The sequence below is a fragment of the Paroedura picta genome, chromosome 12 (assembly GCF_049243985.1).
Source record: "Paroedura picta isolate Pp20150507F chromosome 12, Ppicta_v3.0, whole genome shotgun sequence".
NCBI lineage: Eukaryota > Metazoa > Chordata > Lepidosauria > Squamata > Gekkonidae > Paroedura > Paroedura picta.
Genome location: NC_135380.1, coordinates 25164719 through 25393914, shown reverse-complemented (window position 1 = coordinate 25393914; position 229196 = coordinate 25164719). Strand labels below are relative to the sequence as shown.

The 229196-nt window shown below is 44.7% G+C and overlaps 4 protein-coding genes and 1 long non-coding RNA gene across 6 annotated transcripts; 1 reads left to right on the top strand and 4 right to left on the bottom strand.

The window, feature by feature from the left end:
* Positions 1-66886: 66886 nt before the first annotated feature.
* TGFA (transforming growth factor alpha) lies at positions 66887-114064 on the bottom strand. The gene is made up of 6 exons (XM_077305855.1): positions 113669-114064; positions 95166-95219; positions 73504-73621; positions 72249-72398; positions 70317-70426; positions 66887-69050 (listed from the first exon to the last, which is right to left on the bottom strand). Exons 1-6 carry the CDS (start codon positions 113709-113711, stop codon positions 69043-69045), a joined length of 483 nt encoding a protein of 160 aa, XP_077161970.1. The 5' UTR covers positions 113712-114064; the 3' UTR covers positions 66887-69042.
* A 30834-nt stretch (positions 114065-144898) lies between these two features.
* Positions 144899-163581, top strand: LOC143821486 (pyroglutamylated RF-amide peptide receptor-like). Its single transcript, XM_077305490.1, has 6 exons — positions 144899-145633; positions 155647-155805; positions 156884-156945; positions 161498-161733; positions 162007-162104; positions 163060-163581. The coding sequence occupies exons 1-6, from the start codon at positions 145291-145293 to the stop codon at positions 163371-163373; spliced, it is 1212 nt and encodes a 403-aa protein (XP_077161605.1). The 5' UTR covers positions 144899-145290; the 3' UTR covers positions 163374-163581.
* Positions 161788-164684, bottom strand: LOC143821487 (uncharacterized). Its single transcript, XR_013225815.1, has 3 exons — positions 164519-164684; positions 163668-163771; positions 161788-162318 (listed from the first exon to the last, which is right to left on the bottom strand). It is a non-coding gene; the product is annotated as an uncharacterized LOC143821487 (long non-coding RNA).
* A 5021-nt stretch (positions 164685-169705) lies between these two features.
* On the bottom strand, positions 169706-190968 carry GMCL1 (germ cell-less 1, spermatogenesis associated). The gene is made up of 14 exons (XM_077306482.1): positions 190572-190968; positions 186609-186732; positions 182899-182995; positions 181498-181595; positions 180383-180495; positions 179823-179888; positions 179399-179483; positions 179070-179160; positions 177551-177691; positions 176598-176667; positions 174186-174261; positions 173668-173813; positions 172572-172659; positions 169706-171369 (listed from the first exon to the last, which is right to left on the bottom strand). The coding sequence occupies exons 1-14, from the start codon at positions 190799-190801 to the stop codon at positions 171241-171243; spliced, it is 1554 nt and encodes a 517-aa protein (XP_077162597.1). The 5' UTR covers positions 190802-190968; the 3' UTR covers positions 169706-171240.
* A 2208-nt stretch (positions 190969-193176) lies between these two features.
* ANXA4 (annexin A4) lies at positions 193177-218131 on the bottom strand. Of its 2 annotated transcripts, XM_077306484.1 has the most exons (14): positions 218010-218048; positions 215133-215194; positions 208769-208819; positions 207225-207303; positions 206019-206113; positions 204799-204912; positions 203818-203908; positions 203434-203513; positions 201012-201068; positions 200367-200460; positions 197816-197911; positions 196783-196841; positions 194913-195035; positions 193177-194662 (listed from the first exon to the last, which is right to left on the bottom strand). In XM_077306484.1, exons 3-14 carry the CDS (start codon positions 208769-208771, stop codon positions 194603-194605), a joined length of 951 nt encoding a protein of 316 aa, XP_077162599.1. In that variant the 5' UTR covers positions 208772-208819; positions 215133-215194; positions 218010-218048; the 3' UTR covers positions 193177-194602. The 2 variants fall into 2 exon arrangements, with proteins under 2 accessions (XP_077162599.1, XP_077162598.1); XM_077306483.1 differs by lacking the exon at positions 215133-215194 and having other exon boundaries at positions 218010-218131.
* Positions 218132-229196: the final 11065 nt, after the last annotated feature.

Sequence of the window (229196 nt, the reverse complement as noted above, 5' to 3'; positions counted from 1 at the left end):
TCCTCTTCAGGCTTCGAGAAACCCCAGAAGTGTTACAATTATGCAGAATATGGTTGGGGAGCATAGCTGTGCACACGCCTTACAGGGCACCTCCTCTTCCCATCCCATCCAGGCTATTTTGGAAGGAGGGATCAACCTGACCATATATGGTCATATCACCTGATAAATGTGTAACACACTTTTGAAATATATAAAATATTAACTCCCACCCATTCAGGAAACTCTTCCGGGGCTGTCAAGAAACCACAGGGTTTCACAAAACCCTGGTTGAGAAAACCTGCTTTAAAGATTGACATAAGCCATCAAAACACAAAACAAAACCCCGCTAAAGAAGCTTGCAGGAAAAGCCCAGGAGCAAGCCCAGCTGAACAGCCCCAAGTGTACTACAAGTCAGCAATCTGATCATGGAGTGGAAGCAGGCAATGAGAGAGCTGACACCAACATTCAATGAACAATGCAATAGGGTTAGGGTTGTAGAACCAATCCAAAGCCTAAAAACAGAACTGAAACATTGTGTAAGTATACTGACACATTAAAAGATGCAACATTCCGTAAGTGGGTCCTATTTCAGCAGGCCATGCACTGTAGTAGTGACCAGAGTCCCCTGATCATTCTTCTAAGTAGCTTTGTGACTCACTTAGTAAAGTGCAACTCTGTTTGGTGTTCAAGAGCCAAATGCTTATGATTATTACTAACTATCACAAGTCAATCAGGATGCTTGCGTGGTTAAGTAGGAAGTGAACCCTGGGAAGTCCCAGTTTATTTATTTAAAATATTATATGCTGGCTGCCTCTCCCCAAAATCCACAAGGTGGCTGGCTCATGGCATTCAATTGAAATGCCAGTAGTGAAACATTGACCCCCCTTAAACTAAAATGTGCTTAATCCCAGCTCAAAAGAAGCAAAGCTCCAGTAGAACAATTTTAATCACACATGGGCTGATTCCTCCCAGTTAACATCAATTCTAAACCAAATGCTCTATTAAGCCTTGTGTGGAACAACAGTTTCAATTCTGCTTGTGGCTGATTGTTGAAATGGAATGACAGGAAGTGCGACAGCAACCTTAAACAGGATTCTGCGATGTGCATTCAGACTCACGTGAAATTTGATGGGTACCATATCAGACCAGAGCTCCATCAGTTACACAAATGCTGCTAGTTTCTGAGCAGAACTGAAGATTCTGGTAGTTGCTGGGAACCCTGGGGAACAGGGGTAGTCAACCTGTGGTCCTCCAGATGTCCATGGACTACAATTCCCATGAGCCACTGCCAGCAAATTCTGGCAGTGGCTCATGGGAATTGTAGTCCATGGACATCTGGAGGACCACAGGTTGACTACCCCTGCTGGGGAGTACCTCTTCCCTTATGACTCCCCCCCCCATCACACACATCTATTAGTAGTTTGGGCCGAGACCATAAATCAGGGGTAGTCAAACTGCAGCCCTCCAGATGTCCATGGACTACAATTCCCAAGGGGATTGTAGTCCATGGACATCTGGAGAGCCGCAGTTTGACTACCCCTGCCGTAAACCTTCTACCATCTAGCCAGGAAGTTAAATCTGTGAGGGCATGGAACATATCTGTGGGAAGCTGCTCCAACACTTGCTCATTCAGCTGCCTGAGATCTGCCAACACTCACGTGTCACCCTTTTCTAGAGATGGACTGAGTCCAGCACTTCATATTAAAAGAGTAAGGCTTGGAGGGGGCTGGGTTCAGCAGGTCAGGAAGACATCGGAGTGGAAAGCTTCCCAGGGGAATTCTTTGAAGGTGAACTACACTTCTCATTTCTTGGAGCCACAAGAGGTGGGACATAACAGATCTTCAAATTCCACCCTTTTTACGTAGTGGCAATACTGTTAAATCCAGATGTGGAGTCGGATGTGGTGGAAGCTGTCTGAAAAGAGTGGTTTTCAATGTGTGATGATGTTCCGCTTGTACTTTGCAGTACATTTATTTTGAAACGGAATCTTGCCAAACCAATATAAATCCAGTGATTATCCATCGTTGAGCCAGGGGCTCAGGAACTGAGCAAAGCTGTCCAGACGTTTTGGGGATTCAGAGTTATTCTGTTTCACTAACAGGTCAGGTCAGTTTGGTAAATAGATTGTGCAGGGTTTTTATATGGTTTCAAAAACCCACAAAATCTGCTTATATAAAGGCAGCAGGGGGACAAAAGCAATAGATGTGTAGACAAGGGGAAGCAGCATAGCTTCCAACCCCCTTTCAGCTCTCTTAAAGTAGTCTGTCTCAGGCTGATTCTTCCCTGCATGGATAGCAGGAAGCCGCTTTAGTGTTTGGGAACATCAACACAGTGCCATGCCAGTGAGGGCACAACCATCTGGTTCTCACATTTTCCCTCTTTGAACCAGAGAGAAAGTAAACCTCCTTTGATTGGGCTCAAATTGGAAACTTGGGTTTGCCAGCTGCGTGGTATGGTCTAGAGCAGAGGTAGTCAACCTGTGGTCCTCCAGATGTTCATGGACTACAATTCCCATGAACCCCTGCCAGCAAATGCTGGCAGGAAGTGATGGGAATTGTAGTCCATGAACATCTGGAGGACCACAGGTTGACTACCCCTGGTCTAGAGATCTTCCAGAATTGCAGCTGATATCCAGATTACAGAGATTGGTTCCCCTGGAGAAAATGGCTCCCTTAGGGGGTGAGCCCTCTCCTCCTCAAACCCCACCCTCTCCTTGTTCCCTCTCCTCCTCAAACCCCACCCTCTCTGCCACCCAAATTTCCAGGAATTTACCAGCCCAGCATTGAGAACCCTATGGACATTGAAGAACGACTGTCGGTGAAGTGTCCATCTTGGTGCTTCCACTCAGTTGCCATATGGCAACAGCTTGGTGTAGTGGTTAGGAGTGCAGACTCTCAATCTGACAAGCCAGATTTGATTCCCTGCTCCCCCACATGCAGCCAGCTGGGTGACCTTGGGCTCGCTACAGCACTGATAAAGCTGTTCTGACCGAGCAGTAATATCAGGGCTCTCTCAGCCTCACCCACCTCACAGGGTGTCTGTTGTGGAGAGAGGAAAGGGAAGAGGAATGTAAGCCACTTTGAGACTCCTTTGGGGTGGAGGAATGCTCTACCTTCAAATTAAAATAATCAGAATGTTATTGCTGCTGGTGACAGAAGGGGCGAATTGAGCATACTTAACCTGGCCAAGGGCTTGAAGTAATCCAGACAAAATGCATTCCAGTCCAAACCCAATGAGTGTGCTCCCTAGCTCAGGGTCCCTGAGGTCAATGATTGGCTGGGCCAAGAGAAAGCTGCCAGCCAAGTTCCAGTCATGGGCAGCAGGCCAAGCCATACTGGAGACCATTTCACACTGATTACTAATTACCGTGGCTACTGTTGCACACCCTGTTCCCTAGTGCTCTTCCGAGGGCACCTGAGCAGAAGCGGGCCCAGGCAGCTCAGTCTTGGGCCATGGATTTGCTGGGTCAAGGCCTGCCAACATCTTTAACAGGCTGGTTTCAGCCAACTTCTCATGTGTTGATTAGACATGCAAGCCCATCACTGGGACTGAAGTGAGTTCAAAGGATTATTTTCCATGGGTTACCGATCATGTAAGAACCAGTCCTGCTCAGGCCAAGATTGATGGGATTGATTTAGGACAGAGAAGTACACAAGGCCTCTCTGCCTTGTGGTCGGCCCTCCAAAGGAACTGGCTGGCCACTGTGTGAGAAAAGATGCTAGACTAAATGGACCAGTGGTCTGCTCCAGCAGGTTTTTTTTCTTATGTTTTTATATGTTTATTCCCAAGGTGGTTGATAGCATTACACCAACAATACCCAAGCAAAAGATCAGTAATTACCAATAGTAGCAAAAATAGTTCAGCAGCAATTGTATATGTATATGTATATGTATATGTATATGTATATGTATATGTATATGTATATGTATATGTATATGTATATGTATATGTATATGTATATGTATATGTATATGTATATGTATATGTATATGTATATGTATATGTATATGTATATAGATCAGTGCGTGTGTGTGTGTATGTGTGTATATAATTCTGTGGCAGAAAATAGCAGGATGGAAGAGCACAGAGGATAATTCATCAGGAAAGAGGACTGAGCTTGCATCACCCTCAAGCAGAAGATGCAGTAGCCAAGAGGAGAGAATGGAGACTGAGACAGGAGACAGGAAGTCCCCATATCTCTCCTGTGAGGTCACCAGCAGGCCTCCAGGAAGTCTTTAGTCCAGGGGTGGCCAAACTGTGATCCTCCAGATATCCATCAACTATAAAACCCATGAGCCCCTGTCAGCACAGTCCATGGACATCTGGAGATCCAACGTTCGGCCACTCCTGATTTAGCCTCTTAGGTTTCAGCCCTCTGTCTGAAATAGGGGGGAAATAAGAATAACAATTGGTCTACTTTCATAGGATAACCATTATAAGGACCACTGAGATAGTATATAAGATTGAATGAATGGGTTTTTTCGTCATCTAGATGTAGATACAGCAAACTATTTAAACTGACAAAATATGAAATGGTTGATAACAATTTTAAATGCATCATAATTATAAACTTTTATAAGAACTGCTCGGTACCCTTTTTATCAATGTAAGGCATTCTTAAATTGCCAGTGTTGCAAATTAAATTCACACACAGCAGAGAACATAATCACAGACCTTCCCTCCCCCCAGTTCCTTTTGCAAACCCAGTCTCTCCAGTAGGACTCTAACGTGAGCCGTTTACCTCTTAAAACACACACTGCATCTTCAAAGAGCCCGTTGCAGACATTAACTAATTCATGATACTTGCAAAAGTTCCATCCCAGTAAAATAAAATTAGGGGCGACAGCCCAGGAATGGATGGAAAAGTCCCCGTTCAACGGCTGCAGTGTGTAAACCTGGGGGTGAAGAGTTTAAGAGACTCCAGACATACACAGTACATTACACACTGGAAAGAGCCAAAGGAAGTCAAAGATGCAGTTGAGCTCACTTGAGAGAACATTTTATTGATTCCCTTTGAAAGCATTGCCCTAAAAGACTCAACAAAATTTAAATCTTCTGAACGAACAACTTGGACACTCACTGGAGGGCTGGTCTTGTTTCAGTTCAAGCCAAGAGCAGCCATGCCAGAAGTTAAGGATGTTCCCCGTATGGCTGCAAATCATAGGTTGATTCTGTTCTGCTCCCCACTGCCTTGTCCCCAACAGACTTGCCAATACATCTTGTGCTCTGAGTTGAGCCTTGACTCTCCCCTCTGCCAGATCCAGAGTATAGATGCTGTACTACAAGTATGTCTCCCATCTAAACAGAAATGCATAGTTTTTCCCAGCCTCTTCAACCAAAAGAGAATGACACCTTAAAAAATGTGGAAGAAAATGAAAAAAGGGACATACACTTCCAACAATGTGTCACGATCATAAAGGATGAGTTTCCTTTTGAAAATTGTCACCTGCAAGCCAAGATGATGGTTTTCTAGCTCCTTGCCATCTATAGCTTATGATGCAGGTCGATCTTTAAAAAAAAACCAAACTGCTGGAAACACACCCTTTGAAAAACTCTAAATTGCAATATAGTAATCAAGATGGATGGCTGCGTCAGTCTGTATGTAGAAGTAGAAAAGAGCAAGAGTTCAATACCTCAGCACCTTAAAGACTAACAACTTTTGTGAGTCACTGGTCACTGTCGTGGTCCACTGTTTCTTTTCTGTTATTTACAAATGTTTGCTTGAGCTTTTGGAGCACACATTACACAATGGATTTCCTCCTCCCAGCCAGGAGGGAAGTTCATAATCCAGTGGTTATAAAATGTGGGTCTTCACTCAGCCAAGGCACTCAGTAGCTAAGCCCCTCGGCTCGGTGTGAGCACAGAGATGTCACGGCTCAGAGCCCTGAGTCCACCTGACACACAAATCCTAGGAGAGAGTTCACAGTCAGGAAAGAAAAAATGAATGAACTCTGCTCGTGCACTGTTAACTCTCTATGTAACTGCAAACAGCCAATAGGCAAGAGGGTGTGGAGGTGAGCTGAGCATATAAATACATTTCTGATGCCATTGAGTAGAATGGGAACTCTGTTACTACAGTGTCAGTTAAGCTTTTTTTGGGGGGGGGGGTTGTTCCTATTGGTGTTTCCAAGGGTGGAGCATTCTACTCCCTGTTGCCTTGGTGTTTTGTAAACAGTTTAAGTGAGCAGAGACAGTCTGTCTGAAAATGTATCCATTTACAAACTGTCACTAACAGCACCAAAGTTTGTGAAAGGTTTGCGCTGGGTCCCCTTCCATGAACCTCACTTTGCAAACGATGAATCAGCCAAAATTTGTGACGAATTCCCCTTAGGTTTGTGCCCATCCCTAATATACACATTAGGCGCCCCAGACGTTCCATGCTTGTAAGGGAGTAGGGAAGGGCAAGTTTAGATTTGCTGGGGGCAGGGAATAGTGAAGGATGGAACTAATGGATGAACGGTTGTCAAGCACAGACAAGAGCATGTCCACAATGAGCACACAGGAAAGTGTGGAATTGTGGAGATGTTGAAAGCAAAGGTTTAGTAATAACTTAGATGAAGAAAATAAAAAGGGGTGAGTTGAAGATGACTCCACAGTTGCATGCCACTGAGATGACAGACATTATGAAATGGTTGCTAAGGAGTATCTAGCAGGAAATGTGGTCTTCCCCTGAAGGAAGTGTCCTCTTCCTATATGGAGATGAATGTGCTCATATCCTTTGATCATATGTGTAAGCCTGCTTTGGCATAACTAGGTAATAGAAAAGAGCTGCCACCATCTCCTTACATGCCTGCCTTGAAACCACTCAGGAAAGGGATAATGGAAAGCAGGTGTTGATGGGCTCTATTGGAACACATCAGACAAGAACACAGAGAATGTCCTGCACAACCAATTGTGATATTGGGAGTTCCACCAATAAACTCCCAATCCTGGACTGTTTTTCTAATTTAAAAGCAAGCAAGTGGGGCCTAATCTGAATTGGAGTTAAGCCTTTCCCACCCTTGCTTTCCCCCCAAATTGAGACAGCCCTGTAGAGTAGCTATTTGAGGGGAAAATACAATTTCTTATGCTGGCACTGCTCTCATTTGGGATCTTTTCACAGAGAAGCAGACAGCAAGATATTCTAATACCCAGGGGGGAAATTGGAAATATTTGCTGTCTGAGGATTCTACCAATATCAATACTTTACAGGACCAGAACCAGCCATATCAGATTAAAGAAGTCCCCCCCACATTGTAAATTGAAAAAAATTGTTATATACGACAATGTGTATCTATTTGTTGGTGAAGATAAATATGCTCAAAATGCATCATGTCTGAACTTGTTGGCATTTGTGGTGTAGACACTGAGATGTTTTATGTGTGCTCAGTAGATAAGATATTCTTTTATGGTGTTTTAACATTTTTGAGCTCTGATAATAAATTTGGACACATGAGATCAAACTCGTTAGAAAAATCATTAATGCTCGGCATGGTCAGCGGCAAAAGGAAACGTGGTCTCCAAAGGATCCACTGGCTCGACACGATCAAAGCCGATACAGGGATGGACATGAACCAATTAAAAGAAGCAGTTAGAGGCAGGGACATGTGGCGAAGACTTTCCTATAGAATCGCCGAGGGTCGGACACGACCGAACGGATGACATCATCAATAAATTGTTTCTATGTTTCTCTGGTTTTAATCCTAACCTTTGTGGTTCTCAACTTCTCAGAATGTCCCTGTTAAACTGGGCAACTGGATATACAGCATGAGAACTAGAAATCTGAACTGCAGCCCTTAGTTTTAAGTGGCTCCTTCACAATGGACAAAGAAACCGTCAGCGACTGACATTATGTTCTACCAGGCGTTAGTGTTTAAGTGTGGCTGCTAGGCATCATTATAGCATTGTGATTATTAATAGTCTATAACATGATCTCCCAAAGCTTTCAAATTAGTTCCTCTCTGTTACATTAGTAATCTCCGTAATAAGTGTTAGCATATCTCTGTACCTAATCCAGCCTCCAGAACAGAGCCTCCTGCCCCAGTCTCCTGCCAGTGGTAGGACTGTGAACTTCAGGACAGGAAGTCCCTGGAGAGAGGTGGAGCCTGGGGAGAGCAGAGCTTGGGGGCAGGGTGGGACTTCAATGGGGTATAATGTCATAGATCCACCTTCCAAAGCCACCATTTTCTCCAGGTGAACTGATCTTTGTCACCTGGAGATCAGTTGTAACACCAGCCTATCTCCAGCCACCACCTGGAGGTTGGCAGTTCTAACCAGTATCTGGGGAAACTTGTCAGCTCTAGCTTCCAAGTCCCAAACTGCAAAGTTAGAAACACACAATGGGTAAACAGAACAATTACACATGGATAGCTGTGGCATCGTGTCAGAGCCTTATTTATAGGCATAACACAAGGAAGGGATGTTACAGAGAGAGGTGGGTTCAAAACAGGATCCAGTCTAAAGAGGCACAACTGAAGTAACTGCTGTCTGTAAAGGTATACAAGATATTAGCACCCATGGTATATGAGGGATTCTAGATCTCCATTAAACCTGGTGGGCACATTGTCTTGAATTTGTTAATGAATTCTAATTCAGCAATTCCAAATTTGAGTCTACCTTGGAATTCCATTGTAAGAGACAAAGAATTTGTGACACTGGGATTCAGCAGCACACCACAAGGAAAGGGGGTGATTTTAATCCAGCCTCCTGTCAAACCAGTCGTGGCAGAACTTATTGCAATAACCCCCCATAAGGTAGTCAAAAAGAATTGTCATCCCCATGTTATAAGTCGGAGGGATGAGGGAGAGAGGAACAGTTTGCTTAAATTCACTTGTGCTGAGCTAAGACATGAGGCAGGGACTGCCCACTCCTTGCTCATAAATTTCATCCCTCTGCACTGCCCATTTGAGTGATCCATTGTAAAGAATGACCTTTCTAAAAACAGCATTAGAGGCATGTTCCGGTGAGGAGGCTAAACTGAATCATACTGCATGAATTGCAGACACTCAGATGTGGCTGGTAAATCTTCTTCAGCGGTGTGAATATCTGGTAGTCTTACCAAGATAAATCCCACAATGCACAGGTCAGAAAGGAGCTGAGATCCTTGAGATGCTTACCTGTGCCTTTCTTTTTCCAGCAGGGGGAACTGCATGAAAAGTTATCTTGTGGGCACCTTTGTAAAAACAGGACTGCAGAACGAAAACCGCTGTTTGTTCTGCCCTTGTGTTTGCTGGCAGCAGCACTTTTGGTCACGCTTGCTGAGAGGATGGAGGGTCCCCACTGGACTTCTTTCTTCCTGGAAGCTATGCCACTCCTTTACATGTTGCTGCTCCCGCTTTAGCAGCATGCAGAATTACTACCATGGATTCACACACATCAATGGAAATTGTACTTTAAAAAACATTTACCTCCCGGAGTTTGCCATCTGCCCAAAGGGGTCTGCAGTATACAGTAATCGGCTTCCCCCTTGTTTATTGACACCCGTAGAAGTACAGCTCCATCAATATTTTTTTTACTTACAGCCAATTAGTGGTATTAAATCATCACGCCAGGAATCTCGCCAAATGGCAGAAATCAGCATGGTGGCAACTCACAATTGTGTAATAGGGTTATTGTACCAATCTAATCTGGCGACGGCAGGAAGCTGTTTAGAGGACAACGACTGCAAATACACTTTCCAAAATTCACCCAAACGCTCATCTTCCTAAGAACATGGCAAAACAGGAGCACAAAGACCACCTGTACACTCCAGAGGTTGCACTTCTATTTTGCACAAAAGTAAAAAATAAAAATTTTAAAAATAAGCTCCTAGGGGGGGAAAAGACAGCAGGACAAACAAGGAAAAGCAGTGAAATGATAACATCATCCGGAAAACTGCCAGGACCATAGAATCATAGAATAATAGAGTTGGAAGGGACCTCATGGGTCATCCAGTCCAACCCCTCCCCACACACAATGCAGGACACTTACAACCCTATTGCTCATCTACTGTAACCTGCCACCCCTTTGTACGCAAACTGGGACAACCAATCCTGCAGTTTAGGTCCATGTACATCTTTTATCTTTTTGGCGTTTATGCACCTGTGTTGACCAGCAGCAACAGAGGCAGGATATGCACCAGACAAGTTGACAAAAGAGGTGCCCCCTCACTGCTCACCTTGGCTCCTTTTGCTGACCAAACCCCATGCCATTTTTTAAAAAATCCTGAAATGGCCCTGGTATTACTGGCCCTTAGTGGATTCAGAAGGTCCCCAATTCCCTGTTCTCAGGATAGGGGTGTCAACTCTGGGATGGGAAATTCCTAGAAATTTGGGGAGCAGGGCCTGGAAAGTGCAGGATTTGGGGAGGAAACAGGCCTCAGTGTGGTTTAATGCCATTGAGCAGGGGTAGTCAACCTGTGGTCCTCCAGATGTGCATGGACTACAATTCCCATGAGCCCCTGCCAGCTGGCAGGGGCTCATGGGAATAGTAGTCCATGCACATCTGGAGGACCACAGGTTGACTACCCCTGCCGTAGAGTCCTCCTTCCAAAGCAGCCATTTTCTCCAGGCTAAGTGATCTCTGTAATCCGGAGATCAGTAGCAATTCTGGGAAACCCCTAGGCACCCCCTGGAGGTTGGCAATCCTGTCTGAGCACCCTTAAGCATTTCTGGGTATCAAACATAACTGTGTAGGAAAAAAACAAAACAAACAAAGCCTGTGCGAAACACAACTGATTTCTGCGAGTGGTAAATATTACGCTAACTGGCCTATTTGTAGAATTCATTCTGTATCTTTCTAAACATCTTTGCGGAACTTGTTCCACTCCTGCTTATTAAGGGGAGCGCTCAAAAGCTATACTTAGCACTGAACCCTCACCTCCCAAATGCAGGAAACTTTATTTGGCAACCTCCTCTGGTTTCTGAGATCTCACCGGACGTTGCTCACACACATTCAAGAGAATGTCTTCACAGCTGTCAGTCCTGGGAGCCTACCTTTTCACACGAAAGCTTGGATTCTCAGGCAGCTGTTCTCCCCCCCCCCACAATTTCCCATGTTAGCACAGAATTGCAGCACCCACCCAACCCCCACTATTGAGTATCTACCATGATGAACCACAGCAGTGATCAGAAGAAGGGCAAGCTTGCTGCTGTGAAACAACAAGGGACAATGGGCAGCCAGACCTAGCCAGAGACAGTCCAGAATAACCGTAAAAGATTGATGGCGGCATATTGGATACTTATTTGAAGGTGGGAGGAGCAACCCCTTGGGGTGTTAAGCTCTCATTACACACAGCCATCTCATTCCAAGCCCAGAGGTGGCTGCTACTGGTCTTTAGGCAGTGTGAGAAGTGGTCTAAATTAAGAGCCATGAAGTCATTTCACTAGCATCCTGAACATTTACTCTATCTGAGGACACACATGCCTCAAGGGTTCCTGGCATCGCTTCAGAAGCGGCAGGACCTTATATAGCAAGACGCTGGACTGATTCCATCTGAAGTGTATACAACATCGGATCCGTGAGGGTTTGCTGACACTTGAGGCGGAGCTGAATGAGGAAGGCCTGGTGTTTGGGTGTTGATGCTTGCTGTAATCCAAGCCAGGCTCTTCAAGGATTGCATAAACAACCAGGTACCAAGGGTTGGGTGCAACAACGGTAATCTTGGGCAGTGAAGTCTGATGGTCGTACCATGCAGCAAGCAGATCGGACCCAGGCTAAAAACACAACTGACAAAACCAGTGGGCCAGAGAAAACGAATGTGCTCAACTCTCGTCACCTTGGGTTGGATACAGACGGCACACTTTAAGTAACGGTTTGAGCTTGGTCTCTGTCGGGAAGTCCTAAGATGGCCTTAAGAAAGCTTCCCAGCCATGAGGATTATATTGACCCTATATTAATATTTATTTACTAACTTTGTTTATACCGTACTTTTCAGGACAGGCCGGGCTGAGAGTATGTGACTGGCCCGAGATCACCCAGCGAATTTCCAGGGGAAGTGGGGAACTGGGTCTCCCAAATCCAAGACTGGCCCTCTGTAACTACAAAGTCCGCATAGTGGTCTTATTGTAAGGATTTTACTAAAGGGCATTGTGAAGTGCGCTCAAATGAAGTGCACGTCAGTGTTGTGGTCCTACTGGCATCCCTGCCAGCTTCTGCTTGGGAAATGCCTGGAGATGAAGGGAGGGTAGAGTCTATAGAGGGGCCCCAACATGGTTTAGTGCCATAGACTCCACCTCCAAAAGTAGGCATTTTCTCCGGGGGTACTGATCTCTGTTGTCAGGAGATCAGTTGTAATCCTGGGAGATCTCCAGCTACCAACCGTAGGCTGGTGACCCTACTGGGGGTGCATGTTTTTTTAAGTGTTCAAAACTCCTTTGAAACTTGTGAACGGAGATGCTAGGCCTGACTCTCAGAAGATGCAGGGGAGATGGGAACTGTTTCTGGGCTGTGCTCTTTACAGGCATCAGCTGCAGGCTCATAGGATTCAGTGCTTCTCCATGTAAAAAGATACCTGAATGCAGATAACTAGATGCTAAGGCTCCATTTTACCTTTCCTCCTAACATGCCATTTTTCTTTGTGAGGAGTGAAAAATCCAGTTTTGCAGTCTTCCATCTGAAGTCTGAGGCTACTTCCGCACACTTTTAATTCTCCTCATGGCTTCTGTTGCTGCAGTTTCCTGACAGCATCCACAAGGCAATTTCTCCCTTGCTTTCCTCGCTTAGCACCCCAGAATCCCCTTTCCCTGAGTTTTCAGAGAGCTTAATTTTTTTTTGAAAAAAAATGGCAATTGCTAGATCATTATATAGAGGAAGAAGAAGAAAAAGAGTTGGTTCTTATATGCCACTTTTCCCTACCTGAAGGAGTTTCAAAGTAGCTTATAATCGTCTTCCTTTTCCTCTCTCCACAACAGATACCCTGTGAGGGAGGTGTGGCTGAGAGAGTCCTGATATCACTGCTCAGTCAGAACAGCTTTATCAGTGCTGTGGTGAGCCCAAGGTCACTCAGCTGGATGCATGTGGGGAAGCAGGGAATCAAACCCAGCTGGCCAGATTAGAAGTCTGCACTCCTAGCCACTACACCAAGCTGGCTATAACATAATATTATTTCAATGACACGTTAGATTGTCTGAATTCCTCACTTGCATGAAAAAGTCCATCTAGCCATGTTTGTTATGGAGACAGATATGCATCTTTATATCTGTGCAGCAAAAGAGTGCTAGAGGCTTTTTGTTCTACTGGGCCTGTAAAACAGCTGTTCCAGCAGGCTTATCGCTACGGCCAAGTAGGACCACCAGGAAATGCTGGTCTCGCCTCTGGAAACTGAAGTAAGATCTGCTCCTAAGTTTGAACCCTCCCCCTGCTTTTATTGGGGGTAAATTATCAAAATTATAGGCTGCTACAGTTTTAACTGATTGCTTTAATAGTGAAGTTACCCACCCTGATCTGCACAGGAAGAGCGAGTAAGAAAAATAAAGATTTATATTTATGTATTTAGAAAGCTGGGACTTTAGGGGAATCTTGAGGAAACATGTTCAGTAGAGGTCATTTTGCTATGACCGTTAGCCTAAAGTAGGCCACAGAGGTGTATGTGTGTACGGGCCCCTCATGCCTTCTTCTACTCTTTAAAACAGCCAAAACAACCTCCTTGTAGTCTTTTCTCAGCATTCAAAACAAAGAAATGCTCGTGCCTCTGGAGCCTGGAGGACATCAGAAAATGGATGCCCTTTGGTTAGTTTCCTGACAGGACAAATAACTTGAACCCACCAAACCATGCCATTATTAATAACAACCCTGTAAATCAATCCCCGTTTCTGCACAGGGATTTTAAAGGCGAGTGGGGCAAAGCGGGGCGTCTCCATGGCTGCTCAAGTCGATTCATCGTCTCAGATTGCACATTTGGCATGTGGCCTTCTTTGTAAAGCTAAGCCCTGGGAAACCAGTTCCCCTCTGCCACCCTGTGGCTTTCTATGGAATCCATTCCCAAGTTACCTCTGGGGAACAGAAGGAGCCACGTTGCAGACACTACTGCAGAACTGGCCCAACATTGTTGCAGAGGGTAATAACATGGGGGGGGGGGGCAGTCATCTTCAGTCCGCAAATAATTTCAGTGAAGCTTTAGTGGGATTGTGCTTCAGGGAAATCTGGAGTAGCTTCCACATTATTGGACTGCCAGGTCCCCCCTGGCCACTGGCAAGGATGTCGGGGGAGGCTTGCCAGATCCAGATTGGAAAACTCCTGGAGATTTGGGGATGGAGCCTGGGGAGGAGCCTCTCCAAAGCCACCATGTTCTCCCAGGGTAACTGATCTCTGTAGTCAGGACTGAGCTGTGATTGCAGGGGATCCCCAAGTCCCACCTGGAGGCTGACATCCTTCTTTGACATGGACCTTCTGCTTGGTGTCCCCCCTAAACAGGGCCCTCAATGTTTCTGAAGCCCTGGGCAAAAGTCCAGAATCACTTCCTCTCCACTAGGACCTGGCAGGAGCCACTGCAGCTCCTTGAAACCAGCTGTCCAAGCCCCCAACAGGGCAGGCGCAAGTAGCAACAGGAGCCTGCTTCTTCCTCCCCACCTTCATTGCATGGGCAGGTCTATGGGCCCCTCCACAAGCATGGGACCCAGGGTGAGCTACCCCACTACCCATGGGCCCTGACCACCCCTGCCCTTACACAGCAGAACTGCAGCTTCAGTACAGTATCAACTTGCAATTGTTGGGGCTTCCCCAGGTTTCACTGCCTTTGCCATCAAACTTGCCTTGGTCCTGTCTGTCTGGAAAGCTCATACTCAGAGTGGGTTTGGGATCTGTGTGGACAGGAAGATGTTCTATAATTGTCTGATATTTCGACTTCCTGGTGCAACACAGCTACTGGGGATTGTTGGGCACGTGTTTGGTCCACATGAGGTATGGCAAGGTATGGTATTCAAGAACATGCCTGAGAATCCTCCATACTACAGAGGTATATTTCAACAGGCAAATCTATGCAGAAAGGGTTCCCTGACAGTCAGATGTTTGACAGTTATGGTGCTGGAAAGGTCCCCGGAGTCCTCTGCAATCCACGGGGGTCCTTGGAAGACAAGTTCCTGTGGGAATACACAAGAGATAGAAAGTTCAAGGACCGCTACCCAGAGAACATCTTCCTTCAGGAAGCCCCGCCAAAGCCCTCCTGCAAGGAGTGGGATGCAAAAGTGCACATTTGTTCCAGTGGGGGGTGGCACAAAAGGATTTCTTGGTGGGTTGTACCCACAGTTTCTCAGTGTGCATTGCCAACATTCAAAGGCCTCTCCGCTGCCTATTATGTTTTGGCTGGTGATGCGGGGGGTGGGGTGGGGGGTGAGAGGCCAAGCTCATACCTTTGAGATTAGCTATTCTCTTCGTGTAACTCAAAAACATTCTTGTGAGGTTTCCCTTCTGCTCTCTGTCAGCTCGTGCAGCCCGCCGAGATCTCAGGGGTTCTGACTGTGTGCCTTTCTCGTGAGTTCAGTCTCTGCAATTAGCAAGGTCACATTCCTGGCCCCCGTGGACAAGATGACTTCACCAGCAGACATTTTCCCCGGGGCGCGTGGCTGGCGCAAAGTGGGAGGCCAGGGCCCAGATGTCAAGAGAGCCAGCCGAATGCTGACTCCTCAGATAGTAGGCATAACTCTGGCCCAGCCTGGCTGCAGGGGCTCATCAGCTGCCGGCAATTATTTTCTGCAGAGACAGCCCCCACCCTCAAAGGACCAAATAAGTAACGTAAACATTGCATGGTAGTAAATAGACCACCCTCTCCCCCCCATACATGCACAACCAGCTCCCCTAGGCTTGAAACCTTGGACATTGCAGCATCCAGGAAGAACATGGAAAGACAGTGCAACCATTTTGTCCTCCTTGCCCATTCCTCCTCTCTGCTCCCAGCATTTATCGGGGGCAGGGTTACCAGCTCTGGGTTGGGAAATACCTGGAGGTAGAGCTGGGAGTAGATGGGATTTGGGGTGGGGTGGGGTGGGGGAACTCAGTGGGGTATAATGCTATGGAGTCCACCCTTCAAGGTAGCAATTTTCTCCAGGGGAACTGATCTCTATTGCCTAGAGATGAGCTATAGTTCTGGGGGATCTCCAGATGCCATCTTGGGACTGACATCCCTAACTGGGGGAATACCAAGTGGTAACTACCCTAATCGGCATATATCCCCTTCAAAAGCCACTTGCTCAGGTTGACTTGTCAATGGGAGAGAAGACTCTGGCTATGTGCTGCTTCCCTGAATTTCTGATCAGACACAAGAAATGTTCCTCCTGGGTGGATATAGACAGCCAGTTTGCCAGGGGGTAGATCTGACCATCTCTAGGTGGGGCTTGAAGCTCTTCTGGAATTACAACTGATTTCCAGGTTACAAAAATTAGCTCTGGAGGAAATGGCGGCTTCAGAGGGCGGTCTCTATCGCCTGCCACAGAGTCTAGAAGAGATGAACATTCTCAAGTGATGAGACATCCCCACTGAGTTCCTTCTCACCCCAAAATTCTACCCTCCCTGAAACCACCAGGAACCCCATGGTAGTTGCCACATGGCCATCTATATGGATCCATACAGCTCCATATATTACAAGCTCCATAGGGCAAATACTGGTTCAGGGGGAATTGGTATAGTATAGGGCCCAAGGATACGTGTGGACAAGCCAACTGAGTTGCAAATGATTGCCACAGAACAGTTACACTGCTTGATCCTGTGCCATATGGTTGCAGCCTGAACTACAAATCAAGGAGTTCATGGATTGAGTTGTGTTCTTCCCACAACCTTACTAGATGACCATTGGAAAGTAACTCTTTCTCCACCGCCCACCCTCCATCTATGGGGACAAGAATGTGGCCTTCTTTGAAAGGTTTGTTATCCTATGATCACATAACTAGAGCATTTTGTCTAGGGCACTATCTATATTAGGGGTAGTCAAACTGCTGTCCTTCAGATGTCCATGGACTACAATTCCCATGAGCCCCTGCCAGCATTCACTGGCAGGGGCTCATGGGAATTGTAGTCCATGGACATCTGAAGGGCTGCAGTTTGACTACCCCTGATCTACATAAAAAGCATTCCAAGGGTCACTCCACTGAAGCAACTAAGTTTTTTTAATCAACGTAAAAAACAGGTTCCAACATTCCATCACCATATTGTGTGCCCAAGCCACAGGGCCCAAGTCGAGAGGGGAAAGCCTTGAGGGGGCAAAGTAAATAAGCCAAAGAACCCTGCTGAGGAGGCACATCCAGGCACATCCAGGCTGAGAAAAGCAAGCCTGGCTCCATTCGGGCACTCTTGGAAGGATCAGCTGCCCGTTCAAAAAATGAAGACAAATCAAGCAGAATTCTCGGCCGACAACCATACTGAAAGCAACCTACAAGGCCAAGGAAATTAGTGGTCCCCAAAGCAGAAAGGATTAAGCAATTTAAAAAGTCCAGCAACAACCCACATTGCTTCTGTTTGATATATTTCTGTGTCACACTCTGACCAGAAGCCACAAGAACATTACATAAGAATAATACTGAAGCACCAGCAAACAACCAGGACACAGAAAGAGTTTCTAGCTAATAGCAGGAAATGCCTTCAGAAATTACCTTTTTGTGTGCAAGCTTTCTGTTTTAAGTGTGAATATGTTATATTTCCAAATGTGGTATATACCTATTACAGCGTTATACCCGATAACAGGATGCTGTTATGTGTATACTTGTCAGAACTGAATTTTGTAGGGCGGTCATCCTCTGCTTCTGGCATTTGTTGTCACATACAAGGAATTGCTGTCACTTTGGCCTCTTATTTGTATGAGTGATTTGCCTTCACATTTGAAGGCAAACTGGAGCAAAAGCATTCGGTCAACCGTCGCCAGTCTGCAACTCCATGCCATGACAAGAGGCTGTGATGCTGTAACCACAGGTCAGCTTCCTTTGTGTTGCATCACTGATATGCACCACTCACATCACTGCTTCACGGGCCTTCTCTAGCTGTTGCAAGGCCAAAGGCTTTTCTGCAAAATATCAGGGCTCGCTACTCTGAGACGCTGTGATGCAAGGGGAGGAAGTAAAACAAATCTTCATGCTGTGAGCGAAGAAAGTGGATGACGGTAAGCATCTTGATTTCTTCCTCATTATTTCCACTTTCTGGATAGCATTGGGGTAATACCACCCATTTTGCTTAAGCAAGATGCAGAAAGTGAGAACGGAAACTGAAAGAAAAGGATGTCATCAGACCTTTCCATTTAACCTCCTTCAGTTTCAGGAGAACATCCTTTGGATGTTGCAGTATGACCTTCTGACCAGCAGTCTGGGCCAGACTGGGGTAGCTCACCTGATTCTAGAGTTGGGATATCCCTTCTTCAACTCAGTTTCAGACAGCTGAGGGTGAGGCGGAGAAAGGCAAAAACAGTTGGTGTATACCTGTCCTGAACCCCGGTTCTTGACCCAAGTTTCACCTGCGTTCTCCCGGGGACTCCTGGGTTGTTGTCATAAAGCCATAAATCGCCTCTTAGTTCCTGTCCTCCCTCTGCATACCAAAGTGTCTCCCCGCCAGAACACCTTATCTCTTCCTGCTCTTACTGACCTTGCTAGAAGCTGTGAAGCCTCAACACTTGTAACATTGTAGATCAAAGCACAGGCCAGATGGCCCTCCTGAGAACTAATGTATTTCCCTGCCTTGTAGACCTCTCTTCCCCCTCCCTTATTTGGATTCATGTATAAGTACCCCATAGGGGCTATCGATCCTTTGTCTCCACCAAATAGTTTTGTTCATTGAACCTTTCCTGTTGATGCCTTGCTGTATTAGTCTCCAGTATAAAGCTTCCTTTTGGATTTCATTACAATAGTGGTCTCAAGGAATTGCTTGTTCGAGTGACTTTACTTGGGTGTCTTCTGCCTGGTTTCTGACATTAACAAGAACAGGCTCTTGGGGTGCACAGACCACTGCACAAGCCTGAGTCACCAGCATTTAAAAGCAATATCATCTGATCCTCGCTGGCCTTTTGGAACAAGGAAGCTTCCTTTGCTGGTCTCCCACACAGGCTGAATCTGTCCGGACATCAGAGCGAGACTTGCTTGTCTGACTCATGGCAGCCTGCGTCCCTTAGGTCAGTCGCTTGAGCTGCAGAAAGAGCTGAGGTTGGAGTGTAACATGCAGCAGACATTGATAATCAAATGCAAACAAATGGTCAAGATTCCAGTATTTATATCGAGTCAATCCAGAGTCATGTTACTGTCTGCCAACTCCAGTGGAAAGCTGCAGGTAATAGGTGATGTGAAGGAGTGCTGTCTAAAACTCTTGAGAATTGCTGCTAGACATAAGACACAACATTGGCCTTGTTAAATCAAGAGTATGATTTAGCAGAAGGCAGCTTTGTGTTCATGTGCTTAAAGAGGGCTGAGCCCTCAGGGTCGATGGGAGATCAGTAGGTCAGGTTCTTGCCTTCCCAGCCAAGCCCACAATCCTTGGGTGCAACTTCAACACATGTGTGCAGCTGTGAAGGTATGCAGGGCAGCCAAGACTTCTGAAAACGTGGCCTTGTGGATTCAGAGGCATTCCGTTTAGTAGAAGGTAATACAAGCTCGCACATGAAGTCTTATTGCAAAAGATGTTCTTCTCCCTGGCAGATGGGAAACTGACCCATAGGACAATAGTCTATCCTCATCTGTATTTGCACAATTATGCAGGAAGGTCAAAACCAGGCAAAACAAATATCAAAGGCTGCTTCTCCATTCAGTTGCTAAAATGCATAGTGCCGGTCCATGTGGTCTCAGTCTGGCTTGGAGCCTTACAAACCCTTCAAACTCTTCTTGGCTTCACTATTTGAAACGGAGCTCTCTTTATTGTATTCCTTTTCTTCTTTAAAGAGCTAATAAAGCAGGGAGCATAGTTTTGAACAGCAATACCAAGTGGAGATCATATTTTTATTCCACCTTGCTTTCAAGGAGCTTAAGTCATCAAGTATCTCTTCTTCCCTAGCTTGGCCCCAAGGCAAATAAAGGCTACAGGAACCTGCAATGTATATTTTATTGATAGAACCAGATATGTGATTTTTATCTTCTCTGTTTGAGCTGCCTCCACATAATGGGACTTGGCATCACCTGTCAGTAGCCTTACATTATCTAACCCCATATAGGATCCAGGGGTGGTAATTGTGACAATGACTATACACCATGTCCAGTTCCACATTCACTTCTTCGATGGCAATTTTATTTTTTCCTTTGGTCCCAAAGATGCTCGCAGATACAACTCAGAGCAGGGCTGGCACTGTGCTAGAATAGAAATACACTCATATTTAAAGTATCACAAGACCTCTGTTCCTTTTTGCAGCAACAGAATGACAAAATAACCCCCACAGGAAATGAATGAGCAGGGATTCTGAAGAGTCTATGCAGGCCATGTCAGCTAGTGCCACAGTGATCTCAGCTGAGCCCCAGAATCCCCACCCACAGCCAAAAACAGGTGGTCCAAGATATTTTGGTACCTGAGAAATCTCCAAGATATACTAAAGCTAAAAGGGTACAATAGGCAGTATTCTGCTGTGTGGTAATACCATCAACATGAGCCTCCATAGACAAGCATTGGACACCCAATAAAGCTGATGGGCAGTAGGTTCAATATGGACAAAAGAAAATACTGCTTTACACAAAAAGTGATTAAAATGTGGGATTTCTTGTCGGAGGATGTAGTGATGGTCACAAGACTAAACAGCTGTAAAAGGGGATTAAATAGGTCCATGGAGGATAAGTTGATCAATGGCTACTAGCCACTATAATAAAGGGGAACCTCCACATTCAGAGGTACTAAGCCAGGAGGTAACATCAAGAGAAGTCCTTGGCCTCTATGCCCTGTGGTTGGTCCTCCGTATGAACTGGTTGGCCACTGTGTGGGACAGGAGGCTGGACTAGACAGACCATTGGTTTGATCCATCAGGGCTCTTCCTATGTTCTTACCCCACCCAACCCCACCTAATGTTAAGGCTGCTACTGAAACCTCAACACGGTCCTCCTCTGTTCATGTTAATGGCAATAGGGACCTGCCTCACAGAACTGCTGTCAAGATGGCAAGCAAAAGGCAGAGCACAGCTCAGATCAAAATGATGTGAAGTCACAACAGCAATAGCCCATTATGGGAAACTGGAGACAAATAGTCATTAGGGTCCAGAAGCCTACTGAAATGCACAGCCATCCAGAGAATGTGTGACATGGCAAAAATATCTGCCCCCAGCAGTTGTGGGAGCTGTGTCTGCCGTGCCGACTGAGCGCCTCTCCGAGCACAGAAGCTTATTAAGGGTTGGGATAAGGTTTCTGCCACACAGCTGCTGCTGTTTCATAGGCATCCTTTCTTCCTCCAAGCACTCAGCATCGCCTTGCCTGGCAATGTATTTGCTGCTTTATTATATGCTTCTTGCTTCAGCAATAAGGCTAGAATCCTCCCTTTGAAATGCAAGCTGAGAACACAGAGTTCTGCACGGGATAATAAATTCTAAGCTTTCCCGGTGCGGTTGAGGTGTCATTGACTTATACCAGGGGTTGTCAAACTGCGGCCCTCCAGATGTCCATGGACTACAATTCTCATGAGCCCCTGCCAGCAAATGCTGGCAGGGGCTCATGGGAATTGTAGTCCATGGACATCTGGAGGGCCGCAGTTTGACTACCCCTGACTTATACCATGCAGGCTGGGTGCTGACAGCAGCATGGCTACTCCACACAACCAGTCGCATTACTGCAGCAGTGTTTACAAATCAACAAAGACTACAGCAATGCCTCCTAAACTGTTTTGCTTTACATCATGCCCTAAAAGCCAAGAGTACCCTTCCTGATTTGCACTGGACAACTGATTCAATAGGTGCTGGGGTGGTGGTGGTGGAGTGATCCTGTGCTCTGCAGGTAGGCCTAGTCATGTCTTCTCTGAAGGGGCACCCTCTGACCTGGGCTCACACCATACATGTTGGATAATGCACTTTGCATTTGCAGCTGGGTTTTCCTGTGCAAAACAGGAAAAACTACTTCTAAAGTGTGTTGAAAGTGTATTATCCAACAGGTGCAGAATGAGCTCAGGATGAGACTTGGAAGCACAGACTAGAGCTGGAGCACAGAGCTTGCACCCAGAGGACTGATTGATCCAGCAAGGCAACCTTCCCAAGCCTACCATCCCCTGCCAGTGGCGGTGGTGGGAGAACCTGGCAACCCTAGCTGGGAGGTCATTGGGCCCAATTGCAGTGCTGGCAGGTGCTGGAATTCCTGAGACTGCACAGTGCTGTGGTCCTGGTCCTATTCCTCTCAATTCACTGTTCTAGACCCATGGTGTGCAGTGTCAGCCTGGCACTTTATCTCCTTTGTGCTATCTCAGCACAGGTCTTCTGCCCCAAATACCACAGCATCACCGTGACAGAAGTAATGTCATGCTATTACTGATGATGTAGCCTGGCCTTTGCTTCTTCCCATGGTAAGGTCTCCCTACCAGTCAGCTGATTAGTAAGGGGCCAGGTCTGAGGATCCTCTGCCTCTAGTGGGGGGATGGCAACTCTAATAGTTTGTGGAAAGCCAGGAGAGTGGCAGACCATGGCAGGTTGACCAATATCCCATGATCCTCTCAGGGCAACTGGCTGGCTCTCTCCCTCAAGGCCCCTCTCCCTGATTCTCAAGTCATGAAGCCACCTGGTTTTCTATCATGTTCAGAATATTATGGCTGTGCTTTCCTGCCTCTAGATGTCAATTTGTAAACCAATAAGGAGAAAGAGGGGATACACAGTATATGGGACAGGAAATGTGAAGGCCTTTCAATCACAATATATTGATATACAACTAGATATACATAAAGCTACATGCAATCATAAGCAGTAACTGTTTAGAACAAAGGAGCAGGAAACCATAAGATGCATCCTGAAATCCTCCGTAAATGAAGCACTATTTCAAAAATGAATACATAAACTTATAGCAGAGAAAACGGGTAAACAGCCAAAAGAACCAGGCATACTCTGAAGATAAGGGAATCATCCTGTAAGATCACAGACTGAGGGAATGATCCTGCAGATAAGAGAGGCCAAGGCCACAAGGCCTTGCAACATAAGAACAATGAAAATATTTACATATAAGCTAAGAAAAGAACGGTTTAGGGCCTCAGATTATGAGGGGCCTCTATATTTAAAAATTACAAAAAGTTACAAATTCACAATTGTTGGTAATGCTACAGGCCTCTTAAAATAGCTTAAGGCCCTCTCACTTCATACCAAGAGCCCATCCTCAAAGTATTTGGGTTCCAGGTCATGGAAGATTTTATGACCCAATTACATTTTCATACCGCTGGTAGAGGCAATTATATTATGGTTTAGAGGAAGTCATCCATTTCAAGGTTTAGTTGGGAAAGAAAAGGGGAAGTACAGACTGGGAACACAGAAAAATAAAATCAATTCACAATGATCAACAAGGGTCAGTGATACTTAGCGATGCCAGTCTCCAGGTTGGACCTCAGGATTCCCCAGAATAACTGCATCTCCAGATTACAGAGAGAGCTCCCCTGGAGAAAACGGATGTTTTGAAGGGTGGTCTCTATGGCCTCCACTGAGGTCCCTGTCACCCCCAGGCTCCACCCCCAAATCTCCAGGAATTTCCCAGCCTACAGTTGGCAACACTACCCCCCATTCCCCACCAGTGGCCAGGGACCTAGCAACCCTAGTGATATTTACTCGATTGGGCTAGTGGAGACGCTGGTTTTATGCAAGGCAAGTCTGCAGAGGCCTTGTGGTCCATAGTAAGTGTTTTCAGCACTTGAAGTAGGTTTGCCAGCTCTGGGTTGGGAACTCCCTGGAGAATTTGGGGGTGAAGCTTGAGGAAAGTGGGGTTTGGAGAGGGGAGAGACTTCAATGGGATCTAACGTCACAGAGTCTAAAGTGGGCATTTTCTTCAGGTGAAGTGATCTCTGTCACCGAGAGATCAGTTGTAATAGTGGGGGATCTCTAGGCTCCACCTGAAGGTTGGCGCTAACTGGAAGGTGAAATGTGGCCTATATTTCTTCCTATCTGGTTAACATGTTTCGCTAGGAACGTGACAGAAGTAACAGTGGAAACCAAACCAAGCAGCCCTAACCTTTCTCAGGCCTGGCTGATCTTGAAGTTTCTCACGTGAGAAAACATTTTTGCTTTCTTGCCAAGATTCCCAATGAATAAGGACGCTGTCATGCGAGACTGGGAACTAACACAAGGAGGAGGAGAAAGACGGGGAGGGAAATTGGAGCTAAAGCAAATTTGCTCCCAAAAATTATCCTCTGCAAAGTTATATGTCGTATATTCTGATCGTTCCAATACCTTGATGAATATGTGCCAACTATCTGATACCGGTATTTTGCCTTCTGCGTTACTTGATTTCAGCATCTGAATTTATTTGACAGTCAATAGGTATCAGAATGTAATATTTGACTGCATTTAGCAACGGACATGCGATAGTATTAATATTTGACATCAAACATACAATGAGCATTATGCAGTTTATGGGATGATATGTATAATGTATGACAGGCTATGGGATCTCAGATTTTATGCCTGCTAAAACAACCAAGAGAAGCCAGAAAGCTTATTGCAACTGGGAGATAAACACTTCACATTCAAAATGCTAACTTGAATTAGAATTGCACCTCTGGCATGATTTGTCTGAAAACATGGCAAATTCCAAAGGTTAATAACTTCCGCTCCAAAAGAATCAGGTAATTTTTTTCCCAGGCAATTCTCAGCTCGGATCAGGTAGGACAAGCTTCTTCTGCAAACTCAAACATCAGCAATGCGCTTGAGGCCACGGGCTGCCCTGGTTTGCCTTAGACAGAGAAGCCAACATATTTCTGATATTAGCTGCCTTGTTGATGAAAGGGCAAGCACGTACAGGGATATGCATGAAGGGCTCAATTTGCTCAAACCACCAGGCCTGAAGCAGCTGGGAAAGAAAGAAGCTACACAACAGCAATAGCAGGTTGAAGGCACTCAAGGACTCTGTAGTATCACAAATAACAGGACACATCAGCTTTGCTTCAATATCAGAAAGTTTCTTTTTATTTAGTTCTCTGATCCGATCTCTCGCTGGTTTAGCCTTCTTTCAGCTGGGCCCTCAATCAGCTTGCTCAGCCACTCACATACATACAGGAACCCTGCAGGGTCAAAACTAAAGGACAGGCAAAACAGAAACCCACCCGTAGAAGCTGTCTGTATACAGAACCAGAATACAGTAATAATATTAATACAAAGAACATGGAAAACTCATATTGATAGACAGAGACACCATTTTGTTCAACTTCTCAGTCCAATGATTGTTCTCCCAGACACGGAGTTGGATTTCCAAAGTCTGAAAGAGATTTTAGGTAATGTGAACTGAGAGCTTACTCCTTGGATGCAAGGCTCAGAGGATGCAGATCCCTGCTGTGAGAGAGCTGCCCCTGCCGGTGAGTTCCCTAACAGCTGCCTGCAGCCTTTCCAGGTCCTGGGTGGAGGGGGAGGCTGTCCGCAGAGTTCTTCCAACCCCCCTCCCCCAATCTAGCGCCTGTTGTATTCCTGAATGTAACAGGCTTTGTCCCTAGTCTATTAATAAGACACAATAGTCATCATGTACTGTTTAGGTAATGGCAGGCGGCTCAAGGCATCTTCATAGGCCAATTCGTTTCCAGTTCTATAGGCAATATTATACTCACAGGCTCACAAAATGACAGCCCATCTTTGGATCCTTGGTGAAGCCATCTGTGGTACTACTTTCATTTCATTAAATAAAAAAGAAAATAGAGGTCTATTTTGTATATGTATATGTATATGTATATGTATATGTATATGTATATGTATATGTATATGTATATGTATATGTATATGTATATGTATATGTATATGTATATGTATATGTATATGTATATGTATATGTATATGTATATGTGTGCAATTTTGCAAGAAAATATTTATTTTGGTCTCCAGTCATGATACTATAAATATATTTATAGCATTTTAAAGCTCCCAACATAACAGCTAATCCTTCCCAATCCAGCTGTGAACAATTATATTCAGCAGGGGAACAGATGATACATCTTCATGACATACATCCTATGGATTTTTCAGACCCATCCTTCATCTGATGAGCCAGAACCACCCTAATTCCATAAAGGGAAGCATCACAAGTCAAAAACAAGATTCTATCCAGTTGATAATGAAGACTGCATAGGATTGCTTCAATTTCTCAAAGGCCTGTTCCTGAGGAGCTCTCCAATACCATTTGAGTCTTCTTCAGGAAGGTATAAAGAGGCCAGGGAAGTGGTGACAAGTTAGGCAAAACTTTACTATGATAATTAAGCAATCTTAAACATGAGTACCCAGCTTGCTGGGGGGTAAACGGTAATGACTGGGGAAGGCACTGGCAAACCACCCCGTATTGAGTCTGCCATGAAAATACTAGAGGGCATCACCCCAAGGGTCAGACATGACTCGGTGCTTGCACTGGGGATACCTTTACCTTTAAACATGCTTTTAGTTCTGAAATATTATTCAGCCCAGGAGCTTTCTAAATCACTTGGATTTTATCCACTATATCCTAAATATCACCTGTGGTTTCAAAAAAAAGAACACTTGCTTTTCTTAAGTTGCAATACAACTTCAGCCCAGTTTGGTAAATGTTTGTGCATTGTGGTTCTAGTCACTAAGATGTCATCAAAGAAAACTGCTACATGAGGAATCTCTTGAAGTAATTCTTCCCTAGTCCTCTGAAGGATTGCTGAGGCAGAAGAAGCACTAAAAGATAAACAATGATAGCTCAACAGACCTTTGTGCCTGTTTCTTGTATAGTTTTTTGATTCTTCATCCAGCACAAATTGTTGATAGGCATGACTCATGTCTAATTTTGTAAACAGCCAACCTCCCTCTAATTATCTTCTATTTTAGGGCTAGAGTATTGTTCCAGCTGTGCTACTCTGTTGACTGTCAATTTGTAATCTCCACATATGAGAAAGGAACCATCAGGCTTCAATAAGGCACAATTGGAGCTGTCCATTCTGAAAACTTTACAGGTGCATTGCAAAAAGTCCAGATCTGGGCTTAATGAGATTTACTGTTCAGTTTCACATATATTCTTGCCATCATACTCTTCATACTACTTAACTCTTCCTTGAAAACGTCCTGGTGCATAGATGATACATCTTCCCAAAAAATCCCCTTCCCTTCCAGGTTGAAAACCTGAAACTGTTGTTCAAAGTTTAAACCTAAATCAGCTAAGCATCCCCTTCCAAGTAAATTGGGGCCACTCCCTGAAACCACTACCAGTGGAGATAGTTTTTACTTTATCTTTGTAGGACACAATGACCAAAACGTCACCTAGTAATTTAAATATTTCTCCTGTATATGTTCTTAACTAAATTATACTTGGCTTCGACAAGAGTGACCACATTGTGCCCTGAAGCCTCAAATGAGGTTTGACTCATAAGAGTTACACTGCAACCTGTATCCAGTTCAAAAGACACCTTCTTGTTTACAGCCATAATAATGCAAATAAGGTGCACCTCAGGAAATTTTGTTCCAGTCAGGTTGTAAATTGAATATGCTAGCATTTCAACGACACTTACAGAACTTACTTTCCCAATGCATGCACCCTCTGAGTGGTGGAGTGACATTTCATATTACTTAGTGTGGCAGCACTCTTTGTCTTAACCCTACATAGTCTTCTAAAGTGACAAATCTGACCACAATTCTAACATTTTGCTTTTTAAATCTACAGGGTGAAGAGGCATGGAATCTAGCACAATGGTAACAGCTGTCCCCTCCGTTTCTTTCCCTTTTCACGTTCTCTGACTATTCTCAAAACGTATCTAGGCTTTACCTACATGAGGGCCTTCTGCTCCTGTTATAGGGCTGGTGCCTGCAAATCCTGTAAATCTTTAGCTGTAGATTCCAGAGCCAGAGCCAAAGTTAATGCAGACTTATTCTGTAATTTTTTAAATCATTTATTCCACAGATTAACTGATCCCTTAACATCTGTGTCAAAGTGACATCATAACTTTATTTATTTATTTATTTATTTGATTTCTATACCGCCGCTTGCCGTAGCCTCGCGGCAGTTTACACATAAAATTCTAAAACAATAAAACCCCAATAAAATGCCCATTAAAATAACAATCACAGTGGTGACCATAATCTCTCAGAATCCCTTCTTATTCAGGGTGGGGCACTAGATCTAATCTAATGTAATGGGAGTTCTCTCAGTTCAGGTATGTACTCCCCTATATGTGGAAGGTCCCACACTGCAGAGCAGAACTGCTCTCTTTTTATCCTCCTCTGTAACATCATTTGAGAAGAAGAAGCGGTTCTTATATGCCGCTTTTCCTGGCCAAGGGGCAGTCAGTTAAGACTTTTGATTAATTATAGCTACACTACTGAAACACACCAATTATTTGGTTTTGAAATTTTATTGTATGTAGATGTGCTGAAGGCATTGTCCCTGCGTCAATCTTGGCTGATCTGTGATTGTAACAAATAAAGTTAAAGACCTCATCCATATACCAGAATCTTCCATTTGAAGAGATGACTCAGCTAGAGGGGGAAATGTCTTCAAATCCAGCTCTGGTGCAACTGATAGGGTGGAGGGGTGTAGCCGGGTCCTACATCTATTCTAGGGCAGGGGTAGTCAACCTGTGGTCCTCCAGATGTCCATGGACTTCAATCCCCATGAGCCCCTGTCAGCAAATGCTGGCAGGGGCTCATGGGAATTGTAGTCCATGGACATCTGGAGGACCACAGGTTGACTATCCCTGTTCTAGGGAACTGTTCACACTTCAACCAGTTTGCAATAGAAGGCACATCTGCATTACAAATGCTTCCCTTCCCCCTCTTTTCTGGCATTAGCAATGATCAGGGTGGTTCAAACAGAGTCTGAAAACCTTTCCAATCTAGACAGGAAAGCAGAAAGAGAGTAACATAGCATGGATCCTTTCATGGGACTTCACTCCAGCTCTCTGTTGGATCGCAATAGAATAAAATCATTATTACTCAAAATAGGCAAGCATCTGTCTCCAGTAATCCCCACATCCATTCATATTTACTTATGTTCATATTTATATGTCATCCTTCCACAAAGGCTCAGGGCAGCCCACAGCATCATATGAGATACATACATTGGCATATCTACATATAAATACATAACAATAATTTAAAAATCAGCCCAATTAGTTTAGTTTAAAATCATATCAATCTTTCTGGGGCCAGGAATCTTGCACAAGTGCCGTGTGCTTGATCATAAATTTCTTGGAGAGGAGTAGCAGAGGAGACAGTTCCGCAAGTACGATAAATACTCTAGATGCTGCCCTTCAACAGATGGGATGCTGCCCTTCAACAAATGGGAAATCAATTTCCCCCTAAAGCACATTTGCACTTTTCTGTCACCCGAGCTCCCTTTCAGTGCAGATTTAATTAAAAATATTGACCCTTTGTCCTGGCCTGCTTTATTGCTCAGGAAATACCCTAGGAATTTACCTGGCTGCAACAAAGCTACAAAATAAAATCAGAGTCCAGTAGCACCTTTAAGACCAACAAAGCCCACCAACTTTTCTTTTGTAATAGCATTGAGGACGTACTTTTTTGATGCATAACTGTTACCGTATTTTTGGTCTCCTCCCCTTTTCTGCTCGCAGTCCCTCGTCTACCAATGGGAGCTCAAGAACCCGCTGATGATACTCTGTCTTTATCAGTGATCACATGAACACGCCATTTGCCCTGGCAACCAAGCCAACTTTATTGCTATGTAGAAATTACCCTGACTATGTATCAAGCAGTTTATTCTGGGCAGGCATATCTAGCGTGGCCCTTTGATGTTAGCCTTTGAGCACGAAAATAAAACTGTCTTGCAGGATGTGAAAGGGCAATTTCATTCCTTTGTTCTCATCTGTTCACAGATGCTGCTATGACACTTTGTTGGTGTTGCTATTTTTCTGCAGTTATTTTAATTGCTGTTCTATGAATTTTGTACTTCCAAATGCTTACTGGGATTTTATTGGTATTTCATGGAAGCCATATTGGGAACAGACAGTCAAAAGTCAGGGTGTAACTATTTAAATAAACCATTCAAATAAATTCAGATAATGCAGGTCTACCTTGCTGGCCTGTTGTAAGGATGACTGAACTCATGTCTACAAAGTGCTTTGAACTCTATACAAATACTAATCATGAGCGTTAAGCTCTTGGAATAAAGGCACTGGCTGTATTTGTCTTCAGCTTTCTGAGTCAGCTATAGGTGCTTCACTTGGGTGGGGTGGGGGCTCAGAAATTTAGACCTTTTTGCCATTTCTCAGCCATCATGACATAGCACTTTTCTTTACCAGCTTGGCGCTGCCTCCTCATTGGCGGCCATGGAGGGAGGCATTTAAAAAGTCCTCGTAAATGAATGTGATGTCTGTGCAAGATACATTTGGCATGCCCAATCCGGTTCGTCCGGATGGACTTCATTGAGCGACGGCAGGAATGTTTGCAAAGGGATCTCTAAGCAACGCACCTGTTTGCTTTCCTGAGCACACGCCTTTGGGCTTGGCGCAAATCAGTAGGTGCCGCCTGTGCCCCGTAAAGTCGTTATCTGAATGAGTCCAGTGCCAAGAGATTTTGTGCCAAAGCATTCCATTGGCGGGGGGGGGGGAAATGCAAATGAATTCTTCCATTTGCAGTTGCTGCAGTTTCATTATGTTTATAGTTAGATACATTAGATTCCATATAATTGTACTATCTCCCTAAAGTGGGGGAGGGGGGGAATTACTAATTTTGGAATTGGAATTTGTGGGTTTCAGCAACAACAACCCTGAACTGCTTTCAAAAAGCTGCTGGAACAGAATATTCTGTGCCATACAGAGTAACCACACTAGCTTGTAAACAAGCCAAGATCACTGTCATTGCCAAATAGGAAGATACAGAGCACAGAGATACAGAGTCAAGGTCCTTCTCATCCAGCATCTCAGAGCCAGCCTTCTGGGGATGCTGATGAGATCCTATAAACAGGGCAGAGCTTCATAACATGCCAGGTATTTGTCTCTGGCCTCTGGATACTCAGTGGTTCATCTGCACATTGAGCTATTGAGGAGAGTTTGGGGGAGGGATGTATTCTCCATAAATGTGTCTAATCGTCTTTTCATCCCTGAATTTTGTACTCTGGTGTAATAAGCTTTGAACAGTGTGCATGCAAATAGCTTTGCTAATTTCTTCCACAATCTGCAATGAGGCTGCAATAGGGAAGTTACTGGTTCAGCCCCCCATGTGTCTAACTGATAGAAAAAGGAGCCAGTGGGAAGACCATCAGAACATGGCCCTTGAAAGGGGTGCTGGATCTGTATAGACCCCTCAACAGCTTTGGCACTGAGGAAGCCTCTCCTGCATTACATCTCTTTGGAAGGCTGGGGGGCTCCTCTACCTTCTCTGCTGCATCTAGGGGAGAGACAGGAAATAAGGGGAAACCAACCTTTGGGGGCATTTAGTACTGAAATGTAAGAGCCTCTTGTGGCGCAGAGTGGTAAGGCAGCCATCTGAAAGCTTTGCCCATAAGGCTGGGAATTCAATCCCAGCAGCCGGCTCAAGGTTGACTCAGCCTTCCATCCTTCCGAGGTCGGTAAAATGAGGACCCAGCTTGCTGGGGGGTAAACGGTAATGACTGGGGAAGGCACTGGCAAAACACCCCGTATTGAGTCTGCCATGAAAACGCTGGAGGGCGTCACCCCAAGGGTCAGACATGACTCGGTGCTTGCACAGGGGATACCTTTAGTACTGAAATGTACTTCTCCACTTGATTGTAAACATATTTTCCAAATCTGATTTTCAGATAGTAAGACGTGGATGCTTCAAATCTGGTCAACAGCAGGAACAGAAAAGCTGGCACTGATGTATTACCCACCCCCATAAGTTAGTGGCATTCCCCAATTTCAACAATAAACTGCCCCCCCCCCAAATACAGGGTCAGTGTTATAAGAATGACAACTTAATTACACACCTTTGCGTCCTTTGGTTCATTTTTAGGGGGGAAATGTTTTGGTAGGAGTTGGGTGTGCGTCAGAAAACAAAACTTTTGGTTGTTGTGTTGTTGTATTTCTGCTTTAAATGCCTGGAGGAGTGGAATAGCAATATGTATGTTTAACAAGCAGAGAACCGGCACCATACAGAATATAAAAGGGCCCGAGCAAAAGGTGGCCTTTCCAATGAAATGGTTAAAGGACCTGGAAAAAGCCAGGGAGAGTTGCTGTCCATGACAGATTTGGATGAGATAACAGTGATTTAGAACAAGACACTTTTATATGTTACAAAGAATAAAAATGTCCTCCTGAGATACTGTGGAGTGATATCTCACAAACACACCTTGATTTTTTGCACTCTGCTCCTTGCAAAACAGGTTGATGACCGACCATTAAAAAAAAAAATTAAAGCCTATTTTCCAGAAAAGGGATATGCACACACACACACACACAGAGAGAGAGAGAGAGAGAGAGACCTATATTCTAGTTAAGACTATTTTTGTGCAGAGTTCTGTTTCTGAGCCTGCTGAAATCCCCTGGGCTGTAACCTCAGACCAGTTTTGTGCTCACTCCAGGGCCCTACCCAGGCCCCAGAATGTTTGCATCCCTCCTGGAAAAGCCTGGGCTGGTAGATTCGAGGAAATGCAGCCACTACCTGCTCAAACAAGAGGACTCATCCCCAGCAGGAGCCCAAGTCTGCATTCTAGAAAGCTGACAGCATCCCGTGAGTCAGGAACGGAGCATGTGTTGGGTCTGCCCCAAGGCAAATCTAACTTGACTGCTGAACAGTTACCTGGGAATGCAGTGGAGGAAATGTCCTATACTTTTATAACCAGAATAATTACAGCAGCCTGAAGAGGATCCTCCCGAAACCACCCTTGTGTCGGAGAGTAAACAAAACAACAGCCTGATGATTGGATGGCTTGCCCCAGCGTACACGCACCATCCATGCCTTTGTGGAGAGGGGAAAGGTAAACAGAAACCCGGTGTCCTGGAATCAGCCCAAAGAAAAGTATGTAATAATTGTCTATGTAAATTCTACGGAAAGATTCTTTCAAGAAATACAGCGCTATAAATAAACCTGGACTGAAGGACTACAAAATGCTTCACATTACAATATAATTATTGGAACGCTCTATGCAGTGCTGGGTGCTATGCAGCAAGTCAAACCAGCTTTTGCCAGCAGCTCACAGCCTGCCTGCTCTCTGACACCCCATGGATCGCTCCCAAGTTGCCCCTGTTGCTTTGCCTTCACTTACGCAGGAGCTGCACCTTCATTCATTGCCTGGGGAACAGGGAAATTTAAACCGCTTTAACAGGACAGCCGTTACACTTCCCAGAGAACCTTGGAAACTGCAGTTCTGCAAACAGGAGCGGATTTCGAATCCCGCACCATGGAGCAGCAGATATTCTAGTTCAGTGAGAGTCACTCAGGGACTCAGGAGGTACCTGTGGCTCTCCTGAGCACCATTCCCCAGGGTCTGGGAAGGCTTGTGATTGGCAGTTGGCTTGCACCTTGAAACTGATGCCACTGGAGGTATTGGAAGATGGGCAACCAATTCTGCAAACCTCGTGCAAGGGATGGCACTAAAGGGTCGATCCTCTCCAATAGCTTCCCTCCTCAAAACCTCTGTTTTCTCATTCCAGCACTGATGGGCCAGCTGGCTTCAGAGAAGAGAAGGGAGAGTGAGACCAGCCCCAGCAGACATAGAGGGGGCACCGCTGCCCTCCTGGATATTTCTACGGAATTCTGACCAACTTGCCTCTCACTGGTTGTGTTAAACACGGTAGAGTGCCCAGATTACAACACTGGAGCCCCTTTCCTTGCCTCCAAGGGAGAATTCTCAGTGCCCTCACCAAATTACAGATCTCAGGAGTGGTTTAAGGATTAGCGGGGCCCTAGCAGAGAACAACTGCAGTAGGAGCAGCCAGACTGAGTTGGAGGGACCCCCCATTGTGGAAAGAGGTGTCATTCTGAATGTTCTTAAAAAGGGCAAAGGGGGGGGGAAGGCTATAGCCCTGATCAATGCGGGGGGGGGGCACGACACAGGGCAGCTGGGAAGCACCATGACGGAACCCGAGCACATTTCAACTTTTTTGCAAGACCTTCTGCTAGGTGTAATCCAGTACGAAAGCTGGAGTTTTCAATGTTTTTTAAAGCATGTGGTTATTTTAAGTGGACATTTGACTTTCCGTGCTAATTGGTACCAATCCTGAGCCACTTGGAAAATGAAAAGCGTGGCTTGATCATGATCAGTTAACTGCAAGCTGTGGATCAATTAGCATAATAAGCCTGACAATTAGCTATTGATTTCTTGCACAGACGATGGGAACAAAAGAAGAGGTCGATCTCAGATCTCATTCTCTGGCTTTCTTCTCACGAATCAATCTATGCGATCGTTGGGATTTGCCCAAAGCACATCTGTTCTTCAGAGTCCTGGGTCCAACAAATTCCGCTCTATAACCTCCTCTTCATTTTGGTCTCATCCAGTAATTCAGAATTATTTGTCCGAAAGCCGGTGCTTTCATGCTTCTTTTTTCTCACGTCACAGGACTGACTTATGGTATTGTCACCCCAAGCCCCAATATACAATGTTGTCACTTTTTTCTCATGACATGATGGTCCCCCCAAGTGGGACCCTGCCATCATCTCCCATGGGGCACCCTGAGCTCCAGTGTCATGCTCTGAACTCTGGAGACTTGTTGGAGACTTGGCAGGAGGGGGTGGCAGGGATCTGCCAGGCAGTAACCACAAGCACAAGCCAAATCTACCACTTCTCCCCATACTGTTGCTGGCTAATTGTGCCAAATGCAAGCAGAGACAGCAGCATCTCAGGGACTCTGTTTGGACATGACAAGCTATGGCACGGGTCTGGGAAGCAACGAGGAGCATGGCTTCTTAATGTACTGCCACCAGCTCCCTAAAGTATTGCAGAGCCCTCTTCTTATTGTGGCGCTCAAAGTGACCACTGGGCTGAACAAGCAACCCTGCAGAGGGCCTTTTGACAGGAAAAGATACGAAGGCCACCAGGTGCTTGAGAGGCAGAGGGTGCTTAGAGGCAGAGGTAGCAAGCTGTAGCTAGGCTTGTAGCCCAGCCCAAAAGCCAAAATCACAAATCCCCCAACTGAAGAGTGCAACGTAACACAGTGAGGACAGGCTAGGGAACTGGCCATAATAAAGTGCAGGGGACCCATTTGGAAGCACAGAGCAGAAGCCTGGTGTTTTACCTTTACATGAACACACAAAACCACCTTGTACTTGACCTGTCATACTCAGTATTGTCCATTCAGACTGGTGGTGGTTCTCCAAGCTCTCAGGAAGAGGTCTTTCACAGCACCTACTACCTGGTCCTTTGACCTGGAGATGCCAGGGAGTGAACTACGGACCTTCTATGTGCCAAGCAGGTGCTCTGCCACTTTGCCACAGCCCGTCCTCAAACACCCCAAACTGAGGCAGTGCGGTAGCCTTGAGGCGGTGCTCCAAGCAGTGCCACCGAAAAGGCTCTCTGGGAGCACCAGCCCATCTGAGAAGTTTCTGGTCCGTGGTGCCTATAGCTTGGCTTGGACTCATGCCAATCTCCCTGCTGCGCAGTGGTTTTGATATCAAAGAGTAGAGATGCAGGACTTGTGTTGCCAGGTGGAGAGAGCCAGGCTTAGGCTTCTGTAGCCATATGGGACAAGCAAGCAACAGTCCTGGACAGCTCAGGAAGAGTCACATTGTGTAGTACCTCCTGGTCAATATCTCCCCTCTCTTTAATATCAATAAATTTGTTGCCCTCGAAAGAGCCTGACATTGCAATGGCCCACAATTTTAGGAAGCAGCATTCTGTCAATTATTTAGTCCTCATCATGTTAGTACAGGGTTGCCAGCCTCCAAGTGGGACTTTGGAATCTCCTGGAATTAGAGCTCATCTCCAGACCAAAGAGATCAATTTCCTGGGAGAAAGTGGCTGCTTTGGAGGGTGGGCTCCATAGCATTATGCTCCATTAAGGTCCCTCCCTGCTTCAAATCCCGCCCACTCCTGGCTCCACCCCCAAAGTTTCCAGGTATTCCCCAACCCAGAGCTGGTCCCGCGGTGTTAATAACTGACCGCCAACTAATCCACTCCTTGTTGGTCATCATCTGTGTTGTGTTTTAGCCCTGCCGAGGACCGAGGTTGAGGTCTGAGGCAGGATCCTAGCCAGCATAAAATCGACCAATGTGCGGTTAGCTCCCCTCTGCTGGATCCAGTTTAAACTGGCCAATAGCGGGCTCTGGTGAGAAGATCTATTGTGAGGCTTATGTATGTATGTTGGGATGTTTTGGTGGGTTTTGGTTCAGTTCTCTCTTCTGCTTGAGAGCTGAAATCACTACTGTTGCCCGTGTCCACCTCTGAACCCATGGGTTTAACCATCTGCTCGAAAATTCAGACCAGAAGCTGCTAAAAAATAGAGGAAGAGACACAGCTGGGGGAGGGGGTGCGGGTCCAACATCAACAAGAAACCCCAGTGTGCTTAAACCACTATCTGGAAAACATTCTGCAATATCTTGGTCTGCATGGAGGCTGCCCGCCAGCCCACCAGCAACCGAACAAAAATACCAGCAATTCCCTTGCAGAAAATGTTCTCGCCAAATGTCATGGCTTTGATGGGGGGGGGGGTAGACCCACATGAAATACTTGGAGTGGTGAACTTTCCTTCCTATTCTCTGAAATATTTCCAGCATTAAAAAAGCAGGGGAAATGGGGATGGGGGGGAGGTCTGTAAAATGCTGCGACCAAATTAAGATCGTCAAACCATGAAAGAAAGAAAAGTCAAAAACAACACATTTTCTACAATTAAAATCTCTTTTTTTAAGGCTACTTTGATTCCCCCAAAAGTTGGTCAGAAAGTATCCAAGCTTATCCTAATTGACCACTCTCAGAGGAATGTCTCCTGCTGGAGCAAGCCCATTGACATGAATGGGAGCTGCAGCAGAGCGCGGTCTGCCCCGTTCTTCATCACAAACAGTTCCCTTCTGTCTTTCTGACACCAGTAAATTCTATGCATTCCATTTCCTTGTATCACTCAAACTCAATTGCCTGTCCCAACAGGCAGTGGGAGCATCTTCCTTATTCACACAAGCCACGGAAATATACCCGAGGCATGACTCACTTTGCATTTCCTTCTCACACAGCAGAAAATCTGGCGTTGTCTTTAGGAGTATGTGCAAGCATCATTCTAATGTATCCACATCTGGTCCCCCACATTAGGTTGCCCCCCAGCGGGGGGGATGGGCCACATCTGGTCCACACAAACAGATATTGGAAGCCATTAACATTGTTAAGATATAACAAGGAATGGTGGGGTTTTAATTTTTGCAATCCAGGGAATCCTATGATTTACAATTAACTCAACTGGAGTCCAATGGCACCTTTAAGACCAACCAAGATTTATTCAAGGCGTGAACTTTTGTGTGCAACTCATGCCTTGAATGAATCTTTGTTGCTCTTAAAGGTGCCACTGGACTCAAATTTTGCACTACTTCAGACCAGCATGGCTACCCACTTGACTCTAACTAGTTCAACGGTCTGCTTAAACAACTGCTTCCCAAGCAGAGGGGTGGGGGGTAGAACTCTATGGTGTATACACAAACAGCCAAATGCACTCTATTGCCCTATTAGGAAGGCACAGCTAAGCCTATCTGCTGGAAAATCACCATTGGGTTAACAGCCACACGGCAGTCTATAGAAAGATTAGCTCCCTCTGCACAACTGGCAAACAGGATATGAGCCCAACGGGTAGGTGTTTAAGCACCTCTGCCTCAGACCAAGGAGTAGACTGACATTAGCAACAGGTACGTATCTCTCCAGGAACAGTTCCTCCGAGGACTGCCAGGTCTCCTGCTATGGCAGCATGGCTTTTTGCCCATTGTCACTGGCAGCACATACAAAGTAATGCCCCTTCCAAGGAAAACTTAGAAGAGGCATCGTGTGGCTTTAGGAATTGCTGAAAAATCTATGGTTTATGATTTTATGGCTTAGAGTGATGTGATGTCACTTCTGATTTCCCTTGTGACATCATGGTATACATTGTGCCAGCCCCCCACCCCACCCCCCTCCAACCTCCTGCTGGTTGCTAAACATGGTGGGGCAACCCTAATTCATCTAAAGGCTCCCATCATCAACTCAGTTTTCCTTTAGCTTATTTCAGCTTATTTATTTGTTGCAACAAAGAAATGGAGTCCAACAGCACCATAAATAATACAAAAATTTTGGCAGAAGATTCCCATATGCATAGTAGGCACCAGGGATTTCAAGTCATGGTGCCGAGCATGCAGGACCTAGCAACTGATATCCCATACCACCAAGTCTTTGGAAGGCAGTGCAGGTGGAACAGAGTTAGCCAGAGGTACCATCTAGGCAGCATTGTGAACCCAGCCTAGGAAGCAAGGCAGATCCATATGGCTCTACGATGCCTATGACAGATCACCCCCCAGTGAGAAGAGTCGCCCAGACTGAGCCTGTATGCCGCCCTACCTCACTGGAGCTGCTGCCTTGAGAATCTGGCCAACAAGTTGCCTTGGGTACACCACTTTCCATTTGCTAACAAGCGATTGCTTTGACAACATGACCTCACTTCGACTCTGGAACCTGACCTTAGACCAGGTCATTTGCCTCCATCCTCAGCCAACCCAGACAAGTGGTCATCTCAGTAGGTAAGCAGTTACGTAATAGACAATAGAAAACTATTCCAAGGACAGAAAGGTAAAAAACAGCCCAGACAGGGTAGCTTTCAGTACGTCATAGTCCTAAGCAGAACACAAATGAACACAGAATACAGTCACATTAATACAAGATCTAATCAGTGTGGATGTGGTCACGGGTGATAAAAAGGCAATGCAAGATTCAAATGCCTGAAGAGGGACAACTGCTTGATTGATCCACTCCCAGAATCTCTGGAGAGCGAGCTCTACAGACTAACGAATCCTCATTCAGCACCATCCTCTTGGAGTTCCCCTTGAAAAATCTCTCGTTGACGCTTTCAGATCTGCTCCGGAATGTCTTAGGAGGCTGAAACTCACCCCATGTCCCAGTGCTGAGTGTACTGTTTTAAATATTCATTTGCATGAAGATAGGACTGTGAGGTAAGTGATGGAAGGATGTCACTGGCAGACCACGCTGCAGGCTGCATTTGGAAACAGGCAAGTGAATGAAGGCTTGATGGAAGCGGATGCCACCTGGCCCCGTGATTGCATTGCCAAAGGGACTAGAGGGCAGAATTAACCATGGGGGTGTTGCAAACGTTGTACCTTCATTATAAGCCCTGTTGCCTCTGATTCAGACAGAAGTTCCTTCTGTAAGCTATTTGGCTGCTGGTTGGCTGAATGCATTTGTATACTATTATGACACACCTATTGCTAGCTCTTCCATTGTTTGACATTTTGGCCCCAATGGGGCCATACCTATCTTTCTGATAAGAAAGAGGGAGAACCAGCTTGGTGAAGTGGTTAAGAACAGTGGCCTCTAATCCGGAGAACTGGGTTTGATGCCTCACTCCGCCTCCACATGCAGCCAGCTGAGTCATCTTGAGCCAGTCACGGTCCTCTCAGAGCTCTTTCAGCCTCACCGACCTCACAAGGTTGTGGGGAGAGGAAGGGTAGGCAATTGCAAGCTACTTTGAGACCCCTTCAGGTAGTAAAAAGCAGAATACAGAAATCCAGCTCTTCTTCTTTTATGAAGCACAAAAGCACCTGCTGCAGTACATTTGGTAGCTACAAGACTTTGTTATATCAAACTGTTGAACCATGAAAGACCTGTCCTTGACCATTTGGAAGTTAAGATCACTCTTGTTATGAACATTCATTCTGGGACTAAGACCTGAAGATAGCCCAGAAATATCAACCAGAATATAATACAATGGTTTGCCAATTAACTGGAGTGCCTAGGTACAACTCTATCATGCCATGGGTTACCTTTAAGGCACAGATGAGGCTGTTGGTTCTTACCTGGAAAGCTTGCCATGGCCCATGACCCACATACTTAAAGGGTCATCTCTCCCAGAATGAACCTGTATTCTCCCACCCAGTCTCCTCTAGCTGTTCCTCTGCCAAAGGTCAGCTGCACCTGACCACATGACTTCTTGTTGGTGACTGCCACCCTCTGGAATACCCTCCCAGAGTGGGGTGGGGGACATATTGCCTTAGTAATCCCTTAGAAACACTGCCAGGCAGTACTGTTCAGAAGATCCTTTGTTGCTTCTTTTTTATGTTTTTTAGGCGTTTCAGCACACAGGTGTCTTTCATCATTGTTTTATTGGTTGTTGTGCTATACCCAGGCTTATCCTAGTTGTAAGCCATTCATTCATTCATTCATTCATTCATTCATTCATTCATTCATTCATTCATTCATTCATTCATTCATTCATTCATATACTGCCCTCCCCGGAGGCTCAGGGCGGTTTACATAAAACATAGAAAACAATACAAGAAGCTTCCTTGTTTGGAGAGAAAGGCAGGATATAAGTCTTCAAATGAATACACGTGCTTTGTTTGTCAAGGAAGAGGGAGGAAGGCTGTATTGACTCTCCTGGATCACAGGGGTATTCCACACAATGAAAGAATTTGTATCTGTTGTTGTAAAGAACCTGATTCCATTCGCCATATCATTAATGTTGTATTAGGTATGACCAGCTACGCCAATGCTTGATTTTACCTCTTTTACCTTCTATTAACATCACAGATGACATGATTATAAGCTTTCTGCTAGCACAGTGGTTCTCAACCTGGGGGTCAGGACCCCTTTGGGGGTCAAACGACCCTGTCACAGGTGTAGCGGCAGGGGGGGCAGTTTGGCTGGGGGGGCATTGCTCCACCTGCAGGTGCCTGCACTTGGCCGCCAGGCACTCCAGCAGCGACTCCAGCGCAGTCCCCTGCCAGGCGCTTCAGGTGGTGGCCCAGCTTGGCAGGACAAGAGGCAGAACTGAACTGAGAAACCCTGGGGGAAAAACCAATTTATATACAATCATGAACAATGGATCTTCAAGCCATTGGTCAGTTTCGGTTTGATTTCTGTGAAAGACCACTTGCATGATTTTCTGGTTGGGGGTCACCACAACATGAGCAACTGTATTACAGGGTCGTGCCATTAGGAAGGTTGAGAACCACCGTGCTAGCAGAAAAATCCCCTGAAAATACCAAGCAGGTTGCTTAGTCCTGGCATTCTTGGATACAGATACCTTGTGAGGTACGTGAGGCTGAGGGAGCCCTTATATTATTGCTCAGTCAGAACAGCTTTATCAGTGCCGTGGTGAGCCCGAGGTCACCCAACTGGCTGCTTGTGGGGGAGTGGGGTATCAAACTCGGCTCGCCAGATTAGAAGTCCGCACTCCTAACCACTACACCAAGCTGGCTCTGTAACTCGCTCTACATGGGCCTACCCTTATCTCTGACCCGGAAATTGCAACTGGTGCAAAATGTGGCTGCTAGGGTCCTTACAAGGTCATCTTGGAAGACCCATATCCAGCCTGTGCTGAGGCAGCTACATTGTTTACCGGTTAGCTTCTGGATCAGGTTTAAGGTTTTGGTTTTTACCTTTAAGGCCATCCACAGCTTGGGCCCTGCCTATCTGAAGGATCACTTATCTCCTTATGTTCCCTGCAGGGATCTTCACTCTGTGGGTTTGAATCGGTTGGTTGTCCCTGGACCCCAGGAGGCACACCTGGCCTCAACCAAAGCCAGGGCCTTTTTGGTCCTGGCCCCAACCTGGTGGAATGAGCTCCCAGAAGAGCGAAGGGCCCTGATGGAGTGATCACAGTTCTGCAAGGCCTGCAACACGGAGCCCTTCCACCAGGCATTTGGTTGAGGCCGGGCTAGGTAGAACTGGTCAGTCCAGATATAGGCCCACAGGCCAGGTATCGCCAGTAGATCCCCCTTGGGTGTGGGCAGCAATGGCTGCTATTATGGGGGGGGTAGTTTTTAGATTTTTTGCCATCATTATTGTTTTATGATACTGTCTGTAGTTTTATGTGAGTTTTAACATTGTTGTACACCACCATGAGCCGGTGTTGTACACCACCATGAATATATAAATATAAATGATCAATTGTTATTTCATTTGGGTCTAAAAGGCCAAGTTATTGAAGGCCTAGCATTGCTGCTCTCTCTGAATTATTCTTATCTTTGCTTTCAGTTCATTGATATGTTTTATTGTCTATTTTAGTCTGCATGCTCTCCTGGGTCTTAATGCCATTGAAGGTCTCTCATACTCTTACTAAATACTCCCCTGGATCCACTGGGGGTCTTGACCTTAGTCCCCTTCTGGGTCTCCAGGATGCTGCACTACAGTAGCCCCAATTATGACCGGGTGACCAGGATCAGAAAGTGGTACATCTGACTTGATGGCATTAAATGTTCAGGGTTCACTTCACTCCTCCAGGATTGTCAGCACACAAAAGGTACCAGCTGAGGTCATCTGGGGTTTGGAGTGAAATGTTATCAGTATGAGGATGACACACAGCCCTGCTTTTCTTTGTCATCCTGAGTCACTGAACAAGTGTCTGGAGGTGGGCTGGCTGATGGCCAGTGAAATGAAGTTGCATCCAGAAGAGGAATTGATGGGCTATAATTTAAAAAGTCAAGGGACTTATCCTGAGCTCTGCCTCCTACAGAAGCAGACTCACAGTTCAGGGTGTGCTATTAGACCCCCCCCCCCCCCTGGAAGCACAGATTTCCCCCAGGTTAAAGAGCAAATTTTACTAGCTTCATCTGCTATGTTGACTGAAGCCCTTCCTTGAAAAGCAAGATGTGTCCTGCTCACATCCAGACGAAGTGACTGTAATGTGCACGACATAGGTCTGTTTTAGCCTTCATGCTCTCCTGGCTCAAAATCAGCCCTTGTTAGCCATTGCATGAGAGACCACCGGAGAATAACAGGGTCGCCATGGAGAGGCAGGCAACAGCAAACCACAGCATAGCCACTGGAATCCGCTTTCTAGTTGCCCATTTTATATGCTAAAAATCCAGGATAGTCAGAACAAAATTTTCAACCCCTATCTGTACAAGGAGCTTCATACAGGGAGCCCTTTTACAGAGCCAGGGTCACTCAGCTGGATTGCCTGGGAAGGAGCAGGGAATCAAACACTGTTCTTCAGATTAGAGTCTGCATTACTATTCAGAAGAAGAAGAGTTTGTTTTTATACCCTGATTTTTACTAACTGAAGGTGTCTCAAAGTGACTTCCAATTGCCTGCCCTTCCTCTCCCCATAACAGGCACCTTGTGAAATAGGTGGGGCTGAGAGAGCTCTGAGAGAACTGTGACTGGCCCAAGGACACCCAGCAGGCTGCATGTGGAGGAGTGGGGAATGAAACCCATCTGCCCCCAGACCTGAAGCAAGTCCTGTCCAAGCTGCTTGGATACAACTTTGGAGATAAACTGTTCCAAGCACATTTTCCATGCTCAGGCCAATACTAAACTGTAGCACCATGTGTAGCATCACCAAATCCAGATGCATTTCAATATGTGGCATTTGAATAATGCTTGAAGGAGCCAACACAGGCAATGAAGCAGAACAGAGGCAGGATCCGAACACAAAAAGGAAACACTTTTTTTTTTTACACAAATGCAATTAGTTGAAAAATTCTTTATCAGATGATATGATTTTAAAAAAGAGTAGTTAGATTCATGGAGGACAGGCCTATCTGGCCATTAGCCACCATGACTCAACGGCACTTCCATGGACAGAGGCTGTATATCTTCAAGTTCCAGATGATAGTGACAACTACCAGCCTTGCTTGTGAGCTTCCCAGAAGCATCTGCCTGGCTGCTGTTGGAAACAGGAAGCTGACTTAGATGGATCTGATCTCGGAGGCAATTCCTCATATTACTGTTGCGAGTTTCTCCCAAGGCCAACAGGCACGCTGAGAGGTCCTATGAAAAGGCTTCAGCATGGGGGGCAAAGAGGCACGAAGGAAGCACAGTGCTGTTCTCCCATAGCCTCTCCTGCTGGTTCTCTCCTCCGAGATCTAGCCAGCCCAGCGCAGAAGAACAAACATCACTGAACAGCAGCCGGCTTCAACCACCAGCCAACAGGAGGCACTCTGAATGCGGCTCTCTTCTTTGCACAGAAAATTCACACACCCAGGCACTAACTAAGGCCTTTTGTGCCATTGGACTGGAACTGTAATTTGGTTTGAAGCTTCAAGGCTTCCCCTGACCTCTTTCCTGTCCCAGAGGCACAGTGAGTAAAAAGCAAGCCCAGTCTTGATAAAGGGTTTGTGTTGGCAAGTCCCCAGCTCCAAGGTGCAAGATCCTGTTGCATTATGAAACACGCATCAAACGGAAAAGAAAGGGCTCGGTTGTCTGGAAAGCTTGCCCTTTCCACCGGGGGTTCATGACAAGCAGTCAAATATATTCCTGGGGAGGAGGACGGCTGCAGAGTTTACCAGCTCCATCTGGGAGAGGCCGACAAGGGAAGGCCCCAGCTAGCCCAATTCCATCAGGTGTCAGCCAAGTAGAATCAGCCCTAGTTAGCCTTTGGATGAGAGACCACAAGAGCATAAAAGGGTCACCACGTAGAGGCAGGCAACACCAAACCACCTCTGAATATCTCTTGCCCTGAAACCCCTATGGCAGGGGTGGCCAAACTGTGGCTCTCCAGATGCCCATGGACTACAGTTACCATGAGCCCCTGCCAGCATGGAGAGCCACAGCTTGGCCACCCCAGCCCTATGGGGTCACTGTGAAGCTAAAATGTTTAAAATAAAAGGAGTGTCTTCCCCCCGCCCCACGAATATTCCTGCCTTGGCTCAGAATGTACTGCCCCACGCTTAGTCCAATGGAGACAAAACCTTGGAGGTATCTAAAGGGCAGGACTGAGAAAGAGGAAGGGCAGAGCCTCTGCTTTCAAAGGGTAGGAGGATTGTTCAGCCCTGTACTGGTTGGCCAGGGAGAATAGCCAATGACTGGCACCGTAGACTACTAAAGAGCAGTGGAAGGAACTGGGGATGGAGGCAGCCCTGTCCCGGAACAGCCCCCCAGCAATTGCCTGGGGAAAGACTCAAGGTTCATTGAAGCGAGGAGAGCCAAGTGTGGAGAGAATTCAGGGCTTTCCCATATTTACATCTATTTTCTTTGGCTCTCTTCCTTATTTAAGTCAGAGAGTCTATGGCTGCGACCCAAAGGCCATGATGTTCTCGTGCCTGGTACATGGACAGGATGCCACCTGACTTATCTGTTGCTAAGCAACAGGGGACTCCCCTGGAAACCCCTGCCCAATTCACAGCCACCCTGCAACGTCTGCCCTAGGGTACATAGGCGAGTTCACATTAGGGTTCAGCAACATGCGCCTTGGATCATACCAGCATCCAAACCCCTCAAACTAATGTTCTGGACATGCAGCAGATTTAGAATGTACCCAACTGGGGAGGTGGGGGGGGGTCTGTCTTTTCTTCTAGCAATTCTTCTGTTATTAAAACGTCTGGCCATATTTGGTATGAGGCACAGCAGATCTTGACATTTCAAAGCTGATGGAGTCATCTACGAACCGGAGGAACACCCACGGCCACAAAACGAGTAGATTACGCTGGGTGATCCTCGACTGCCTGGCATTTTAAATGCTTCTGTGTCCCTTTCCTTAGCAGTAGACCGTCTGCCATGAAGAGCCATCTATTAGTTCACTGGGCAGAAATTCCTTCCAAATAGATAAAATAAATCAGCAGCTTCTGCTGGTAAACTGTGTCAACATAACTTTCAGGTTGTTAATCCGGCACATTGTCCCCAAGACCTTTGACACAAGGGGGCTAGCTCTCAGTGTATCCATCTAGTCACCTTCACACCATCCGTTGCAACTGACTGCAGGCTGGAAGAGCAAACCAGAGCAAACGTACGTGCGCACACACAGCCCCACGCAACTTCTAGTCGTCAACTTCAAATTACACTTTAATCACTTACCACGTCTGCAAAGCGAATGCAACATGTGTATTGGCTAGACACATAATCACATCCTATTTTTAAGTTGCACTGATTTTAATTAGTTTAAATATAAAAACAGATCTAACAAGGCCTTTGAATGTGCAAGCAAGTTCTCACGACAGCCAGAGCCATGCAAATCATCAAGAAGAATGAGAAGAAGAGCCGGTTTTTATATCCCACTTTTCATTACCTGGAGGAGTACCAAAGCAGCTTACAAACATCTTTCCCTTCCTTTCCCCATAACATGGACCTTGCGGAGTCAGTGGGGCTTAGAGAGCTATGAGAGAACTGTTCTGAAAAAGCTGTGACTAGCCCAGGGTCACTCAGCTGGCCTGCCTGTGTAGGAGCGGGGAATCAAACCTTGTCCTTCAGATTAGAGTCTGTCACTCTTTAACCATTTGACCACACTGACTCTCTTAAAAGCCCACATTAAAACTCACAGGCAAACAACACAGCATAGCCACTGGAATCCCTATTCTAGTTGCTCATTTTATGTGCTAAAAATCCAGGACAGTCAGAAAAACGTCTTCATCACCAATCTGCACAAGGAGTCCCTACAGGGAGCTCCTTTACAGAAGAGGGATGGGAGCAGGTAGAGTTTCATAGAAGACCCGTGCAGACACTTGTTCCTTCCAAAATCCTAACTGCAGGTTGTTCAGAGCTTTTAAGACCCAAAACAGTGTTTTGAATTGTGCCTGGCAAGTAGAAAACAGTAAAAGAGTGAGCAGAATTCACAGGACAAGAAAGCAGCACAAATATATTAGACATAAGAACAACACACAACCAGCAGATTAAAAAACTAAAACACAGTGCAAGGGAAATCTCCTTAAGAGCCAATTAGCAGTGTTACCTAAAACTAGTTAAACCAATCAAACAATTATTTAGCACTATAACAAGAAAAAATGACAGTCAGGATAAATATATCTAAAAGGGCCAGTGCTTTAGGATAGAGGAAAGATCTGAACAAAAGGTGAGTTTTTACCTTTCCTGCCAGACGATCCCTAGAGAAGCAAATGATAAAAATGGCCACTCATACACAGGTGCTTAGTTCAACTTCCCGCCTTTTGCATTACCTCTTGTGACTGGCTTTCAGAACTCTTTCTTTGGCTAAAAGGACATGTTTGCTAGCCAATCCGAGTCATAAGATTTCAAGCTCACCTGATGCTTAAATCTGGAATCCTTGAAGGTGGCTGGAATCTGCTTGTGCAAGTGGCCGCATCTGAGGCTCTGGAGCAGGGGTAGTCAAACTGCGGCCCTCCAGATGTCCATGGACTACAATTCCCAGGAGCCCCTGCCAGCGAATGCTGGCAGGGGCTCCTGGGAATTGTAGTCCATGGACATCTGGAGGGCCGCAGTTTGACTACCCCCAGCAAAAGGGAAGCGTTTCCTGCGTCTTCTCTACATGGAAGAGGTTGCATGGCCTGGAGAATTTTTCTTACAACTAGTGTCTCCTATTCTCATAACACATTTATTCCCTGATATTTCTCATGATGATCACTTTGAGTTTAGGCTTTAGAATGTTCCAGGAGAGAACTTGTAAAACCATGCAATCCTAAGCAGAGAATCCAACCACCCTTCTGAGTCCCCTGAAATCCATCGGTTTACGAGGGTATAACTCTGTTCCACACTGCATTGTTGTTTCTAATATATGTTTTTAAAAAGTGGCCATTGCAGAAATGGGTTCCAGACAGTTCTACCTGTGTTAGGGTCACACACACATACCACTCCCACCTGTATCAGGAAAATGGAGTTCCGGAAAGGTTGCTTAGAAGAGATCCCTCCCCTTGGCAAGAGGATAGGACAAGCTCATAAATTCTTGTACAGCTATGCCTTTGAATGCAAGGAGCAAGTATGCTTGCTTCCAGCCTTGGAAAGTATCATTTCCTTTAGCAAAAGCTCCTCTCTGCCCCTCCTTCCCTCTCTCCATCGCTCAGATGTTTGTTATTGTTAAGTGCAAAGCACAATCTGGCACCAGTCAAGGTGGGCTCAGGGGCTGCCAGTTATAAAGACACGGCTGTTATTCTGGCTGCCAAAGTGCGTAATCAGGCTAGGATTAATTTCAGAAGATTAACGTCTTGCACAGAGAGAGTGCTTGTTACCATTAATCTGGCATCGTTTGGATTGGCATGGATTGGGGAGGGGGATTCCTGTGATCTCAAGCTTTGAAGGGGGTTTCAATCGCCAATTTTATTTGGTAGGGTTGTGTCACCAATATGGCAGGATATTACTTTTCATCTGAAGGCATCACGGGGCTATTTATTTATTTTCAAATGAGGCCTCGTCAGGTTCAATACAGAGTAGGACACATACGCGTTGAAGAGCTGCACAGAATCTTGGCAAAGACAGCTGACCTCTTGCAAATGCCACAGTGGAAGCAAGAACTAAACAGAGCTTCCTGCTAATTTCCACATACCGATGCCTGGATGGGAAAAGTACAGAAGAGGGCAAACAAGATGAGAAAGGGGTTGGAGGGGGACCTTTCCTTTGAGGAAAGGTTGAAGTCTGGGACTGTTCTGTTGAGGGAAGAGAAGACTTAGACGGGACATGGTAGAAGTTTATAAAATTATGCATGGGGTAGAAAGAGTGGACAAAGATATTTTCTCCCCTCTACTAGAACTTGAGGGCATCCAATGAAAGTAATGGTCAGTAGTTTCAGGGTGGGTAGAGGGATATATTTCATTACAGAATGAAGGATTAAAATGTCGAATTTGCTGCCAGAGGATGTCATGATGGCTACAGGCCTAGAGAGCTTGAAAAGGGGATTAGACAGGGTCACAGAGATTAGACAGACTCTCTTATCTCTCAACTAAAGAGAACCTCCACATTCAGAAGCAGTAAACTCAAGTTCTGAATACTCGTGCCAGGGGAAGGACCTCCAGAGGAATTAGTTGACCACTTGTGTAAAATGGTATGCTAAACTAGACAGTCCACTGATCTGACCCAGAAAGGTCCTTACGTTCTTAGCCAGAGGGAGTGATGTGCAATTTGTCAAAGAGTCCAATAAACTAGAAAAGATGCAGCTTAATACGAGTACCTCCCCTCCTTGCCCCAACTAAAAATGTGGTGGTGACCTTGAACCATAGAACGAAATCGGGGTGACAGCCAAAAGAGAAAATGATGAAATAATGGAAAAGTTCAACAATATTCACATGGGGTAAGTGTATGTTCAGATCACCATGAGGGAATTCCACATTTTATTGAAACTAGCAATTTTTGAAAATGAGAAATCATGAAAACAGATTTTTAAAAAACATACTTTTAAGAGGAATATCCCCGAGTGTTTCCCCACTATCAAAAACCAGAGTAGTACAAGCTGTGAATTTCTAATGACAAGCTGAACATGGCCATTTGAGTGGCATGACGGGGTTGCCAGCTTTTGGCTTGGAAATTTGTGGAGGTGGAGGCTGGGGAGGGCAGTATTTGGGGAGAGAAAGTGAAGAAAACTGAGAAAGAAAAAATAGATTCAAGTAAATAAATCTTTGTTGGTCTGACAGGTGCCATTGGACTCAAATGTTGTCAGAAAGAGAAGGGAAGAGAACAACTCAGCAGGGTACCACGCCTTAGAGCTCATACTCCAAAGCAGCTATTTTATCCTGGAAATTATTTGGGGAGGTGTTTGTCACATTAGATCATCTGCTATTTGAGACACAGAACCTTTGGTGGATTGGATTCTTGCGAGTGATCAGCTAGGTGTCCATGCTCTCTGCTTTTAAGCCTTAGTGTTTACACACAATCACTCTTCGGGGTCCAGTCACCATGTCCAGCCTCTCACAAATCTACCAGAACATAGAGACCAATAAGACATGAATCCCCAAAAAGGGGGGGATGCTTTATCGTTGTGGCGTTTCTCCATAACAACGCAGAAGTGTTAATTTTTAATTTAAAATGCTTTAATGTTGTTGCATTATTGCATAGCAACGCGGAAGTGCTCTTTTTTTAAAAAAAAATAATTTTGGGGCTCAGGAGGACGGAAGTTTGAGTCCCTGAGACAACTGCTGTGCTGTCATTGGTAGCTTGTTATGATAGACAAGCTGAGCGGAGAGGAGGGGAGAGAAGTTCAACTTGTTTTCCCTTGGTGTCTTGTCAGGAAGCAAAAAGCTGCAACGAGGTGGCAAGAAAATGCAGGAGAGGTCTCCCATCAGGAAGTTTGCAAATGTGCAGCTTACAGCCAACCATGCGTTTGCAAGCAGGAGGCAGTGTGGGTTTTGTGCCTTCATGCAGAATCGATCCCAACAAGCCTTCTGGAACAAAGAGAAGATTCTCTGACTGTAAACATCCTTGTAACTATAAAAGGTGAATGGGACAGTGTTGGCTATTGTATTGCTCCTATCTTGTAATTAATTTGTCTAATATTTTATGGCATTCTTTAAAAAAAGTTGTATTTTGTACATTCAGATCTATTAGCTGCCTCAAGGACCTGCAAGGGGGAGGGAAGCAATATTAATTGCCCTAAATTAATACCATCAATAAGGCTTTGTTTTCCTTCTTAATTATGCTCGTTGTTAAATTGTAAACCTGTAGGCTTAAGCTATTTGTTTAATTTGATTTACAGCACCTGGCTGTTGAAACATTAAATGCATGCAACATACTTTTATTATCATTATTACATTTGGTAGTGTGTTCACCAAGGGCTCACATTCAGGGATTCATCACAGGAAATTGCTGTGCCCGCTGTTATAGTTGCAAAGTGTCAAAAGCACCATTGGTCCGCTGCAGCTCTGACGTCTCTGTGTGAGTTTTATTTACGTATAAAACTTTTCTGTGCCATAGCATTGGCCAGAGGCATTGCTGGACTCCTTTGGAAAGTCTATACAACAAGGTAAGTGTGTTTGGAATGCCAAGTCAGACTAGATTGAAAGGGACCTGAAACGACTTCTGCCCAACCACTGGGAAGTTACTAACATATTCCTTTCCTTCCCACTCGACAAACATCGATAATACCTGCATACTGCAGAGACTCCATTCATTGATAGAAGTGGCCAGAGCAGTCATTATAAATCTGCTACAGGCCTGCAGCCAAATCTGTTACTGCTCGTTATAAGGTGAACTTCAGCCTTCCTCTGTAGCTCCTGGCCACTTAACAACTTCACTCCCTGCTTCTTCTCTGTTCCAGGTTCCTCCTCCCCTCTAGCCTTCTTCACAACTTCCCTCTGGAGCACTCTCTTGTTTTCCTGGGCCTCTTTTTCTTCCAAAGTGTCTCTGCCTGTCCTGCCCTCTGCAGGTGAGCCAATTGGCAGCCTTTGGGGTCAGACCTGCTCATCCACTGGGAAATCAGCAACAATGTAATTTTGTTTTGGTTCTGGTTGTTGCAGTTCCTGTGACAATTTGGCTCCTGCATATTGCTGGAGTGAACAGCTCTTCAGTTTGTATAATACTGGTGGTTTGTGGATATTACATTGTTTGTCTGCGTGAGCCACCACAAATTCCACGTGGGAGAAAGAAGACATAGGAAACTTTAGCCCATTAATTCTCAGACTGTGTGGTAGTAAACACACCAGTGTTTGTGACAAGTCTGTTTCTTTAATCCAGGCCTTTGTTTTAGTCTGCCCTTGTCCTCTCCACCAGGACTTAGTGTGGGCAAGAACAGACAAAAAGGAAGTTATTGTTATGGCAGCTCCTCATAGCAAAAGGACTGTGCTGCTATTTAAAACTATGCTGCCTCCTTATTTTGATGCCTAGGACAGATGGGCACAAACTGGGGGAAGGACCAAATTTTTCCATTAAAATGCCCCGGTTTGTACCTCCCCCAAACATTTCACAGACCTTTGTACAGTTCAGAGGTTTGACTGGCAGCCATTTTAGCAGACAGCAGAAAAATGCATGCACCCCACAGTCAGAGTAGAGTTATACACTCTTAATAGCACATCTTCTTGGATATACAAATAATGTGTGCCTCTATTTTTAATTCACGGGAGAGGGTTCAATTGTCAGATGAAGAGAGCTGTTTTTTTATATCCCACTTTTTACTACCCAAAGGAGTCTCAAAGTGACTTACAAACACCTTTCCCTTCCTCTCCCCATAACAGATATCCTGTGAAGTTGTGGGGTTGAGAGAGTTCTGAGAGAACTGGTCTGTGAACTCTGAGAGAACAGTCTTAAGAGAACTATGACTGGCTCAAAGCTGATTCAATGTAGAGGAGTGGGGAATCAAACCAGGTTCTCCAGATAAGAGATCATCGCTTTTAATCACTGCACCACACTGGCTCTTAAAAATATTGGCACAGTTTTTACAAATGACATCTGATGTCCCCGTTGCTTTTTAAGCCTGTTTGTTCCTCAGTGGCCATAAATAATAAAAACTGTCTTTTAAAAAAATGGCCATGATGCTTTTTGCAAATTCTTGGATTACTTATGACTGAGTCTTTCATCAACACACACACACACACACACTTCTCTAATTTTCAGCCTTTAAGAAATCCTGCCCCAACCCAACCAGCATTAGTTTTGCAGCTTAGCTGAGAAGGGCGGAGTTGGACGGTGTCCCTAATTAGTTAAACTCCCTGGCTCTCTCCTGCCTTAAACAGAAACCATCTCGATTCAAAGGAGGGAGAGGGACACTACCCATTTTCAGTGCCAAGATAAAAATCTATGCCATGCCTGATACGAGGGGGCAGAGAAGAGTTAATGATTAAAGGCAGAGCTGTGTCGGGAGGCGTGTGGCTTGCCACCACCCCACCCTGTGGAGCCAGCGCCAATCACCTGGCATTCTTCTCATAAAACCCGATACAGGAGCCTCCCAGGGTTGTAGCTGGTCTTACTCGAAGGACTGGAACATGCACTTGCTCCTCAGAATGCAAGAGCCAGTATATTCTGTCTCTCTCCCACCCCCCACAGCTGTTAACCTCCCTGCCTATATTTGCTGCTGTGTTTTGAGCAGTTTATTTAAAACTTTCCAAAGTTGCCTCTCTAAAGGCCCAGGCAGCTCACAACAGTGTCATGCAGAAGAAAACAGGCTAACCAGCCTTCCACCACCCCCATCCTAAGAGCGGCAATGCAAAGCCTCAAAACCCAACCAGAGCACCAGCAAAATGACATGTGTCAAGAGAGAGCCAGTTCAGAATTCTGTCCCCACATGTTTTACTCTCTGGGTGACCTCACATGACTTTGGAGGGGGCATATGGCATGCAGTCCAACCCGCAGATTATAAACAATGGCAGGGCTGGGGGGAAAGGCGGATTCTGGGTTTCCAAATTGTCGACTGGTGCCTGTTTTGCTTTAGAATGTACTGCCGCGTTGTTGCTTTGCCAGGACTCTTCAATCCAAAGTGGAACCAGCTTGGAGGTACCCCACAGAGGGCGTAAGAAGAGAAGGACTTAATTTTAGTCAAGGCTCAAACAAGGATGCAGTTCCTGACCAGGGCTGACCTGCCCCTTCGGCACACCACCTGGGGTTGCAAGCGAGGTCGGGGAATCCCTGGAGCTTTGGGAGTGGAGCCTGCAAAGGGTGGATTAGGGAAGGGGAAGGAACCTCAGGGGGGCACAGTGAATCCATCTTCCAGTGCAGCCATTTCCTCCAGGGGAACTGATCTCTGGATTCTGGAGATCCCATTGTAAAAGGGGGAGATCTGTAGATCCCAATGGGAGGCTGGCAACCCTAGTACCTAGAGGCCGTTGTATAGGATGCCAGAGGTAGAGGGGCCCCCAAACCAGCCCTGTTGCTACTCACAGCAAACAAAGCCCCAGAGCTGTGCCCAGCCCCAATGGGTAGCCCATGGTGAACTAGTCGCCTTCCTTCGTTCTGTTGGAAGGAGCAGGCGATCCCTTCCTCCATCCCTGCCCTCTCTGTCATTGGGTGGGCCCCTTTCCAAGGCTGTTTTGACCTCCCAATCTGCCCTCGTTAGGAGGTATGGCACTGCCAGCAAGCCCTGGCCCCAGGGAGAGCAGCATGAGCAGAGGAAGTAGCCTTTGGGGTGGTGTCCTGGCCATCTCCTTCATTGCCATAACCCATTTGGGGATTTGGCAACCAAAATCTCTGGATGGGTCATGTGGCTGGCCCAAAGATTTTTGGTGCCCGATGGATAGATGCACGGACGGACAGATGAGCAAGCCACTCGCCTGCTCCAGCCATCTACCCTGGAATCCAAGGTTGCCAACTTCTCAGAGGGAAAAAAAAATCTCTTAATGCCTTTAACAGAAGTTTCTTGTGCATAATTAATATTTTTGTGCCAGATTGTTGTTTTGGACTTTTTGAGGGTTTTTTAGACTATTAATTATGCTTTAGCTAGGGCAGTCATTTGTACACTGTTGCTGCTTCTGAAAGCTTTTTCAGTTACACTGGGTTCCTACTAAAATTGAATCCAATAGTACCTTTAAGACCAACAAAGATTTATTCAAGTTGTGAGCTTTTGAGTGCATGCACTCTTCCTCAGACAAAATGGAACAAGGACCGATATAAGGCAAAAGTAAATTATTGGCAAATTAGTACACTGTGTCATAATATACAAATTAAGCCATATTGTACCATATGATAATTCTTTGCTAAAACACCTAATCAATCCTTTTGAGTTCAGTTGTAGTTCACAAAAACATGGGAGAAATAAAACTGTCCATGTTAGTAATTAATAGCAGACACTTTCCCAGCTGTGCAAAGAAATAATTAAAAGAGACTAGTTGCTGGCCCCTACTGTTCCTTTTAAACTGCTGTTTGTTTCTGCTTTTAATTTGTTTTCATTGCAATGCAAACATTGTTATTTGTTGATTGAACTTCAAGAACATATCAGGGGTGAAACTTCAATGACTGGTTGGAAAATTAGCAGCCTTGCCACATGTGCATTTTACAGATGAACGGTGTGGGTTTTAAATATAGAATTCATCCGCACTGAGCAATCCTCTCACCCATGATAAACGTCACTGTATTTCTCTTCGGGAAGAATGCATTCAGCATCTTCACGGTTGGAAAAACAGCCCTCTTATTTCTGTTTTTACTCTGTACAAAACAACGGGAAGATTATTCATCCTATATTTGAGCCTTGAAATTGTATTGGGAAATGTTATGCCAATAAATGTATTCTGATTCTTTATTGTGAAATTGCATGATGTAGTTCTGGTGAGAACAGAGTTTTGTAAAGACTTTTGGCCGGGGGGGGGGGGGCGGCGGAATAAACATCTGTATGTTTTAGGAGCTTTGCCTCTAAACTTGGCTCCATATGGATCTGCCATGCAGTGCTTACTTAGTTTTGTAGATGCAGATGCCAGGTCTCTGGTCTGCCTGGAAACCCCATTCTTCTGGCCCAAGAGCCTGCCCACTAATTGTCTGATACATGGTAAATGTCCTCAGTTAAAAATATGTACTTTGCATCTGCTCAGAGGCACTTTGGGCTATTTTTATACATTTCAGGGAAGAGCCCTGGTTCTGACCACAAATGCTGGGGGAGGCCCTAGCATACATTAAGCCCCGCCCTCGTGCCCTGCTTACAGGATTTACTCAGTGTTGGACTCCGGAGGCCCAGTACCGGCTGATGGCTTGCTCCGGGGGAAAGTAGGGCAGTGTCTGAAAAGGGCAGCAGAGAACAGGCTGAGCTGAGCTCTGGACTGGGGTGGGGGGGTGGGCTTTGTCTGCCTATAATGACCTTCCAGATCGGATTACAAAAGGGAGTCTCAGCAGGGGGCCAATACAGTAGCTGCTGGAAAATGAAATGAAGGGGAACATTTGCACGGAAGGATCACAACTGACAGGGCTCTTAAGTCTTCTGCCATTGCACAGGCCGGGGATAGCAGATGGAAATCAATATTCTGCTGAGCGTCCAGGCAATTTTTTCAAAAATTAATTGTGTTCTCATGTTTCTCTGTCTTGTGCATCAAGTTGCCAGCAGCCCCCTCCTGCCACCGAGACTGGCCAGCTCCGGTACCTTTAATAGAGCTTTTATGTGGAGAAATTAGTAGTGAGGCTTTTCATGACTGGAATCTAAAAAAGATGCCTTGATGTTAAAAAGGATCGCTGCAGGAGGCAGTTCAAAGGTCGCTGGTCATCAACATGGAAGGCTGGCTCTCAGCTATGAACAGGAGCTCTGTTTGTGTCTGGGGGTGGAGCGGGGAAGCAAGGGTGACTCTGGGCAAATGGGCCCAGCTTTTGCTGCCAGCCAGGTAGCTATCAAGCTGCCCATCCGCAGGGACCATTGCTGGGGAGGGGGGAGATCTACAGGCTGCAGGCTTCTCTTTCATCCACAGCTCAGACGGGAAAGGAATAGGATGAAGATGGGGGGCATTCTGGAACTCTCTCCCAGGCAAGGGGAGCATTTAGGCATTGGCTGGGGAACAGGGTACAGATTGTGCGGGATGGGCTTCCCTCGTAATCCAAAGGAAGAAGAAGAAGAAGAAGAAGAAGAAGAAGAAGAAGAAGAAGAAGAAGAAGAGTTGGTTCTTATATGCTGCTTTTCCCTACCCGAAGGAGGCTCAAAGCGGCTTACAGTCGCCTTCCCATTCCTCTCCCCACAACAGACACCCTGTGAGGTGGGTGAGGCTGAGAGAGCCCTGATATCACTGCTTGGTCAGAACAGTTTGATCAGTGCTGTGGTGAGTCCAAGGTCACCCGGCTGCATGTGGGGGAGTGCAGAATCGAACCCGGCATGCCAGATTAGAAGTCCTCACTCCTAACTACTACACCAAACTGGAAGGGTCCCCTTAACGGGTTCTGGGACTGAGTGCAGGACACATTGGTCACACACACCCCTGGAAGATGGTGATGGTTAAGAGTAGTGGTTTCTGCCCCCTCCACCTATAACATCAGCCCTCTGCCCTCAGTCACCCCAACAGGCATCAGCTGGGCTGTCAACCATACCCATAGTCCCTGGCCTATGCTGTGCCAAGACCTGAGGAACCGTGGCCAATGAAGTCGTGGCCTGAGTGGGGACCAGCTCAGCATGTCTGTGTCAGGCTGGTCCCCACTCCAGGCACAAGTATGGATTTTGTTCCAGTCCTACCTTGCTTGCATGGACAAATGTACAGGTGGGTGGGAGTCCCTTTACCTGGCCTTTCCTTATAGAAAAGGGCCATTGACCTAACGGGGCCATTTTGTTCTCAAACGGGCATAGAAAAATGACCATTATCCCAGCCCAGCTTCCTGGATTCCATAGAAATCTGTAGCATCTTTTTTCCTTACCCACAAAGCTCTATGAGATCCAGCAAGCACGCCCAAGGGAGAAGTCTTGTCCCTAAGAAATCTGATCTGAAGCCAGGACCAAGGTCATGAACAGAGGGCGGGGATAGGGGAGAGCATCTCCCAGCACTATGCCCTAATGTGCAAGATTTCACAGGGAACAGTTCTCTCTCTCCCCCATGTTGTTTAACATCTATATTTGCCCCCTAGAGTCCTAGAGGAGATCAGCCCAGACTGCTCCTTAGAGGGCTCCTGAAGGCTCCTCAGAAGGCTCCTGAAGATGAAACCCAAATACTTTGGCCACCTCATGAGAAGGAAGGACTCTCTGGAGAAGAGCCTAGTGCTGGGAGCAATCGAGGGCAAAAGAAGAAGGGGACTATGGAGAATGAGGTGGCTGGATGGAGTCACTGAAGCAGTTGGTGCGAGCTTAAATGGACTCTGGGGAATGGTAGAGGACAGGAAGGCCTGGAGGATCATTGTCCATGGGGTTGCGATGGGTCGGACACGACTTTGCACCTAACAACAATGTGCTCCCTGGCTCAGCTATATCTGTTCATGGATGCCCTCAACCGGAGCCAGGGGTCTCTCAGCCCTTGCACCCACTTGCTGGAATGCTCACCCAAGTGAGATCAGAGCCCTGTGGGATTTACAGCAGTTCCACAGGGCCTACAAGACAGAACTATCTCATAGGTATATGGTTGAGGCCCACAGAACCACCACCCACAACCAGCCTCCCTACAAAACAAAACAAAGAAAAACATATGTGGAGAAATATTGCGATGCCACTATGACAATGTCGAACTTTATTCCTGCCTCCCATAGCCCACTGTCACAACAATGATTCCGACGAGTTCCTAAGTGTTTAACACTAACTGTTTTTTACTGTTAAATTATACACTGTTGTTATAGAAGAAGAGTTGGTTTTTATACCACATTGGTTTTTATACCCCATTTTTCACTACCTGAAGAAATCTCAAAGCGGCTTACAATTACCTTCCCTTCCTCTCCCCACAACAGATACCTTGTGAGGTAGGTGGAGCTGAGAGAGCTCAGACAGAACTGCTCTGTGAGAACAGCTCTAACAGGACTGTGACTGCCTAAGGTCACCCAGCTGGCTACATGGGGAGGAGCGGGGAATCAAACCCAGTCCACCAGATTAGAAGCCCTCCCTCAACCTCCCAGCTGCACACTCATTCCCTTTCTTGCTAGTTGGTGTCCAGGGTTGGCCTGTTGTGTCTCGATCCACAGACACATACAGATGGATTTGCATAATGGTCAGCTCTGAGCCCTAGAAAACGTCTCCTGCTGCTGCTGCTGCTGCTAAGGGCACGCAGGTTGTTTACTGGGCCTCTGTTTATAATACAAACACCACAGGTGGCTCTAAGGAACTGGGAGAGACAACAACCGCACTTCCCTTTAACCTTTGGGTAGCTAGGCTTTACCCAACCCAAGTCTTCCCCGTAGTAGTACACAAGGCAAGAGCTCTGCAAAGTGGTTGCCTGCATAGCCAAGGCAGGCAGGTCAGCAAGCCTAACAGGTATTCTGGGAGATGAGCCTCTCCAAAAGGGTGTCGTGATTAATGGGAGAGCAGGCTACATCTACAGGCAAAATAATCCTGCACTTATCTGCAATTATATATAACTCCGTGGTGCGCATTGTTTAAGCCTGTGTGTACCATTTGAACCTTATCTGGAAACATCAGGAATGCGCACCTTATAACTCATTAAGCCAAACCCAGCTCACCAGTTTTGTATGGTAGGTCCCCGGGAGCTAGATGAACCTCCTGTCTATACCTGCAGAGGCAGCTGAGCACCTGGTAGACCACCACTGTGTGGCTGGCGGGCTTTGTTCAGGACCATGGAGTTGCAAAGCCATGTTTGACCCCTGAGGTTGTGATCCCTTTGAAAGTTCTTTTGCACCCCTGAAATGTATGGGCAATGCCCACCCATGTGCATTTTGAAGATTGTCCCAAATGGTTCAGAGAGGGCTTTTATCACAAACATCACAAACCTTGGACTGCATTGCAGGATGTGCAAGGAAGTCAGACATGCCCCCGCAGATCGAGAGCTTTGAAAGACTGACCTCATTACCCTCAGAAGGCTCACCCTTTTCTGGGCAGGAAATCATTTTCTTCCACTCCGCAAAGGAATGCTTATTAGGCAACAGAAGTATCTGGGTAATTGCGCTGTGGCAAATTTTGCCAAGACACCAGATAAAATTAGGAGGAGAACAGGCCCAACAACCACTCTTGTTTGGAATCTTGTGCATTGTTCCTTTCAGCACATATTTCGGTTTCTATTTTTGAAATGCTTAATCTGCTTTTAATATTGGGGTTTAGCTGCGGCCAAGTTTTAATTCTTTTTATGTCATGCAGCTTTGTAATTAATGGCAATCCTTGAAAATTCCACTGACCTTTGTAAAGAGTGTTCTACTGTGGTGTATCTGCCTATACCTGGAGCAGGCTTTCTCAACCAGGGTTTCATGAAACCCTGGGGTCTCTTGATGGCCCTCAAAGGGTTTCCTGAATGGGTGGGAGTTAATTAATTTTTAAAACATATTTTGTACATTTGTTAAACATTTATAAGGTGATATGACCATCTATGGTCACATCTACCCACTCCCTCCTCCCAAAATGGCCAGTGATGGGCCCAGAAGGGGTAGGAAAGGGAGAAACCCTTGGTGAGCATGTTCCCAACCATGCTTCCCCAAAAATATTCTGCATGATCGTGCCACTTCTGCGGGTTCTCGAAGCCTAAATTATGTTTCAGGGGTTTCTCAAGGGTAAAAAAGTTGAGAAAGGCTGACTTAGAGAGAAGCAACACTTTCAAGTATGGCTAGACTGGGTCCTCAGTCCCAAATGCAGCATGTTATGGAAGATCATTTGGAGCAAGCAGACAGTTGGCATCCCTGTTCACCTACTCTGAATCTGGAATTGCCAAATGGCCTGGTCTTGCCCCTTCACAACATCTCGATGGGCCAAAATTACAGAGATAAACATGTTGATGCTTGCTGATTGTGAAGTTAAACGCAGCGGGGCAGGGTCCTGTAAAAAGACTGGCAAGGGGGTTGCATGCCTACTAAGTTTACCTCCAGCTGTTCTCCATCTTTGGAAAAGGGGCTTGACTAAGAAATAGTACTTTTGCTTTAAAGAAAGGCCTGAAATCCCTAGTTCCCAGTCACGACTCTTGCCCTCCCTACATCCTTGTACAAAGGGAAGCCATCATAACTGTAGTATTCAGTCTGAAAACTGGACAGGTTCGCCTTCACTGGCCGTCCCCCAAGTGTTTTCGAAGAGTTTGAGGCCAGTGCAAAAAAAACCCTCCTAGAAAGGAAGCACTTGCTGTAACCTTTTTGTGGGCCACGCAAGCCTTGTCTCTGCCCATCATGCAGAAAGGGTTTTATTCTTGGTGAGAAACAGGACTGAGAGGTTTTGGGGCAAGAGGAGGGGAGCTGTGTGTGTCTGTGTGGACCTGCTCCCTGTAGCACATGGGAATGGAACTCCTGGCTTCCTGTGGGTGGAAAGCTTTCATTTTTTGACACAGTGAGACTAATACCCAAATGTGAAATGTTCATCTGGCCCACACAGAAACTTGGATGTGCAAACTTGATGGGGATGCCTACCTGGCCATTTCATGCAGCCAGGCTGGTTTGTGAGTCAGATCATCCTAAAAACTGGCTCTGCTAGAAAATGAGGGACACGTTTCAAGCAGGGGGAAAAAAATAATCAGATGAGGAATGAAGGCTCCCAAGTATCACCCAGATCCTTGTGATATGAAGGTTGTTCTGTCATGTGAGGACATCAACATTGCACTGTTAGGATTGTCCTTTTTGAACCGAACTGAACTTTACTTTTTGGTCCTTTTTAACTAGCAAAACATCTCACAGTCATGACGGGGTTTATCTCTGCAACTGATGGCCACTGTTTCGTGTCTACCTGACGTTATGCTGAAGAGGCACCAAGAGAAGAAAAGCAAGACCTGTTCAAAGCATGATAAATACCAATAGCTTCAGGTGGATTAAACTATTATTGTACTAACTCTTTTGTTGAATTTAATCACACAGAGAAAATAATGGCTCTTCTGTGCTTTTTAAAAGGCTGGTTGGGTCCCATAAAAGGAACAGTATTAAAGATGGTCTTTTGTCTAAGAGGAAGAAGAAGAAGAAGAAGAAGAGTTGGTTCTTATATGTCGCTTTTCCCTACCCAAAGGAGGCTCAAAGTGGCTTACAATTGCCTTCCCTTTCCTCTCCCCACAACAGACACCCTGTGGGGTGGGTGAGGCTGAGAGAGCCCTGATATTACTGCTCGGTTGGAATAGCTTTATCAGTGCTATGGTGATCCCAAGGTCACCCAGCTGGCTGCATGTGGGGGAGCGCAGAATCGAACCCGGCATGCCAGATTAGAAGTCCGCACTCCTAACCACTACACCAAACTGGCTCTCTAACAATAAAATGTATCTATTAAATTGAAATGGGAAGATCCATCTCTATGTCTGAGACTCTTAGGCTGGCAGCCCTCCCCTTGCTGACCCCTGGGCGGCCCTTCAATTATTCTCATTCACTTCAAGGCCTGAAAAAACGGGGGGCAGGATGGCAATATGCCCATTTATTTAAATGCTATCAGTTAGTTGGTTGACTATTCAATAAAAGGGTTGGTGATTAAAGGGTTGGCAATTACAGAATTAAAGCCCTAATGAGGAGACAGCCTTAATAAGTATTACTTACATAGCGTTTCCAAAAATAACCTCCAGATTTGGGTTACAATGGATTTAAAAACAGATTGAGTTTTCACTGTGGGGCTGGGAGAACAAATTCCAGAAAGCCGAGAATAAGGATTGTTGTGGGATAAAGCCTTGGAAAGGAGGGGGAGAATCCAGGGGAAATGTCTGAGAAAAGGGAGAACAGTCCAGGGGCACCTTTAAGGCCAACAAAGTTTTATTATCTGAGGAAGTGTGCGCTCACATGAATAAAACTATCTTCATGAGAAAATGGAGTCAGAGATGAGAAGGGAGGAGAGGTAAAAAATCATCAGTGGAGAGAGAGGAAGAAATGGTAACAAACATAGCTGTAGGGGTACTTAATTCATTTCAGTGAGGTCAGGGATGAAGATTTGGATTCATCCTTCTTCAAGCACAACTCTTAGGATCCATTGAGGGAAACCATGACTACAGAACAACCATGACTATGGACAACAGAAAGCAATGTCCATAACATAGCCTGCATCCATAGCCTGTATTTTGCCCTGCCATTGTGCTATAGTCATCGCTTTCAAGTGGATCAGCTGGTCCTCACAGGAGTAGCCTGCTGCACAATCCCCAACCATGTATTCCTGCCGCTGTAAATTTAACTTAGTTTCAGTTTCTGTAATATCTTCTCAAATCTCAAATACAGAAGGTACTGGGCTGAAGGAGATTAAGACTAGTTAAGAATTAGTAGAAAGGATTGGACATTGTAATCTTCTCAATTCAGAAATGTGTCACCGTGTGCAATAACAATCCTTACAACCGGCCTCTCATTGGCAAACACCTGAGATCTGACTTGGAAGGGCAGGTTACCTCTGAGAATTTAAGAAATAATTATTGTTTATATCTTGTTGTAAACCAACAAAGCCTGGACAGAAACTATCAGCGTAAACCTGTGATGTTTGCTCAGAAGTGTCACTCTATTCACTGGATGTGGCCTTCCTTTGGTATTAAATAATGCGCCAAACCGATATGCGAATGAAATGTTATTTAAACTTATCCTGTACTTCTTTATGAAGACTTTAGGCCATCAGTTGTTAAAGCAACGAAACTGCCCCTGCAGACAGACTGATACGCAGGCTTTTGAACACACCTGAAGCTGCCTTATACTGAGGCAGGTGCTTGATCTATCACCACCATTAATGTTTGCTGTAACTAGTGACAGCTATTCTGGGTTGAGGACTTTCACCTCACCTACTGCCTGATCCTTTTAACAGAAGATACTGGGAACTGAACCAGGGGACCTCTGGATCCAAAGCAAATGCTCTGCCACTGAACTAAAGCAGGGTGTCCCCACAATGACACAGGGAGGTAGGTTAGGTTGAAGCAGCCGGCCACCTCAGGACTAGGACTAGCAGGCGCTGCTAATTTTCACATTTCTGCAGCTTTGAACCCAAAGCCCCTTTTGTTTTTTTCCTTGTGTGAATCAAACCCATGAATTGTTTTGACTTTGCGGCATATTTATTTATTTATTTAGATTTTTATACAGCCCTTCCGCTCTGGGCGGTTTACACAAAACGTCATAGGATAATTACACAGAACATCATAACAAATATAACAATCATAACATATCAACTAGAACAATATTTCAACAGGAACGGTAACTTTGACAGAACCCTTAGGTAAGTCAGATTATTTCAGTCATGGAAGGGGGTATCTGAGGGGAGACCAGTGGATGTCGTTGGGTCAGTCGGCTTCAAGCAAATGCCTGGTAGTGCAGTTCTTGGCACCAGAATCTCTCTACTAAAAATAGTACATCACCAAACGGTCACTTGACTGCATCCTGAAATCAACAGGCACTTGAGATATCGATGGCACAAACATTATCAATGAATGTACCACTGGTTGGGCTGGAGTATTCATAGTTGCTTGTCCAAGCAGCTCCCCCAGAATAAAGACAGAGCACACAGGGAACAATGTTGTGTTCATGTTGTGTTCAAAGGAAAAAGAATTGGGAGCACCCTCATTGCAAATACGTAAAAGAAAAGAAAATGTCTGCCGTTTCCCATTCTTAGTCTAGATTGTGGTACCTCTATGCTCCTCTACTGGCATAGTGTCTAGTTTGTGTATCCCCCCCACACACACACACATATTCACTCCTTTCCCCACATCCAATAGTCAAGCAGCCAGTTCGAAGAACAAAATAGGATGAGCAACTTTGACTTGATTGTCTGTTTCCCACAAGAACAAAAGCACAACCCTGCTGGATCAGACCAGAGGGCCATCCAGCCCAGCATCCTGTTTCCCACAGTGGCAACCAGATGCTTGTCAGCAAACAGCCACGCACAAGCCTTTTCACAGAAGATCTGACCCAGATGTAGAAGAAGCCAACATATCCCATAGGACATTCAGTACTTGTCTGAGATACACAGGTTGATCAGGCTGTCATAAGCTTACATTTTTCATTGAGATAACATCTCTGCCCCCAGGAGTTTCTCACTCATCCCACATCTGAAGAACTCAACACAAGAAAAGGAAGATTCTCCGATATCATCCACGGAGGGTGATTCCTAAGGAGGACACAGCTGTATGTGGTCATGGAATAATTTTGCTTGCGATCCCTTTACTATGCAATTAGTGGTTTATTTCTCCTTTAAGCAAAGGAAGTGGAACGGGCTACAGAATCTAATGGAACACATGTGCAACGACCATCCCCACTAAATACAGGGGCTGGCTTTCTCTTGATAATAAAATTGATGCACATCATTAATAGTCAATGCAATCTTTGGATCGGTTATATCAAGGCAGTCCTTTCCCATCCAAAATCGAGAGCTGAACTTGACAGCCATCCATTACTCTTTAGTCTGCAGTGGCGCCTCCACACATAGAGAGTATAGGACAGGCGGCCAACTTTTAGAAAATGGTTCCTAATAATTTAAGTACAGCCCTTTAAGTACAGGCTAATAGAACAGGGAAGGCAAGCAAAAGGTACTCTTGTGGAACTCTAAATGCTGCATCCCCCTGAACAGATGAGTTGTTAGGCCATTATAGAGCATGTCTCCATAGTACAGATTCAGTGAGAGGTTTACAGTGGGCAGGCATAGTTTGGGGATCTGCCCACACAGTTCTGCTCAGGGGTTGGGGCGGATTGAGATAGAAGAGTCACCTCCTCCTTGAGCAAAGGGCTCCATCATCACAGCAAGTAGCAAAGATATCATGAACAGAACTTCTTTCTAGAGATGCCTGAAGTATTTTGGCAAGGCGACAATGGAACTGCCAAGTGGAGACCTTTCAACAATGTTGAAGCTCAAAATCCCTTATAGAGGGTACTCATACTCCTTATGAGCTGAGGAGACTCCCAATTAATTGCATGAATCTTGATTATATCTACATAGAGCTGGATGTGAATTTTAAAAAGCATACTTGCATGTATCACATTGCTCTCCATGCAAGGGAGAAAGGGGATGCCTCTTACAACATGGCCCAAGTGCTCATGTTAAAAACCATCTGTCTCTTTAATAAGGGGCTCCTTTGTAAACTATAAAAAAAGTCTTGACCAATTAATTTAGCCAATTCAATCAAGCAAAGAACTGCAGAAGTTAGGGCTGCTTAAAACTGGAACTCTTAAGATGCTTGTAAGCCATTCTCTCATTAGTCATCTGACATCAGGGTTTGCGCAGTATCCCGAGCAGCTAATGTTTTGTTGGGTGCTGAATAATTCCTTTCCAGGTTAAGGACAGGAGATGGTCTCCTTAGCTTGAACCCTGTGTTGAATCCCATTTAGACAGCTTCCTAGCCATTGTGCAGTTCAACCACACCCACATTTAATCTCTCCCGCATGATGAAGGAGGGGTGACAGATACCATTCTGGTTCCAACAAGGCTCATTTCAAAATTGTTTTGCCAATCTCAAAACTTTTAATTACCTCCCCCCCCCCCAAAAAAAAAAGGTCTACCAGCTTTGCCCCAAACTGTCCTTGAAAAATGTAATTTTAGACTAGTGCAGATGTCTAGTTGGCAGCTGGAATGTACTTATCACCAGGAACAGAAAAACCACTGCCACTTTCTCCATCTTTAAGCGCCCTCCCTCCAAGTACTTCCATGTATAAACCAGTTCTCTTCTGTACTTCATTCTTCGTAACACATTTGTAAAGTCGATCTTTGAATGCAGGTCCCTGGTTTAGGCTGGAAAGGAGACTCCAATTGTGCAAACCAGATCTAGGTGGATCTTTCACTGAAGCCAAGAAGGTCCACAAAGAAACTTTCAGTGTTGCAGGCACTTCCCTTGCCAGGACACAGCTGTCTTTCCCATGGGATTTCTTTCCAGTATTGTCCACCTTCTCGAAAGCGGCAGGGTAAACACTCCTAGGCAGCATTTGAGGGGATGAAGTTTGTTATTTCTAAGAAGCAGCAGCACTTCATTTCCACTATGCGTCCTCTTAACTGTGCTATTAATAACGAGCAGCTTTGTTGAGGAGGGTGGAGGGAGCGCAGAATGTAAGTGTTCTAATAAAACAGTTTGTTTTATTGTTGCAAATTGCATGTTTGAGTGTATATATGTGTGCACCAAGGATGAAATTACTAGAGACAAGGCTCCTGGCCAAACTATCCAGATAGAAATCTTTCACTCGTACCCCTAGATAAAAACTCATTTGTGCTGAACTAAATTTCATGCAACAGTCTTGGGAGAAATTGCATTTGCTCACCCACGAGGGCTGCCCTAATGGGATTTTCCTTGCAGATGATGTGCTGGGGGAGGGACATGGCACAGACATTAGACACCAATGCCCTTTGTACATAAGGCCACACCCAAAGCCATAACTGTCATGGTACGAGGGCCTGGGGATACATCTGGCCCAAGGGACTGAATGCAAGACAGCTAGAATCTATAGATGGGTTGCCCTGGGTTATTTAAGAATGCACAATAAAATCTTATATTTAAACCACCCTTAAGTGAGTGCCTGGTGCTGCCTGTCAGTCACACCAGTGTCTCTTTCCCCCTTGGCTAGAGCAGGGGAAAGCAGAAGCAGCAAGTTTCTTGAAGCTCTTTCCCCTGCTACTTTACCATTTTCTCCTGTTGCTGCAGCAACATTTGCAAGTGGCCTTAGTGAGCAACCAAGCAGAACACTGTCCTAGAGGCTTTTCTTGTATTGCTATGTGTGAGAGGGCTAGAAAGACACTTTTAAGAAGCTTAACTGAACGGTCAACCAATGGGCTCCTGCCCTGGGAAAAGCGCTTATGTAATTTGCACCTTTCACCCCATTACAAACAACACACAGCAAAGTATTATGAAAAAAAATGTATTTCACTCATTTAAATAACTATAATTCGGCATATGAAGGAAGAAAACAGCCAATCACAAACAGGGTGTTGTTTTGTTTTTTTAAACAAATCAAATTAATTTAACCACACAATAAATTAAAACATTAAATATTAACTTTTTCAGTGCAACATATACAGAAGAGACAAGTGTAACCTTGACTTAAAATAAAACTTCAGGCTGGTTATAAACAGTAAACTCGATTATGAAAAATGGAAAGGGGCGTTAACAGAGATCAGTACGCTATCTGGAAAGGGATCCTAGCGTTAAAATTCATCTTTGAGGATAATAAAAATTGTGTCCGACATGGAAAATTGGCACTGCTCATGACAGTTCGAGTTTGGTCTTGTCAGAAAATTTAAGACAGACTTTTCCTTTTCCATAAAGATCTCCCCCTCCTAATCTACTGCAACAGTGACCAAGCTTCGGATGAGGTACCAGCTTCTTAGGAAGCTGCAGACAACCTTATATGTCAATGTTTTCCTGAGTCCTGAACAGCCATGGGAACCCAGTTCTAGAGGCAGAAGTGATACTGGCCTTCCCTACAACGTGCATTCTGATTAATCCTAGCACAGATCACTTTTTTGCCTATTCCTCCCCCCCCCCTCGATAAAGAACCAAACTGAGTTTACACAGATCAAACATCCGTATGAGTAACCTGCCATTCCCATCTTCTCGGAGCTGGCCTCACTTCTGTTGGAGTGCTTAATGGAATTTCTGCCCATGGTTAAATATTTGCTGAAGAAAATCAGGATTTCCAAGCAGCCAGGGCTCCCAAGGAATCCTTTGGAGAAACACATCCTCTTGACAAGGGGTAGTCAAAAACTGCAGCCCTCCAGGTGTCCATGGACTACAATTCCCATGAGCCCCTGCCAGCATTCGCTGGCAGGGGCTCATGGGAATTGTAGTCCATGGACATCTGGAGGGCCGCAGTTTGACTACCCCTGCTCTTGACTGTCCAATATGAGCAAACTGTTCTTTGTTTGTGAACTTAGCAGCACTTTGGGATGAGAACTGTGCCAAAAAAAATCATGAGTCTTTCTCTTTCGTGTCTTCTCATTACGAAAACAAGAACAGGTAAGAAGTTTTTAGAGGAGATAAAAAACACCCCCCTCCCCCCACTTTAAAGAGACCACTTCTCCTTCTGGGGAAAGTAAAGGATTGAGATATGGATAAAAGAAAAGAAAAAAAGGGCCTGAACCATCAACAGCAAAAAGGATTTTGGAGCCAATTTTTTTCAGCCATTCTTTAAAAAAATTACATGTGAGATTTGTTCTGGCAGCATTGCATGGTTCTCAAGAGAAATATGCTTTCATATCAATAGGAGCTTTAGTTAAGGCAATCCAGAAACAAACTGACTTTTGAATGAGCCCAGACACAGAATCCTATGCATTTTTTACTGGCAACATTTCCAAACCTGACATTCTTCCTTTAACCTGGGGAAAAATAGGGGGAAACTCTTACAGAGTGAAAGGTTCTACTTGTTATTACCTGGGAAAAGTTCATCTTGGAGTTTACAGATGCAAACAAAGACGTTTCCAGGCAAAGAAACTGATCTTCTCAAACTGAGGATTTTGCTCTTTCAAAATAACCTATGTATAGCTAGTCCCTTCTTTGGAGGGGACATGTAACAAATGCACGAACTCAAGTTCTACCTCTTTCAAGGATGTTCCATAAAGTCTCTTGGAAAACAAAAAGCTACAACATTTCCTTCCTTGTATAAGTCACCCCCTCCAAACACATTTCTTATGGCTACGTAAACATGAAGCTGTCCAAATGTGCAGTTCTCTTATGACCGGCTTGTATTCTTCATTAAAAGTGTCATTTGAGATTCCTTGGTCGTCATAACTTGGATACCAATGAGTCTGATGTGTGACATTCTATGAAGTCATATGGCATCAACTTCCCTTTGGCAAAGTTCCAGAAGCCCAACATATAAAACAGAGGATACAGACAAGTAGCCAAAGAAGTATGACATCTGCTTGCCGATACCCTTCCAAATCCAGAAGGGCTTTGTCCATATTAAACATTCTTCTCTGGAATATCATAGTTGTCCTGTAGGATATACAGTGGTCCCATCTATACATAGCAAGAAGAATCTCAGACGACCCTGGTCTCCATCAGACAACTGCAAAAAAAAATGAATACATACATACATCAAAAAGCTTTAGTGTAGCCATCGGAGAAAGATTCTGATTTGACTTCAAAGCAATGAACCGTGCAATGAAATCACAAGATGTAGGGACAGTTGCTTACATATATTAAAAATAAATAAAAGGAGTATGGCTGGATCCAAGCTATATTTGCCAGTGACAGAATGGAAGGAGCCATTTCCACCAACTCCCCTTTCATGTTGTTCCTCAAGGCTCCCTATTGTCCAGGAGCAACATTTTGTAGAGCTCAGTGAGAATGGGGAGGCAGAAGAGTTTTGTCTTACTGATGGAAAATTAAGTTGGGATGAAACTACATAATGATCCAGCAAAGCAATTCATCTTGCAAAAGATTATCTGCTAACCCTGGCCAACCCCCTGAGATCTGCAGTTACAACTTTGTCTCTAACCTGCACAACTCGACAATGTTGGTGTGTTTGGAGGGGGAGAAATACCTTCCACATTCAATATCACCAGCCATGAATTATGAACAGAAAACCATTAGTATGGTAAAATGTGTGTGCATGCATGTGTGGGTTGGGTATCCATCCTTGTAAAAGTAGGTACGAGTCTAGTAGCACCTTAAACACTAACAAAATTTGTGGCCGGGTATGAGCTTCTGTGAGTTCCTGTTAACTTCTTCAGATACAGCTAGAATGTGTGTGTGTGCATGAAGTGCCATTCAAGTTGCAATTGACTTATGGTGACTCCAGCGTGGAGTTTTCAAGGCAAGTTTGCAGAGTCTTTGTTTGCAGAGTCTTCCTTGGTGGTCTCCCATCCAAGTCCTGACCCTACTTAAGTTCCAAGACTAGATAAGATTGGGCTATATCATGCCATCTTCCATCTCTGATAAAGCCCCCAACCCTTTCCACACAAGAGATCCCATGGCAAAGAGAGACTCTGTAGTAATCCAGATGACTAAGCATTTGCAAGGTATGAACCCTGAAGAAATTGGTCACCTGTATTTGCCTCCAGCCCAAACTCTTTCTCAAGCAAAAGAAATGAGTTTCAAGTTTCTCTCATTTTTCTTGCGTCACGGCTGATGGGTCTTCATCTGTTGCAAACTTTTCCCCAAAGCTGCTGAAGATTTTTTTAACAAGCAATGTTGACGGACACAGCCTCAGACCTATCTGTCTGTAAGCTATAGCTGGATGTATCCCTTGGCTATATGAATTGAAGCAGGAAAGCTACTGCCATCCCTCAGGCAACCAGAAATGAAATGTCTATTGCAGCAATTTGTATACCTGTCTCAGAGTGGCAGCAAGATGTTCCTCCTTTCAGGAGCCCGTTGGGCTTTTCATGCCTGCAGACTACAGTCCTGCACCACTCACAGCGTTTCTTTATCCTACAGCAGCTGTAACACACAATTTTTAAAGGTAAAACAAAACAGTCAGCAAAACAGTTAGCTTGGTGCATCCATACTTGCACCCCCCCACACAATGTGTATCCAAAAGTAAGCACTATTTTACACAAAAAGAACCTCCACAAAAGTCTTCCAATCAATAATGATCCACAGATGATAATGTGTGCAAGCTTTACCTAAAATGTGCTTAATTTTCAAAATTTAAAGCACTTGTTTCTATAGTTGTCACCATCTGGGAATTGTACAGATTGTTCAAAATCTGAGCACCTAAATGTATATATCAGTTCCCCTGTGTGATCACGTACTATAAGGTGACTAATTGAAATTTACAGACTCAAGTTTTGGGTTTAGGCTTTCAGAGGACAAGTCTCAATTTCTGTTCTGAAATGTTAAAACTTTGAACTCGAGATGGGAAGACCTTCATTAGCTTTTGGAAGACTAAAGAGGACATCCTCACTTATGGACTTGGCCACCTAGCTGAAGACACAGTTTTCCCTCAGCCTCAAAGAACAGCAGCTCATAAAAAATAGCCTCAGAGAAATCTGAGTATGTCAGGCCCTCTATGATTGGCAGTTTTCCTTCATATTCACCCAGGCATGTAAAATGTAAAATTTCTCCTCTTACATGTAAAAATTCTCCTCTTACCGAGTGTTCTCCTCAAAACAGTTTACCAGACTCTTGTGACAATACCTACATCTAAAAATTGTTGCATTTGAACACATTCATTTTATTCAGATAAAGTTGATCATATATGTAAATCTGGTTGAGAATCTACTTCTCCAGTCGTGTGCTTCATCAGCATTTGTACTTTTTGGTTTTGTACATGGCTGTTGTTTTATTATTGGTGTTACCCAATCTTTTGTCAGCATAATTTAAGCAATGAAGCCCTGTCAAGTTCTCTGCCTATCAACAGGTGGACCTTTTCGTTTTGTTTTCCCTCTCTGCCGAGGAAACGCGTTTCATGAGGTAAACTGAAAGGTGGGCTGAACCTTCACAGAAAAAGGGATTAAGCAAGACATCCTGTAAGGCTGGTTGGGAAATCGGCCACAACGCCACTGTAGCCATTCCTCCAACTGACACGGACAAGGCTTTCGTTTTAGCTGAACAGAAGGAATTCCAGTTGCAACATGCACACCACCATTCACTTGTTCTCAGGACAAAAAATGTCAAAATATACATCATCACAAGGAGGAGCCATTTCAGGACATCTCGGCCAGGGACAAAGACACGCACTTGCATGCAACACGGTATTGTCTTTTTTCAACAGGACATAGCTGGAACAGAGAGCTATTTGTGGATCTTTAAATACAGTTTTGTCTTTTATAACTTCTATAAGATAGAACATATAAAAATAACGGCTGGGAGAGAAATCATTCACACTTTCCACCGCTGCAAAGATGCCAACAGTGATTAAGTTATAACATCACATAAGACATAAAAAGCCAGATGCTGAGAGGAATTCGTATTCAGTGTTACTAATCCCTAATCCCTGCCAGCCTCCCAGGACCCTGCCTCAATGGCTGATTTCATCTTCTTCCAGTAAAATTTGGAGCTCTCTTTTTCAGAGAATGTCATATCCAAGACTCTTCCCCCTTTGTCAGTTCTCTGGCTATCCAGATAACGAAGCAAAATTATAAGGGATCTAGTGGATAAGAATATGATCATGTAAATTATATATGCATTTTATGAAAGCAAAGTAGGACGTACCTCTAGCTTGAAAATTGCTCATGGGAAGAATCTGATTTTTCTCCAAGCATGCACAAATAATTTAAACCAGAATTTTCCTATATCCAAAAGTGTATCTTATACTCACTGTATCAGTACGCAGACCATGACGAGGACAGCTGACGCTACCACCGAGACCACCACCAAGGCAGTAATGGTTTGTTTCTTCTGGTTAGCAGCTACCACCGCAAGGAGATCGGCATGTTCACACCGTGTTCCCATGAACCCAGAATGACAACTGCAAGGCGGGGTGGGGGAGAACAGAACATGTTAGCCGTCCAACAAGTTTTAAAACAGATTTTAAAACCAAATTTCATAAGGTCACAGCACTCCCAAGGTATCTGAAGACAGAGAGTGCAGGAGAGGAATAATTAAAAAACTGCTAATACAATAATCCAAGTCACCAACTGCATCCCCTATTTAGGCTCTACCCTATGGTCTTCCATCCAAGGGCAAAACCGGGATTGTTTTCAAGGGGATTCTTGCCTAAAAGGCTGTGCATGTTTCCAACCGGGATCAGATGAGGTGAAGAAGCTGGAGGAGGAAGGAGATGATTCCTTGCCTCCCCCTTCCCCAAGCAGCCAGCTGTTTTGTTGTAAAAATATTCTGAGTCTCTCGGGAACCCCAGAAAGGGTGTTGTGCCAACAATAGTGGGGAGAGAACATCAGGTAAAATTGCTTCCCCTCCTCCCGACAAAAGCCATCAACAAAAGGAGATGATTTAACATGATTCTCTATCATCACTGCAGCACCCTACACTGTGATGCGACAGGGGTTCTCCTGACAGTTTGAGGACAGGCAGCAGGCTGCTTTGGGAAGGGTGAAGAGAGATCCACTCTGTGAACGCTTTCCTCAGGCTTCCCTACTGGATTCAGCCCAGGGTTTTTCCTTTAGGAAAGTGTTAACTCAACAGAACAGCGGGGGCAAAACACGCATGCTCCCAAGAGGCCGATAGCTGTAGCCCAGCTGGAGTAACGTAGTGGACATTTTTCTATGAAGCAGTGAGAGAGTTACTCTCCCTCCGCCCTCAGCTGGGTTCTGGATCAGTGAATTTGCTCTTATATTACTCTGAGCCAGAGACTTGCCAGATGACAGCTCATTCTTTAAACAGCCACACTACAGTGACGCTCAATGATCTAGTAAAGCAAACATTAATGCTACAGAAGGGGGGGGGGATTTTTCAGGTTTTCCATGAGAAGGAGGAGAAATCAGGAGTTATATTAACACTCTAGTAAGCATATGGACATTACAAGAAGAGTATGGTAGGTTTTTTTTTTTTATAACTTTGTACCACAGCCAAATGCACAAGGGTGAGAATCCAGAGATGTGTTAAGGTGGACTTACAGGCAAGTGGGTTTATCCTCCTGCACCAAGAACCTGCAAGTACCATGGAAGCAGAACTGACTATGAGCATCTGGACAGCTGTTAAAATGAGATCTGACAGCAGCAGCCACTGGGGGACCTAGAAAAAAAGGATAGTTGAGAAAGAAAAGAGGTTGATTAGTCTTGAGTCCGTCTTGGACAACGTCTGCTATATTTGGATTGTACTGCATTGAGGCTATTTCCATGTATTCTGTATGGATATTTGACACTCATGGAATGTCAATGTGACTTTGGAACTATTTATTATGCACACCCCAGTTTATTCTGACAGTTTTACTAAAGGCTAAGAAGAAAGTAAAAAACAATGTGTTGGGTAGTTTTCCATCTTCAGGGAAAACCTGCAGACCCTACTCCAATTTTACAAATCCATGCCTCTGTGACAGATATGGGATTTGGACTCATGCTTTCTAGATGAAAGTCCAACTTTCTGGTCAAGTCAGGACAACCCTTATTAAGAATGTACACAGGTGTATGTGCCCGCACCTATTTCCCATTGTAGCATTTGTCTCCCAGCCAATTAGGATACAATTCTCAGAGACATTCACCCCAAAGTTACAGGCAGAAAAGAAAAAGCACCAATGTTATTTAAGCAATTATTTGTGGGTGCAAGTTCACTGGAGACTGGAGTGAACCTGGGACCTTCCCACATGCAAGGCATATGCTCCACCACAGAGCCACAGCCTCCCACATTTCCTTCCATTTACAGGAAGACGGTGATGCATGACCATCATTTAAAAGCTAATTAATTTTTATTTACATCCAACATCTTAATAGATTTATAACCCCTATGTACATACACAACATTCTTGGGGGAAGCTCCCTTAAGGAGACTCGGTTCCCGTAATTCTGAAGCCATTAACCCCTTGGCCAAGTCTAATGATGGGTAATGCCAAAGGCTTTCTGAGAATTATGAAACAAGTACCAGGTAAGAATTGCTTTGTATAATTCAAGCAAAGACCCACAAATTGCATGAAAAACCAAAAATGAGCTATTATCAGGGACCCTTTGAAATGTCACACTAAAAAAACTAAAGTTTCAAAGAACCTGGCAGGTTTGAAAGCCCTTAATGCTTGTTGCAAGGATCTAGCTATATCTAAAAAACTTGGGAAGCAGACAACTGTAGCTGCAAGAATTATTCATTATAGACCACACAACTTTTTTTCTCTCTTCAGCACTAATTTAAAATCTACTTGAGTATTGCAGAGTTAACCTGTCCTGGAGTGGGTTGTGCTCCCCTCATGAAGGTCCAGGTGTGCCGTTTGGTGGTGCTGTGGGATCTTCCAGTCTACCAGCCAAGAACTTCCCCAGAAGCTCTGCTCTCTGGGCCCCCATCTTCAAAGGTGAAGTGGGTGGCAACGAGAAACAGGGCTTTTTCAGTGGTGACCTCCTGCCTAAGGAATGCCCTCTGCCTTGACACTCCATGGCATCTACAATGTCCTACTTCCTTTTAGGCTCCAGGCCAAGTTTTTTCTGTCTAAATTACGGGGTTTTAAAGACATTGTGCTATAGTCTGCTTTTAGCCTCTTTAAGATCTATGTTAAGCTGTTCCTCCTTTTGATGGCTTTTTAGGGAGACATTTAGTAACCTGACTGTTATATGTGCCTGAGTTGTTTTATTTTGTCATCTGTCTTAGTAGGCTCCCTGGAGAGGCAGCACAGGCATTTTCAAAATAAATAAGCAGTTGATGAGGCATTAAAGGCTGGAATATAATTCACTATCTTTTGCTAACCCGTTTGCTATTCCCACTAGGACCTATGGCATGGGGAAACTTGACTGGAGACACCACTGAAGTTTGTGGCTGAGGGGCTGTGTTGCAGCTCACCACATTCACCTTCCATATGGAGGTGTATAGGGCCACAGAGTTTCCCTTGGACTTGGATTTTATATCCAAACTAGAGCGCAAATTGGTTGCAGTGGCTGTCTCAGCCAACCAGGAAGAGAGAGAATTCCTTTCCTGTTTTTCCTCCTCTAGTACTGTGAACAGTTAACCAATGCCTCAGCAATTAGGGCACACTCTGAGAAAGTCCCAAGCAGCATCCAACTTTCTGGGGGTAGGGTGGGAGATGAGAAGAGGCTTCTCCCCCTTGTGGCCAGCTGGTACCACCAGCAGCGAAGCGAGGAAATGGGAGAAGCCCATGGTCTTGCCCTACAACAGGCCTCCAAGGAATTCTCTAGCAATCATGGTTCAATGTGTAAAAGTGGGGCTGCTATCATTCCCCATCTGTACTGCATTTTCCTGTTCTGTTCAAGCAAGTCAAAATGCTCCGGCATAAGCAGTGTGGGAATGATCAGAGTCTAGATCAATACAAGGGCATCCACAGGCCAGAATAGTTCAATTATGGGGATATTTCTGTTGTTTTGTGCATTCATCATTCAAATCATCCTTCATTTGTAAAACTGAGCAGCTGTCAGAAAACCTGTTGAGTGGTGATTGTTAAGAAATGATATAGCACAGACTGGGAAGCAAACTTCTGAAGAACCCCCCTCTACCCATCCTCATTTCTACATCACTGATCAACACATCCTGAACAGCTTTCGTTACAGACCAATGGTTGACATAGAGAACAAATATCCTGCTTTGTGGATCAGACCCCGTATAAAAGTACATCCGATTTCCATTTCAAAGCTCTGTCAAGTTTCAAGTTCCTGTCCCAGTAAGTTAATGGCAGACCAAGCCGTGAAACTGATTAAAACCATCTCTCTCTAATTTTTGGAGGAGGGGGATCCTGGCAGGCATTAATGGGGAGGGGAGGTTAGTCAATGTTTTCATGAGAAGTAGTGGCTTTATTCAATGCCTGCGTCCCTCAAACAAAAGAGCACTAGCTACAGTCGCTGTGAATAGCAGTCAAACATAACAGGAAGTATTTTTCAGATCTGTCCAAGAAATCAAGATTAAAAGATACGGTATGAACAATTCTACTTGTATAAAATACCAGGAAAAGCTTTGGAAGCAAGTTTTTAAACACCCTGCAAATGAAAGAAAGGATGTCAAGATCCCACCCATCAAAAATCAGGAGACTGAGGGCATCCCCACCTCTGCTATTTTACAGGGCAGAAGTACATGGGAAAGTACTTATTCCCTTAACTTCAAGGCTTCAGTGTTGAATGTTGAATTTGAACTGAGGACAGAAACAGATTCAATCTCTTGCTCAGCCACAGAACTCGCTGGATGACCTTCGGTGAGTCACAAAGTCGCACCAAACGACCTCCCGGGATTGCAGCAAGAACACCACAAGATCCCACACACAGCTCCGTCAAGAAAGTGTGACACATACAGTATATAGCAATCTAGTAGCCCATCTCACATTTCTAAATTAATTGTTTATTGGACTTTAACTTATACATATAGCATAAATAGAGAGGACAAGTTTGTGATCTTATTTCAGGTGAGGAAAAGAAGTGAGTACCTTCTATAGATTAATGGTTTTGTTTTCAGTACAGTGCTTGCTTGGAACAGATTAAAGGAACCATGAAACTATTTTAAACTGTTGCTGGTCCAAAAGTCACAATTGTCCTACAATGTACTTCAGGGGGAGAACTCAGCATAAAATTGCTGAATTATGATTACTCACATCCAAGACTGTCCTCCCTTGCCCAGATCTTCACAGAGAATTGGTATTTCTCACTCACCACAGGCACTAATGTCTGGGCATAGGCCACCCCATATAGATGTCACCTATCCTACACTTTTCCAATGGGATCTTCCAGACAGTTTCTGCATTAGGAGATATACCTTGTTTTAGTCTCGCTTTAGATTTCCTTTGGACGCTGCGAGTAAACTCTAGCCTTTCTGTATTTAGGCTTTCCTTCTCTTAATTCCAAGGCTGAAATTCACAACATGCCTTCTGCACTGAGTCCAACATATGCAGCCCCCCATTCTTTGCTCCCTTCCCCTTTACAAAATGGTGCCTGCTTGTACCTTTGTTAACATTGCACTCCTTAATCCCACCATTCTGCATTCCTGATCACCTCCCCGCCTTCCCTAAAGTATCCCAAACATAATTATTTTTTTAAAATCTGAGCTATAGCATTATAGCATCATAACATCATAACATTGCTTTGTAAAACTGCAGAACTGCTTTTAAAAAAACTGAAAAAGTGTAGTAATGCAATCAAACCATATATATTTTTTAAAGACAGATTTCATCCCTTCCTTTCAAAGTGTCCCAATGTGATTCTTTATTAAGAAATCTGAGCTATAATATTATACCATCATAACGCTACTATGTAAGACTACAAGATTGCTTAAAAAAAAATGGAAACAGTGCTGTAACATGATAAAGGCCGGGTTTTTTTGGGAACAGAAAATGGTGGAGGGAAGATGGCAACAAAGAAAGGGTGATCCCAAACAACTCAAAATGGTGGATGTGGGGACAAACTCAATTGCACGCATTTCCACATTTGGCAGCGCTGAGTTAGACCAATTAGACCCCACTTTAAAACATGAAAACCAGTTTTCTGAAGATTCCTTTGCTGTGGGGCAACTGAGATGGCAATTTGAGTCTGTGCCTGAAGAGGTGAATTTCAGTGTGGAAACAGACGAAAAACTCAACCCTTTAAAAATGCAAGTCTGAACAATATCTCTAGTGCGGAAACAGTCCCAGTGTTGCACCCGACAATTTCTTGGATTAGAATGCAATTTTATGCTAACTTCCATTTCTTTTCAACGGTTGGAGTTGTCTCCACCAACTAGGAATAGACTGGTTACTCTTTTGATTTCTATCTTATTTAATCTGGCCTCCTAGCATCATCTTCCAGGCAGCTTTTGTTAGATGTACCTGCCTAACTAATTTATTTTCAAAACTAGGGGCAAAGCCCATTTTATTTTAAAATAAAATGGGTGCTAGGGCCCCTCCCCCGGCGAAGCCTTCTTGGGGCCTCCCGGTCCCCTCCTGCACGTCGGGTGTTCCCCGCGCCCCTCCGCGCTGCCCCAGGTTCGGCGCAGCGAGAAGAGCAGGGCCGCCACATCTGTGATGCGGAGGCCCTGCACTTCTGGTCGCGTTGAAGGCCTCGCGGCCTCGGCCTCTCCACCCATGGTCCCTGCCTCGGGGGCGGGAAAGGAGCAGGGCCGCCGCGTCTTCAGCGTGGTGCCCCTGCTCCTTTCCTGCGGCCCCCTCTGCGGGCAAGGCGACTGCCTGGCCGGCAGGAAAACAACAAGGCCACCACATTTTTGATGCGGCAGCCCTGCTCCTTTCCCGCCAGCAAAGCGTGTTGGCCCAGGTGACTCACCGGCAGCGAAGGCTCTTCCCACGGCAACTCCCCAGGGTGCAGAGCCGAGGACGGGCCAAGTAGCCAATGGCAAGCTGTGCTGCCCTGGAGTGACACAGGCGGCTCCTGACTGGCTCCTCTGAGTTTTTCACGACTCGGCCCGCCCCTTTCTCCTCCCACTTTGCCCTTAGCCTTTTATTTATACCGCTCTACTGAAGCGGTGTAGAGATTCTTCTATGCATCTGAAAAGTGAACAGTCTCACAAATCTAAGGCTGGACTAAACTTTATTCATGTTTGAGGAGCCACTGAACTACTACTTTATCTAAACTGTATGGTCCAGAGACTGGCAAAGGAATCCCAACTGGATTATGTAAATAGCCAAATTTCTAGGCAATCAAAAGCCGGCCACCACACACTGTCCAGTGAAAGGCACAGCTAGGCAAATTGCCCATGGATCTAACCTGGGCGGGCATTATTTATAAGTATATACCAGACTGGGAACCAGGCCAAGCATCACGGTGTGTCGGGTGAGCAATTTGCCGCAATCGGTCTCTAGACAGCTGCAATTTACAAGTTCACATCAAGGAACTGACTGAACGGCACCTTTGATTGTCCTCAGGCTCCACATCAAAGAGCCCTTCCTTTTGTTCCCCATCCCCAGTGTAGTCAAACAACTTGGTTGACCACCCACAAGCAAAGCAGTCTGAGCCAGTTATATTTCCACCTGTCTTGTAACAATCACCACCTGTGATTGCCTTGTAGACTAAAGGTCTCAGAACTTCTGGTGTAAGACAATGCTCGAAGAAAAATACACTTCCTAGCAGATAGCCAGAGCTCACATCCAGGAACCAGTTGCAAAATGGCTCCCTCGGGGGTCACAGCCAGTCACAACTGCCTGCTGTGCATATGAGTCACTCTTTGGCAGGGGGATCCTGCCACCAATGTATGCAAAATCTTGCATCTGAGTTATCAGGGACCTGACAATTTTTAAAAAGCCATTTGTGCCAGATTTCTAATTTGTGACTTCTGGCTATCATGTGTCAAAGGGAACACAGACTGTTTGCCTTAACAATGGGGAACTTTGCAAGGCCAGGATCTGCCAGGCATATCCCAAGAACTACAGCACAATGTAGAGTAATGATAATAAAAATTATTTGTACACTGCCCTTCTCTGGCCAGCTCAGGGCACCTGGCAACAAGCTTAAGGACAACCATACAAATCAAAAATTAAAACATTTTTTAAAAATCACCTTTTCCTAATAATTTGAATCTTTTTGTAGGTTAGCCGGAACTTTGAGGGGTTTTTATTAGTGTGTGGGTTCTCAGGCAAGGGGGCCGGCATCTTATGCTGTTTCCTGACCTCACCTGTTGGCCTGGCAGAACAGCTTTGTCTTGCAGGCCTGGAACTGTTTAAGGTCCTGGAGGGTCCTGATCATCAGGCAAAGTACTTTCCCAGGGCGGGACCTAAGGCTGAAAAGGCCCTGACCCTGGTCAAGGTCAGCTTTATCTCTATGGGGCTGAGGACCCTATGCAGATTTTGGTTGCTTGATCTTAACACTTTTTGTCATAGTTACAGCCCCAGATGAAGACGTGGGAGACCCATTCAAATTGCCACTCTACCACAGAAGTACTTGCACACTCACAGGATTGCTATGAAGCTAAAACATTGTAAGGCACTTTGGATCCAAACTGGGGAGAAAGGTATTACATATATAAATCATGAAATAAACCCAGGAGTCCTGCACAAGGAGAAGAACCCCTGTGGCTCCCAATTCAGGAGGTTTTGGAGGTCAGCAAAAGTCCATTCAGGATCTACCGGCAGAAGCAAAATCCAGCTTTTGCCTGCACTGGTTTGTCAGTTGGAGAGTCTAGCCAGAAATGAAGTAGCTAGCGACAAAGACCCCATGGAAGTAACTCTCCAGCCAAGCATTTTTCATGGCACTAATCCAGGGGTCGTCAAACTGCAGCCCTCCAGATGTCCATGGACTACAATTCCCATGAGCCCCTGCCAGCATTCGCTGGCAGGGGCTGATGGGAATTGTAGTCCATGGACATCTGGAGGCCCGCAGTTTGACTACCCCTGCACTAGCCACTGGCAACGAGATAACAGGTACCACAGACACAGGTAGAGACGTAGCTGATTTATTGCCCTCTGGAAAGGTGTTTGTATGGCAGGTTAATGTGCAGACTGGATGAACTTTGGTCTATGATCCCCGAGGGCCGGATTTCAGAGGCAGTTTTCAAATACAAAAGAACAGAGAGCTTGTGTATATTTGAAACAGGCCTGGAAAAACCTGCATTATTAAGTGGTTCCAATCCCAGTGGCTGCTAGCAATACCCAGTGGCTCTTCAACATGCTTTCCCAAGGCTCTTCTCAGCACTCTGACACCTCCCCCATGTCCTAGCAAAGGTTGTTCTAGTTGGCAGGTAGTTCCCCCTTGAAGCAGCTGCCGCTGCAGGGACTCTCCCTGATCCTCCCTCAGCTGTGGGCCTCTCGCCAGGAATGGAGAGAAAGGCCCTGTTCTGCCCCCAAACACTTTTCTCTTCTCTGTAGCCTCTGCAATCTCATTCTAGCACCTGAGCAGCTGCCACAGAGAAGGAGCGGGACAGAGAGGAGTGCAACCACCATGGCAGCCGCCCAAGAAAAAAAACCGAGTTGGCCTCTCAAGTTGGTGGTTTTACTCCCTTTCCTCCAAGACAGGCTTGCTCTGGAAACCTTGTCCCTCATTCTGAGGAGAAAGGGACACAGCAGAAGGGGAAGCCATTTCCTTGTTCCATGTACACAACAGCTGGCCAACAAGCAGTGGTTGCTCAGAAGTAAGCAGGCAATTAAAAATAAGTTGGGAGAACCAGGTTGATGTACTGGTTAGGAGCGCCAAATTCAAATCTGGCGAACCCAGTTTAATTCCCCACTCCCCCACATGCAGCCAGCTGGGTGACCTTGGGTTCACTACAGCACTGATAAAGATGTTCTGACCGAGCAGTGATATCAGGGCTCTCTCAGTCTCACTTCCCTCACAGGGTGTCTTGTTGTAGGGAGAGGAAAGGGAAAGCGAATGTAAGCTGCTATGAGCCTCCACGTAGAGAAAAGTGGCATATAAGAACCAACTTTTCATTGCAACAGACAAAAAATGGCTACCACTTGGGAGTTAGAAAACTCTTTTTACAGTGATATGGGAAGCAAGAGAAAGCAGATCCAAAGACCCACAAATCAGAAGACCTACAGCAGAAATTAAAGCATAAAGGTTTTGGCAAAAAGGACATTTGATAGGAAACACCTGCTGAGGGGAAGATTCATTTTTGAAAGAAAATTGCAAAACCAGACACAGAGTACAGCTTGATACAGCTATAAAAGATGGACAAAATACGACAGGCAGTCTGATATAGTATTTAGAACAGGGGTAGTCAAACTGCGGCCTTCCAGATGTCCATGGACTACAATTTCCAGCGGTAGGGGCTCATGGGAATTGTAGTCCATGTACATCTGGAGGGCCGCAGTTTGGCTATCCCTGGCTTAGAATGTCAGACTAACATCCAGGAGAATTGGGTTCAAATCCCCCTCCCCCATCACGAAAGCTTGCTGAGGGACTTTGGGCCAGTCACACACATTGAGCCGAAGCGCCTTCACAAGTGTATGGAGAGGATAAAACCGAGGAGAAGAGAATAATGCAAGCCCTTTGGGTCTCCACTGCTGAGAAAAGTGGGGAAGTTAATAAATAATACCAGTGCAGAATGTGCAGAGCTAGAGTGGAAACTTATTTTAAAAAATTAAAAGCAGCAGAGCAAGGAAGACTGAGGCAGATGCATGGAAGAATTAGGCAAATGAAAAATGAGCCTAAATAAATGGAGGAAACCAGAAGAAATAAATGCAATCGTATCTATCTCATTAAAGAGGAAGAGAGGACAGAATCACGTTCCCTACGGACTCCCCAAAGGTTTGCACAAAACCAGAAGAGAAAGGAGCTTTACCGACCAGTATGCAAAACCGAGCAAGCCTCTCTGTATTTATCCTGGTTTGGCTAATAACAGAGAGGGCCATGGAGTTACTCTTCATTGACAGGTGTTGCCCCTGCCGGCTTCCAGGCACCAGCAGTTCTAACAGCCAAGTGGTCTTACCCCAGCTGACAATATGGAAATTCCTAGGTTAGAGAGCTGGTGGCCTAAAATGATTTGAAAATGCTACCTCTGATCAGGGGCACAAGAGGTTCTCTCATGCAGTTTCTTAAACTTTCCGGCATTTGGGGGAGGGGGGGTGTCACTCACGCTTGTCTCTAAATTTATAGCACCCCACTAGCTTTGCTAATGTCGGTCCCAACAGGGGGAACTGAATGAGAGAGTCTTCCGAAAGAGGAAAATCTCCTGCCCTGGCTGGGAAATTACAGAGTTTCCTACAATGTTATGCCTGCCATTTAAAATCAGGCCGAACATCAGCTTAGAAAGGAGGTTTTATCCTGCTGCCAGGAGTGATATTTACAAATATACCTTCCAAGAGACACAAAATGCCTTTCAACGCTGCACCAGGCAAATAATCAGGGCTGTATGAATTGGCCCCTTACAAACCCTCCAAAGCAGACACACTTTGAACCTAGGCAGAGCGTGAAAAGAAGGGGGAAAAAAAGATCAAGACATCCGGCTTGTTACAGCTCCATCCGTCCAAGTGACGGATCACGGGAGACAAGCTCCTTACACATGTGCTCTGCACAAGCCGTATTTCTTCAGGTTTAGCCCTCGCCAGAAAAAAGGAAGTGTTGACATGTTTGTAGCCTCCCTTCTTCCCCCCTCCCCCATGCCATCGCTTTCAGCTCTATCCATTCATAAAAGGCACTCAACATCCTCTGAAAGGAGGGAAATAAAATCATTTAGCACTTTTGATTTCATGGGCTATTGTGCAGGTTATGAAAGAAGCGGTTGATCTAACATATTCCAGTTGGCCAGAAGAGAAAGCCACATATTAAAAGCAGGCTCCAAAGCAGAGAGCCCTCGGTTCAAATGTCCGGTCGGTCGGTCAGTCGTTTGTTCGTTCAAAGCTCTTGGGAGGGAGGACAAGATGCAAAGCAAGATGCAAGCAAGGGAGCCCGAATCAGCCACATTCTGATGTCCCTTGTCTGGCAATGCAGTGTTCAACCAGCAGCCTGAGAAAGGATGGATTGTTTTCCCCAGAAACAAAATGTAAGCAGCCCAAGGACCTCAGAGTGACAGACACACAATATAAATAAACCGAACCGTACCAAACAAAACCATATATCTTGGGCTGCTTAGGATTCTGGAGCTGACTCACCCCATAAGAATGACCTGCAAGCCACAGGCTGAGAGGAGAAGGTCCAAGAGCCCTTTGGGTAACTCCTGTGCCTCTCATGCCTCTGGTCACACCCACCTCTTATACCTGCAGGTTGGTGACAGAGCTGAGATGGAGTTCAGTGCACCTGTCAAGATGTTGCCGACAGTTCCCCTTCCTTGCTCAAAAGGGGTGAACTCACTCCCCACTGACAGTCCCACCAACTGTTTACTTTAGTTGATTTTCATTTACTGTTGCCTTTCTTCAAAGATGACAGAAATATTCAATCACTGAAGGCTATCATACACTTAACAGCAAATATTCCTAGTAAAACAAAGCTATTCTATCAGTCAGCCTGCATATGATAACATCTGAGTCTAACAGCAAAGACTCCTAGTTCAACGACAAAGCAAGCAGGGCTGGAATTGGAGAGGTGGAAGAAGGGGGGAACCCACAGGCTCCTAATAGGGTTCACCTCCGAAGCTGGTCACAGCTTTACAGTTCCACAAGAACATCTTCCTGAACAATTCTGTGCTGTCCATTTGGGAGGCCTCCCTAATAGCCACAGGGAGACTGTCCCATAGTGTAGGAGGCCAGCACAGAAAATGTGAAGGAAGGGGCAGTTGCTGATTTTACCTCTTTGCAGGACGGTGCCCTCAGAAGCAGAGTGCAGTTGTGGAACATAGAAGGAGGAATGTGAATCCTACCAGTTTTTTCAATTGGTGAAAACAGGAGGAGGGTGGCCCCTTTTACCACTAAAAGTGCTAGCTTTGGAATCACGAGACCTGCGTGGACAGAAGCCATGTGTCATGGGAGCTATCGTAAGGAGAAGAATTGGCCAACGCTAAGCAAAAAAGCTGGCTGGATCAAATTTATCATTTTGCACCACAGTGTTTTGTTGTATGACATAAAAGTAAATGTACACAAAGTTCTGGTCATTGCTGTTTTTTATATGTAAATGTAACTTTACACCAGTGGCAATCACTCAGTGACTTAGAAGCCACCAGGGTTATCCCGATGTACAGCACTTCTGCTGGGGATTTCATAAAGTGTGTAGGATGAGGTCTCAGGATAGGGATCATTAGACAATATGATAATTACTAAAAAAACCTCTGAAGGATAAAAATTGAGTGTGGCTCCAAAATTGAACAGTTGGCCTAATGCACAATTGAGCATGGCTCCAAAATCTGTCAAGGCTTGACCCCAACACACAAGTGGTAGCCTCCACAGGTCCCAGAATCCTGGCAGCATCCAGCAATGGAACCGGTTCAAAGTGGTCTATAATGGACTCTGAGGTGCTATTGTGGATTTCTAATGTCTCGGTTGTATTATGACCAGCATTCAAATCTTGGCGTATGAGAGATTTTCTCTACAAGGGACTTTGCAAAGGTATCAGAGCTAGTTGGAAGACTTACTATAAACAGCTGGGCATATCTTAGACACAACAAAAGTAGCCGCATGGCAGTATTACCGTGTCCCTGACACTATAGTCTTGCTATAGTTCTATGTCAGTGTGTGTTTTCACATGAACACCTATCCAGTGTGTGTATAATCTCTAGCCATTTATAAGAGGCGAGGGCCAAAGACCCTTCATCCTTGACATCGTCATTGTAACCTTGTGCAATGTAAGGCCAGTGAGGTATAGAGCTGCACCTCTACCAGAGTGGCTGGAGGAAAAAAAATATTGACCTGGCTTGCATGACAGAGACCTGTTTCGTTAAAAATAATGGGATATGCTAAACCCATACCTGGCTATTCATCAAGCCCTCAAGTTTCTACATACCTGAAGTGAACTGAGCATATCCTACTCTCAAATGTAATAGCCAAAGTACACATAACACTCTGCGATCCTATACCTGTGATGGTTGACTGTAGATGGGGGAGGGATTGGGGATTATGATTGCTGATGTTTTACGGGGGGTTTTGTATTCGGGGTTATGATTGTTTTAATGGGGGTTAAATCTGTTTTTTGTGTAAGTCTATGTAAGTCTACGCAAGCCACAAGTCTATGGAGAGTGGTGGGATATGTCAAATAAATAAATAAATACATAAAAATAAATAAAAATAATAAATATAAGTAAAAATTAAACAGTTAAAATAAATTAAATTAAAAATGAAATAAAATAAATAAAATAAATGAAAATGAAGTAAAATAAATAAAAATAATAAAAATGAATGAATGAATGAATGAATGAATGAAGCTTTACAGAAGTAAGTAATAGGAGCCTGTGGCTACACAGTGGCTGTATGGTAGCAACTCCTATGGAAAAGCACATGGGGCCCAATTGAGAGTGGAAGGGTTCCTGCCTCTCCACCACTCCCCATCCCCGAGAAATTTTTGGGAGCTGAAAATGTATGTGGGGTCATAGATGGGTGTTATTTACAGTGGATCCCAGGCCCCTCCCTTCCCGTGCCATTTTCCCAGTCCAAATCGACCCCTGATGCACTTTTACACTGAACCGCCTCCAGGAGCTCACAGCTGCAAGATGGCCGCCAGTATTTGATGGCACCTTCTGTCAAATGTAATGTATAGTCTGGGTCTCAGGCTGGGATCCCAGAGTTAAATTCTGCCACTTTTTCACCTACTGTATTTATAGCATAAACACAAGTGTATCAAAGAGGAACCATTAACCCCCTCTCCCCACACCTCTCTAAGTTACTTGACCGTTCTGATACCATGAAATTCTAAACTACTAGTCTCTTATTTATGGCTAAAGCAAGATCAAATCCTTGTGTTCGAACTTCAGGAATAACTCATACAGTTATTTAAAGCTGTGTACACACCCCTATTAAAAAAAAGAAGGCAAAAGTCCATTTTAAATATGGTTATAGCGTAGAACAGAAGGAACCAAGTCTGATGTGTGTGGAGGAGCAACTATACATATACCTACACCTATCCTTCTATAATTGCACGGCTGGAGAACAAGTTTTTGCCTTTTCAACAGATATTTCCAGATATCATGATGACTTTTATCAAACACCCACATTCAGAAGTACTTTGTCCAAATCCTGAGAACTTCAGGCCATTCTGGTCGGGTCGCCTATCTTATATTTTGCCTGCCTTCCAAGTTGGACCAAATAACTACTGAGTCCAGATCTCTTTCATAGGACAATAATGATGTCGGCAAGAGGTCACAAGTTCACCAAAGCGATGTGCCTCCATTGAAATGACTGCTAAAGGCCTGCTAGGAACACAACTTGCAACATAAGCATCCTGGCCAGAATTTTCCTTGGCAGCAATTAGCAGCTGGGGAGACCAGTTGGGAAAGTAAGAGAGCACAATTCATCCATAGTCGCTGCTATGACCACAGCTAGCATCAGAACAGTGGAAGGGACAGCACCGTGAACAGATGTACACAGAGCCTTGATCAAATTTCCTCCCCAAGAACATAGCTTGACAAGCATGCAGGTTAGGAGCCCCAAGAGCATTGATGGAGAAGAGTTGCACTTTTCCAGCACAGCTTCATGCAAGGAAATTTGGGGCAATGGATCCTTCTTCTTGGGACATTCACAGCCTGCTTGTGCCACTGAAATAAGAAGAGTGCAGATAATCTCTTCCCCTTTTCTTCTCTCTGCTGGTCTTAATCTTAGTTCTATTTGAATCCCCTCTTAACTGGGTCACAACAACCCCATTTAGCTTGACACCAACTTCCCCTCACCTCCATGGCTGCTTGGTGAGCATTCTCAGAATCTCAGTGCATCAAGGCCATGTAATAACCAAGCTGTTCCTTCACCAAAATCTAACGGCACAATGTGGTTAAGAAGCCTCCAGGCAGGAAATGCCTCTGTCCATATTGGGCACTCATTTTCACGGAGACAAGTTGCGGCATCTCATGGATTCTGACAACTGAGCCAGAGCAGCCCACAAAGGAAAGGAGAGCTTCCCTGCCACCATCCCAAGGATAACCCCCTTGCACCCACCCTGGCATGAAAGTCAACAAGTATCTTTTCTGACTGCTCTCCAGAATTTCAGACAAAGGTCTTTCACATCACTGACTACCTCATCCTGAGGATTACCACATCACCGAATGCCTGTTTTTTTTTTAACTGGAGATAACAGGAACTGAACTTGGGACCTTCTGCATGTAAAGGTGGCACTCAGTCACTGAGCCACGGTGCCGCTTATCCTTTTGCCTGTCTGCACTTGTCGGCAGCCTCCAGACATACATCACCACTGTTCTCCATAATACGGTAAATATATACTGAGAACTTGTGGGGGGTGCCAGGGGAGAGGGCTGCAAGGAGGAAAGCAATGGGAGGCAAAACAGCTGAAGTCACCACTTTCCCCTACCGCTTTGCAGCTGTTTGGCAACAGATGTAGGTATGGAGACCAGAGCTGCTGCTGAATACAGTTCCGGCCTCCCATCTCAGCCCTTCCTCACCCTGCATTGCCAGGATTGCAAGACTGAGCTCTGCAGAAATTGTTCCTCCACCAGTCCCCTAATGTATGACAACAACATGCTGAAAACCAGAATGTATTTTTTTTGGGGGGGGGGGTATCAAATGCAATCCTCATGAGAATAGCTGGGACACACCCCCTCCCAAAAATAATTATCTGAAAGCATCTAACCCAGAGCTCGATAGCTTTAATAACACCAGATATTCTACACAATACTCTCAAATCTTAGAGGCTGGGAATACTTCAAAAAGTGGATGATGCTTAGGAGCACTTGCCGAGGACAGACAGGTGGATAAGAAGTTTTTTACCTAGGACAGGGGTGGCCAAACTGCAGCTCTCCAGATGTCCATGGACTACAATTCCCATGAACTGCTGCCAGCAAGCGCAGGCAGGGTCTCATGGGAATTGTAGTCCATAGATATATGGGGAGCCGCAGTTTGGCCACTCCTGACTCATCTGTTTGTTCTGTCCACACAGAGACAGCTGCAGAGCGGATTGTAAAGTCTCCTTCAGTTTAATAGCTTCACATCAATGAAAATGGCATGACAGCCTTCATTCAGCACACCTCTTGATTATCTGCTTAGCAACACCCGGCACTGGGAGCACCTCTCAAGGGACCACACAGACAGAGCAGCTTGCTATACAGTTGCATGGTTAGCAGTCCTTAACAGACACAGCAGTGCAAGCATCACAATCCAGGGACAGAAAGGAAATACTACAAAAATTGCTAATGGATACAGAATTCAGTTTCCTACGGATACCATCTTCCAATTTAAAAAGAGCAAGTTTCCAGTCATTATGAAACTAAACAGATTTCTGACAATCAGGGATCAGTCCCCTGAATCTATCCTGATTGGCCGATCCAACATTACATGAAATAGAACTATACGGAAAGTTGTTTTATTGATGCAATATAGAGTATTTCTTGATGAAGAAATTAGATTACATTGAACAGTGGCTTTAGAAGAAGAAGAGTTGGTTTTTATATGACGCTTTTCTCTACCCGAAGGAGTCTCAAAGCGGCTATATTCGCCTTCCCTTTCCTCTTCCCATAACAGACACCCTGTGAAGGTGGTGAGGCTGAGAGAGCCCTGATATCACTGCTCGGTCAGAACAGCTTTATCAATGCTGTGGCGAGCCCAAGGTCACCCAGACGGCTGCATGTGGAGGAGGAGGAGCGGGGAATCAAACCCGGCTCGCCAGATTAGAAGTCTGCACTCCTAGCCACTACACCAAGCTGGTTCTACTAAAGCTAGATACCATTCAAGGACTGGAGTATCCCCCAACACCTAGGACTGCTAATCCCTCGGGGAGGGGGCAGGTAACTTCTACCACCAGCAACACTCTGCAACTAATTGCTTCAAAGAATGCAATCTTGCAGCACAAAAGCCCACGTGCAGGATCACCCACCCTGAAGTCTACCTGCAGATGCCCCCAAATGGAAGGAAGAGCCCTCTGGCTCAGAAAGAGGCAGTAGGTGAAACTGGCAGGGACTTACATGCATCTCGAGGATGTAAACGGCTTGTCTGTAAGAATAATCTCACAGCTGTGAAACAGCTTTAGCCTCCATCTCTCCTTCCCCCTCCCAATGACCGAACAGCATCATTAGAGAACACTGACATTTGATTAATAGCAGACAGATCCATTTAGCACAAATCCGGCCTCCTGGGAAGCAAGCTCTCCCTTTGATCTGCGCCATATATCCCTCCAAGAAAGCCGCCTTAACTCAACCCAGATAGGACGACAAACTGCTCCAACAATGCTTAATGCAATTTGGTTTGTGGCAACCATCAGTTCCGGGAAGTGCCTCATTAGGACAAAGCTTACCGTTTTAATCAGTTTATCCCAAAAGAACGGAGGCAAAAAAAAAAAAAACGCTTCCACTGAGCAACCAGGCCAAGAGGTCTGCTAGAGCAATGGTCCCCAACCTTTTTATCACCGGGGACCAAGTCAATGCTTGACAATTTTACTGAGGCCTGGGGGGGGGGGTAGTCTTTTGCCAAGGAATGTTGCTGCCGCCTGAGCCCCACTTGCTTTCCCTTCCTGTCGCCCACTGGGGGGGCGCTGCCAGCAGCAGCTGCACAGTGCCACACAGAGGGGGAGCCCCAGCCATGGCGGCTGGTGGAGAGCACCAAAGGTGAGCCAGGTCAGCCTTCGGGGAGGAGGATGAGAAGGAGCCATGGCCCAGTATCGACTGATCCACGGACTGATACTGGTTCTCGGAGCAGGGTTTGGGGACCACTGTTCTAGAGGAAGCCAGAGATGTGAAACTGGGACAACAGCAGGGTTACCTACCTCCAACAGTGGCCCTGCATTACAACTGATGTCCACGGGACAGTGATTGGTTCCCTCGGGGATAATGGCAGAGTAGGAGGGCATGCGCCAGTATAACACAGCCTATGAGAAACTGAAGTTCAAGAGAGATGCTGCATCTCTAACTCTGTACTTCCCAGGCACAGACTGCTCCCAAATCTCTAGGAATATTCCAAACCAGAGCAAGGAACCCGGCCAGGGAAGAAAAAAGCATATTGCCAGCCCTGTATGTCCTCCTTTCAAGGGAAGTCAGAGGGGTGCTAGTAGGGCTGCTACACCCCTGCTGGGGATGGGGAATCCACTGTCACTAGGGATGATCCCCACCTCTGTTCAACTGACCAGTGAGTGGGGGATTGGCACTAAACATGGGGAGAGTCAGCAGTGTCTTGATATGCTGATGACAGCAGATCACCAGCAAGGACCCCCAACACCTGGTAAGTCCCCCATTGCCAGGGGTTGACCTGGCAACCCTTAATACTAGAGAGCCAACAACTTTTAAGATGTATTTGGACACTTTCATTTGCCTTCTTCCCAGACTATTAAATGTTGATACTAGCTTTATCCAATTACTCATATCTGCCCATCATTCAACACAGGATGCAGACTATCAGTGCAATCTGTTGTACGGTTATGCCTGTCCCAACCTGGATTAACTCACTCAAGGATTATACTATGCAGGTCCTAAAATCAGGATTTGCAACACCCTTTTCCTTCATTAAACACCCAGCCCAATGAAAAGTTCTGGAGAACTGAAAAGTTTGCATACTGCAAGATGTTATTTTAATCAGGCCCAATGAAAAGAATGATGTGGCTCATTTCAACACATACTGGAAGACTGCAACCAAGCAAGCAAGCAAGATCCCTCCTATATAAAGATAAAGGTATCCCCTGTGCAAGCACCGAGTCATGTCTGACCCTTGGGGTGACACCCTCCAGCGTTTTCATGGCAGACTCAATACCGGGTGGTTTGCCAGTGCCTTCCCCAATCATTACCATTTAAGCCCCAGCAAGCTGGGTACTCATTTTACCAACCTCAGAAGGATGGAAGGCTGAGTCAAACTTTGAGCCCACTGCTGAGATTGAACTCCCAGCCTCATGGACATTGCTTCAGACAGCATTTCTGCTGCTTACCACTCTGTGCCACAAGAGGCCTCAAAAAGGGAAACAAATTAGCTCTTAAGGCAGCCTTTCTCAGCCTTTTTGCCATTGAGAACCCACTGAAACATTCTTCATGGCTTTGAGAACCCCCAGAAGTGGCGTGATCATGCAGAATATGGTTGGGAAGCATAGCTGGATACATGCCCAATCTGGGCTACTCCCCTTCCCACCCCATCCAGGCCCATCACTGGCCACTGGGTGGGGGGGGGGTCAACATATATACAGTCACATCACCCGATGAATGTTTAACATATTTTAAAAATATATTAAAAGGAATTAACCCCCCCCATCCATTTGGGAAGCCCTTCCAAAGCTGTTAAGAAACCCCAGGGTTTCACAAAACGTAAGGGCTCACTTAAAGCTATACACATATATATACACCACAGTGTATGCTTAAGGCTTCTTTTTGCCAATTTCATGGCATGGGAGCACCCCCACTAACACCGCAGCTTTGTAATATTCCCTTGCACACTCCTACATGTTGAGAGCACTTTACGTGATTACCCAAGTACAGGCCAAACAGGCCCTGAACAGCAGGGCACAGCTGTGCCCAGGGTTGCTGCACAAACCCTCCTTACCAGGTCTTGCTGGAATGAGGAAAGAGTTCTGTTTAGGTAACTGAGCTGGCAACAGATACTTCCTTCCATTTTTGTTAGCTAAATGTAGCCGAGATAACACTTGCGATAACGGCAGACACCCGATCTCCTCTTGGTTGCACCAGCCGGAATAAGTAAACAGAGACATCATCTAAAACTGGAGCAAGCCAGAAAACTCAGCTGTGGGGAAAACTTCCCACCGTACCTGCATCTATAAAACTAGGGGAGAATCTGGCAATTATGCATTTCACTGCTGTTACATCAGATTTTTGCCTAGGCAGGAGAGGATAATTCTTCACAAATTGCTTTGGAAAAGGAGTAAGGCAGGGGTAGTCAAACCGGCCCTCCAGATGTCCATGAACTACAATTCCCAGGAGCCCCCTGCCAGCATTTGCTGGCAGGGGGCTCCTGGGAATTGTAGTCCATGGACATCTGGAGGGCCGCAGTTTGACTACCCCTGGAGTAAGGGAACTGAGGAAAGGCCACAGCTGGGCTAAATAACAAGAAGGTCAGTGGTGCCTGGAAAACAGTTTTGTGAGTCAGAGTTCACTGCTTCTGTTTGGGTCAGGGTGGAGAACAGCCATGGGGAGAGAACTGCTGCTTCCAGGCAGGCAACAAAACCTGGCCTGATACTAGTTTGCTTTTCAAGGGCCAAATTCCGCAGCATGCTGAGGTATCCATGACTCAGTCTCCAGGCTTGCAGTTTGGCTTCAGAAAGCAGGCCGAGGAAAGCCCACTCAATGCAGATTATGGCCCCGAGGAAGAAAGGACTGCCCCCACAGACCTTTCGGGATAGAAAAACTCCTTCACGCCGCTCCCATGGAAGTCACGACAAGCACAACATTGGGTTTTGTTTTGTGTCCCCCCTCCCCTTCAATTTTCCTAGCAGAGCCTGCCCCCACTAGCAGCTTTTACCCCCAGTAGACAGGGGAAAAGAAAACTGACAGGAGACGAGGAAGAAGAAGAAGAAAAAAAGGAAAAGAGGAAGAGGAAGGAGAAGAGGAAAAGAAGAAATTATCATATTTTTTAGACTGCACCACTTCGTGTGAGGATTTCATGCCACACAGAGTGTATGGGTAAAACCAACGTGCCAGGAAGAAGGCAAGGCTGAATATTCCTTTACTCAGCATGCTGGCTTTGCATTGTGGGGAGTATTCAAACACACTTCCCCCCCCCCCCCCCAGCTCCAACCTGAAAGGATGTCATGCAGGAAAAGCTCCATGGACTGGATCAACTGGTCCGACAACAGATTTTACTCAGCAGCCCTGCAGGATTTCAAGGCACCCATACACGAGGCAGACTTCGTCCCTGAATGAATGTCAAGGTTCAGGTGCAAAGGACCCTCCTGGGTTCAGCAAACCCAACCAGCTATATCCATCTGCATTTCAAGGCTGGTGCAGCTATGGGTGCCAACCTCCAGGTAATAGCTGGAGGTCTCCCACTATTGCAGCTGATCTCCAGATAACAGACATCAATGTACATGGAGGAAATGGCTACTTTGGAAGGTGGCCTGTATGGCACTATACCCCCCGCTGAAACCCCTCCCTTCTCCAAGCCCCACCCCCTCAGGCTCCACCTCTACCCCCAAATCTCAAGGCATTTCCCAACCTGGCCCTGGCAACCTCAGGTGCGTCTATAGGTACAGGCTTGGCCCTGACATCTCATTTTATATACACTGATGATGATGATGTCTTAGGCATTTGAGAACTAGAGCTTTTCTGCATAGCAACGACATGTCTTGAAAAATACAGCATGACAACTTGACTTAAAAAAAAAAGGAACCCTCAAAAATCTAACAGCTCCAGATTGCAAAGATGAAATGATCCCCAAATGCTTGACAGGGCATCAGGACTAGAATGCCACATGTTTGCAAAGGCAGGACAGCTGCGATCACCAAACAGCCTAAGCACTGAATACAGGTAGGCAGAGGAGGGGATTGGTGGGTGGGAAATCAGCCCTGACATTTCACACCCAAGGGTTTTTTTTAAATAGCCTTGACCCTGCTTTACAGCCCAGAACTTCAAAGTGGCTCACATATTCAAAGCCACTATATGTGCAACTCTGTTAAGCACATTCTTTCAACAGAGCATCAATCCGCTGAAATACCAGCTAGCAGACAAAACTGGAACATCGTGGCTCAACAAATGTTCCTCTAAAAGGCAAAGCTGTAACTGTCGTTCTACCAGAATACAAGCCAGAGAGGTGGTGGTGATTAGAGTACTGGACTAGAGCCTGGGAGACCCGAGTTCAAATTCCTTCACTGCCATGGAGCTCACTGGGAAATCTGGGCAAGTGGAGATGAAGTGAGATGGGTCACGTATGCTGCCTTTTGTTCCTTGGAGGAAAGGCAGGGCAAAAATGGATAGGAAGGGCCTCAGAGAAGCTCCACAGAGCACGCATGTCTCTACCTTTAAACCCCAGCCCCCCAGCCCCCAGAAAAGGCCAGCCTTCCTTGGGCAATTTTCAAGCTTGCAGGGGCACGTGTCAACACCGAAGCCCTTTTGGATTTCCAGGCCCTGGACTGCTTCGATTTCAATGGCAAAGCTAGCACTGCCAACCAGTTATGCTAAGGAGTGAGTGAAAATTTCCCGTTGCAATGGGCCACAAAAAGGTCCTTGAGATGCGGTAGGCAAGGGCAGTCACCAGAGTGTGCACGGTTTCCGTAATACTCACCACTCAAGGCCAATGTTGTATTCTCCAAGGCGTGGCACAGGGCTAACAGAATACCTAGAAGGAAGAGAGGGGGGGAAAGGCAGGTTTTAAAAAGTGCAATGAGTCTTTCAAATACCACGCTTTAAAGTGGGCTGTCCATAGTCTCACTGTACCCGTTAGGTAACAGGGGTAGTCAAAACTGCGGTCTTCCAGATGTCCATGGACTACAATTCCCAGAATTCCCTGGGAATTGTAGTCCATGGACATCTGGAGGGCTGCAATTTCACTACCCCTGTGTTAGAAGAAACACTTCCAAAGCCCTGTGGTCAATGCTGGTTTGTAGATATTCCCTGAATTCCTGCAGGTCACAGCTCGCACACAAAATACTCTGCAGCAACTCAGCAAGAGCAACTACCGTTTGAGATCTCAGATCAGGCCACCAACCTCCAGGTAGAGCGACGGATCTCCGGACTACAGAGATCAGTTCTCCTGGAGAAAATGGCTGCTGTAGAAGGTGGACTCTACTGCATTATACCCACTGAGGCTCCTCCCCAAGGCAAACCCTGCCCTCCCCAGGCTCCACTCCTAAATCTCCAGAAATTTCCCAAGCTCTAGTTGGCAACCCTGGCCAGGAGACACTTAACATTGTGCGCTGAAGTCAGCAGTCCTTATGTGGAAGTAAGCCTATTGACCTTCTGGGCTGGAATGTCTTGCACGGCTTCAGCAAAGTTCTTCAAAAGCACAAAGAGGAAAGAAACTCCATACATAATCAAGGACACACCCAAGTCCAACACCTGTCCCAGGTGCTTCTAATCTTGAATCACTTCCTACTGCAGCAGTCTTATTAACAAAACCAATACAGCTCTTGGCAAGAATACAGGGGCATTTAAGACAGGCCAGAACTAGGTAGGCGAAGCCTGGCCAGTACTTTCCTAAGGCAAGGGAACCATGGGTGGAAAGGAACGAAGGAGTTCTACACCCCATCCTTGAGTCATTTCCTGTCACCCCTGGCAGGATTCGTGAGCTTTATTGGCAGTGGGAACATGCAGCTCTAAACATGCAGGAGAAGTGTCACAGTGAACAGCTACCAACCCCTCTCACACACGCGAAATCTTTCCTGGTGAAGCCAAAGACTGGATTCCCAGACAAACAATAGGCACTACAGTTCAGTTCCGACTCAATACTGTTTTTATTCACTTATTTTACATGCTGTCTTTCCTCCATCCTGGAAGTCAAGGCGCTGTACATGTGAGGCTCCCACCTAGGCACTGACCAGCTGTATCATTTCAGCACATGCCTCCTGAGAACTGGAACTCAATCTCAACCTGCAATATTGGGCCTGTTTTGCTGCCCCTTTGTTCTACAAAGAGAAGAGTAAGGCTTCAGCTGGGACACCACTCAGACAATGTGCAGCAAACAATGAATAAGCAACTTTTGCATGCTGTTTGTATGCGATCCACACATACAGGACAGAGGAGGGAAGCATGATATTGTCAATTGGTTTTCCATCCTGGACAGAAGAGGGGATATTCCAGAAGAGGGGATAGGGTTACACGAAAGAATCCTTTCAGCAACCCAGAAGAGGTGGACTAGCTCCATACATTCCCTTGCCCCATAAAGCCAGAAAGTTTCTGCCACATCTCAACACAACTGGAAACAGGGCCCAGGAAGGAGCATAAGGCTTTGCCCCAGCAGCATTCACAAGTGGACCACTCAGGCTGACATTCACTTATATGGGAAAAGCAGCAGTCATTTTGATAGGGCAGGAAGTGTTGATTTTAGGGGGAAGTTTGGGACAAGAACAAATCCTGCCACCCTAAGCACAAGGTGACCAAGTCCTTATCGATAAAGACCCTGCAGTGCACACCAGAGGTCCTTGCAATATACAGTATCTGCAAATGCAAACACAAAACCATTTTGAGAGTTTTGTTAATGCAGCAGAGCTAGCTTCTCATCATTAATTTCCATAATTGAGGGTCTTACCCATTACAGAATAGGGGAGACGGTGCAAATCTGAGTGTCAGAGTTACACTCAGAACTGTCCCAGGGATGGATCTGGCTCGGATCCCAACTCTTACAAGTGAGCTCTTGGACCAGCCAAGCTGCAATCCATAAATATGCCAGCAGCTTATCCAGGCGTGATGGGAACACGCTAGAAATACTTCCACCAACCTCATCCTTGGGATTGCTGCCCACCATGAATCAAGCTGGGGCACGGACTGCTAGGCCCCCTCAAAAGCGGCCTCTCTCCAACCCAGCCAGGGTTTAGCACCCGCAAAAAACAAACATCAGACCGATTAGCTCAATTGGGCATTCTGAGCTATTAAAAAATTTATCAACCCGCCATGTTCAAAGCAATGGTCTCTGGGGAACATGAAGGCATGGAAACATCTGGAAAACACAGCCAACGGAGGCTTGAAACACTGGGCTACAGATGGGCCTTTCACACAGGTAGAGAGACTTTCCCCCCCTCCTCATTTCTTAACTGTGGCATACAAAGCTGACTTTTGCAGAATCAGACCCCGAGCTTGTCTAGCCCAGCACTCTCTGCTTGGGTGACACAACAGCCCCTCAAGACCTCTGACACAGGTCCCTTGGCCCAGCCACTCAACATGCTCAAGATGGAGCATTGGCTCCGCTGTATGGAAAATAGGCGCTCCAATTCTGATCTATGCCCCCTAACACAGAGCTTAAAGCAGAGGTTCTCAACCTTCCTAATGCCGTAAACCCTTTAATACAGTTCCTCGTGTTGTGGTGACCCCAACCATAAAATTATGCAAGTGTTCTTTCACAGAAATTAATCTGAAACTGACCAATGGCGTGAAGATCCATTTTTCGTGATTGTATATAAATTGGTTTTTCCCCCAGGGTTTCTCAGTTCAGTTCTGCCTCTTGTCCCACCATGCTGATCTCGCTCTTTTCCACTGCTCCAGAAAGACGAACGCTCTATCTTGACCTACCCTGCAAGGCTGTTGTGTAGATGGCTGCCCCCCCCCCCCAGCCAAGAACCACTGGCTTAAAGCCATAACCGAGGGCATTTGGGTCCTTTACTCTACTGACTAAGCTAACGAAGGATTCTGAGTCAGACCCTGACAAAGCATTCGGCTTCAAATATTACTTATCTCACTTTCCCAGTTTGTTGACAAAGATAATTTAAGAAAAAAAAATACTGGTTAAAAACACACACACATGGCAGTGGTCAGAGTCCCTAACCTGCTCCAAGTTACCCTGGATGCAGGGGAAGCAGTGCGAATTCAGATACCAGCAACAGAATTGCCCATCTTTCTCTTTGTGCCTTGCAAAGCATGGGCCAAGTAACAGGCAAACTACTGGAACAATTCCATTTAAAAGTGGGGGGGGGGGAGATGCCACTTTACTCATAAAACACAAAGCTCAGCAAGACGGGTCAAAAATAAACAATATATGCCATCTCCTCCCCCTACAAAGATCAGCCAAGAGACAAACAGAATGATCTTAAAATATATAAAGAACTACAGGCATCTTTTTTGGGGGGGGGTTAGTCTGTTGCATTAGTTACGTTTTAGTTATGATTACGATTTGTAAGCCCCCTTGAGCCACAAAGAATAATGGGATATAAATACTAAGAATTACCAGCTTTCAGTTTCAGTCCATCCTTGGGACAGTCTTTCTCAGCCATTCCTGGGTTTGTCTCTCTTGCTCTCAAAGCTTTATTTCATTTATTTATTTATTTATGTTGACATTTATTACCTGCCCCTCATGAGCCTTTCCCGTTTGAAATTCAGTCTCCCTTCTCTCGGAGACCCCTTCTTCATTTCACAGGGACCCTTTCTACTTTTCTTCTCAGGCCCCTCCCATTCTCCCTCATGGTGAAGATGGCCTTATTGGTCTCTGAGCATTAACAGAGTGCACAGCTGTAATTTTTACACAGTTACCTGTGCGGTAAATGTCATTTTGTCATGCACCTTCCAACCCTTCATTGAAGTGAAATACAAAATCTCCAGAAGAGGTTGGCTGCATCATGAGCGGGAGGCGGGGTAAGGGGGCTAAGCTTCCTACATAAGATATACAACATATGAATGACTCAGCATGCAAATGTTCTTTTACGTGAATGTAAACATGGATTGCTTCCCTGCTAAAAGCCCAACTGTGCAAAAGGAAAAATGGTCAGTCCTAGACCCTTTCCTTTTTACTTTGTGATCAATTGCATATTTTCTGCTGGTCACTAACTGTATTAATACACTGTGCTGAACTAGCAACAACATGGCAAAGATGGGCAATCAGTCAGGAGGGTAAACTCTTGTCCCAAACTCTTGTCCCATCTTATCAAGTACCAGGAGAAAATAAAATTGACTCCTCTTTTTACAGGGAACTGACTGCTTAACTTTTTTGTATTCCTTTGGCAATATTAAATGCTGGTGTCTGAGGGATCAATTGCCATGCAAAGGTATTTATTTGTTACTGGTGTTCTTGCTACTGGCAAAGAAATTAAAGCCTCCTTTAGGATCAAAGCATGGTTTTCTTTGAGCATGGAGGGACAGAGCAATAGGTCCAAACCTAGGTAGGTAGAAACCTGGACTCAAATAACTCTAACCCCAGAAATGACTTGATCAGCTTCTTGGAAGGGAAGGGGTCTCAGTTTCTTGTACCCACTCACCTTGATCCATGTGAGTAGAACATTCTTACTCTGTGTCCCATCTGCCCTAGCAAACTGGTACGTGCTCAATTTTATAGCAAGACCCGCCTTCTGAACTGCACCGCAGTTTTCTCAAGTGGGCTACATGCAACACCATCTACTAAAAATTGCAGCGTCATCTGTGTTAGGTACAGCAAACTCATCCATTGTATTCAATAAGCTGTTTACCAGCCTCTGGAAAAATATTGTGAAATTCCAGAGTCCAAATGGAAGAACCTTGAACTCATAAAGGCAATTAGATGTGATTGGAAAGCAGTTTCGCCCTGGACTCTCCCTCCAAAACCATCTGCTGAAATGGTAATCAACTTAACTGACCATAGCATATTAGCCAAGTATCCATTCAGGACATGGTAAACTTTTTATAATTCACATAAAACCTTACTAGTTTAGCCACCCAAACAACAGGTGATGCCCAAGAGCTCATGGTAGATTTCATCAGTATTAAAATGCCTTTCCTCATTATCACTTCAAAACCTCCCATTAATTATATTCAGTGGGAATTAGAGTTATGGATGCAGGCCAGAGTTTATATATTGCTTAGACTGAAACTTTTCCCAGGCATGGCCCTGAAAACTGACTTGAATTGTTCCAAGACTCAGCTGTATGGTGCAGACTCCTTCCAACCATCCCATATCCTACCTGGTCAGGGTACTGGGCTAACACATCAACAAGGCCTGGGACATAATCCATTACAGTAGTGATATTGCTCAGGAGCCACATGTATATCTTATGAACATTATTTCCCAACACGGCACCTGCCCCATTTTTCATAAAAATGGAAATGGCTAATGCCCAGTGGCTCATGGTTGGCAAATGGTTTCCAGTTGGCACATAATGAAGTTCTAACCATCCTGTTCCTTCCAAGACTTGAGTTTAACTTGCAGGGCACTCTTAATGTAGGAAAGCATTTGGTTTCCCTAATTAAGAGTTCTGAAAAACGTTAAAGTTTCCACACTGTTTTGTGCCATGTCTGACTTACAAGCCCTTCCTTTCGCTCCGGAGACCCAAAGGCTGGTTAAGGTTCAACTGGGGTAGGGAGACACAAGCCTCCATGCTCAGAATTACTCTAGTAATTTAAAAAGTTATAATTATACAAGAATATAGCATAACCTATGTCTGATGGAATGGTACACAGAGCATACAGTAGTCACATGGCTCTTTTGGTTGATACTAATTGCAAATTTGGCTCTTTGTGAGCCACAAAGTAAGTACCACTAAACTACAGAGTACTTTGCTTCTAGAACTGAATCCTCCCAGCACTCTTTGCCTAAATCCAGAAAGCCTCTCTCCTTTCTTCCAGCTACAAATCCACAAAGAGTCTCACCTCTGGAGTCCTGTGGACCTTCTTTAGGGAATCGTCAACTGAAACAGCTTCTCACTCCCACTGATGAGAGTCCAAATGTGACCTCAGCATCCCTTTTAAGCGCTATTAAACCTCTCCACAAGAACATTCCACTAGCTAAGATAGGTTGTGGTCAAGAGGTCCTTAACGCCATGGCTTCTGACAGGAGCTCCTTCTCCACCTTACAAAGTTTCAGATGACACAATGTTTTAATTAAGGCCCTAGCCACCACAGGGGCCTCAGCTGAAGCCAGAATGGCTCCTTGTAGATTCCTAGTGGAAAAATCCACAATGGCTAGTTGAACTGCTTTCCTCCTAGTAGGTTTTGGATCAAGTGGCACTGTATCTATACCTCTGTTCTTAGGGAAGCTTTACCAGTGATGGGGAGAGGTTTGGAAAGGTGCCTTGCCTGGCTCGAAAGCTTGCCCACGCTATGACATTTCTTGCAAGACCTACTTGGGGCCAACTGAGGCCAGTATAATTCACTAACAGCTTCTATTGAAGCCAACTTGCCCCCAAGAGTACTGCAGATGAGAAATCGTAACTCCATCAAATTCATCTTATCCTTCTTAGGCACCAAAAGCTGCTTAATTAGCCTAAGGCTATACAATTGGCCCCGATCCTATACCCTCTCCCCAAGATCTTCAGTGAAAACCACTTTATTTTCCCAACCTGATTCCCAAAGTTATTCCATCAACAGATCCATGAGAACGTCCATAGGAATTCCTCCTTTTCCATTTTTGTCTTCACGTTTTCAGAGACAACACCTGAACTTTCAGTAACCTCTAATAACTGCATATCAGTGATCCCTGTCATAATTCTGCCCCCTCCCAAAACACTTCCTCCTTCACAAATGAGCTGCCAATACCAGACAAATCTTAATTTTATTTATTATTAGGTTTCTTTATCATCCCTCCTTGCAAATGGGCTCAGGGGGCTTTACAATAAAAATAGAAGAATCAATACAAACATCAATAAACCAATAACCAATTAACTCCCCATCTCCCACACCCAGTCATCTCCATTCACCTTCAGGCTGTTCATTCTGCGTAAAATTACTTGGGGTGGGGGAGAGCACACAATAGAAGGAGGAAAGGGAGAAAAAGGAGACAGAGAAAAGAAAAGATAGGGGATCATCTGGTTACAGGTTACTATGGCCTCAACCATAGACATTTTGCAGGCTCTGTGGAGCTTTGACAGCTCCGTCAAGGCCCAGATCTCAGCTGGCAACTCATTCCATGAGGCTGAAGCCAGGGCCAAAAAGACCTTGGCTCTGGTCAAGGCCAAATAGACATCCCTGGGGCCAGGGATCACTGTCATGTTGGTTTCTGCTGAACATAATGCCCTCCATGCCTTGGGACAATCAGTCCTTCAAAAACCTAAATATAAATAAATAATCATAAATGGTCTCACGACAGTCTGCCTCAGCACACTAGTGCTCGTCTTCAAACAATATAACCTCTCTCTCCTTATGACCTCAAGCTCCTCCATTATTCCACTGACAAGAGGGCCAGAGGACAATCACCAAGTGGCCTGGAGACCCTATATTCTGAAGGGCTGCTGTAGCACAATCTCAGAGAAAGATATCACATCATATTGTACCATGGAAACAGATGATCCTGGACTTGTAAGCCTCAGAATTAATTGATCATTGATCACGTTTGACGGACTTTTGCATTTGTGATTTTCTGTGAGACCCAACAGCTCTTTAACCCTGAGAGCAGCTGAGACTTTATAGACAGGCTTGGAAGCAAATGCAGGAAACTTCCTCGCAGTCGCAGCAAGTTCTTTCTGATTGGATGAACTGATAGGCAGCAAGCCCTTTCTTCCCTTTAAATACGGCACCCATCCTTGGGGAGCCCCTTCCAGAGGGGGCAGTTTTCACCTTCAGAGCCTTCCCAACTGAGGATTAGCTGGACTGTTGGTTCTGCAGTTTTACAAGATACTTGGAAGGCAGAAATAAAACAGATCCAGTGCCGTTGACTCCCTGATCAGTCCCCCCACATCACTTCCAGCTCCATCTGTCCACTTATTGAACATCTTCTCAGATGATCCCGAAATGGAAGCAAAGATTTCCCTGAAGGGTTTGGAGAGTCCTGTTGGATCTGGGGAAATAATCAGGCCCCAGTGCAACTTCTTAAATGCTGCCTCTTTGAACACTGAATAAGTTACAGATTTTCTCCCTCAGGCATGTTCTGATATACCATATCCAATTCTTCATGGATCATGTAGCATGTCCTTCGTAGAAGTAAGGAAAGACTCTGAAGTGCTTAATTTGCAGTGTAGGTTAGGCAAACAATCTTCCCTCATCTGTTCCACCTTCATTTTTCCACATCACTGAGTTATAGGATATTGTACCCACCGAAGCACAAAGATTATTGCCGTGTCCATACCCATTAGCACTGGAAATTAGTTTTCTTCATAGAGAGCAACTGCTTCTGCTGAGTGTCCATCCATCCCCATGCTTCAAGGCAACTGCATACAGCCCATTTTTTCTTCAGGGTTAAGGCGAGGTGTAGGTAGGCTACAAGGCTACAAAGTTCACTTAACCTTACACAGGGTCAAAAACATCATGTGTCTAAATTTGGGCTAATGCCAAACTCCCTCTTTTCAGTGATTACATCCTCAGACTCAAACATCTTGCCAAATTACTTGGGGAAACCCCACGAAAATTCCTCTGGTTCCCCCTCAGGTGGAGACACTGGGATATACAGGTCAGAAATTCTGACTCCTCCATTTGCCAAGTGTCTTTGGTGGTGGTGGTGGTGGGGCAGGCCAAAGAATTCAGTACGATCCGGAAGGGTCTCAATCTCTTCAGTTTTCCGTTTCTCAGCCTTAGTCTCAGGGCAATTCTTTTCTTCCTCCTCACAGTACCCCAAAAGACAATGTTCTAGTTCAACAAGATTGTGGCAAGATAGAACCGGTCAGATATTTTCCCATCCCCCTTTCTCATAATTACAATGGAATTACAAAAAAATCAAATCACTGTCTAAATTATCTGGATTATGGACACAATGGTGCAGAAGGTAAGTGTGAAGGTCAGTGTCTTCTTTCTGAAGGAGGGGGGGAGACCAAGCTCATCTAGCTATCTATGTAAGCCCAGGTACTCCAGTTCGCATTCCTTAATTTGACCTGTGCCTCTAGCTTCTGCTCATCCACCTTCTTCACAGCCTCAAGCCTCTTTCTGCAGTGCCTCTCACACCTCAAGTTCCTCTTGGCCTCTATTGTAACTCTCATCTTTTGAGCTTTGTCTCTTTGACAAATTTTGACTGATCAGCATATTGCATCAAGAGAACTGATCATTGTTGGGCCACCAGCCAATTCTGTCCCTACTCTGTAGAATTGTAAACAAAATTAAGCTCGGAAAATTAATTGCCCAGACTCAGTTTCTATGAGCCCATGTTGGCTTTATAACCTAGGGAAGGCCCTCCTCCACACCCAGGCAGACGGGAGGCTAGCTGGCACAGCTGGATTTGCAAGCTGCTGCCTAATGGTGAAGGAGGTGCAGGCGGGTTTTGGTGCAAATTAAATATTGCAAAGTGGTGATATTTTTTCACACAGATACTTGTGGGGGAAGTATCATTTTACCACAAAGTGTAATTAGACATCCCTCCATGAGGTTCATTCAAGGGTTACTGAAAGCTCAGGAAGGTTTGTGCAAACATCTTGCAAAGGACAGTATGTGCCAAAGAACAATGAATAGGATCATAAAGAATAGCCTTCAAAAGGTAACAGTAACTTCTTACAGCAAGGGACACATTTTAAGAACGGTTTCAAAATATATCTTGAAACTGGGGTGAACTACACAATTTAACCAAAACGAACTTTTTAATGACTTCCTTATATTTATAATGGCTATATGGTTACAAGCGCTTCAGACATACTCTGGTAGCCAACAGAAGTGGTATTAATGATCTGGACCAGGGGTAATCAACTGCGGCCCTCCAGATGTCCATGGACTACAATTCCCAAAAAGTGGTAGCATTCCCAAACACTGGCAGGAGCTCATGGGAATTGTAGTCTATGGACATCTGGAGGGCCACAGTTTAACTATCCCTGGACTATTGCTACAATGACTGAACATAAATATTTGTTAGGAATGTGGGAGGAGAGAACACTTAATACAGACCAAATAAAGCAGACTGGTTTGCTACAGAGATGGTAGACTCTTTCCTGTTCATTGATGAAGCCGTTGCTCACTATCTATCAAACACAGAAAGTCTTAGATCACTTATGGAACCCAAGAGTTCCTGGACCTGTTATGGAGGCTATATGCCTCCTTTAGTCCTGCATGGAGCTCACACATGGGGTTTTCAGGGGAGCTCTTGCACCTAGAACTGACCAGAACCTGACCTCCTCAGTTTGACCAATCAATTTGTCAGGTACACCTATGGATACCCCTAGGACCATATTGATATGATAGTATTTCTCCATTTACTACATCAGGCTTAACTGAAGAACAACAAAAGGAACACCAGAGCGTGACCTTGCCTAACAAAGGGCAGAAGGGATCATGCAAGTCATCATAAACTAGCACAGACTTGTCCTGGTTTGCTGCTTATTCTCTCCTATTTTAAGAACAAAACTTATATGAAGACCCTGTGCAACGTTATCAGACCCACCCACTCCTGGTAGGACCCTCCCTCAATGCTGTTTGATTGGCTACTGACAGGCCTATTCTGCAGATTGCAGGCACCCTCCAAAGTTATGCAAACAGATGCAATCAGCATTCAGAAGCTAGCTAGTTCTATGAGAGTGCTCCATCGTCTTTCCAGCATACAAATGTTCAACCAGGACAGGGCACTCAATACATTCAAGTGGCAGGGGGGAAACATGAAACTTCTCCAAAGTTTCTAGGCTGAAGTCCTACACAGAAATAAGTAGCTCCGAGGCACTAACTTGCAAGTCAACATGCACTGGATCAGGGTGAAAGCTAATTGCATGGCTCCTGTCCATGCTAATATCAAATACATTTCATGAATAACATCTTTCCCTTCTTAATAATTCATTAAGGGCTAAGTGGGCAGAGAGTAGGTGGGACCAGTTCTGATTGGCCCCTCACCAGGACAGACAGCACTTCTAGCCAATCAGGTGAGGGCACAATCTAGGCCCTCACCAGGACAGGCCAGAAAGCGACAGGGAAGCGGCAGGACACCATGAGTAAAGAAGGAGGCCTACCCCTCGGGCCTAGAAGCACAACCAGGGTCTCTTTGAGGCCCCAGGTGTGCTTCTAGGCCCGAGGGGAAGGCTGCGCTGCTGCCGGGGGGGGGGAGGGGGGAGGGGGAGGGGGGAGGGGGGAGGGAGGGGAGAAGCAGGCCTTCCCACCAGGCCCAGAAACACCACACCCAGGGGCAATGCCACCTCTATGTGTCTGCTGGGCGGCCACAGCGGGGGGGGGGGGCTTTCGAAGCCTGTTCTCACAAACGGGCTTTGAATCTAGTATATACATAATAAGCAATAATAACTATTTTATTTATATACTGTTTCTTCTCTGTTAGCTCATGGCAGTTAATATTTAAAACAATTCAAAATAATAAATAGCTCAGCAATAAATCTACAGATCATAGCACTGCCTCTTGTTATTCATCAGCCCTATGGGGACTAACTAGGGTTTGGAGGGATTCGTATCGGTGGATGTTTCCAGTTGGGCAAGAGAAAAAAGTTTATCCAACAATTCGGATCAAGAAAGCTTCTGTCCCATGCACAAAGCACAAGAGAACATAATTCAAAGCAGTCTTGGCTAAAGATGGGAAGTCCAACCACAACAGAAGTCATACTGTAAAGAAGAAGACAATAGATTTGGGGTAAGTGGGGCTTTCTGGCATGAGAGTCATTTTCCCATTTGTTTAGCGGGAAACTGAAATAAAGTCTATACTCACACCAGCTGTTGCATAATTGGAGGAAAGCTCAACTATAAAATACAAATTATTCAAGGCAACACAGGCTCAGTCAGGTGCTTCTTGGTTGGAAAACCATATGGATGGGACGAAGTAGGACCACGTCTCCCCCCCCCCAACAGGTTGTTACTCTGGTTGTGGAGTTGACTTATATGAAAAGGACCAAATCAGGTAGGTACTTAAAGCAGTGGGGTCTGTCCACAAAGAATGCTGCAGTTCAGACCAAAACACAACTCCAAAGTCAATCCAGAGAAGCTTTTCCAGGCCTCTTAATAAAAGGCTTTTGTCACCATCCCCAGGTTGCAAAACCAGCTCCCTTCAGAAGATCAAAGAACCAAATGTGACAAAAAGGTATCAAAGGCTTACTCACATTTTGGATCTAGCATTTTCTTTGACTTCACTTCTTTAATTGACAGTATATTTTAAGAGTTCCTTTTTGTATAACATGGAATTAGTCTCTCTTATTGTCCCTTCTTTGAGAGCCATTATTTTGCAGTGGCCGGCTAGACAGCTGCTAAAGAACCACAGTGTTAGGCCCACTAGGAAACCACCTCTCCAAAGTGCTTTGAGAGTTGGATGCTGAGGGATTGTGGCTTATCTAGGTCAGCAGAGTGTGATCAAGGCTGAAAGAGTCTTGCCTGCTCCCTCTTAACTGCTAGGCTAAAGCACTGAGCTATAATACCCAGATTTCCCATGGGGGGAGGGGGGAGGAAGAGGTATCATAGATCATGTGTTGAGTCAGAGAGTGCATACACACAATGTTGGATAGAGCAATAACATTTGAGTATCATCCAGACAAGAAAATCCAGTTGTGAGTGAATTCTATGGTGCAGGAATACCACAGTATCCAATGAAGTGTGGATGCAGCCAAGGTTGGGGGAGGCCAGGCTGTAGGATTCAGGCCGCATTCAATCATGGAGTATGTTGGGTGTTCCTGGGCCAGTCATTCTCTCAGCCTAACACATGGGTAAGTCAACCTGTGGTCTTCCAGATGTCCATGGACTACAATTCCCATGAGTCCCTGGCGTTTGCTGGCAGGGGCTCATTGGAATTGTAGTCCATGAACATCTGGAGGACCACAGGTTGACTACCCCTGGCATATCTCACAGGACTACTGCGAGGAGTAGAGGATAGAACACATGAACCTCTCTGAATTCCTTGGAGGAAGGATGGAATTAACCAACAAAGGTGGAAACCTTGTAACTGAAACTGATCTGTCTAGCGAGAGAAAGGATTCCAAAGGCTGGATCACCACTGTCAACCATCTGCACCTTTACAGAAAGAATCACTTCTCGCTAAACTAAAAATTTCAAACACACCCCAGTTCCTTCACTCAACAGCAAACCGGCAAGTTCCTGTCCAGTAGCGATCAACACACACAATTGGAAACTCACTGTTTGCAAACAGTATGTGCCACAAAAGATGGAACCTGAGTGTTGGAACCCAAAACAATGATATTAGGACTCTGAGAACATGCTACGCTACTAACCAGTGCTAGTTCACTCATTTGAGAATGACCCTCTAGCTTGGTTCATAAAAAGAAAGTGGTTCAAATGCAAGAAAGTGGGGCCAAAACTTTGGGCGCTCCGACAATTACAAAGCTGATTCATATTTTCCTTCAGCTGACATTTTCATGGAATACTTTAAATGAATGTGGCTGGAAATGTGTGCCTCCTTAATTTAATTTTTAATTAAACAGACCACATTATTGTGAAACTCCTACCAAACCACTGGTTTCATGCTTCTCCTAGTATGATGTTAATTTTAGTTTTCCCTGTTTTGCCAGGAAAAATCGGGAATAGTGTGTTCTGGTGCCCTGGACTCAACCACTGTTTTCCTGGAAAACCTCCAGTTGTAAAGGGGGTAGGGGTGGGAAAGAGACTGGTTTGCTCATTCCATCCATTTCTTTCCTTAACGTTCAGTCTGAACTGCTGGCCCTTGCCCTATACAAGCTTCTTTCCCAGACCTTTTACAGGTGTGCCTGGAAGGTATTCATCGCTTTGAAGACAAAAGGAGAGCAGAAACAGAATGGAAACTGGGGGTGGAGAGTGCCCTTAGATCACAGCCAACTTATGGTGACCCTGTAGGGCAAACGCTGGCAGGGGCTCATGGGAATTGTAGTCCATGAACATATGAAGGGCCACAGGTTGACTAAACCTGCTGTAGGGTTTTTCAGGGCAAGGGATGGACAGGGGTGGTTTGCCATCGCCTGCCTCTGCACAGTGACCCTGGAATTCCTTGGGGGGGGGGTCTTCCCTTCCAAATACTAACTAGGGCCTACCAGGACTAGCTTCTGAGACTGGGCCAGACAGCACAATGGAAACTAGGACAGCTTAATGCACAGTTTACAGGCCATTGCTCATTCTGTATTGCACCTTTGAGATTTTAAGGATTCTGAAGCAAAAGGAGCATCCAGATACACAGGTTATGTAATAGGGCTAGACTCGGTATATTGTTAGATACAGCCCCTCCCCTTCCAAGGGGAGTAAATGCATTTCTACGCAGGTGTTTGCAAACAGATGTTTTGAAAAAGAGGACACATCTCACAGGTACAGTCATCATCTTACACATGGCTCAGCAACAAAACCAGATTTGCTGCCAAGTCAGATGCCACTGCCAACCTCAGCCACCTGATCTGCGCACATGCACTTCCAAACACATCAAAGGGCACCAAGGAGGGTAAAGAGCAAGCTCCTGTTTGGCAACCTTCTGAGGTCTCTGGCTGCCCAACCATCAAAAATGGATGTAACAGCATTGCCTGTTCGGAGATCCCTTCTGCATCTTCTACAACTTCCAGAACTCAAGATGGAAACTGTAACTCTAGAATCAGGCTTAAAACATAAGCAACCTCTCTCTCTCCATGCAGAGAAAAATTAGGAGCTGCCATTACACTGGTCATGAGGTAACTCCAGCTACCATGGAAAGAATCACAACACCCACCTGCAATATCAACTGCCATCTGCCTAGCCTACGAGTTGAGTTATACAGCTCAAAAAGTCCCTTGCAAGAAGGTTATGTATCATTTTCTGCTGCCCTTTATGCTGCTCAGGGTGCCGGTATTCCTCACCATTTACTCTGAGGACAAAGGGAAGAGGACAAATCACCTAGACCAGGGGTGGTCCACCAGATGTCCTCCAGACCTGTGGTCCTCCAGATTTTCATGGAATACAATTCCCATGAGCCCTGCCAGTGTTTGCTGGCAGGGGCTCATGGGAATTGCAGTCTATGAATATCTGGAGGACCACAGGTTGACTACCCCTGACCTAGACCACCACTGCCTCTCTCAAGAGGTTCCCCAAGCTATGACTGTGATGAGTGATGTGTGTTTGGGGGCACCAGAGATTGGGGGAATCATGCAGAGAATTCTCCTATCAAAGAACAATTTTCTGTAGTTAGTCATCAGATGAGACACCAGGCTGGTTCCTACACGCACAATTGAAACCAACTCTTAATCCACCCAAACACTTCAAAATTCAGGTCATTCAACAACTGAATTAATTCCGATCTCTCCAGCCTCTGATTCAAATTCAGCTTTCACGGTTCCCCCCACATGCAACGCGTATGTGAGCATGGGGTCAATATTAACCTGGGACGCAGCACACCATTTTCTGAAACAGACCCATCCAAATGAGTGCAAGTACAGTGCTGTATCGGTCCCCAATGAGCAACAGGCCTTCTACAGGAAGGCCTCCTGATCACCTGCAGTCACAGCCTCCTATCTGGCTAGTAGGCTGAAAATGGCCAGTTGACACATACATGTACATCCTTTGATTATTCGCTGCTGACTGGGCACATCAGCTTCCTCAATAAGTAGCGTGTTCAACATGATGCAATCGGAAAGTTCCACCTCTGGCATTTGATCTGCAAGGCCCCTGGCATGCGCACAGATGTGCCATGATGCTACAGTCATCAAACAGCGGACATGCATGATCCACCCATAAGAGAAACAGATACCAAAATTAATTGCATCCAGCTGAATCCCTGACCCAGAATTTGCTATCTGCACACTGAAGAAAACCAAAAGCAATTAAGTCCATTAAATGCAAGCTGAAATTTGCAGCCTGACTCTTGGAAGTGAATTCCACCAAACTCTGTCTCAATGACTCCCTGAGTAAGCACCCGTAAAAGCCCGGTTTCTGAAGAAGACTACAACAGAAGATTCCCTGAAGAAAGGACAAACATGTTTGGGTTATGTTACTCTGGGTTTATGTTACTCTGAAATGTGTAATTTACATGGATGGCACTTTAATCCAGATCTATTTTTACTGTGATCCTTTTAAAAGTAACAGTTCATCTCTACTCCTGGAATGCTCCAGAACTGCATTCTCCAGAACTTTGGACAGGATGGATTCCATGACAGACAACTTGATACTGAAAGATGCCTTCAAGTTTGAAGACCACCGACTGCTGGAGAGACGTCTGATTAAGTGCTGACTTTCTCAAGAAGAAAGGGGCCATTTTTTGCTTCCCTGCCCCGATCGCTTTTGCTGCATCTTGAGATCTTGATTTGCTGTAACCAGGCACCAGCTGTGCAAGTCTGAAATGCACTTAACATGTTGTATTTTCAAGCTGCAGAGACTCTCCCTTCCCAGTTCGTACTAAACACCTAGACTTACGAAGCGTTCTGAGCTCGATTGACCTCAGTGGAAACTTGGTTGACCTCTGTAACAATTGCTTTACAAGAAGTGGACTCTGGCTTATGGCCACTTTTATAATGTAGAACAAAAATGTATGTGGGGGTGAGATGAATCAAGGGAGCATTAAGTTATAAGACTGCAAGTTGTGCCTTCATCAACAAACATGGAGTTATTAGATTTCAGGCCATGTTAAAGCCACACTGCGCTCCAGATGTTCGCCTATAGACAGCAAACACACGGCTTCTAACATCTTGAGACGGAATATTTTTCTTATTAACTTGAAGGATCATACATATGCTCTACTTTCTACATGTACATCCTATGCATACCAGGGAATTCTGTCTATCCTCTATGTTCTTAGAGATACCACTCTGAGCAATCCTAGGCCAGCCGGCTTCACTAGACTTAGAGCACCAACTCTGTTTAGAATTACACTGTTACAGCCAGTTTAGGAGAAGAAAAAAAAAGCACACATGAACCTGCCTTGTGCTAAAAACCAGGCTTGTCTGTTCAGAATGGCAACAGGTCTCCAGGGTCCTAGGCACAGTTCTTGCAAACCACTTGCTAATTTCAACAGCTGATGCCAGGGACTGAACCTGGGAGCTTCTGCATGCCAAGCAGGTGCTCTGCTACTAAGCTGCAGCCCATCCCCTAACCCAGCATTACAGGTAACACCTGAAGCCAAATCACTTGCCAGTTTCTTTGGCTATATCCTGCTAAAATTAAGGAATAATGACGCTTTCCTGTTGTTTTGACCCCAAATTCCCTTTTGACTTTTACTTTTCCCTTGTGCAAATTAAGCCTGCAATTTGTTTTGCTACCACTTTTTTTGTGAGATGCACACATTTCATATTACCCATCAGAAAAATAAATCAGCATGGCACAGACAAGTGATGGGCTGGTACATATAAGCTGCATATGGTTACCACACGCAATGCTGATTTTCCCACGGAAGCCAGCAAAAAGCAGAGATCCTGTTGATTCAACCACAAATACGAAACATAAGCGCAATCGTGGAGTCACTCTCCATCCCTCTTAAAGATCTAGGGTTATATTGCATACAGTGCCAATTAGTTCTAGAGCTCTTCTAGACAGAGAAGAAGCTCTAATCAAAGTCAATGCAAACGAAGAGTAGCTGTTGTTAGGGGATATTTCCCGCACCTAAACTTCATATAGGAGTTTGTACCCAAGTATGACTTTTGAAACTAACACCCCAATTGCCATGACATCTCCCACAAAAACCAATATATAGATGTGGGTTTGTTTGGTTTTTTTAAAATTTTAGAACATGGTCTTATCTGAAGAAAAAAATCCCAAGGAAACCTATTTGCAGTTTCCCAACATTTCTTTGTTTTCTTTTTTCAAGGACAGCAAATTACCCAGCAGAAGAAGATCCCCCAGTCCATCCCCTACTCCCGAGGAACCCTGCTGTGTAATTAAGGGAAGGATCCCGGCAGGCAGGAAAGCAAAGTCACCCAACATAGGATTGGCCTCCTGCCTGTTTTAGTAAAGAATCTGTTTACAAGACGAGACTGCAAGGATCACAAGGGACAAAAGACATTCCAGCATCCATTGTCCAATCACCCAAGCCAACCGGGCCGGCAGCAGAGACGGAATGACGGAGGAAAGGGGGGGGGGGTGCGGAGGAGAGCGCGAGAAGAGAGGCGCTCCGCAGGGAAGGTGGCCGGGGGGGGGGCGGACATTTGGGAGCGCACTATCCCCACCCCCACCCCGGCCAGGTTTGCGCCGGGGTCAGACACGCCGACTGCCCCGGGACTTGCCCCATGTAGGGGCGCGCAGCCCTCCTCCTCTCCTCCCGTTGCAAGACCCCGAACTTGCAAGCTGCCGGGATGTTCCGCGGGCTCGCCTCGCCTGGGGCGGGGAAGGCAGGCGAGCCGAGCCGAACTCCGGGATCCCGGGGAGCCGGAGGAGCGCGGCGGGCGGGGAGGGCCGGGCGACGGCGCGGGGACTTACCGAGGGTGAGCAGGGCGAGCTCGGAGGCGACCGAGCTGACCATCTTGCCGTCCGCGCGCTCGCGGCGCAGGTTGCGGGCGGAGAGCGGCTCACCTTGCCGCCGCTTGGCCCCGAGCGCTGCCCACCATGCCCGGCTCGGCCCGGGCCAAGGAGTCGCTCGCCGCTGGCCGGAGGGGAGGGTTGCGGGGCGGCCGGGAGGGAGGGAGGGATGCTGGAGGCCCCTTCCGTCGCCGCCGCCACCTGCGTCCTGGCTGGAGTGCGAGGCAGAGCGGCCGCGGCTCCCGCGCAGCGAGGCGGTCGGAGGGCAGGGCCAGGCAGTCGCGCCGCTCCTCGCCCTGCGCCGGCCTGTTTCAAGGTGCGCTCGTCGCCCGGAGTGGCCGCGCCTCCTCCTCCCTCCCTCCCACGCCCCCCGGGCTGGTTGGCTCAGGCGCGCCCAACGCGGCGGCCAGCGGGGGGCAGGAGGCGGCGCTGCGGGAGGCCGGCGCTAGGCGGCGCCCAGAGGCCGCGCGGCCACTCGCTCGCTCACTCACCTGCCTGGCGAGGAGACGCTCACGGGGGCTCTAGCGGATCTCCGGCCGCGGCAGACTTCCTTCCCTCGGCCGCCAAGTTTTCCAGGCGGCCCCGCGCCTCGAGGTCCCGGAGCCTTTGGAAGCGCGCCCTGGGCAGCCCTCGCTGGGCCTGGCTTGGCGGTCTCCAGAAAACTCTGCACCTGGGGGGGAACCGGCAAGGCAGCTCTTCATGGGAGAGGTCAAGAGCCGCGGCTCTGATCCGGAGAGCCGGGTGGGATGCCCCCCTCCTTCTCCGCCTGCACCCTGCTGAGTGGAGCTGGGCCAATCGCAGTTCTCTCAGAGCTCGCTCAGCCTCACCTACTTTACCGGTTGTGGGGAGAGGAAGGGTAGGCAGGGTGAAAAAGAATTGCTCCTCTTATGGTCAGCCCATGGTCTTCCTTCTTTCCCTCGATCCAGTTCTTTCAATAGGATGTTCTCATGTTAGCATGGAGGAGGTCATTGCTAAGCACTGAACCTCCACGGTTCAGAGATAATTTGGCAAAATTTGGCCTTTGTCATGCCCACCCCAGATAACGGTACAGGGATGTACTGTTTTGAAGTTGTGCAAAGCTGCCAAAAGGATCGTCCCAGGAAAATGGGCCTCTATGGCAGGGCAAGACTTCCAAGGTTCTGTTTTTGGGTTCCTGATGCAGAGCTGCTGGTTCCCTCCAAAAAGGGCCTTCCCTGCCAGCCACCTGCCTCCCCATTCTCAAACAGCATCATTAGAAATGCGACTGAACAGTTTTCCAGCCAGAGTGATCAGAACGGCAACACACCTGTCCCCCGTGAATCAGTTAGGTAATTGGCACCTGCTTTCCTGCCAGGCCGCTACAAGGAGCTGCAATAAAACAGAAACCAGAAAATGTGAATGTCTCCAGACCTTTGTGCATTCCTCTCCATGGGTGAAATCCTGGCAGCACAGGATCCAGGAGGCACAAAGACAACTTAAAAATCATGAACTTGCTATCATTTTAATCGACTTATCCAAAGCAAGTTTTTTTAAAAAGCAGTAAAAGTGGGACTATGGGGTTTTTATTGTTCTTTACGGTGCTATTACAGTAAAGGCAGAATGCAAAAGGACAATATTTAAGCTGCACTCCAGAAAACACTTTCCTAGGAGTAAACCCCATTGAATAAAATGGGACTCTCCTGAGTAGGCCAGCTTCGGATAGCTCTTTAAATAAGCTGTTGTCTCTAAACAAATAAATGATTCTGGTTGTGGTGGTTTTTCTGGGTTTTGCATTGTGTGATGGTTTGAAACTACCAAGAAAACCTGCCACAGCATTCGCTGTCAGGGGCTCATGGGAATTGTAGTCCATAGGCATCTGGAGGGCCGCAGTTTGACTACCCCAAACCAGAAGGCAACTTTTTAAAATCAGCCACTGTAGTGCTTCATCTTTAACAGGTACATTGGGATACAGATGATTGTGAGTCCGTGTGGTGGGGCAGTGAGACTGTCAGACTAAAATCTGAGGGACCCACAGTCAAATCACGACTCTGTCATGGAAGCTTCTAGTCAGGGTTTCAGCCTAACATAGCCCAGGCTTTTGTAAGGATAACGTGGAAGTCTCCACTGGGATGGAAAACAAAAGATCTGTTCCACATAATATATTTCTAGTAAGGGCTTGGAGGAGGAGCTTGTCTCATGGCTTAAATGCCACTCAACAACACCCCCTCAGGGTGGCTGGTCCCGCCCCTGAGTGCCTCCTCCTCCAACCAGCTTGCTTGTCTGTCCAACAGCCAGCCAATCGCCTTCCTTCCCCCACCCCTGACCACCCTCTCCTCCTTCCACTTTCCTCTGAGGCTTGGCGGCAGATCCCTGCTGCATGAGAGCTGCCCCTGCTGCTGAGTTCCTTAACAGCTTCCTGCAACCTTTCCAGGTCCTGCAGGGAGGGAGAGACCATCTGAAGAGTTCTTCAACACACACCCACACTCAATCTAGCACTTGGCCCCTAGTAAATATATGTTATAAGGAACTGCTGAATCTACGGTGTTAAAGGCAGAAGAGCAGGCCAAAGATTTTTCCTAGCCATTTGGCAACTCCACTTCCCTGATTATTTCCCCTCCTCTGCTTCTGGACCAGCACTGTATTTATTTATGTAACTAGAAGGTCCTCATGCCGTTGTCAGCTGCCCGTGGCTTTGGTGAGTTAGTCATTGGTGAAGGTGATTGCTACATCCCTGGAGGCGAGCGCTTGGCAATCTGGAGTGATTCAGGGTGAATTATCAGGACTGTTTGGGCACTAGAGGGGGGTAATTTCTGCTGTGATTAAGAGGGGGGAATAAAGCTGCTCTATTCAAGACTTATCAGTTTCAAGCAGCATTTGATGGCTCAACTGTTCCATCCTGAGCAATGTTTATGCTGTTCTGCATGGGCTTTAAAGGCTTAAGGTAGTGCCATAAGACTCTGCCCAGGGTGTTTTGCAAGCCAGTCTGCAGGAGGGTAGCTGGGTGCAGGAAGGGGGTGTCCCCATTTATATCTGCAGGAACCCCTAACTGTCCTCCTCTGGTCCCTGACAAAAACAGAAACTCAGCTTTGTATTTGGGGGAGAAGTCAAATCTATAGCATGCAGTGGGTCCTTCTATATACTCATACAACTGTAGGCATGATTACTTCTCCTGGGGTGGATGAGAAAGAACACTTCCTGCTTGACCAAAGCACACTCACATCTGAATAAACAGGCAGGTTCTCCTCTGTTGCATGTTTTTCACCTTAACAGGTAGTTCAGTAGAGTTTGTCCAAAGACCCTGCCTCTGAAGCCATGGGATGACAGGCTCTTGCAGACTAAATCACTCCAGCAAACACAGAAGAGTTTTCAGTCACATGTTGTGAATGAAGGGGGACAGGATTCAAAGCATGTGACTTGTCTGATCCTGGTCACTGTTGTCCTTTTTTCTCCTTTGATGCCACAATTTGCTGTTCCCAAAATACTGGAGGATAAAGTCCAAAATATCTAAGAAAATATCTAAGTGGCACTCCAATTCACATCAGGGGCCATCCCACTGTGAAAGTCTCCTGTGCAGGCTGCACTGAAATGGCCGGAAGAATTCCCTTGTGCACTTTGCCCCATGGATCAAAACCATCTCTGATGCTACCTGCCCTTTTACAGAATTATTCCTACAGCCATATGGACTAGAAGCTTAAGGCCGTCGACATTGTGCCCCGACAGCATTTTCAGTGTCATTGTGGCTGAATGCCCTCTTCGGCTTGAAATTTCTGGAAATATCCAAGTTCCCTATTGGCTGTACGTTGACTTGAATCTCACCCTTTCAGAAGAAAGTGAGGAGTCTCTGCAACAAGACAGAGTTCCCTTCAGTGAGTCTGCAACGGTTTCAAAATTTTAATGCTGCAGTTAAAAAGCCCACCTTATATCCTGAACCAAAGTACTGTTCAAACAAGGGGGTCTCTGTGTTAAAATCCTACATAAAAGGGTTCAGCCATGCATTTACTTTGGATTAGAAATGTGAAAAGGCATGGGGAGTAAAATATATATTAGTTAGAACTCCCCCCCCCCAGGTTCTCTTGTAGAAACAAGGGGAACTTGATATATTTTGTAGCCTTGATAAATCTAACTAGCAAAGGCAGCTCTATTACAAAGCAAAGTGAAGATGCTCATAAGATGCACCGCCAACTTCTCAAGTAGCTTCTGTATCTATGCCTTTAGCAGCAGTTCAAGGGGCAGATATATACTAATGTATTGAGCAGAGTTCTGGACCAGAGTTTCAATCTCAATCGCTGCTCAGTCATGAGGCTCACTTTGGGAAACTGAACCAGTTGCTCTGTTTCCTACTGCTTGACCTAGAATCATAGAATCATAGAGTTGGAAGGGGCCATTCAGGCCATCTAGTCCAACCCCCTGCTCTACGCAGGATCAGCCCCAAGCATCCTAAAGCATCCAAGAAAAGTGTGTATCCAACCTTTGCTTGAAGACTGCCAGTGAGGGGGAGCTCACCACCTCCTTAGGCAGCCTATTCCACTGCTGAACTACTCTGACTGTGAAATTTTTTTTCCTGATATCTAGCCTATATAGTTGTTTTTTAAAGGGAGGTTCTGAGGACTGATCTTGTGGACAATCTCCCTGGATTTGCCAGCATGCATGCAATGTGAGAAGGAAAACACCTTCCCAACCCCCCTTTCAAAGATCAAGGTGAATAACCTGGCCATTTCCTGAAGAAATGAATAATTCCTGCCAACCTCAAAATGAAAAAGGTGGCTGCAAAGTCCCAGGAGAAAACCCTCAAGGGCTTACAGCCAAATGTGACTCAGCCTCCCAGGAATGACAGGTATTTGTTCTGCCAACTGTACCTGTGTGCTACTTCCTGCGTGGGTGGGAGCTCCCGATCCAGGCATCTGGCATGTGCCAGGTATCTGGGCTGTGCTCTGAGAACTTGCTCGCCAGCATCAGACACCACCACCTAGGGCCTGGAACGCCCAGATTCTGCAAAAATTCGGAAGAATTCTTTCGAGGTTAGCAAGTGCTCAAAGTGAAATGTTCTCAACAGATTTTTTTTTTAAGCTAAGAGGTATAATTGTGGCACAGGTGCAAAGTCTGACCTGTGTTTTCAAAACAGGTTTCTGGCTCAGTTCAAAAGCAGCAAAAGGGAAAACATCCGGATGGACCCCGGAAGAAAGCTAGGGAAGAAGGGACGGAATTCTTTGTTGTTATCATGACCTACCTCCAAACATTTGCTTCAAGAATCTGCAACAAACTGAACACACATGAAGCTGCCTTCTACTGAATCAGACCCTTCACCTGTCAGTCAGGGATGACTGCTCAAGTACATGTTTTTCACATCACTTACTGCCTGGTCCTTTTAAACTTGAGATGTTGGAGACGGAATCTGGGTCCTTCTGTACACAAAGCAGAGGCTGTTCCACTGAGCCACAAATCTGGGGAAGGGGAGACCCTGGAGATACTTCAGCCTTGCTCTTGCGGCCCCAGACAGCCCACTTCCCTTAAGAATTTTTTTTTAAGACTGTCTGTCCCTCCCCACAGAATGCAATCCATTCCAAAAAGCAGGCCTCCTTAGCCTTCCTTGACAACCAACCGAGGATGCTTTGAAAGTTACAAACTGTGTGATGCAGGGCGCTCCATCCACATCACAACTCACCAAAGTGTGTGTATGCCCCCTCACTGTTCCCATTGCCATGTCCAACGGTCAGACCGAAATTTTTACAGTGCGGTCCTAAGCAGAGTTCCATCCTCCTACGTCCACCGAGGTCAATGAGCATACAAGGGCGTAGCTCTGCTTAGAAGTTCACTCCAAGTCACTTATTAGGTCAACTTAGAGCAAACACGACAAGGAATGTGGCTCTTTGCGAATTAATGGAGCATGCCCTTGGTGACCTCATGGAAGGGCTTGCCACGGAGACTGGAGATCTCCAGATTCGTTGTGAAATTTCCAAATGTGGCCTGCTTTGGCCAGTATGCGCTTGTAACTACGCTGAGCACTCAGAGAGGCTCTGTAAGGAAAAAACTGGGGAAGAACAAACTTTTCACTCAAGCTGGATAGGAATAAAAGCTGTTTCTTGTGTGTTCACAAAATTGCAACTCACTGGGATTATTTTGCTCGAGGGCGGCAAAAAAACGTTTGCTTCTGCGTTTGTGTACTGGAAAGTTCTCTGGCCGAGGTGCATTACGATCTTAAAATCAATTACTATGAAGTAGACCCTGGGACTATGCTGAGTTTTTGGGAGTTTAGGATTACACTGGGAGTCACTGGCCACCAGAGAAGTCCCTGGCCCAGCCAGGATGGGCTCGGATCATCACAGCCCTGGCAAAATAATATGCTGTCAGAACAAGAAGACTGAAATCCTGTGTGTGTCCACGAGAAGGTCAATCTCACTGACACCCATGGGATTAACTTCAAAATAAATATGCTTTGTGTCAGGTTGTTGTGATGTTACCCTTCCCAAGCAGCATGGCCCATCACGGCTCCCAGGACACTCACTGGAGCAGCGTGTTCTGACCGTGCCACCATCAAAGAAGAAAGCAAACAGGAACCTTTGAAAAGAGCTGTTGCTTGAATTGCAGCACGAGTCTCTGTTCTGAGCTGGCCTTTCTTAAGAATCCTGAAGAACTACAAGGAATAAACTCCTCACGAGGTCTTGCCCTTTCCTACTTCATGCTAATGAAGTCCCTCACTTTTAAATCCAGCTGTCAGGAAGTCTGAGAAACTCCACCACATGAAGGATGTTGCCAGATATGTCATTCAGTAAGTTTTCAGGAGGCACAACAATTTGGTAGAATGTGGCCCTCTGGTAGCCACTAAAATGCTTCTCTGCTGTGGCAAAAATATATAGATCCTAGCGGTTAAAAGAAGGAGGAAGTCCTGTTTTAAATCTTCATGAACTCACTTGGGCAAGCCACTGTTCCCGTATCAGCCCCCCTCATGTCTGATAGAATAACATGGGAGGGTCTGTGACTCAGCTCCTCCTCATTCAGAAGTTCCCAGGTTCATCTTCTGGATCAGGTAGGACGTGATGTGAAAGACCTCTGTCTGAGACCTTGGGGAGCAGCTGCCTGCCAGAATAGACAATATTGACTTTGATATAAAGCAGCTTCATGTATTCATGACATGACAGAACTCTTGGCAATGTTTAGAGATGTATGAAAGACCATGAATGTTCAGAAGAAGAAGAGAGAGTTTTTGTATCCTGCTTTTCACTACTGAAGGAGCCTCAGGGCGTCTTACAATCACCTTCCCTTCCTCTCCCCACCACAGATGTCCTGTGAGGTAGCGGAGGCTGAGAGAGCTCTGAGAGAAACAGCTCTGTGAGAACACTTCTATCTGGACTGTGACTAGCCCAAGGTCACCCAGCTGGCTGCATGCGGAAAAGTGGGGAATCTAACCTGGCTCTCCAGATTAGAGGCTGTTGCTCTTAACCACTACACCAAGCTGGCTCTTGTACCTTACACCTTCATTTCACACCCTTTAAGAATTAATTTGATAGCCCAGTTTGCCCAGTTCATGTGGAGAGTGGCCACCACCAGTGCCACTGACTGCTGGGGTGGTAAGATCACCATTGTGGGGGAGCCTAGTTTCCAAGCCCTACTTTTGCGGAAGTCCTCTCTTAGGGGGCTGAGGATACAGTCTTCCCATAACGTACAAATACAGGCCGGCCGGCCGGCCACCAATAGTGTTATATGTAGGAAAGGGGCCTTCAGCACCCATTGCAATACATGCACTAATAAGAGAACACACCATTGAAATTTCAGGCAGCCTTTGGAAGAGAGCTAAATAGACACCTTCATTCATTAAGTGACTCTGATACTTTACAGCTCTTACTTTGGAGCTTTTATTGGCTGCTGTACATATTTCATGTGGGTAATGAACTGGTGTGTGTTACACCTACAAGGGCCCTACAAGGGCCAAAATGCACCAGTCTATTGACTCATATAGTGCATAACACACTGTTTAGCAATTTAAATCTTAAAGTTTTTTAAATTGTGCACAATAAGAGTTATATAATTTTAACATTAATACATGCATTTGACTTTTGAAGGTCCTGATTGTTATCAGTTGGGTTTTTATGATTCCAGTTGTTTTTGTTTTTCACCTTCTGGTTTTTATTACCTATCTTCCTGAACCTGATTTTGGTCCCAACAGGGCTTCTCATCTTCACCTCAGACAACAATGCCAAATACTCATGAATCTGTAGCGATGCAAGCTGTCAATGCCAGTCCGTACAGAATGCCCACTTGGCAACCTTGTCAGGGGACTACTCTTTCTTTCTCTCACTACTTGGGCGCTCAACAAGATGCCAGGTCCTCCTGGAGGGCCCATGTGCAGCCGCTATTGAAACTTCATTGGCTGCCAATTTGCTTCCGGATCAGGTTCTAGGTTTTGGTCTTGACCTTTCAGGCTTTACACAGCTTGGGCCCTGCTTACCTACGGGACTGTCTACCTCTTTATGTCCCCCGCAAAGCACTTCGCTCTGCGGGTATGAATTTGCTGAAGGTCCCAGGGCCTCGGGAGGCCCGCTTGGCCTCGACCAGGGCCAGGGCCTTTTTGGTCCTGGCCCCTACCTGGTGGAATGGGCTCCTGGACAAGCTGCGGCCCCTGTCAGGACTGTCTGAGTTCCGCAGGGCCTGCAAAATGGAGCTCTTCCACCAGGCATTTGGTTGAGGCCAGGGTGGGAGCTCTGGGGTTTTCAATAGGATTCCCCCCCCCCTGAAGCCCATTGAATGGCAGTGTTAAGAGTGTTGAGGAGCCTAATTTCATCCTCTATCTGGTTTACTCCATTTATTCCATCTTATGTCTGTATTGATTGTTTTAATTGTTTTATGGGGATTTTAATTGTATGGATGCTTTTATTGTGTTAACCGCCACAAACCAGCTATGGGAGCGGCAGTATAAAAATTGAATAATAATAATAATAATAATAATAATAATAATAATAATAATAATCCTAGACAACTCTTCAAGTGGATGTTAATAACTTCATGGGCATGGGGCCAGCCATGGTTCTCTAAGCTCTTGCCATCTGGCCCAAGTAGCTTGTGTATATCTTCTCTGAGACCTTCTTTCACAAGATCAGGCTCCTTGCTGAAGATACCCCCCCATACACACACCCCTGAACTCTTATCCCATCTGGAGGAGGTTCCTCTGGATTCCAGCAAACCCTCTGCATGGCATTCCTAAATGGAAATGCTTTTGTACTGTTTCCAAATCCAAATAGGACATTTAACCTGCTCTGCCTCTTTGGCTCTTCACCCTGGTCTTTCTTCTGATAGGGGCCATCTGACAACTATTTTGGTGGACCACCCTTCCCTACAGGACCACATTCATTTTTCATAGACTCTCGTTAAACAACACTTTAATAAAGGAATATATCCACCTTTATTCCCAGTGGCCATGCTTCTTGGATCTTCCGTTGGCCCTCCTAAGAAGAATGCCTTTAACCTGTTAGTGACATGCAAAATCTGTTTCTAAAGACTATATTCCTGGTTGCAACACCATCTGCAAACTCTGTGTATGTTTGTGTGCATGCGCGTGCATGCGCACATGTGTGCTCTGCTCAGACTCTTCATTGATAGCATCAGGACAAAGCTGTTCTGCACATCTTTCCTCCTTAAGATAGTTTCCAGGTTTCATGTAAAGGAAGAACTAGTTTTGCCTATATTTTTTTCAAACATTTATAGATGACAGCTGTTCCTTATGTTCCAGATGTTCACCATGTGTTGGCCTTCTTCTGTACAAGCAAAGCCAGTCCCTTTAGAAAGGATCCTGACCTACCACTTTGTTACAGAGAGCCAATGGGTGTCCCCGCAATGCCTGAGTCACTGTTTAATAATCTCACAAGCCATGGTTATGATGTGACATATTTTCTACTCCCTAGTTTAATTTGAACTCACCCTGTGAAGCCAACCCCATTGACAGCCTTTAACAGAGGTCTTTCCATACCTGACTTGTGCAAAGCAGGAATCATCTTCTTCCCTCGAGCATAATGCTCTAGACATCCAGGCTGGAACTGGCAGAGAAGCGATGGACTCTGCGTTCTTAATCTCAAGTGTTCTTGCCTCTTGTTTTGGTAGGCTTGCTATTCTCTCTGTAGTTTGCAGGGACAACAAAAAAGAACAGGTGACAACTATAACTGATGTTCTTCAAGTGGTCGTCATTAAAGTCACAAGTCCTTCCTTCCCCACAATAAGTGTTCTTTTGGGCTTGATACATCAGTCGGAGGAAGAACTAAGAGTATGCCATGAGTATCAGTAGTGTAGCTGCAGAGATGAACCATGCATAGAACAACCGTTATAGATAAACAGCCTGTATTTCCTCTACCAAGATTAACAGAACCCGGGGGAAGGGGGATTTGCTCTGGGAAAACAGTGGCATGGCTGAGATATTTCCATCCATGAATCAGGAGTTTCCTCACACAGAAAGAGAGATGATCTGATCTTCCCCAGCATTCATCTTCTGCATCTCCTCTGGCTTTATGTAGGTGTGTTTATTATAAGGTGACCAGATTTTAACATTGGTAAAGCGGGACACCATTGACCCGGGGGGTTCTTGATTAAAAATTTGGTCTATATGCAGCAACAAAAAGCTTCATAGAACGCATAGAACGCAAAAATAGTATTGTAATATATATATTTTAATTTCAACATAAGTACAATTTGTCAGGTACTCCCAGATGTCCCTCCAAAAGTGGGACAATCTGGTCACAGTTTATTATTGGGGGTGTATGTGGTCTCCGCTTCTATCCTTCCCATTGTATACAATATTATATATAAACTGTTGCATATGTGGATGGATTCCCACATTTTGCCCCTCATTTTCACAGTCCTTTATCCCTGCCAACTTGCAAGTATTGGCAAAATGTTTTCCTCTATCTATTGCAAAGAAGTGGGGCTGATCCTGGCTCCTTCTCATGGGTGGGGAGGAACGATAGCAACTATGCATTCTATTCTCTGCCCTCCATCTGCCTGCCTGTCTTCCAACCAGTACAAGCAAAACTTTCCCCTTGCCTGCCTAGCCTAAGTATAGCCTCATATAATCAAATAGAGCTGTCAACCAAGCCTCATGGTTATGTCAAACCAAAAAGTGTTCCCCAAGCCACAGTGAGCTTGTGCAACATTGGCCCTGTTTTGTGCTCAGCATTTAATGTTGGCATTTTTTTTTTTTTGTGCTCAGCATTTTCAACCAATCAGGACAATTCTGCGTAGCAGGAATTTTTCAGATGTGATGATGCACATTTCATGTACATATCTGCTGAAGTCGCTTCCTCAGCCTCTCCCATTGCTCAAGAAAACAAAACTTGAAAATGAGGTGTCCAAATAATTCTCAAATGAGATCATGCTGGAAGGTTTTCAACAGCTTCTATAACATCACAGATAAATTCATCCAGATTAGGAACGTTTCTTATTTTTTCAGCTGCAGCATGATTTGGAAATGAACAAACCTGCAGAGTTCTTGTTCTGTTCTTGCCTATTTGACTGTGCCTTGCACAGGAGAACTTCCTGGTGGATTTGTGACTATGTTAATTAGTGAGAAGTGGGGGGGGGGGTACTGTATGGATTTCCTCCTCTTGGGCACCAGAATGCCTTGTACCACCAGCTCAGTCTGTTTGCAATGACAGCACATACAGAAATTCTGAGCCTCTGTTCAAAGTGCCCCAAAATTCCTTGTAATGGGTTATGGGCAGACAATCGCCATGGGTCTCCCTCCCACCAAATACTTGTCTTTTGGGGGCTGCCAGCACAAACCACTGACAAGAGCACAAAACTCACCCTGAGCTTTGCAAAGAGGCCATTACAAAAGAGTTCTGACGTCAATGCGCTGGGAGCTGAAAGACTCTGGCCCCAGAGAAGTGAGCCTTGTGTTTGAAAAATGACAATTTTCTGTCTAGGGAAAGCAGGCTTCTGAAAGGCGCCCTTCTTTTGGGGGTTTCCAGGAGCCAAAGAACCGAACAAGAAAAACCTTTGAATGGCTATGTAAATAACCCAGCCAGTGGGCTGCCAGCCAGGAGAGGAGACCAGGGTGGCGGCAGCCTAGCGGAAAAACCTTCAGCATGCTCAATCGCCAAGCTCAAACATATCCGAAAAGCTGTCAGAGATCTCAAGGGGGTGACCTCATGGAATGGCACACAGGGCTAACCTGGCTTTACCCTTCAGCTGGGGCTAGTTAACTTTAGTGTTCAAGGAACAGGGTTTTAAAGATAGACCCATAAGTCTGCAGCTAAATCCTTCAGTTCAAATTAAATATTCAAATTAAGCCAATGTGCATCATGTATATTTTTTCCACAATATTTATTGCACTCTCCTTGTTACCAGAAATAATTTGGGTTCTGGGAGGAGCCAGGGGAATGGATCCCTCATTCTCTGTTCCTGGAAATGTTCAGCTGTCCCTTTGGCCTGCCTTCTAGTCGAAATTGCCCACGTTTCTTCTTAGCCATGAAAGCTAGCAAGGGTAAAGGTGAAGTTCTCAAGAGGCTGGATTCTGTGCCCACCACCAGCCTGTGCTTTACATACCCGCCTTTCAGAGTTTCAGCCTCTGTTAGATTAGCCTGCTGTCCCTTCTGTCTTCGCTACAAAAATATGCTATGCATTTATTTATTAAACTAGAAATAAACTCGGCGCATGTGTGGTCCCTCGTGGTGGGGTGGGCGGGGGGAGCGTGGGGGAAGGAAGCCACGCATGTGCGGAAGTCCGCGCATGCGTGGTTCACTTGGTAGCTGTCTCTACCAGGTTCTTTTCTGAATAATCTGATATACTATGTAATAGGATATTAATATTATCACATGTACTATGATATATTTGGGCCTCACTATAATTAGTCAGATACTCTAGGTTAATACCAAAGATGCTGATTTTGTGATGTATTTGCTGAGACCACTTAAAAAACATAAGAGTCCATTAACAGATCATGGAGTAGGTCAGAAAATGCCTAATATTGTAAAATTAGGCTAGATCATAGAATCATAGAATCATAGAGTTGGAAGGGACCTCATGGGTCATCCAGTCTAACCCCCTGCACCATGCAGGGCACTCACAAGCCTATTGCTCATCCACTGTAACCTGCCACCTCCTTGATCCTTCACAGAATCAGCCTCTCCATCAGATGGCTATCCAGCCTGTTTAAAAATCTCCAAAGATGGAGAACCCACCACCTTCGGAGGAAGCCTGTTTCACTGAGAAACCACTCTGACTGTGAGGAACTTCTTCTGGATCTTTAGACAGAATTTCTTTTGAATTAATTTCACCCCATTGGTTCTGGTCCATCCCTTCAGGGCAAGAGAGAACAACTCTGCTCCATCCTCTATATGGCAGCCTTTTAAATACTTGAAGATGGTTATCAGATTCCCTCTCAGTCATCTCCTCTCCAGGCTAAACAAACCGAGTTCCCCCAACCTTTCCTCATACGTCTTGGTCTCCAAACCCCTCACCATCTTTGTTGACCTCCTCTGGACACGCTCCAGTTTGTCTACATCCCTCTTCAACTGGGGTGCCCAGAACTGAACACAGTACTCCAAGTGAGGTCAAACCAGAGTAAAGATACAAAGCACAACCCCCCCCCCTCCAGAAGATGAAGGAACAGGGGTTTGGAACAGGGGTTATTAGTTGTGATATAACACATTTATACACTGTCATTGCTGGTACAAAAGTCTGCTGGGTTTTTGCAGTTTATTGTTTCAGAAACCTGGCAAACCTGCTTACCCAGAGAGGTCAGTGGAATGACAGCCAAGTGTGTACATGATGTGAAATGATGCCTTTCGCTAACCTCTGCCAGCTTTGTTTAAAAGAACTGATCTTTCTGCAGTCACATCTTGCTATTAATTTACTTTGTCTGGATAAAATGCAGGACTGCTAAGATGGCTGTAAATGCAACTAATAATGTGGATTTTGGCAAGGGAAGGGGATCCCTGGAAATGTTATCATTCAGGAGAGATTTCCCATGTGAAATTCCGACAGGAAAGTTTCTCAGGTTCTCTCAGTCATTTGTCATAATGGAGGTTTAGAAAGATGTCCCAGGTCCCCTAAAGCAGGGGTAGTCAACCTGTGGTCCTCCAGATGTCCATGGACTACAATTCCCATGAGCCCCTGCCAGCATTTGCTGGCAGGGGCTCATGGGGATTGTAGTCCATAGACATCTGGAGGTCCACAGGTTGACTACCCCTGCCCTAAAGTATTGATCCCAGACTTTCATGAAGGAATTCTGTCTATTTACATATTCTATGACAGGGGCCAAGAAGCTGTAACTGCAACCAGACCAACAGCCATCTCACAATACCAACAATTTGTTCTTGTCCCAGAGTCCACCAAGACCAGTCGGGCCTTTGCTGATTTTCAGCCAGGGAAAATGTTGCTAAATCAGGGTTGCTAGCTATTCACTAAGAAATAAACCGCCTCAGACCACCAAGGCAATTTGGCAAAGCAGGTAGGCCAGGTAAGACCGCTCTGGGCCACAGGCAACTGATTGCCTCTTTGTATTCTCTGTTATTGTCCTCTCTCTAGAAAACAGGTCTTCAACCTTTCCAATTCCTGGACCCACCATAGGCACATGACCAGAAGTCATGTTTTACCGTTCTGCATGACGTCGTCAACAAACCGCAAAACTCCAGAAACATTCGGAATTTTATAGCGCTTCGGGGGGGGGATCCAGAAAAGTGGATTCCCCTCCCAAAGAAGCGCTTGACTTCTGAGCACAATCCGCGACACATCAGCAAAAGACATGTAGCGGTAGAAAGAATGTCCCTCCCTAGCTCTCCCCCCGAGCTTCTGGACACGGGATTGTCATTCCCCCCCCCCCCCATAAACCACCAGAAGCAATGAATAAGAGAGCGTGAGGCTTCTTCGGCTGAAGTCCCTTCACAAGCAATTCAGAAGTGCTTAACAGCAAAACAAAGCTCCCTTCTGCAATTGTTTTTAAAGTTTCCGAGCACAATACAGCCCCCAGTTCAACACTGCCTGTAATTTCAGCCAGAAATTGCACCCATCATGGGAAAAAATATATTTTTTTATTTGAAGAGTGTGTAAATGATTAATTGCCAGCTCCTATGCCAGGGAAAAAGGTATTTCTGAGACAATGAATGAACAAATATTTATTGCTGCTGGTGTTTTTGGTTTTTTAAAAAACAGTTTTAAAGGGAAAGGGGCTTTTCGGGAGCACGAACACAACAGTTCATTGGCTGTTCTGTTTGATTGATGGCCAGGGGCAGACAGAAGCGTGAAAAAAAATCATCTCCTTTGTTGAGATTCTGGCAAGACCGGAAACCTGTGGGGAATGAATAGACCGCTACTGGGACTTCAATATTCCGCTAAAATTGCAGGTGTGCAGAATGATGAAATTCCACTATTAATTATAGCGTTTCTGCATACTGCAAACATTTGGCAACATTGGTGATTGTGCGGAAGGGTCCTAGGTTACAGCTGGTGACAAGGCCAGGGCCATGGGTAGCATAGGGGGGCAGGAAACACAAGCCCAGTATCCAAAAGTGCTCCAGAATGAGAAACAAACTGAGGGTCAAAGCTATGGGGAAATCCTTTCTGGCACTGTCTCCTTGCCTTGCTGTCCTGCTGCTCTTCTAAGCATGCCTGCAAAGGGAGGAGGAAGACATGGAACCTTTGCTGTCTACGTAGTGGGTCCTAGAAGCAGCAAAATACATGGCAGCTATACAGTTGGCTTGTGACTCGAGGGGGCGGGGTGGGCAGGGGGTGTTCCACGACTCAACTATGCTCTGGAAGCATTACACAGCCTACCTTCTGCATGTCTCATTTTCAGAGTCTCTCTTCTGGCTCCTCTCTCTAATTGACGCTGGTGTTTACATTTTCGGTCAGCATCCTAAATTATTGTCACGTCCACTGCCCTCCATGTGCGTCTAGCCAAACCACAAGTCTTCAGCTCTTTCAGCCTTTCCGCATCAATGGGCCTCTTAATGTTCTTGAGGAGCTGTGTATGAGAAGGGCTCTCAATGCACTTGGTGCCCTGAAACCAGTTTTGCATTTCAGTTTCTCCTTAGCATAACAATCTCTCACACATTGGCAAAGCCTGTTTTTGCAGCCAGCATAAAAGCCTATTTACTCTTGTTTTCGGGGGTGCTTATAATAAGCGTCTGTCTGGTTGCAGCTCTATCACCACCACACTTTAAGCAGAATAAAGTGATTCAAAATATTATCTGGATGAGCATCGAATTTCTCTCTCGTCCCCGTTCAAATGTTTTAGCATAATTCTTTTGCACGAAAACAGCGAAAACCTACATGTGCATTCTCCAGAATAAGACTCATTGAGCTGACTTACTCCCATGTGAATAAGTTGAGAACTGCAGCCTTGATGCTCTTTAACTCCATTTTTGCTCTTGTTGGGTGCACGCCATTGTTTTCCTGGCTGCTACTGCTTTGATACACCCCCCTCCCCACACACACACACACACACACATTTTTCATCAAGCCCTGTTGACCAGGGATCATGCAGTAAAGGGGACAGCTTAGCCGTGTTCTATAGCCAATCAGATGTGGATATGTGATGACATCACTGAAGGCAGACGAGTGGGAAAGCAAGTAGGGTTGCCAACAACCTGGAGAGGAAAAATATCCTGCCCCTTTAACAGAAGAGCCTTAATGGGATTTTATTTACCAGGCAATGTTATTTACCTCCATGCCATGAAAAGTTTCAACTGCCCATTTCCACCCATTAAGTCTCTGTTAAAGGAGGTAAGAAATTCCCCCCCCCTGCATGTTGTTGACACCTCTAGAAAGCAAATGTGGACAATATAAAGAAATAAGTGCTCTTGGTTTGGAGACCAAGATTTATGAAGAAAAGTTGGGGGAGCTCGGTCTGTTTAGCCTGAAGAGGAGATGGTTGAGAGGGGATTTGATAACCATCTAAAAGTATTAAAAGGTTGCCATATTATAGAGGCTGATTCTGTGAAGGTTTAAGGGGGTGGCAGATTACAGTGGATGAGTGATAGGGTTGTGAGTGTCCTGCATGGTGCAAGTGGTTGGACTAGATGACCCAGGAGTTTCCTTCCAACACTATTATTCTATAATTCTATTATTTTTCCCCTGCACACCATATCAGGGAAAAACTTTTGGAGAAAGGAAGTGTTTTCCAGTCCTTCTTGCAAGCGTGCTTTAACTCTGCGGCTGATTTCTGCTCATCCATAAAGAGCTCTCTTTCAAATCCTCACAGCCTGGAACCATTCTATCCCCACGTGGGGATTAAGTGCTTAAGGCCTAGAAAAGAGATGGGGGAAGGGAGGGCTTGTAGTATGAACTCCCAACTTGTGTTTTGATTGCCTCCCCCATTTATTTTGGGGTTGTTTTTTTTCCCATGCTCCTTAATGAGAAATCCCTGATCTTACAGAAGGGAGGAAACTCCCTCCCATTTGCACAGTTAACACAAGACTGTATCTCCAACGGACATTAATCACTGACTGCTCTTACTCAGACAGATGTTCTCTGCAGATAGCAGCAAATTTCTCAGATCATGTGTTACCTAATTAATCCACAAATTAGTAATCGCCATGACAGCGCTGTTGCGAGAGGGAAGGCGCACAGAGCAGGAGGAGGCAGCTCCTAAGACACCAACGGAACTTCAGGCCGTGACTAACAGGCCAGGAAATTCCTTGCCCCGTTCACGGTTCTGGTGAAGTGAGACCCACTCCCAGGGCAGCCAGGGCAAGTGTATTTGGCAAGACCACACTGGCTTCTTTCAAGGCGAGGAGGAGCGGCTCCTGTGGGGACACTGCAAATTTGGTGCCCCAACTTCAACTCAGAACTCCCTCATACCATGGAATAGACAGAAAGCAAAACTTTCCCATTAACTTTAATGGCGCCGAATCACTTTGGATTCGTCCAAACTGATCCAGCCGAATCCAAGCCAGGGAAGGGCGTTTGGGGCAGAATCCAAAAGGGTTTGAGTTTTTTTGCTCCTGTATAGTTTCAACAGAAAACTATCCTGGGCTATTTTAAACAATTTCACAATGAATACAAATAAACATTTCTTATCTCTTCTTTTTATATATGTATATGTATATAAGCACAACCAGAACGGCCTCCAGATTTAACCGTTTTCAATTGAGTTTTCCTCAGTGGTTGTTTTTCAAGTTTTCCTTTTAAATTATATATATGTGGCCTTTGGCTCCTAGGTTTGGGGACATATATATAATTTAAAAGGAAAACTTGAAAAACAACCACTGAGGAAAACTCAATTGAAAACGGTTAAATCTGGAGGCCGTTCTGGTTGTGCTTATATACATATACATATATAAAAAAGAAGAGATAAGAAATGTTTATTTGTATTCATTGTGAAATTGTATAAAAGAGCCCGGGATAGGTTCTGTTTTCTGTTGCAATAATTTTGAACCGTCCCCTTTTTTTCATGGTGTACTCTTAATCCTGTATAGTTTCAAGCAGTGGTTCTCAGCTTTGGGGTCCCGATCCCAAGTGGGGTCGCCTGGCTCCTTTCGTGGGTCCACCAGGTTGGTAGCTGTGGCAGCAGTGGTGGGCGGTGGCAGGCAGGCAGGGGCAGTAGGTGGTGGCAGTGGCCGCCGGCAGCTAGCAGCAGCGGAGCCAGGGCACTGGCTACCTCCATGCCGCCTCCAGATTGTTGTGGTCCAGCATGTGCATGTGCGCCCCCGTACGTGCATGTGCCACCCCCGCCGCCACCGCAGTTGGGGTTGCGGCGTTACAGCATGCATGAACAAACAGTTTGCTTTAAAGCTCAGGCAAGAGTATCGGGCTGAACCCCTGAAAGCGCTTTCCTAGAAGTGACCCCTAATGGGGTTTTCAAAGCAAGAGAGGAGCAGAGGTGACTTGCCGTTGCCTTCGATTTGCTAGAAGTGGCCTCTGTCAACTAAAATGAATGGGCCTTTCTTTGTAGTTTATGATTGCTCTGTCAGCTGCCAAATGGAAACCTTCTAAAACAGAAAAGACCAAATCTAGAGGGTGGTTCTTGCAGCACTCACTTATTCCCCCCCCCATTAACATAACAGGAAGGAATGCTCTACTGCAGTGGTCCCCAACGTTTTTATCACTGGGGACCGGTCAACACTTGACAATTTTACTGAGGCCCGGGGGGGGGGGCTGAGCCCCTGCTCCGCTTGCTTTCCCGATGGTGCCCCTGACTTCCCGCTGCCTGCTGGAGGGCACTGCTATCAGCAGCTGCACAGTGCCACACCAAGGGGGAGCCCCAGCCATGGTGGCCACTGGAGAGCTCCAAAGGTGAGCCAGCGGCAGAGTGGCTGGGCAGCCCCCAAGGCAGCAGCCAGGGAGGAGGACAAGGAGGAGCTGCGGCCTGGTACCGACTGATCTACGAACCGGTCCCGGTCCCCGGACCGGGGGTTCGGGACCACTGCTGTACTGTATGTGAGGCCATAGGCAGACATACACATCAACTGCAAAGAAATTTGTCAGTGGGGATTATCCAACAGCAGAGTGATGGAACCTGTCTCCAGGCTCCAACAGCCCCAACCAGATTGAAATTGATTAAGGGCAGGTGTCATTTGGGGATGCCTTGGCTGGAATGCTCTGCCTCTACCCACTCAGCCACCATTTGCCTCAAGGAGGCCTTGGAAGAAACTTGGCTTTAATTAGCTAATGTTTAAACCCGGGCAACAGAGCAGTAGAATAAGGTAGAGTTGGAGCACAGAAAAAATTATAAGTGTTGAGTGCCATCTTCTGGTTCCTAGGGGTACTGATTGTTTAAAGTATATTTACATGGATTTGCAGCTCCCAAGGGCTCTAGGTAGATAATAATACAATGGGCAAATAATGAGAGAAAAGCCATCCAAACAAAATGATCCTTGCATGAAATAGCAACAGTAATAGCAGCAGAACCAATTAAAAACATTAATTCCACAGGGTCAATTCCACAAGAAATGTCTTGTGGCGCCTTAAAGACTAACAGAGTCATTCCCTCCATAAGCTTTTGCACATCAGAGCAAACCTCCTCAGCCACATTTCCTTTGCATCTGCAAAAGTGGGTTCTGGTCTACAAAAGCTTATGCTGGAATGAAATTTCATTGGCCTTTAAGGGGCCAAGACAGCCTGTTATCAATGGCAGCCAACAGCGTAAATATTAAAAACCTCGTTTGCAAGGGTAACCCAATAGTACAATTTCAGGTTTATTTTCCACATCAGCCATTTGCATCCTTTGTTACTGGGCAAAGAGAAGAAATGTTTTTATAAGTGTAAAAGATTTTAAAGGAACACAACAATATTTTAAAAGTCAATTTACAATTTAAAGCAAAGGAAGTGGAAACAAAAACTAATCTAAACACGGAGCATAACTGTGATTGAAAACCTGGGGCAAAAAAGGGGGAGCCCCTAACAGGGTTGAACACCACAAACCCCAGTGCCTCCACATCACACAAATGGCAACAGGAAAGACATTTGGGGAAATGAACAAAGAATAGAGGCTGGCCCAATTTGATGGCGGAGTAGGAATTTAAAGAAGAAGAAGAGCTGGTTCTTATATGCCGCTTTTCTCTACCCGAAGGAGGCTCAAAGCAGCTTACAGTCGCCTTCCCTTTCCTCTCCCCACAACAGACACCCTGTGAGGGAGGTGAGGCTGAGAGAGCCCTGATATTACTGCTTGGTCTGAACAGCTCTATCAGTGCTGTGGCCAGCCCAAGGTTACCCAGCTGGCTGCACGTGGAGGAGAAGTAGCTCGCTAGATTGGAAGTCCACGCTCCTAACCACTACACCAAGCTGGCTCTCGAAACAGAAGTCTTCCTGGTCAAGTCCAGAATCCCAGACAACTTCCAAATAGGACTTGGTGTCGTCAGAAAATTACAACTAATCTCTGGAGTACAGAGATCAGTTTTTTCTGGAGAAAATGGTTGTTCCAAAAGGCAAACTCTATCGCATTCCCTTGGGAAAATCGCTCTCCAAATTCTCCCCTCTAAGCATCATCCCCAGACTTCTAGGAATGTGTCCCAGAACTGGCACCCCTTCGTCCAGTGCTATACCCATGGCACCACACAAGGCACTCACTCTTCCTAGTTTATGATTTGACCTCTCCCTGATTTCAGTGGTTAACGTCGCTGTAGCATTTTCCAGCACAACCTGCTAGCCAGGAAGGTGAATTTCAGCCAGGTGTGAGAGATCTGGGCTGAGTTTCTGTTTCCCTCCCAGACACAGATATTGAAGCCTGGGCGTGTCCAGAGGGGCGAGACTTTTGGGAGAAGCCAAAGGGCTCCCAGCCTATGGCCCTGAGAGAGCCAGACCAATGAATTTAGGAACAGCCCAGAAATTAGAGTTGGATTCCACATCTCTTTTGTCTCTGCTTGTCAGACAGACAGACAGACAGACAGACAGACAGACAGATAGATAGATAGATAGATAGAAACTGCTTTGAGTCCCCAGTGGGGAAAAACGGTGGGTCACAACTAAATATATGAACAGGCTCATTTACTCTTAAACCCACTGTGAAACTGAACCGAACCCATTACAGCAGGGGTAGTCAAGCTGTGGTTTATGGACTACAATTCCCATGAGCCCCTGCCAGCAATTGTAGTCCATGAACATCTGGAGAACCACAGGTTGACTAACTCTGCATTAGAGAACAAAAGGCACCATTCAAGGGACAGGGCAGAAAGAGAGGGCATACTTCTGTATTATCAGTAGACTCTTCTGCACAGTACCTGGGGAGCCCGAAGTGTATTTTGCTCCACAAAACTGATCCCTTCAAAGTACAAAGAGCACATACTGGCAACAAGGGCTTTTCAATTATAATGCATCTGAGCTCAAGAATACTATTATTATGTCCTGTAAATATATAATTTGTTTGGTATCTCATGAAAATTTAATAAACAGAGCTGTGCTACTAAAGCGTGGATTATCTTACACCTTTAAAATGTCTCGCTTTTCTTTTCTTCATGACAGAAAACACGGACGCTTTTTAAATCACACCTTGATTACAATCTGGTAGGACCAGAAAGTGCCAGGCCATGTTCTCTGAGGTCTGGATTTCCAGTTTCCAATCAGCTATCTCTGGGCCTTATCAAACACAGCCTTGTACTCTGTAAGGCAACCAGTCTGAACCAAGAAGCCCAGCAAAGGAGATATCTGCTAGGTGAACAAAACCACAGAGATCAACATGACATCCCCTGGTTTGTTGGTGTAGTGCTGTTTTTAAAGATCAGATGGATTTCTTGGCCCCTGTCTAAAAGAAGGATGGCCAGATGCTTAAATCTAGCAATAACAAGCAAGTGAGCATCTGGTCTGATGGCTTTCATTTCAGTTCTCTGACATTCTAAACCATTTTAAGCTCATTTTAAACATCACCATATATGGAGGGAACATGTGTGATGTGTTTTTCTGCCTCTCGCTTTCCCATCATGCCCCCCAAGTCAACTTTTGCATCAGTCCCCTAGAGAGAATGGCTGAGCTGCAGAGAATGAAGCAAAATGTTCCCTATCACAGTGGTCCCCAACCTTTCTGAGGCTGAGGACCGGCAGTGCATCGGGCTGTGCCCGCGGGCCATGCCCGCGCATTGGGCCGCGCCCACGGGCCATGCCCACATGGGCCGCGCATGCGTAAATGCGCAGCCCGGCCCTGATTCCCTCTCCCCGCCCTCCCGCAGTAAGAAGCTTCCCGGGCCGCAAGCTTGCGGCCTGGGAAGTTTTTTACTGTGGGGGGGGGGCGGGGAGAGGGAGCTGCGGCCCGGCGCCATGGCCTTTGCGGCCCGCAGGTTGGGGACCACTGCCCTATCAGAACCAATGAAGAACTGTCTGGAAAGGTGGAAGGTAAAGTCTTCAAAAGGCCACCCTACTATTCAGTTCAGCCCACGAGTGGTTATTCTTTAGGACTACCTACATATTTTTTTTAAAAGCAGTATGAGTCTACCCACTTGCTTAGGCCGGCTAGAGGCCTTGTTTTATGTCCTTCAGAGGTTCAACAAGAGTGCTTGAACGGGAGGACTTTCTTGGCGGCCACACCAACACTTCAGAATACTCCAACTGGGGGAGCATATTTGGCCTTTGTCCTTCAAAAACTCTTTCCCTGGATGTTGGGGCTGTCTAATATTATTTTATTTTTGACATCGGATGGAGGTTAGGGGAAAATAAACGCTCTGCTCATTAGGGAGATGTAAAATGTTAATTCTCCTTTTTGCAACTTAATCTCAAGTCTACCTCTGATCCACCACTGACAACGAAAGCTCTGTGCTCTCCATCCCCAGTTCCTCAGCAATCTCTTAAACCAGTGGTTCTCAACCTTCCTCATGTTGTGGTGACCCCCAACCATAAAATTAGGCAAGTGTTCTTTCACAGAAATGAAACTGAAACTGACCAATGGCATGAAGATCCACTGTTCATGATTGTATATAAATTGTTTTTTTCTGGGGTTTCTCAGTTCAGTTCTGCCTCTTGTCCCACCATGCCGATCTCGTTCTGTTCCGCTGCTCCAGACAGACAAACGCTCTATCTCGATCTACCCTGCAAGGCTGTTGTGTGGATGGCGCCCCCCCCCCCCCCCCAGCCAAGCTGCTTGCCTTGCTACAACCCCTGTGAAAGGGTCATTTGACCCCCAAAGTGGTCCTGACCCCCAGATTGAGATCCACTACCTTAAAGCCCCAGGAAACAGAAACTGTATTGGGCTCCCTCCCCCCATCTCCCATCACTTATCAAAACATACACCCAGTGGAAATAAAAAGATAACAGAGACTCTTATAATTGGAATATTATTTGATTAAGCCATTAGACAGATTCTTTTTTTTTCTCTTGTTGTTGCTTGCATGCAAACAGCTGTTATAGGCCTTTTGGGGCCCTGCTTCTCATTAGCATTCATCTGAAACAAGCCCATTATGCTCTGCTTGCAACCTCAGCAAGCCAAGGGAGCTTTGCTCTCACGCAAGCAAATAATGTAATGCTCAGAATCAATAAAAGATTGATTTTGAAAAGGCTAATCAGCTTCACTTCCTATGTACTGCCTTAGGTATTGAGGTTCAGTCTATGTCCTTGAACAAGACTTCTGTCTTGCCTTGTCCAGCTAGAGCCTTGCTAGCAGCCCATGAGACCCCTGGATCGCGTCCAGGTTTGCTTGTGCCTGAACCTGACCCAAGGTCAAAATTTGCCCTGGACTCAGTCTTTCTCTGTTGCACTGAAACCCCTGGGATGGTACCTTGCTAGCCTCTCCTGCCAGCCTCTCCAAAGGGTAACAGACCCCCAGATCAGTCAGTGTCACAAGGCCATGGGCATCAGAATAAAACCCAGACTGGGCAACTGCAGAATCCTGGATAAGCATTGCTAACATGGAAGACTGGAACTTTGTCTCCGTTAAAGTTTTAATCATGGTGGATGGTCTGATGGATTGTTTTACTGGTTGCCATCATAAGCTCTCCTATTTAAAAAAAATAGGTTGAATATTAGGTTCCTAAATAGATAAAGTTAACTGCTGTGCTGAGAGCAAGCATAGAGACCAGCCTGTTTTGAATCCCAGCAGTGAAGTTTCATTAGGTTGGATGGACATCCACAGTGCTCAGTTGACATGAATCCAGATGGTGAAGTTTTGCTTCTGCAGTTCCCTGCTAAAGTAATATGGTCGAGTCACAAGACAGGTAGCCAGAGTACTACCAGATTGCAGACAATGAAGAAAAGGGGAGGCACTGTTTTTTGCAAAACATCTTTACCATTGTTTAGACTCAGAATTTCATTTTAGAAATCTGAAGTGAACATTCGAAGTGAACATTCAAACATTAAAAAAATATTCTGCAGTTCAAAGGGTTTCAAGCTGTCTGCTTCACCTTTGCCCCTGTCCTCACAAGGATCCAGGTGTCTACTTAGTTCTGCCAGTCAGAGAAGTGGGCAGCATCCAAAATAATCAGTACCTCATGTGCTTATTAGCTGTGAATCATGCCATGAGGTGTGCCATGAGCATTCCCAGAGTTCAGAGGTCAAAATAGGAGTATTCCTGTGTGCTTAAAAAGAAATGTGGTTTTCGTGGGCATGTGTTGGAATTGCAGTCAGCAATTCTATGCTGCCCTAGCTCGCCACACTCAGTGGCAGCTGTGCAGGAGGTGCCTGGGCTGCAGAGCCTAGCCGGAGTCCACACCAGAGCAAAGTCAAAATCCAGTCCGAGTCGTTAGGAATCAAAGCAAGCAGAGTTAAGGGCGAGGCAAAGAGTAGTCGAGGGAAAGCCAAGGTCAGAGTCCAGATAAGCTTATATTCAACAAAGCCAGTCCAATTACCAGGTGTGTAGTCACAAAGCCGTTTGCCAGGAGTCAGGGAAGCCGATGGGAGTCAGAAGTTTACAGACCAAGGAATCCAAGCCGGACAGGAGGGTTTCTGCATTGATTGTATCCATGCCGAAGAGCTGCTGCTGTCTCACCTAAAAGCAGCCCAGATAATTGGCTGCACCTGCGGGAGGACTCACTCATCCTTCCCAGGAGCTATCCCAGCTTGGCTCCATCTACTTTGACAGTGTACCTGCAGTCTCTGGCTCCTTAGGCATTCAGCAAACACCAGCTGTCAGGACTGGAATGCATCTGGAATGCATCTGAGGCTGTGGCTGCACCAAAGATGCCTCTTGGGAAGAGCCTGGCTGACTTGTGCTGCTTTCTTCTGCTGCACATTCAGAGGCCCTTCTCTCTTCTGCCAGTGCTGGCTCAGCTGCAGGCCCTGGTTGCTGTGGCAACTCCTGGGAGACAGGAGGTGGCAGTGGGGGCATGACAGATTCATTTGGTGAAGAGAGCCCTTATGAGATGTTGTTAAGCTGTTTAGGCACTGACCTGTACCTGTGTACTCACTAGTGGCATCAAAGGTCATTGGTGAGGTTGCAGGGCATTTTGGGCCACATGCTCTGGGGATTCCTTTGTTTTAGGTGGGCTCTTTTTTATCAATTTTTTAATTGTTATTTGTTCTTATAAAAAGCATTTACAGAAAAATAAAAAAACAAAAAAGCGACCAGCTGATAAGTATCATCAATACACGTATATCATACTTAATGTAGTCTGATATTATCTCAAGAGATATATAGTCAGTTCCCATTACACATTGGTCCCAGTTTGGTGTAGTGGTTAGGAGTGCTGACTTCTAATCTGGCATGCTAGGTTCGATTCTGCACTCCTCCACATGCAGCCAGCTGGGTGACCTTGGGCTTGCCACGGCACTGATAAAACTGTTCCGACCGAGCAGTGATATCAGGGCTCTCTCAGCCTCACCCACCCCACAGGGTGCCTGTTGTGGGGAGAGGAATGGGAAGGCGACTGTAAGCCGCTTTGAGCCTCCTTCAGGTAGGGAAAAGCGGCATATAAGAACCAACTCTTCTTCTTCTTCTTCTTCTAATCTAACAGTTACTGCTGTCTTTCTTAAGAAAGTCCAAATAATCACTCCACTGCTTATCATATTCTTCCGGAGATCTCTTCTTAACCATGTTAGTGAGTCTTGCCATTTTTGCTAAGTCCGCTAATTTATCAAGCCATGTAGAAATAGTTGGAGTCTCAGTCGCCTTCCAGTGCTTCGCCCTGTTTTAGGTGGGCTCTTGTCCACTTCCTGCTTTTTCAGGAAGAGAAACTATGTGTGTTTTGTTCAAGCAAGCAACCACCATTAGGCTCTCAGCTCTCTCCATATGCTGATGTGTAAGCATGTCATCTGCTTGCAGCCCAGCCATAGAGGCCTGCAACATGTTGTTTTTGTTAGCACTCTTTAAGCTTTTGTACTCTGCTTCAGTAAGGAGACTGAAGCAGATAAATTTGATATATATTTGTAAATAATCTTTCCAGTAAAGATTACTCTCATTTAAACCTCAACATGCTTTCAGTCTGGATCTGTGCCTCATCTAGACCATTTACGCACTGAAGGTTTCATGTCAGGCTGCAAGCTGGAGATTTAGTCATGGCAGGTTTCCCCACCTCTTCCTGCACGCACATGCGGGAGCATTTGGCCTGGTGCACCTCATCCACCCCCGATCTGTGCTCCTGACAAGGGGGTAGGGCAGTGAAGTTCCCAGTGCATAAACGGTCTTACAGAGGAAAGTAATAACTGCATACTTTCAAATGCTCTGTTACTTTGCAGCTCTATTTCTCTGGAGTGACATAGGACCAACCCAGGTCAAAAATTCCCCAAAGCCTGGAGCTCACTTTGTCAGATACTGTGGAGTACCTTTCATGTATAAACGTTCTATTGTACTTGACACACTCTTATTCTCCTAAAAATATAAGAAGGGCCCTGTTAGATCTGATCAGTGGTCTATCTTTTTAAAGCTCCCCCCCCCGAAGAAAAAGTAGCAACTGTGATTGGCCAGGGGCAGGTAGAAAAAATTAGGGACTGTGACTGCAATTCTAAGAACAGTTTCCTGGGAGTAAATCCCATTGGATAACACAGAACTTACTGCTGAGTATACCTTCTTAAGCTTGATAAACAATGCATTCCTCACAGTTTCACTATAAAACTTTACATTTGTACAGCTCTCTCTGCCATCTCAGTATGTTACAGTTAAATGGGTGTTCTCGCCATATTTGTTCTATTATTTTATTGTTCTCCTGTTATGACTGTATAACTATTGTTCAATTTATCATGTTATTTGTACTGTTTTTTTCTCCAGTTCCATGTAAACTGCCCTGAGCCTCAGGGGAGGGCAGTATATTAAACAAACAAACAAACAAATAAATCTCTGCTGACCAGTGCTGTCCTAGCACTGTCTCTTCCCAGCTTTCTGTCTGGCTAGACCAGAGATTTCCAACCAAGGTTCCCTGGAAACCCGGGGTTCTTGAGAGTTCCCCAGGCATTCCGCAACCTTTCCTGGAAGTCTGGGTGGCCTTTAATGTCACTAAGCATCACTGGAGCTCACTTTCCCTGTTGCTCTATAGGCCCCACACAGAGCAGATCTCAAGTATCTACTTTTGTCCTATTGACCATTCCTAAAGCTGGCCACATCAGGTGGGAGTCTTTAGGCAATGTCACTTCTAGTGACATGTCACTTCTGGGGGTGTGGCGGGCAGGGGTGACTAGCTAGCATGACTTCTAGGGTTCTTGGAAGCCTGAAAATATTTCAGGGGTTCCTCCAGGGTACTTACCCTCAAAAGGAGATTTGGGCCAAAGATCTTGGCTTATGAGAACACAAATTCATGGCCATAAAAATGAAAGTCTACAAATCCATGCACCAGGTCATTTTGCGAGTACAAGGAATAGCAACCTTTCCAAGAAACTATCCTGTATATTTGATAGAAGTACTTAACGGAATACATTCAAGAACCTGCAATGCAATCACAGCCACTGGTCCTTGTGTGTGGCCATGTGAAGGACTTGATACCTTTCCGGTTTGGATTGAGTCTTTTGCCTTTAGCAGTGCATGCCTTGGCATATCTCCCCCTCTAATTGCCTCTTATTAACCCTCTCCATTTTACTCATGATGGGTTTTAACTGACTCCAGCCTTCCTGGATGACCTGGCTGCAATGCACCACTATGGGGCGCTCTTCCTCTGCAAGAGTGTCTGCCAGAGTGGAGGTAGAAAACCTCCATCCAGATGCTTCAGCAGTGTTACAAGCAAGCTGCCCTCCAGCTGCAGAGCACAAAATCCACCTGCACTCTGAAGGTGCTGTTACAAACAGGATCAAAGCAGGGATCTTAAAAAATGATGCATTAAAAGGGTGGCTTGTATTTTAACTTATTGTAGAATGACAGCTGCCTAATTCCTCCCCACTGAATAATTTAGTGTATTTGATAGTTCTTGGTTCTCTAATTGTAACTAGTTGTATTCATCATTATAAATGGCAAATGGCAGATGAGGGGGTGTTGAGGGTCTGGGGAGTTATAAGATTTTGTGTATTGTATTTTTAATTGTTGTTAGCTGCTGCAAGACAGCAAGCCCAGGAGTTGCAGAATATGAGTACAATTAAGAATGAATGCATGCGCGGCCCCTTTCCGCCCGGAAAGAGCGCTGCTTAGCCGGGCGCGTGGCCCACTTTTATCCCTATAAGATCTCTGTGAGATACGTTAGGCTGAGAATGTATGATGGGCCCAATATTACCCAGCCAGCTTCCATGGCTGGGTAAGGATTCGAACCCAGGTTCTCAGATCCTAGTCTGACTCTTTAACCACTGCACCATTCTGGCTGCCATCTATTTATTAGTCAGAAACTGCAGCCTGTTGAACACCACAGTGAAAAATCAGCTTTGGGCAACAAATGGACTATCACAGGGTATATGAGGGTATCTTTCACGGCAATCCCTGAGCATATGCGACTCCAGTGGTTCAGCTATGAAGCAGTCAAATGCCCATCATTGACTCTGTCACTTGGCACTGCAGCCATATTAAAATCCCACCCAACCAGATACCAGATGGGAATGAAGATGCCCTGTCCCAAATCTATGAATCCAATCTCGGCCAAGTACATGCAAGGGAGGAATGTGGGATTATGGCACCTCAGGCTGCCCTCGCCCACTTAGCCTAAACCACTGGCTTGGCAATAGTCAGGAAAATCACAGCCTGTGATGGGAGAGACCATTGGGAAGCAGAAGCAACCACTTTGTGGGAGGCCCCGGGGTATGATGGGAGTTTGCAGACAGCTCCACCTTTGGGTCTGACATGGCGAACCCCAGAGGGAAGAAGGAAGGATGAGATGGAACAAGCAGGGAAAAGGAGCAAGCCAAGAAGAAGGATCCAGGTATCAAACAAGGGGAGGAGTCAGAAACATGGGACAGACTAAGGGGAGGAGCCAAAGAGGGAGCAAGGGTTAAAAGCCTGCTTTCCTCTTGTTGTGGGGTGGGAAGGAGTTGGAACCTATGGAAGAGAACTGTAGAGAACTAGAATTTAGGACATTGGCCTTCCATAAGGGGCCTTGCCAGGCTCTGAGCTGCACACTACCAGGATTCACAGGCCTCTACTTTCAGCACTCGTTCAAGGCTCAAATGATCACCATGTGGGTCTCCACTGAGGAATCTAGATACCAATTATACAATAAGCAACTTGCTAGAAGTGCTGTTGTGGCATCTCAGACTGACACGTCATCGCTGTTCTGTCTTTTGCTTCTGAATCACTGATGGGATGAATTTACCCTGTAAATTTGGACCCGTGAGGGCTGGACAGAGTGGAAGAATGCCTTTCACTTTTGTGTCCGGTTTCATCTCCCTGAGACATCCGAAGTCATCCTCTGGGCCGGTTCTTTCCTGCAGAGGACCTGCATCAACATTTACAAGAAGCCCTATTATAACTGGCCTTGCATTTGGAGCATGGGGGAAGCTGAGCTGGATTGTGTCTGGGTTTTTTTTCCCACCCTTCTCATTGTATGGGGCCAAAATAGTTGACCACCTAGTTGTGGGACAGGGATGCCCCGTGCATCCAGGTCACCCTCTTCTCCTACTGATAAAAACGATGACAAAGCTAACAATCCTCAAGAATAAATCCCATTGGTAAACCGAAGAACCAGGTTGCTTTAGAAGCCTGGTCTATCCCTTTGGACGCTAAGCAAATAAGCCCAGGGCCAACCAGTAATTACTCTGCCTGGGAAACAACTATGGAACAAACACTGAAGTTGATCTGGTAATAAGTTTCAGTTATGCCATTCCTCAGGGCAAGCCACTTGAGACCTGTTCCTCAGGGTTGATGCATCCAGCGCCTTGTCCACTTCATTGATCTTTGCTGCTAGATACTAAAGCATGAACCCGCCTGTCTGGCTTGCATGGCAATGTGCCCTTTTTTTCTAATTAAAAATAAGCCACAACTTGTCTTGCACTTTAACATTTAATTAACTAATCAACAACACCAGCTCAAGATTGCAGACATAATCTAGGTTCGTCACAGAAGGTAATCTACTGGCAGGGAAAATCCTTGCAATTTCGCCTCCTTGGAGCTCTTGGTAAGTGTTAGGAGGACCAGGGGTAAGTGGTTCAGCCTGATCCAGTCTGATTTTAATAGATTACAGTCCAGGATGCAGAATGCTGCTGTCGAGGACTCTGCTGTTATCAGCAAACATTCTCAGCTGTTGGCTAACTGGCCTTTTGTTCCGATTGGTCCAAGGCAAACATCATGTAGTCTAAGATTCTTACGAGCCTCTTTCCTCGCAGTTCTTTTGGACAAAAAGAAGCATCTGTCTGCTCTGCATAGCAGAGGGCTGTGAGAGTCTCTTCTGAGGAAAAGGAACAATTGAATCGGCATTGCTAAAGACTTCATGCACTCTGACAGGCGACATAACTACCGTGTGTGACTCTGTGTGTGTGGAGGGGACAACGGGGGGGGGGGGATTACCAATCCTTGGCTACTTTTTCTGTCTTAGATGTTCTGGCTTTACATCATTCTGACAACACTGACTATGCATTTCTTAGGTTTAAAAAAATATGGGGGGGCTTCAAGCACATTCGCCTGAGGATCTAATAATTTGGAATTGCGGAAAGAAGCTACTCCTCCACAGCAGCTGAGTTGAACTCTGAAATGGAAGGAACCGGACTGGGGCAGTCCTATGATCCAGCATCTTGGGCCATGAATTCTGAGCACAACACAGCTTCATTCGTGGGTCAGGCTCTACCCAATCAGTCCACATTTTGAAGAACTGCAGAAAAGAGGGCAGCCTTTGAATTCAGGACCTTGGAGAGCTCATCTCGCGGACTAGTTTGGAATTCACACTTATGGACACCGGGAACAATTCCTAGATAGTGGACACGGCACAGCTGACATGATGAAAACAGAATAAGACCATGGAAAGGCGGCTGAACGTAACTCCCGAAGCTCTGAACAGGCTTCTTCAAGAACACAATATGACCAGGCAAGAGTTCATCACTACTTATGGCCTCAAACCACTTGTGTATATCCCTGAATTGCCTCTCAGTGCCAAGGTCATCTTCCTGGTGCTCTACGTAGCCATCTTTCTACTGGCACTTTTTGGAAACAGCCTAGTGGTCTATATCATCATTAGGAAAAAAACTATGAGAACAGCTACCAATATCTTCATCTGCTCCTTGGCATGCAGCGATCTGCTGGTCACTTTCTTCTGTATTCCCTTCACACTTCTACAAAACGTTTCCTCAGAATGGCTGGGTGGTAAGTTTTAAATGACTGTCTCTTTTTATTTGGAACTGCTCCGTTATTGATTTGCATTGTGCATGTTGACCAGTGTAAACCAAATTACAGTACTCTTTGAATTGTACACTTCATGCTCACTGGGAACAGTTCCTAAGCAACCATGGTGGAAATAAATTGGAGGCTTTGCGGAAAATGAGCCACTCTCAATTGTTTCTACTTGGCTTGTGTGGGAGAAATTTTGGCGGATTGTGCCCCTCACTATGAAAAGCAAGCCATTTTTCTCTCATATGTTTTGTTTTAAGTGGCATCTGCTCTCTGTTGCATTTCCTTCCCAACTCATGAAACTTAATAATTTTGACATATGGGGGCAAGATCCACCCTTTTTTTTACTAAGCCTCACCCACTTCCCCTCCTTATTATGCCACATGTTCCTCCAACTGTCGCGAAAAGCTGATTGGATCCAAACCAGAGAGTGGAAGAATTTTTTTTAAGAAAATCTGATGCCTTGATACCTATAATTGATTAAAATCAAGTTCAAGTTTCAGTCATTTGCACAAATGATTAGTGTCAGCATTTTTAATATGCTCATGGCATCTCTGCTTTCTCTTGCAACCAGTAGACAGAATCCCTATAAAACAGCAGTAAGGGAATAAAATTACTGGCTTTCTTTTGTCTTGCAGGGGTGTGAAGAAGCATCCAACATAACTGCTAGGGATCCACAAACTTTCTGTTTTAATTGTGAAGCTGAGATCCAGCCCTGCCCCCTTCCTACTAGTGGAGATTCTTCTACAACTGTACAGGAGAGGAGCATTATAGTATTTTGCCCCCAACGCTTTGCATCTCATGGTGTGCTGCTCCAGAGGGGGCTTCTTGGCAAACATTGTGGCTTTTCAGGAGACATGGGGAGGATCCTGTTGGACAGGGGAGCTAACATAAACTGAGAATGTGTGTGGAATATTGCATACAGGGCTTGGTATCCCATCCATGGTCACGCTCATTTCACCAAATGAAATGAGCTTTCATCATAAGCTTGGGGCAGTTGCTTGCAAATGCATGCAGTCAACTTTTGCAATGCAGATCATCCATGCTAAAATGCCTGTCCTCAACTAGCTTAATGGTATACCATGTTCCTCATCCAAAGGCCCCGAAAGGCTGCATAATATAGATTTGAATCATTTTTCTGTGGGCATAAAAACGGCTTAATAGCGCCACAGTTGACAGTTTTTGTATACTTGAGACACTTATTAGAAATGGTTATTATCTTTGTGTTGTGAGCAGAAGACACAGATTCTTGCAGTGTCCCTAAATTGTTCTCCACTCCTGCATACAAATTCCAGGAAAGAAATTGCACTGCCACATTAAGATCTATGGTTCCTGTTAAGGCTTTCCTCCAGTCTTATTCCTTTAGCGGTATGTGTATTTCATGTGGCACCCTTATCATCACCATCATCATCATCATCATCATCAATAGTAATAATATTACTATTATTATTATAGTTCTTACCCACCACTCCCAACAGCTTGTGACGGGCTACAAACGTCTGTATAAAACCCCCCAGTAAAATTCCCCTTAAAACCACGGACAAAAAATACAGCAGATAGAGAGAAAACAAGATGAAGCAAAAAACCATATAAATTCCCAATATCTATCCCAAAAAAGGGAGGTACGGAAGGGCAGATAAGAACCCAAGTCCGCCGTTCACATAGCGATATCTTTAGTCCTGATAGGAAGAGCTTTATTCTGTATTTTTATCATCTCTTCTCAACCCTCACCGCTAACATTCTCTCCTCCACAGCCTGTAAAACAGATCGGGCTGACAGATGATGAATGGCTCAAGAGCATCCAGGAGCGTTAACTGAGATGTGAACCCAGGCCTGCCTCAGTCCTACTCCTGCTCTGGCTCTCAGTATTCCAGCAACCATTAGACAGCATGAATGGTTGATGAATAGAAAATATCCTTTTGGGAACCTTGGGGGCAGACTTTTGCACCCAAGGGGTGGAGGAGTTCTGTGCAACCTAATGAAGTTTCCCAGAATCGGTCACATTGCAGGCAGCTTCTACAGGTGGGGAAGGAGGAGACAAGGCTGGGGGCAGGAGCAGCTTTACCTTCCCAGGGAAGGCCGGCTCCATGACGAACATCTGCTTCACAAAGAAACTTGAAGTGTGACCACATCAACCTGTTACAGCAAATGCAACCAAGACAGGATTGGTAGTTCTCCCCCAAAGGGACCTAAAATGCCACGGACATACAAGAGGGAGAAATGCTTGCCCTTTTACTTTCATTGTGCCAGGCTTCTTTGCAGCCCCATTATACCTGCCTACTATGCTGCTGTTTACTGGCTAGGCAAGTAGAACGCCATTGCAAAGAACCACAAGGTAAGGCAGGGAAGGTGTTATTGAGCCACCGTGCAGAACCAATCATTGGAATTGCCAGAATTAGGATTGCTATGAGTCTGTAAAATGAAAATGCTGCTGGAGCAGCCGCTATAAGCACCTAAAAATATATTGCAGGATATGAAACCTGCACATCTTTAGGTGGATTTACTGTGTTGGTTAGAGGAGGGGTAGTCAACCTGTGGTCCTCCAGATGTTCATGGACTACAATTCCCATGAGCAAATGCTGGCAGGGGCTCATGGGAATTGTAGTCCATGGACATCTGGAGGACCACAGGTTGACTACACCTGGGTTACAGTACGTAGCCCTGAATTAAGGTTGCCAACATTTTTCTGCTCCTGTGCCTTCGATAACAGCCAGACAAACACAAAATTAGCAAGTGAAGCTGCTCCTGGTATTTATCTATTTGCGCATTTTAAAGCTGGCCAAAAGTGATGACAGAATAAAGTCAAAAACTTTAAATGTTTACCCAGACTGCTTAACAACCAATCTGCCTGCCACCAGCAGAGCCCTCCTCAGGGTGCGGATGAGAGCAGTGCAGGGGGGGGGGGGTGTCACAGGTCCATCCTGGATAGCAACAATCTCTCCCCAAACCAGAAGGCAGTGTATTTGTTTACCTCACTTTTCACACAAAGGGACTCAAAGAGATGGAGAGGTAAAGCAATAAGAAAGGTTTCCCCTTGATCCTTGATGTGGCAGGCTTCTGGTGAAAGCATTGAAGCAGGAGGGGGGGAGTGGAAATTCCTATCAGACTGATTATATTATGACATAGATCTTTATACTGTTTGAGTTGAGCGATTGACCCTCTGTTGCAATGTCTTTATATTTTTTCCCCATTTATATAAGCTTTTTAAAAGGCTCCATGCTCTTTGCTCAAAATCCTGGCAAATATACATTTAACTTCTTGGGAGTGAGAAGCTAATACCCTGCAAAAAAAGTATCATCATATCTATTTATTTATTTATTCTGTTTTATTTGTTTGTTGACCGCCACTCCCAATCTAGCTGGCTCGTGATGATTTATATTAAGCTTTAAAACACGAAACCCGAATACACCAACTCTAACCCACCCAACCGTCTTCTCTCCTGTCCACTCAATGGCCCCCTACCAGCCCCCTGGGCCACAAGGAGGGGTGCTCAGAGGAGGGACTCAGTAGATGTTCCTCATCCCGGCCTCAACCAGACACCTGGTGGAAGAGCCCCATTTTGCAGGCCTGCAGAACTGTGATAGCTCCGGCAGGGCACTTAGGTCTTCTGGGAGCTCTTTCCATTAGGTAGGGGTCAGGACCAAAAAAGCCCAGGCCCTGGTCGAGGCAAGGTGCATGTCAGGTGGGCCAGGAATCAACGGAGACCTCTGGCATGAAACAGTAGCTCCTTTTCTCCCTATTACCATGATAAAACACACAGGAGTGGCAATCATAGTAATAGGAGCTTTAATATTGTGATGAAAATTAACAACATGTACATCAGTTTTTAGAAGAAGAAGAGTTGGTTCTTATATGCCACTTTTCTCTACCCAAAGGAGTCTCAAAGCGTCTTACATTCATCTTCCCTTTCCTCTCCCCACAACAGAAATCCTGTGAGGTGCGTGCGGACTTCTAAGCTGGGTGACCTTGGGCTGGCCACAGCACTGATGAAGCTGTTCTGACTGGGCAGTGATATCAGGGCTCTCTCAGCCTCACCCACCTCACAGGGTGTCTGTTGTGGGGAGAGGAAGGGGAAGGCGACTGTAAGCCGCTTTGAGACTCCTTTGGATAGAAAAAAGCAGCATCTTCTTCTTCTTCTTCTTCTTCTTCTTCTTCTTCTTCTTCTTCTTCTTCTTCTTCTTCTTCTTCTTCTTGGCATTCAGGGCTGCCAATCATTATGAACAGCCCATCCCCAGTGATTAAGTGTGCGTCCTTTGGAGGGAGGATATGTGATATATCTATTGATTAAATCACAGCACAAAATTTGTGATGCATTCATATCAATGTGCATGCACTGGTAACCCGGAAGGGAACAAAAGATGTAAATGCAAAATTTTTTTAGCAAACTGCATATGAAACAATTCCAACATTTATTTTAGAAGCTCTCCAAGATAACAAACCCACAAAACGTGGAGTAGAACAAATGGAATCGGCTCACTTCTGCTAATAGCAGCAAACCCCTAAAAAAAAGAAGTTAAAACCTATCCCAGCCCTTTGATTGGTTTATATCTGTATCATACATGCTTGTCACATTCACACATGATATTTTAGGTGTATACTTTAAAATAAGTATATACCTCTTTTAAAAAATCACATGTAAAATGGAAACTGACCTAACTCTCACTAACCTCCGGCTTATGGCTGGTCTAGCAAAGATCGTAATGGAAAACTGCTCTTGTGTTGGATTGCTTTCTACTGCCAAGCAGAATAATGGGGATGATATAACTAGATGACACCCTGCTTTTAAGATATCTTTGTACACAATAGCTCATCATTAGCAGATTCTCACTAGATGTTTTCAAGACATGTATTTGCCATAAACTTGAATCTCCTGTCTCCCTGACAAATAAACATGTCACATGATGTCATTTCCTGAGTGCTCTTCAGCTGATTTGTCTGCTAATTGCAGGGGCTGGAAATTATAACATCATGGCACACATTTCTTTTAGAAGATGTTACCATGGAGAAGCATAGATGGGTGACAGTCCTGTAACACCTCTTGAGGACTTGGTTCACATTCCTTCTGCTATTGCTGTCAAAATGTATTAATTTATGGTATTATTATTATTACTGTTTCATACTTTTCCTCAGACATGATTGTCATGCTAATGCCAACATTTAGAATCGTGTCAGCTTTGTAATATGCATTACATACAAATGGAACAAAAGCAACAACTTATCTTATTTTTAATTTGCAGTCCCTGCAGTAATAGTTGTGTTTTAGTTCATTCCTTCAGGACATGACTTTAGATGCCTGGCAGTTTGCATAGTCAGTTCCATTCTGAAGTTTCCCAGAGCTCCGGCATTAATGGAATTCCTTTAAAACCAAGGTGAGCCTGTAGACTCAGCCCATCACTTTGCTCAGCTCTGATAATACAAAATTGCACCACTGGCAGTATGTAATTGTTTCCGGTAGTTTGCTTCAAATTGATTTTTCCCACTCAAGTGAACCATTCAAAAGTGGTGAGCTTTTAATGAAAATACTTATATCAAATGACTGGCGCATCACCTATTCATGTAACTCAGTTCAGGTGCACAAGAAAGGATGGGGTTTATTCTTCATGTACAGGACCGTTTATGCACTGAGAACTTCATTGCCCCAGCTCCCATGCAGGAGCACAAATAGAGGGTGGCTGAGGTGCACCAATCCAAATGCTCCCCCGTATGGGTGCAGGAAGAAGTGGGGCAATCTGCCATGACTAAAACTCCAGCCTGCAGCCCAGCATGAAACCTCCAGTGCATAAATGGTCCAGGTGTGGCATTTCCCTCACCAATCAAGACTCATTTTCATACTTCAATCAATCAATCTTTACCAATACATTTTGAGAACTGAGCCAGCTGGACTGGGAGACAGAACCCAGGAGAGAGCTTCTGGGAAGTGTTTTTTGTTTTTGTTTGTTTTGGGGGGGTTTTAGCCTTTCCTAAACTGCTGAATTACTAGGAAGCATTGCTTGAGTTTGCTTTGTGAGATAACAGAGTTTGAGGCTTTTGAACTCTGGTGCTGGAGAAGACTCTTGCGAGTCCCTTGGACTGCAAGGTGAACAAACCGGTCAGTCCTAGAGGAGATCAGCCCAGACTGCTCCTTAGAAGGCCAGATCCTGAAGATGAAACTCAAATACTTTGGCCACCTCATGAGAAGGAAGGACTCCCTGGAGAAGAGCCTAATGCTGGGAGCGACTGAGGGCAAAAGGAGAAGGGGACAACAGAGAATGAGGTGGCTGGATGGAGTCACTGAAGCAGTCGGTGCAAACTTAAATGGACTCTGGGGAATGGTAGAGGACAGGAAGGCCTGGAGGATCATTGTCCATGGGGTCACAATGGGTCGGACACGACTTCGCACCTAACAACAACAACAACAAAGAGTTTGAGCTCAAGTAGATCCTTGTAGCCTTCAGGAGAGTGCTGCTTTTGTCTGGGTTTTAGCCTGGTCTAATTGCTCATAGCCTGGGACTGATTGCAGGCACCACCCTCTGCTGTTGCTGCACCATATCTGTAAACCATATCTGCACCATATCTGTAAAAATCAAACAGTAAGGGCTAGGTGGGAGGAGAAAGGGGCGGGGCGAGTCTGTGATAAGAACTCGGAGGGGCCAATCAGGAGCCGTGAAGCGGCACCCGATTGGCCCGTCCGAGTGTCGAGGCCGGGACACTGGGTGGGGAGGGCAGTAGTGGGAAGGCTTTGATGCACCCAGAATAGCAGGCTCACCGTGTCAGAGACATGGTGGGCCTGCTCTTCTGGCCACGCCGAAACCAGGATCTCAGGGGGAGGAGGGGGAAACGCATCGGTGTGGCGAGAAGAGCAGGCCTGGTGCATCAGAGATGTGCTGGGCCTGCACCTTTCGCCATGCTGAGCCCGGGAGGAGGGGTGGTGGAAAGGCTTTGCCGCGGTGCAAAGAGCTCCTGTTGCTGCCCCGAGGCTGCAAAATCGGGGGGGAGGGGCCAGTGGGGACGGCATGGCGGGAGGGCCCACAAGGAGCCCTGTGAGGCCCCCACCCCACCGGCACCCATGCTAGCGCCCATTGTAGTTTAAAATACAAGGAGCTTTGCCCCTGGTACCTACAATATAATTCTACTAACAATAATGTTTTTATAGGCCACCCTTCCTTATAGTTTATTCTGAAAACTATATTTTCCTTCCAACAAAAGATGTTCTCATTACAGCATTTGAAGTACTCAGGTGCATAATGAAAATTCCAGTTGCGTGCATAAAGGCAGATTCCATCGATGAATGTCGTCTGGGAGGGGGAGATGTCTCCTCTCTAAGGGTGCAAGCACTAGATCTCAAGCAATTAAGCATTATTCTTGGAGAGACATACAAATTCACACATCCTCTCACACAGCTTCATCTAGAAATATGCTGTGTACCATAAATGTAATGGCGGGGGGGGGGGGTACAGAATGCAGAGAAAAGTGACTCAAAGATGCATTCTCTTTCTTTCTTTCTTTCTTTCTTTCTTTCTTTCTTTCTTTCTTTCTTTCTTTCTTTCTTTCTTTCTTTCTTTCTTTCTTTCCTTCTGGAAGTGTTGCTAGAAGAATAACAAAAGCTTCCTGATTCCTTCGCTGCCTCTGGAATTTCAAGAGATTGATCAAGATGGGTACCTGTGTTAGTCTGTCTGTAACAGCAGAAAACACCTTAAAAACTAACACTGTGTCAGAATATGAACTTTCATGAGTCACGACTCTCTTTTTTAAATACCTGCCTGAAGAAGTGAGCAGTAAATCACAAAAGCTTATTCCCGGCTACAATTTTTGTTAGTCTTTGTGATGCAACCACGTTTGTACTCCTTTCTCTTGAAATAGGGATAGGGGGGCTTCCTTTCACTTGGTCACCACATGCACCAGTGTCCCTCCTGCTCTACCTCACTGGCCAGTCTGGCCATCTTAGTGTACACTTCAGCCAAGCTCCATGCAAACCCCACTGGGCACTTTGTGGGCAATCCAGTCTTGCTCATGTCAGCAAATCAACAGATGTCAGGATTCCAGTAGCTGAATCCTGATAACACTGCAAAGTTGGATTCTGCAGGACCAAGGAGAGCTCCCAAGCAAATCAGGTGTGGTTCTGGCTGTAAACCAAGCTCAACTGAACACGTTATACATGAGGACAAAGATAAGCTTTATCCTTTAGCTGAGAGCTACTGTGACAGCTATGACATTAGTCTTATTTGCCATAAGCATACAAGAGACTGAGAACACAGTAGAGTGTAGGAATATGGATTTGGTTCCCTCTGCCTTAGTAACAGAGGCAGGCATCACATTTTATCCCCCTGGGTGGTCCACAGAATGCTTCTCCTGGGGTTGCACATTGGTAGTTTGTGAGATCCCTCATGTTGGCCCATTATGCACAGCCGCCGAAACGGCGATTTCGGGTCACATTTCGGGAAAACGCGGAGGGGGAAGAAGCGAAGCAAACCGCTTATGCACGGGACAGGACACAACAGCGGCAAAACCCAGAGTAACTGATTATGCACGCAGCGATCCCAGTGCTGCTTCTGGTTGCGCCCCAGTCACCCGGAAGCTGCGCTTTCTTCCGCGTTTCGCTAATGCGGCTTTTTCGGCAGCAAGCACCGTATCTGTGGCCGGTTGCAGCCGGCACCGTGTGTTATCGTGATTTTAGTCATCGCCATTCCACTCCGAATGTGCGTTATTCTCCAGATCTCCAGATCCTTCAGATTCTCCAGATCTCCAGATCGTTATTCTCCACATCTCCAGATCCTTCTAATCACAATGGTGAGTCAAAGAGATCTTCCGTTGATGTAGGTCAACGACCCATTATGCACGGGGGGGGGTGCATAATGGGTCGTTGACCTACATCAACGGAAGATCTCTTTGACTCACCATTGTGATTAGAAGGATCTGGAGATGTGGCCCAGCTAAAGCAGAATTGTGTCCCTCTGTGAATTCCTGCTGGTAACATTTAGTAAGCCGCTTACATGAGCAGTCAATGTTCTCTGTCTGGCATCATGACCAATTTTTACTCTGTATGGTGGGTCCATATGATGGATTTAAACTGCAGGGAGATAAACTGGAAATAAAGCTGCTTGATATCGGAAAGACTCTGAAGAAACAAGAACTTACCAGCCAGTAAAATGAAAATGCAGAAAAGCCAGGCTGAACAAATCTGGCTTTTAAAATGTCTGGTAAATCCTAGAAGAATATTAGACCAACCATAAGATGCAAAGTAAAGCCAAATTGGCCTAAGTAGTTTTCCATTGTTAACAGTTATATTTTGAGAGGGAACTCTATGAGGGAGAGTGTGTCACCCAATGAAACTCAACAGCCAACAGACTCAAAACTGACAATAAAAAGCCCTGCCTTAGGCAATGCATAAACAAGTAATGGAATTCAACACTCCAAAATACAATAACTGATGCCTGCTACTGTAGATAGAGCACCAGTCAGGTTACTAGACTACCCTTAGCCATGATAGTTCAATGGAACCCCCATGAATGAATGAATGAATGAATGAATGAATGAATGAATGAATGAATGAATGTTAAGAAGCAACACTCCTCTGAAATTCAGGCTTTGGGAACAAACAACAGGCTTCGTCAGTGGCATCTGGTTAGACACAGAGTGATGGACTGGATGGACCACTGGTCTGATTCAGTAAGGCTTGACTTATTTATCCCTTGTAAAGATTTCATTATAAAAGTCAATTGTGATAAATATACTCCTGGCTCCAGGGCTGGTTTATCCATGTAGCACGTGTAACTCTCTCTCCTCCTCCCCTTTTCCCACTTTAAGGACATGCAGAATGATACCTCTTTCCTGTGTTGAGGGACTTTCTGCCCCCAGTCTGGCTGTCCCTGCCACAGCTATATTCTACTTGGACCCCACAAATCCTTAAACAGGCTCTGGTGCAACAGGCCCCACAAATCCTTAAACCATTCCTGCCTAGCTCCTTGAAAGGATTGCCCGGCACACTAAAAGGTATCTTTCTTTTTTCCCAGGCCCCTTTGTGTGCAAGATGGTCCCCTTCATACAGACCACGGCTGTCGTCAGTAGCACCCTGACCATGACTTGCATCGCCATAGAGAGGTACCAAGGCATTGTCCACCCCATGAAGATCCAGAGGCAGTACACAAATAAGCGAGCCTACAAAATGCTTGGTATGACTTGGTTGCATGAGATATACCCTGGGAGGGACCAAAGCTAGTGGGATACAACTTTTTGCCAGCAAGCATTTGTTTCAAATCCAACGCATGTCAGCAATGACCAGGTGCCAATGCTGATTATGCATAACTGTAATAGTAACTCTTCAGCATTTCAGGCAGAAGCTCTGTTTAACAGGATGCCTTTTAAAGGAACATATTGTTTTTACAATATTTTCTTGCATACATATTGCTTACCTTCAGTCATGCAGTCAGGATTCTTGTGCAGTGGCAGCAACTGCTGCCAAAGCAACATTTTTAAAGTTCTGTACAGCCAAGCAGATTTCCAGGGTCAGTCAGAAGTACTGCTTGCCAAATCCCTCATCTTGGTAGGTACCAGGAAAAGTGTTACTGCCTGCTATGGGCACCATTGTGAAATTAACAATTCATAATGGAATTCATATTCCCAACCTTTTATTGGCTGTGCTTGAAGACTTTCACAGAGATCAGCTTCCGGGGTTTCTCAGTTACTGCTGTGGCTTCTGGTATAGCACAGCCAGCTTCCACACAGTAAGTTCCTTCATGTTTACCTGTAGCCCCTTTTCATTGTAGTGATATAAGGGGGAAAGTAGATCTCAACAAAAAGAGAGAGATACTTACTTTTTAAAAGAATGAAAGCTAAATGAAGGGAAATGAATTCAGAAGACTTATATAAACTGCTGAAATCCTAGAATGATATTGCCAAAATCAATTGCCAAAATAAAACAAAAAAAATCCCTCATGTGCCTGGGAATGGCACCGGGTGGGCAAGGCTGGGATGATCCAGACTTTCCCATCCAAATGGATTCAATGAAATCACCAGATTTTGTTCTGAGGAACTGACTGGATTTGGCAACATTTTCAATAAGGCTAGAAGCCTTCTACAATTTTGCACTTGCTCGGCATGACTGATGCACCAAAATCAATTCTTGTTGCTTCTCAAGTTGCATAACTTCTATCTTCTGTTATATTACATTGAAAGTCTGAAGTAGACTCAGACTGGAGACATTCGTGCAGATTTCAAGGTCATCATCTCTCTCTGTCTCTCTCTCATAAGGATGTGTCTGGACGGTAGCAACCATTGTAGGATCACCTATGCTTTATGTTCAGACTTTAGAGGTAAGTGGCAGTCACAATGAAAGAAAATGCATTTCTTAAAGTGCTCCATCAACAACATCCTTAAACAGGGTGAGAAAGCTGTCTGTCCTGAACTCTCATTGGTCCATGTTGTCTTTAAAGGAGGTTGTGACAACATCCCTTTTTGGACCCAAATATAAAAGAAGGGGGCAGGGAACTAACACACACAACTTTGTCTTCTTTAAAATACGGAAGCTCCCTAATTTTCTTTTTCTTTTTTTTTTTTGTTCTTGCTGGTCCACCTGGTAGCATGTTATTTTTTAAATAGTTCTCAAATTGTCTCACCACTGGTCCCTTATAATAGAAAAAGATTTCTAAACCGGCTGACAGAAATAAAGTGTGCCTTAGGCATACAGGTTTTCCTCAGAGGTCAGATCGCTGACTCTTTAGAGGATAACAATAAGAAATTGAACTTTATTAAATAGATGGATGGATGTCCTTAAATAGATGAAGTTTCAGTAGATTATTGTGAGGCTGAGAGAGTTGTACTTTTTTCCTCTGGGAAAACTTCACAGCCTTGAAGCAATCCCCTCAGGTTAATACAGTTTCCCTCAAGGCTATTGAATGGTCCTTTCTCCCCTGAATCCAGATTTTTCCCCTCAAGCATTCCTGCTTGAGTACCTCTCCCTTGATTGATTCGCCTCCTTTCAGACTAGCACCTCTAATATGACGAGTCTTCTTTCTCTTTTTTCACTCTTGCCTCGTCCCCTCTTAGCCTGTCAGTCTAATATGCTGAATCTGCTTGGCATTAGCCCTTTATGGGTCAGGAGCTGCAGAGAGAAAAATAAACCTTGCATTTATTATTATTTTCTCTCCCTTTTCCTGGGTTTTCTTTTATCCCCTCTTCTGGGTCCCGTCACAGAGATCATTACTTTCTAAAACAACCCTTTGTTTGTGGAGCCAGATGCTCATTAATTCAATAAAACACATCTCAGATTTGTAAACAGTACAATATTTTGACAGGGTAGTAACACATTTCGTGCATGGATATAGTGGGATTTTGACATTTGTATTATTTGAGATTTCCTTTCCATTCCCCTCTCCTGTGTTACATCTCTGCTGCTCCCTTCCTTTGTATGTTTAATAAATGTTCCCTATCCCTAACATGCATCTCAAAGTTAAACAGCTCGTGTAAATCAGAAACTGTTTCCAGTGGCTCTATTCTGTGATCCAACACATGTGCAATATTTGCTTTCTGAAACTATTTAAAATAGGAGGAATTCCGTAGGGCTATATAACTGAGCAATAGTTATTGTTTTCATCTATAAACCTATGCAGTTAAATGTATAAGATTTTTTACAGGTTTATGCTATAAAAACATGCAAATTCTTCAAAGACTGAGAAAGCAGATGGTGTTGTGCCAAGTTATACTCACTGAGGGGTTCTCCTGGGAAGCTCTTCCAAATTAATTACAAACAAATCAAGCAACATGGGATTTTCTCCTGTTCAAAGCAATATGGAATAGCATAAATAGCATTTTTGCAGTGAACGGTCCTGGCATCATGGTTGACACCACAAAAAAATTTTAATGGGTGTGGGACAATGTCATCACATGGTAGACAGTTACAACAATACAACTGGAAAGGTTTACACAGCCCCGCATGGCACTTCCTTGCACAGGGAATATGCTGACAGAGAGAAGTAACACTGATAGTATGTATCCCATAATTTACTCTGAAGTATTTTGATCTAACTAAACACACACAGGTGAGAAAAGGTCCCTTCTTTTCCACTTGGCAAGAGGAAGCAATTTGACACTTCCAGCTTCAGTAATTTAGTTTTCATGCCAGAAAAGATTAGGTACAGAGAGGCTCAATTCATCTTCCTTCAGCTCCACGCCTCTTCAGAGGAAGTCACACCTCATCCATTAGCGCTTTTATCCATCGAGATGAGTTCTTCTCATTTACAACCACAGTTTCTAATTTTCCACTTTAGAAAGCATAGCTAATCTATCCCAACTGCTGGGTGTGGAGGAATTTTATTTCCATTTTAAGTGTGCAGCGCCAAGAACTGTAAAACAGCTCATTAGCAGGAAGAGCTGTGCAGTAAATCTCTGAGGAGGAACAAGGAAAACCCAGGACTGTCTTTTGCAGATATTTACAAGATTATTAAAAACGAGGGTTGCCAACAACCTGGAGGGGGAAAAAATGTCTGGTCTCTTTAGTTACCAGGTGAAAAGCTTCAACAGCCCATGTCCATGAAAACCTTCAATGGCCCATTTCTATATTAAGCTTTTGTTGAAAGGGGCTCCCTCCAGGGACTTTCCAAGGCTCCCAATTCACACTTGTCCAACAGGCAACAATGAACTATAGTTCAGGCTGGGTTGATATCTCTCCCAGGCCGTGGGTGGCAGACATTTTGTTTGCTTACAGACAGCCTCTCTCTGTCCCCCAAAACAGATCCTTGCCAATAGCAAACAGATTACTTAATCGGGAGACAAATCCAGGCATCAGACCCTGCAACAAAGCCAGATCCTAAGGCGGTGGTTCTCAACCTTCCTAATGCCGCGACCCTTTTTTACAGTTCCTTATTTCGTGGTGACCCCCAACCATAAAATGATGCGCAGAAATTAAACCAAAACTGACCAATGGCATGAAGATCCATTGTTCCTGATTTTATATAAATTGGTTTTTTCCCAAGGTTTCTCAGTTTGGTTCTGCCTCTTGTCCCACCATGCCGATCTCACTCTTTTCCACTATTCCAGGTAGATGAACGCTCTATCTCGATCTACCCCACAAGGCCAAGCTGCTTGCCCTGCCGCAACCCCTGTGAAAGGGTCATTCGACCCCCAAAGAGGTCTCAACCCCCAGGCAATATTATTGCTGGACATGAGCTGCACCATCTTGAATGAGCCTACTTGCTCATCCTTCAGTGCCGTTCCATGTGGCAACAATACCCACCTGCTCTTTACGTAGGATGCACAGACAACCCCTTAGCCAAAAGAATATACCAAGACAGATCTAATATTTAAAAAAAACAGCAGAACCCAGAAAGCAGTGGGTCTTGCACAAGTCGCAGTCTAAAAGTCACCAGCAAAAGAACTTCAAAGGGAAACACCAGCAGGGAACAGCTGAACTGGAGTTCATCAAAAAGTCTAATACTAACTTCAAGGAGAGTTGGTATTCTTTAATAATTCTAGGTGTTTGACTCAGGGAGATTGCTTGTTACTGCTATTATAAATAGCCTCTGTGCTTTTCTTGATTGCATTTGAATTTTACATGCATTTCACCCTGCACGGTCTACCTTTCGTGGTCCTTTGATGTTGAAGTTTACAATTTCTTTTCCTTCATAACCTCATCTATGTGTATGTCTGCTCTAGAGAGGACAGTGAGTGGGCTTTGTTCTACAAAAGGTACAGAATAAAGGCAAACCTCTGAAGATAACTAAACAAAGTATAAAAGTAGTGGAGATTGCAACGATAAGATTTGGTGTTTTGCGATGATTACATAGATACAATGCAACTTAGCCCATACCAAAGTGATCACAGAGCATATAATGCAGGTGAGAATGCAGTTAGGAAGACACACAATGTAAATACAATTTAATATTACATATAATAAGCAACTTTGGCAACAATTAATCCTTTGCAGACTACATGCTCAGTGAAGTTCCCAGTGCATAAACGGTCACCGTGCTGTATTCAACCCAAAATTTAACGTGGCTGTAGAAAACATAAGGATGTCAGCTGCCAAGTACCAAAATACCTTTTTTTTAAAGGCTGTCACCTAAAATTTCAAACTTACTGTGAAAATCTGCAGTCATCAAAGAGGGAGAAGCTACACTGGCTGCTTATCATAGCCAAGTCAAAGCCACAGTGAAAAGCAGCATTGACCCAAGAAGCCAAGCATGCTCATTAAATAACAGCCAGTGGAATTATGGTTGGAAACATGTCTCAACCTAAAGGATCTCTTTACACAATACCTCAGATCCCCAGTAAAGCAAAGTGCAAAATGCATAGGGTTTGTGACATTATTGGTAAACTTTCTGCCCCACAGCATCATTAGCTCTTCTTTTCTTTTCTTTCTTTGTCTTCTTTGTTTGTTGATTGGTATGGTCCTGTTTTTCAGCTTGTGGGATTCCTTGGCCATTTTTTATGGACAAGTAGCTGCTAGATATTCTGAATAAATAAGGCACAAGAGTTTTGTATTCATGTTGGAATGTAGAAAAGACTGTTCACATATTCATGAGCTAGCAATCAGGTAATAAAAAAGTTTGTTGCTTAATCTGCAACTCATCACTTGATACTACAGTAAGCAAGTAAGAAACAGACATGGCTGAACCACTCCTTTAACAGAAACATTAAAATAGAATTGGAATTTGCAGTGGTAGCAATTTAGGAGGGGGGGTGAGGGTTCCACCATGTTTGCTGTTGTTGATTGTTGTTATGGATGTTGTGATAGTCCATTATAATGGGCTTTTAGATGGACTTTTTGTAAACCTCCATGAGCCACTCGGGAGTGGTGGTTAATAAATTAAACAACAACAACAACAACAACAATGTCCTACATTTCTAAATGATTTTTCTCTCTGTCAGGTGAAATATGACTTTCTTTATAACCTGCACCATGTCTGCTGTCTGGAATCCTGGCACAGTTATCAGCTGCGTCGTGCATATGCAATTTTCATCCTGGTGGCCTTGTTCCTGGTGCCTCTGACAGTCATGCTGTTCCTCTACACCATGATAGCATATGAATTGTGGATCAAGAAGAGGATTGGCGACTCCTCAGTGCTGAGTACTCTCAGCCACCATGAAATGGCTAAAATAACAAGGTAATGAACCTACTTAAAACTCTGTGTTTAGACAAAAAATGAACGTACATGAAACAAGGGTACATGGAGAAACCTGCTAGAATGGAGAAGATCTGTCCCAGTTGGAGGGTGGATGGCATCTGGGTTGGCCCACAGGGATTGGGAGGCAGGTACCAGCCTGCTTCTATCTTTGGCTTAATGCTCTTGGGTGAAGCTTCTGTGTTCCCAGGAAAGTGCCTGAGCTTTCCCACCTGGCCATTTTAGCATGACCTCTCCCCTTGTGCCTTTCCCCAGGAAGAAGAAACGAGCAGTGGTGATGTTGGTCATCGTTGTGTTGTTCTTCTCTGCTTGTTGGGCACCGTTCCATGTAGTCTGCATGTTGCTTGAATACAGTAAGTAGTTTCAGACTGATCAAACAAAAGTTGAAATCTGTCAGGACTCCAGCTAGAAACAAGTCCTGATCTAGTCAGTAAGGATAGTAGGCAAACTGAGTTTGCTTCTAGGGATGCGTGCTTCAGACCGGATTCGGGACCGAATTGCACATCAGTAGTCTTGAGCAAAGTGATCAAAATAAACAGCCATCCTGGTTGTTCAATACAGAGTCTCCTGAAAAATTACAAACACAATTAACAATTCGCGCCATACAAATTATTATTTTTCTGATCCATCATTGCAGAACACCCACAGAGCAATTTGCATCAAGGCACTTTTGTTATATTGCAGAATTATGTAACTGGATATTTTGCTGTCATTATCCTGCCTGTATTGTTAACATCATGAAAATGCATATTCATTTAGATTATAGCTAGGAGCCTAGGTTTATTGGGCAATTAATATTTCAATTTATCTTGTAAACCCTGCAATCACAACTCTGGGGACTTTGAATAGGATCCACCTGTTGGGGATGACACACAATGCAGTTTGTAGATTGTCTAATTGATAAAACATACCATTGCTTTAATTAAACATTAGCAGATGTTCCATGATGGCTTCAGCACATGAAAGATGTGCTCAGTGGCAGCCTTGAACTAAGAAGGCTCCAGGCTCAATCCCTGGCATCTCCAGTTAACAGAATTGGGTAATGTAAAAGACCTAGACCTGAGAACGTCAATAAGGGCAGGCATTGACTTTAACAGAACAATGCTCTGATTCAGTACAATATTCAGGAGCCTGATCTGTTTTATTTGTTTAGAAAGCTTAGCCTCTGAGCCACTTTGTCTGGTATGTCAAACAATTACCTAGTAAGGTAAAATATGTGACACCCCTGAGAGGATTATTGAGAAAAGAAATTATTTGTAGAGATACATGACTAATAAACTGAGATTTCATCTGTTTATTTATCCACAGATACCCTTGAAGAAAACTACAGTGAAATCACCATAAAGATTATTTTTGCCATTGTCCAAGCAGTTGGGTTCTCCAACTCCTTCAATAACCCTGTCGTCTACACCTTTATGAATGAGAACTTCAAGAAAAACTTCATGGCCATTCTCTTTTGCAGCTCTAGGAACCATGAGCTGACTGACAAACAGGACAGCCAGCACGTAGAGAGAATCAAAGTAGGATCAACAAAATGCATCCACAGGAAGGAGGGCCAACGTGCTCAAGGCCAACTGAGTGTAGAGAACCTGGAACTAGGAGTCAGTAGTCACGTAACCTAAGCAAAAGTCATTCTGCTGTGAGTGACCCAAAAAGTAGAGTTCCCAAGGCCATGCTGCCTAGTGGACAGATGACACAAAAAAACAAGCACTTAATTGAAATGAGTTTATTCAAGGGTAGGGATGCCAAATATTTGTTTGCTTTGATTTCTGGAGAATGTAGCTGTTCCCAAAGGTGGGGGAGAATAAAAGGGGAAAATATTTCATTACAAAATCTCCATATGTATTCATCTTTTAATAAACTATTTGCAGTCATTATTTCACTTTATCTATTGTTTCTCCAGGAACAATACCTACCCTCTACAGAATCTTTTTCCTTCAAGGAATGTTCCCAATCAGGGGACACACAATGACATCATGGTGCGACACAGCCAATAAGATTTGGATGTGTGCTGGTATCACTGAGGGCAAATGAAGCAGAATGAAAGCGTGGTCAATCCCTGCTGTACTGGACAACCAATGAAAGTTAAACCTATAGGGAGGACAAACTAAATACCCTCCCAATCTCCCTGGGAAAATGCCAACATACAGATGGAAACATTAAGGAGATTACTCACTACCTTAAGGCTTAACCCTACCAACAGCATCTACTCCGAAAATATCTGGGCAACAAACATTTCTGAATGGTACATTTCTGCCATTCAGTGAGACTGCAGAGAAATCCCATATCTGCAATGAGACCTCAGGGTAGGTTGCTCCACTTGGGCAACCAAAGCATAGCAGGTGATGGAAAGCACAAAGTAGAGGGGCAGGCCCTTATCTGATGAATCAGCACCGTCATCAGGTTCAGCACAACCATGGTATAACACTCCACGCCTTTTAGTCTACCCTTAGATCCCCTCCAGCTTGCTATGAAGACACCAGGGAGCTAAGCTCTCTATAAGTGCCATCCAATTGCAAATGACTCATGGAGAACCCAGCAAGGGCCTTTCAAGACAAGTGAGAAGCAAAGGATTAGCTTTCCTCTGCATGGTGGTCTCCCAGGCAAGTGCCAGCCCTGCTTAGCTTTTCAGATCTGACGAGATCAGGATCTGTTACGTCACTTTCCCTCCCTATCCTAAACTAAAAGGACACTGTTGTCTTACAGTAGGCTCTACCCTCTTGACTGGCCATAGCTAATCTAGTGGTTCAGACTTGGCTATTATTACCATCTCATGGTCTACATATATTTGCTATCATGGTGCTCCTGTTCTTCTTTGTAAGCTGTGTTTTGAAACCGAGCCCTTGATTGGGAAAGTTGCCATAGGAGGGATTCATCCTAGACCTTCTGCACAGATGACAGCTCACAGAAATCAGCTGCACATCCCATGAGACCCTGAAAGGAACACAGGGACAAAAGGTCAACTCAGTCATCTCATAGCTGCATGTCTGTTGTGGTGCCTTAACCCACTTGTTCTGTTGATTTTTGCCAGAGTCACAGGCATTCCTGGACCTGCCAAACTGTCCTCCACTCTTCTTCATGAAGGTTTTTTTTATTTGTCCCAAGATTCGGATGGTTACTGTCAATATTCTTTGCAGCAACATTATGGATAATGCTGGGAGTGAGTACAGTTGCCTATAACCTAACTGCATGATCCTAGAATCTTCTGTGATGCTGCAAGAGGTCCAGGAACACTGTGGGTGACTACGGTGATAAATGTTTGGGCTGGCTCTATTTTAATTATGGATCGGTTAGGAGGATAACTTTTTTATAGTCTGAAGTCTGTTCTACTGCAGTACTTTTTAACGTGTTTTTCAAATGGTAGGTGACAGACAAGGCTAGATTTATGTAAATTGTTTCCTTTGCTCCTCGACTCCAGGGAGCTTTAAAAATTAATTAAAATGTTCAATTAAACATAAAACCCAGTACACTAAAACAGCCATAAAATGCATCCAATTACAGCAAGATAATAAACAGCTTACACAGAAAGTTTAAGGTCAATAGGCTTTCACCTGTCTTCTTTAAAAAGTCAGGCGCTTGAAAAGCTGGGTACCTAACCTCTCTCAGAGTTAATTAACCACAGCAGAAAAGATTGGGGGTGTGAACACTGTGAGCTGCACACAAACAAACCTCAGGAGCAGAAAACAGAGAAAATGAACACCTTCCATGGACATCCCCATATAGTTTTAGATGTTCTTCCAAATATCTTGTCATTGCTATCTGCATAACAATAATCTCCTCTGCCCCCCAAGACACTATTTATTTAAAACCTTCCTTATCTCCTGGGTTGAAGGCAATGAACAATGCAGCAACCACGTTGCAAGGACATATATAGCAGTGCAGAAGTTCCCAACGTAGTGTCTGTGGCTACCGTAATGTCCACTAACACCTTCTCTGGTGAGCATCAAACACATTAAAAAATGGGATGCCAGCTTCCAGCCATGAGACAAGGTCCAAGGTCTCCAAGGTCTTACCAGGAATATATTATGTGGAACAGATAATACTTTCATTTTTAGACTGCCCCTTCTTACAAGCAGGCTCGGGGCAGTTCACAACACATCTTTAACTATTTGCTCACCTAATACTTGGGAAGAAGCCTCCTGGGCGGAGACTGTTCAGGGCCTGTCCGGCCTGGTCCTGGGGATTGCCCCCCCCCTCAGGCCCAACTCCCCAAAACCCAGTGACATCACCACCATTTGTCACCTAGGCATCACTGGTGATAGAAGTGGGCATCTGTGAGGCTCCCAGGGACTGGGAAGGGGAAGTCGGGTCCACCCAGCCGTGTTTGCTGCCTAGGGGGGGAAGGAGGAGGAGAGGCATGAGGGGCAGAGGGAGGACTAGGGGCAGAGGCTGCTGAAGTGCTTCCTGGACCCTGGAGGAGTGCGGGGTGGGGAGGGTTGGCTCCACTCCCCCATGGACCGCAAAGTGCTCCCACAGCCTCACAGAGGCTGCAGAGGCTGCAGGAACGCTTCCCAGCCCCTGGGGGAGTGCAGGATGGGGAGGGCTGGGTCTACTCCCCTACAGGCCACAGGAGCATTTCCTGGCCCATGGGTACTGGCTCCACTCCCCGCTTCCCAGCCCCTAGGTGGGTGCATGGGGGGGGGGGAAGGCTGGCTCTACTCCCTGCTTCTTGGCCCTCTTTCTTTCCACCTCTGTCTCTCTGCAATTTCTCCGCCTCCACCCTGCTAGCACCTGTTGTATTTGCTTTAATTTAATGGGCTTAATTTAATTAAGCCCGTATTAATGGGCTTTAATTCTAGCATTCAAATAAAACCATTTCAAACCACAATAAAACAATTTAAAATTAACATTTCACCGTTTCCGTTACCATTTTCATACATTGTTTTACACCATGGTAAGGTAATCTCCCAGGTGCAGGGGGTCACTGGAGTGGAGAGATGGGCATGTTGAAGGGAGGGGGGCCCATAGATGACCCTCACTCATCCTGCCCTCAACCATAGGCCTGGTGGAAGAGTGCTATTTTACACGCACTGCGGAACTTTGACAGTTCCATCAGGGCCTGGGTCTCTACTGGCAGCTTATTCCACTAGGCAGGAGCCAAGGCATGTGCTTTTTGAAGAAGATATTTGAAATTATATACCAAGAGCTACAGACTTTAAGGGTCTACGTTAAAATTGAATTAAAGTGTTCTTTTGGCATGGAGGTGCAAGTTTTTGGGCTACTGGGAGTTCCTTGCTTCTTCCTTCTTTCCTTCTGCTCTTTGTAACTCCAGGTATTAAATCTCTTTGCCAACTGAATGCAGTATTTGATACACCAGATGAAATGGGCCCTGGCTCATGAAAACTTACACCATAATACGGCTTCAAAATCACTGGAATTAAGTTGCCTACAAGACCGAGGAAGGATTAAGCGGGACTGATTTACATTAGCACTGTTGGGATTTATTGTAGCGGCACATCAACAACAAACAAATCTCAGGTGTCTGACAGGGTCGCACATATTGGCAGCCACAAAGGGAAGCTCAGCTTAATTGTGATTATTCATCTCAGTCCTCTTTTCTCCGGCGTTAAATAGGAGACTGGCAATTCTCATTTCGCAGGCATCACGCACCGAAAATTGCCATAATTTAAACCTGGAGGCAACCATTCAGAAGAAATAAAAAGGCATTTAAAGGAACCACAATATCATTATTGCTATTCTTTCTTCCCAGACAGCAAATAGAGTTTTCCAGAGCTTGTAGTTATTTCCTTATTTTATACCCTGCTTTTCTCCTCAGTGGGGTACCAAAGTGGCTTACAACAGTCTCCCCTCCTCTGTTTTATCCTCATACCCCTGTGAGGTAAGCCAATGCTAAGGGTGTATGCCTGGCCCAAGGTCATACAGCAAGCTTCCATGGCAGAGTAGAATTCGAACCTGTGTCTCCCAGATCCTAACCTGACACCATGCTGGTGTATACATGTTTCCTAGAGAACTGGAAACCTCACACAAGTCTCAAAGACCTAGGGGGTGTTGAGCTGAATGCTACAAGCTGAACACAACAGAGGCAGCAGGGAGAAAGTGACTCAGAATGCAAGGGAAGCATTAGGCTATCTGCCTCTCTTGTTCCAGTGGGCATGGGTACGGCACGTACGATAGAAGGTAATCAAGGTAATAGAAAGATGGGCATGAATAGGCAGGTATTATACCCAAGGAAGAGGGCAAATGCAGCAAGAGCTAGGAAGTTACTTATTTACATTGTTTATAATCTGCCTTTCTCACAGTGACTCAAAGAAGATTACGCATAATGAGTCCATATAATCAACAAAATGGACATGCACCCTGTTTTTGTCTACCGAAGCAATCTTTTCTTCCAAGAAATCTGGAACCATGAAAAAAAAAAACCCTGAAGCATAAGCATTAACATGAGACCTTCAGTGGTATAGAAATTAAACAATAGGATCCTACTTACAATAAACTATATGCAGCAGTCCGGACCGCAGTCCCAAGTTGGTGAATCCTTCTATACAGTGTGACCATTTACTTGAGCAGAAAAGCCTTCTTGAATAATTGTTCTATGCCTTCCTGGCCACCTTGGCCAGGCCATTCCACAATATGGGAGCCACAAGGGAGAGAGCACAGGTATGAGCAGTTGATTTTGCCCATTTGCAGGCTGGCACTAGCAGAAGCCCCTGCTGACATGGGCAAAGTTGTTGTGTTGGAGTGCAGGGGGAAAGGGGGGGGGGCAAGGCCATGAAGGGCTTTGTGAGAGCCAAGATCTTAAACAAATCCTGGTAGCAGATGAGCAGTCAATGGTATTTCCACAGAATGGCAGTATGTTCCTTAAGTTCCTCTTGATAGCCAAGTCACGGCACTCCCCCAGTTCCGCAGGGCCTGCAAAAGGGAGCTCCTCCACCAGGCATTTGCCTGAGACCGAACACAGGTCCCCCCCCCCCCTCTGACATCCCCTCCATGGCCTGAAGCAGACTGACCTCTCTAGGGAGTTATGTATGTTGTTATTGTTGGGACCACAGAAGTTGTTGTTTAGAACCTCTGTTGGGTTGTTATTGTTGTATATAGACTATGTTGTATGTTGTCTCGTTCCATGTAAACCCTGTGATGTTGTATGTAAACCACCCTGAGCCATATGGAAGGGTGGTATAGAAATCCAATCAAATAAAAAAAAAATCTGGTCCAGTTGGAGTTTTCAAGCTGATTTTGAGGGGACACCAATGTCACCTAGTTTCACTGTTACAGTTGTGTGGATCAAAGTTGCCAGGCCAACCATATAAAAGGAAGGAGCCATCTTACTTGCTAGGCTGAGTTGGTAGCAAACTTTTTTTGCAGCTACATTAACTTGCTTCTCCAGTAATAAATATAGCTGGAGGTGGAGGGGAGGAGGATGGTGGGTTCAGTGGGTGGGTGGGAAGGAGAGCAGTAGTAAGGAAAGGTAAAGATATGGGGACTGCTCAGAAAAAGGAGAAGAAATTGTGTGTGAAGGAGATATGGGGAAAAGTGAAGTGGCCCTTGCAAATCCTTGCATACTCCCCACCACACAACTGGGCCCTATGCAACCAGGCCAGCTTTCCCAGGACCTGAAGATGGAGTGGGGGAGAGAGATAAGGGTAGGCTGGCTGGTGGGCGGGAAAGAGAATGAAGCAGGAAAAGGGCATTGGCTATAGGGGCTTTCAGGGAAGTCAGATGCCCATGGAACTCCTTGCAGGTCTTTGCTGCTTTTACATGCATCGGTGTAATTTATAAACCTTGGAAGTTTTTTATTTTGTTATTTTAAAATAAAGTTTTTAACTAGGAAGCAGAGAGCATCCACTCAGCACCATGGCTTAGTAGAGTGTTACTAAATTCAACCAAGCAAACTTCTTAAGTTTACATGTGGCTGATTTTTGTAACGCCCCCTCACAGTGGGTCTCCTGGACCAGCACAATGTCAAAGAGCAAACAAAAGGATACCAACACTGATCTAGAAATTAACTGGAGATGTTTATTCACAATTTAACAGTTACGGACTGTTGAACATGTTTTTTTTAAATCTTTATAGCATAAAAGAGTACTTTTTAAAGTAATATTACAAAATAGGTTACCAACAAAAATGTAAGATTCAACAGCAAATAAAAAAAAACAGGTATATACAAAGGATGTAAAAGTTTACATCTTGCCTTTAGTGGATCACTCAATGTTTTATATACCACCCCAAGACATCTATTATCTTGGTTTCTGTATTGAATCCTGCAACCTAGCTTAAGTGATGTGAAAACTGTCCAAATACTCAAAAGGCACTCCAAGGTCACAAGTTCCTGAGCATAACCAGGATGTTTACTTCCAGTGCATGAGTTCATTATCATGCTTGAGAACCTTATTTTTGGCACACTTCTGGCTTCAATGTGAAACTTGTTGACAAGCTCAGGAAAGAAGGACTGAGGAGGCGCAAGGCACACCATGGAGAGGATCTCAAAATCATTTCTTAAGGACTTCTCAAGCACTTGAACCACCATCCATGCTCCAACACTCGTCTAAAAAATGCTGCTAGGCTCAGAACCCGAGAGGCCTCTTGTGCGTTTTAGGAGTGTCACACGATCCAAATGTCACAACAGACATTCTGTGGTGGGCAGAATATTAGTTTCTTAAAGGAAGGACATGCTCTGGGGCTTGCAATCCTATCAACCGGAGCCTCTTCATACATGTCGGCATTGGGGAATGCTCTGTGCTTGGGGAATGCTCTGTGCTCTGTGGAAAAATACTCCCAATACTGAGGCAGGAGCCTGAGCAGAATTGTGGGTAGGCTGCAGCTTTTGCAGCAGCACTAAAATTGCAGGACCGTAACAGCTAGATGTATCTTTTGTGTATGCCACAAATCAAACTTTAAAAATACATCCGATGTTTTAAAAAAATTATCTTGAGAACAAGTAAAATGTACATGTAAGCATATATATATATTACATATAAAAGGACTCAACTCAATCCCATCTCAAAACGCCTTAATGAATAAAAAAACTCAAAGGGGTCGAAGTGTGCCCCACCCAAGAGCACAAATACTGGAGGCAGGAGGGGAAAAATCTGTTTAAATCAGTGAAGGAACAACTGAGCCATAAAATGTACGGCCAGACAGAACAAAACCTAGACACCATTCAGCAGAAATAAAGAAGTCAACCTAAGTTCATCATGGACTATACAAATGCACTATTAACAATTAAACAGGCTCAGTTTGGCCATCTGCAATCCACTTTGTACTAAACAAGGGGGAAAGTCTGATTTCCAAGTGTGCAGGGTCCTCTGAAGAATGCTTATAAAAACACAAGTTTGCCATACCTAATTGTAAATGTTTCAAAAATGCATAGGAATGTATACATACAGAATACATACAGAATAGAAATTGCATTTTATCTGTTACAGTACATAAGGCTTTTTAAAATTACTTTTTCTTCTGTGCATCAATGCAGCACATGGATTAAAGCATTCAAGGAAACAGATTAACAGTGCTAAGTTTCAAAGATAATGTTCAGTTTTCTAGGTTGTCTGGCGGCCCGTCATTCTCCATTCTTTTTTCTGGAGAAGTATACAGGAAATTGCAACAAATGTACAGAGGAAAGATCAACAGTCGGCTGTCCAAGTTCATCACTACTTGTTCCTATAAAGCAAATACCTAGTTAGCTGAAAAGAAAGCATTGTTGGATGATGCCCAAAAGGAGTCCTAAAGGAACGACAAATGCCATTTCACATTCAAAACAAAACTGAAACAAAGCAGATTCCTCTGACTTCCAGCTGCTTTGGTCTTAAAACTGTATTTTTTCATTCTGTCACACAGTAATTCATCCCGCAACTTTTTGTACCAGTCACACTCCTTTCACATTAGGCAAGTAAAGTGAGAAACGCTGCAACATTATTTAGCCTGCTTTTGCCCTATGCATCTGGAGAACATTCAGATGGGAAGACCAACTGGCAGACTGCCCCAATGCTATGTGACCTCCTGCCCCACAGGGATGCCAGGTCCTGGCTGGGACTGGCAAACCTCTGCTTTGGTGTTGCTCTCCATTATGGGGGTTTCAGAAAATGGGGGGGGGTGTAATTCCCCCAAACAGCAGCTTTCATGGTGATCCTTGCCCCCCAAGCAGGCCCCCTCCTGCACTCTATAGGGCCAGGAAGAATGTCCTAATGTGCTGACGTCACATGGAAGGGATGTCAACATACTGGGGTCACTGGAGTTATGGACAGAACTCTAAGATTTGAGACTAATTTATCATACAGTTTTCCTAAAAGCCAGAGTGTTACTCCCTCCCCCCAAGCATCTCCAACATGCTGATGTTATTTTTGGGTGACATCAGCATGCCACATGCTCCTCTGGGTCCAAGTAAGTGTGCAGGGGGAAGAGAGAGCTCCCAGAGGCCTGTTCTATGGATATCTTTATGCTGCATTTAGAGTCTCTGGCTTGCTCTAATCTGGCTTGCTCTTTTTTTATATTGTTAATATTTGATCATTTAATTATTCCGTGTTTTTACTTCTAACCTGCCTTCAGAAGGATTACGCAGAAGGGGAATAAATTTTTTTAAATAAACAAAATAAATACATGTCAAATGATGCCTTGTTGTCATAGGATCAGCTGTCAATGCAGCACAAGAAACAGCTGCTGGGTCATGGACTCTGAGGCTCAGCACCTTTGCAAATGCAAATGCAGTGCAACCCCATAAGAAATAATCTCATTACAGCCCAGCACTGAAATTCAAGAAATCCCATTTTCTGATTTTGTTTCTTCCTATATGTTTACAGCATTTTCTAAGGATGCATGCCCCTACACAAGAATCTGAAATAAACCAAAACAATTAGAAAACATACCTGATCTTTTTCAAGGGTTAATATTTGATATCCTGCAGTCCTACTGCAAATAAGCTTTCCGCTGCTATCAAAAGAAGCCAGACGCAACCTACGGATGGAAGAGGTCACACTATGAAAGCTGAAATCTATGAAAAGTTAGAGTGGTGGGGAAAAAAAAATAGGGTGTCGCCTTTCTTTATAAGCTGCTGTGATCCTCGTTACAGCTGCCTGATCCTATGCAGCTTCTTTTGGTAGCTAGGGGAAGTGGAGAGGACAAGGAAACAGAAGCGTAACAGCAAACACTGGGCTTCTTCTCCAAGAGGCCTAGGCCTAAGTAAAAGAAGCTGGTACAGTTACTTCCCTTCCTGGGAAAACATTTGGTCTTTTATGCCTAGTCACAATATGTTGAGTCAGAGAGATCAGCCACCCTTCAACCCCGAAAGAACTGTTCAATGAGAAGAAAACTGGATTACATACCAAAGGGCATGTTTTTTCCAAGATCTTCCCTGAAGGTTCATCAAAACCCATAAATCCTTTTTGTCATAAAGCATCTATATTTAACATTGCCTACAAACAACCTAATGCAGGAATAATCAGATGCAACATGGACTTAGGTTCCCCGAAGGGCTGCAGACAATCCAGCCGAGACAATCACAGCTGGATTGTCTGTAGCACTTTGGGGAACCAACGTCCACATTGTGTTTTATTATTCCTGCATTATGCTCTTTGTAGCCAATGGTAAATTTAGATGCTTTTTGACAAAAAGGATGAATGAGTTTTGAAGAACCTGGTGAATGTATTCATACTGATGAAGGTTTGTAGCTAAAACATCTATCTAGTTAAACACCATGAGTTCCTCTTTTTGATCGAGCAATAAATCCACAACACAAATGCAATTTGCTCTTGTATTAATTATTCTAAGTTTATTTTCTATTACTGAAAATGCACAGCATTCTGAACCGGAAGCAAATCTTTCAGTCCTAATCTTCCCTTTCAGGACACTGTAAAATGTTAAAGGCTTGAGTAGGCCAAATCTCCACCCCCTCCCCCTTTTAATGAAGTTCAGCTTTCCTCAACATTCCGGGCCCCTGGAGGGTAACGGACATGCCACACTCACCTGAAAGCAATGTTCCTCCGGGGCTGCAAACTGACTGAGCCGCTGCATGGCTGATTCAGTGTGTTGCGCTTGAAGATGATGTAACGGTTTGTATATGTGACCAGCAAATCAAAGCCAAAGTTGAATCCAGTCCATCGCCAACAATACTTGAATGGATAAGGAATAAGGAGCAATAAGGCAAGGTAGTTTCCTACCATGATCTTTGCCTTTGTTTTCTCTAGCAGTGGATCCTTTTGCACTTTCCCTCCTTATATTGCACTTTTATATGCTATTAAAGGCTTGTTGTTGTTAGGACAGATCCCGCTTAACTTCCAAGAGCTGACAAGATCAGGCTAGCCTGTACCATTAAGAACAGTGACATGTTGCCATAATACTTGCATACTCTCCAGGTGTCAGTCAAAGCAGTTTAAACCCTTGCAGAAAGAAGATTTACCTGTTCATAAGAACTCTGCTTACATTAACACACACTTTTTGACTACAATTAATTAAGAGAAGCATGGAGAAATATCTGGACTCACATCACCATCCTTCGAGAGTTTCCTGCCACATCTCATACTGTTTTCCTCAAGTTCTTCTTTATTGATTTCCTGAGGCCTGTGAACGGTCAAAAGGACATTTAAAAATCAACATGTTGTCCAAAGAAAGAATAAGAGAAGCAACCTGTTACAATGTGTAGACAATCTAAGTTATAATAATAGACCTTTATTTGCTTAACAATAAGAGGCAAATACAGCCAAGCAGGGTAAAAATATAATAGGGTAAAATAAGCTATATTATAGACTAAAATAAAGTAAAATTAGCTGACTAAAACATCTTAATTCTGGCTTGATAAACAGCCATTAAAACACATGACAGTGGAAAGCATTTCAATGGGATATATCAGCTACTTGCTGTATGAGTGAACCTAAGAAAGCCAAAAAGATGAGACTGAGGGTTTATCTAGTCAAACAGTGGTCAACCAGATGCCCCAAAAGAAATTCAAGAGTAGATCATAAAGGTGACGATATTCTCCTGTTTGCCCATGTCAACTGGTATTCAGATGTTTACTGCCTTTGAACCAGGCAGCTCCATTTTGTTATCACAGCTGACAGCTGCTGCCTGACCTTTCATTAATTTGCTGAATTTTCTTTTAAAGTAATCCAAGCCACTGGCTGACAGAGCTTCTTGCAGTGAATTCTGCACTGTAACAATTTCTTCCCCTTTCCTGTCAGCTGTAAATCTATTATCAATCTCAGTTGGGCCCATTATGCACGGCCGCCGAAACGGCGATTTCGGGTCACATGGAAAACGCGGAGGGGGAAGACGCGACGCATACCGGTTATACACGGGGTGGGGCGCGACGGCGGCAAAACCCAGAGTAACCGATTATGCACGCGCCGATCCGGGCGCCGCTTCTGGTTGCGCCCCGCTCACCCGGAAGCTGCGCTTTCTTCCGCGTTTCACTGATGCGGCTATTTCGGCGGCATGCACCGAAGCTGCAGCTGGTTGCAGCCGGCTCCGTGCGTTATCCGTGATTTTAGTCGCTGCCATTCCACCCCGAATGTGCGCTAAAACCCCCGTGCATAATGGGTCTAGGTGAACCCAAAATTTTAGATGGGAATCTCTTACCCACTTTCTATGCACCAAATACAGTAGAGATCTATTATTATTATTATTATTATTATATTTATATTTATACCCCGCCTCCCCCCGAAGGCTCGAGGCGGCTTACATAAACCCGTCCCCTAAAACCATAAAATGACAATAAAAACCAATTATTTACAATAATTGTAACAGCGATGGCGTAGCCTACTCATTTGCTCTCCGCATCCTCATCTACGGTGGGGGGTGACGCTCTCTACCACCAGTTTGTGAGGGGGGGGCTAGTCAATCACTTCCCTCTCCAACACAAATATTTTCTCCAAACTAAAAAGACTCAGCGCAGGACATCAGCGACTGGCAGTACCAAAGTACTTCAGCTTTTAACTATTAGCTGTACATTGCAAATAAAAGTAGCATGTGTAGAAAGTTAACAACTTACTGGGGAGACACATACTGTCCCACACCCCAAACAGAGTACCCAGGACACCTTCCAAAATGGCTGCAAGGATGAAAGTGCAAAATTCCCCTGGGCTGCTCAGCAGAAGAATAAAGGGAATACCAAAGTGAGGAAAAGGGGCTTGCTAGAAGCAAACAACTGATATATTTTGTTTGCTGCCTCATTAGCATCACAAAATGGTTGTAGTGCCCCAAATCTTATAATGTGTTCACAAGAGGTCATCTGAACTAACTAATCTTAGAACAGCTTCCATGGCTTTCAGTGCGATCCTGAACCAGTATACCCTTTCTAAGCCCACTTTCATCTCACTTAGAAGGCTGTAAGTCTCCTTCAGACAACACTTTGTTGATTTTGCAGCCAAGGACCAAGGACAGAAAAGCTAGACTTTAACACCAACCCTGATTCAACAGTATTTCCCCTACCCTAGGCAAAAAGCTAAACATTTCAAAGCAATGTCTTGGATAAATTCTTCTGTAGACTTACTTGGAGCTGCCTTTAAGTCTAGGATACAACCTTGTGTGGATATAGGTGGAACTGCTTAAACAAGTATGGAAAGGAAAAGTACAGAACTCGCAACATTTTTCACTTTTATTAAACTAAAACCCAACTGCACTACAAATTCACACCACTAGGGACTCAGACCCATTCTCCAGGCCATCAGCAAAAATAATCCAAGGTCCCCCTTTGCCCCCTTTCCATGGCTTAGTGAGGGATTCAAACCTAGTCATCCCAGGCCCTACTCTGAGGCTCTACATACCACACCAGACCTCCTGAGTGTAAAGAGCTTCTAGCTTATGTTTACTTTTCATTCTTCTTGGAAGAAGCATCTCAGGATATATATACCAGAGAACGAGAAGCACTAACACAACTGCAGGGAAAGGGGTATACATACCCAATGTCATTGTCTTGTTCTGCTCTGAGCATGGCAAACCATTGCTGTTTGTAAACAGAAGACAGCCACTCTAAAAAAAAAGATCAAAATAAGTCTTCTACAGAAGGGGCATGAAAGCTAAACAGCTAATCTCAATTTCAACAAATGATATGTACAACAAACAAATGACAGAGCAAAGTTTGAGTCCAGAGACAACTTTAAGGGCAACGAAGTTAATTCTGGGTATAACCTTTTAAACTCATTCCATCTACCATCATGTCTCTGGGTTTCTTGCTAATATCATCAAAATTAAAGGAAAGAAAAGGTTCCATTTTCATACAGACTCCTCCTCTAAGGGTTCAAGCAAAATAAAAGATCGTTTAGATATGGTGGCCAGAAGTGTACACAGTATTTCAAATGAGGCTGCACCATAGATCTATACAGGGACATTATAATGTTGGCCATTTTATTTTCAGCCCCTTTCCTAATAATTTGCCTTTTTCTTTGCTGCAGCAAACTAGGTTGACCCTTTCATTGAGCTACCTACTACAGTCATAACTATGACGATCCTTACCACTATCCAAACTCAGCTAAAAGCCTCACAGTTATACTGGATCAGCAAGTTAATGCACTTTCTACCAACTCAAGCTATCCTGCAAGGTGACCCTTGACCTTGGTATGGCTGACCTAGCCAGCTGGATCCATGACACAGTAACATCAAGACTAGTTTACGGTACATTGGTCTATTATCCTACAGAATCCTATTTAATTTTTTATCATTTAATATTTCATGTTAATAATTACACTATGCTTCTGTTCTTTCTGGTGGTTCCAGGCTTCTAAAATTCTAATGAATTCGTTACTGAAAGTCCCATTTTGTTGACTGTATTAACTCACTACACATAATCTGCCTTGGGTCTCCTCCTGTGAGTAAAGTGGGTTATACATAACATAAATTAATAACACATTCTTACCTGCTGGTATCAAATTATCTCGTTCAATAATTCTTGCGGATGCCAGGTCACTGACTATGTACTGCAGCCTCAAATGTCTGAACACTGTCAGAAATGCACGTCCTTGTTCAGATTCTAGGAACGATATGCCATCCTCTAAATCTGCATTGCAGTAAACAAGGGTAAAATAAAAATTTCATTATGCACATAATTGGCAAACTATACAAGATCAATCAACACCTCAATGAGAGAAAACAGGCATTTAATTCTACCTGGAAAACTGACCAATCCAAAAATTGTTTCAGTTACAAGGAGGGACTTGCAGACTGGACCTCACTCCCACTGACCATTCCCTTCCTCCTTGTCAGATAAAAATTTCCTGAAGATAGTAAGGTGCAAAATGATTTCCCACTGAGAAACAAGGGAGATTACACTTTCTATGGGAATGGGGGGGGGATGCAGGGCTCTTTTAAAAAGCTTTGTATGTTTGCTATGCTCTTTCCCCTTTGCAGAGTTGAGGGGGGCAAGCAGTACCCAGTCCAATTTCTCCAAGGACTGGGGACTTGAGGAATTTTGCCTTCATATGGGCTTTTAAAAAATGCACACACCCCAACTTAGATTCCAGCAAACTGGAGAAACTGTCCCCCCCCTTCATCTCTTTCATATCCTTTTCACAGAAGTCAGTCCAGAGAACAATTTAAATTGCTTTTGTTACTAGGCACAAGGTCTGGGTGAAAGGAGGTTGCATAAAAGAATGCAGAAGACAGGAGAGCACTGGTGTTTCTTCGTTCCCCTACAAAGCTTCAATACTGTACAGCAGGGGATGGAAGGAAATATCACTTATGACTGCTGTTCATACTTAAAGTCTGGTGCCATAAATAGAAACCAGAACAGGAACTACCTTTCTATGGGACTACCTTGGAGGCCAGTTTCTCTGGAATCACAGACCTCAATATTTACATGGTTGATTCCACCTGGGCCAATGTAGATAACTCTTGCCCAAGCTCCACAGGCCCTCTTTTCTTCTGGGATCCATAAGGTTGCTCAACCCATACCTTTAGAAGCTGGCATAAAATAGATGGCAGAACTGTGGTCATCTCAAGGGACTTCTTTTGGACAGCACTCTCCCAACCCTTTTAGCTAAGTGGTAAGGAAAAGAGAAGATGCAGGGGGCAAAGTCTCAAATGTTTGTGTGTGAGTGGGTAGAGGGGGAGAAAGAACAGAGCTCTATGAAGAGCTAGTCATTGCAGAGCAGGCAGGGCACAGACTGTGGAACTACTTTCCAATAGAAGAAATGATCTGCAAATTAGCATAGTTCTGTCTGTGTATCAATTGTCATGAGGCTACCCTTCTGGACTCACAGAGAATCTATTTTCATCTACCATTAAATCCTCTCTTTTTTAGTATTCAGGGCTATATGTATTCTATTGCGAAGGACAAACTGTTTTAAGGAAGAAAAGTAAGGATTGAAGACACTTACACTCAAAGACATTTAATTTTCACCATGCAAACTCTTTCACAAATTTATCTGCAAAAATACCTTTTCTGCGCTTTGAAAACCAGGCATCAGCTTCACTTAAAAGCTGCTTTAGTGATCCATTCCAAGAAGGCACTAGCTGAAGGAACATCCACTAAATAAAAACAAATGGCTCATTTTTAATTATTTACTAGGCAAAGTATGAATTTTACATTTAATTTTTTACTGAATTATTTAGGTTGGAACATTCTGATACAGGCACCACAGAATGTCATATGCAGAACATATTTATGCAAAAAGGCATTTTGCTAACAGATCATTAAACTGGATTTTGTCTAAATCTATTCTGGGTGTACCCACTTCAGAGTGCAATTGAGGCTCTTGATTAATACCTTTTTGAGAGCTGTATACACATCCATTTCCACTTGCATTACAAACAGATTAGAGGAACTGATCAACTGTTTCATGAGGTTTATGCTGGAAAAGAAAAATATATTAAGGTAACAAAACAGATTTATTTCACAAACAGATTTATTTAAATTTATTAAGGTAACATTGTCACAATATCTCGGTCTGAGATGGCAGTTCCAGATGAGCAGGTGTATTAGGCTGCAACAGCAGAATAAAATAGGAGTCCGGTAGCACCTTAAAGACCAACGAGATTTATTCCAGCGTTATGTTCCTGTGAGTGAGAACTCATATAATCAGGCGCATGAAAAACAAACAAACTATGAATCATGAAAACTGATGCTGGAAGAAATTTCACTGGTGCCACTGGACTTCTGTTTCAGTCCAAGACAACTGAAATTTGAATACCTGAGTTCTTTGAAGAGTTCCACACTCTGATGAGTCATCAGGTTATTCAATAGCCATTCAAGGCACCTAGATATAAAACAAATCAGTCCCCAATGTAGCACACCAAAACAAGTTTGGAAAAATATTACAATTCAAGACATAAGACAAACATTTTAAACAGCTTCTAGTGGTAAATTTTTACTTGCAATCACACATCATTATATACCCGACCTGCTGCCATGATCTAAAGTGTCACTTCACCTATTCTTTGTACCATCTGTGTCACTCATTCACTCTTATTGTTGCCTACCACTGTGACACTGAATACTCACCCAACTGCCCTGTTGCAGGAAGAAGTGACAACAGATTGCTGACACCCCTTCCAAAGACATTTTCTATTACAAAAGTTTCTACTTTGTCTTCTAAAATTAAGCCCTTACTTCCCCCACATCCATGCAAAAGAAATGTAAGCATAACTATAAAGACAGCATGTTAGATATCCCCAAGATAAAGGCCCAGGACAAGCTCTCCCCTTCAGAAAAGGCTTATTTCAGTACAGAAGCCAAAATCCTTATACTTACTTTTTCTTAACAGAATCTAGTCCATATGTTCCTGCAGAATTATAATAACTGCACACAGTTTTCACATTGATTGTTTCCTTCATAGTCTCACCACACTGCTGAATTAAGCCATCCTGTAAATATAAAATTTCACATACACAATTTTCAATGGCCAACCTAAACACCAAGATGACTGGTGAATTGTTCAATAGCATTATCAGAGCTGAATCCTACAGATGTTTGGCTGACCGACTGACAAAAGAGGAGGGATGATGTTGTTTAGTTCCAAACCTCACAGCACACACACACACCCAACCCAATTAGCTTTTCATCTGCAAGAGTTTGTAACCCTCTTGAGGGGTCTAGATTAAAAGATTCACTCCTCCCGGTAAAATTTCTGAAGGTCCCAACCCTTCTTGGTTGGAGGAAGCTATTACAACCATTTTCCAGACAGGCAAAGATGACGAGATTCAGTAGTTATATGATTAGTTATCTTATCCCAGGGGTCTTTTACCCACCCCTCAGGGGGGATGTGAACTTGACCTGTCGGGTTATGAACAATCAGAGTTGCCCCTTTCCCCCTACCTTTTGAAAGCACACACACAGACAGAAGGGCACCTCCAGACAATCTTTGGATGCACACTGAGAAAAGCTTGAATTTGTTAAGTTCTAGTAAGCCCCCGGTATGGAAAAATTGAAGACCACTATGTTAGAGAGATAAGTAAAACATCTGCAATCCCAATATTCAATTCTGAAGGGTAGCAATCACCCTCAAAGTCTGGAACAGGTTTCAAAACATTAAATAACATATTAGACCAGGGGTAGTCAAACTGCGGCCCTCCAGATGTCCGTGGACTACAATTCCCAGGAGCCCCTGCCAGCATTCACTGGCAGGGGCTCCTGGGAATTGTATTCCCCGTCATCTGGAGGGCCGCAGTTTGACTACCCCTGTATTAGATCTTGCTATGGCTAAGAGACCATTTCCCAGGGTTTTCGCCCAAACACCCTTGAATTTGAAACCTTACGTATGTAAAACATACCTTGCCACAGAGAAATGGAGACCAATTTCATACTGCAAAACTGAATGTAAGTGCCCTAGAGTCTATAAACTAAAAGGCACAGCTACTTTTACTCACCAATTGCAACATGCTGGCAGCAGCCAGGAGGGCAATCACCCGGCTGGGATTTATTAATACTTCATCTCGATAAAGTGAGCCAAATGCTACCTGTAAAGCTAAAACAAAAATCCCATTATAGGAGACTTCCATCTTCACACTTTAAAAATTGCGAGCTGCTTAAGCACGAACCCAAAAAAGCTCTAAAATCATTAAGTTTTTTTTTAAGCAGTGTTACCAGCAGTCATGCAAACAAGCAGAACAGAACACATGGACACACATGAAGCTGCCTTATATGGAATCTGACCATCAAGGTCAGTACTGTTTCTTCAGACTGGCAATGGTACTCCAGGATCTCAGGCCAAAGTCTTTCATGTCACCTATTACCAGAACCTTATAAGTGGAGGTGCTGTGAACTGAATTTGGCACCTTCTGCATTATAAGCAGATACACTACCAATGAGCCACAACTTCTCAGCAGCAACTAAGCATTTAATATAAATAAACTCTGATGAGAAAAATGTTTTAGAAATTATGCTGCTGATAGAACCTGGAGTCCCTGGAAAAAAAGAGCTTGACAGACAGGTCAATCAATAAATATATGAAATACTCTTAATTTCTGAAACCAGCTTCTGTATGCTAATATTTATTGTTTGTCATATAGTGGAAAACATGCTTTTTTATAATGATTTTCTACTTATTTGTAGCAAAAATTATGCTGAGAAGATTACACGTCTCAGGCTTTCATCAACCTTTCAACTTTAAAAAAGATCTCCCTAGCTGTAACCTGCTTAACACTGCTCCCAAGTGGAGAAACAGTTTTCCAACTTATTCCCTACACATACAAGTTGCCATAGAAGGGTAAATATAAAAGTGTCCATATGAACAAAGTTTGTTGTTGTTGTTAGGTGCGAAGTCGTGTCCGACCCATCGCGACCCCATGGACAATGATCCTCCAGGCCTTCCTGTCCTCTACCATTCCCCGGAGTCCATTTAAGTTTGCACATACTGCTTCAGTGACTCCATCCAGCCACCTCATTCTCTGTTGTCTCCTTCTTCTTTTGCCCTCGATCGCTCACAGCATTAGGCTCTTCTCCAGGGAGTCCTTCCTTCTCATGAGATGGCCAAAGTATTTGAATTTCATCTTCAGGATCTGGCTTTCTAAGGAGCAGTCAGGGCTGATCTCCTCTAGGACTGACCGGTTTGTTCGCCTTGAACAAAGTTTAGTATATGGCAATTTAATAAGTTTTGCTCCAGTATAAATTTGTAATGACTGAACTACGCATCCCAGGTCATCAAAGTTATTACCGCTCATTTTAACTCGCAGTGTTTCTAGGTAACTTTTTCTTTTAATGGCTGATGTGACAAGTTCTCAGGATTTTCTGTTAAAAAAACAGCAATTACAAACAGATTCTTTGCTTACCTTCTACATCAATGTTCTGATCAGGAATCTCCAATTCTATTGTATTCATGCCTGATTCCTTCCATGAACCACTGAACATACTGGAGAAGTAGCCAGACTATAAAAAGTAAATGCACATAGTTAATTCAGATTTATTTTAAAACATTTACAATATAACTAAAATACACAATGTACATGTTAATAAGGTACAAAAGAATTCTGCTCTACTGTGTATATTAAGGATTATAGAGGATTGCTTTCATGTCCAAGCAATTTTCAAAGTATGTATTATTTCCAAAATCTATTAAGTATTAAACATAGAAACAAGTAACAAAAGTACCTAGAGTCTATAACACTGTCTGCAATGTGGCTATATATAATCTCAACAAGAATTCCTGCAGGTACCAACTTATAAGGGAAACTGGAGAAGAAACTGCATGCAAGACGTACAAATTAATTTACAAGTGTGGTCTCATACTACAGACACACATATATTGCTATACGTATACATATAGTTAGGTGTAGGTAAATTAATACACATATACACGTACGCCATTTAAGAATACCTTTTTATTAAAGTGTAATTCATATAAAACTAGAAATAGCTAGTTTTCCATCCAATGAAGCAAAAATACTGCTTTATTAGAATTTTCCATCACAGCAGGTGGTGACCCCATTATGAGACGCTATCACTCACTGAAGTTTACCTGAGAGATTAAAAAAATAAAGTCTATTTGTATAGCGACATATTCCCTAGACCATTAATCAGACTACTGTTAATCAAAGGAAGAAAAATATTGATCTAATTAATTCAAACATGTATGTTATTAGTTGTTAATTTCCACCTCTTTACTGCTGTGGAATATTTGATAAGCATATTATGATTAAAGGTTAATGTTAATTCCTGTGCCTCACCTATCTGACAGTGGTCAATCATTCCATGAAGTCAAAAATGCCACTGGCTACATTCAGACATCACAAATGCTGCGGCTTGTACAAAGGCTCCCTTCTTCCTTGGCATGTCAGGATTATGGTTAACTCTTAAACAGAAAGTCTTCCATCTGCCATGACAGCTGAGTCATAATTTGTTAAAGTGCCTGATTTGATTGTCACAGTAAATTGCACTTAGTTCTAAAACAAAAGGTCTTCAATCCTGGCATGTGAGGGGAAGCAGAACACAGCCACACAAGCCTGAATGCTTTCTGGCTAATGCTTCACAGAATCCTCTGATCTTCTCCCCCTAGGAAATCAGCAGATCCTTCGAAACTGCACAGGAACAAAAGGACCTGCATGCATCGTGCATGCATGTGTCAGAGATTTGCCACCCACTCAATAAATCCTAGGTTCCCTTAAATATCTGGAACTGTGATGCAGGCCAATAATTCCTTCATACAACTTTGCATTTCTTAGACATCTTAAACTGCTTCCATACAAGAACAATTATCTGGATAGCTGTCATTCTTGCTGAAAAAGCACAAGCATTTGCAATGGTGATGAAACATCCATGATGACAGCAAAGTCTCATGGAGCAAAATAAAAATACTAACAGTAAATTCAATGTGAGCTTTGGTGGGTCACCACTCTTTTTTTCAAGTACGTATGAAAAGTTTCTCAAATATAATTTTCTCCTTTCACTTATATCTCTGCAATGTTCTATATGGTTCCCTTTAAAAACGTGAATTCAGAGGAGCTAGTAGAATGTCAATAAATAATTATGTTATTGAGCTAAAATGATCTACTAATTGACAATTCCAAAAATTTTAAAAATGGCACCAATGGTTGATGGACTTCTAAAAAGGCTAATGGTGCCAATATTTGAGAGACTTCTTCACACCTTTCTGACCACATAACACATATAGGTGCTTTGCCAAAATCTTTAAGAACAACAAAAACAGACTGTATAAAAGCAGAGGAAGACCTGGAGTATGGACAATTAGGGGCCAGCACTGGATGTGTCAAAAACTCAGCTGCAATTTGGATATCTGGCCTCAGTAAAGTGTCTGTGTAGAAGCAACCATAAGTATACTAATGGGAAAATCAATACATTTAAATTAATTTTAAAAATTCCACAGCATTTCACTAATTTCTAGCACCCATAGTAAAGCCACTTTTTGATCCTTTATTCAGAAAGCTTAAATCAGCAAGTGACCAACAACATATTTCTACTAAGCCCGTTCTGCATGAAATGAAGAAGCGTGGAAAAATATTTCTCAGAACATGGTAGTCTCCAAACTGCAGTCACATCATCACTAACTATATAAGATGTTCCTTTTCTCCTTTCCAACTGAAATACACCATCACCTGACATTCTTGACAGCCACGTCCAAGCACAGACAGCTATAATACCAAAGCTTTCTGATTTGCATAGGCAAATATTTAAGTCTTTTATCCAAATACCACCCGGAGTTCATATTATACAGTGCCATCACTAACTTTTTCAGGAACGAGACACTTACTTGCGCATACTCAATACTGTATCATCCCCCCCTGAAAAAAAACCCAACCACCCAGCCATGCTGAATGAACCAAAACAAGCAACCCTTCAGAATATCACTTAGGAAGCCAGGCACTGGCAAACAGCATCACAGTCAGTCTACACAGCTGGAGAGAATGCAAACAGCAGAAAGGCAACTATGTCAGCCTTCCTTATCACAGAAAAGAAATAAACTCTACCCTAAAGTGCAAAAGAACTATATGGAACATGCATGAGGAGCTCCATTTCCAACAGCACTGTGTTTCCCAAACTTCTGGGATCCTTGCTCAACTAAGGTGGGGCACTGCTTTATAGAGGCAGCTCTCCACAGTCTCAGGAAGAGTGTCTCCTAGATCTGTTACTCATGATCCTTTCTCTGGAGATGCTGGATAATATTCTACTGGAAGAGGGCTATTAAAGCTTGCTATTAAAGCAGGACCCTTTATGTAGTGAGAGGAAAACCCCAAAATATTGAGGGATGTATATGAATCATAACATTTCCGCAGTCTCCTGTATTCAGCGCTTTAGTGAAAGGGACTCTCCTTTCACACTGTATGCTGAATCCTCTGAACAGCAAGGAAGGAAGGGGAATAGTTAGCAATAATTAGGAAAAAATGCAACATAAAAACACAGTGTTCAAAGGATCTCACATGTTATTTCATGCATCTTTACAAACATCTCCATCAGCTATTATTATTTGTCCTCACATTACACAGGGAGAAATAAGAGATAGGGCCTTGTCTCAGCCAACAAAGGTCATCGTTGAACTTTGAACCAAGAAACTCATTCTTACATCCCCTTGACTACTGGACTCTGTTCTTTTAATGGAAACTGAACCCAAGTAGCTTTGGGGTTGCATTCTATGGTTGGAAGCAAATTTCTTATGGGCTAAGACAAAATTCCAGTGCAGAAAAAACAGTCTGGAATGCAAATGACTGTTTGCAGTTGATTCTGAATGAGGTCACTACTATTTGTATCTATCTTGAAGTACTGTAGCCACTCCACACAGAACAGAGGGGGAAAGTGACTTGGATGAGCATAAAAATGAAAAGAAACTGTGGTCTGGTCTTAAGCATTCATTTGTATGTAATCAGCTCCATATATGTGCTGCCATAATATTTTAGCTTGAAAATAAATGGAATGCAGAACATAATTCTACTATGTATTGCTGCTCTTAAAGATATTTTAAAATTGTAACTCTAGCTATAAGCAAAGGAAAAACTGGAAGATTTGCTTGGGAAAAATAGTTTATTCTTACCTGACACAAGTATATCTTGTGCAAGTTCCATTCTTCTCCCAGGGCACAAATATTAATATCACTGTTTTCACCATTCAAAAACAGAGTCTGATAAATATACTTGGAGGTACTTTTTAGTTTTTTCCTAGATTAAGAAAAAGACAAACACAAGTACTGAATGCTGATATGTGGTATCAATGACACACAACATCTTGGAAGCCTGCTGAACAAATAAACTTTCCTTGCAAGCAACCCTTTTGAAATATGTGATTTTTGTATAGAACATGTCTCTGTAACTGACCTGAGGTTGATTTCAAATGATTTTATTTACTACAATTGTGGGAACCAATCTAACTTTTTTAGTAAACAAAGGTACCCAGTGATCACAGCCATATGTCTCTAAGAGTCTGCACCACTCTGAATACTTTAGAAATGTGATGGCAGCAGCACATATCCTGTTTAGCTAACGGCTCCCAAATATTTGTGGCTGCTTTGCTTAGCCAGAATCAATCTCACAAGGGTTCAAGGAGTTGCTGTCAGTCCACCCAATGGCCATCTCATCCAGCACTGTCTACTCTTGAGAGGCCTGAGGTCTTTCATTTATCTGATTTCTGCACGCACCTTTCAATCCAGAAGGACCCCCAGGGGGCTTGCATAGAATAATAAAACATAACTCAATATTTTCATGTTAAATTTTATACATTTCCATCACAAAAGACAAGCCAGCATTTCTCTTTTCTAAGTTTCTCCAGCCAACATATTGTATACATTTGACCGCTACTTCATAACAGTTAGTTCCCAGTACTTGTTATATGTTAGTTGTTCTGTGTGGTGCAGTGGTTAAAATTGGCAGACTCTAATCTGGAAAACTGGGTTTGATTCCCCTCTCCATCACATGAAGCCTGCTGGGTATTCTTGGGTCAATCAGTGTTCTCACAGAACTCTCTCAGCCTCATCTACGTGTTTTAGGGAGAGGAAGGGAAGACAGTTTTAAGCTGTTTCATGTCTCCTTAAAATAGAGAATTAGGTATAAAAGCACGTTCTTTGTCTTCCTTACAATAACCCTGTGAAGTCAATATATTTATATACATCAAAAATCCAGTTGCACCTTAAAGACTAATAACACTTATTTCAACACAAGGTTTTATAAATCATAGTTTACCTTCTATCTGATCAAGTGCACCGAGACACACAAAAACTAGTACTGAAATAAATGGTATGAGTCTTTAGGGTAACATTGGACTTCTATTTTATTTTGCTGCAACAGACTAATATGGCTACTACTTTAAAATGTAATTATTCCCATTCTTCAGATGGTAGGCTTGGGGCTAGGTAACAGTGAATACATCAAGGCTACTTTGGAAAAAATCTCAGAAGATTTTGACTGCAACTCTCCCTGTTTAGGCTGTTACTTATTTACTATATATGGCTCTCACTCTCCCCTCACAACCTCTCTAAACAACCAACCATCCATGAAAACACACACAACTAATGATGTACAATTCATGTTACGAATGGCAAATGTCTCCAATATCCCCCATGTTAAAGACCATGGAATTGAGCTGCAATCTTAGTACCTACAGCAATCAAACCAGTGTCTGTGAGCATGTCAGCATCAAACTTCAAAGACTGGCATGGCAAGAACTTCAGATATGCATGTGAAATGTTTGCTCCAGCTAACCAGTGAAAAAGAGTTTCTTCACACAATACAATTAATAGCCCCAAGGTTTAGTAACAGTTGCTTTAGGCCTGGTTTATCACTTGTGGCACAGAGTGGTAAGGCAGCAGACATGCAGTCTGAGGCTCAGCCCATGAGCCTGGTTGACTCAGCCTTCCATCCTTCCAAGGTCGGTAAAATGAGTACCCAGCTTGCTGGGGGGTAAATGGTAATGACTGGGGAAGGCACTGGCAAACCACCCCATATTGAGTCTGTCATGAAAATGCTAGAGGGCGTCACCCCAAGGCTCAGAAATGACTCGGTGCTTGCACAGGGGATACCTTTACCACTAGGTGTGGTGAGATAGCTATTACTAACTACTGAGGACAAAAACATGGGAGCGCTGATGTCAGATATGGTGAGCAGTGGTTTATTTTTTTTATTTTCTAATGGAAATTAGAGTTTTCCAATTCTAAAGATTTTTTTTTAAACCCAGGTGAAATTGCCAAAACAATGTTAAGGTAAACTGGAACGTTCCAAAGTTGTTTTGTTAGGTAAATATCCCTCAGAATTTTAAAAGAGTACATCTATGTTTTATTGATCTGTAATGAGGGAAAGGGTAAAAACACAGATAATATAAAAATTTGAGTAAAATATCATCAGTTCATCTAATTGATTTGACCGTACACAACCATTTAATATATGTATTTAGATTTCGTTTATATGAATGCTATATGTTTTGCTCTATTGTTTTATTCCACCCTGTGAGGTGGGTGAGGCTGAGAGAGCCCTGATATGACTGCTCGGTCACAACAGTTTTATCAGTGCCCTTGTGAGCCCAAGGTCACCCAGCTGGCTGCATGTGGGGGAGTACAGAATGTCAGATTAGAATTCCACACTCCTAACCACTACACCAAACTGGCTCTGCTGAAAAGACCCATAGGATTCTAAGCACACCTGCTTTGGACCATACAATCTCATGAGGAACTAACAATGTAATGCAACTATGTTACAGAATAACAGTGAAAATGAACTGCTTCAGTGACCTCTGTGGAAGAGAGTCAAATTCTGTTGAAACAGACAACCAAGTAAGTTGGGGAGTGCTATAATTGTAATGCAATCCCATAAAGAGTTAATTTCAATGGACTTGGACTAGAAACTCTCCATAGGATTCTACTGTTGGTGTACAAACAGCTTTAAGTAACCCTGGGTCCCCTCTACCTTAGGCTTATACAATGTAAGGGAACTACTAGTAGTATTCCAATAAAAATAATTTCCACAAAATGCTTTGGAGTTGTTTGAATGCAACATTTAAACCCTATTATAATTTTTTCTCCTAACAATCATATAAATCAATTCAAGTCTATGTTGTTAACAGGCTGTAACATTTACGTAGGTTCCCTTTACATTTTGTTTATTAAATGCAAGTTGAAATAAATATGTTAAATCAGGCCTTGCTTTATTTAGAGCGTTAAAAAGAAATCCATTTCCCCCCAGAAAACCCATACCACCAGCTGTCCTCTCAAAACTACATGTATGGCTTCCACCATAAGCAGACAAGATGGAACGTTGATACACCAGCAGATACTTTGAAAAAAATTATTCCAAATAAATGGAGAAAAAATATAAGAATTTTCCAAAATGTGCAACAAAAATTGATTAGTTTGGCCACAGTAGCCACTGAATTATAGGTCTTTAAAGCTATAATACATGTTCATAAAGGAGAAGAGGCATGCCCACAAAGGGCATCTATCTATCTACTGAGACACTGTAGCACATAGTTTTGGGAACAAAACAATCTTCATGCCCTGCATGTATGCTACTAAAGACAGACTGGAGCTATCAAGATACTTCCCACAAATCAGAGGGGAAAAAAATAATCAGAATCCCACTCAGCCACCACACCAGAATACTATAAATTTAGGGGTTTGAGCTAGCCAATTTCCTGTCATCTCTCCATTTCACCCTCTTAACTGATCTCAACAGTTTTAACACCGGGTGCAAAGTTCAGCCCTCATCCAGGGTCTTCCATCACCCTTTGGGGTTCATTTACGGAACCATCATTTCCTGTATAACAAAGTGTGTGTGTCTCCGATGCTGTTTCTGGGTGGCCAAGGCGGTGCATCTTGTGACTACTAGCAGGAGAGAGTCTACAGAACAAAGTAGAACCTCCAGGATCAGGAGCAGTGTAACCCGAAGCTGAGAGAGAAGAACCAGGCGCGAAGTTGCGCTTCCCTTCACGAGCTGGCTGCCACCTTTCCAGGGGGGGTCTGGCCGCTTCTCCCCCCGCCCTCCTTCCCTCGCAGCTCCGCCTTCCCGCTCGATACCTTCTAGGGGTGTTCAGGAGCCGCTCCTCCCGCTCGCCCTCCCCGTCGCTATCGCTGTCGCTCGTGCCATCGCCGGGGCCGCCCCACTTCCGCTTGGCCGCCCCGCCGCGGCTCCCCCTGCTCCCGCCGCTGCCGTCGGCCCTCCCGGCCACAGCCGCCGCCGCCGCCGCCGCCCCTCCGCGCGGGGCTCCCCCCTGCCCCCGCCACACCCGGCTGCTCAGCGAGCCCATGGCCGCCCAGCTGCCGCCGCCGCCGCCTCCTCATAGGGACCGAGCCCGGCAGCGACGCTCGGCGAACGCGACGGGGGGAGGGGGGAGAGTGAACAGGCACGGTTAACACCGCGGACCCTCCGCCATTACTGCCATAACGAGGCGGCCGCTGGAAAGCGCATGCGCCGCAGAGCAACCGCCGCCGTGCGCCGCGTGGGACGGCGTTGTCCTTTTAGTGAGCGGTAACCATAGAGACTAGAGTAACGCGGGGGTGGCTGATGCGTGTTTTACTCGTGGAAAAAGGCCTCGAGAGGAAAAATTCGGTTCATGGGAGGATGAAGTGGGCTTGAAGTCGCAAAAGCCTATGGCGGGCTCAAAACTTGTTGGTCTTTAAAGCACAAGGCTCTTGGCTACTTATGCTCATAGGCTACTTATGCTCATATGTATATGTGTATAAAAGGTAAAGGTATCCCCTGTGCAAGCACCGAGTCATGTCTGACCCTTGGGGTAACGCCCTCCAGCGTTTTCATGGCAGACTCAATACGGGGTGGTTTGCCAGTGCCTTCCCCAGTCATTACCGCTTACCCCCCAGCAAGCTGGGTACTCATTTCACCAACCTCAGAAGGATGGAAGGCTGAGTCAACCTTGAGCCGGCTGCTGGGATCGAACTCCCAACCTCATGGGCAGAGCTCTCGGACATCCTTTCAGCTGCTTACCACTCTGCGCTACAAGAAAGGTGCCATTTTTTGGTGCATGTTGAAATTTGTTGTAGAGCTATTGACATGAAATGCTAGATTCAAATGGGTAGCCGTGCTGGTCTGAAGTAGCACAATAAAATCAGAGTCCAGTAGTACCTTTAAGACCAACAAAGATTTATTTAAGGTGTGTGCTTTCGAGTGCAAGCACTCTTCCTCAGACATGAAATGCTGTTATGGCTGCAATATCTCAGTAACAAAGACATGAAATGAAACATAAGAATACAATGTTAGCAAAACTACCATATCCTCTCTTCTGCGGGGGTGGGGTCCTCCAGGATGGTACAAAAAGGTTAGGGGACATTTGAGACTTGGGAATGAGGGCATCTGAGTGAGCTGTGATGCAAATAGACACAACAATCAGGCTTCCTTATACTCCATGGGAGAAGGCTCTATCGTACAACAGGACTGTATCTAGATTTTAAGAATGCCAATTCCATTTCCTTTCAGGTGGTCCATACACACAGCTTACAAGATGGGTTAAGTGTTAAACGTCAAATTAATAAACATGGCTATCATCAAGCACAGCACACCTCACAGCTCCGGTAACTGTGTCAACTATCACACTAGAGTGGAAAGGCATTCGAGGTTATATTTATCAACTAAATAAACATGTTTTATCAACTAAATAAATATATGGCTCCAATGTTATCCTTTGGTCATATAACCCACTACATTGTAGGATCTAGTAAATCCAAATGTTTACAAAACTTCAAAGGGAGGGTGGGAGACTCTCAAGCCTTGGAAACACTATAGTTAGTTTCAAACTAGTCATGTCAGTTTCATGAGGGGTCATCCCACCTCCTTTGTGTTAATTTCCCTTTTCTTGCAATGAGCTTACAGTGAGCCTGGTTGGGTTTACACTGCCAGAGTGGCCACCTTCAGTTTGTATTGCAGAGATTCTCTGGGGTTTTGATTCTGTTCTGCTGGACTTCTACAGTCCTTGCTCTTTTTGCCTTAAATTGGAAACAGTGGAGGATGGAGGCATCTTCTTTGGAGCACTGTAACTTAAGACCATGTAAATTCAGACTTGGAGAGCAGGTAGAGGAGAATCATCCAGAGATCTTCTGGGAGACTGGTGTTTCTAGCATGCTGGGGGTGGTGGGAGTGGTCCTACAACTTCACAAACTACTCAAAATATACATGTTCATTTAGCTCTTAAACATTGGGGGTGGTTCTTGGCTCATGCCACAAACCATGAAATGAATGCATTTCCCAGTTTTTACCTATTTCTATATATTCATATGTGTGGTTACAGTAAGGTTGTCAACCTCTAGGTGAAGTCTGGAGATCGACAGGATAACAACTGCTCTTTAGATGACAGAGGCAATAGCTGCTTTGGAGGGTGAATTCTATGGCATTATAACCTGTTAAGTTTCCTGTCCAGTGCTAGGTTTCACCCCCCAAAAGTGCAAGAATTACCCACTGGCAACTCTAATTAAGGGCATCAAGTCCTTCATTTGAGATGCAACATTGACTACAGTTCATTTGCATGTCTACCTCTTGACCATTTTTTCCTATATCCTTTCCAAAAAGGTTTAAGAAGCCATCTCCTCCAACTCTGTTTACTGTTATTGGTTATTACAATTTCCATTTGATATAGGCAAAGCCAAGCAAAAGAGTGATTAAAAACAAAACACCTTGTACTAGCAGAGGCACTTTTGGTTTATTGAACTGCAAAGCAAGCATCAAACACCATTTTACACTTCAAATGGTCACTGTGTATTGATCTACCCTTTATGCCAGAAGAATATTCTCCTCAAGTTAATGTATCACACATTCACAATTGCTTTATCCTGACAAATACCCCACTTTATAAGGAAAGGTTTCCTGTCCTGATTGAAGTTGAGGTTCCATTCTGATGGAGAGCAAGTCTTACAGTACACAGAATTAAATTTTCAGTATTATGCTCACTCCAAAGCAATATTCCCACATGAAAAAACTCAGGCTTAAGAAACAATTCAAGGTTACCTCTGCCATATTGTAGAAAAGGTACAAAATTGTGTCAGAATTTGCATATATTAAAAGGCAAGAAGTTTACATATTGCGAACAGTCGACAACATAATCAGGATAAGTACAGGAGTACCGAATTCTAAATTATATGCCACAAACATTCAGTATTCTGGCTGACATTAAATACATCTGCATGCATTTGGAATTTGTCCGCTTTCTTGAATATAGCTTGGAAAGAAAATATAGAATATCCTGCAAGAGGTCAGTAGCAGGAACACAGAGGTATCTGTAATGAGAAAATCTCCTTAGTGAACAGAAGTCCTACAGGCCCTCTAGTTTCTAAAGCATGTAGGAGAGCTGGGTACCCCCGTAAATATGAGGACTAGGTGCATATTCTTTAAAAAAAAATCACAGGATTCATTGTGGGTTATTAGATTTTGTATCAGAGACTTACCCATAAACATAAATGGGAAAGGGCCCCAAACCCGAGTAGAACTAGGCATGTCTCTACATTACAATCTGGCACTTATTTGCATGTTTGAAAAATAAAGTTTATTGTCCCTATCCCATTCTCACCTCGACAAAAAAGGAACATACACACTGGGCAAGGATTCATCTATTCAGTGGAAACTTAAATTTTGCAAATATTTCATATTTGCCTGGCCAGTATGCAAGGAATAGCACTTAAAAATGGAGCAGTCAGGATCTCCAAAGTATCGTAGAGACAAACCTGAACTCCATTAAATGTCACCAACAGCAAGATGTGCAGTCAGCAACCACTGTTGAAAGGAGCAACAGGAAAGTTTCTGGTTCATGGCTTTTCGGCAGCACAGATGAAAAGCCAGGACCCCAAAGAAAAAGAACAGATTTTTAAAAATCATCCTTCCTATATTTAATAGTTCCCTCCTGCTACCAAGGAGGTGATAATTTAACAAAGCTGATTTGAACAGATCTTCTAGCTGGCTAAATCTCAGTTTAGCATAATGCAAAACTGACACTCGGCTTACATCAAAGCAGTCTCCAAGAAATAAAAGCATTATTGCAAGAGGCTGAGACCACTTAAAGGTCAACTACAGGCAGTGCCAAAAGCAGGGGACACAGATACTTGATTTCTTAATCTTCACCACCACACAGAATGAGTAGAACTTTTCTGTAGTCTCCTGAGGTATCTCCCTGGAAGAGAAATATAAATCACTATTCATTTGTTGGCCTCTGAAATCTTGTAGCACACTCTAGTAAGTGAAATGTCTTCTAGCAGCCCTGCAAAGATGTGCAAGACCACCACAGTGCTACCTTTCAGTGCAGCAAAGCTTTCACAGGAGGATTTTCTGCTCTAGTGAGCCTTTTTTGTTCCTTGGCTTGCTGAACTATGGCCAAATACCCAGGTGAACATAAAGCTTCCCACAAGGAAAACCAAACTCACCTTAATGAAGGAGTAGAGGGATTTTCCATACATCCGTTTGAACTCGGCCTTAATATCTATCATGTCAAGTTCACAGCGGGACACCATGATTCGAATGAGCGTATTGTCATCAGTCCCCAAACCCTTGGTGGAGGAGAAAAGAAAATTTGAAGTAACCTTACACTGTAGACTTAAATAGGTTAAAGTAATTATTCATTCTTTCCAGGGAATCCTGAGAATGGTGATTTTTTTTGGGGGGGGGAGGGGGGAACATGCACCTTGCTAAGGGTCATTGAAAGAGTTCTCTGCACCTCATCCAAATAAAATTCCCAGGATTTTTGGGGTGAAGCCATGGCTATTAGAGGTATCAAATCAATTTTAAGTTTTGCAGCAAATATCAGTACATATTCAAGATCATAGATTAGCTACCTGTTATTTTGCCCTTTGATACTGTCAATTGGCCTTACCCCCCAAACAAAAGCATGTATAGGACTGCAATCTTTGTTAGGTAACGTGGAAGTAATTCACATACACACACTTTCAGTGCTTGTCTTGGGTTAAGTAGGCACCTGAGTGCTACATGGGTTAATGTACACAGATCTGCTGTGTGGTAATCAAAGTTAATGGATGCTGGAATTTAAGAAAGGCAGGATCTTGGGTGTTTCACATTAAAATCACAAAGGACAATGAGTCAGATTCCCTGCCAAACCTCTTCCTCAATTACCCCCAAACCCTTAGAGATATTAATTTGGGTAATGAGGAGCAGGGTGCCACAAAGAGAACAGGAGTAGACTCCCTTCCTATATTAGAAGTTCTACATGCAAATATGTTCCTGGTGCCCAAATATTAGGGAAGGAGCTTTTTAAATTAATTCACCACACTTTGAAATTATAATGCAATAGGAATCTATTTTTGCCTTTTTTGATGTTGCTTAAAGCAACAAGAATGCATTATGTAAATACAGAAAACACTGAAATGCATCTCTGGGAAGAATGAAAACAAAGCGTTTTGAAAGTGTGCTGTTGCTGACGTGGGGTCTGTTCTTAGAAAACAGAGATACTGCGTAAAGTTGTAATAGTTCTGGGTTTTGGTACGTCTTCACTCAAAAGAATGAGCCAGTTTTTCCCAAACACTCTATGCTGCCTCCCTTTCTATGTCTACATTACAACCCCTTTTCATGCCAGCGGTCCCCAATGTGGCGCCTGCTGAGTGTTTTAAAAAGGGGATGTGGCCGAGGACTTTCACCTTCCAGGATTTCTGTTTTGCCACTGAACATCTGAGATTCTGTGCAGACACAAACACGAACATTGATTTAGCAGCAGATCCTCACTGTGCGTGTGAAGATACACTGTAAGCCAGGGGTAGTCAACCTGCGGTCCTCCAGATGTCCATGGACTACAATTCCCAGCATATGCTGGCAGAGGCTCATGGGAATTGCATTCCATGGACATCTGGAGGACCACAGGTTGCCTACCCCTGCTGTAAGCAAAACATTTTTTAAAAAACTATGTTCCTCTAAAAAAAAACCCATCCTGCCAAGCAAAACTTCTGCATGAAATGTTGAAGAGTTACTATCAGAGCGATGCATAATATCACTCCCTGAGATTTTGTGGTTGGCCCTACCTTCTGCAGCAGCCATTTGCTAGTGGCTCCCACTATCCTGTGGCTGAACTCCGAAGGTGCCCCTACAGAAGCTCAAATGGTTCGGGATTCCCTGTTCTATGTGATGTGGTGCTTAAGAAGCCCTCTTAAAGTCTCACAGATCCCATCACAACAAACCATGAATACATTACAAATGAATACATTACAAATGTATCTGTCCCTCCAGTTGCAACATTTGGGGTTTTCTAAGGACACAGTTTGGTTTGATCCATACACAAAGGTTTCTTACCTTCATGGATTTGTACAGTCTTTCAGCAAAGTAGCCACTCCTATTTCTCATGCATTTTACTGTAAGAAGACAAATAAGCAAGGTTAGCAAAGCAAGAGATAACAGAGCAGTCAAGAGCAGAGTGGTCAGAGCTGAAGCTAGTTGGAGCAAAATATGACCTGACACAAGAAGAAGAGTTGTTTTGTATACTCTGGTTTCACTGCCCAAAGGAGACTCATAGCAGCTTACAATCACCTTCCCTTCTTCTCCTGCTAACAGACACCGTGTGAGGAAGGTTGGGCTAAGAGAGCTCTAACAGAACTGCTCTGCAAGAATAGCTATTGGAGAACTGAGCTAGCCCAAGGCCACCCAGCTGGCTGCGTGTGCAGGAGTGGGGAATCAAACGCGGTTCTCCAGATTAGAGGCCACTGCTCTTAACCACTACACCACTCTGGCCATCTCACGGCTTCAACACACAAAATCTGAGCTCATTAGGTATGTTCAGCTTGTCATTCAGTTTGAGTGACAATTACTCTCACCCACTGTCAGTACTCCCTGAGCAACACATGCATATGCAGGCAAGCATAATTTTGCACTGCAACATCAAAGTGTCACTGTAAACTATGGAAATGCAAGCATTCTGTTCAATTAGGACTTTGCCAGCTGGAAAGGTCTAGCAGAAGAGCTGTTAACCTCTCCATAGCAACTAGTTCAAAAGCTGCCATTAGCCCAGGGAAGTCAATAAGGAACAATGGGAAGATCTATGCTCAAATCCTTGTCAGCCATGAAGCTTTCTGAGTGACTCTGGGCCTGAATCTTTATCAGCTGAACTTGCCAAAGGCAGGTTGTGAAGATAAAAATGGGATAATACGTGTGTTGTCTCAAATTCTTCGGAAAGTGTGGATGAGTGAGGTGGGGATACAAGCATAATAACAGCAAACCAACCTCCTAAGAAGACAACCAAGGCAAGCGCTTCTGCTCTTGGGCTTGTCACAAATGGTCAGAAATAGAAAATCAACACCCAAATCCATTTGTACAGTTTAGTGACACTTACCTATTGCTAATAAAGCATCTTCAAGGTCCCCTGACATCTCAGACTTAATGCTTTCTGTAATGTCCTTGCCAGTAATTGTTTTGTACTCATCGAATACTGTCAAGAAGAAGAGTATTTTTACGTGCAAGAAACATTCTGAAAAGTAGTACTCCCATTTTTAATGTGACTCTGAGATAAACATTCCATATTTTACGAAGGAAGAAGGATTCCAGGGCTTACTTGGCTATAGAAACGGGAAGTGGGGAGGGAACTGCATAGTACAGAATGCAAAAAGATTAAAGAGGTCATCCCTGTTTATAAATCTAACTGCACATACCCAAGGCAACTTACAATGGACCCATATACCCCCTTAATTTAATTCAATTTAAATTCCTATTTTTGTATCTGTATTTTATATCTGTAATTTTATTTCTGATGTAATCTGCCGTGAATCCCTGGAGACAGGATGGAATATAAATCTACTAATAATTCTGAATCAAAATATCAGAGGCTTACAATTCCTGAAACTTGAGTAACATTTGAGAACACTAATTGGGGATTCTTAAATGTCCATTCTTGTAAGCTTTTGAAATTTGAGTATGTACAAGGGAACTTAAATTTATAAACATCAAAACACCTTCATCTGCATGCACAGGAGACAAGCCAAAGTAAGTGGGAAACTTTGCCCTTTGCACTTATACAGAGGCAGACTTTACTAGTGTCCCCCAAATCACAGCTAGAGCAGAAGGTTGGATTTCTAACTTGCAGTGGTGGCATGAAGAAGAGTAACAATCTTTATATGAACTCAAACATGCAAAACATATATAAGCATGCACCGACCCGGGGCAAGCTTATGGCAACATTTTCCTTATGTCTACTCCTGGTCCACCACAAATATTTTCAATCAGACGCAAGTTCCCACCATGGAACTTGCTGTAGCACATGTCTGATTAAAAGTCCTCCTGACAAATCTGGAAAAGATGTAAGGAAAATGCAGTATACAGTTTGGCCCCCGGACAACCTGCTGTTCTTAAGTCACTCCTCTGCCGAACAGATCAAAGCAAGAGGCATCCTCAGCAAGGCCCGTGTTTTATTTTGGGATATGTCAGAGTTCAAATGTGTTTGCATATCAAACAAAGCAGGGCAGTAATGACAAGAAATCAGTGACCTTTCTGTAGACAGACTTGGTAAACTGCAAACTACGAAGCTGAATCTCCACCAAACAAATCCATACCTGTACGTACATTCATTGTATTGTTTCAATACAGGGCTTTTTGTGTGTCTTCTCCTTACTGGTACTGAGTGCCAGCACTTTTTTTTTTTGGGGGGGGGGGGAGGCTCTCCCCAGTTCTGAAGAGTAACTGGTAGAAAACAATGCTACCCTATCTATGAGTATTAGCACACCCTTTTTTAGTCCACAAAAAGCATTGTGTTTATGTGGGTGTATATGTAGATACAGATAGACAGTGTAGGGGTAGTCAAACTGTGGCCCTTCAGATGTCTGTGGACTACAATTCCCAGGAGCCCCTGCCAGCATTTGCAGTTTGACTACCCCTGGTGTAAGATATAAGTTTCTACTGGGTCAGTCTTAATTTTATTTATGACAGATTGCCTTGATAGAGGAGTCTCACTGCTTCAAACTATCTTGCAAAATTATTTTCCAGTTTCCTCTTGGGCTGAGTCCAACATCATTTTCTTGTCCTTAAAGGAGATGCATGAAACATATGGGGCCTTAATGGGCTCATTTCTGCTGTAAGTTTCCTGGTGCCTTCCCACTGATACTGAAACCATGGGCTTTCAAGTTCCTTGATTGACTTATGTTGTCTCTAAACACTGCATTCGCCCTGGTTGTTTTCAGGAAGCTGGACCAAATCTTGAAGCAAGGGCATGCTCTGGGTTGTACAGACTGTCACTTCAGGGGGGGGGGGGGGCTTTGAGAAGGTTTTTTAGTGTGGCAAATACTGAAGGGCTCCCAAGTTCCTAAAGAAAGGACAGAGAGGTCATAAAGAAAGGAAACTCACAGATTTGTTTCTCAGGCAACCTTTCCATCTGTGTGGCATTCCATCTTCAGATCTGAATGACAACACTTCATTCATCTGAACACTTGTGTAGGAGCAGGGTGTGTGGGGGTGGAGGAGAGCAAAATTAGAGATCATGCTAATGTTACTATCTTTGTAAAGATATCTGGAGGCTTATGTCAGAAATGAAAATATTCAGGCCCAATATATCTCATGCATCTCCTCCGCCAAGAAGGAAATTATGCTGGAACAGGCCCAAAAGGAAACGGGAAGAGAATTCTGCAAGACTGGCTGAAATGGAAAGACTCCTACGAGGGCCCTAGGCTAGATCGCACAAGGTGAGGCCTGAACTGTGTAACCGCTGTCAAAAAGTTAATTGGCATCCTCCAGAGAAGATAATTAATATATGGGAAATGAGACAAAGCTTGATGGAAAATTCTTCCTCCTGTTTTATGTATAGTATCGACAGTACACTTTATTTGTCTTAATGCATCACAGATCCCCAACTGAAGAAGTATTTTTAGAAGAATAAGATAGAACAACAGAAATCTTACCCTTTAGTAGATGATTTTTGTTTCTGGAACAAAGGATAGTCATGAACTGAGCCTCATCTGTCCCCCATCTATTCTCCCCAGCTTCGTACAGGCACTAAACATAATAAAGGTACATTTTTTTAAAGTGCTAGTTTTGAAAGGATCAAGACTTCATTTTACTGTATCTGGCCCAAAGCCCATCTCCTCCAGCATCCTCTTTCACGCAGCAGCTAACCAAATGCCCCAAAATTTCACAAGTGAGGCACAAAGGTAGCAGCCTCCTCTGTGGATCTGGGCTTACATCTCCCCACCACTTTAAAAGCCTGCAGCATTTCCTAAATTGGTTGCCAAAGGCATGTTAGAAAAGTCTTATAACAGTGACCTCTAACGTAGCACCACACCACCCACACATTTTGGGAAAAGTCCCTTTTAACAGGGACTGGAGTTTACTCCTAGGTCCAAAGGACTGAAGCTGATAGAAAACGATTAATAGTTGTCCCACCACTGTTTAAGTCATGAGGGATGACAGAATCTGTCTAATAACTTCTTTATTGACTAAGAAGTTGTCAGCTTTGGACTGGCAAAAATGGCTCCTCTAAAGCTATCTTCCCAGCCTGAAGCAGAGAGGAAAGGGAATAGAGTCAATTTGGGTGAAAAGCTACAGACCTTGGCGTCTTCCCGGGCAAGAACCTCATCAACATAGTGGCTCTCATCTCTGTTGCCCTAGGAATGAAATGGGTTTGTTAGATTCAGCCTAGTTTAGATAATATAGTCCCAATTCTCGTCCTCGTTTCAAAAAACCCAGAACCAAATTTCTATATAAGACCGTAGCAGCTTTTCCCTCTTCTTCCTCAAAACTTGAAAAACTCATTTTTGTTATTGGGTGATAATCTCCTTATAACTAATAAGTAGCTGTAATTTGTTATAATTCTGAAATCCCAGTTTGTTCAGTAGCTCTGCCCCTTCTGCACCACCTAGATACAGAATTCGCAACAGGATAGCTAAAAATTCCTAGCAGTTCTGGTGACATTTTACTATCTCTGAGTCTTTCTCAGGACACGCCCTCCCACCCCGTCTGCTCACCCACATGCCTTCTCTCCACACACACACATCCCTTCCTGATAGTGATGACTCACCAAACACAATTGTGGAGTTCCAGCTTCTCCAAAAGGGGAATTTAAAAGGCAGCAGGACACGAAATCTTTCTTGATCATAATCTTTTATTCAGTTTGCCAACACACACAACAGTAATTGCCCCACAAAAACTCTGTGTTAAAAGTGGTTCACAACCTGCTTACTGCTGTACTTTCCTTCCCATATAATTTGGTTGCTACAGAAAAATATGGGTTGCTGAGTGTACTTGTGCATGCATGTACCTGCACACAAACTGCATATGTCTCTTCGAGCACAAAAGCAAGCTCACATTGTGTGACATCCTTGCTGGGAAGGGGTGTGGATGCACCATGCTTTAAAAGTGTTTTTCAAGCTTCGCAAATACAGGCAATCTCATGATTAATGTGTGACGTTTTTGCTTCAGTGGGAGAATAATCTGTGGGGTGTTTGGTAGGAAAGTACACCCAGCTGACTGCGTAAATGGCCTGAATTCATTTAGCAAGGAGACATGCAGAAAACATGGTGGGTGCTTGTGAGATGGGTTTGCTAAGAAAGACAGCTTACGAGCCATGGGAGAACTTTGCATATGCATATGGGTGTGTGCCACCTGGGCACGGATGAACAGACACAGAAGGGAGAGAAGAAAGAAATGAAGCACCTTTGGGTTATTTAAATGGTGCAGAAGCTCTTCTACAATCTAGGCCTGATCACATCTCTCTCATTTTCTCCTTTTCCCATAACAAGCCCATGTAGTGGTCCAGTCATGTGAGCAGATGATGCAACCAACAAAAAAAGTGCTTCCCTTTCAAACTATTTTTATCCCAGGAATGTGTGACCCAATCAGTTATTTATACCCCACTTTCCCCCTCAATGAGGACAGGAAGCGGCTTACAATATCTTTGTTCCCTCTTTCATTTTGTCCTCACAACTCCATGAGGTACATTAGTCCAAGAGTGGTTCAAGGATCTGAAGGGCCCATAGCACCAGAACCAGTTTAAAGATTTGCGGGACCCAAGCAGAGTACAATTGCAGCAGGAGCAGCCAGACTGGGACAGAGGGGTTCTCGAGTAGAAAGGAATATCACTTTAAGTGTCCTTAAAGAGGGAAAAGGGGAGCAGAGAGAGGCTATGGGGGAAAGGCAACAGACAGGTCCCATGGAAGTGTGGGGCCTGTAGCATGTGCCTTGAAAATGTGTGGCCAGCCCAACATCACCCAAATAGCTCTCTTGGCAGAGTGGGGATTCATATCTAAGCCTCCTAGACCTAGCCTGACACTCTAACCACTACACCACATGGGCTCTCATGAGACGTTCTCAAATTTTAGAAGATTTGTTCTTTATTTCAAATGGGAAAGTCACAGGAAATGCAGCCAAGTGGCTAGACTGAAAGGGAGAGCTGAGTGATGAAAGACAGCCAAGTAGGAAGCCAGAGGGACACTCAGAACCAGATTTGTCAAGAGTTGCTTGAAGATCTCCAAAGAATCTTGACATCCCCTTCCTGACTCCTTTTATTTGGCATAGTAAGCAGCCTACAAACAAAGTGAGACTTTGCCAGCTGCTGAGAAGTCCCAGTGCACTTGGGACAGTATCTGCTTGGATGCAAGCAGTGAATTTTAACCAGAGTTTATGCCCCAACTGTGGTTTATTACATAGGTTTGTTTTGCTACACACATCTCATAGACCTACCTGGACTTGAGGCAAGCCACTATTTACTGTGACATCAGAAAGGAGCCCGTGACATATACATAATAGCAGCACTAGCAATCATACCTCCTATCCACATTTGAAATCCTGCATTTTAGAAGCCTACCACCATTTTAAAAGCATCTATCCTGAGATGGAAAATACAGCTCTCTCAGGGCCAGCCCAACCACAGAAGTAAGCTAGGTGGTAATCTACGGCATTGGACCTTAAAGGACACAGAACTAGAAAGAAGCAAAACCCAGTAAATGCCCTTTCAGGACCAAAATTACTTACGGTTGCTAGAGATACCAGAACTCTCTGCAACATCGAAGACGTGTCAGAGACAATGTCCTTCTCAAGGTGGGTTCCATACTCTGTCGAGACCACAAAACCTAAGTTATTTTCTTAAAGGAGTGCATTTGAAAACACAGCAGCTACATTCATATTTTGAAAAACTGCATAACCACTTTCAAACCCGAGGTGGTATCCAACACCAAGGAAGGGCAGTGCCTCAGAAACCTGATCCTCAGCACTATTAAGAGAAGATAGACTTGATACCCGGAGAACATTTTCCGGGTTTGAAAAATTTTACTGACAAATTTTACTGAACAAGCTCTGCTGAAATACAGATACATGGGAAGCATCAAATACAAGCCAAAACAAAGTCTTAATACGTACGGTGTTTGTAAGTTTCATTAATCCGTCGGATTTCTCCATTTGTACGAGAAGCCAGAATTTCTATCAGGCAGCCTTCATCTGTCCCAGCCCCCTAAGCAGACGCAGATATAACTTTATTACCACAAAGAAAGGCAGAGGTGAGAGACTGAGAGAAACAGGACTCTGAGATAACTATCTTAGGTTTAGTAAAAAAGACAAAATAACAGAGCTAAAAAGGGATTCCAGGATCTTAAAAAAATATAACGATATTAATTTAGCTCAACCCTGATCTGGATGGCCCCAGCTAGCCCAATCTAATCAGATTTTGGTAACTAAACAGGGTTGGGCCACTTCCATTACTCCCCACCCCCCTCCTGAGAATGAGTGAGTTCTCTCCTGGTTTATGTGCCTGCATGCCTACTTCCTCCTTAAACCACCACCTGCTTCTCCCCCCTCAGTCCTTCTGAAGCCTGCCTGTTAACGCGCGTGGTGATGTCACTTCCAGGGCGCATGGCAGGGAGGCGTGGCCAGGTGCCATCACTTCTGGGGTTCCTCCAAGTCTGAAAAAATTATTTCAGGGGTTCCTCCATGGTCAGAAAGTTGAAAAAGGCTGCTCTAGATATTCTTCTAGAGCTTCTTATATTATGACTATTTCTTACCCTGGACTCTTATTGGGCCTATAATCCCATCCATTAGTCTCCTGCAGTGCTATCCCAAGGACACTTTCTAGGGAGTAAACCCACTGCATAGACTAGAGTAGCATTCTAAGTTGCCTATTTAGGGCTGCATTGTTGTGACCAGGCCATCTCAGTCGCAAATGCTTTGAAAGTGTGCACTCTACCAGCAGAATACATACATTATTTATTCTAATAATAATTACACAACCTGGGTACAGAGTTCACACGGTTCTGGTTCCAGGCCATACTGTCCCTGGGCCAATTGTGTAAGAATTGTGCATCTTGCACTAAATTCACTGGCTCGTCTAGTAAAACACTTGCAAACCTTCATCGCATTCTTCAGTTCCTGAACATCATACAGTGTGATGGGGGTCATCAGTCCAATGATGGTCTTCTCAAAATACCCACTCAGTTCAGACTTCAGGTCAGCAATCAAGTCCTGTAGGGCAAGAGGGACAGAGATGTTCTTGCTCAATAATACATCACCTTTTGCATCACACACAGAGTCAGCTAGGAGAATCGACTGAGAGTAGCACACTGACAAGAATCCCCCCTTGCAACAGGAAAGCGAGGATAAGATCAACGTGCTTAAATAAACTATGCTGTTTAACACAAGAAAGGTTAGAGGACCTGGGAAGCACTTCTCGACATGAAAAGCCAAGGAGCATTGTGTTTTGGCTCAAAGAATTTCACGGATCCAGAGTTCCGAGTTTCAGTAAGCAAAGCAGAGCATAAATGAAGAAACTAAATGCAGTTTGCTTCATGAACTAAGATCGGTCATGCAAGAAAACCAATTGACCAGATCTACAGTGGAGCAAATCATTACCTTCTCTGTCTCGAGGACCCAGCCATTTTTCCTTTTCCTGATGTCAATAAAAATAAAGCAAACACTTTCAAGGGTTGGCGCTGGTATAATTATGGTCTGTGTATGGGAATATTGCTTGATTGTCTGAAAAGCATCCCAGGATCATAAAGACAGCCAGCTTCACTAGCAATATTTACTAATAAGGACATCGTTGCAAAAGTCTGCTTATTTGCCCTCACAGCAACTTACAATGCCTAACATGGCCCATGTTCTGAATGGGAGTTTGAAGTCAAAGTTAAGTGATTTGCCCAGAACCCAGCAGTACCAGATCAACCATACAAACCTTACCCCCTGTCCAATATTCTGCCCCAAAAATTCTACCCTGCATATAAACTCTGCAAAATTAGTAAGTAGTTCACCAGCATCTGCATGTCAGCACACCTATGTAAGTCACCGGTAGCCTACATTTAAAAACTCATTTATTTCCTGGCAGCCTGAAAAGGATTCCTATTCAGCATGAATGGCCAGATTTGAGAATAATAAAAGAAACCCCCCATAATTTAATACAGTCTATAGGAGATAATGTCACACATCCATAGGTCCAGGTTTGAATGAAGGTATCTGTGTTCCCCGCACACTTCCTCACAGAGGAATCCACATTAGGAAGCCTATTTTAGAGTGAGGCTAGAAGAGTTTTCCTTTCGCCAAATGCAGAAGTCAAAAACGTTGATGCTGCCTACCCGGCCAATGGTGGATTTGTAGGCCGTTATGATTTGCTGTCGTTGGGCCAAATTCCTCTTGGTCACAACTTCAATAATGGCATCTTCATCTGTGCCTGGGATAAATGAGGAAAACAAAGAATGCATTGGAAACTTAAATAGGAGGACTCCCAAATGGAAGGGAAATGCAATCGTTTTTCTGCTAGAAACCAGCTTCTGGCAATAAAGAAATTTTGGCTTACAGTTTCCCATGGAAACAGAACAGAGTTGGGATCTTAAAACAACCTTTTCAACAACTATTGTTGAATATTGTCCTCTAGCACCATGCAAAGGTTTTTCTGTTCCAAAACACCTCCATAACAAATATATTACTAGGCGCTAAAGGTAAAGGTAAAGGTATCCCCTGTGCAAGCACCGAGTCATGTCTGACCCTTGGGGTGACGCCCTCTAGCGTTTTCATGGCAGACTCAATACGGGGTGGTTTGCCAGTGCCTTCCCCAGTCATGACCGTTTACCCCCCAGCAGCAAGCTGGGTACTCATTTTACCGACCTCGGAAGGATGGAAGGCTGAGTCAACCTTGAGCCGGCTGCTGGGATCGAACTCCCAACCTCATGAGCAAAGCTTTCAGGCGGCTGCCTTACCACTCTGCGCCACAAGAGGCTCTGTCTGGGCGCTAAGCTTGCTTATTTGTTTGTTTATATGCCGCCCTCCCCTAAGGCTTGTGAACTAAGATTCCAGTGTTCCCAGACTATTCCAACTTTTACAATCCTCTTCTGCACTCCAGCTCCTTAGCCCGCAGTCCTTAACTCAGTCAGGCCATCTACTGATATGCTCTACAAGCATCATTATTTTGGTGGACCTCGTTTGCACCGTTTTGTGCCATCAGCTCAGAGAAAGAGCAAAGCCTGTGGATTAATCTACAAAAGAGCTGATTAGACCAGCAGACACAAATCCTGACACAACAATTTCAATTCACCGTTTATAGCATCCATTTTAGACAAGCACAGTGTGACTTCTGGTTTCCCCTCCGTGCCAAGTAACCAAGGCCCTCTATCTCAGGAAGTTTCAAACAGTCATCTCCTTTCATGCAGAACTAATGGCCTGCCTTGTTCAAGAATCAACAGCTTAAAGCAGAAGTCCTAAAATTCCACAGTGGTGGGCAGAGAATATGCTGGAGCCTTCTGCAGAGTTGAATAAGAATTAGTGAGGCACAGGAGAACACTCACCCAATCCCTTCATAGCCTTTCGAAGTTTCTGGGCATCCTCTTCAGCACTGAAGGAAGAAGAACCCTTCCAGCTTCCTGCCTAAAGGCCACAGGGTGTCAATGGTTAAACAGCATACCATATAGAAGAGGAACAGAGATCTAGTGCATGAGCAAGATGTTTGGTCATAGAGGATCAAGCTACCACCAATAAAATAACAAATGAAATATTTATTATGCAGTGTGTACGTACAAAGTTAAATTTATAAGGGGACTGGATATCATCAGATTACATAATTTACAAGCATTCCTGGTGGGTGACTATGTCCTATGCCCCATATTCATGTTTGTTGTAACTTAACCTTCTTGACAAAAATTAAAATATTTTGGGTTGCATTTGTTTGCCCTCTTCTGTTTGATTGTCCATAAAACTGGGGGGGGGGGGGATACAGTTGTACTTCTAGACCATCACTTCCACCAAAATCCTCCACAGCAAATAGGGAACAGATCAGGGGACAAGATTAAGCATAACTGTAGCTTTCCAGCCTTCAAAAAAAAAGTGTAGAGACAGGGTAGGGTTGCTGGGCCTCCAGAGGCAGGGCCTGGAAATCTCAAACAATTACCATGATCTCTAGATGACAGATTAGTTCCCCTGGAGAAAATGGCTGCTTTGGAGGGTGGACTGTATGGCATTATACTTTGCTGAAGTGCCCCCCTCCTTAAGCTCTGCCCTCTCTAAACTCTACCCCCCAAATCTACAGGAATTTCCAAACTGAAGCTGGACACCGTACAACAGTTGCTCCATACAAGCTAAACTCAAGCAGTTAAATTTGCAATCCCCACATTGGAACAGATTGTCAAAAGATGCCCAATGCTCAATGAATTTCACAACTGCCAAGCAAGCTAGATGGTTATATTTTATTTGCTATGGGTGGCTGAATAGGTGGTACTTGTTTGTTGCCTTCAGACAATTTAGTTCCACTGGTTCCCCTTTCCTACATGGGAAGAATGTACTGCTCAGAGGAAGAGCACATGTTTGCATGCCAAAGACTGTGTTCAGCAGTACTAGAGAACATATGGCACACGTACAGGGACAGAGAAGGCTGAACACATTGCCACATAATGCTTCCCAATAATAAGTCAGACCAGCTCTCCAGCCTCATAAAGAGGTCTTTCACATCACTGACTTCCTCGTCCTTCAAACTGGAAAGGCTAGGAATTAAACCTGGGACCTTCTTCACGGAAAGCAGATATTCTACCACTGAGCCATAGCCCCTTTCAAGTCAAAAGGACCTGCAGCTCTGTCCAGCATGCTGAAGCCCAAAGTAGACCATGTTCTTTCTGTTCTCATCACTGACTTTTCTGCCTTCCAGCATACAACATTACACTTGGTTGGCACAAGATCGAGCCCCCCACCAGCAAGATCAGATAATACTTGCTCTGATATGAGGAAGTCAGCAAAGGCTGATGTTTCGTTTCCCTGAGTCAATATCACAGACCAATAACCCTGTTTATTGGGCTGTGAGCATACCAGGCACAGCCTGCGCCTGGCAAACAAAAGTACTCACCATCACAACGGAGACTCAGTATTCTCCTAATATTGAATCTCCCAGATAATTCTGTAAGATAAGGGAAGAGGAAGGGAATCAATTTTAGATAATCATTGATAGAGTTCAACGTCCGTGTACCTACCTGAAAGTTACAAGACAAGGTTCCTGTTGCCTACTAATATTAGAGAGAAATGCTGCAAGGCCCTGGGGATTTAAGAGATACCAAGTTAGGGGTGCCAGCCTCCAGATGGGACCTGGAGATCTCTTGGAATTACCACTCAGCTCCAAACTACAGGGATTAGTTATCCACCTAGAAACACCCGGGAAAGATAGAACGTTTTATTGAGCTAGAATGTTAGAGGATGAAAACCCAGAGACTACATTTAAAGTAGCTAAGTTTGGTTGCCTGGCAATGATGCTTTGGAAACAATGCTTAAAATAGTTCTATACTCCCCATACTAAGTGATATATTTTACTCATTGTTTTATCAATCTATGTAACACTGTTTTATATTTTGCATGCCATGCTCTGTTATGACTGGTCTTGGACTGCAAAAGAAGAAATTCTGATTTCTGATACAGGGATTAGTTTCCCTGGTGAAAATGGATGATTTGAAGGTTGAACTCTTAAGGATTGTACCCCAGTGAAGTCCCTCTCCTCCTCAGGCTTCTTCAGAAGTTCCCCAACCTGGATCTGGCACCTCTCCTCCCCCAACAATGGCCAGGGGAGAACTGTCTACTCAGACTAAGGGAAATTGAAAAGTATCTTTGCTACACTGGATTATACACCCCACAAGAAGACACCATATAAGGAATAACTGTAAATCATTCTATGTAGGGCTGCCCTTGATACTGATCCGGAAGCTTTGACTAGTCCATTGAAGGGTTCATATATGACAGTCCTCACCCAGCTGCATTGGCTCTAGATTGAAGACTGGATCAAGTTTCAAGGTCTTAGTTCTCACTTTTAAAAAGCCTTGACAGTTTCAAGGTCTTAGATTTCACTTTTAAAGCCCTAAATGGTCTGGAACCTTCGTATCTATGGGACTGCCTTTCCCACTTTAAGATTTAGCCAGCAGAAGCTACTTAGGATCCCTGGCCCCAAAGAGATCAAACTGGCCTCAAACAGGGCCCCGGCTCCAGCCTTACGGTATGCTCTGCCAACTCAGAGTCCTGCAGGATCTCAAGCCAATGCCGCTGGACTTGAAAGACAGAGCTGTTCTGCCAGGCCTATGGTTGAGGCTTAAAACGATCTGATCTATTGGCTTCCTTGTCAGAACCTACCAACGAAGCTCAGTGGACCATCTTCGTAAGGCCCCAGTTTCTCTCCCATGATAAGAGAGCGGGCAGTTGTTTAATATTTGTTCAATTCTTGCCATATCTTTTTGAATACTATAATGTAATGCATTTGTTTAAATTTATATTTTTATACTAATTCCAGGTTTTATCCTACTGCAAACTGCCCTGACTCTCATGAGGCAGAGCAGCTAATAAATAAAACCATCATCATAATTACAATGAGGTCCTAGACACACCCTTTGAAGTCCAAGTCTGTTGAAATCAATGGGCTTGGAAGAGTATAACTCTGCTTAGGAGTGCACAGCCAATTGCCAAGGGCTCCAGAACACTGAAAGCAGCACTGCAAATACTGCCCTGCAATCCTCAACAAATACAGCGGCAATCTGGCACAGGCTGCTAGCAGATCCTGTTTTACAAACCTGAACGTTTTGAGCAGCTGACTTCTAAGGCCACAGAGTGGCCACCATGGAACATGCTGTTCCAAACATTTTCCTATTGGTCTTTTCTGGCAACAGCTTTCTTCCAGGGCTGGAATTATGAGAGCAGAAGCCATGGAAAATGACACAAGCAAGAGTGGTTTGTGCTGTACTGGGTTGTCTGGCTCAGCTGTGACTAGGGATGTTGGCAAACGTGCCACGTTACATCCAGAGCCCAAGATGATTAATACAGCCGGCAGAAGGGAGTTCATTGTCCATTGGTAGAGCACAGACTAACTTCAGAAAATTCACCGGCGTGATGTAAGTGGAAGTGGTTAAGAGCGGCAGATTCTAATCTGGTGAACCGGCTTTGATTCCCCGGTACTTCACATGCAGCCAGCTGCATGGCCTTGGGCTTGTCACAGCCCTGATAGGGCTATTCTCACAGAGCAGTCCTGTCAGAAGCTCTCTCAGCCCCACCTACATCACAGAGTGTCTGTGGTGAAGAGAGGAAGGGAAGGAGATTATAAAATGTTTTGAGACTCTTTTGGGCAGTGAAAAGTGGGGTATGAAACCAACTCTTCTTCCTCTTTTCTGTTGGGATTCTTGCAAGGAATGCTGAACAAGACCAATTTTAGCCTGATTCACGAAGCAACCCACATGACCTAAGCAAGTGGGCTGATTCTGAATTACTTAACACTGATTGGGCATGCCTTAAACCAGGAGTAGTCAACCTGTGGTCCTCCAGATGTCCACTGACTACAATTCCTATGAGCCCCCACCAGCATTTGCTGGCAGGGGCTCATGGGAATTGTAGTCCATGGACATCTGGAGGACCACAGGTTGACTACCCCTGCCTTAAACGTCAGGAGGTTCTGAATATGTGTTCCTGTATTATGAATTTAAAGCACACAGTTGCCAATAGGAATTTGTTTGTTTTTAAATGTAGATCATGCAAAACTAGATTTCAGGCATTCTGACACTATAGCACATATGTTGCTCCACCATGCCTTGGGGTGATTTTGACCAAACGGGCAACACAAGACACCATCTGGCTAGACCTCACGGTGAGGAGCGCGAACCCTCCTCCTCCTCCACATAATTTCTCCAGTGTTGACAGCCCAACTCCCTTTGCTTTACAAGCTGCTTTGAGCATGCTTGGCAAATCTGAGAATTCAAATGATGTACATGTGGCATTTCAACTATCCTCTTGCAATCTTGCAAATGAGAAATTAATTTGAATGTGCCATATACAGAGCTGATAGCGTCAGCAGACATTTAGCCTAAATCCCGGCATCCTCCTCCATCCTGAAGGGCAAGGAAACAAGGAGCTGGAACTGTTTTCTGCTCTGTTTCAGGGACCAGATAAAGTTCTCTTCCACCTTTTCAAGGGAGGGCTTTGGCCTTAGCTACCTGCCCAGTGAAACCTACACAACATCGCTCACATTCAACCCTGGCTACGTTCCCTTCTGTCCACTGTAGTTTAATTGTAACATCCTTGACACAGGATCCTTTGCCCCCACCCCAAAAAATGCTATTGCAATGGTATGGGTAGGTTTCTGATGCACATAATCCGATGACACTGGTTGACGAACAATGAAAGTGATAACATTTGGTTGAGAGATCCCACTCCCCGAAAGCATTAAAGCAAGCTTGTCAGTTGGGAGACATCTGATTTTCCAGGATCAGGCACCAAACACAGTCAAAACAGACAAGCGGCTTTCTGTGAAGATGCATCCCCTTTTGTGACAGAGGAACAAAGAGTTGTTCTAACCAGAGGACAGAAAGACCAAAGGTCTAGTGTATTCTAAGACAATACTAAACAGATCATAAGTCACACAATAGTGGGAAGGGGGAAGCATTTCAAGTTTTGCAATGTCAGAAGGACGGACACAGTACAAGCCCCATTTGTCAGTGTTTAAGATCAAACATGCACATGGACCCTGAATGGTCAAAGGTAAGCCTAAACCAACCATATTTATTCCCAAAGTAGCAATTTGGTAACTACAGAAAGGAGAATGGGGCAGAATGGCACAGTCATGACCCAGGAACAGGACATGACAAAGGAACTGAAAATCCTTTATTGAAAGCAAATTGAAATTTGAGGGCGAAATGATGCCATTATCCATGCCATCACTGCATTCATATCTCAAACGAATGGTGTGTCTATGCGTTATATGGATGGGAAATTAGCCCAAGAGGTGAAACCTGCCCCACCCCCATCCCTTGGCTGTGCCAGGCACTCTTATCTCATCTTGGAAACATGCAAGGAAAGAGGAAGGTTAAGCATCGTTCACCCACATGTGCCTTTATTGTTAAAAGTTATACTTTCCCTTTGTATGTGACTTACAAATGGGACATGCCCCAGAAACCTATATCTGGTTTAACCCTAAGACTCTAAAGAACCCCAGTTGTATATCTCAGAACTAAATTCTATTTGTAAAAGTAAACCAGAAGGGAAAGTTCTCTATGAACTTCAACTCCACTCCCTCCCACCCAGGTTTAATATCTCCCAATCCACAATTAATTGCATTCCCAAAAATATGTCACCTAAATAAAGTACATAAAGAATCACGGAACAAGGAATTTATTCTCGGTTTTCCTGTCTTGCAGTTTATTCAAATAATCTCAAACTATTCCAAGCTCATCAGCTTCTTTTGGTATCATTTCCATTTGTTTTGCATGCAATTTGCAAAAGCAGTGCACAACTCCATGGAAAAACATAACACCAGTGTCCTGCTTACTGTTTTAACCCTATTCCCCTTTCTGTTTCACTTGGAAAAACAAAATCAGCAACTTCTTTGAATAGCTGGCTTGGCTGGAAGCATGATGTGTGTGTTTGGTTAAATCCCTGCTTCCCACTCTCCCCCTCCCCCGCTTCCCCCCCCCATTTCAGGCACACTCATAGCTGAAGGTTCCATTTTGCATGGCTAACTGTGATTGATGGATCTGTCCACTCCTTTTTAAAGTCATCTAAGGCAGCAGCCATCATGGCCCTGAGTGGCAGCAGAACTGACCAGGAAAAACTCCATTTGTACTTCCTTTCTAGGTCTTTAATAGATCCAGCAAAGTCAGCAGGGAATCACTGTCCAGAGATGAATTTATCGCTGCTGAAGGCATAGCTATGTTGTGTGAAGTACAGTCTATTAGCTTCATTGGGTTGGATCCCAATTGCCAGTACAATGAGAAGATGCTGAACTTTTGACCACTACTAATGACTTCATTTTGATAAGCCTCTCTCAGTCTAATCTTATGCATGGTTACTTTAATGGAAGGTCCAATGAGTTCTAGGCAAGAAAATGTAGGACTGCAGCCAACTTTATGTAGGGCTTAAATTGGGAAATGCAGAATTCTGCAGTGGATCAGACCCTGGGTTGTCACACATAGGGCAAGGTTCTTCTGCCATTTTCCATTTTTAACTTGGTTCTTTTTGCGATGAGACAGTCAGAAGTGGACGCAACATTCCAGGGACACACCCAAGCTGGATTTAACAGCACTACCAGCAATGTATTTTTAATCTCCTCTCTAACAAGTCCAAACACTAAGTTTTCCCCAAGCCAGCATTCCCGTGCAATTTTCTCTCCAAACCCGAAGCTCTCTTTCTTGGTTCCAGAGTAACAAGAAACAGACTGTTCCAGTGACTTATAGGAAACAAGAAGTGGAAACTTTCTCTTCCATCTTCTTATTACAAAACACACACACACAAAGTCATGAAGGCTGACATGACTCAGTCAAGCTTTCTACAGAGCTTCCATATCACTAGGACAGTCTCCTGCTTTAATTTCCTCAATAGACCTTCACTATAGCCCATCCCATGCAGAAGTGAGAAAACCTTAGACTTGGGCTTTTCAATTAAGGCTCCACCTCCCTGGACTAGCTTCCTGGAACCCACTGAATTTGTCTTTTTTTGGCTGCCCAATTTTCGGTAGCTCCCAGAACAATGAGCAAGCCAGCTTCTAGTCAACTGCAAGAGAATCCCAAGCAAGATTGCCTCCTGGCATCCCACGCTCCTCTTCACTGCATCTGCCACGACTCAGGTATGGAGTTGTGCTTCTAAGCATTGGTAGCACTTCTGAGATTCCAGAGCACCAACATCCTGAATCCCCCCTCCCAGATAAGGGGATGGGTCAGTGCTCCAAGGGGAACAAACTGGTGGATGTACCCAATAGTACAGCTTAATTTATTTCCTCCAGGGCACTTTGCTCCCTTGCACTGTGATAGCCTCCTCATGTTGGAATTAACTCTCGAACTGGAGCCATTGAGGATGAATCCAACAGTGAATTATCACCCCTCCCCCACCCTTACACTAGATCATTGGCTTAGGGACACCATTGCTTGTGGAGTTCTCAGTTCTCTGACGAGGCCAGACAACCGAAACTAGACCATTGAAACTCAAACAGAAAAGAGATAAGCCCATAGTTTACTAGAAACACTGTTCCCTATTACATGCCTGTTCTCCAACTAAACTCCCGTTACTGAAGGCCTCCTACTTTGTCAGAGCATTTGATGTGCTATTTACACTCCCTGGTTGTATCTTCTTGATTCGAGCACCTCTCAAAAATGCTCCTCCTCCACATGCAGCCAGCTGGGTGATTTTGGGCTCGCCACAGCAGTGATAAAGCTGTTCTGACTGAGCTGTAATATCAGGGCTTTCTCAGCCACACCTACCTCACAGGGTGTCTGTCTTGAGGAGAGGAAAGGGAAGGCGAATGTAAGCTGCTTTGAGACACCTGGTAGAGAAAAGTGACACATAAGAACCAGCTCTTCTTATTCTTCATTTGGGAGGGATGAAAAGGTATTTGACCCAATGAAAAGATACTGGCTTCTTATTCTGGGGCAGGACGGACGGCAGTGGGTGAGGGCAAGATTTCCAAAGCCAGAAAAGTCTTGTGCCTAAGGTACACCATCAAATAAAAACATCAAAGTAACAGCCCCCATATTTGATCCCCAAACAGAGTGAAATTGACCTACAAGTGCAGGCTTCCCTAAGATGGCGATTCTAAGCCAGAGGGGTTGCAGAATGAAATTCTCAGCAGTCAGAAAATGCTACGCATGGTGGACCCTTCAACCCTTCCCAGCAAACTATAATAGAATGGGCAACGTGGTTTTTGAAAAACCACATCAGTGTTCTTAATTTGCATAGCTAGCAGAGATCAGAAGACTCAGCTTTGCTGGGTACAGACATTTCTTTTACCTTAGAAACGGGGCGTGGCACAAGAACAACTCGTAGAACAGCCTGGAGGCTTCCTTCAGCCCAGCCAGTTTCCAAGACACATGCTCAAGCATCTTAAGAAGCATGCCTTTCTTTGTGTGGGCCTTACACAGGGCATGGAAAGCAATGGATCTGCTGGCAGTTGTCATTTAAGGAATCACCTGGGCTACTTATTACACACCGTTTGACCCCGTGCACATAAAACTAGCTTTTAAAAATAACATATATACCATGCCAAAAAGGATAGTTTACATTTCAACCTAATAAAATTCTTCCAAGCACAGCCTGACCTGTACATAGGCAGCTCTTTCCTCTTGGGCACCAGACCCACAGGAGGTGCAGGCAACTAGCCTCTGGAAGGGATGGGGTTCTCAGGCAAGGCACAATTACAAGAAGGGGTAGGAGGGTCAAGCCTTTCAGCCCAAGGTCATCAATGTTTATTCGCAGGGCGTTTTTATGCAGGGGAGTGTTCAGAATGTGATCTCCCTTCCTACAGCCGGAATTCATGCAGCCCTTTCTTCTCCCTTCTCGTTCTGTAAGATAGACCAGACTGCAGTTATGCTTGACAATCTGGGCAGATGGGGCCCAGTGACTCCCATAAGATTATTCTAGTGAAACACTGGATTTCTTTACTTCATTTGCCTTCCTCTCCAGCGAGGGCGGCTTTCCTCTCCATTTCATCCACACCACTGCAAGATAGGCCATGTGACTGGCCACCCAGCAAGGTCACCCATCAAGTTTCCATGGCAAACTGGGGAGTCAACCCTGGGTCTCCCATTTCTTAGTCTGACACTCAAACCACCATGCATGTTGGTGCATGCCACGACTGCTCTAGTTGACAGGAAGAACTGGTCTGAATGTACTTCCCAACATGTCCCAGGTGAAAACAGGGCACTGATTCTCCCAGGAGGGATATTGCCACACTGTTTCAACTCCCACCTTCCCACTGAAGGCGCTTCCACAGCTCTCAAACTTTGCGACATCTTGATTGCAGACGCATCAGTTAGGAAACAGATTGTAAAAGCTTCCTGCCTTAAAGTTTAGAACCTGTTTAAGAGTGCATCTCATATCACTAATATGAATGCTTGTACTGGTTCCCCAAGTTGCTGCCACTCAAAAAGGCCTGTAGGATTTAGCAACTGGAGAACTAGCTCAGAGAAGATATACAAGGGAAATGACAACCTAGCATTTAGTGCCCGTGTGCACTTGCATTTACACAAGGAGTAAAAAGGCCACCACCTCCTCCTCTAAAAATTCCCCCCCCCAACAACAAAACTGGTGCTCTAAATGGGGAACCTCCCAGGGAAACCAAGAACAACCAAGGTGTACACATCTATTTATTTATACATTGGTTGTATTAAAGCAAATCCATCCTGCCTTTTGGCATATATGTGCCCCTAAAGCAGCCTACACTAACACTAAAACCCATTGTGGTGAATGGCTAAGAATCCATGTTAATGTTGTGCCCACCTTAAGAACTCAGCAGAGAAGCAAAGCCATTCTACCTATGCACAGAGGCACTCTGCTCTATGACACAGGACTTATTTGCAATTGTCCTGATCCAAAATCCAAAAACAAACCACAATCCACATGACACCTGGGTTTTGCTCGATTAATCTCCCTCCCTAACCCACTTCCTGCACCGGACGAAGTGAGCTCAAGGCCAAAGCTTCTGCGGGAGCGCATTTTGTTAGCTTTGTGGCGTTCCTGGCCTCCAATGCATTGGCGCTGCTGGTACAAAATATGGCAGCGATCCTAAGCAGGTCTGTTTGGAAACGTGACCGATTCTATCCAGCGGCCTTTCTCCCAGGAAGGGGCTCAGTCGGAGGACAGTCCGCTTCCCACAGTTACACGAACCGAACACGTTCAAGGCGGGGGACTTGGCGGAGTTTTAACGCTCCTTCGAGCTCCGCGGCCGGGCACCGAGAGAAGGCTTCCGGCTCCCCCTTCCCGAAAGGCCCCCGGGGGGCGGCTGCCCGGCCACTCTCCCCGGCCACCGTCGCTCCTTCCGCTAAGCCAGGGAGGAGGGCGCGGGCGCCGCACGCTGCTCCCCGCCGCCTCCTGCTCCTCCGAGGCGGAATGAAGCGAGCGAGCGAGCGAGCGGCGCCCCGAGACGCCCTCGAGCGGCTGGCAGCGCTCTGCTCTCCTCCTAGCGCGCAGCCGGGTGCCGCTGGGAGTCGCCCTTCAGGCGCGGCCGAAAAGTTTGCCAACAGCGCGGGGCTCCGGCCGCGCCTATGGGAGGAAACCCCCAAGGCCGACCGGGCAGCCAGTGCCCCGCTAGCCAGTCATCCCCTGCCCGCCTCCCTGCCGAGACCCTGGCCGCGGCCCCTCACCTGCTGCCCGCACGCGCGCCGTCTGGAGAGCCGGCAGCCGCCCCGCGTCGCCTATAAGCCCCAGACCCGCCTTGCGAAGGGCGGCCGCCGGGAGGAGGAGGTGGCGAAAGGGCCCTGCCCGCAGCGGCTCAGATTTCAGCCCCGCCAGGATGGGAGTGGAGCCGCGGCTGAGACAGGGGAGTTGGCGGCAGGAGGAGGAGGGAAGGGCCGGGACGGAGCGGAGCGGGTCGGTGCTGGCGGCTGCTAAGCGGCGCCCTCTCCGCATCATGTTCTCCGGAAAGCTCTGCTCGAGATCTCCCCATTTTCTTTGCCCGTTGGCGACTTGGGGATAGGCAAATGTAATACCGCGTTCCGTATTAATATGCCTAGTTCTGGTTTCGGATTTGCTTACAAGAAAGAAAGAAAGAAAGAAAGAAAGAAAGAAAGAAAGAAAGAAAGAAAGAAAGAAAGAAAGAAAGAAAGAAAGAAAGAAAGAAAGAAAGAAAGAAAGAAAGAAAGAAAGAAAGAAAGAAAGAGGTCCCAAAAAGATTCGTGTCCTGAAAGTGGAACCGAACAGGCACCTGGAGTCAAACAAAGCTGATTCCAGAACAAAAGCTGAGTCCAGTGGCACCTTTAAAGCCAACCAAGTTTTTTTCAGGAATCCGCATCAGTGGGTAACCATGCTGGTCTGATAAATTTGGGTCCAGTGGCATCTTTATAACCAACAAAGTCTGATTATGAGTATTAGTCTTCATGTGTGTGCACCCTTTTTCAAATGCATTGAAACTGAAGTCACCAACCACTACATTTTGGGCTGTATCAACAGGGGCATCACATCAAAATCACAAGATGTCATAGTCCCATTGTATACGGCACTGGTCAGACCACACCTGGAGTACTGTGTGCAGTTCTGGAGGCCTCACTTCAAGAAGGACATCGATAAAATTGAAAGGGTACAGAGGAGAGCGACGAAGATGATCTGGGGCCAAGGGACCAAGCCCTATGAAGATAGGTTGAGGGACTTGGGAATGTTCAGCATGGAGAAAAGGAGGTTGAGAGGGGACATGATAGCCCTCTTTAAGTATTTGAAAGGTTGTCACTTGGAGGAGGGCAGGATGCTGTTTCTGCTGGCTGCAGAGGAGAGGACACGCAGTAATGGGTTTAAACTTCAAGTACAACGATATAGGCTAGATATCAGGAAAAAGTTTTTCACAGTCAGAGTAGTTCAGCAGTGGAATAGGCTGCCTAAGGAGGTGGTGAGCTCCCCCTCACTGGCAGTCTTCAAGCAAAGGTTGGATACACACTTTTCTTGGATGCTTTAGGATGCTCTGGGCTAATCCTGCGTTGAGCAGGGGGTTGGACTAGATGGCCTGTATGGCCCCTTCCAACTCTATGATTCTATGATTCTATGATTCTATGATTCTACATATAAGGAGAGGGTGAGGGGGGTGTTGCCAGCAAGGACTAATTAGAAACTTAGAGAACAATAAAACCAGTAGCACCTTTAAGCCCAACAAAAATTTATTCAGGGGACTTCAAAATAGCTGTTTTATTGCAAAAGGTTTTCAGAAACAGTAGAATGGCAGATTGATAAATTACAAGTTATCACAACACTCTGGACCATATTCTCAACTTTTTACCCATTGAGAAACCCCCAAAACATTCTTCAGACTTTGAGAAACCCTAGAAGTGGCATAATCCAGCCGAATAAGGGTGGGACAGATAGCCATGCAGGCACCCATCAGGAACCCCTCCTCTTCCCACCCCCTCCAGGCACATCATTGGCCATTTGGGGAAGGGGTTGGGTCAACATGACCAAATATGGTCAATAAATGCTTAACAGATTAAATATATATTTTCAAATCAATTAACTCCCACCCATTTGGGAAACCCTTCCAAGGTTGTCAATAAACCCCAGGATTTCACAAAACTCTGGTTGAGAAAGTCTGCTCTGGACAATGGAACCCCCAGGGCTGAACAGAGATATTGGTTTCTTATCTCACCACACATGCTGACCTCATTCAGTTCTTGCATCTGTTATTCACAGATCTCACAAGCCACCTTAATCCAATATTAGCAATATCTATTGATCAGTTACTTATGAATCTTGACTCTAATTAGCTCTTCTATGCAACCTGCTCTCTACTTCTTTGTAATGGTTGGTGACTTTCAATAAACATGAGGAAGTATGCATTTACATGCAAACTCAAACCCAGAATAACACTTTGTCAGTCTTAAAGGTGTCACTAGACTCAAACTCAGACCAATACTGCTACCCCCTGATGTGGATTCCAGCATGAGCTTTCAAAGTTCCCTTTACAGGAAAACTTGCATGCTTGCTTTCTAGAAATAGATTCTGGAATAAATCCATTCAGTTTGACCATCATTTTTCAATAGCCTTGACAAGCAATTGCCTGCCAAGAAGTTTTTTATTAATTTAATTCATTTAGAACCCTGCCTTTCTTCCCAGTGGAGACTCAGAGTAACTTACAATATTCTACTCTTACAGCTTATTCTCACAACAACTTTGCAAGGTATTTTAGACTGAGACAGTGTGAGTTGCCCAAGGTCACCTAATGAACTTCCATGGCACAAGTGAGGATTCATACCTGGGTCTTCCAGAGCCTCTTAACCTCTACATCACAATGGCTCTCAAAATATCCAGGAATGAGCCAGGCTGGTTAGTCTCAGTTACAAGCCTGCACTGCAGGGTCTGCTTTGTTCAGACCTAGCCATTAGAGCCCATACTAGGTGCTAGCTCACCTGTTGCCTTTTTCCTCACCAACATCAACCTTTTGGTATTAGGCCAATGAAAAGAAGAAGAAATAGTTTTTTATACCCCATTTTCTACTTAACAGACACCCTGCGGAAGTTATTGGGACAGAGAGCTCTAATAAAACTGTGAGAACAGCTCTAAGAGAACTTTGTCTAGACTAAGGCCACCCAGATGGCTTCATGTGGAGGAATGGGGAATCAAACCCAGTTCTTCAGATTAGAGGCTGCCCCTCTTAACCACTATACCAAGCTTTCTCTCTTGCTGGTATCCTGGCCAGGTCTTGGCCACAGCGCCTCTTCAGTGTTAGGAATGCAGCCGCCGGATGTGATGACACAGGCTGTACCGAGAGATTTTTCACGTATGGATGGCAGTTTGATGATCACAGTGAATTTCACTCACAAGATATTAAAGCATTCATCAGCACTGCAAAAAGTACTTGCAATAGTGTGAAATAATGTGCCAAATAAAACAGGTACAGCAGTTAGGCAAGGTGAGACCCAGTGCAAATATATTAATCTCCATAAAATATGGGGAAGGCAGGGGTAATGTCCTTAAGCAAAAGCCCCATAAAACTTTTTTATTATTATTAAAGCAAACAAAATGACACAAAATAACATGGAAAGGTTTTACCTCTTCCAGAACTTTGTCAAACTGGTTGGTTGGTAAGAAAGTTTCAGGCCATGATCTTTTCATGGCCAGAATATCAGATGGTTTTAAACAGATGAAATAGTGCTGTTTACTCTATTTCTTTATAGTGTTTTCTGGACACTCAGAAGACAACATTCCTGTTCCAGAAGGAAGCTAGAAGGAACTTTCCCCACCTGATTCAAGCAGACCGGCTTCCCCCCGGGCTTAACTGGGCAGAAAGGGCATAGGAAACAGGTGCTTAATGATCTGGGGGAAGAACTCAGGCTGGGAAAGCAGCCCCAGTGTCTGGATGTGAGCAAATGAGAATGTTGAGATGTGAAGTGGCTGGACTTACCGTCACCCATAGGAGCTGGCGCTGGAAAGGTGTGAAGTAATCAAAATGCTATATTTCTGGTGTGCTGCTGACTTTGTCTTGAGCACTGTGGAAGAAGGAGGATGTGGCTGCCGGGGCTGCACAGTCTCCTAGACATCATACAGAACTTGCAGGTCCCTTTACACTTTAAAGGGTGAGAGCAAAGGCGCTGCTGGAATATGCACATATCTACCAAAGACAATTCTGAAGGCAAGTAGGTTCTTCTCTAACAAAGTATGTTTCTCTTGTGCCAGATGTTCTAATCCAGGACCCCCAACCTTGGTGAGTCTGTGGGCAGTTTTGGAAGGAGGCAGGGGGGTGGGGAGAAGAACCTCAGCAGAGTATAACACCATAGAGTCCATCCTCCAAAGCAGCCATTTTCTTGAATGGATCCCTGTTGTATGGAGATTGGTTACATTTCTGGGAGACTGCCAGGCCCTATCTGCGAGCTAAAAATACAAAATTGGGTACCCAGTGTATTGCAGTTGTACAAAAGAAGAAAACCCATTGTGTAGTAGTACACAGTGAGTTTTCTTCTTTCGCCATCTGGAGGTTAGCAATGGTGTGGTTCACAACTACTGATGATCCTGATTTGGGCAGCTATAGGGAGTGTTGATACCTTAAATGGAGCATGCATGTTCCCTACATTACCCCAGAATCCATCTTGGTTGTCTGTGTTTTGACAGACCAATGAATGGGACGGTGTATATTTGAAAAGTGCTGGGATAAAGGGATTTCTATTTTAGACCAAATATTCCACTCATATGTTTTTTTTCCCCCTTGTCTCTATTATAATCTTACCCTGTAATTTGGACAAATTGCAAATTCACATTTCTAGGTAAAACGTGAAGCAATTATAGGTATGCATGTACTACTAGTGTATGCTGGAGAGGCAAGAGAGATCTAAAACAGCTGATCTACTTTGTCAGAAATGGGGAGTGATGATATGTTCTTCCTTTTGTTAGGTATTTTAGAGAATGGGAGTCCTTGATACTGTAATTTAGAGGAAAGATTAAAAGCTGAAAATTGATACCTTCATCTTGTGGTGCTCTGATAATGCCGAGAAATGGTCACAAGAGGTCAGTATTGCTCCACAAATGTACCAATGTCCCTGGCAGAAACCCTCTTAGAAAAAGTTGTGCAGTCATATTGGTCCAGGCGAAATCCTCCAAAAGCAAGTAAATACCTTTTGTTAGAGCCAACCAAATTAACACAAAACACTGCAAGCTTTCAAGGTTACCAGAGCTCATCATTAGGCTGGATATTACAAAATTTAACAAGACGGAAGGGTGGCAAACAATTTTTTTTTGTTTTCAGGTCATGCTGTTAAGTCCAATGGCACCATAAAGACTAGTAGCATTTATTTCAATGTGAGTTTTCCTGAGTCCACTTCACCAGGTCGATAGGACCACCCGTCTGATGAAGTGGGCTGCGATTCACAAATGCACATATTGAAATAAATGTCATTAGTCTTTAAAGTGCCCCTGGTTTTTCGGTTTTGTTTTGCTACGGCGGACAAACATGTTAATCATCATGTTGAACAATCATCAGGTTAAGGCCTGGTCTGGCATTAGCTTCTGTGAGATGCAAGCAGGCAATTACACGACACTTATTGCTGGGGTGTTCAGTTACAGCAAGTTCTCTGGGAAGTTGTATTCGGCTCAGGCTTCCTTGTGAGGTGATGGGTTCTCCTTCTTTGGAAGTTTTTAAGCAGAGGCTAGTCATCTGACAGAAATGCTGATTTTATGAACTTAGGCAGGTTTGAGTGGGTGGGCAGGAAGGGATGTGCCAGTGTTTGTCTCTTGTGGTCCTTCCTTGCATACTCAGGGAATTGCTGATCACCACTGTGGGATGGCAGGTGAATTTCCTCCAGGCTGGATTCTGGAGATTTTTGGTGGGGAGATCACTGGGGCATGAAATAGGGTTCACTGTGGGTGGGCAGGTAGTTGTGAGTTCTTGCATTGTGCTAGGGGTTGTACTAGATGACCCTGGAGGTCCCTTCCAACACTATGATTCTATGATCCTCTCTTTATTCTTTCATTGAACCCTATTAGCAAAGTCAAAACACTTTAGTTTGTCACTTGCACCAGAGAGAATGCACACCACAGGAAAAAAAAAACTTGAGAAAATATTCTTTAGCTGATAAGTCCCTGGAAATAGCAGAACCAATAGCCAAATTTCTGGCTACTGTGATACAAAAGGAAAATCAGATATGTAAGAAATAATTCAAGGCCATTGGAATTTACTTTTTATGTAACCCATTATTTATCGAGCATATTATGGAGGAATGCTTCACTGGTTATTATTTATTTCTGCTTTTCTCTCAGTTTTTGTAATTTTATAATTACTTATGTGCAGATGTTTTTTTATATGCCAATGAAGAGTTTTGAATTTGAATTTGAATAGCAGGTAATCAAAAGGTCTGCAGACGTAATCTTTGAAAGTGTCAACAGTGCCCTTTGCTGTCATGTCTGATGTTTGCAGTTATGGCTGGAAACACAGCACACAATAGCCATATAGATTGATTATATATTACATAGCTCAAATAACAAAGAATATATAACTTTCTCAAGTTAAAAAAAGAGATAATTTATTTTGAATGTTGCATGCTAATTCGAAATAGAATCACATTTTCTTCTTGAAGCATTTGGTGATTGCTTTTCCCGACACTATTTTCACCATGTTCAGAACAACCAATGGAGTTTGCCATACAACAAGTTTCAACATCCTTGTAACATAAAGAAGCATCTTTTGGAGTGTCTGAAATGAAGAAGAGTGGACAGAAGCTGTCAACATGGACTTCGATTTCTTGTTATTTTATTTTTATTTATTATTATGCACGGCAGCAGCCATGCTGGGCTGCCACTGGTTCCTGCCACTGGTTTCCCATGTACTAACAGAGGAAGAATTTCCCCAATGCACACTTTGCCTCCCAGAGTTTCAATTTCTGCTGTGTCAATAATCCCTCAAATGTTTTGAAATGGTTCTGTGGTTCTTGGGCTTTCATGAGGTATCACTCTGCTCTGTTGATCATTTCCTCTGAGAATGTGCTGTCCTCAGCAAAGCTAGCAGGGAATTTCTCTGGTGACTCTTCAGTGGAGATGATTTGGTTTCCAGTTTGCTGATGTCATGTCCTGCTAGGATGTGGGTCTTTATGAGAATGCTACAAGTTGTTGACTTCCCACTCATTCAGTTTTCTTGGAACAAACACTGATTATGCGTCGGGGTGGCAGGAGGCTGGGCCAGCACCTGCATGACAGTGGGACGAATCCCTGCTTAAGCATTACGTTGCCACCAGCCTGGCCCCTTCCCAGCCCTGGCCCATTTTAGGGCCTCCAATACCCCATGTTGAGGAGCAGTGGAACCTTCCTGCCCCAGAGGTGTGTGTGCACATGCACAGCTCTGGGGTGTACTGTGTGTGCTGGAGGAATTCTTCCTGTTAGTACTCAGGAAACCAGTGGCAGAAACTGATGGCAGCCCAGCGTGCTACTGCCATGCATAAATCTGTCAAAGTTTTTTTTTGCCCAAACTCTTCCCATCCCCCTTCATCCAATGTTCTGGCTACCCTTGTTCAAACAGCTGAAAGAAGTGTCGGGAAGGAGGGCAAGCGTGTATGACTCCTAACAATTTTGCATGAAATGATCATCTAGTTCCTCTATAAGGAGCATCAGGTGTCTGTGTATTCAGACTACAGCATCCATAGCAGTTCACCTGTGCTCAACCCCTCTAGCCACAGTTGCACTTTACAGTGTTTAGGAGTTCTTTGGTTGACAGGAAGCAGGAATAACTAAGATAATGCCAAATGAAACAAAGCACCTCCTGGTGGAAGATAATAAGAGAAGAGGGGACACACGTGTCTTCCTGGGAAGAGAGTTTGGTTCCATGGCAAAGAAGGCCCTTTCCAAGGTTGCTACCCATCAATTCTTATAAGGTGAGGGCACCTGAAGCATGGCCTCCAAAGATGACCAGAGTGTTTGGGTAGGTTTTTAAGGCAGTTGGTGGGCCCTCAGAAGTGCTGGTCCCAACTGTATGGGGCTTTAAAGGTCGACAACCAGTTCCTTGAATTGTGCCAAGAAACAGACTAGGAGCCATGTATGACAGGCATAAAGTAAAAATTCACATTCCAAATTCCAGAATGGAATTTTTGGAATGCCACATTCAATTTCCGGGTGGCAAAACTAAAAATGCTAGAAAACGTCAAATCATTGTAATGCCTCCATTTTGCAAAACTTGGCGATAAACACACACACACACACACACACACACACACACACATTGTCTTAATGCAAAGCCAAGGCCAGCAATGCAAATATACTACTCATCAGATATACAGCTTGGAAAAAGCAAGGAGAATATTTCCACAATAAATTAAAAGTAAAAATAAGCCAACACAAAACCAAGCGGTTTGTTTTAAATTCCCCAGCAATCAGCCATGATTTTTTTTCAATTCTCTTTTATCTGACTTTTTGTCCAGATCTAATTCCCAAGTCTGAGCATATGATGGATTGGTGTGCCTATCCAAACTAGAAGCTGGAATTCAAACTACAGATTACTTGATTGTTTGTTGGTTTCCTCCACTTTTTAAAAAAGCAAAATCAATCCCAGCAAACTGGAACAGATAAAGTTGAAGAGCGGATTTTTGTGTAATCCAGAAATATCTCTTAATAATTCATTCCTCAGGATCCCCCTTTGCAAGAAACCAGACTTCTAGCAGAAGGCATTCCATAAAAGCCTTAATTTTTCTTTTAATCTTTTTAAATGCCAAGTTAAAAAAAACAGTAATTTCAGACAGATATTTGATGTTTTCTAACTTTGTTTTTAAAAACAAAGATATTTTTATTGCTCTGCAAAGCTAATTAAGAATTTTGAAGTGAAATGAGTACCTTGGTGCTTTTCCATTTAGAGGTATTTAGGAGAAGGCACCAGAGGAGGCAGTAGAGCTGCAGTATAAACAGGAATAGAAGTAGCGGGGAAGGGATGGAGGAGTAAAGAGAAATCCCTTGAAGATATCAGCAAGTCTGTAACCTCATTCTTCATTCTCTCTAATCTTATCCCTTTCCCTTGTGCCTTGCAAATAAACCCTTTAAATTTTACATCGCTTACTCTGCTGACTCATTCTGCTCAAGCTGCTGAATCAGGGGAGCTTAACAGAGGCAGCTGCTGAAGAGCCATTCCCAGTTCCCCGATGTAAGGAGGGTGGCATTGCCTTTTGCAGTTTGATTGATGATGAAGGTATTTGTAATGGCTGGTGTTATTGCTTTCTAAATATATTCTGATCATAAGAGATAGGGATAATATTCAGCAAAATCCAAATGTTCCTCTTGGATACATTGGATATTCAATTGCAAAAAGGCTGCCTATGGGGGGGGGCAGCAGTATTTGTTGGGTTTAACTTTTATATGCCTTAATAATTACAGCAGTAGTGTCAACATGGTCTAGATTCCCCCCTTTTAACTTGTGCCATTGGCATGCATGGCTAATAACGTAGATTTATTTGTAATCAGAAAATCCCTGCTGCATCAGACCATTCAGTCCAGCATCCTCTTTCCTACAACAACTAAACAGAGCCCCCACCCCCACTTTGTAGCTTTGGTTGAATCCTGTCCAGCCCAACTTTCATGGTCTCAAGGTGTTTCATACTTTAACCCAATCCCCTTCATAGTTTGACTTAAAGCTGTGATGTTTTTGCAAAACTCTTGGATTATTCAAGTCAGGCTCAAATTAGATACTGGGTTTATCTACAGAGCAATTGTGAAAGAAATCAACTTGTCATTTTTGTACAAATAGTTTGAAATTTGACTTGGACATCCTGACTGATCCTTGAAGCTACAAAAGCCCACCACCTTCAGTTTAGATCCCTGCTTGTCTTGCTTGCTTATATCTTGCCAGGATAAAATATCAGCCTTCTTTCCAGAACAAGCAGTCCTTTTCTGCTAGAGGGAAATCTAAGATGGTTGTAAGGCTTTACCAGTTACATGCCTTTGTGGAATCTTCCATTTTGAGTAAGATGGTAGAATGTGGGTTGTGATGGTAGAGAAACTCTATGGCTTGAGACAGGGCCCTCTGAAGGACCATCTCCTCCCATATGCTTTTGCTCAGGCATTAAGATGCCCTCCTGACTGACCCTCCATTTGGGTACATGAGAATCCTTCAATTATAGAACTCCCCAGGGAGGTACACCTGGACCTTCCATTGTTGGTTTTCAGGAGGCAGTGGAAGACACTTTTATTTAGGACTTCCTTTGATTGATTTAGTTGGAGTTTTTAAACTGTGACTTTTAATGGGTTTTATAATTGCAGTTTTTATTGTGTTTTTGTAATGTTTTATTTATATGTTATGCTGCTTTGAGTTCCACAAGGGAGAAAGGCGCCTAATGACTGAAAAAAAAAACGCAGGTATTCCTGGGTAACAGATCTGCTGATGCCCCATTTCATTTGTGCTTTAGGCCTAGACTTGTAGCAGAGACAATTGTGATTGCTGTAGTGGATGATTTCCATTTACAAATGGATAGAGGCAATGCTTCTTTGTGAGTACTTTTAGATCTGTCAGCAGCATTGGATATTATGAGCCAGATCACATGGAAAAGGATAGGGACTACAGGAACAACTTTCTGATGCTTCCAGTCCTTTTGGTCAGGATATACACAAAATGGTCCCAAGGAGAGAGGCTGAAGAAGTGTCAGTTCGGAACCTAAAATAACATATTTCTAAAAGCTGTGTTCCAGTGTACTTTAATATTTACATTCAGCTACTTAATGCAATAATGCAGAGCTCTGGAGTTCTGTGTCATCAGTGTGGCAATGATACCAGCTGTACTTGTCATCAACCAAGCCTCTAGAAGCGGCTATCACAGTCCTAGGCCTGTGTCTGAGTGCTTGGGTGAAGTACATATAGATGAAAAAATGAACATTCAATCCAGGCACATTGAATCCATGTGATGTTGGTTGGGAAAATGATGTTCTTGATTTGCTAACACTAGATGACGCTTGGCTGTCTTTGGCCAATCAGGTGAAGAGTTTGGGAATTGATCTCAGGGACAACAGTAGGCTCTGGGCTGATTGGAGTTTGGAGTCGAAGTAGGAAGTCAGGCCTGTATCGTGGTACGAGAGAGCAGTCTCTTCAGATTTGTGGGACATCAAAGGAGCTTCTGGATGGGTCTCCGATTATTCCTTTGGGATGATGCCGGGAACTCAGCCTCCTTCTTTGCCTAAGGAGGAGACAGAATCCAATCCATTACAGTTCTATAGGTGGACTTCCTGGAGGAAAAAACTGCACACACATGGATTTGACCTTTCCCCATGAAGTCTGATGCAAAACAAAAATTACTTCAGCATCTCAACTTTCTCCCTTAAGTACTTGTGTTGTTCTTTGAACCTCAAATAACCTTTCAGAGTTCTTTGAGTGGGTAAACAAACGTGGGCAAGGGTGACCCA

Coding starts and splice junctions, on each gene's coding strand:
- ANXA4 (XM_077306483.1), bottom strand. Junction 197,912..200,366: donor CAAAAATCATCTACTAAAGG/GTAAGATTTCTG, acceptor TCTTCTTGACAG/TATTCGATGAGTACAAAACA. Junction 196,842..197,815: donor AGATGCTTTATTAGCAATAG/GTAAGTGTCACT, acceptor GTCTTCTTACAG/TAAAATGCATGAGAAATAGG.
- GMCL1 (XM_077306482.1), bottom strand. CDS start 190,801: ATGGGCTCGCTGAGCAGCCGGGTGTGGCGGGGGCAGGGGGGAGCCCCG. Junction 180,496..181,497: donor CTGCCAGCATGTTGCAATTG/GTGAGTAAAAGT, acceptor TTATATTTACAG/GATGGCTTAATTCAGCAGTG. Junction 174,262..176,597: donor GAACAAGACAATGACATTGG/GTATGTATACCC, acceptor GACCGTTCACAG/GCCTCAGGAAATCAATAAAG.
- LOC143821486 (XM_077305490.1), top strand. CDS start 145,291: ATGGAAAGGCGGCTGAACGTAACTCCCGAAGCTCTGAACAGGCTTCTT. Junction 156,946..161,497: donor TTTATGTTCAGACTTTAGAG/GTAAGTGGCAGT, acceptor TCTCTCTGTCAG/GTGAAATATGACTTTCTTTA. Junction 162,105..163,059: donor CTGCATGTTGCTTGAATACA/GTAAGTAGTTTC, acceptor ATTTATCCACAG/ATACCCTTGAAGAAAACTAC.
- TGFA (XM_077305855.1), bottom strand. CDS start 113,711: ATGGTCAGCTCGGTCGCCTCCGAGCTCGCCCTGCTCACCCTCG. Junction 95,220..113,668: donor GCTCGCCCTGCTCACCCTCG/GTAAGTCCCCGC, acceptor TCTTCCTTCTAG/GTATTCTGTTAGCCCTGTGC. Junction 72,399..73,503: donor GAGGATAAACCCACTTGCCT/GTAAGTCCACCT, acceptor CCCGCCTTGCAG/TTGTCATTCTGGGTTCATGG.